Source organism: Onychomys torridus, chromosome 6 (genome assembly GCF_903995425.1).
Source record: "Onychomys torridus chromosome 6, mOncTor1.1, whole genome shotgun sequence".
NCBI classification, from domain to species: domain Eukaryota; kingdom Metazoa; phylum Chordata; class Mammalia; order Rodentia; family Cricetidae; genus Onychomys; species Onychomys torridus.
Window position 1 is genome coordinate 72,426,904 of NC_050448.1, and position 288,358 is coordinate 72,715,261.

General features: G+C 44.2%; 2 protein-coding genes and 2 pseudogenes across 16 annotated transcripts; 1 reads left to right on the forward strand and 3 right to left on the reverse strand.

Moving 5' to 3' along the window:
* Positions 1 to 7,839: 7,839 nt before the first annotated feature.
* LOC118586386 (myomegalin-like) lies at positions 7,840 to 205,328 on the reverse strand. 15 transcript variants are annotated; one of them, XM_036191565.1, is made up of 47 exons: positions 204,723 to 205,328; positions 159,083 to 159,138; positions 154,750 to 154,901; positions 134,104 to 134,214; positions 101,254 to 101,330; positions 98,690 to 98,813; positions 98,336 to 98,511; positions 97,940 to 98,057; positions 64,359 to 64,502; positions 63,598 to 63,717; positions 63,268 to 63,360; positions 62,940 to 63,152; positions 61,348 to 61,506; positions 60,387 to 60,500; positions 60,082 to 60,219; positions 59,221 to 59,400; positions 58,050 to 58,244; positions 56,475 to 56,639; positions 56,241 to 56,322; positions 55,408 to 55,499; positions 54,610 to 54,726; positions 54,292 to 54,429; positions 53,563 to 53,675; positions 52,408 to 52,535; positions 42,539 to 42,639; positions 36,241 to 36,473; positions 33,486 to 33,921; positions 32,498 to 32,690; positions 31,331 to 31,447; positions 29,309 to 29,837; positions 27,415 to 27,650; positions 26,099 to 26,150; positions 25,034 to 25,257; positions 24,275 to 24,427; positions 22,029 to 22,214; positions 18,923 to 19,174; positions 18,075 to 18,206; positions 17,418 to 17,537; positions 15,738 to 15,927; positions 15,101 to 15,225; positions 14,356 to 14,589; positions 13,273 to 13,389; positions 12,059 to 12,285; positions 11,039 to 11,182; positions 9,739 to 9,877; positions 9,447 to 9,493; positions 7,840 to 7,950 (listed from the first exon to the last, which is right to left on the reverse strand). In XM_036191565.1, the coding sequence occupies exons 1-47, from the start codon at positions 204,908 to 204,910 to the stop codon at positions 7,909 to 7,911; spliced, it is 7,422 nt and encodes a 2,473-aa protein (XP_036047458.1). In that variant the 5' UTR covers positions 204,911 to 205,328; the 3' UTR covers positions 7,840 to 7,908. The 15 variants fall into 15 exon arrangements, with proteins under 15 accessions (XP_036047458.1, XP_036047460.1, XP_036047464.1 ...); XM_036191567.1 differs by having other exon boundaries at positions 24,275 to 24,376; positions 204,723 to 205,327; XM_036191571.1 differs by lacking the exon at positions 204,723 to 205,328 and adding an exon at positions 180,973 to 181,362.
* LOC118585503 lies at positions 89,193 to 91,430 on the reverse strand (annotated as a pseudogene).
* LOC118585504 lies at positions 92,832 to 94,428 on the reverse strand (annotated as a pseudogene).
* Positions 205,329 to 216,861: 11,533 nt separating the features above from the next.
* Positions 216,862 to 242,115, forward strand: Sec22b (SEC22 homolog B, vesicle trafficking protein). The gene is made up of 5 exons (XM_036190343.1): positions 216,862 to 217,084; positions 223,468 to 223,577; positions 229,110 to 229,270; positions 230,833 to 230,979; positions 240,107 to 242,115. The coding sequence occupies exons 1-5, from the start codon at positions 217,010 to 217,012 to the stop codon at positions 240,259 to 240,261; spliced, it is 648 nt and encodes a 215-aa protein (XP_036046236.1). The 5' UTR covers positions 216,862 to 217,009; the 3' UTR covers positions 240,262 to 242,115.
* Positions 242,116 to 288,358: the final 46,243 nt, after the last annotated feature.

Genomic DNA, 288,358 nt, shown 5'->3' on the forward strand with positions numbered 1-288,358 from the left:
TTATTTTGTGAGTATCTACATAAATTATAATGGATTAAATGATTTTAAATGTTTGCAACGAAAAATAAGAACAGAAGGTGTTGGGAGTTATGCGGATATGGAACTAAAATCACGGCTCTCAGACAGGCAAATGGTCCTCATGGAAATGGAGCAAATCAATATCCACTTTGCTGTTCTTTTTGCTCTATCCATGCATATAAAAATCTCTTCTTATTCAGAGAACCTGGCCTCTAAGCTAGTGAAGCTCAGTGGGTACGTCTGCTGAGCCCTTGTGGTGTCAAGCATTGGCTAGTCCATACTGAAAGGAGCCTAAAATTCTTATACTTTGGTTGTGAGCCTAGCCTTTAATGGCTGAGCCGTCTCTCCAGCCCAAAATCTGACATTCTGAATCCAGCAGGCATCCTCGGCAGGTGAGATGCCAACAGCAGGTACCACGAGGCCCAACCTAGGAATGGGAAAGTGACGAGGAACAGTTGAGACAGCGCTGGACTCTCTAGATGCTGGAAATCTGGGACAAAAAGAACCTGAAGAATCTCCCAAGACAGTGGCCCACAGTTGAAGGTTGGCAAGTGTGGTATTCACTGGTCATCATTAGAGAGCCACACAGGGAGGAACCAGAAAAGCATGGATGATACGGCATTGGATGGTGCGATGGCTGTCCTTGGCTGTCAACTTGACTACAACTGGAATTAACTACAACCCAAGGGGGGTGTTCTTAATTAAATCATTTGAAGAAGGAAGACCCACTTTTAATCTGCATCTTTTCAGGTGGGAAGATCCACCTTTAATCTGGGCCACACCTTCTAGTGGCAGCCTATATGAAGGGCATTCGGCTTTCCCATTAAACCTCTCTAAAAAGCTCTTTCAATGGCAAACATGGAGGTGTGTCTCCTAGGTGGTTCCAAATGCAGTCAAATAAACTGAAGATCAACCATCATATCCTGTGTTTTTCTGAGATAATAGTAGCATTTTAAATGGAGGTTAGGAAGTATATCTGCAAACCTGTCATGATGCAGTATAATTGAAAAATAGGTGGGGTGGGAGAGGCCAGCTTTCAAGTCTGGGTTCATCCAGTCCTCATGACTTCATGTTGACATATATCCTCAGTGACCCACAGCCACATCGGCTGTGTTCACAGCTCAGGTAAATGCAGCCACTGAACTCGGAGATTTCCTGCTGAATACTCATCTCATGAAAACCAGGGGAATCTGGAAGCCGAGAAAGCGAAGCGATGGTTCCAAGCCTCACTCTCTTCCTGCCTGCCTCTCATGCATGACGACAGGGTTTAACATTGGAGGGTTGATTCAACTGATTGCTTTCACACACCCAATCATGCCAGGGCCTTCCAGCATGGTTGTGTGCTGTGGGATAATGCTTTTGCACACTGGTTTAATAAAATGCTGATTGGCCAGTAGCCAGGCAGGAAGTATAGTGGGATAAGCAGACAGTGACTGCCTGGCTACTGGCCAAGCAGTGTTTTAGTAAACCAGTGTACAAAAGCATGATTCCTCAGCGGTTGTGTGCTGTTGCTGTGCTTGCACACATAGAGTGATGGGGTCTCAGAGGGATCTCCCATTCTCCCAGATCCACCTGCTGTCTTATGTACAGTAGGAACTCAGGCAAAGATGCGTACTGCTCCTACATACTTCACCTTACGGATTTCACAGTGAGGAAGGCAAGTAGACCTGTAAATGCATAGTGCAGTTGTGATGGGTTTAATGCCAACTCACATTAGCTAGAATCACCTGCATAGGAAGCCTTGACTGAAGATCTATCCTGGTTGCCTTGAGTATATGGGAAGATCCATCCCAAGCATGGACCTGCCTTCTGGTAGCAGCCTAGATAAGAAAGAGTTTGGCTGAAGGAAGACTATCTACCCTCTGCTCAGCTGCCCTTCCCACTTGCCATCAAGTTGCTTTGCCACATTGCTGCAGCTGCCAATTCCTACCTGGTATCAGAACGAGCATTTCTGAACTTCCATCATGGACCAAGGACCTACTGCTCTCTAGGAACTCTTCAAGTCTTGGTACCAGATTGGGACACCTGTGGTGATGAAGGAAAGTGGCCCCCATAGGCTCAAAATGGGTGGCACCTTGTTGGAGGAAGTGTGTCACTGGGCGTGGGCTTTGAGGTTTCAGAAGCTCAAGCCAGGTCTAGTGGCTCACTCTCTCTTCCTGCTGCCTGCTAATCCAGATATAGAACACTCAGCTACCTCTCCAGCACCATGTCTGCTTGCACGCTGCCATGCTTCCCACCGTGATGATAATGAACCAAACCTCTGATCTGTAAGCCAGCCCCAATGAAATGTTTTTCCTTTATAAGAGTTGGCATGGCTATGGTGTCTCTTCACAGCAACAGAAATTCTAACTAAGACAGCACCCATCCTCATCTGTAGGTTCTCAGTCCCTCAGATGAGAGGCAGCTGTGGCTACTATTTTAGTGCAAGCTGAACTAATAAATTACATATGTACATATATGTATTTATCCTATAGGTTCTGTTCCTTTAAATGACTAATGCCCGGTGTATTCAAAGGAAAAAAAAAAAACCTGTAAAGTACAAGAACTCCTGTAATCTATAGGTCTCCAGAACCCACCCTCTCTAGCATAATTAGCATTCAAAATTATTGTACAGTGCCAACCACTTACTTTTGAAGAATTCAGGAGATAGTCCCATAGCATATTTGTCAATGTTCTAATAACCTTTTATTCACTGAGTTTTAATTATGTGTTTTCTGCAGTGGGATTGTTGTTCTCATTGGTTGATAGTAAAGTAGCTTGGCAATGGCAAGGCAAGATAAGTTTAGGCAGTACAATCAAAGTGAGGATGGAGATGAAGAAGGGTGGAGTCAAGGGGGTGCCAGCTGGCCACCAAGGAAGCAAGATGTGTAGAAAACGAGGTAAGAAGCCATGAGCCACGTGGCAAAGCATAGATAAGAAATATGGATTAATTTAAATGTAAGAGCTAGCTACTAATAAGCCTGAGCCTTTGGCCTAGCATTTATAATTAATACAAGCCTCTGAATGGTAATTTGGAAAGTGACTGGTGGGTATAATCAGGCGTACAGGACAGAAAGTTCTGCCACTGGTTACAATTTTCCTTTCTGGAATTCAATTTTCCAATTGAAGCTCAGGCATGATTTCTGACCCAGTTAAGGCAGTGAAGGGAAGGAAGAGAGCCTCTTCTTCCTCAGTCAGTATTTAAAGGACCTCCTCACCTGGGGTGACCCTGACAGCCTTCAGGTAGGACCACCAAGAGCAACTAACAGGGACACGGGGTAGCTCATCACCCTACCCTAAAGCTTAGCCAGGTGAAGTGGCCACAGGCCTTCCTTACCCCACACTGCCTCCAGGTGCCCAGCTCATATGACACTCCACCAGGCAAGGGACCTTTGTCCAGCTCTCCTGGCTACACTGCATCCGGAGCCTTCAGAGACCAGGCCTGACTGAGCAGGAGGAGAGGAGAAACAGCCCGGGGAGAGGCAAGGGTATTCCACTCCCACCTTCCCACCTGCTATGACTTAGTGTCTAGACAGCAGGCCGTGGTCTCATTGGAAGCTGTGATGTGGGAAGCTCATTAGAATGAATCAAGTCTGGGCTAAGGACAGAAGTTTCCAGATTTCCACATGCTGACTATTGTGGGCCAGGAAGTTGATTCATTCCTTCTTTTTCCTCATCTCTAAAATGGTTAATACTTGCATTGCATAGAAGCTGTAGCACTCAGATTGGGCTGCTTGTGGGTGCACTTTAAGAGAGAGATGGTCACTCACAGTGCTTGGCTTCAGGACTTGAGGCAGTGGAACCTGATGGTGGGGTGGGTAGGATACTGGATATTCTGGATGGCTTAGCAGATAACACAGTTTTGCTCCGATCAAATAATAGCCAGACGGTCTCAGAGTGGCTCCACTTCACAAGGCAGTGGCCTACCTGAGCCTGAACACAAGTTGTATGATGTGAGGCTGGGGGTGGAGGGAGGATCATATTGAACGATCCCGGGTGCTGGCGTAGATGATGCTGAGGAAGCGTTTCTGGGTTCTGGGAAACAATAAATGATCAGGGACTAGTACGCCAAGGCAAATGACTAGGGAAGGGTTTATACAAGTACAGGTCACAGGGTTAGAGCAGCGGAGGTTTCAGGATCAAGGGTGTAGGGAGACTGCTGATTGCAGGGACCCAATGGTGCAACCAAAATGGCATGGCCTTTCCAGCGCTGGTAAGAGTTTTCCTGGTGGGGCTTGCAGAGTGAGTCTGACCCAGGGGGTAAAGCAGTGGTGGGGACTGCATGCCCTTAGTCACCTGTCCCCTAATAGGCTGAAATCCAGAGGCATGCTGTATCTCCTTTCTGCACCGTTGGCCTGAGGTCATGGAAAAGTAAACAGATCAAAACCCAACAACAACAACAACAACAACAACAACACCACACACACACACACACACACACACACACACACACACACAATAACAAAACTCCCACATTCAGTATACAGACTTTTGAATCTTTTGAACATATGAAAAATATGAACTTATATAGTTAGTATTCTTATGCTGTTGTCAATATTTAATAATCTTGGAAAGGCTTTTATTAAAATTGAATATATTTACAGTATACCTACTCTGATATGTATATACATAATGAACTATTGGTCCAGTAAGCTATTAGTATATCTGACTTTGTATTGCATATCTATTGATTGATTGACTTACGTGCGCAGAGGGGCATGCATGTAGAGGGCAAAGAATAACTTGAGGTACTCAGTTCTCTTCTTCACCCTATGGGTTCCGGGGCTCGAACCAGGTTCTTACGGCTTGTCGGCAAGTGCATTTACCCACTGAGCCATCTTCCAGCCCCTATGTCTATCATTTGAGTCACACTTGTGCGTGTGTATGAATTTGGTGAGACACTTTGACCTAATGTCTGCATATTTGGAGTGTGAACACCTTAACTATAGTCCCAGCACTGTCCTCTGGCTCTCAAGAACTCAGTTTGTGAAGCTGAAGCTTTGTACCCGCTGATGAAAATCTCCCCTTTCCTCCAACGCCTTGCCCACGGGGACCAACATTCTACTTCCCTGCCAAGTCAACATCCTTAGATTGAGAATTCTGGGGTTGGAAGAGCTGGGTGTGCCAGCAGCTACAGAGACAATTAGATCATGAGGCTCTGATGTGGGAATGGAACTATTCCTCAATGGATTCAAAGTATCATGGGAAGTGGTAAAGGGTAGGAGGTAGGGCCTAGTTGGAGAAAGTGGGTCACCGGGGGCAGTGCCTTGTGGGCATTGGATCCCCTGGAGCTTACGCTGAAGGTGGTTGTGAGCCATCATGTGGGTTCATCATCATCAACTGAACCTGGGTCCTCTGCAAGGGCAGCCAGTATTCTTAACTGCTGAGCCATCTCTCCAGCTCTGATGCTTTATTTTAAATTATGTGGTGGTGGTGATGGGTGTGTGCAGAGCCTGCAGTGAGCAGAGGCGTTGGATACCCCTGGAGTTGGAGTTATAGGTGGTTGTGGCCTATGTGACATAGGTGTAGGGAACTGAACCTGGGTCCTCTGCAAGAGCAGCATGTATTCTTAGCTACTGAGCCATCTCTCCAGCTCTGCCTCTGGGTTTCTTAGTGAAGGCTTGTCTTTCATATGCTTTTTTTCATTTTAACTAGGCAAAGAATTTTATTAACCCCTTTCCAAATTTTATTTCCAGGCTTCTTAGCTTAATTGGCTGCAAAAAAATTAATGTGTTTAAGCAAAAACTGAAAAGAGCTGCAGAGTCCAGGGGGCTTGGGCTTAAAAATATTGGAGATCTAGAGTTTATCAGATCCATAAACAAAAGAAGTTATTTACAAAGCAGTCATGCTATAAAATAGCAGCTCCTGTAACTTCGGCAAGTATCACCTCTTCAGAAGTCAGCTCAGTTCAGTTTGTCTTGTTCTTAGGAGGCTCCTCAAAATTTTCCACCAGATCTGGAACTTCATCATCATCCTCTCCAGCAGCAAATGGTACTTTTCCATCCACAGACTTGGCAGAGCTTCGCCAGTCTCCTTACTCTAGGCAGACTGTCTGCCTAAGTTGATGTAGAATGCTGAGAAGCATGAGTGTCAGCCGAGCTGTTGGAACACTCATGGTGAAGGTGAAGGTGTGTGCCTGTGACGGTGAAGGTGTGTGCCGTGACGGTGAAGGTGTGTGCTGTGATGGTGAAGGTGTGTGCTGTGATGGTGAAGGTGTGTGCCGTGATGGTGAAGGTGTGTGCTGTGATTATGGTGAAGGTGTGTGCCGTGATGGTGAAGGTGTGTGCTGTGATTATGGTGAAGGTGTGTGCTGTGATTATGGTGAAGGTGTGTGCTGTGATTATGGTGAAGGTGTGTGCTGTGATGATGGTGAAGGTGTGTGCTGTGATGATGGTGAAGGTGTGTGCTGTGATTATGGTGAAGGTGTGTGCTGTGATTATGGTGAAGGTGTGTGCTGTGATTATGGTGAAGGTGTGTGCTGTGATGATGGTGAAGGTGTGTGCTGTGATTATGGTGAAGGTGTGTGCTGTGATGATGTAGATGTTTGCTGCCAGAGATGCCTGAGTTTTCTGGTTGTTGAAATGCGTTACTGTTCCTTTTTTAGTACACATTTTCACCTCTTCAATATCAGAGGTATTGTTCACCCCTAACTTCTTTAAGAAGAACTCAAGTTTTTTATCATCTGCTGTGTCTGTTCTGTGAACCGCTCTCTTTCTGCAAGCAGTTCCTTTCCCACCAAGGCACATTTGTGCCTACAGTTTGGTGAGATTTTCCTGGGTCATGGAAACAGGATCTCATGGGGAACTGGAGTTCATGTTCAGGGGGCCTCAGGCAGACTAGCTGAGATAAGGTACACACATGGGGATGCCAGACAGCAGCACGTCTTCCATATTCTTATCTCCTTATTCTAGGAGCTGCTACAGACATGACAAGCAAAGGAAAACAATTTCTTTATACACAGTTTGCTTTAATAGCCATCTGAAAGACTGTGTAGCATCCTCCCACCCACCGGTCTGCACATGATGACCTTTGACACCTGGCCATAGCAACATATATATCTATATTATACATTTATACACACACAGCCACATCCTATGAGCACTGTGAAGACGCAGAGTCTTCAGTTCAGAACAGGCCTCGCCATGCCATTAAAAGAGGAACAGGTGTGCTGTATGCTTTAGCCATTCAACAGGCATGATGTGGCCACCAGTCCCTAGTTCCTCTGAGGGAAGTTAGGGTTACAGGGGACAGCACATCTAAAGGAACCCGTTCAACTTGAGATCATCTAGGCTAAGCATGGGGCACCCAGAAGTCACCACGTTTGCTGTGTAGACTCAAAGAACTCTGATGTGGTGTTGTAGACCAAAGCACTGCCTAGCTTCGCCCATAGGGCTGGCCTAGATTAAGAGTCAGTTTGTGAGGGGACTTTGCTGAGCCCCAACACTGTCCAGCAGGGCACTGCCACTCAATTAGTGTGCTTTTACAACTGTCTGAGGAGCTTCGGTGTTGAGACCACACACCCTGTTTGTGGGCATCGAGGTCCTCGTTCCCCTGAGTTGGCCGTCTTGAGGACAGATGCTGAGGCAAGAACCGTGGCGAGGAGGGCGCCAGTGCCACTGAGGCTGTTCAGAAGCAGAGCCGCGAGGCCGTCTATGCAGTCTACATCAGTTTGGCTTAGTGCTGGGCCCAGCGGGCCTTGGCTAATCATATTCATTGCTGCCAGGATGCCACTCGCCTGCCTGTCCCGTGTGGACACATCTCTGAGCCCTTTTCTGGACCTCCAGCAGGGGAGGAGTGGGATGGGTATCCCTCAGCAGATAGGCAGCTGCACAAGAGGCGGGCAGGCCCACCCTTCCTGCTGTCTTAAGGACTGGTGGCTTCGCTTCTTGCGTGGCTCCTGGAAGACAAGGGTCACAAGCCTGCAGTGCATGGCCGAGCCCTTAAGGATTTCACCTGCAGACAGGAGGGAACAAACCTGGTCAGGCCTGCTGGAGCCTGGAGTGACAGGCAAGTGTGCTGGAAGGCAGGAGCCTGAGAGCTGGTGAGGGGGACAAGCACAGGGGTGGGGGCGCTGGCCCAGAGAAGCTCCTGAAGCCTAGATTAGCCGGAAGCCTTCCACACGCCTAGAGTCTTGCCTCTTATGCCACAGTACACTGAGTGGCCAGACCCCATAGTTCTCCCTCCAGGGGTCAGTTCATGCTCCAAATCAAGTGGTCTGAAGCAAACAAAGGGACAGAAACCAAAAGTGCCTTTCATATCTCTCAAGAGAAGAAGCACTGAGCTGGAGATGAGCAGACACATAAGGAGCCCTCTGTAGAAGGGGAAGACGGGTCAGCAGGAAGTCCTCCCCGTAAGTACAGTAAGTACCCGTCCCAGTTATCAGTGGGGTCGAGTTGGCGGGGCCTCAGGGATGATCTAAGATGAATTCTACCATCACAGACTTGGGGCAGCAGGCTCAGAGACGAAGGGGCCAGCCAAAGCCACACAGCAAGTTAGTGACAGGCCAAGGCCTAGCTTAGGCCCAGGCCCGTGACCCTCCCCATGGGCCTAGGAACCAGAGAGGCAGGCTTGCACAGGCCTGGGCCAGTGGTGCCGGAGGCAGCTGGGTTACCTTTGCTGGGACGGGAATATGGCTTGCACAGAGGTAATCTTGTAAGTGCTGTGCTACAGAGGCTCGAGAAAGAAAGGAGTCGTCAGAGAAGAAACGGGAATTAGACCAAGGTGAGCGAAAGAGTGAGCTACGTCAAGGCCCAACCCCACTCCGCACAGGCACTGCGGCAGATGAGATTAGGAACTCTCTGGGCAGCTGCTCGGCTGCTTTGGCAGTGTCAAGTCTACATTCAGAGGACAGTTTCTGATCTTTAAGCCCCATCACACATGCCAAGTTTTCCCTCACACTGCTTCCCGGGAAGGACAGGCACTTAGCATTTGAGAGGACCGTGAAGAATGGCTGTCAGGGATAGAAAGTCTTTCACCTTAGGGGACAGTGTTTATCTTCAAGTTTTCTTCCAGATCCATGAGACTAAATAAAGATTTTAAAGACAAGGATATACCCAGCCTTGCAGCAATCTTGCAGGGTCAATTTGCAAGGTTCGGTCTACTTTGCTTTTTTATTTATTTTTTCTTCATAGAGCCCTTTAAGAAACTCCAGTGCGTACAAATGGCCTCATAAGCAGACTCCTAATGTCTCTGCCCACTGTGCTGTATTTCCCTAGCCTCCTCACCCCACATGAAGGACAGAGAGCTACCGTATGGGGAGAGAGGGAAATAAGATGAGGGCGGGCAGAGGGCAGGGAGGGAGGGAGGGTGGTGTTTGCTGAGGAGCCACGACCTACACCGGACCAGAAACCTCTTAGAATGTCAGAGCTGGTCAGGGGCCCCACAGACAGGATGACAGCTGGTGGTTGAAGACAGGCTCTGTGGCCAAGGGCTGCAGCGTTTGTCCTTACCTCTAAATTAGTCCGTGCTTTCTTCAAGACATCATGGGTCCTGGTCACTGGAAACAGAAAACATCTTCACAGTGTGGGGATTACCAGCTGAGTCTGGCTTGCTTGGCACATGCATCCTAAAACACGTTCTCTGCCACTCTGTGGTCTGTCTCTTCTAGCCACCCTCTGTGCCCACCATCACCCCTCAGTCTCCCCTCTTTCAACATTCCTGAGTCCCTCTGGTCACTATTCCTCGGCTGCAAGATTGGGTGTCTGGAAGAGCCCTCCCTATGTGCCCTTCAGGGACACCTACGGTGGTTCACGATGTACTGTTCCATGCTTTTCTTCTTCTGCTTGGCTGACTTCAGACGCTCATTGGTTCTCTGAAGGAGCTTTTCCTGTTGGGACACTTGGGCTCTCAGGTCCAGGAGTTCTTTCTCCATCAACTGTCCCTGAGGAAGAGGAATAGACTCAGACAACATTCACAAGGCTGAACACACCCTGTGCTTTGCAGCTCTCCTGGTCCAGCAGAAGGCTACCATCTTCTTGAGGTTTTGTATTGAATTCCCTCCTTTAAGACCTCTCAAACCTTAAGCTAGGCAGTGGTGATGTACACCTTCAACCCCAGCACTCAGATGCAGGGGCAGGTGGATCTCTGAGTTCAAGGCTAGCCTGGTCTACAGAGCAATTTCCAAGACAGACAGAAATATGCAGAGAAACCCTGTCTCAAACGAACAAACGAACAAACAAACAAACAAACAGAAAACAAACAACAAACCTCTCAGGCCCCAGCTAGAGACAGCTGAACACCAGGCCACCAGAGAGACATGGAAAAGCCAAAGCCTGCTAGGGAAAGCTTCCCTCTAGGCCAGCACCAAATCCCAACCAAAAGCAAGAGCTCCATTCAGTCCTATAGAATTTCTTAACTCCCTCATCTCAATTGACACTTAGGAGTTCAGAGATGTTATATCCAAAGAGATGGGACTGACCAGCGGACAATGGAAAGTTTGCCAATACCTGCCACTGTGGAGACATGAAAGCTCCTTGAATTGGCATAGCTTGGTCCACAGCCATCAGTACCAGTTGCCTGCAGCTGGAACACCTCTGTCTAAGTTCTGCCTACCACAGCCCTCTGGAGAGGCAAGCAGACCCCAGGAGGTGGCTGGTTGTCCCAGGCCTGGCCCAGAGACACAAACTTTAAAAACTGCTGAGATTCCAGAGAATGGCTAGAAGAGGCTGTCCTGATATGATCTTTTGGTCAGGCAGGTAGACCTTAGGGGTGGAGAAGAGTGTCAACAGGTCTCTCGATCAGCTCAAATTTCAGGGTACAAGCTCCAGAAACACCTGAATTCTGGGCTGATTACATCCACTTTCCATGTTTTCCTTCTCTTTGATGTCTCACCAAGACTTGGAGGGTGGGAAAAGAATGTGTGAGGACCGCCACAAGGCAGCCACGATGGCTCAGAGGTCTCCCTCCAGGACGTTCCATGAAGATTCTGTCCACCTCAACTTGCCATATAACCCCTGACCATTGAGAAAGCTGAAGGAGTTGGGAGCAGGGCCATATTGGCATGGAAAAGGGAGGTCTTAACCAGCCGAAGACAGCCTCTTACCGCTTTGCCTACCAGTCCTGGACCATGCGAGCTTGGCAAGGCTGCTCTCCAGAACATGGTGAGGAGGGATGCTGAGTCTTCTAGGGTATGGTTCAGGGCACTGGCGCTGCTCTGCAGCTCACGGACACTTTTGGTACCTGGTACCTGGGAAGAGAGGACGGGTAGCCATGGATGTCACTGGAACTGGGGCATCCCATTGCTCCAAGCACAGGGCTCAAGCTTCCTGTGTGAACACGCACAGGACACAGGCCTGCTGGAAACCCTGGCTTTTCCTTACAGTTTCGGGGCAGCGGGTCCCTTTGCCTGGAACCCTTCTCCCAGGATGCCCTACAAGCTTTCAAAACTCATTCTTGTGTTACATCCTTTATGAAACTGTACCTTCCTTGTCTGTGATGCAACCACAGAGGACGGCTGCTTACACTGTGCCTGTCGCACCTTATCGTGCATATTGACAGGGAACTCTAGCTTGCTCCTCAGTAGTGGGTCCTTGTAGACAAGGCTGTCCTATGCAAGCATCCATGGGTGGCCGGTTTCTCAAAGAACACCGTCACTTGTGTCTGCTTCCTCTTAACTACTGCGCACACTGAAGAGCTTCCCTGGCTGCCTCCCCTCTGCTCAGTCTGAACAGGGAAAGCTGAGTTATCAAGTTCACTGCCCATCTGTGTACGCAGGTTCCTGTGGATGCCTGTCCACTGGACTGATTTTGATCTAGACATGGCTTTCTGCCAGCATTTGTATTACAGATAAGCTACCGAAGATGCTAAACATAATGGCATCATTATGTCAACATTTTTCAAGTGCTCTGTTACAAAGCATGGAGTCTCCTGAGGTTCTCAGTCCAAGTATCAAGTCAGTCTGATCTGTAGCAGAGTGGAGATGGGAGACTGGAGAGAAATGTTCTGGCTGGAATAAACGTAAATCACTTCCTCAGCGACTGGGAGATGTAAAGCACAGTTGTAATGACTGAGCAAAGGAGGTAAAGTCAGGGGAAGAGAGCCCCCAAGAGTATCAGGTTCTTACCCCTATGCCCTGAGCTTCAAGTCCAGGGATGTTGCACGCTGGCCTCACAAGAGACAGGATCTTTTGGACCAGCAGCTTGCCTTCCCTGATCTGCTCTTGTAGAGCGCTGTAGTCATCAACATGGCCGATGACATGTCGGCCATGCTTGTTGGCAAAGGAGCCATCAACAGCATTGCCCTCCAGCTTGGGAGGGTTCTTCATCACTGCAGAACCATCTAAATCCAGCTCTGACGAAGAAACAAAGATAGGATCCACTGTTAGACATAATAACAACTTCAGTTACTCCACTCCAAAGGGACAATGAAAGAGGCAAGAAGCAAGCCAGCCTTCAAAAATACAGGATGGTCGAGTCCACAGAGCACTCTGTGTCCGACGTGTTTATAACTGTTCTTACGTCACTGTATTAGACACATCATACTGTGTTGTAGTAGTGTTAATTGTCACCAGCCAGAATTTGGAATTATCTGGGAGGTGGGCCTCTGGGCATGCCTGAGGTGAATCATCTTGATGGCATTAGCTTATGTGGGAAGACACATCTTAACTGTGGGCAGAACCATTCCCTAGACAGGGATATCCCAGTCTGGATAAAGTGGAGAAGGTGTGCTAAGCACTAGTGTACATGTGTTCACTGCCCTCTGATTCTGGAGCCAGATACCATGTGACCAACTCCCTTAAGTTCCTGTGATTTTCCTGCCGTGATGGAGTGAAATCTGCAACAGCGAGCCAGCAGCTCCCTTACACTGCTCTTCTCTGAGGACGCTGTCACAACAACAACAGATACTGTGACATTTTTCCACTGGTGAAATATGTGGGATAAATACTACTAATGAGGACGTTTCTGGGTAAAAGATGAGCCAGAAAAAAAGCAGCAGAATACAGAGGAGTCCCACTGAAGAACAGAGCAATGACAGAAGAAGAAGGAGGAGGAGGAGGAGGAGGAGGAGGAGGAGGAGGAGGAGGAGGAGGAGGAGGAGAAGAAGAAGAAGAAGAAGAAGAAGAAGAAGAAGAAGAAGAAGAAGAAGAAGAAGAAGAAGAAGACCAGAGTGGCAGGCAGGGAAAGTGTAGGAAGAAGGCTAAAGGCCGAGGGCCGCGCAGAGGCAAGAGACCGAGAAAGGCCTCTAGACACAGGTGCTGCACGCACAGCCAGCCAACCGAGGGCCGTTTGCATCAGTCATGTCTCATCACTATCTGAGTCTTCCCCTGGCTGTATTTACCACTTGTCCTGGTGGTGATGGCAGGGTCTGAGCCAGGAACAGAGTGAGAAGAGCTGGGGAGCACCGTGGCTGGAGAATTCAAGCCAACATCCCGGACTGGAGGGGACGCAGCGGAACCTAGGGAGCGAAACAGCCGCCACGTCAGGTCCGCCAACATGCTGCACACTGAGCCACGTGGTACATGCCTAGCCCAAGACAGACCTCAGGCAACCAGCACCCATAGGCCACAACACAGAGACCCAGCAAAGCACTTGGTGGGCACTCCTCTGCAGAGGGTATGTTTCAGAAGAATGCCATGTCTAGTTGAAAACATTGGTAGATATTTTATAAGCCCAATTTTGGATATAATTTGCATGTAGTACAATGCCTTAAACGAAATATAATTGTACACAAATGTTCATAGTATGGATGTTAAAATGCTGAGTAAGGGCAGAGAGAAAGAAAGGCTCAGTAGGAGAGCATTTGCCCCAGCATTTAAAAAACAAGTTTACCAAAGCATGACTAGGTTCATGAAGGCTTCAGTTCAGCAGTCTGGTTATCATCCTGTTAGTGCAGCAAAGTCTAGTCACCTGCTCTTGAGCCTGATTCCTCCTTAGGCTCCCGATCCTGACTCCTAGCCCTAGTGACCCTTGCTTGTCTACTAAATGTCTCGGGACTCCATCTTCTCATGGGAAATACAGAGATGGGGGAAATGCCCTATTTCAGTGAGATTGTATATTTGATGACACCTGGTAAATTCTAAAGCACTACATACATATGAGGGATCAATTTTCTTATTGACAATTATCTAATGCTACAGATAACCATACATGCTATATTTTTTATCAGTCCCATTTACAAGTGGGGTAAACTAAGGGTTAAACATTCGAGAGTTTAAATACTTTGCCCAAAGCAGATGACCTGTAAGAAGCAAACTTGGGAGTCTGGGGACAGGCCTCGTCCCGAACCCCTAATTGTCACTTGGGAGGCCGTGTAAAAACATCTCCCGTCTCTGCCTGAGGCGCCAGGGCAGTTCAGCGAGACTGCCCTTGTGCCACAGACACCTCCACTGACAGAGCGCTCTGCCTCCCTCTTCTTCCCTACCTTGGAAGAGTGGCTGTGTGTTTGCAGGCTCCACACTGGCTGAGAAGTTCTGGCTAACAGAGGACGGGCTGAGATTGGCTTTGCCAGCACCACCATCCAGCTGCTGTTCCAGCTGCAGCCGCAGACAATTGTTCACTTGAATGCTCTGCTCCAACTGCCTTCTCAGAGCTCGTATCTCCGCCACCAGATAGGTTAACTCACTGGGGACTTGGTGGCAGGAATCCAGGCTGAAAGCTGAAAGAGGAAAGAGGGGGACCGAGGGTCAGTGACCACGTGTTTTCACGTAACAGTCAGAATGCTGCTCTGTGGCAGTCCTTTCTGCCGAGGGTCCCACTGGAGTCTCGAGGGCTTGGCCACACACCTGGGGGACACAACCATTCTCATACAGCACCAGGAGCAGAGCTAGGGGGCCCCTGACTTCATTATGCTCCTCATGGTGCCAAGTACCCCACAAACTAGCTGTATATAAGATGTGGCCTCACCATGAGCACGTCATATCTGCACCACCACGGTCTCAGGTTGAGTGGGGCTCTCAACAGCCTTTGCTCTAAAATTTCCTTGCATAAAAATGATTCTGCCAATTCACCTGCCTTCAAAGCCATGAGCAGCCTCAGAGCCGGGCCTCCTCATTCTATGGTTCTACCACTGACGCTTTTCTTAAGGGCACCCAGGCTTGACCCAGCCGCTCACGTCAACAGTGCCTCACCCTTGGGCTTCACGGAGAAGGGGGAGAGGGTCCTCATACCTTTCAGGCCTGTCTTAGGAGTTCCACAGAGTGACTCATAGATCTGGAGCTCTGACTGCAAGGAGAGTGAGAGTTGCTGCTTTTCTTCACACTGCTGCTGCAGGAGGGCCAGCTTGTGCTGCAGCCTGCCAAGGAGACGCAAGGGGTCACTGAGCCACGGGGGGCAAAGGAGCTGTGAGCCACCCTTCGCCTGGGGCATCTTCGCCCCAGCTGTCAACTGGGGGGGGGGGGGGCGCATCACTTTCACTTAGCAGAGTCTGGGGCAGGTGAAGTAAACCAGCCTGAAGTCCCAGCACTAGCTCCCTTTGCTGGCCCTACAGTGCTCTCCATGCTGACAGGCAGATGCAGGGCTTCTGCGGGCATAGCAACTTGCAGTGTATGAAGAAAGCGATGTCTGTTAGGGGAAGCATGGGAATGCTCTCCTGCCCGTCTCTGACAGATGAAAACCTTTGCAACAGGACTTCATCTCTACTTTGTAGCACCCAAAGCTATTCTTTTTGCCCAAAATGGAGTCTTCCTTTGCCCTGTGGCAGGAACAGCGGAGGGGAGACTGAGTTTTCCAAAGGAGGAAACTATTGTTTTGCCAATATCACGTCTGTACTAAAAGTGGGGCGTGCCTTATCAAGGCCCCGCCTACCTGGAGTCCTTTTCCTGGAGGGATAGCCTCTCCTCCCGGAAATGCAAGATCTCTTCCTGCTTCTCCTGCAAGTCTTCCAGCAGCTGCTGCCGCTCAGCCTTCTGCCGCTCCAGCTCCTTCTCCAGCTCTTGAAGCTGGGATTGAGAGGAGAGCAGAGCTTCCTGCAGGCGGTCCATCTCCTGGGCGTGTCCTGATGAGCAGGACACAGGGGTATTTATGTTGCGGCCTAAAGCTCAGTGGAAAGTCAACCCCCAAACACATGTGAGGCCAGGGGAAGGAAGGTCCTGTGTGGGTGAGCAGTCTGGCTTAGGGGACTGGCGCATACTGGGGGGTGAGGATCTCTTTCATTGTGGCGTCTGACTGGCCGTTTAGGCACACCTGCTCTTGCTCTGAGGGAAAGCAGCATGTCCCTAGAGCTGTTTTCTAGGCAGCCACTCAACCGTCCGCCTTCAGTCCTATCAAAGACCAGCACTGATTTCTTGTTTATGGTTTTTAGAATATATCATCCTTTTGAAAATTGGGACATTTGATGTTTTCTAACCATGTGATATCTCTTTGATCTACACTCCTTGAAAATGGTCTACAGGGACTCTTCATATGAGGCTAGTCCTTGCATACAAATGTACTCCCTTGGGTGTCTTGCTATTTCTCACCAGTGAGGCTGTTCTCTTCCCAGCATGCACTGGTAGGCTCTCTGCCTCCCCCTCATCCCTCAGCCTTAGTTATCTTCCCCAGCAGGGGTCTTGCCTCTCAAGTCTTCTTGTACTGGAGTAGCTACCTTAGAAATATCTCTTCTTGCCTTTTTCCTCCACAAGGACTCCTTCATTCTGGCCTTAATACTTTCATATATTGCTTTTTAATAGCTGCTCAATAGATATTTGTAAATAAAAATAATGTGTTACTAGTCATACATTGATTTAACCAAGCCAATTAATACTAAAGTAATTTGCTTCCCAGGCCACATGGGAAATGATGCCCACTTATAGATGACTATTAAGTAGGGCTGGGAAAGTTCTAGAGGACATGGAACCAGAGGACCGCCAGAGAGCAGCCTGAGTGAGGGATGTAGTGAGGAGGCAGGGGACTGGCAAACAGGACCCAGACAGCTGCCCACATCTGTACTTGTCTGGAGATGCATGAGAGAATACAGATACATGTCTCATGCTGCTGTGGGTCCCAGTCACTGTGAGCAGGTGGCAGGGGGCAGATTCCAAACTGACTGACAGCTTGGTAGATAACCAGCTGGATCCATGTGGGTGGGCTTTCAGAAGGAATGGGCTTCCTAGAGCCATTCAGTTCCAGAACCTCAAAGCCTGAGAGGGCCAGAGTTGAGATCTCTTAGGGCAGTGGTTCTCAACCTTCCTAATGCTGGGACCCTTTAATACAGTTCCTCATGTTGTGGTCACCCTCCTAACCATAAAGCTATTTTTGTTGCTACTTCCTAACTGTAATTTCACGACTGTTATGAATCATAATGCAAATATCTGTGTTTTATAATGGTCTTAGGTGACCCCTGTGAAACCATTGATACCCAGAGGGGTCACGACCCACAGGTTGAGAACCACTGTTGTAGGGGCTAGCCCTTTGCTGATAGATTAGCAATGTAAAACCTCGGATTCGTAAATCTGGGTAGAAACACACCTAGGTAGAGCTATAGTTTGTGATTTTTGCACAACCCACCTCTGGAAGCGTGACTGAGCTGAGCCTGCAGGCTTTGGTTCTCTTCCCTCAGGGCTCTGTTCTCACTGTAGAGCTGAGGCATGGACTCCAGGCCCTGACTGTAGAAGTGAGAGGTGGAGCCTGTCCCAGAAAACACACATATGTCCCATGTAACAGATGCTTTTCCATTCCCTCAAAGATCTGCTGCCCTGACCCAGCAGAAATCTCTGGCCCTCAAGGCCTGGGCTTAACCTGAGCACAATGGCTGATACTGAGTGGCACCTAGCAGGCACTGTGACTGTGCAGGAGGCTTTTTCTCCCTAACCAGCTGAGGTTGCTGTGTAGAAGCAGCAATTGCATGTATGAAGGGTGACCTCTAAATGACATGGGGGGGGGGGAGGGATGCGCAGGGCAGAGGTGGGGACTAATGGCCTCCTAAGTGAAGTGGGTGGGGTGGGTCTTCATAGACCTGGCTCGACTGCTTACCAGTCAGCTACAGAGAAGCCGATTAAGGGCACGAGGCCAGATCTTTGCCCGAGGAAAGTTGGGCTCTGAGCTCAGATACATCCGACAATATTGTGTGACAAGTGAAGTAGAGAGTACCAGAGTGCTTAGGAAACTGGGAGGCTCTGTCTTGGGACTTTCCCTTCAGCCAGGCAGAGGCCGGGCCTTGCCTACCGCTTTCCCGGGCAGTGGAGCTGAGCCTCTGCTGCAGCTGCTCCCGCAGCCGGTCATTGACACATATGGACTCCTCCAGGCGCTGGCGCAGGTTCCGGATCTCACCGAGGTGCTCTTCCAACAGGTCGGCCCCTGCAGTCACCCCAGGACAAGGCAGAAGCTAGACCGCTGGTGGCTAGGGTGGGTGAGCTCTGCCAGTGCCCACTGACCTGACCCTGATGTCACCTTCCTTCTGCCCACTGTGCTCCTCCACACAGGCAACTTTGCTTAAGGAGGAGGGAGCTGGGCGAGCACAGGGTGGCCCCTTGCTAAGGAAAGCCCGCTGGCCTCCACCCGCAGTGAAAGGGAGCTGCGTGTCACTTAGAAAGTGGCTGACAGCTCTAATGAGCCCGACTACCTCTGGGCAAGGCATGCCCACCCTTGGGTGTGTTTTAGGGGATGACAGAGAAGGCCTTACTGCCTTTTTCCAGTCTCTTTATTGTTACTTGACAGTTTTTTTTTAAGCAAAATCCATCCATTCCCACTTAAAGAGAAGGCCTAAGGTAAAAACCACATGTCCTCAAGTTACCTCACTTTCAGTAAGTCAGGAATAAGGAGTCCCCTGTATGGATGGAAGAACCCAGAAGAAGAAGCACTCTTGGGTTACGAGCAGACCCCTTCTTCACTTTGGTCTGTCTCCTGGAAATTCTGTTTTTTACTGTTGGAACTGGGCTCCATCACATGCTATTTACCTCCTCAGTTACACCCCTCCACTTGGTGAGACCGGGTTTGGTGCACAGTACATATTTGAGGGGTGATCCTACTATCCATTTCCTGACTGAAGAAAAGGTCCCAGTTCTGTGCATTACCTGTGGGTTTGGAGTTCAGCTGGTACAGTGAGGAGCCTGAGGACAGGTCCCCAGAGATGCTCCCTTTCTGAGGCCTCATCACGTCCCACTGGCCACTGCTACCCAGGTAGCCAGGCTCCGGGATTCTGCCCAGCTCTATGATGCCCCTTGTAGGAGAGTGGGGCTGTGCAGGGTTGAAGTAGTGGGAAGAGCTAGCTTCTGGATGGTTGCTCAGCAGTGTGGCTGTGGAGGCAGGGGGGGCCATGCTAACACCTGGACAGAAAGGAACCAGAGAGAAACAAAATGGGATCGGAAGCCAAGAACCAGTGAGGACATTGAGACCACAGAGAAGGGAGACTCGTGGTGGACACAGGGGGATGTCAGTACCCCAGTCATCGCAGGACAGCAGTTAGATGAAAACTCAAAAGCTCAAGCCTGAACTCCACCCTCTGCATTGCCTAGCATGAGACGCCAAGAGGCAAAGGATAATGAAGGATCTGAAAGACACCTGTGTACACAAACGAAAAGCCCAGGGGCGCCACGTCTGTGTCTTACTGGAATTCCTCATGATAGAATCCAGGAAAGCTCTGGATGTAGGAATCATCCGAAAGTTAGGGGTAAAGAACGTGGTGAGCTCTCTGACTGGGCACACCCACAATTGGGAGTATCCGCTTGCCTGTATTAGCCATCCCCCAAAGCTAACCATCAGTCAATCTTTCCAGGGGCGATGGGGTATAAAATCCAGTTAGATGTTTCCAGATTGAAGAATTCTTTGCTTGGGTTGGGAAAACCCTGTAAGGAAAGTTGTGATCTGGATCGCCTCCACAAGATTTGACAAAACTACAGCATGTCATCCAACCTTAAAGAATCATCAAGTGGTGGGCAGTAGTAGTGCATGCCTTTAATCCCAGCACTTGGGAGGCAGAGCCAGGTGGATCTCTGTGAGTTAGAGGCCAGCCTGGGCTACCAAGTGCAAAGCTACACAGAGAAACCCTGTCTCGAAAAACCTAAAAACAAAACAAAACAAAACAAAAAATCATCAAACATTCCAAGGATGGTGGGCGGGACCTCTCCTGTCCTAGGATAATGCTTTCAGAGACCCTAGGAAAGCAGAGCCCCTCCTTGAGCCTTTTAAGCAGAGGCTAGAGTTCAGGTGATGTTCTACATAGCCTGTTTCTGACCTCTCTAGGAAATGTCTCAAAGGAGGCTCCCTATGCAGAGTCTAGATTTCTGCTTCTGTTTTTAAAAGCCCAGAATAGGGGGCGGGGTGGTGCACAGAGGAGCACAGGAAGGCTAGTTTCTTCCAACAACTACCAACACAGGCAAAATAGACAGGCAGCCAACTCCAAGCAAACAGGAATGAGTCCACCATTTCCTCCAAGCCATTCAGACTCTGAGCAAGGATTAGTACAATGGCCACTGACCAATTTTTATCCTCAGTTATAACTTGTTCTCAAATTGGGCACATGCTAAAATCACCTGAGGAAATGTAAACACACACACACACACACACACACACACACACACACACACACACATCCCTGGGCTAGCATAGATTTTGCCTTAATAGGTCCACACACATACAAAACCTCACGAAACAGTTTTATGCACAGAGTCCTCCCTCTATTCTTTCCCTCCCTAAAGATCTGCTGACAGTCATGGAAAGATAAAGGAAAAGGACAGAAGGAAATGAAAGCCCAGAATGTCACGCCACTTCGACGTGCGTCAAATGCCTGTTTGTCAATGTCAGAAGTGCTGGGGAACAGCTCTCAGTCATGAGCACTCGCCCATCGGCTGGTCTCCAAGGAGAAGAGCTGTGAAAAGCCACCAGAGTGTTGCCACTGGGTTCAACCAAACTCAAGCAGCAGGGCGTCTGTACCCTGGTACAAAGGGCTGGGGGACCAGACGCCTGGAGCAGAAGACAGGCGCCAAGCCCATCTCTCCCACTGGGCAGCTATCTTCAGTCTTAGCTGTCTGCTCTAACGCCATGTGCTACACAGTTCTGTTGAGGGGTTCCTGCAAGACCACAGTCATGTTAGGGAGGCCCTACACTGATGTTCAGGAGAAAGCTGACAATGGGAGATTTGTTCCCTTAGACTCCATAGCCTATAGAATTGGCAAACTCTCCTGAAATCATCCGTGCTTCAGTGGGTTCTGTAAATCAAGCTGTGTGCACATGAGACAAACTATCCATTTTGGGGGTTGAGTGGGGGGAAAAAAAGGTTATCCAAATGCCCCCAGGGGTTTTACAGATAGAAACTCTTGGCTGTGATCTGTGGTCAGTAAATACTCTAGGTGTGGAGAATCCTGCTGTTGATCTCTCTGGCTCTCTCAAGCTCTATTACAGGCATAGGGTGTGACTTCAGTCAAATTCTCAAACCTTTCCAGTTGTCTTTAAAAGTCATTACTACAAAGTGATTCTTTTTTCTACACCTGAAGTGATTCCATGCATCAAACCTTACAGTGAGGCATACAGAGCACACACACAGCAGCAGATCCTTTCCAAGGACCTGTATATTCACACACCATTAACTACCTATGGGGGTCAAAGGACAGAATTCACAACAGTTGTTTGTCATGGCCTGTGGTTCCAGTCTACCCATCTACGTGTCCAGTTTCCTGTGTAGGGGCACAAAGAACCTTGAACAATATGAAAAGAGGCTCCACTCTACTCTGCTTCTGAATGGTGACATCACCCTTTGTATCTCAAACTGAGGGTGTTGGGCACTCAACTTCATTAAGCGCAGTCTGCAGCAAGAGATGTTAATGACCCCACAGAGCAGTCTGTACATGTGGCCATATTTTTAACAGTTATGTTACCCTGCAAGGGCAAAGCATAACTTCTTTATCCTGCCTGCTATTCAGCATTTCCCAGACTGCCAGGGATGTGCATTAACATATTGGGTGGTTAATGTGTTAGCAGTCTGTGAGCACCAGACTGAAAGTCTCTGAACGCCTCCTGTAGCTGATGGGACACACCCCAGAGACAAGAAGCAAGCAAGCTTTCCCTCCACCTGCCACCTGTGACACATGCCTAGTTTTCCCATCACCCCTGTCAGGTCGAAGCCATGCAGAGCAACCGCGTGGTGGCTGCCACTGGTAAGCACACCAAGACAACACGGCTCACTTTCTCCCAGCTGCTTCTGCAGCATCTGCAGCTCCTGTTGAGCCTCAGCCAAGGACACCACTGGTGTCTCACAGCAGCCGAGGAGGGGAGGGCCAGAGGGGCCGAAAGGCATGGAGCTGGGCGGAGTTGAGCGCACTGGTGCTTGGGAAAGGCTAGCCGGCTTGGGTGAGGAGTTAAAACGAAAGCCTAGGAAGAAAGAGTTAGGGAGAAAGGAGACATCATTAGAGAGAAAGTAAGAGAGAGAGAGAGAGAGAAACAAAACAGAGAAAGCAGCACCATCCTCTGATCAGATGTGGGCCTGTCATGTGGCCAGCACTTACTGTGGTCCAGGCTAAGCCAGCAAGGCCAAGTGTTATGCCTAAGAAGCAGCCTGGCAGGTGTCTCCTCCTTGTCCCTTTGCCGGGCTCACCTGCATAGGTGTGTATCCTCTGCTCTACATGGAGGCAAGATGGCGTGACTCATGCCTACTGCACATCAGGATGGCTATGTTTACCTCCTCACAGGCCCTGGGATGCTGGTCCTAGCGTGTACCAGCCCTTCTCTCTGAGAAGAGAGTATCTACTCATCCAGAACTCCTTTTGTGACTGTGTTATGGTCATTCTGGGGAGGGCAGGCTAGACCAGGTATTCCTAGTAGGTGCAGTGTGGGACTCTGGTGGGAACAAACTTCAGAAATCCAAAGCGATGTGTTCAGCCACAAGAGGAGAAACAGCCCTGGTGGTGTGGCTGAGACAGTGGCTTGAAAACCTGTCTGAGAAAACTAGTTAGTATTTTTATTAGCTTGTATTAGTTGTACGGGAGAATGGGCTTCACTGTGACATTTCTATACGTGTACGTGATATACTTTGACCGTATTTTCCCAGGAGGGTGCTGTCTTGTTTTTCTTCCTTCCTTTCCCAGCTCCTTCCCCTTAAAAGGTTCCACCCCTCATTTGTCTCCTTTTCTTTCCCCCCACCTCCTTTGACAGCCTCTTACTACGCAGGACAGAGTAGCCTCACGTGCTGGGTTAAAGGGTGCACCCCCAACTCAGTACACACAGGCTGCCTTAGTGCACAGTAGTAGAATGATAAACTCTTTGAATAGGACCCGGAAGTTTAACTAAAAAAAATCTTTTCCCCCCAGTGACCCACAAAGTCCGTGTGCAGCCAAATCTTGAGGAACACTATAAAAATTGGCTGTTTTAATCTGTTTCTTTTTTTCCGGTGGGGAGCAGGGCAGAAATCAATACTATCCTGAGGAAGAGGTCTTATGTAGAAGACATGACATCATCTACCATACATCATTGGTCCCTGGTGCTGGTACTGCATCAGAGTGATACTGCAATCACCCAAACTGCTTGGACACAGCCTAGGCATCTTTAAGGAAGGCATTGTGATATTAAAACCCCTGACCTCAGGCTCTGTTTGAGCTGAAAGTGTGTAGGCAGGTTATCTATGCTGGGGTGAGCAGGCCATCCTTCAAGATCTCTTGGTTCAGTTGCTGCTCACTCAGACCCAGAACCTCGGAGTCCGGGCTCAGATAGAGAAAGGATACATACCCCTCTTCCTTAAGACTGTGGTTGAACTGCCTGTGGGAGGGGTGAAGATAGCACAGAATAGGACTGTGCTTCTTGGAACCAAGACCCTAGCACATACTACATGAAGGTAGCCAGCCATGGAGGAAGGCAGGAAGTGGGGATGAGCCTTTCTCTACAGTCTCTGAAGCAGAGCTGTGAGTGACCGATGAACACTGACAACTATGCTAAGACATGAAGGTGAATGCTCCCCTCTTATTGTCTCCAGGATATGTATCATGTACATATCATGGACTATGGATCCATTCATAAATCCACTGATGGTAATGTAAAAGAAATGTTATTTAGCTGTGACGTTAGGTGCATCACCTATGGAAAAAGGCATTGCACCAGTTAAGTAGGTAGCATAGATGGGATTAATAGATGTCTTTCTTCCTGTTCTTTGGCTATTGTAATCCTCTGTTCCCCAGGGTCAGTTAGAGAAAGAAATGAAGATGCTTATTAAAAAGAATTAGTCAGTTATTGGTGAAAACTGGTTCATAGATCAAAGCTTATTGCAGATTTCCTGTTTTCTCATTTCTAAAAATCAGACACAGACGGTGAGTGAGAAGAGCCTCCTGATATAGGATATAATAGATTTAGGCTTCTAACAGTTTCCACCCTCATCCCTGAAGGAAAACCAAGCAGGCAGCTGAGACAGAGATGAAGCTACTGCCCCACAGGCTATTGCATACCTGAACGGGCCTGGCTGGCCTCCTTGAGGGGGTTCTGGGGAGTTGGCAAGCTGATGGGGCTCTTGCTGGACTCGACCTTAAGCCCCTGAGATGCACTGGTGGCTGATGGTTTAGAAGACAACACAGTAGAATGACTCAGATGATGGATGGACTCTACAAAACCCATGAATGAAAGAAAGTGTTTGGTGTTCTCCAGAGAACTGGGACCTGGGCCTTATATTCTCCAGGAGTACCAGGGCCAGAGGCTGGCTGTCTTGAAATGCCCTGGGGATAAGGACCATTTACAGTATTCCTTTTCTTACTCTTAGGTAGCTCCTTCAGTGAGGGAACCAACCACCTTTGGGGTGACAAAGGGAGTTCAGAACCTGGAAATCCTGAAGTAGCTCATGTGGCGGGATTCCTGGAAGCCCACAGCTACTCAGGGACCACTGTGCAGAAACTGTAAGGACACGAGGCATTCTATCTTAAGGACGGAATATCTGTCTATCGGACAGATTCAGTGAGCAGTAAAGGTTGGCCACCACCTTCTCACTTGGGATTACATGTCAGCATGTGCACGATGACAGAACTCAAGAGACAGAATTACTTGGAAAGTCAGCACTAAAGCCAGGATCTAACCCATGGGAGCCTGTGCTTGGGACCTGGTCCCAGAGCCATGTTCCACTCAGCATGACACACCAAAGTGGACTATAAGGCCTGGATCCCAAGGTCTCTTCTCGGTCTAGACGGAAGAGGTGCCACTCCGACAGTGGAGGCTACCTGAGTGGCCAGGTGAAGACTTCTTCTCTTCATAGTGTGTGTACTCGCTGGCTACATCCATGTCAGAGCAAGCTTCTATCTCATCAGACAGGAAGGACGTGCTGCTGGCAGAGCGCTGGGAGTCAGACAGGGCATGGCTGCTGGGGGGCGAGAGAGACCGGCTATCCAGCTTGGCCTGCAGAACTTCAATCACTTTCTCCTTCTCCTGGAGCTCCCTGCTGAGCCTGGTGGGGAGAGCAGCGAGCCACAGGTAAGACCAAGGTCACCTAGAGCAGCCAGTCTTCACTAAAGCCCACAGGGAGACCCACCTAAGGCAAGGGCACCGTTCTGTACAGAATCTGAGAATAACACATCTCTGACTGGGTATGTGGGATGTAAATGGGTAGACTACAGTAGCCACACAGTGCCCAGGCCACAGGCTGACGCCAGCAGAGGCACAGCCAGTTCTTTAAGGCACGGCTGCCTAATGGGTGATCCCTAGAACAGCTACAGTCTGACGACCATTAGCATCTCCAACAAGTATAAAAACTAAAAGGAAGCCTTGAAAAATATGGAACAAACATCCCAACATCCGAAGCTAGGATAAGTGGAGAACTCTAGTTAGCTCAAGTATAGGCCCTTTATGTGTCTGTGATAGATGAGAAAACCAAGAAGAATCTCGAACACTGTGTCCTCCACCACAGATATTCTGAGAAGCACTCACATGATCGTCTTCCAGCGATCTGTACCATCTCTGCCTCTTTCTCTACATGCTGTCATAGGATTCTCCAAGGAAATAAAGTGACTACTGAGCTAGCCATCCATAAAGCCCCGAGGCAGGCCAACCTCGCAGGAAGCTAAGACTCTTGAGACACATGGTTCATTCATGAGTCAGGCTGCTTCTAGCTTACCACGCCTAGAGCATTACTATGGTGATGAAATTATACCAAAAGAAAAGAAAGAATTTGGAAAAACCAGTCAGTGTTCAATGAACAAATGAATTAATCTCCTTCAGTTTGCCTTCCTGGTCTGTGAACTCAGGGCTACCCTGTCTGGGTCCCTTTACCAGACTGTCTTCTGAATTACCTGAGGGCCAGCGGCTCAAGCCCAGCTTCTTCTTTCTCACTTTTATGATCCTCTGAAAATCAAATTTAGAAAGTTACAGAAGTTAAACAGGTTCCACATCACACATTAGAAAGCACGGGTCCCACGAGGACACAGAACAGTGATTATGCCACACATTGGACTGGGAAAACTATTTTGAGTGCTCAAGTTATGTCTGTCTGTCTGTTTCTCTCTCTCTCTCTCTCTCTCTCTCTCTCTCTCTCTCTCTCTCTCTCTCTGTCTCTGTCTCTGTCTCTCTCTGTATGTATATGCCTGGGGAGGCCAGAGGGCAACCTTGGGTATTATTGCTCAGAGGAGCCACCTACCATTTTCTTCCTTCTTTTCTGCGACAGTCTCTCACTGAAATTGGACTCACCAACTAAGCCAGACTATCTAGCCAGCAAGCCCAGGAGATAGATCCATCTGTCTCTGGCTCCTCGGGCTGTGATTACAAGTGCGAGGTACCATGTACAGGTTTTCTTAGGTGGAGTCTGGGGACTGAACTCAGCCTTCTTGTTTGCAAGGCAAACACTTACTGACTGAGCTACTGCCCCAGCCATGGGCTGTATCGTTTTTTATCAGCATAAATTAACTGAACAAAATGATGGATTTCATGATGAGACTTCTGCAGATGTACACAAGATACTTTGATCATGAAGTCCTCTGTGGCTCACACTTACCCTCACCTCTGCTGTTGGGCCTGCTTCTGTTCCCTGGTAACTGACTTTCTGCTTCCATGCTCGCTGTTATTAATATCTTACAGTTGACTCTCTATTCCACTTGTGAGAGAACACCTATGATAACCCTCCTTCAGAGAGGTGAGCAGGAACCTAGGCTCACCTGGGAAGTCACCCCTGACCTGGTGCTCACAGTCATGACTTCACATGTCCAAACTGGGGCTAAAAACTGAACTGTATTTTATCTCACTGCCCACAAGCTACTTGCCTGTCTATTCTCTGCAATACTCCACATCCCGTGGCAGCCTGGCTTCTACATACACACCCGTGTGACCACCAACTCTTTCATATCGGCTTTCTTTTGTATCTGAGATGACAAGTCTCTTTTCCTGTAGGTTGATCCAAACTCATGATTTTACCCCTTGACCTCTTCCGTTCTGGGATTTTAGAAGTGCGCTACTGTGCCTAGCTCTACGGATGTAACAGCCATGCTTGGTGCCACTCATAGGAATCCTGATTCAGAAATGGCCCTCAAGACATGAACCTGGACTCTGGGGTAGAGTGCTGCTGTGGAGGAATGGCAGCTACCCGAGCCTAGGACTGGGCCAGTGGCCAACTTACTAGTACTGAGCTTGCTGGTGAGTCTCTCCGTCAGCTGACCCCCGTGGGCAAGCTGCTCCCGGAAGCTCTGGCCCAGGTAGTAGTCAATGTCGTTGCTCCGTAGGAGGTCCTCAAAAGATTTCACTGTATCTTTTGCATGTTGGGTGAGAAGATAGCAAATACCTCTCCCTTCTCGGATTTTTTGACGCAGATATGATAGTTCTCGGGCCTGATCCTGAATCAAGGAATCATATTTTCTAATGCAGGAAAGAGAGGGGAGAGGAAGATTGAAAAAAGAGAGAGTGTAAGTTACAGGGGCTTCCTAAGAGTCCTCTGTGAGACCACACCTAAGGAACTCCCAACCCAGGAACTGTACTAGCCATGGAAAGTGTTGAAAAGTAAAGTCCACACTGAGAAACTACTGTACCAAGACGTTTAGGAAGCCATTGTTCTTAACCCTTCTAGAATGTTAGTCTCATATTCAAAACTAAACCATAAGATCTATGAGAGTAAAGAAAATCCCAGCCAGGTGGTGGTGCATGCCTTTAATCCCAGCACTCAGAAAGCAGAGGCAGGCAGATCTCTGTGAGTTTGAGGCCAGCCTGGTCTACAGAGTGAGTTCCAGGAAAGGCGCAAAGCTACACAGAGAAACCCTGTCTTGGGGGGAAGAAAGAAAAAGAAAGAAAGAAAGAAAGAAAGAAAGGCCCACATTTTACATCTCACACAGTCCAATACAGTGTGGACACACAATAGATATTCTATAAATATTTAGAATTTTTTACTCCTAAGCCTGTCTAGGACTTTATCTTCTATTTCAAATACCATCAGATACGTGAATTTCTTCTATGCTCTGATACTGTGGCAGATGGCATTTTGCAAAGATAGGAATTACAGTCTCCCGTGTTCTATGCTTTCCTACAACATGGCTTTGCCAATCCTCCATCAGGGAAGAGGTTTATACTCTATACAGTTAAGTCTGGAAGACGCTGTGACCATGTTAACCCAGGCAACACAATGGAGGCATCACTGTGCAAGCCGAGGGGTAGTTCTTTAGCTGCCTGGTAAGATCTACTTCCTGTCCTAGATACTAGCTTTCCCACGGAAGCAACATTACCAAAGTCTATCACACCATGAGAAACCAAAGTCAAGGAGACATCCTTGAAGACAAAGCCACATGGAGAAAGAAAGGGAGGAACCAGGAGCCGAGGCATGGATAGAGAATCCATGCCCACCTCAAAAGGACCTTTCAGATCCCTCTGGCCACAGCTTCCATCTGATGGCGGGGGCCACATGGGAGATCCAATTGAATCGAGTCAGACCAGAGAACCATGAGAGATGGCAAAGTCACTATGTCTTAGAGTGGTTCATTACTTGGCAGTAGAATCGGGACAGAGGTTGACATGTATGCCCACTCAATATTTTTCAGCATAAAGTATTGGTAATCGAGATAACTGAAAACAGCATTGAGCACACTATATGCCAGGCACTAGAAGCACATGTAATAGTTCAACTAAGCCCAGTAACTGTCCTTGGGTTGGGTTCTCTCTTATCTTCACTTCATAGGTAAGCAACTAGATGGGAAAAGATTAAATAGTTTGTGTAGCTCAGAAGTTGCAGGACTAGGACTTCTGGTCAGGCATTTGAGCTGAGTTTCATCACTACCCTGTACCACTTAAACTGTCATGGTTTTTAACATCTGTAACAGGACATCTCAGAGGTCTGCTGCCACCATTGATGTGGTGCTTGCTGTTCCCTTATTTTCCCTCAGCTCAGCCACTATTTAAATAACTGTCCTTCTGGTTACCTGGATACATTCTCCCTTACAACTGCCAGGGCTGCTGTTCTAAGCACTGACTTAGACATCAATCAAGTGGGGACCCAAACATCCCACCCCCCCCCCCCCCCCCCCGCTTACCCAGGCCACGAGGCAGACCTCAGCTCCTCGGCCAGCTTCCCCTCCAGTCCAGTTTTGGGGAGCTGGGCCTCTAGCTGGGATACTCTCTGGATGAGACTCTCCAGATCCTTTTTGGCCTGTAGCCCTGGAGGGTAAAAAGCCCCGGTGCCATCTGACAGCCACCCTTCATCTTCATCAGTGACACTGTGAGGTGATGACCCCTCAAGGGTTGTAATGGTTCTCAGCTTCCGGGGTCTCTCCAGACTGGAGGAGTAATCACTTGTAGCAGAGAGGGACCGGACCCGGCTCCTGAGGTTCTGGATGACCTTGTTGGCATTCTGTAGCTGGGCTTTCAGATCCCTGATGTCCTTCCTTAGGACAGAGCTGTCATCCGGATTTCCATGCATCTGGAACTCGTCCTGCCTTCTGGGTTTGTTTTCCAAAGGCTTCTTCGCAGGTGGGCTGACCAGGACGGGGTCCAGGTACCCCTGCTCAGAGCACAGCCCCTCCATGAGCACCATGGGCCTCAGGCTGTTGTGCTCCTCACACTCTGAAAGAGACAGAGACATCTTCCTGAAGAAAAGTTGGAGGTGCTGCTGTGGCCACTTGATTGAGGGGAGCAGGCTGCTCACATGATCAAAGTACTGGAGTAAAACTCAGAGCAACACTCTCCTTAAGTCTGGCTGTATGCTAGGCACTCGAATCTAGCATTTCTTCCTAAACAGGCTTGTGAGCAAGATACAGTTACTTTTCATCTTGTTGGCTGGAGAATCAACAGGCTTTCCAGGAGGGGTTGAAGGTGGTGAGCTGGCTAGTCACAGACCATGCAGGGCACATAGCAGACCCAGAGTTCAAACCCTCTGGTGTCCCGTGTCCTTAACACACGAGTCAGTCAGGGCCTCTTCAGTGAGACATAAACAAAGCTTCATATTTTTTAAATGACCACAAGGACTAGAGAACAAACTACTTCTGCAATGTTTCCTAACAGTGCTATAACTTAAAACTCTTGGGTTGCAACAGCATAAAAAAGTCAGCCTAGGAAAACAAGACCTTCCAAACAAGTCAGTCTATTAAGCCCGGCCAGGGCGGTGGCACCAGGATGACAGGAACAGTCACCATTTTACTAGTAAAATGTGGCCAGGGTGCTTCACTAGAACTTATCCACTTCATTGATGTGAGTACCCAGTGAGTTGGAGAGTTGCTTTGTTGCCATTTTAGCAGATCAGGAAATTGAGGCATAGAGAAAAAAGAGGGCTTGAACCAAGCACTCTGGTCTTTGGATCCCTGTCTCTAACTGTCCCACTGTACCGCGTCAACTTCCAATCTGTAGGGATCTTGTGGTTCCCAATCGTCGTTTGTGAATACAAAAGAAAAGATTGTATTCTAAACTTACAGTTTAGGTATCCATTAAAGTTCACAGATCTTGCAGGCGGTGGTGGCACACGCCTTTAATCCCAGTACTCGGGAGGCAGAGGCAGGAGGATCTCTGTGAGTTCCAGGCCAGCCTGGTCTCCAAAGTGAGTTCCAGGAAAGGCGCAAAGCTGTCTTGAAAAACCAAAAGAAAAAAAAAAAAAGTTTTGGGCTGGAGAGATGGCTCAGCAGTTAAAAGCTCTGGCTGTTCTTCCAGAGGTCCTGAGTTCAATTCCCAGCAATCACATGGTGGCTCACAACCATCCATAATGACATCTGGTGCCCTCTTCTGGCCTGCAAGCATGCATGTAGGCAGAACACTGTATGCATAATAAATAAATAAATCTTAAAAGAAAACGTTCACAGATCTCTTCCCTCATAAAAAGGACTGGGTATTTTTATCTATAATAGCAGTTATATTGAATTTTTTTTTATTAGCAGCATGCTAGAAGCTACAGAAGTTCAAACTGCCTCATTTTGAAGAGTACTCCAAAGTTCCTGTCCTTCGCTGGTCCTAGGTCTCCTTCAGTACAGTTCCCCTGCCCCACTACTCATCGTGAGTGGGAGTGGCCTCAGACATCCAAATGCGGCCCGGGACTCTGGGGAGAAGGGGCCCCCACACCGTGTGCTTACCGGGGCTGGTGGTCTCCTCACGTTCGGCTTCATTTTCACTTCGGCCACACGTCTCGTAGCCCAGGTCTTGAAGGTCCACCTGGATTTGCTTGCTGTCCTGTTTCACCAGGGATTCACCTGTGTTCAGGAAGAGACAGTGCGGGTTACAGAGCATCCAGACGTCCCTCATGTTACCCCAACCTCAGTGGTACATACCCTGGCCTTTAAGGCCAAGCAGTCAGAGCCAGGCTAGCAGAGAGGCTTTCTTGGACTCTGATGGGAGAAGATACAGCTTGCCATAGGTAGTAGGTACCCCCTCCCACACACACACACCCCCGGGTGAGCCCATGGTTGCCATGGAGAGGCTCTCTTCTGAAAACTGAGGCTTTGTTGAGACTAGACATGGGAAAGTCAGGAGTTGCATGCTACCACGTCAGGAAGCTCTAGTGAAATCATTCGGCCCCATATCTACAGGGTCTTAGTTCCAATGGAGCTGAAGTGCTTAAGTCTTGAGATATTTATCCCTGCTCTGTCTAATATGGTAGCAGTTACCTACCTGGTTACTCTTTATCAAAATAGCCAAAATTCAACTTTTTAGGTTCATGTGCCCAATACCTATGTGAATAAAGGGCATCCTATCAATGCAGCAATCTCCCTTGGACAGTGCTGACTCTAGAGCAATAGTGATAACAGGATTTTGAAGACTCTGCTATGGTGCAAAGGAGGAAAAAAAACATATAGAGAGGCAAGTCAGCTTACTGACAGCCCTGGAAACCAGCAAGCCCAGATGTTAGTCTGTTTCAGTCTGTTATGTTTCACCCTGACTTTAAAAATGTGTTTATTTTTATTTTACATGTAATGAATGCTTTTCCTGCATGCACATCTGTGCACCATGTGCATGCCTGGGACCCCCGGAGGCCAGAAGAGAGTGTTGGATGCCCCTGCGAGAGCAGCAAGTTCTCCTAAGCACTGAGCCCTCTCCAGCCCCTTCACTGTAACTTTAAAGCCTTGTTTTCTTCCTTTATTCTTTACATCCGCCTATAGGTTGGAGTGAAATAGGCACACACGGTTCTAAGACTATAGTCGTGGCTGAAGTGTTCACAGGTTGGGGTAGAAAGATAAAAGCTGAGAAACAGGTGACTTCATGGGTGGAGGACACTTTGGCGACCACAAGCTGGTGACACTCACTGAATATGGCCCTGTACTTCTCCAGCTGGTTTGCCTGGGCAAACACGGTGGCTTCTGAGATGAGTAGCTTCTCCTGGAGATCTTGATACCGCTGTCTGCACTGAGCCAGCTGGGAACGCAGGTGTTTGGTGGGCCCTGGGAGGCTAAACTCTGACTGTTGTCCAGAGTCCTGGGCCTGGGACCTGTTCTCCAGCTGTGAAAGGACCCAACACAATGATCAGGACACTGTAAGGTTACCCTCTATGTGGTGACAGCCACCTCTCTGTCTGAACACTGGGGATTGTGTGCATTATGTGTTTGCCCCAGCAGTTCCAGACAGAGCTCCTGGAGAGCTGGGACAATGTTCTCTTTCTCTTTCTCTCTGTAGCACTGTAGCACAGTGCCAGGCAAGTCTCTAGAACAGCCTGTAGCAAACATTTACTCAGTTGCTTGAAAGGACGAGGTGGAAATCTCCACTCCATCCTCTCTGCATCCTTAGCCCACAGGCCCTTCTCAGAAAGCCTCGGAACTCTCCATTTCACCAAATCTAAGACAAAGTTCCTTCCCTCAGGAGGGTGTCAGTGACCTCCCTCGAGGCCATGACACAGACACTCTGGAACCGCTGAGGTAGCTGTGATAGGAAGATTGCATTGCACCCCATTTGTCTGGGCTCTGTCAAGACCCAGAGCATCACCCAGTATGGCAGTTTCAGCCAGTGAAAAGTCACTGCGTCTGAATATTCTCCCCCACACCGCTGAGTATCCAGAGGGCAGACATCAGTTCATACCCCACTGCCAGCGCAGTGTGTAACTTGGAATTAAATGCTCAGAAACACTCAGTCAGTGGTGTGGAACCCTTTCTGATGCTGAATGCGTGTCTCCAATTACAGAGCTAACATCAAGGCACCATCCCTCAGTACTTCCTGACCCTCCCGGCAGACCATGCAACGTAAAAACTGAAATCCCCGGCCCTTCTCTGAGTTTTTCACCTCACCCCTGCCCTCACTTACTTGGTGGGTATCCACTGGGAGGGCTGCCCCAAGACTGAGGCTTTTTTGGGGTCTGGGGCCAGGCCTTGTGGCCATATTCTCCTTGTCTTGGTGTTGCTGCTTCCCAGGGGAAGGCAGGCCCATGTTCATTCTGTCCACCTCCCTGGCGAGGCACACAAGGAACTCCGGCCTCACTTTACTGTCCCCTTCTGAGCTGCTCAGGACCAGCTGTTCTTTGAGGAGGTTGATGATGTTGTAGGCACTCTTCAGTTTCCCCTGGACTTTCCTGAACTCAGCCTGAAGGCTGTTCTCATCCAGACCCCCTTTGGCCACCACAGTCTCCACCATCACCTCGCCCTTCTCCTTGTCTTCCTCGACCTCCCATCCATCAGACATTGCTTCTCCCATCCGCTCTTTCAGCTCTGCATTCTCAAGGCAAAGGCTCAGCATGGTGTTCCTGCCGAGAGCATATAACACGGAGCTGGGTTTAGCCGGGTCTACAGCCCTTCCAAGACCCTTTCACCCACATCTTAGTGCGTGACAGACTCAGAGCCATTCAAGTACAGAACTGAATCCCAGAGACCTGTAACAGGCCTCATTCATGCACCAGAAGACCCAGTGAGGGAGCGGGGAAGAATGGCCTCACAACACAGGCTTCCCCTAGCCATTTGATGGCAGCATTATTAAACAATCATGAATAGACCCCCAGTCTAGTTTTCTTTACTTAGCCATATAGTTTCACATGCTTTAATATTCATGACCACTGGAATAGACAAGCAAACTTACAATATTAAATTTTGGCTTTTATTTCTTTAAAGATGGATCTTGCCTATGACAAATTTGTTATTGTGGATTTTATCATTGTATTACTTACCTGTGGTTTTACATCACTGAGTGGTAAATTGGGGCTCAGGAATGTGGAAAATAAATAATACTAATCAGAGCTGTAATAAAAATGTAGTTATTTAATTATCTGCCATATTCCTGGTCCATGAAATAGGATGTAACCTTGCAGAGAGCAGATGCTATGTTTGCCCTATTCATCCTATATTTCCGGGTCCACCACGCAGGCCTGACACAGAAAACATCTCCATTTGTTGAAGTAATAAAATTGACTAGACTGAGAACACTGAGCTAGAACACACACACACACACACACACACACACACACACACACACACACACAGATTCACACCCTAAAGAATCAGTACTTGGTGTACATCTAGATGAGGTTTCTCAAAATCCTAAAGTTTTGGAGTTTCAAGCAGAAGTTGTTAGGTGTGGATTCATAGAAGAAAATACTTTGGGACATTGAACTTGTAGAGATTTTTCAAAGGAGAAAAAGGTATAGTTCTGTGCCAAAATTATCATGTAGGAAGGAGAAAAAAGAAAGGTATATAGAAAAGAATATTGAGTTAGTTTTACATCTTTCTGTGTTGGGGTAAAACCTGATGTTTTTACACTATAAATCAATGAGAGTAAAGCTTAACAAGGGACTGGGCATTAGGTACATTCTCTTTTCCACATCAGTGTTTAAGATTGGGTGGAGAGTCAAGCAACTCAGATTTTTCAGGTTGATAACTCTGGAAAAGTGAAAATAATCTACAAGGTTATATATACATGGTGTAATACGAGGAGATGCTCTGTTCCACAACATCACAACTAAATTCACACACATAAATGCCTGAATAAACTTACATTTTAACTTAGGTAAAATGTATGGGAAGAATTATCACGACAATTCAACATAAAATAACTGATACCTAGAATGATGACAAGATTTAATAATGTGTGTGTGTGTGTGTGTGTGTGTGTGTGTGTGTGTGTGTGTGTGTGTGTGTGTGTGTGTGTGTGTGTGTGTGTGTACCCATGTGGAGGCTGGAGGTTGACTTCTGGTGCCCTCCTCTATTGATAACCATCTTACCATTTGAGACAGGGCATCTCACTGAAACTCTACAGTATCATGTCTCTTTCAGCCTTTTTTTTTTTCCTCTTTCAAAAATTCCCTTACAGCCAAAGTAGTCAATGGATCAGTACTTGCCATTTTTTATAATTTTAGTGAAACAGCAAAGATTATTAAAGTTGCAGTTCCATGATTCAACTGTTTATGCTTCTGAGAGGGAGCTGAATGGGGATAGGTGGGGCTGTAAATCCTCCTCCAAGGCGGGATCTCCCAGTTCTCCTCTGTACAGCAGTGGAGCGGCCTGGGTGGGTGATTATGGGACTTGATCCAGAAGGCTGCACCCATACAACTAAGGAAGATTCTGTCCATACATGTGTGTAACAAGAGCCTCAATGGTATATACGTATATATATATATGGGTTCTATGGGGAAAACATACTCAATGATACAAAATGAAATGATGTGGTTGCCTCTTCAACTCCCAGGGAAAGATGGGGAAAGCTCCAGATGTGCATGAGGAAACCTTCCACATCCAAGACAGAGCTCACAACTCCCTTCCCCTTCCCTTTTAAGAGGTCATGTAGGCAAGAAGCACCACTTCTATCAGGCCAGATAGCCCAAGGTCATGAGCGGAACAAATTCCCACTATATGTATGCATCTGAGCAGTAACAGTAGAGCATTATTACACCAAATTAAGACCAGATTACCTTCCTAACAAAAGTGGTCATCACTATCTAACACTTACCTTTGCTCTAAAGAGTATATAAAAGCATTAAGGCATGGAGCCTGTGACATGCACCAATGCCTTGGATGTAGCAAGGTGAGTTCTTGGCTGAGGTAGCTCCTCGTCTGGGGTAAAAGTTGGGACATACCTGATGTGGGACACAGAGGAGAATCCTGCTTCTTCGATTTGAGCCTTCAGCTCCTTGAGTTCCGCCTCAGCTTTCCTCCTCTCCTCCAAGTGCTGGTGGACTTCAGCCCTCAGGTGGAGCATTTCTTCCTGAAGGCACCTGTTATTGTCCCCCTCTGTTGGGGAAGGGGGCTGAAGACATGTATTCTGGGTCTCCATGGTTGCCAGGCTTTTCTCCAAAGCCACCTTGATGAGCTGAAAGAAAACCACAGTTTCAAGAAGTTAGACCACTAAAGGGGACCCACGGACACACGCAAGGGTGGCTCCTGATGGGAACAAAAGACGCAATCAATGACCCTCTCTTCAAGTCAGTCCCAAGGGCCCTGGGATTGGTGTGAGCAGGAGGACACATGGAGTGAGCGAAGGGAAGGGCTTGTCATCATCGGAGGAAGAAGAGAATCCAGAGGTGGTGAGAAACATACATTCGCACACCCACCCTGAATGCAAACAAAGGAAGTTTAATCTGGTCTGGCGGATGCCGATATTGTGGTGCTTCTCTTCCTGGGGCACAGAGTCCCCCCAAAGTCTGCTTTGAAGTCAGGGTGCTTTACTAACCCTAGAGCATGTGAGTCTTGACCGAAGATCATGGCTCAGGACGCCAGCGCTCCATGGCTAACTAAACCCCTGCCCACAACTCAAGCTCCAAAGAGGGGATGAAGACTCAGAGTGCCTACAGCCAGCCCCAGAATTAAAATCATGGAGCTCCAGGCAGGGCAGGGCAAAGCCGATTCCACTGAGAACAGGAGACTCATCCTCCAATCACAGGGCTTGAAGTGAAGCCACCCTAGTGGACACCCAGTTTTCCTTGTTGATTATCACCCTGTGTCAATGCAAATTCTCTATAAATCTAAGCTTGTGAGAAAAAAAAACAGAGGCGATTTCACAGTGCCTTTCTTCTTAAGGGTTCTCTTGAAGTCACTCCTAAATGTTTCATTTATAACAGATTTTAAGGTGCTTTTCCCAAGTGGGAAGTTGGGAGTGTTTAGACTTTCTTACTATCTATGCTAGGCTTATCTCCAGCTATATTCTACAGCTTTAAGGGGCTATGAATACAACTCAGAATGGATGAGACAGCCTACATAGCGTGTGGCTGTTTTAATGTGAGGATTTCTTCCACCTTCCTCCATCCTTAGGTTTTGAAGCAAGGTCTTGCTCTTCAGCTCATGCTGGCCTCGATCTCACTGGTATCCCAGGCTGTCCTTGAACTCTTGGTTCTCCTGGCTTATCCTCCTGAGTGCTGGGTTTATAAACAGGTGCACCAGCACACATCCCAACAGCACTCCCCATACTTCCAGTCACGTTGGCTTCTTTTCCTTCTCAGTGGTACTGTTCGGAAGTTATACTCAATTTCAGGCCCGTTTTGACCCTCACTCTCCACCTCTCCACGCAGGAATTTCTGTGTCATGTTATTTCCTTTAACTCCATTAATATCATGAGCCATGCTTGCCACTTATAAGCTTATCCTGGTTATATAGAATCATGTTCCAATTACAAAGCCATTAAAATAGTTACTGTGCATCTCTGTAAACCATGCAGCGGTCACCTGACTAGAGATGATTTATATGATTAATTATATGTTTTTACACATTCATTTGGGTCACTAACATATTGAATAGAATAGGACCCAGAGCAAGGTATATGGGTCGATGATTGATAGAAGAGCTTGGGTAGTCACAAAGCTGTTGACTTTTGCTATTCCTCGTAACAAAGCTAGGTCACACCTGTGTTGTACGTTTGTGGTAGCCTTCCTTTGTAGTATACATGTAATGGTATTTAGTACCACAGCAATTGAAATTGCCAAGTGATATGGAGCCACATAGAAGAGATTCCTAAACACAGCTAGTCAGTCTTTAGGCATTCAATCCCATCTGGATTTTGTGAGTCCAGCAGTGACCAGACTATAGACAACGTCTGTCTCTAAGACTGCTGCCTGGTGCAGTCAGCTGGTTCTGTTTCCACGTATACCACCCAGCAATTGTAACGGAATACAGGATCAGGTATGGGACAGGACGCTTTCGAAGACTTATTACCATAACCTTTACTTCACTATGTGATGTGCCAGGGATGGCGGCCATGCTTGTAATTCCAGCTCCTGGGAGGCTGAGGCAGGAGAACTGGAAGCAAGGCTAGCCTAGGCTACATAGTGAGGCCATTTCCAAAGCCCCCAAAACAATGAATAGGTAGGCAAAAATAAACTTTGTGATGTTACCTCCCTATATAAACTATTTGCAATGAACTAAATTCACCACTAGACTTGAGTGTGGACACAATGGTCACTCTTTTCTTAGCCTTGAGTGTTGTTTATGCTTAAAAATAACCCAGCATTAATGAGGTCTATCCATTGGTAAAGTATCTTCCTGTGTGTGTATGTTATCCAGTTGGTTTCGGTATACTTATTTTCTTTTAAAGAGAAACATTTTGACTCTTGAAATGTGGATGCCAGAATGACCATAAGATTCATTTGTTCTGATTTCTCATTTTAAAATAAGACAATAAATCACTGCATAAACACAGAGGTGTCCATTCTTACATGTGGTAATATGATAATCTATAAATTTGCAGGGCTGCATTCACAGATATTCTGGGGCACATGGGGCTGCAGGTTGAATACCTCTGGTGGATGGTCATTTTCCAACCTAATTTGAGTTTTCACATCTCTGAAAGGAAGTTTTTCCCCCCTAACTTTACAATTTTAATATAAACATATGAAAAGTGAATTAGGATCTAGAATCATTAGCTTTTACCACCTACGAGGAGCAAATAGCCACGTGCTTCTCCTCAGGAAAACTCATATCCAGTGTGTGTAGTACTAGCGTGGCTCCTTTGGGTCCCATTTTAAGTTATAATTCTTATACTGTTTTTTTTTTTTTTTTTTTCAGATCACCCAACTCACTTGTGCAATTGCTTCTATACAATTTAACCTTTTTGAACGTTTCAAGATCTGCACTTTGGCCTGAACAGAGCTGTTTGTTTTCACCCTCTCACTTCATATTTCCCACAGTGAAGGTCCATCTTCAGACAATATTAACGATACTAAGAAATCATCATTTCTCAAACAATCACATGCTGGTCATCAAATAAAGACTACACCCACAAGGAGCTACCACCTCACATGTATCAGAATGTGTTGTATATATTTTAAGAATGACAACATATATCTCCTCAGAACAACAATAACAACAAAACAGAAGAGGAAAGAAAAGAAAAAAAGGAAAGAAAGAATGAGGAAAAAAGAATGCCAAATTAGTATGCCTTTGTAGAAATGGTATGACAAGTACTTAAAAAAAAACAAACAAACTAGACAGAACTAGTGTGTGACCCAGGATTTCCACTTCTGGGTCTAAACTTTCAAAGAACTGAAATCAGTATGTGAACTGATATTAGCACTCCCTTTCCAACACTGGTCACAAATGCCACACTATGGAGTCATCCTGAGTGTCTACGAATGTATGAGTAAATTACATCTAATGAAAATCTACTGAGTCTTAAAAAGAGGGGCTATCCTGCTCTGTATTTAATGTGAAAGAAAGCGCTCACAGGAAAGCAAACACCAAGCCATCTCCCTGATATGACTCACACGTGGACTCTAACACCACTGAGCTAATTGAAGTAGAAGGAAGAAAGGGTGGTGGCCACCAGAGTCTGGGGCAGGGAGGAGGAGACAACAGGGACTTGGGAAGTCACAAAGCTTCACACAGACAGAAGAAAGAGGCTTTGAGGTCAGCTGTTCACAAGGTAACTGTAGTCAGCATTAAGTATATTTTAAAATAACTAAGTAAATTTCAAAGATCTCACCATAAAAAATAAAAGTAGGTAAGGTACGGATGTATTAATTATTTCACTATATATGTGTATATCAAATCATCACATTGTGCTCCATACATTTAGTTATGATTTGATAATAAAATATTACTATTTTAAATATTTTCCTCTTTTTCTGTCAGATTTAGTATACTGATCTTTTGCATTTGAAACTCGATTACTGATGAACTTTTCAGTATTGAAAGTGTTCAAAAGAACAGGAGTAGCTGACTGCTCTCCAGTGTCCTTGGTGGGCATCTCCTAGGCATTTATTACAGACCTTACAACTTTTTGCCATCAGAATTTGGTTGGGCAATATCTAGGGAAGATTACTATCATGGTCAGATCTGAAGCTCTCTAAGGCAAGTGACTTCTTAGAATGAGGAAACAAACTTGCTTTCTTTGAGGCTTGCCCAGGAACACAAAACTGGATGTGTTTGTTGGGGAAAGTGTATATATGGGTGTGTTAGAAAGGAGTGTGACAGCCAGACAGTGGGAGTGCACGCCTTTAATCCCAGCACTGGGGAGACAGATCTCGGTGTGTTTGATGCCAGCCTGGTCTACAAATGAGTTCCAGGACAACCATGGCTACACAGAGAAACCCTGTCTCAAAAATAAACAAACAAAAAAAAAAAAAAAAAAAGGAGAAAGAAGGAAGAGGAGGGAGAGGAGGAGGAGCAGGAGGAGCAGGAGGAGGGACTGTGGGGCCAACAATAAAGTTTATCTCCCAAGAATACAACAAGGCAGAGCTCAGAAGCTGACGCTGGAGGGGAACAAACAAACAAAGCTTTAGAATCTGGACACACAGCAGTTGTGGCAGAGCAAGCTTTATTTAGTTAGTAACAGGAGAGTCACATCTCAAACTCCACGAAAGATGAAGTGCGCTCACGGCGGCTTCGCATACAGTGATGACATACACCAAGGTTCTTCCTACTCAAAGCTGGAAATCCGTTTTCAGGAAAAGGTGATAGGAAGAAAATGGCGCTTACCCATCTTCATCCAGGAGGTATACCTCTGTCTATTAAGAATCAAGCCCTGATCTGAAGGTTTGCTAAGTTACTATTACACTGAGTACTTCCTATGCCAAGTACCGAGACAAGCGCTGTGATGTGCAGGGGTGAAAGTTTACTCCAGGGTGAGACGGACCTTCTCCCGGTAGAGTCTGGTTATCTTCTCGGTGTGGGACCACAGGAAAGAAGGCTCGGGAAGAAAGATTTTACAAACCAGTTTGCCTGCCAAGACTGGCAGCACCAGGATGGTTAGAGCATGGTAATCAAAACCTGATGGTCATGGTACCCGTGTCTTCTGTTCATTTAACCGGAAGTTATTCCTGCCCCACAGCTGTTACAGCCATTGTGTCCAGTCTACATCCCAATCTGTTTAGAGAAGACTTCTGTTCATCCTGCAAATTCTTTCACCCGAGATCCTAGATGAAATCAGGGAGTGAGGGGCAGAGACCTCTGTACACTGAAAACTGCAGCCCCTTAGTCAGTGAGGAGGACTCAGAAGAAGCAAAGAGAGAAGGGTAGCTGGTGCAAAGCCCTCCAGGGAGGGATGAAAGGGTAGTCATGACTACAACCGAAGGAGGTCTTGACAGAAAGCAAAGAAACTCACGGTGCTGTCAGATGTCCTTGTCAAGAGCCCCAAATGGTGCCAAATCCTACTCAGTTTGGGGTCTGTTCACCTCTTCTTATCAGTGTAATGAATGGCTCCTCTGAAGTGTACAGACCCAGGAAGCCCCGATTTTCCTATAAGTGTTTCTAGGAGGCCCAAGGAAGATATCACTAGAAAGCTCAGCTTCTTTCTAGTTCTCTACAACTGAAGAGCCACAGGCATTTAGCTGTGACTTTTGAACGTTGCAGGGCAAGGTGGAGATACTCAGCTCCAATGAGTGCTAAGATCACTAAGGGTGACGTAACCTCTGAGGTCCAGACATTCACTCTGGGGCTGGAGACATTACATTTCTTTGATGGTGGGCTGGTGACAAGTCCTGAGGCTTGGCGGGACCGGCTATTGGGTAGCCTGTCAGATCACATCGCAAAGCCCTCTTCTAAAGATCCCTGCTTTGGAGGCATTCCAATCCCCCGGGAGTTTCTCAGACAAGTTCTCTTGTCAAGCAGGCCCTGGGCCTTGCTTTCCCCCCTGAGACCGACCCTTCCATGTCTCTCTGTCTTCTGTTTTGTGTTTCAGTCGTAAAAGCCAAAGAGGGAAAGCATCCATAGTCTTAAAAGTAACAATTCTTCTGTACTTCTAAAGCTACAGACAGCAAACAGGGACAAAGCGGGGCGGGCAGGGATCAGGGGCAGAAACAGGAACTAGAAGCAATAAAGACAATGGTAGAAAAGGATGGAGGGAGAGCAGGCCAGGGGCCGGGTTACACAGAAGACGCCTTCTCACTTGCAGGAAGGCTGGAGGTGAGGATGGGATCCGGAAACGCCTCGCACCTGCCCCTGACTTACTTGCTGGTGGCTGTTGTGCGCAGCCTCCTCCTCGATGCTGTCTGTGAACTCTGTGCTGGCATCCTCCGTGTCATCGCCCACAGCAGCAGCAGCAGCAGCACCTGCAAGAGAGTCCAGGAGAGAAAAGTGACTCCTTCACAGACGGCTTCCAGACGGCGGGTGCAATTACACACTTGCCATCTACCTCTGATTTTTTTTCTGTGCTTCATGCTCTTGGCCAGCGGCAGGGAAAACAGAACCAAGCCTTCTCCTAGGCAAACGTTAGTTTCTTCCTAATGTTTCAGCCTAAGCCTCAAAAGCAGCTCACTTGGACTATCCTGCTACACTTCCGAAGCCTTTAGAGTGGCTGTTCCTCTCCTCCATTTCAGTGAATTCTTCTCTGTTCCGTTCATACACTAAAGTTCTCAACATGGCTGGACATTACTAACCTTTCCCCCACCACTGACTGCTGAGCAGGCCCCTCAACTCCTGGTATCAGGGAAGGTCCTCTTACACTCTTCCATGGTTGGGGTGGGTTGTCCATAGGGTGACGATATCTCTGAGGAACTCATCTCTTGGGTTTGTGTCTCACACAGGTCAGGATGTGAGGCACAGGGCAAACCAGGGGTTTTCTGACTTCTCTTTCTAGCCATCCCTCCTCCGTACCCCCTCTTTAAATCTCTCTCTCAGTGCCAACATCCTTTGCCTGGAAGATTCTCTGTACTGCTCAGCTCAAACCATGTGTAGTCTCATCCTTTCATCCTTCAAAGATATACCTGTCACCCTAGAGCATAAGCATCTATATCCTGCTGTAAGGGACAAGTAGCTGCAGTTAGTGGTCTGGGCAAAGGTCCAAGGTGGTGCTGGGCAAGAGAAACTTCACTGAGGCTGGCCTTGTCCTGTGCCTGCACTGCTCAAGAGAGAAGACTTGGATCAGCAGTTTATACTTAAATGGCCATATGTAGCTAGTGGCTACTGTACAGGATGGCACAAACATGTAGCATTTATTCCTTTTAAAATTGATTATAATAAAAGATTGCTCATGCAATTCTACACTAAGAACTGTGACTCACATTACTGATTCCTGCCCCCCCACCCCCAGCCCCTAGAACATCGAAGAATATCTATTGTGACACTTTTGTATCTCGTGGAATTTGCCAAGTTAGGGAACGTTAACATCTAGTTTTGATCCTGCCCTTTATCTACTGAGTAACCTGGGGCTCAAAGAATTCTATGGCTTGTCTAAGGTTACATATCTGGTTCTGACAAGATTCGGGCCCATAAATCAAGTGTCTGGACTCAGGAACTGTTGTTTCTTACAATGGAAAACCTGATTACCTCTTCCAAGACCAAAGAATCTCTCCTGAGCTCAGGCGCTCATAGATGAAATCTCAGCATGAAGAATGAACATTCACAGCTAGAGTGACCATACTTCTGACCTACCTCAAGAAAGCAGAACTTACTTCTACTCTATACACCAAGCAGAAAGCACAGCTGGCATCTACCTTCCAATTCTTAGTACCTCAAGTTCACGCCAGGACATTTGCAATGGCCTGCTCATCTCATCAAAGAACTAAGAGGTAGGTGATGAGTGTGTTGTCTTAACAGCTTAAGATCCCCCAGTCTTCACGGTGAATGCTGCTATACCTTCAGGGGAGAGCAGGATTCTATCTAGTAAAACCATCTACCAGCAGGCAGCTGTACCACTCAGTATCTTTAGATACCTCCTGCCGCCAGCATACAGCAAGACTTTACAACTACTCCCTTGAAAGGCAAAACCATCTCCCTCAAGGTCCTGGTAAGTAGAGATGAATGAACATCATCCCTGAGCCCGAGCTGCTTTGGAAGCCCACTAGAACCAGGATGCCAAGTCACTGATGACATCTGTATGAAATCTGCTCCTGTCCAACAGTAGAGATGGCATTTCTTCCCCTACAAAGAAAATGAATTTTCTCACTAAAAAGCTTTTCTCACTGTTTCCCTTTGGAGCTAGAAAATGACTCTGAGGGTCAAGGAAGCTCTAGGAGGCCAGCATTCCCATGTCATGCTCACTGGGCCAGAGAGTCCACTCCATATTGAGTCCATACCCCTAAGTCTTCCCTGCACTGGGCTTCAGGAGTTAAGTTGGGGCTTTTCTGTTTCTAGAACCACATTTCTAGTATTGCTTCTTCAAACCACTGGGAGGGGAAAGGATGCCTTGTTTCTGGTTTCATCAGAAGTTACAGACAAAAGAATATGCTCACTTACCCCAGCCCTCTATTACATGGAGGTTTTGTTTCTGTCTTCCTTAATGGAGCTTGATGGCTACTCTGCCTTTTGATGAAACTGAAAAGGCTGAAAAAGTGTGTGTTTGAGGATAAAGCCAAAAACAAAATGGAACTATGATAATGAGTATGTTGTCTCACACAAGGTCCTATTTGGAGGCAACCATCAGACATCCCTCTTTCTGTTACGATTTCCATTTTTGAATGAATGAAAGGAATTTTTCTTAGGGCTGCCATGTGGCTCAGCATTAAGAGTGCATGCCTAGCAAAGCCCTGGGTTTGATCCTTAGCACTGTCTCAGATCTGTAACCCCATACTTGGAAGGTAGAGGCAGGAACATCAGGAGTTGAAGGTCTTCCTCAGATACACAGTGAGTTTTGAGGCCAGTGAGACCCTGCCCCTCTACCGAGAAAAACAAAAGAATTTTGTTTTGTTTAACGGGTTCCCTTTTCTAAGCCTTTTACAAAGCAACCAAAGACTACTTTCTTAACTATCTTGGGATAGTTTAATCTTTTAAGTGGAAGAGACTCAACACTTTTAAAATTGATTACCTGCTCATTTTTTTTTTTTTTTTTTTTTTTTTTTTTACATGAGATTCTCTGCAAGCTAATGACCTACCCATTTCCAGTAACCTTGCTTCTCTGAGTTGGAGTTTTACATGTCAGTACAGAGATGTGGCTGAAATATTATCAGACACTCTGAGTCTTCCAAGGATCTTCTCAATGTGGTTCTGGGAAGTTCCTAGGCTCTGAAGCCCACAAAATAGAGGTGATACCATGTGTCCATTTGTATTCAGTTTTCTGCCAGCTATATGATTTTACAAAGTACACAGAAATAAAACAAGTCTCTAAAAGGTAACAAAATCCTTGAGTTGATAGTTTAAACATTGTGTAAATGCAAGATATTCTTACTAGTGAGGCAGGCACTCACCCCTTTGTAGGTATTTTAAAATTGAAGATGGCATGGTGATAAAGAATGTGGACTCTGGTGCCAGATCACCTGTTTGAACCTGCTTTTGCCACTAGTGACTTTAATTAGGGTTAGTAACGCTATCTGTTCCAGGCAGCTGCTGGGAACTTCAAACAACTTCAGACTTCAAAGCGTTTGCTGACTCTGTGTGCTTAGAACAGTGCTTGGCATGCTGTGTAATCAATCAGTGGGTCTTACCCTTAAACTATCATTTTGCTATTGCTGGTGATCTGAAGTAGTCCTTGTGCTGGGAGGTTGAGGGCCGGCAAGGCTGAAAGCCACAGAACCTAACTAAATCTGGGCAGCAGAGCCAAGTGTTAATCCTGATGAGGTTGATTTTACAGGGAGGTCTTTCCTTCTGAGTTGCTGCTTCATAGGACACGAGGGAAAGCCCAGGCTGTCAGGGATACAGGGTGATCCCTTTTGGGAGGCCGCCACTGTCATCAGATCAGAACTGCCTTGAAACGCCACTATGCACGAATAGCTTTAAAGGAGACTTTATGCATTTTCCTTTTAATTCTTAGTCATGTGAAAACTGGGTAGGGTCAAGGCATTCTCCGCAACTTCTACTCTACGGCTGTTATGTCCCTTAAGTTATTTATATGGGAACAGCAAGGAGCAGTACCTTCCCACAGTGACTTCGAACATGGCAGGGGTCACATGTAACTGATTTTGAAAATGGATTTGAAGGGTCGAGGCTCACAGTCTGGTAAGTTTGCAGACCAACTGCTCTTTCCCTGAGGATCTTGTGCCAGCCTTCCCTAGCCCATCTTACTTTCATTACCAGGCACTCGGCCATGTGTTCATTAGCATCAGAACACTCGATTTTCACACTGTGCACCAAGTCTTTCTGGCTCAGTATTAGGATGCTATGTGAGAATCAAAGACAAAAGTTTTCTATAAAGCTTCAGTTTGCCCTACATCCATTCCCTTCAGCACTGAATTAATGTTAAGATTCATTACAGTTCTCCTTAGCTTCTGCTGAAATTGTTTTAGACAGATGCTCATTTTGGAAAATAAGTAGTGCAGTTCTGTTACTGACAGCCAAGCCTCTTTATGGTGCATTTCTGTCTTTCAGATGCAATGTTTCCTAAGAGGGCTGTCCATGTGAACATTGCTAAGAAAGAAGCTGTGTTAAGTGACTGTAAAGCAAATTAGACTCCAAAATGACTTTCCAGGGGACACAATCTCAACAGGACTTTAGTGTCTACCACCCCAAAAAGGCTGTTTAGTCAATGTTTCACCTATCTTAAACTGCCCGGGACACGTATAAATTAGGGCCAGCCTGGACAGATCAGGAGACAGCCCCACAGTCTCTGTCCAATAAAGTGACTCTATCAGGTCAAGGAATTCTCCGTTTATGGCGTCTCTTCAAGGAACAAAAGAATCATGCTCTTATAGGGACATTAAGCAATGTCACCACCCACCACAGCAACTGCCCCTCAAATCGGCCTACATTTCCTACTTCTCCTCAGTGAGGAGAGCAAGAATGGGTTTTTAAGGCTCAACAAGCCCATTTCACTGTTATGGGGAAGTGAAATGCTGTTTCTTTGGTCTCGCTTCCTTGAGAAGAAAAAAAATTTGGTTTTCCTCTTCTTTAGTTAAACAAACATGCATGCACAGTGTCTGGCTTTGACTTGGAATTTTAGTACAATGATCAATAGGCTGACTCCTATAAAGGAAGAGGATATGAGCTTTCTCTGTCTTCTCTCATAAATCTTTAAGAATGAAACCGAATAGCTTCTGTTGGCCTTTGATACTTTTATTGGATCAGTAACAAGTGTTGGTGTGTCTCAACTAAATTAGCTGATATACTAACACACATATAAAAAGCACAGGCTCCACAGCACCGACATTTACAGGTTAACAACACAGTCCCATGAAGAATGAATTTGGAGAAAATAAGCAGCTTATGGGGGTGAGGAGAGTCCTGAAGTAACCAAGTGCCAAGTTTCTGATCATCTAATGGGTCACTTCTTCATCTGAAGTTGTTGTGAATCACCTTTTCTCAACACCCCACAACATTTCACATGAGAAAAGTGAGTAACATTGCTTCCATCATTAAATAATAAACACCTTGCACACAGAGGTGTATGGTCTACAGAACACACTTGTCTATGTCCAAGCTTCTAAAGTGTTTAGGTTGAGCAATCAGTCTCTAGCAATGACAGACAGCTGCACAAAGCTGGTCCGTGCACTCTTCCGGCCACTCACAGCATGTCTACCTGCCTCTGCTACAGTCTAGAGAGCAGAGCTTATGTGTCTAACAGTCCTGCTCCTCAGGTTACTTTGAAGCAAACATTTCACAATACTCTGGAACATTCTATTTTACTCTTCCTGCTTTAGCACGAGGGAGGGCAGTATAATACAGACTTTACTGTCTGGAATTTGGTTTATAAACAATGAAAGGGAAATAACACAAAATGAGTGTATCACTTTGCAAGGTGAATTATTCTTACCTGACATCTGGTAAAACTTGTTGGCTATACAGTTTTCGATTTCCTTCCACTTCTCATTCACTGTTGGTGATAAATTCTAATGCTAATTTTTATTTAGAAAACTTATCCTGACGTGTGCAATTATATAGGAAAAAATGAGGACTTACCTTTGGTCAGTACTCAAGAGTACATAAAGGCAATGTTTATTTTCTATTTATAATAAAATGCTTTAATAAAGTCATTGTTACAAATGGCATGGGAGCAGCTTCAATTCATAATCCAGAATGCAGTGAGGTTTGAAACTTGGCATAGAGAAGCCTTTGCCATGCTCAACCTACAACTAACCCCGTTTGTTCTGCTAGGCAGTCTTTAAGCACACAAGTTATAACATGCCTTTCCTAACGTCATAGGAACTCTGTCCCCTTCTCCTGCAGGCCCTCCTTGACAACTACAACTAAGACCCTTGTTGAGGAGACAGCTGAGGGGTTTTAGGAGTTCCGAATGTGATGATCCTGTGACTCTATCCTATAAAAAGATCATGAAAGGAGAAAACCCTCGCAGGAGTTTCTGAGTAGTAAGCCTAGTTTTCAGAACTGCAGCATTGGGAGGAATGTCTAAACAACGGGCTCAGAGCCCTGCAAGGACAGCTGGAGGAAAACCAAACTAGGAAGTGTTTACGGCTGGGCTTAGCGTGACCCGCCCCTTCTCTGCGTGGTCACGAGATGCCAGTGTGAGGTCAGAGAGCCGAACCAACTTTCCTGAACTATGGTGGATCTTTAGGCACAGCTCTTTCAATAGATACTGACTAGGAGCTCAAACAAGCACACATGTGGCAGGACTTTCTGCATCTCTTCCGTGGAAGTCACTTCCATGGAAACGGTGTAAGTCCCGTCTACCAAAAGCCTCCTACAGGGACTCTATGCCGGTGGAAACCCTCCACAGGTTCTGGTTTTCTTTGATCCTTGATAGGTCTCTTTGTGATGTAGCTGAAAGTATTTTAAAATATAAACAAGGGCAGCGTGCTTTCCCTACAATCAGCAGCACTAAAAATACTGCTGCTGTCTGTACCTGAATGAGGAGATGTGGGTATGGAGGCAGATGAGGTGGGAATGACAGAAATGGAAAGTAAGACATCATGGCAAAGTAGAAGGATGACGTCTTAAAATAGCCCAGCCATTCCTTTATTACAACTTGACTAAATTGCTAGAAAGAGAACATCAGAAAGATGTTGAACAGTAGGAGCCTACCAACAATCGGATCCCAACAACATAACTTAAACCCGTGGTGGAGGGTTAAAGCGCAGTGGTAACGGCATTTGCCTAGCATGCACAAAAGTCCTGGGTTCGAACACCCAAAGTCAAATATACTGCCACACAAAAATTCTAAAGTAGGAGAGAGTTTGGAGAAAGCATGTCCGAAGGCCTTTCATTTTATTCCTTAACTGAACCTTCTTAGAATCCTTTTCCAACTCAATAGTTCCAAAAGCAGACTTCCCTACTTGGCCTCCTGCAGCCATTACTTTGCAGATAGTTCTCACTATTTACAATGAAATGTGAGACAAATGAAATCTATCAACAATGGATTTTTCTAAGTTAAAGTTCAGTGCTTCTAATTAAACATAGCCCAAGGGAAAATCTACTGCATTATTGTTCTTTCAAGAAAGTTTTTATTGAAGCACAAGCTTCTATAAGTACACGATACTTTAAATCTGAGTTTATTGAAATATTTTTAAAACCCCCCACAAAGGCAGACAAGTTCAGCTAACAGTCTGTGCTCCTATAGGGGAATGAAAATTAGAGCATGCTAAATCCAAATATATGAATGATGTATAGAATCACAGTACCATCCACCTGGGGCTTACACACTACAATTCATCAGAATTGCGTTCTGTAACCAGATGTCAAATTATTGCACAAGCGTGTAGGCCCAGCACTCTCTCCAGGCAGCAGTCCCCCGCCTCATTCTAGCACCAAGGCCAGAAAGTAAGTACCAGATTTTAGTCACATTTATGGAATCAATAGCAAACACTTAATTTACCTGCCTATCGACCTACTCTTGTTAGACACTGGCAGATGGACTAATTATTAACAGACATTACTATAATCACTGCGAACCCTTAGGACCCAAGAGTTACCTACAGCTGAAACTTCATAGCAGCTTTGCAAAACTTTGTTGGTCTAATAGTAAACACATTTCCTAACTGCCTTGTAATGACCCCACAGACTAGTCTTTGATTGACCTGTCTATAGCTCAACTCTATTATCTTCTTCCCTACTTGCTAGTTACAGAAAGTTTTATGCAGGCAGGCCTCAAAGTCTCTTAAAATGGGGGAACTAAGAAAACTGGGTGATTCTGCTTATATATACATCCCCTATCTTTCCTATTGAATGGCTCCCTTTTCCCCCAAAGCTGTTAAAACTGAAATAGCACATCGATTATAAGGAAGGAAGGCCATGCTGTAAATCTTTGTGAACTACTTCATCAGAAGATTCTGGGGTGCTCCTCTGGTAGGATATTTTCTTTCTGTCCACTTCAGGTTGACTGATGCTTATCTGTTACAGACACAGCTGAGGTTACAGAATCTTGGACAGAATTTGGAATGTAACACACACCATGTCAACACATGGATGTAAAGTGCCATGTCAAAAAGGAAGGAAAAGGGAAAATCATGTGCTCAGTCTAGCTTCAGAAGGGGACTCCATCTTTCTTAGGGTGCTGGAAAACCTGAATTATGTTCCCTCAGTACCGTCTTCAGGGGAGCTGAAACCTTAGTTTCTCCCTCTAAGAAATCCATACCCTTCAGCCATAGGAAACTGTATGGGGCAGAATCCACAGCCCCTGTAGTAACCTGTTACTTCTCATATTCTTGACATTTAAGATGCTGGAAATGACATCTTTGGTTCCCTTTCTCTACCTGTCATGTTGTCCTAAGAACATAGAGATGGTGAATGAAACCTACATACAGACCTCTGATACTTCCTTCTGAGTGACTTGAGCCTATCGGCAGCCCACACCAATTTCTTCCTCTAATATGAAGATATATATACCAGAGCAGGAATAAATAAAGGACGCCACCATGACACCTACAAATGAGGATCTAGAAACTGCACTTTTCTCTGATTCTGGGATACAGGAAAATACCGCTTTTAAAGGGGATATTGACAGGTAGGAGTGGCAGCCACGCCTCTAATTGCAGCACCCAGAAGGCAGAAACAGGTGCATCTCTGTGAGTTCAAAGCCAGTCTGGTCTACACAGCACATTCAGGCCAGCCACAGGACAGACACAGCCTGTCTCAAAAAGCCAACCAACAAAAATGCCCAAACCCAAAACAAATCAAAAAATATGGGGTGGGTTGGAAACATCACATAGATGATTATTTTTTTATCTAGAGAATTGTGATTCCGGAATCCTTCCTTTAAAGTCATGTTCTGACTAAAGGCCATGCCTGTGGCTTGAAGAAGCCCTAGGCCAGTGAAGAACAAGAATTTTATAGACTAGAACTTAATGTCCACTAATCTGATCTTGTCTGTGACTCTCAACAGTCAACTCTGAAGCAGCCGTAAGGGGGCGATATTTACCATGAACACTTTCATGATCTCTGCTCCTTAACTTAGCCTGAGTCCACTCTCCTAGTTTTGATTATTCTTAGTAGGGCTACACCACTCCCCAAAGCCATTCTATGAGCTCTCAATCTCTCTCTTTCTCTCCCTAAACCTGAAACTCACTTTATTCCTCTATTTGATTAAAAACTGCTTTCAAAGAGCAGGATTTGACTGGCTGGCAAAAATAACACATACACATGCATTTTATGACATGATATGGAACATGTGAAATGGGGGTGAGATGGGGGAGGGGGGATAAACTTTATTGGCCTATGGGAGGGGTAAAGGGATGAGGGGAGGCTAGGGAGAAGAGCGAGTGGGTACGGAAAATTAAGATGGAATGCTCTAAGGTGTGCGGGATACTTCACGGCCTCCCTGTTTAAGGGAGGGACAGGCGTGTGCAGTGAAGTTCAGGTCAACTACAGTGACTTCACTTGGCAGGTGCCTCTGCCGTTGGTACCACTCCTATCATTAGTACATCGGCCCCCATTCTGTCAAGTCCGACACCACTCTCTCTGGTTAGTGCAAACAGGGTTTCCATCCTGGGCTGCAGTGCGACCCGCCAGTGCTCAGAGGGCATGCTGGTGAGGAGCGTGCACACTTTCCAGTTCCCCACCTCCAATGGCGGCCAGCGTCTCCAGCCTGCTCAAGCGCTCCAGGCTTCTTCCAAGAACTTCTTCGAGTCGGCTGCGCAAGGCCTGGGCCCCTTCCAGTTCCACCTGCAGAGTTCGGTCTCTCTCAGAGCTGATTGAACATGTCACATGGAAGGAAATGGGTTAGCCATCAACTATGACGAGTCCACATCTTTCCCAAGAGCCATCTGTGCCACTTAGACCGTCGCCTCCTAAGGTAACTGCTCCCTGAGGCAGGGGTTAAGGAATGGACGCAGTCTTTGGGTGGCCCCTCATCTCACTGCTGGAGGAGAGCAAGGCCTGCTGCACCTTTCTGTAAAGTCTGTCCCTTCAGCTACATTCTGGGCCACTCCCACACAAAAATACAGCGCACTCCTACAGCAGCAGAGGAGAAATTCTGTTATGTAAACCGAATGGAGACTGAGCTGAGGGCTGGAGAGAGCTGTTTGCTCATCTGCACCAAACTGACAGTGCTCTGAGTGGAAGCAGCTCAGAGGAGTGGCATTCCAGAAGTTCTTTCCAAAGGTGGAGATAAAACATTTCTAAAGCCAAATGAGAAATTAGGGGAAACTGAATAAAATAATAATAATAATGAAACGTAGAAAGAAAAGAGGCCAGGAGGAAGGCAAGAAAAAAATGAAGGCACTCTGACAATGAGTCATAAAGACACAGCACATGTAAACCAAACCTGAGAACTCTAAGCAAATACATTTGCATGACGCTTATCTGTGCTTCTGGTGGACTCTGCCACCGTAACAAACACAGGTCCTTCACTGCCGTTTTAACCCAGTGTTAGCACCCCGACAGCCTTGCTGTCCACAGGAGAGCAGGCTTGAGGGACATGGATAGAAATGCAAGGGAGCTCACAGAGAGTGCATATGACATACAAGACACTGTTCCAGACCCCTGACCTGTCTTCGTGCGGAATCTTTGCAGAATCAATGGGAAATTCTCTTTTTAATTTAAGATTTAGACACCGAGGCTCAGGCCAAGCCGCCCCACAGCAAATCACGAGGTGAGGTGCTTCCTTTTGTCTCCTCTTTGGTATTGCAAACACCTGTTTGTTATTATAAACTTGGTAAAAGAAAAGAAAAAGAATGAAAGTCGAAGGCAAGCGAGCCAGGCCGCCCCGCTCTTACTTCTCAGGATGGGCGTGGAACTTGACCAGGCTGCTGTACAGCTGCCTCTCAGCTTGCAGGGCCTCGTTGAGCCGACTCCGCTCATCGACTAGTCCTTCTAGCATCAGCAGCAACTAAGGAAGGAAGAGAGAGGCAGGAATGTGGGAACAGCAAGGCGAGACGTGAAGCCACAGAGAACCCCGAGAGACAAAACAGTGCTCATTACTCAAGCTTCCTACAGAGTTTTAGTTTTCAAATCAACATCACACTCGTTACATTTAACGTCTTAAAAACTATTAGTCAAACTCAAACATGGGAGTGAGAATCGAGGGAGAGAGAGAGAGTCCAGAAATGCAGGAAAGGGTCCAAGATGGAGGGATGAAGGAAGGCAGGGATGAGAAAGGGACGCAGCAACAACTTAGTACTCTTTCTAAAGTCCCTTCAACTCAGTACTTACTGAGCATCGCCACACCATTACACGCACTGTTCTAGTTCTAGGGAAAAGCTCAGGGAAGCCATGGACCACCCAGAGACAACATGAGCCAGAAGCTATGCTGAAGACAAGCTGCAATCGTGTGACCAGCAGAGAGCTGTTAAAAGGAAGTGCCAGGCTGGAGTGAGGTGAGGGGTGAGAGTGAGCGGTGCAGACAGGCAGACAGACAGGTGAGGCAGGCTTTCTGAAGGATCTGGCACTGAGGAGATAGGACATGGGGGAGAAGCTACAGGAGAACCTGTGTCCCATGAACTCACCTGTTGTCTCCGGTTTCCAGAAACTTCCTGACCCTGGGATTCTACTGAAGCAACTTTTTCCCGCAGAAGTAAGAGCTCTTGAGTCAGGCGTTCCATGGCCGGTATGTCTTCAGGGTCGACCAGCTGCATCTGCAGGTCCTAGAAAAAAAAAATGAGCCAACGTAAAAAAACCGCAATAACATTACTCAGCAGAGCAGCGAGGGACAGATCTTCCTGTTCTGTTTCAAGGCCAAAGAATTCAGTATCTTGTGTGAAGATGTCTTAAGATAGCTGAGGTATAAACTATTCTAGTGGTTTTTTAAAAAAGCTTTGAAAGACCTTTATGAGGTCTTCCTTTATCTGTATGTTCCTGGTCAGCGACTCCAAGTCGGCAGCCTGCACCTGCAGCTCATCCTCTTGTACAGCCATCATGGACTGTAGAGCAGACAGTTCTATCTGTGGAGAGAAGAAAAGCCAACATTAGAGGCTAACGCTTTTCCAGGTCATATTACGAACAGCCAGTAACACAAGAGGAAACCGGAAAAAACAGTGCCATGGGTCAAAGGATGCTCTAAAACAAACTGTAAGAATGTTTTCAATAATGTCTTCTATTACTATAAACAACAAATTTAATTAATGGGGTCACAGGGATATTTAAAAGTCAGTTACAACTAGCAAAAGCAAGGAGAAATGGTGTTTAGTTTATGTAAATACTTCAGCTAATACATGAAAATATGGCAGGTTTAGGATGTCTACATTTTATACCCCTTAACGAATTACTAAGGTAGTGAGCACATCCAGCGGCTGACACCACCAGGGAACACCAAACTACATGCCTCCTGGTGAAAGGGCATGCTGCCACCACAAAGGAACCTCTCCACCAGTTAGCACTGTGGGCATCTTCTTTCCCCCAGATGAGAAACTGGATGATAACAAAGCTCAGAAACACCATGGTAACAACCACCCCTGCTAACAACACTCACGGTGCGCCTGCTACGTCCCAGGCACACAACACACCCAGGCTTATCTTGCATTTGGAGCCAGATATCATACATGGAGAATTGGAATGTTTAAAACATAAACCAGTTTGAAAGAAACAATAGAAATGTGCGGACTGGTCTTGACTAGCAAACTCACCTGGCTTTCTCTTTCTTTTTTAGCCATGAGCTCAAGTTCCTCCTTGGCATTACTCAGTTCTTTCTCCAGCCCTGCAACTGTGTCCGAGTCTCCTGAGATGAATGCACAACACTACTTTTAATCACTGAAACATGATGTGACCTGTGCTGCCCTGTTTCTGAGAGGTTTACTCTAAGAACACATCCCAGCACTTAAAAACTATATGCATGCACCTGCAATATATAGTCTGTAGCACTATCTGTAATGGAAACCCCACAATCAACCCATACGCTAAAAAGAAGGAACGGAATAGACTACCACCCGTTCAGCCGGCAGACTGCACTATACAGCTGAGAAAGAATGAGAACGGAGTGGGTGAGCTTACTTGGAATTCAAGGATACTAAATACAGATGCAAAAGAAAACATTTTCCAGGGGAGAAGGAAAGGATACACCCATGCAGACACACATGTGTCTGCTCATTGTTTAAAAACATACACAGGAAGGAGGACAACCCAGAAACAAAACGTATCACCCTTAGGGAGTGAGTAGAAACGAGAGAGAGACAGGGGATATGGATGGGCCTTCTGAGTCCACCTTTTTATATATTTAATTTCTGAAGTTTAGGTTTAATTTTCAATACGCGTGTTGGTTTGACGATGGGTTACAGAAAAGAACTAAAGAGAACCCATGAAAAGTTTGGGCAGTTATTCTTGGAAGTGATGTGTCTCTAGACTTCAGGGAATCCAGACTGGTTCTCGGAACAACCATGATGTGTCCTGGCCAAATCTACCAGACAGCAACAGAGCAGGGGAAAAGCAAAGGGAGTCTCCACAACACAGAACTGGCGCTCACCTAACGTGGGCCTGGGCACGCCGGCATCTTCTTTAGCAGTCAGTGAAGTGCTTTCATCTCTAGAGGGCATCTGCATAGAGCTCTGAAAAGTGGAATGGTTGTGGGGTTGAGAAAGACACGGGGACCATGATCACAATGGCAGACTTGGAATAGTCTCAGTTTGCGGACTGTTGCCTCAAAAGTAAGAAGGCAATGCAGTCGCCATGGATACCTATGTGCGTCTACAGCTCTTACTTGATCAGCCTGCTCTCCAAGGTCGGGGCTGATGGAAGTCACTTCAGCTTGCTGGTCTAGGAGGAGTGACCGGAAGGGGATGAGGTCTCTCCCCAGGTACTGGCGCAGGGCGTGCAGTTCTGAGTTTCTCTCCAGGAAGGCTTGAGCCATTTTTTCTGCAGCAGCCTGGTAAGAAAGAATCACAGAGAACATTATAAGAAAGACATTAGAGTACTAAATAAAACCGGTTTTCAAACTTCTTTCAAGATTTCTTTTTATTTTATGTGCATGAGTGTTTTGCCCGCATGTGTCCCACATGTGTGCAGTGCCTGCAGAGGACAGGAGGAGGTCCTCTGGAACTGGAGTTACGGGGGGTTCTTGGAAGACTGGAGGGTGGGTGTGATAAAAAGAGAATGCACGTATTCCATTCTCATCAAAAGGTTATATTTTAATAGTTTAGGGAAAGAGCAGAAGAAAAAAAATCTCCCCGAAAGAGTAAGCAAAAGGAAAAGGACATAAAAGGATGGGCCTGTCAACACTCTATCACCGGTGGGGAGGGCCTCTCTGAGACTTGCTAATAGTACTGGAGGGTGAGGTACCCTTTCTTTGGTAGTGTAGCACTGATAAGTAGCCTTTGCTTCAGTAATGAACCTCCCACTCATGATTAGGCAAGAAACCCCAATTAGACTCATTGTTCATACACAGAAATGACTGGAAAGTAGGAGGTGGGAAAGGGTCGCAGTGGGAATGGGGATGGAGGGAAAAAGAGAATGAGGGGTAAGAATGACTAAAATACATTATGTATATGTGTGAAACTATCAACCAATAGAAAATGTAAAGACTCAAACTAGCGTTATTTCCACCACTTTTCTAAGATGACAACACAAGGGAAGACCCAGAACTGATTTGTGACCATTAATGCACTGACACATACTCAGGGCTGGCGAGACGGCTCAGCAGGTGAGGGCGCTCCCCATGCAAGGCCGGTGACCTGAACTTGGTGGTCCTGGAACTCACGTAAAGGTGGCAAGAGAGAACCAGCTCCACTCAGCTGCTCTCTGATCCCCATCCATGCACCATGGCACATGTGCCTACACATACATCATGTATACCCAGGCACACATACAATAATAACTGTTAACTTTCAGGGGATAATGAATTGGAACCCTGTTAGCTAGATTATAGCACCAACTTTCTGTGGGATGAAACCAATTGTTTAGATAAATAGCTGAGTGCCCATCACAATTTCTAAATGACAATTTAAAAAAAATCTTGCATTTTCAGTTTGTAAAATTTGGACTCTTTTGAGGTAGGGACAATCACTCAAGTCTTGATAACTTTGGTAATATTTCAGAATTCCATTCTCCTTTCTCCAAAACAATCAGAAGATTAAGAAAATGAAAATAATGGATACATGCATTGTGTAGGCCACCTTCCAGGTGCAATGTTCTAACCATTTCGTTCTGGCTAATGGACAGCGAGCTGTAGTTCATACACTGAAGGAAAGAGGCCAAGCCCGAGTCACCAGCCCCACACTTCCTATCTGCTGCCATGAGTATCACAGGACCCTTGTCTGGTTTTGCAGTAACCGCTTACTTGGCTCGCCTGCTCCCTGGTACTCATCGACTGAAGCAGCCCCTGGATCTCCATTTCGTGCTCCATGGCTTGTTTATTCTGATCACTCAGGAGGTCCTGCAGCATCTTTTCTTTCTGCCGCAGGCGCTGGCACAGCTCCTCAGCTATCTCGTTCTGGCCCGGTCCGAGTTTGCAGAGTAATGTTGCCCTGAGATCCTAATGTGAAAGGGACGGTATAAATTTCTGGAGGACAGAATTTTCTCTACTGCCCATTGGAAGGGTTGTAGGAGCCCACTGTCAAGTAACTATAAGATTCTTGGAAACATTATAATGTCTTATCATTTGTTTCCCCACGCCTAGCACAGGCCCGTGACTTGAAAGGCTGGACATCTATACTCAGTAAACGAATACAAACAATAGAGAGAAATGTTCTGAAGTAGTTTTCCTTATGCTTGGGCATGTAACAGTTAATGGCAGGTAGAGCAATGGGTCACTTCCTCTGCAGTGTCACCTTAGAGAGGGAAGACAGAGCCACAGGCTTAAGGAATGGAGTGAGGAGGAGGGGTACATGCCCCCTGCAAGCCCAAGCCTCTAGTAGGAGGAGGCAAGCTTGGAGCCAGCCTGGATACAAAGCAAGACCCTGTCTGGGGGTGGTGGGGGTGGGGAGAGGACCAAGGGAACTGTATCAGTAAGGAGAGCAATGCCACTACAGCTCCGGGTCTACACAGAATTCAGCCGTGGTGCTGAAAACCGTGGAGCCCTACTGGCTGGACTGAGGCAGCCCTGTGCCTCTGCTACACTGCTCTGACAAGTTACTTAACCTCAAACGTCTAGGTCTTTGCTCTGAAAGCAGAGTATGTCCTCATGAACTTGTGAAGATTCAGGAAGTTCATTTCCCTTAAGCTCTTAAAATGATGCCTGACCCAGCAAGTACACTGTAACAATTATAATACAGGTTAGTTACAATACAGATGTATTTTTAGATCCGATTAATTCTCATACAGCTTCTCTGAGAACAATAAATGGCATGTGAAGTTTACAGCTGTAAAGAGGATTCCCAGGGAAAGGCAGCTACTCCCCCGGGCACAGGATATAACTGAAGACGTGGGTCGCTGGCTCCTGGCCTGGATTGTGCTGCCTGGCCTGTGTCTAGCATCGCTGAGCCCATGCCCCGGAGTCACTGCAGGCTCACCTCCACCTCTTTGTCCCTGTGGTGCAGGGATGTCTGCAGCTGCTGAAGGACGCTCTCCTGTTCCTTCCGCCAGTGGCCAGATGTGGTCTCCAGTTCTGCTTTCAGCCACTGGAGGTTTTGACAGGTGGCAGTTAACTGTTCCAGTTCCAGGCCTTTGGCCCTCAGGAGACCCTCCATACTCTACGGGACAGACACAGCAAATGTAACGCAAAGGGGTACCCCACACTCCTCAGGATGAGAGATCCGTCCCACCCTTGACTTACACCCTCCTGTTTCTTTCTGTAAGAGGAGAAAACACACAAGTCAAACCAGCATTTTTCTTTAATGTGGTTTATAGAGAGGTAAATATAGAATGCATGATAAACAAGATGGAGGGGGCAGTTTCTCTCGAGAAAAAGTGAATGGCTTCTTTAAGAACTGACAGATGGAAGCTGGATAGGATCTAAAGTAAGTATGCAAAAAAAAAAAAGCTAAAAGTGTATGTTAAGGAAACAAGCGGTCACATAATACATTGATATCTATAGAGTATCAATGTGAAAAACACAATATAAAGTATGTGTGTACACATTACCCCAGCAGTGCTCACGGGAAAGCGTACGCGCACGTCCATATTACTGGACAAGGATGAGAAGTCAGAACCACACACACACAGAGCCATCACCGCGCACTACCCCCTCTAGGTCTACACTGTAAAAGGACAGAAGCGCTTCGCAGCCCCCTCTCCACTGCTGGAATGAGAGATTGCCGCATTTCCTCGGTTCCGGAACTCCGGGTCTCAGAGAACAATGCGTCGAGGCCGAGGCTTCAGGCCTGGAAGGCAGTGAGGGGTGGGGTGGGGAGCGGGGTGGACTTGGCTCTTACTTGCATGGCGGTTTCATTGGCGGACAGGACACTACGCAGTCTCTCTAAATCATGATCTCGCTCTCTCACAGCTAGGTGAAGCTGCTGCAGTTCCTTGTCCTTTTCTTGTACGGCGGAGAACTTTTCCTCTAGAGCCCGCTGCAAGGAAAATAAGGCTCCTAAATTCCGGAGGGTTCACTAAACTATCACCTTTCATCAAGGAGATCCCAAGTGTGAACCAACAGGAAACTGACGCCCCAGACGCAGTCATTCAGACACCGAGTGCAGCTAGACCATCGGCAGTCATGGGGGAGCCGGCTGCGTACCTCCAGAACCACAGCTTGGTCTTGTATTTGCTGCTGTATTTTTTCCAGCAACATCTCATTCGTTTCTGGAGTTTTGTCTGGGTTATCTCGATACCGTAGGAGCTCCTGAAGTTCCTAATAAGACAAAAGTACTTCCCTTTATTCCTTTACCTCTTGGCTAAATTTCCTCACTGTTTTTCAAGAAATTCGTTATTTAGCACACATACACAAAACACTCAGAGATAACAGATATGTAACTTGTTAATGATTCTGCAGCAAACAGACTGGCAGGTGAGCTAGTCTGCTCATGGAAACACAGGATACGCTGCCTGACTCCACCTAAAGGTGTCAGTAAAGATGTCAGAAAAGATTTTGAGCTAGGCCTGATGGAGCATTCCTGTGATGCCAGCAATAAGGAGGCAGAGGTAGGTGGATTTCTGTAAGTTAGAGGCCAGCCTGGTCTACAGAGCTCCAGGTCAACCAGGGCCACATAGTCAGACTCTGTCTCAGAATAAAACCAAACCAAACACAACAAAAAGATACTTCTCAAATGAAGATGTGCCATGGGTATTGTGAGGGAGTGGGAATTATATACACAATGGTACATAAAAATCATATGCTCTGAAATTTAAGCAATTCAATATCCCGAAAGCTTAGAGTAGGTAACAACTGGTCACGCCTCTTAGTACCCCATTTTCCCCTAAAATTCTCATTCTGTCATGAATTCTGTAGAAGGTCATATCTTCTGTCAGGTCTCATGAAGCAGAATGTCTGACTCAGAGGTGTTCTGTTTGCTCAGTACTGCCTACGCTGTTTACCTTTGCACACAGAGCTAGTTACCTGCTGGGTAGCTGCATCATGGATTGTATGTTCTACTCATTTTACGCGTTTCCAGTTCCATCACTCACACATGAGGCACAAGGCAGGCCTTGAAGCAGGCATTTGAGAGCTCCAGAAGCCTGGCTTTGGTTGGAGAACTCACCTGAAACAGTTGCTCTTTGAGACTCAGACTCTGACGTAGGTGTTGAATGTCTTGTTCCCGGATTCGAATCTCACTGTATTTTTCCATCTCTAGGGTATGAAGCTGTTGGTTCTTACTATGCAATTCCCCTTGGAGGTGTTGTAAAGCTTTTCGTAATTCCTGAAATAAATATATCCTCTTTTTAAACTAACCTTTCCACATGATCATCAGGTATGAAGGTCTTAATACTGTCAAGACAAGCTGGGTACGATGACCCCTGTCTATAATGCCAGCCTCCAGAGAGCCCAAGGCACAAGGATCTCAAATTCAAGGCCAGCTTAGGCAACATATTTTGATCTCATCCCCAAAACAAAACAGACAGACAAAAACTACATCATAAAATATCAAGTAACGGTGGTGGCACATGCTTTTAATCCCAGCACTGAGGAGGCAGAGGCAGGCGGATCTCTGTGAGTTCGAGGCCAGCCTGGGCTTCTAAGTGAGTTCCAGGAAAGGTGCAAAGCTATACAGAAAAACCCTGTCTCAAAAAACCAAAACCAAACCAAACCAAAACAAAATACCAAGTAGCAAAAAATACCATTATTTAAATTGATATAGAAACGTATATAGGGCATAAATCAAACAGGATGTGAAAGCTTATGAAAGTTATGGAGTAGAAAGTCGTTTGACAGCGTAGCTCAGTGTTGGCTTTCTGGTTTGGAAGGATAGCTCTGCTCTGCCAAGGGAGAGTCTGCACTGTACCCCTGCGCCCTTTCCTAAGCTCAGAGCTGCTAGCATCTTCCTCCCTAAAGAATTCAGCTGCTTAATTTGCATTATACCTCAACCCTGAAAAATACTTGAAATTTTAGTGTTTCTAAAGGAAATTCAGGGTTCATAATTAATTTCTGAACTACTGAAATAGGAGATATAGCAAGTGCTCCATGCTAACAAGATAGAGGTAAAATGCTCACATGCTAATTATGCATGTAAATGCCCTTCCCTACTTTACCTAATGACTTGTCAATTTAATTCAATTTGTTTATTTGCTTAGTGTGTGTGTGTGTGTGTGTGTGTGTGTGTGTGATGCACGTGAGTGCAGGTGTGCATGTGTGGCAGTCAAAGGGAACAATGTTCAGGAGTTGGTTCTCTCCTTCCAGCAGAGGTCCTGGAGCCCCACTGCTTGCGGGGCAGGCGCATTCTACTTTCTGGTCCATCTCACCTGCCCCAGCTGCCTTTATGCTTTCAGAATGACAGGACAGCAGGTACCTCCTCCTTCAAGAAGCTTTCCCATGACCTCCTCCCTCAGCCCCTCCTAGACACTGCTATAGGAACACAAAGCTGCACCTTTGGCAGAATTTACCCTACTGAAACTGTCACCTGACTGCCTCTCCTACTACACTAAGTAATGGAAGAGGCAGAGTCTCTGACAGCCACCTTTGTATTCCCAGGACACAGTCTGCTCACCTGCTACATGACCCACGGGCAACAAACACTGAACCAGATTAGACTAAGCAAATGATTCAAGGGTTCAGGTTCGGCACAAACCGTGCTGCTAAAAAGTTACTGTGGGGGCAAAGTCAGCCTCGGGAGCCATAAAATGGTGAATGATTTACCTGGTTATGTTTCCATGCAGCTTCCTTCTGCTGCTCTCTCTCCCGCGCCGCAGCCTCTACAAACTGCATGCACCGCTTGACATCAGCCAGTTGCCGTTCCTTCTGGCGCACCAGCCTCTGCAGCTTCTGTATTTCAAGCTGGCTACAGAACAGAGCACTCTGGAGATCAAGCAGGGCCACCTGTTGCTGAGCTGGGGCCGCGCCCTCTGAGCTCTGAAAAGAGCAGAACCGTAGTCAAAATCACAGTCACAAGGAGGAAAGCCTGGAGGAGCAGAGAGAGAACTGGGCAGCCCAGGGGACGCCACTCCTGCCCACGGCCCTCACGTACGTGAAGCTGTCCGAGCTGGCTTTGGTGCAGCATCTCACGAAGCTTTACCATTGTGTCATTTTGACCTTCGATCACCTGGTACAGCTCCTCGGTCTGAAAACAGGAGAGGGGCAGCATGCTGATGGTAGCAAACCACACATAACAAGTTACATTGTCTCCCCTGCACAGACGCTAGCAACAGAGTTCATTCCAAAACACCTACTGAGTGGACAGCTTTCCGTGGTAAGGTTTGCTAGTCTCCCAGGAGTGACTTCTACAAAATACAGAGTACTTACCTACTTCCAGAGGATGAACTATTTCCCACAGGTCTGTGATGACATAACATCTTACCTCACTTTCCCTGCTTTTTAGCGATTCCTTGAGGCTTTGAATGGTCACATCTTGTTCCTGAGATGACTCCTGTGCAGATTTTAGTTCACAGCTCATTTCATTCAGTTTCTCTTGAAGAATCTGAATTCAGCAGAAAAACTCTGTTAGCTTCATGATGGCTTTTAACCTCAAGGGCCATCAAACTGTCCTGTATATACATCTCAGGTTTAGAGAAAGTCTTAGGGCATACTGTCTCATTTCTTTCCCGTGCATAGTAACCATGAGAGTCTGAACATGAAGAGAAGTAGCAAATATGAACCGCTTCCCTCAGTGCTTGAACACCTCAGGTCTCACTCACATACTGCACATTCTCTGTGTCAAAAGCCATACTATTCTTTCGGCCCTTCCATCGGCCAAGGAGTGCCTGCTAGCTAGTGTAGGACAGGCGTACTAGAGCAGATATTCAGGAGCCCCCTAGGGACAACTGCCTTGTAAGCAGTATTCAATCTGTGGACTGTACAGGAATAAGAAGGCACACTAACATCAAGAGCACAGACTTCTGGTCTCAGAGCCTTACTATAGAGGTAAAGATTACATACAGGGTCTAATCTCATTCCTAGATGGCAGCAGAAATTGGGGTACGCATGGAACAAGCTAAAATCCTGAGAAGAAACAAAGGGAAGGTCTGAGCAAGCTATAAGGACCTGAGTTTGACCCTAGCAGTCACCTCCCAAGTCCTACTCAGGATGATGAAGCTGGGCTAGAGACAGTTCTGACCATACCTTGTTGGTGGCCTCTGTTTGCTGGATTTTGTCCTGGAGCTCTTCCAAGTGGGAATCAGACGCAGATTTATTGATAACAGCCTGGGTTGCAGGGGTCTCCTCTGAGTTCAGCGTTTGTTGCTTGAATAACTTCTCAGGCTGGGGCTAGGAGGCAGCAGGGAGACAGCACATTGAGTGTATGCAGTCAATGGCCCATTTGGTTTCCCTGGTTTTCGGAGAGCACTCTTAGCAAGCAGCAGGTCTGTCTTCCGGAAGTCACCTGGTGATCTGATCAGCAACTGCGGTTTCCAATTACCTGAGAGCGCCATGTCTAGTACCTGTCATTGTCTACCCTCCTCACAAACACTGCTTTGTCGGGGAGAGCAGACAACTCAGAATTTAAAGAGAAGAGGCGCTTTTAAGAAAGGACAGGATAATGGCAATCGAATATTTGCTTCATTCTATTTCATTCTATGTTTAACCAGGAGATTAACAAAGACATCGAAGGGTCAAAGTTATATTCCAATTACCTGTCCTATAACAAGCCTGTTTGTGTTGTTGGAAACCCTGTGGCCCCCCATTAGAAAACAGCATTTCTGGTCACCAAATCTCCTTAATGTATACTACCATGGACAGTAATCTCACTTGTTTGCAAGGCAAAATTTGGCAAAAGAGCAGCACTTGGTAAGTCCAGGTGAGGAAGCATGGGGGGCTTATGTCTTTTTTTTTGTGTGTGTGTGTCTCCATAAATCAAAAATATTAAAAAGTGAAGGGTGGAAAATAAAAATAAACACATAACCATGACAGTCTGGAAGGACATGTGCTTTCTAAGAATACTGACTCTTAAAGAGCATAAGGTGGACTACTTTCAAACTCTACCTGAAGGTCACAAGGAGCTAAAATACTGGCTGCCTAAGGAATTCATGGGGCATTAAGTCCTCCCTCCCCCAACAGCCCCTTTCTCATCAGGATAACAAAGAACTGCTATTCATGTTTTTCTTTCTTCATACTCTCAAACTTTACCACCTTCCAGGGCCTGGGGTTACAGCTGACTGAAAATGTCTTCCTGCAAGGGACTGCCCGAAGGAAGTCAGGTGTTTTCTGTTTCCCCAGGGCTGTTGATCACGTTTCCAAGACTAAAATACAGAGCTTTGTATGAGGTTTTGTGGGGAATACAATTCAGGCAAATATTTGGCTCTGGATCCCAACAGTCTTGGTCTCTTGAGGAAATGGTCATACCAGGAGACTATTCATTTTGACGGGTCATATAAAAAAGATTCTTGGGAGAGACAAAATTTATCTAGATCTAAAATAAGGATGAGATGTTTGCAGCTGGCTATGGCAAGTGAGGAAGAATATTATGGAAAAAGGGAAGGAATGAGTGGGGCTAATGGATACAAAATATCAACTTCGTTATTTTTCTAAGCAGAGTGATCTTATAACTGACCATTCACATCAAATCACCATTTTTCTTTTCTTTCTTTTTTTTTCCTTTTGAGATGGTTTCACAATCCAGTCTGGCCTCAAGCTCACAACTTTGCCTCAGCTTCTCAACTGCTAAGATTGCAAGCCTACTCCATGGCGCCCAGCTTCAAACCACTGCTAAGAATGAAAAGGGTGCAATTAACTCTGTCAGGAAAAACAGGTACAAATAAGGATGTTTTATTACCTTGTTTATAAGCCCACAGCTATTTCTGAGCAGCTCATTAAAAGGCCATTTTATCCCCACTAAATGCATTGATAAAACAAAACCTTAAAATCCTAAAAGGTGAGATGATCAAAATGGTACTAAGACATAGTCCCAAACATAGACACATGGCAGGAAATTAAAACAACCAAAGGAGTTCTGAAAGTTGACGAATGACTCATGAAAACGCTCAGCCTTCTCTAGAAGCTGGACTTCAAGGCTTGCTTTGACCAGACATGGGAGGGATATGGGCCCCTTTACCCTGGTTTCGCCTCTCAGTACAGCTCATTAACTTCATCCATTCCCTCAACACACACATGTTGAGCACTAAGGAGCACACACTACGTTGGAGAAAAAAACAATGGTATAGAACAAAAGTGACTGCTCTTGAAGCCGACTTTACAGCACTTGGATTTGGTGGCTACACAATAAATAGGGAAATACAGAGTATCCGCCGCTAGTGGTTCATCCTTTGTGGGAACACAGGAAAGTACTACAGAGACTTGGAGACTGTTACTTTATATCAACTGGAGGAGGGTTCCTTTTGAGACAGTATCCAAATGGACATCCCAGGGGTCAAGTGACAGTCATTCCAAAGCAACAGAGGAGCCAGCCAGGCGGAGAACAGCTGATGAATCTCAGCCTGGGTAAAGAAAGGCCTACACATTTACAAAGGTATATCCCAAGAGAAATATGGCGTGAGCCACAGGTGGAATTTTTAATTTTCTCATAGCTTCCCTGAATAAATTAAAAAAAAGTGAACTTAGTTTTGACAATGTGTTTAATATTTTTAAAACATTACAAATGTGATCAAAATAATAAAAATAAGATATTGTAATTTTTAAGTATTTGAAATCTGAGTTCTATTTTACACTTAGAGCACATTTCAACTCAGATTAGCCACAGATCAGGCTGGTGGGGGCCTTATTAGAACACACTGGACAAAGGGCAGAGTAACAGGGTTAGTGTTAAGGGAGGCACAGCCCAGGTCTTACACTCCTGTACAACGGGGATAATTCAGCTAGATTCTTCTAACTGGATTGAGAACTGTCTGCAGTATTTCATGTACTCACATTTTATTTTTGATGGTGCTGGGTATCAAACCCGGGGCCTCGAGCAGCTCTGTCCCCAGCCCTGACTGCGGTGTTTTCTAACAGAAAAGCAATCCCATTTACATGTTCAAAAGCTCGCTCCAGCTGCTCTGTGATGATGCACAGCTGGGAAGCCCCCGCAGAAGGGCGGATCAGCCAGGATGCAGGTGAAAGGTGGCTGGATCACAAAGATGGCAGTGAGGAGATAAGTGGATGGGTCTGGGACAGTGAATGTGCTGTGGCTCCAGACAACTGGAGGCTGAGAAGAAGCAAGGATGATGACTCCCAGAAATACTTGAGATATTTGTTGTGAATACAAGATGCCTCCCCTGGAGCAATAGGGATGATGTCACACATACCACAAGAGATGACTGAACTAGATACCTACAATTCTAACGGACAAAGAAAACTGTCAGTGATTCCGTGGTGGAGCAGCCTGTATAAGACCTGGCTTTTTGTTTCCTTGGTGTAAAATACCTCTCCAGTCATGTCCACTACAAATATGAAATCTCAACCATAGCAAGCAGAACTGAAGAAATTCACTCCAGGACTGGAGATACAGAGCAGCTGTTATGTTTACCTAGCATAAACACGACCTCAAGCCCTACATCTCTAGTGTTCTCTCAGGGAACAGTTTCAACATTAAAAGGGCAGGAAGGTAGTCCTATTCATTCACCTTACATCAGAGAACTTAGGGCTATGAAGGAAGGCACACACTAACCAGCCATTCCAATCCCACTTTACATACAAGGAAACGGAAAGACACATAAGGTGGGTTAAGATATTCAAGTGACAGAAAAGGTCCAGAAGTGTCCAGGGAAAACTAAATTGCAGCTGGTGATGCAGCTTGTATTCCTGTGAACCCACTGCTCACCACACCGTCAGGACCATTTTAGGGATCAGAGGTTTGTGCTTAATGAATGAGACCCATAAAAACAAACCAAACTAAAACAGGCCTGTCTCCTGCTTCCCAGGCAATGCTCTAATCCTTCAGCAGCCCTCTTGGAAGCAAGATCATTTCCTTGTGCTTCTCTATATGCCCACGTTTATATTCATATGTCTGTGGTCTCTATGCCTCCATGTACATAAACACAAGGATATAGGAGGGGCAACTTTGAAGCAGAAGATTGCCACAGGCAAGGAATCTGCATCTCATGTGAACATCTCAACCTGAATCACAGGAAACTTCTGATTCTGTGAATGACTTATTTAAGACATGGGAGGTGTCTGTTTCTCCTTTCTTCATAATTTACTCTTTTATAGCAGGGAAAATGACTTTTCAGAGAAGCCCAAAGGCCATTTAGTAAGTTCCTCTGAGTCAGGACTATGTACTAAGTTCTTGTGAAGTACCAAGCACATAAGCTTATAAGTCCTGGAAAGATTCTACACAGCCTAATGTTGGTGATCTGTAGGTTAGTAGCATTAGGGTAATTCCCAGATACTTGGCTTCTACAACCATGACCTAACCACAATGTCCTTTCAAATTAATTACTTTCAAGTCAGAGTTAGTATGCAGGCTTCACCAATCTGAAAAAGGAGAGCGATGTCCAGGCCTAGTGTACACAACACGAGGCTGAAAAGCAGATGTTTTTACCTCTGCATCAGCAGCATTTTTCCTGGCATGTTCTAATCCTAATAGTGAGTCACAGATCTCAAACTGCTATAATCACCTGTCCTACTGTTAATCATCAGAGACAAACAAGAACCAACAGCTAGCACAAAATTAAAGACCCAACCTTTGACCAGTATCTAATGTCCATGTTTCCCAAAGGGCCTGATCTACCTAAATATACAGCAAAGGTTTAAGTGGGACAAATTCACAATAGTCCCAAGGGAGCAGGCTTTGCCATTGCAAGGTCTGAAGCGAAGGTGTGCTCTTTGAACTTGGACAGAAAGGAGCCTGTGGTAGCCCAGAGCTGTGGATTGCTGTTTACTAAGGGACCACACCCTTTACCGTAGCTTTTCTACGTCAGGAAATAAAGAAGGAAATTACTACCCAGAACAAGACGTCAAACCTTTCTGCAGATGATCTGAAGAGCCAGTGTCCACAGAAGGCAAATAAATGATTTGCATAGTATCAGTATGCAGGAGAAATATACTGTTGCTGTTTATCTTACTAGAAGGAAAAAGACGGGGGTGGGAGGGAAGCAAAGCCACCAGGAGGGATCTTCATGCTGACAGTTAATACACATACAGTGGGTTAAGTGGAGGATTAAACAAAGGAATCAAAATGACTAAACAGAACGGTCCTATTTTAGGGAAAAGTTTGCTTTCAAGGTTCTTCTATCTACAAATCAAAAAGAAAACTAACAAAAAACAACTTATTTCCCCATCGTGACCAGCCTATTTTCAGATGCTAATATGAGAATACCACGTTTAATTTGTAGCATCTATGTCTGGTCACAGAAAAACTGGTTGGGCCAAACACAGAAGTGAGGCTCCATTAAAGAAAGAAAGGAAGTACCCAGGTGCTAGGCATGTAATGAAAGCACTGTTTTGCATAGATTTTAAAACATTCCTTGTGCTTTCTGCTAAAGTTCTTATTGGCATACAAATTTGACATGCAGCCTAACTATGCCTCAAAAATCCCATCTCATTGGGATCTCAACTTCACTCATTACCAGACTACAAGTTTCTGGACCCCTGTTGACTGAGGACTAAGATTCCTGGGACTTCTAGACTGTTGCCACCTTTGCCAATGTGCCAGGATGTTTAACAGAGTTAATTGAACCTAGCATTTAGTGTTGCTATGGAAACAAAGTAACAGCTACCTGGTCCCTGAAAATAGCTGAATTTAAAAGGGTGTTCTGCAATCCGTTAGGAGGACATGAATAGTTCAGATGAAGTTCATTCTCCAGTCATGAAGAAAGTCAAGACTATTCTTACTAACAACTATCTTCCAGTCGGGCTGAGTAGAAAAGCTGCCTGTGCAGTCTTCGCCTTAACTTTATGAGTGACAACAGTTGCATTCCCAAATACCTTCACCATTGACTCTCAAATGACTGTTGTTATAACAAACATTGCCCAGATGTTCTTTCGACAGATTAACAGGTTTTACCCTATGCTATGCGCTACCCATTTTGAGGCATCTGGGGAATGAAAAGCTTAACCCTCCAAGAGAACTGGCCAGGAACTTAACTCTCTTACAGAAAGACAATGGAAGATATCATGCACAAATCTAAAAACAAAAATGGCAAAAATCAAGGGGTGGGGGGACTTTTGGTGCCATAAGTGAAATCTTTATCTTTTGGTACGTAAAGATACGCAATTTTGACAATAGAAAAAAAATCAACAAATAATGTTTAAAAGGTTTATGAAAAGCAACTTACCTACGTGTAAGTCACATTTACTAAATGGGGCATGAGCAAAAAGTATAGCCAACATGAGCTGGGCGGTGGTGGCGAGGCAGAGACAGGTAGATCTCAGTAAGTTCGAGACCAGCTTGGTCTACAGAGTGAGTTCCAGGACTGCTAGGACTGTTACACAGAGAAACCCTGTCTTGAAAAACCAAAAAACAAAACAAAAGTACAGCCAAAATGGGCTTAATGATTTTTTTCCAGCCTAGAACATTATTATCCTGAAACTCATCAAATCACGGGAACCTATGGACAGCTCATCAGAAAGGCACGCCGTAGCCATCGTGTATACCTGGAACTGGAGTGGCAAATACTCTTCATTGAGATCATCCCACAGCTCCTGTAGGTCGGAAAGGTCCAAAGGATAGCTCACAGGTGTCAAAGGCCTGTTAAGGAAACTGGAACTAACTCCATTTGTCATGATATGCCCAGGCTTGGCTCCAAGTGGACTGGATTTCACTGGAATTGGAAGCTTGCTCCCTCGGGGACTCTGAAGGGGCTTATATTCAAGACCTTTAATCATGCTAAGAGCTAGCTCCAGTTTGTGGTTACAGAAATGCTGTGGAGCCTGTTCATCCGAACAATAGTCACACTTTAGAAGTTCTTTGGTACTTCTCTCCGCTTCCTCATCTTTCTGTTGGGGAGGACTGGCCTGCACACTAGCATCCAAAGATTCCACCGAGGAACCTGGCGTCCCTTCCTCCATGCTTTCTCCATCCGGGGGTACTTTTGTGCTTGCTAAGTCTGGCGGACCAACCTCTGACAACGCTGGTTCCTCGGTGCAAATGCTGGTAGAGTACCTGCTAGAGGGGGCATAAGAAATACTTCTGGCCACTTTGCGAGGCACCTTACAAATAGCTTCATAGTCAGAATCGGCAACCCGCAAAGCTGCACAACCACGGCATCTCCTGGGTCGGTTTCCGGGGCCTTCAGAACCATGACAGCTGTGTGACTCCTGAATCTGATCCTCATTTTCAACCCAGCACTCAAACCCTGAAAAGGCAAAGTCTTCCTGGAGCAGTGCGGAGTACCTCATATCTGGCAAGCTGGAAATGTCAACCGTCCCACTCCCCGCCTTGATCTCCTCGCCAGAATCATCGTTATTCTTCCGATACATACTGGCGATGCAGAACTTGAGGCGATCCTTTTCCAGCAGCAGCTTCTGCAAGCGCTCAATAGAAAGGGCTTCGATCCTTGCAATAACAGTATCAAATCGATAGATGCGATCGAGCATGAAAGCACACTTGCTGCAAGCAAACTCGGCTTTGCCATCGCGAGTGACATCTTTGCCGAGGACGTACGAAAGCAGAACTTGGAGGTTGAGCTTGGACGTGGTATGGAAGATCCAACGCCGCTGGTTTCCACACAGCTCCCGGGCACAGATCCTGCAAATCTCTTTCATCTTTCCTCCGGGAGGGTGCCGAGCTTCTCAGTAACGGCCCCAGCTGCGAGCTGCTCACTGGCTCTGGGATGCGTTCCTCTTCCCACCTTGATTGTCTGTGGCTGGCATGGTCCTGCCCGGGGTCCTCACTGGGTAGGGGCACACCTCAGAGCGCGCAGACTCTGGGTACCACACGGCCAGCCCCGCCCCTCGGGCAGGGGGCGGGCGCCGAAGCACCGAGGGGGGAGGGGATGCTGAGTGACAGGATGCGAGCTAAGCGCCGAAGCTGCCAAGGCCCCTACAGCTGTCTCTTCCGCGGGCCGCCGTGTCCTCTACGTCCTCGCGGGCGGGCAGGCAGGGCTCCCGGACTGTAGCAGAGGCTCAGGGCTGACGCAAAGCCCCGGCGATGAGGCATCAGATTTCAAGATGGCGCCGGGGCAGGCGGCCTCCGCATGAGTCCTCTGGGAGTTGTAGTCCGACCGCGGCGGCTCTGCGCATGCGGGCTGGTGAGCGCATCGGCCCCGCCCTCGATCCAGTCTCTCCAGCTATCCCGGTAACGCGGGCTTATCTCCGAGTGGAGAGTGGAAAACCGAGTGTCGGGCCAGTGCCTGGCTGCTTTACTCTGATAAGATCTCACCAAATGCACGCCCTGATCCCTTCAAGGAATCTCCCTGCTCTGCTGGATGCCTTGAGGCTCCTCCCAGGGTGGAGAAAGCCCAGTCCCCTCCCTGTCGGTCCACGGCCAGTGCCACGTACTCTGGACGTGGCACTGGCGGTGCCACTAGGTACCGCTGCGCCACCGCCTTCTCCTGCCGCCGCCCCACCTCCTCTCCTAATTCTGTCTGGCTCTGGGGTCAGAAGGCCCCAGGCGGCCGAGATGGGTGGGGAGGGCCTGATAACTAGAGGAGTCTGGTAGAGCGAGTTTGCCGCTGCCAAGCTAAGGTTGAACCTTCCCTGCTATTGGACGGATCTGAGAAAGGAGACCAGTGTTTCTCCCATCAGTGTTGGGGGATGGGTGGCTAGGCTTAGCAGGCCTAGGTGTTTTGTCCTTGTATGGAGTGGGGAGTGGGTAATCGACAATGCACAATGCAAGCACCTGAGAGAGAGAGAGAGAGAGAGAGAGAGAGAGAGAGAGAGAGAGAGAGAGAGAGAGAGAGAGAGACCAGCAAACTGCAGGTGACTGCATCTGTTAATCAGGATTTTAAAGATAACAAGAGAAAGGGCTTTGTCAAGCTTGAGGCCTCCTGGGAGGGGAGTATCACGAATTCTCCTTTTCGACATGGAGAGGGGAGACAGTGGCTTCTTTGAGAATGTTTTCCACTCAGGTACTTCGGAATTAGGGCTGGAAATTCACTGGCATAGTTAGTACTGGGTTTTACTGCCGGACAGTTAAGTCCCCCACCCTTGTGTACTGAACTTCACACACAAAGGAAGGGAGTGTGGAGCACCTACTGGTGGAGATGCAGACAACACAAACTGTTGCTGGTAAGAACCACTTGAACTTCCCCCAGAGCAGGAACTCAGGTCCATGATGTCTTACAAATTCTAACACTGTGAGACCAGGGCTGTTGTAATTATTCTAATCACCTAAACAAAATCCTGGAACTTTGTCTGCAACATAACTTTGCATATATAATTTCACCTAAAGACACAGATTCTGATCCTCTAGTCAAGACCATAAAATGGGATTCCAAGGAAACAGCTGCAGTTTTGTATCTAGGTATGTGAGCTTGAAAGTCCTAAGAAACTGAGCAACAATCTTTGAAATATACAAGAGTTTCTGGACTCACCCTAACTGATGGAGAGGCAGAGAACATTCTACTCCCCCCCCCCCCCCCCCCCCCCGCCCCGAGAAAATACTTCAAAATTACATTGGAAAAATAGATGGTTATCATACCAGAACTAGTCCTACCTAACTTGATCATTGGTATTTAAAAGCACTTGAGGTAATTCGATGTAGATTAAAAAAGCAAAACAAAACAAACAAACAAAAAAAGCCTTGAAGCCTAAAGTTTAAAAATAAAACTTAGAAGAAACATTACAATAAATTTAGCATTTTATGATCCTCATGGTCATCTTCATCACAATTTGTAGTTAACAGTGGCTCCTTAGAAAGAAGCAAAATGGGGTGGAAGGAACAAACTAAAGATCTATTATTCTATAGACTATGAATCATTTGAATTTAGACCAATGAATATTCAATTATCACCTTTAACTTTCTGGGTTTTTTTTTTTCATTAAATATTTTCTTTAAAAAAATTTTAGCTTAAAAAAACTGTATGTGCATGAATATTTTGCCTGCATGTATGTATATGCACCACATGTGTGCCTGGTACATATACATGCAGGCAAGTTCAGAAGAGGGAGTTGGTTTCTCTGGACCCGAAATTTGCAGTTCCAGATGGTTATGGGCCATATAGGTGCTGGGAACTGAATCCAGTCCTCTGTAAGAGAAACAAGTACTCTTAACAGCTAGGTCATCTCTCCAGCCCTAAATGTCTTTTAAATTTAGAAAAGACCCCAGAGGTAAAGCCAAAGGCTATGCCAATTTAACATACCAGGTTCTACTTAGATCTAACCTGTGAAACTTGAAAGTAAAGGGAAATGTTTGTAACTTGCATGATGTATACATAATGTGGGCAACTCAGTATAGACAAAGGCTCAAATAGGGATATACAAATTAATAATGGTTATCTCTGTGGACTGAAAATGAGTATGTTTTATGTGACCTTGGAATAATCTAGTGTTATCAGAGAGGAAGGATCCTCAACTGAGAAAAAGGCCTCCATAAAATCTGACTGAAGGCAAGCCTTAGGGCATTTTCTTAACTAGTGATTGATGTGTGAGGGCCCAGCCCATTGTAGGTGGAGCTGGCCCCAGGCTGGTGGTCCTGGATTCTATGAGAAAGCAAGCTGAAGCAGGTGGTGGCAACTGCTTTTAATCCCAGCACTTGGGAAGGAGAGCCAGGCGGATCTCTGTGAGTTCGAGGCCAACCTGGCCTACAGAGTGAGTTCCAGGAAAGGTGCAAAGCTACATAGAGAAACCTTGTCTCAAACCCCCCTTCCCCCAAAAAAGAAAGAAAGAAAGAAAGGAAGAAAGAAAGAAAGAAAGAAAGAAAGAAAGAAAGAAAGAAAGAAAGAAAGAAAGAAAGAAAGAAAACTGAGCAAGCCATGAGGAGCAAGTCAGGAAGCAGCACTCCTCCATGGCCTCTGCATCAGTTCCTGCCTCCAGGTTCCTGCCCAGTTAGAGATCCTGTCCTGAGTTCCTTCAATGGTGAACAGTGATGTGGAAGTGTAAACCAAATAAACCTTTTCTTCCCAATTTGCTTTTGATCATGATGTTTCTGTAAGGGTTCTGTCCTTAATTATGTCATCAGCCTAGGATGTGACCCAGCCTGAAAAGCGGGCAGGCGGGCCCTCTGTGCATTCCTTCTCTCTTTCCACTCTCTTTCCTTCATGAGGTCTCCCTTTCTCTCTCTGTTTCTCTGGTCTTCTCTCTGTCTGTCTCTGTCTCTGTCTCTGTATCTATCTCTCTCTCTCTCTCCACCTCTCCCTCTCTCTCTCAATAAAGCTCTAAAAGGAAACTATAACTCGTGACTTTCCTCCAGCACGCTCCTCCATCGGCATGGTCGATACAGGAGCAGCGCGGCCATAACCAACAGTTTCATCACAGCATCAGTGACCCTAACAAAGACAGAAGACAAAGACATTTTCTGGGCCGTGTCTCGAATGATGGGTACATGGGTTTGTGGCGCTTCCATTGCTCATGAAATCGAACACTTTTAGAGTTGTAGAGTTGATGTAAGTATATGGTAGTAAAATAGATATGTAAAATGTAGATATGCATTGTCTAAATGTTTTTAATCTCTAGCAGAAAACCATCCCCACTTTAGCACAGAATAGCTTTGAAGACTGGGGAGGTAAAACACAGTCTGGAAGACATTCTGTAAATGGCCCACTTGCAAATGAAAAAACCATCTTGTTCTTGTTGAATATGAACTTTAGAAAACACAGTTCCATGCACGTGCATCCCATGCATTTAAGACTGAAGTAATGTATGTGATTAAGGTGAGGCTGAGGATTTTTGTGATGGCTTAATGTAGAATGATTACTTCTAAAACTTACTGAATGCACAAATAGAAAGCTTGAGACTAGGTTTCTTATTTTGGAGTTATCACTGGGCTGTATCAGTAGTTTGTCCTGAGGAGAATAAATGGTAACAACCTAGGTGTGGAGGCCCCTGCCTACAGTCTTAGCATGAGGGAGAGCGAGGCAAGAGGATGAGGAGTTCAAGGTAGTCCTCAGCTACATAGTGAGATGGAGGCCAGCCTTGACTACATTCAGACTGTATCTCTAAAAAGAAAGAAAGAATAAAATGACTGGTGAGCACACTTATAAGCACTTAGTAACTTAGTACTTACTACTTAGGGAGCTAACATTAGGTGATGTCACTTACATCTGGTCCTTAGGTTCCTAATGGACAATATGAACTTTTAAAATACAACACTTTTCAGACTTGAGTATCCCATCAGAATGAGGTGTGTATGTTGGGGGGGCATATTAAAATACAGATTTATCCAATCCTGGACCTCCTAACAAATTCCCCGATCTTGCTGACGCTGCTACCTGAGAGCTATGCTTTGAAAATCACTGAACTAGAACTACTAAGTTGGGTTCAGAAAACAACTCAGTAAACATCAGAAGTTCTAGAGAGGCTGGAGAGATGGCTCTGTGTTAAGAGCACTAACTGCTCTCAGAGAGGACCCAGTTCAGGTCCAGCACCTACAGGGTGGCTCCCAAGCGTCTGTAACTTCAGTTCCAGAGGATCTGATGCTTTCTTCTGATCTCCATAGATATACACATGCATGTAAAAATAAAATAATTTTTGAAAGAGAAAAAAGGCAAGAAGTTATATAGATAGATAAATGAAAAAAAATCTATCAAAGAACTAGTCACAAAATTAATGTTGAATTTGAAAAACAATACCATAGTTGGAGATGGTGGCTCTTGCCAGCATATTATCCCAGCGCTTATGAAGCTGGGGTGGGAAGATCAGCTTGGCTCTGGCTCAAAGCCAGCCTGTGCTTACACTGTGAGTTCTAGGTCAGTCTGGGCAACAGGGGTGGCCTCGTCTCCAAAAATCAGAAAGAAAAGGAAAAAAGGAAGGATATTTCCATTGTGGCAGACGAGTATTACTGTGGTAGCATCTTGTTTGTTGTTTTGTGGCTGGTACCGCCCCTGTTTAGGTATTAGAGTCTAAGAAGTCTCTCTTGGAACCACCACCACCACTTTTGTATCCAATGTATGGCAACAAAGCTGTTTCTAACATCTAATTCTGGCTTGGGAGGGAGTTTCCAAAGGAATGAGGTGGGAAACCCCCATGTTCCAAACCAGCCGTGCTGGATTTGATGCCCTAACTGTTCTAATTAATTAAAGCTTTTCTCACGACCAAAATGGTTCAGGAATATAAGATGAAACAAACAAACCAAAGAAGAGCAAGAAGATGAAATAAGGAGTGTTGAAGTAAAGCCAGTTAGGCTTAGTGATAACACACAAACCGGAACATGGTCTCTGTGTGCTGGAAGTTAGAAACAATGGTGCTTTCCACTAATCAATGTAGTATTTGGGCTTTAAAAGCAGGACACTTCCAGTATGTCTACAGCTTGCATTCATGCATTTTAGCAGAATCCAAGTTATGATAGTAAACATCGGATCCTTTTGCATTAAGCTATTAAATAACCATAGTTTTATAAATAGAACTTTGAGTATGTATTAAGTATGTAAGCCAGTCAACATGAATGTGTGCAACTTGGTGTTTTCTCTGGCTTCGCTGAGCCCCCAGGCAGGGGTAATTAGAATAAATGCCTAACTAAATGCATAGACACGATCTGGTGTGGGGAAAACACTGAGACTGGTGTGGACTGAGGAAGTTGGAGGAGGCAGGAGTAGCTTGTGAGACAAGTGTCAGAAAGGAGGGGCAAAGGAAAGCTTCCGCCACAGAAGATAGTCTTGGAAGTTGGGGTGAACAGTGTTTGCTGTAAGCAAGGGAGACAGTGGGGATTGCTGAGCATCCATATGCATCCCTCTGTGTCTAATCCTCCGCAACTGTTCATTCACAGATATTAAGGTCCAACTGAAATGAATTCACAACACACCCCCACAGTTGGGCATGCCCAGCGGACCTAGACACTTCGCCTAGTTATTTCCAGTTCAAAATAGCCATTTTCGGGTCAAAACGTCTCCAGTGACTAGGACCCTGTGGCTTTGCGTGGTTGCATAAAGCCTGCGCACAGCCATGTGATCTGTACATGCGTGGAGTAGCCACATGGGCTCCTGTATGCATGCGCGGCCCACCCTTTATAAGCCGGCGCCATGTTCCCCCAGCCTCACTCTTTCCTTTGACAACGTGTGTTTTCCACAGGCCTGTTCATGTCTGTCTCTTTCTTTCCTATCTTAATAAAAACTCTTGTTAGTGGATTTGTCATGTTTCGGGACGTTTCCTCACAGGGTAAGAGCACCGCCAAATAACTAACACCAGCTGTATAACACACTGCCATGAAGGACCTTAGCAAGTAGCATTTAGTTACAGTATTTTGACAAAGGCAAAAGAATTTGGACATGATGTCATGCACTTGAGCAGAGAATTGAAGGAAGGGAACTATTTTAGGAAACAGATGGAATACAATGTCAGGAGTTTCTGGATGATTACAGGATGATATACTGAAGAGCCATCACAGCTATTTATATGTATAGAGTATAATTTCTGGTGTAGAAATGGCAAGAGTGTGTTAGATATGAGAGTCACCTTAAGAGTGAATGGAAGGGCTTGCTATATCTGTATTAGATATGTGAGCCAGTGAGCATGCATGTTGGTGGAAGTTTCTGTACCACCAGCCAGCTCCCAAATAACCACACAGACACTTATTATAAATACTTGGCTAGTAGCTTAGGCTTCTTACTAACTAGCTCTTAGAATTTAAATTAACCCATATTTATTAGTTCATTAACTTCCAAGTGGCTCATGGCTTGTTATCCCGTTTTCTATACATCCTGTTCCCTCTGTGTCTGGCTGGTGACTCTGCCTTTCTTCTTCCTAGTGTTCCCTCAGTCTCACTCTCCCACCTAACTTCTTTCTGCCTAGCTATTGGTCAGTTAGTTCTTAATTAAACCAGTGAGAGTACAAAAGGATTATTCCACAACACATGCATTTATGATGACAGGACCACTGCATTCCTGACCTCATGGTGTAAGACCTTCACAAGTTCAAGCCAGTTAACAGTCCAGCTTGAAGTGGGGAGGGGCCTGCCTCTTCCTGAGGGAGGGAAAGTCAGTTTTCTTTAGTGGTGTGATCCCTGCTAGGTTGACCATGCTCCATTAGTCATATGCGTTTGGGTAGCACTGATTTTTGGCTCAGTGAGTTATATGAAAGAAAAAAAAAGACAGAGAAGAAATGACATTGGGTAGGAGAAACAAAAAGGATTTGGGAAGAATTGAAGGGGAGGAGTTTAGAGTGGATATGATTGAAACACATTGTATGCATGAAATTCTCAAAGAATGCAGACACAAGGATCGCCCAATGACAGAGAAATGGATGAGATGTACATGAACAACCTGGACGACAGTGGGAGTAATGAAGGACAAGATTTGAGGGAAAGAAAGCTTAGGGGAGCAGGAGATCCCAGCTGGATCAAGAACAGAAAGGGAGAACAAGGAATAACAGACCATGATAAATGAAGACCACATGAGAACAAGAATAGGCAGAGTGCTCGAGAGGTCCCCAGAAATCCACAATGATACATCTTCTGTAGACTGCTGGCAATGGTCGAGAGAAAGCCTGATCTGACCTAGTCTAGTGATCAGATGACCAAGCATCCTAACAGTTGTGCTGGAACTCTCATCCAATAACTGATGGAAGTGGATGCAGAGATCCTCAGCCAGGCCCCAGGTGGAGCTCCAGGTGTCCAATTGTCGAGAAATAGGAGGGACTGTAAGAGCATGAATTGTTGAGACCAAGATTGGAAAAGCACAGGGACAAATAGCCAAACGAATGGAAGCACATGAATTATGAACCAACGGCTGAGGAGCCCCCAACTGGATCAGGCCCTCTGGATAAGTGAGACAATTGAATAGCTTGAACTGTTTGGGAGGCACCCAGTCTAAGGGACCAGGATCTGTCCTTAGTGCATGAGCTGGCTGTTTGGAACCTTGGGCTTACACAGGGACACTTTGCTCAGCCTGGAAGGAGGGGACTGGACCTGCCTATACTGAATCCACCAGGTTTAAATGAATCTCCAGGGGAGTCTTGGCCCTGGAGGAGATGGGAATGGAGGGGAGGGGTTGGGGGGAAGGTGGAGGTGGGGGCGGGAGGGGGGAGGACAGGGGAACCCATGGCTGATGTGTAAAATTAAAACACAAATATAATAAATAAAATAAATAAAAACAAAAGGATGACAGAATCTTTTTTCATGCTGGAAGAAAAATCTTGAAGTTATTTACTACAGGGGAGGCGGATTGCCATCTCCCTCTTATCTACAGTGCACCTTATCCACATTTTTGCTTTCCACAGTTTTAGTTACCTATAGTCAGCAGTGGTCCAAAGTATTACATGGAACATTTCCAGAAAGAAATAGCTCCTAAGCTGGAGGCTGGCTTGCCTGAGTATTGTCATGAAACCCTGTGCTGTCTGATGCTGTCTGTCCTACTGGAATGAGAATTAGTCGTCCGCCGGGGCAGCCACACCGTGTGTGCGACCCTCTCGTTAGTCTGGAGCTTCCTGTGCTCCACAGTATGAGAAATACGTCTCTCTTGTTTTCAGGCTACCTGGTATGTGACGCTTTGTTACAGTAGCCTAAATGGATTAAGACAGCACCCCTACAATACTTAGAATAGTATCTTTCTAGATATATGTAAACAACCACGGAATGAATAAACCAGTGTTTTCCCTTTTTGTCTCCACTTACTTAAATCCCTTTCATGCTTTATAGACCAAAACCTTTGCTGCTTACCCCAGTTCACAATGATTCCCCCTTTCTCTGTTGCGTTCTATTTTCCCGTTAAGTGATTTTCATAGGTGATAACTCTGAAGGACAAAGACTAACCCCCATACATCTGGCGTTCCTCTTTCTTGACTGTTGGTACCCTTGGCAATCATGTAAATACTGCTGACAAAGCTGGTGGGATCCCCTAATTCTCTACCTCCTTTGCAGCTCTGAGTATCAAAGCTGCGGTTGCTTTGGCTGAGAAGTCTCACTCCTGAGACTCGTTACTGATGAAAGTTATGACTCCGAGACAGCAATGCTGGGTGAGGGTTTATAAACAAGCCTCCTGTCCAACATGCATTAGCGTAGGAAGAGGAGCTGAAAAGCTGCTCTTTAAAAAAAAAAATCCCCTTATATGAAGCTGTCTGGCACTGCCTAAGCTATGCATCCCTGCAAGGTTTTCATTCTCCACTGTGAGCATTCAGAGCACATTCTTGCATTGACTTACACATCAGATCTCTCCACGGAAACACTGGAATGTTTGCTATTTTAGGAAATATGCCTGACTGCAAGCAGTGCTGTTTACATTAGTTCAAATGAGGCATGAATGCAAAGCCTTGAGGGTCTGCGGATCTGTGTGCGTGAGAAGGTTCTATTTGATTAGCGAGCACCCCTCTACAAATTCTGCAGTTCTCTGTCCACAGTGAAATCACATGCTAATAAAATTTGCTTATCTGTTATTAGAGAAAATACAGGAAAAATACAAAGTGAGAATTCTTTCTGACCTCTGTTTCCAAGTACACCATTCCCCCTGCTTCCACATCCCCTGGTTTGGGTTTCTTTTTAAAGCTTTGCAATAAAGCATCTACTGTTCTGTAAGAAGGAATAGGATAGATAACTGGAGCGGCTACTGGATTTCCCCTGTGGCTCCTGCTCCCTTCACCTGAGAAGGGAAAAGGGCGCTGCTAATCTCTTAACTTTCCCAACTGCCCAGAGCAAAACATGTGGGTGAGGGGCAGCAGCTCCTGAATACCCAGGCCACACTATGTGGACCTGAGTGGACATCCAGAAGGACTAGAGGCAAACCTGGAGTGATGCCACAGTGACTTGACACATTTAGAGCATTTTAAAATCTTTGTATAAAGTTAATAGATTATCACATATATTGTACCGATATGCTTTCACTAAACGGATGCTGTGGGGCAGAAAGGAGAAACAGCTAAAAAGTTAGTAAAATTAATTGAGTCAAACAATACGTTTCAGAAGCACCTGTTTTAACTTGTTGTAATGCACATTGTATTGGTCAATTGATACACACTATTTAAGCTTGTTGAACAGGAGTTCCAAGTGAGGAAGCCCTTCTTTGTCTCCTCCAAAACTCCCATCCTGGGGCGGGCTGGCCCTATGCCTCTGTAATGAGGAGAAGGAGAAACAGTAAACAGCTAAGGGTATTGCAAATATTGTGTTTTGAGAACAACTAGAAGAAAACCATGGCCAACAGAGGTTATTAGTATTTATCCCATAAAAAAGCGCATCCTTAGAAAGATGCTCTGCTCTGTCTAGAGCCTTTGATCAGAAGCTCCTGCATGACTGAGCATGGCTTCAACTTGACACAAATCCAGACAGGTACAGGAACAGGGAATCTCAACTAAGAAAATGACTCCCACAGATTGGCCTGTAGGCACGTTTATGGGACTTTTTTTTTTTGGTTAATGATTGATACTAGAGGGTCCAGCCTATTGTGGTGGTGCTACCTGTGGGCACGTTGTCCTGGGACGTATAAGAGCAGGCTGAGCAAGCCAGTAAACAACACTCCCCCATGGCTTCCGCTTCAGTTCCCGACTCCAGATTTCTGCCTCACGTTTCTGCTTGACTTCTGTGAAGTTCTGAGAGTTGGAAGATGAAATAAACTCTCCCCTTCCCCCTCTCATTTGGTCATAGTGTTTATCACAGAAATGGGTTTACGCCAGGTGTTTCAAGTGTCAAACTAATTGGATGGTGTTTTGTTATCTATCGTCTGCTTCTTTTAGTTCTCTGACTTTTGCTTACTATATACCTAGTAGATTCATTCGCTCAGAACTGAAAGCACAGCTGTGGCAGATCAGTCTTTGGATCATTCAGAACACTGGAAGGGCTAAAGGTTCTGAAGTGAAACTTCTACTCAGATTATGTGTGATCCGTCCTCGCATGCTGCAGTAATCACATGAGAAATGCTCGTGAATGGGACCGGGGGTAAATGAACATTTTTCGCTTGGATGGTTCAAACCTAGAGGTGCGGGATCTGTGTGCTCTCCTTTCCTCTAAGGGCCATAGGCCAACCACGGTGGTTCCAAATGTGAAGATCGGGAGAGAAGGGGAAAGGATGTAAACTCCAGCTCAGATCTCAAGCACTTGGGTCACTCAGCATCAGCTGGAGATTATGGGGTGGTGTTGCTGACAGTGAAGAGGATTCTTTAGCCCCTGGAAGTCAGGACTGAAAGTTTGGAAATGAAATTTTTTCTTCCTTTAGTGTGAGTTGCCATGGCAGACAGAGGTGTGGATATAGTAACAATGGAATTAAGACATTGCTACTGTTAGCAGGCAGGAGGATGCCCATAGCACAGGCCTCAGGCGTCTTAAACGCAGTGTTGGCATATACCGAGAAGAGGGGAAAAGTGATTATAACTATTTTAAATATCTTTTACCCCTATCTAATTCACAGAATTCACTTGGTGGAGCAGTTAATAGCTGTGGACAGCCATACCTTGTTCTCAAGAGGCTGCACCTCTGGGGATTACCTGCTCTCTGGGCAATCCTAGGGCATTCATTAGGGCTGCCTTTCTAAAATGCATACTATGTGTTTTTGTTTTTTTTTTTATTTCTCTTGCTTTTAAAAAATTCTTCATTGCTTACAACATAAAGTCCTTATCTCAGTATTTATGGGCTTTCCCAATTGCATATTTTAGCCTTCTCCCATATTTATCAAATGTTTGCTAGCAACAATTACCCTTAATTCCTTAACTACCTTCTAAGCCACTGTACACAGCTCCCTTGCCTAGAAAGATCACAGTAGCTATTTTCCTCATTGCCCACAAAAGTGAGTCAGCAGAGGAAGGATTTCTTTTAGCTCATAGTTTCAAGGTGGGAAGGGTATGGAGGCCAGAGTAACTCCTGCTCATATCAATGGGGGCATTAAGCAGTTCGTCTACATCTCAGTGGTATAGGAAGCAGGGAGAATTTGGCCCAAGGATAGGCTGAACTATAGCTGAAGGCCTGGTCCCATAGTGACCTACTTCTACCAGCCAGGTCTTACATCTAGAACCTTCTAAAACAGTTCCACCAGTGGTAGACTGTGTGGGACAGGTGAAGTGCTGGGTGAATATGTTCTGTTGATAGGAGCACAGACATGTCAAGGATACCAGTGCCTCAGGCTCATGGGAACAGAAGGCCTTCCCCTAGGCCAGGCTCAGGAGAATGGCAAGACCTTCCCTGGTCTAAGGAAGGATGTTGATGAAAGGTTAACTTTTAGCTAAATCCAGTAGGTACTGAAACTATCAACCACAGCTTACTCACCCTGAATGACTGCAGCCTGAGACTGTTCTCCTACAGAGAAGCTACTAAGATTAGCTAACCCACTTCCTTATTCAAGCTGTATACAATAAATGCACCAAATTTCCAGGCTGCTGCTGCTGCTGCTCCATCAAGAGCATGGCCAGCTTCATCCCAGCTTTATGTTATTTGTGTCGGCCATTTCTTCTTTGCCCTGCCCCAGTCAGGGCAAGTCCAAAGCTGTGCAGGTCTCAGCAGGAAGCTAAGAGTTCAGACACAGGAGCCTGCTGGAGACAGCTCAGTTTCCACCTGTAACAATGGCCATGCCCTTTTTTCTGCCCAGTGTATTAGGCCTTCACAGCCCAAAGTGGTTTCCAGGTGGTCCCCTCTTCAGCTTCCAAAGATAGAGTTAATTGATCCCTGTCACTTGGGGTCCCTTTAGAACTATGTACATATTTCTATTCCCATTTATTATACTATTACATGCTAATATCTGATAGGACAATCAGCTTCTGAAGCTAGGCTTGCCTTGACCCTAGGACAACCTAGAGTGCATTTTAGAAATCCATGAAGCGGGGAGGGGGCCTTGTTTCAGTTGTTATGAGGAGGAAGAGGCAAGGGATGCATGAGACTTGAAATGGGCAGGACAAACCACTGACTCAATTTCCAAATGACTCAAATGTTTCAAGCTGTGTGTAATCACCTGAAGCCAAACCTAGATCCTGTTGTAAATGTAAACAGAATGCTACTATAAATTCCGTTTCCCATGAACTGAATTACTAAGTGAATCAAAGGAAGGTTGTGTTTTTATTTGGCAAACTTGCCACTTTCTCATCACTTTCAGGCATAATCACTCGCTGCTTTTGAATTGCCAACATAGCAACCTGGGTCAAAGCTGCATCTGAAGCTTTATTATTCACAGAGATGTTCACACAATACAAGGTCTCTCTTAACTCTTTTCATATAATCTCATTAAAAATTTGTATATGAAAATAAGCATTGTTGTATTCCCAGTTAACTTCTGCATAGATAGATAGATAGATAGATAGATAGATAGATAGACACACAAACAAAAACACACATATAATATCTACCTCACAGTTATTTTCAGGGTATAATTAAATCAAGTTACTATAGAAAGTATTCTAAGGGGGCTGGAGAGATGGCTCAGAGGTTAAGAGCACTTCTGCTCTTCCAGAGGTCCTGAGTTCAATTCCCAGCAACAACATGGTGGCTCATGACCATCTATAATGAGATCTGGTGCCCTCTTCTGAATACATAATACATAAATAAATCTTTAAAAAAAAAGAAAGTATTCTAAGTAGTACTTGCTAACGGAATTCTACAATATGTGTTGATTTTATTATTCAGGAAAAACCATTGGATGTTCTTTGATGAATATTTCATAATTTATTTATTTTTATTTTATGTGTATTAATTGTTTTGGTCCCCTAGAACTGGAGATACAAACAGTTGTGAGCCACCATATGGTTGCTGGGAATTGAACTTGAGTCTTCTGGAAGAGTAGTCAGTGTTCTAACTGCTGAGCCATTTCTCCAGCCCTGATGATTATTTTAAAATACCTTGGGTTCATATGATTAAGAAATCCAACCAACTATCTCATTTCATATTATAATAATTGGAACCATTTATGCATTTATGTCTAAATGTACCCAAGATGTAGAAGAAAATGTCTCAATTTTTTTTTGTTTTTTGTTTTGTTTGTTTAGTGAATAAACAGAAGAATCACTGTGACTAGTTTTTGCTGAACTATTCACACTGGTGTGTGTTCTGGGGAGCAAGAATGCAAACTGGCTACTCTAGAGTTCAGTCATCATCTAGGTTGACAGATACAATGAGAGAATTGTGACCATTAATGTCACTGAGGACTGATATATTTATGAATTTTACATTTTTTGTTGTTTCGTAAATGAAGGTGGTTACAATTTGAGAGAAGTTTGTAACAGAAGACTCATTGACAATATGTTTATATATCTGCTTAGTCACTTTAAAGTTGTTACTATGGATAATTATAGTAGTTGTTAGGATGTTTTGGACAGTATACAAGATACTTCACATTTATTATTTCTAACCTTCATAAGTGACTGAATACTGGGTATTTTTACAGAAGAGGAAACTATGTTTGTCCAATGTTATTCATTTAGAGAATGGTGCCACTAAGATTCAAATTTCAATATCCAAGCTAATTCTTGTCATTCTGCTTCCCTATTTACAAGCCAGGAGGCTTCACAACCCAATCAGCATAGAAAGAGCGAAATTCTTCCACTGAACTTGGACTTGACTGACCCTTCTGTGTTTGTCACTTTTCTCATCACTGATAAAATACCTGAAAAGAAGCATCATAAGAGAGGTTTGTTTTTGCTCAGAGTTTGGGCATATGTACAATCCATAATGGCAGGAAAGGCTTGGCAGTGGCTCCCCCTTAACTCTAAGAGGACCAGGAAGCAGAGAAAAATAGAAATGGAGTAAAGCTATAATCCCCAAGGCATGTACCCCAGTGACACACTTAAAGTCTATATAACCTAAAACATACCACCTATTGGAAACCAAACATTCAAACACATGAGCCTGTAAAGGATATTTCACATTAAACCATAACACTTTCTAGAAGTTAATATGAAGCACTTAAAGATTGTCAAGAGTATTTGAGATCTTACAGAAATCACTCTAATATTTCACTCTGTCTAGAAGCATGGACTGAACCCACCCTTTCATTCACAATATGAACACACACTGGAGTAGACATTTACTAAAAGGCTCTGAGTCACTTTGGGTCATTTTAGAGCTGATAATACAAAACTAGTCCACATTTACTGCCAGTCCTGATGGTTTTTCCCATAGCTTTGAGTCATTAAAGGGAGAGAAGGAAATGAACTATGGGGTGGCTTCTTGTCCCCAACACCTAGGAGGACTTCCTTTCACAGGCCCCAGGGCTCATGAGTTTCATGGTGCCCTCCTCACTGTACAGCTCAGCTTTCAGGTGGTGAATGGGTACTAAGGTAGCATCCAACCAAAGCAGCCCTGATTGACTGATCTGTATACACATGTATACTTGTTTGCTCTCAAAATGAATGTTCTATGAAAAGGTAGGAAAATGGTGTATGATAGAATTAACAGCATGATATGATTGTGTTTCTAAGTGTATGTGTTGGGTGATAATAATAAACCTTATAGATACTAGATAGTATTTCAAAAGCATATCAAGATAGCACACATAATGAAATTTAATGTACTTTACCTGCAAATACTGATGCCATTTTGTTTTAGGCTGCTGTACTTAGCCTTGTTCTGAGCATTCCTTTAGAGGAGAATACAAGTGATTTTGTCTTTTTGAAATAATAATCTTTTTGCTTTTTAAATCTGATGTGAAAACTGATACCCAACCAGTCCTTATCACTAGTATTACAAACTACATATATCCTCTTCAGTGCCACCAAAGAGGATGCAAATATATATGTACTAAGTATAGCAGCATTTGTGTATCAGGAAATACAAAACAAGCTACATTGGTGATTTTATTTCAGAATTTACCCAATAGTGTTATGTCTTTCAAAATGCTTACTCAAGAATACATATAATTTTCCTGAAGCTGCTGGAGTCATTGCTGTAGAATGTTAGCCTGACAGATGTTAGAGACTTCTTTGGAGCTAATCTTCTACTTTTATATTGACAGGAAAGGAAAGGTGACATATCTATGTCTCACAGCTCATAAACAGTCAAATCAGAAATCCAGATCTTTTTTGTAGTCGAAAGGTTTTTTTCTCCCCTAATCAAAGTATACGTAAAATACTTCTCAGAGTCATTGTGACTTAAGCACCTGTTGAAAAATTCCAGCTACTTACTTCTGTTGCTTACAGATCTTACCCTCTAGTATATATGCTATGGATAGATAAGGCTGGGAAATACTTTTAAATTGATTCTTAGTCACCACTCTGTTTTTCTTTTTGTTTTTTTGAGACTGGGCTTCTCTATGTAATAGCCCTAGTTATCCCGGAACTCACTCTATAGACCAGGCTGGCCTTGAACTTACAGAGATCCACTTGTCTCTGCCTTCCAAGTGCTGGTATTAAAGGCATGCGCCACCACTGCCTGGCCTACTCACCACTCTTTTATCAAGACCCCAGAATCTGTTTATGTGAAATAATACATTCAACCATACATTTGAGGGGTTCCTTTGCTTCCCCTCATTTTCAAGTTTATATTTATTTGAAATTACTCTTCCCCAAATGTATTTTAGGATTATGTACTATGCAATGGCACTCTACACTTAACCCATGTTCTAATACCAAAATTTCTAACAGCAAATTATATAATAGTTCTAGGTAATAGAGTGACTAGGGGAATTCTTAGGTTTCTGTAAGTTTAACATAAAAACCATACTTTAAGTTTGTAAGGTTTAACATGCAACTTCAAATACAACATGTTTTATAGGAATCTACAAGTTTTTAATCTCTAAAAAATGACTTAAATTTTAGAGTTTCAGAGCTGCATTTTTCAAAAGAAATGTCCCATATCTTCTCCAATAGCTCCAGACTTTCTACACTCACCATTGACTGTTTCATGCCACCCCAGACAAACCTGACATGGCTGACCTACTTAAAGTGTTATTCATCTTCTTCGAGGGAAGGTTAAAAAGTGGATTGTCATGACCGCAGATATTCAATATGTCTACTACAGTACCTGTCACAAAAGCTTTCAAAAGATCATTTCTTTCCTCATGGTTAGGAGTTAATCCTCTGTAAAAGCAATGAAGAATTACCAAGCATAACACGGGGCTCCTTTAAACTCATGCTGTTGATCTACTCAATTAACATCTAGAAGACTATATATAGCAAAGCATAATCGGGAGAAGGTGACCTGCACTGGTAATCATAATATTCATATCTGGAATTCCCTCATTGTATCCTCTATCACAGTGAGGATCCTAATGTCTACCCCTGCCACTCCCTCTACCACAGCTATGCATTGGTCTGCCTGTGTAAATGCCTGGGGTAGATCTGTGCTCTCTTGGTGATAGAATAATCTACATGAATTCTTCTACTCTGCATCCCTATTCCATATGCTCTTTCCATAGCCTCTTTAGAGTCATCTATCTCCTCAAAGTACACAAAAGCAAAACCACATGATAGCCCAGTCCAAGGATCATAAACCACACTGACACTGCTCAGCCATCCATATTGACACATACTTCCTGATGATGCAGACACAACACAATGTCTTGGCCAACTACCCCCAGGCAATGGTTGGGATCTGGATTTGCCCTGCTGCCAGATGTCTTCTGTAATTAGATGAAGAGTGACTCAGGCTCCTTTGCCTTGGCTATTCTGGTGTTTAGGACCCACTTCAGATCATGTTCTAGGCAAATGGTACCTTGATTGAGTATAGCATCTGTGAGAATGCCTCCATGACCTAGACTTGGGTTTTGATCTTTATTGAGAATGGGATTCAGAGTATTTGGAAACCCTTAATGAACTACAAGATTCTGACCTGCTCTTTGCTTTTACTTATCAGGAGTTTCCAATGGAGATTATGACTGAGAGACTCTGTGCCCTCCAAGATGTCCTCTGTATCACTCACCTCAGCCAGGTGCTGCTCAGAACTAGATAAGGGACAAGTCTGGGCTTGAGAGCTGAGGGTCTAGTCACACCAGGTCTGGACTATGGGGAGGAAGAAAGTGATGAGAGTGCTGTGCTCCACATGCACTAGCTTGCAGCCTCTAGCAAAATGCATATTTTGTTTTTATTGGTCTAAAAACAATGTAGAAATCTGAAAATTTCTAGAGATTGTTTGTATTGCTTATGCATAGATACGTTCTAGGGCTCACTTAGAAAGTATGGCTTTAGTAAATTGAAAGTCAAGTGGAGGAAGGGCACCTGGGCTGTGGTTACTTTCACAAACAATGTAGTTGATACTACAATCATTTTATCCACAATAGAGGCATGCTCTCTAACATCCAAACCACATCCTATGTTATAGGGAGCTAGAAACTATTCAGCATTGCTGGGAGAACTGTTGTGGAATAATTTTTTTGTGCACTGTGAAGATTGCTCACTCAGATTAATTTAATAAAAAGCTGAAAAGCTAATAGCTAGGCAAGATTTAGGAGGCAGAGAGGACACTGAGAAGAAGAAGGGCAGAGATGTGGTGAGTGCCAGCCAGACATGGAATGAGTTGGACACACAAAATGGGATAGAGGTTGTGGGAGTCTGCTGGGAGACCAGCTCCAACCAGCTCCCACCTATCGAAGGGTTCTTGGGTAGAGGAGAGAGGAACAAGAAATTATCAAATAGAAAGATAGACAATGAGGAGAAAGACAGAGACACAGGATAGTTTCAGGAGGCCTGGGTCAATACCCAACAGCCCCTTTGTTTATTCAAAAGAGCTTTTTATAATATGCCAAGGGAAGAGGCAAAAGACCTTCCCCTTGCAAGATCAAAATATACCAGCTAAGTGTAGACCCTTCCAAACACCTGGTAAATACGCTGTGGTCAAATCATCCCATTATGCAGTCCTGCCGGGTAAAGCAAGCTCAAATTCTCTGATCCTGAGTAATTTGCCCCCCACCAAGAGGTAAAAGCCATATAGTAGGACATAAATTAATAAAATTATGGGTTAATTTAAGTTACAGGAACTAGTTAGAAATAAGCCTAAGCTAACAGCAGAATATTTATAATTAATAATAAGTCTCTGTGTTATGATTTGGAAGCTGGCAGGAGTGACATTAAAAAAAAAAAAAATCTGCCTACAAATGGCACTCAACCTGGGCCATGTACAACCACATAAAGCCTAAGAAAGTTTAAAAAAAAAAAGTTTGGAACACAGAGTCAAATGCAGCTTCCAGGCAGTCTCTCAGGTAGGCTTGGTGCCAGTGGCAAACAGAGGCATGGGTCTTTTAATAGGCCCTGCTACTGAGCACTTATGTGGGGTTTTTGAGCAGCTGGTAGTATGCTACTCAGTGGCATGAGATGAGGTAGATATGCTACAGTAGTGTGGACCCAGAAACTTTCCAGAGCTGGGGCAATAAATGTGGCACCTGCTGGTACCTCCACCATGAGGCTAGACTCTCAGGGAACCGAGGTGGGTGGGGCCAGTCACCAGCACACCATGAGCTAAGCTGCACAATGGTTTAATTTTTACTCATGCAGACAGAAAAGGTTACAGATACACAGTAAAATACATTCAGATAAAAAACCAAACCAAAAAAACCCTAAACAGGTTACACTGTGTTTAAAAATGTACTTAAAAAAAGGAAAAGGGTATAAACAGTCATAAAAATAGTTTAAAAATAATAAAGTCTTTAAAGAAAAAGTAATATAAAGGAAAAAAGCCACATAAAGTTGGAAAATACACAGGGAGTCTGGATCCTGCATGTTATTGTGTTGTCTTTGAATTTTTTGATTGCTGATGAGCAAATAATAACTATTATGTGACATTGGATTATAAAAACTACTAAATTAAAGCAACCTATATATTTTTTTAAATGCCTTAAACTTCAAAATGAAAGCAAAAAAAAAAAAAAATATGTTCCTTTGGGGAAGAGGCTATACTTTTGTTTCCACAGGGGAAAAAAAGGCTATGGATTTGTTCAAATTTAAAGAGGACCAGATTTGATTGGGGAAGAACACTGAAAATCTCGGCTACATACATAAAGAAAACAAAACCTAAAAAAACCTACAAGACAAATCAAGAGGACCAGACACCAATGAAAACAGGTGACCCAGGTGATCCAGCCTCTCAGAGTGTCTCTGTTGCATTTTCCTCAGAGTTCTTCATCCAGAACAGCTTCAAGGCTGCTGGCTGAGATGGTCCAGCCTCACAAAATACTCCAGCCAGGACTTCAGATAAGCCTTGCACTTTCCCATTGCACAGAGACTAGGCAACAAATAATCCAGCTAACTCTCCCAGGACTTGACCATTATCCCAGTTTTCCCAGGGTCTCCTAAAGATGCCAGTGCCACAAGACAACCGGAAACGTCTAGAAATCTGACACCCACATTCCCAAGAGGTGGGCTGGGTGGATTTTGGTCATTTGATGAGTTGTAGATGTTTGTCATCATTTAGGAGTGTTAGTTACAGGTTGTTATTTGCCATGGTCAGGAAAATGATCTAAACAAAGGAGCTAGATTCAAGGATCCTTTTCTGAAGGGAAAAGGGGGGATACAGTATAGAAATGATAGGATAAAAGGATAGGTTATTGGACTGGAGAGATGGCTCAGAGGTTAAGAGCACTGCTTGCTCTTCCAAAGGTCCTGAGTTCAGTTCCCAGCAACCACATGGTGGCTCACAACCATCTATAATGAGATCTGGCACCCTCTTCTGGGATATGTGCAGACAGAACACTGTATACATAATAATAAATAAATAAATATTTTTAAAAAAAAAACTACAAAAAGATTTTTTAAAAAAGGATAGATTATTAAATCTACTTTTAAACTAAAAAGCAAATACTAGTTGTAAATATTTTTTATGGTGAAAACGTATATTCAGAATTAGCCAGCTGGATTCAGTTTAGATGATCCCAATTTTGTTGGCAACATCCAGAGCATCATTGTCAACCGAACATACACCTTCTCTCTATCAGGCCTTATGAGGTGTTGACTTTGGCCACAGCAACGTCATAAAGTTTCTTCCCAGCCTGTTTGATCCAAGTGCTTATTGGCCTTGATATCCACAATGAACACAAGTGTGTTGTTGTCTTTTATCTTCTTCATGGCTGATTCAATGGTCAGGGGGAATTTGATGATGGCATAGTGGTCAAGCTTGTTTCTCCTGGGCATGCTCTTTTGAGGATATTTGGGCTGCCTCTGGAACTGCAGGGTCTTAGGCTGCCAGAAGGTGGGTGATGTGCGGATCGTCTTCTTTTTGTGGCTGTGGACGCCTTTCAGCACTTTCCGTCTTCACTTTTGGCGCCATCTTCAGTCATAAATACCACACAATGTTATGGATTTTTGTATGCCGATACAAATTTAAGGTTATTTTTGTTATACTGTATATATGTTTCTATTCTTGTTTAAGGTTTTGCACCTATGCAGCTCATTTTAAAAGGTCATATAAAGTTTTAGTCTTTGAAAGTTATTTAGGATAACAAATACAGGTTAACAGTCACCTATAACAATCAAACTTATAGTCATGTTAGGTATGTTTTCAAGGTCATCAGAGATATATACTTCAAAGACTTACAAAATAATGGAATTTAAAATGCTTTAATAACATAAGACTTTTTAATGTCAATGAGACACGTTTGCTCCTGGCAGCACCAATCTATTTCAGAGAAGATGATGGACATCAAAGAACTTTGGACTCACCAAAAGAGGATAGATAATGGAATATTTTCTCTAAATTTGCCAAATATTAATGGACTGAACATTATAAATGTAATTCTTACCTGATAATTGTTCTTATTGTATAGAGTTTTATTATGTTAGAGTTAAATCCTTTCCTTTTTTTTTTTTTAGACAAAATGGGGGAAATGTTGTGGAATAATCTTTTTGTACACTGTGAAGGTTGGTCACTCAAACTGGTTTAATGAAAAGCCAAGGCCGGGAGGTGGTGGCACACACCTGAATCCCAGCACTTGGGAGGCAGAGGCAGGTGGATCTCTGTGAGTTCGAGGCCAGCCTGGTCTACAAAGAGAGTTCCAGGACAGGCTCCAAAGCTACAGAGAAACCCTGTCTTGAAGAACCAAAAAAAAAAAAAAAAAAAAGTTAAATAGCCAATAGCTAGGCAGGATTTGGGGGGCAGGGAGGATGCTGGGAAAAAGGGCAGAGATGTGGAGAGTCACTAGCCAGATGTGCAATGAGTTGGACACACAAAATGGGACAGAGGTAAAAGCTACATGGTAGAACATAAATTAATAAAAATATGGGTTAATTTAAGTTATAAGAACTAGTTAGAAACAAGCCTAAGCTATTGGCTGAGCTTTCATAATTAATAAGAAGTCACCATGTCATTATTGGCAAGCTGGCAGCCCCAACAAAAGGGTCTGACTACAGAAAACTCTAAGACTGTCCCCATGATTCTCTGGTATCTATACCTTTGTGTAATTTCCATCCCTTTGAAGTGCTGTTTTGCTTCTAAACAAAATGCATGGCAAACATGCTCGGAGTCTGGACGAGAGAAAGACATAAAAGAAGAAAGTAGTCAAACTATCCCTATTTGCAGATAACATCATTCTTTACTTAGAAGACCCTTTTGAGTCTATTAGAAAACTCTTGGACATAATTAACACAGTAAAGTTGCAAGATGCACAATCACTATTATTAAAAAAAAAAAAAAAAGAAGAAAGAAAAGAAAACGCAGTAGCTTTAGTTATATAAATGATCTGAGAAAGAAATTAGGAAAATTATTCTACTCACCAAACTTGGAAAGTAGATATTTACACAGTAAAGTTGCAAGATTCAAACTCAATATTAAAAAAAAAAAAGAAAGAGAGAAAGAAGGAGAAGAAAATCCAGTACTGAGATTTTATTTATACAAATAATCTGAGAAAGTAATTAGGAAAATTATCCCAAACACTACTTCTGGAAAGTAGATACTTAGAAATAAATATGGCTAAAGAAGTGAAAGACCTCTAAGACAAAAGTTTCAAGTTACTGAAAAAGGAAATCACAGAAGATATTAGATACTGGAAAAATGTTTCTTGCTCCTGGATAGGAAGAATTAGTATTACGAAAATGTCTACACTACCAAAAGTAATATATAGAATTGATGCAATACCTATTGAAATTTCCATATCATATCTCACAGGCTTAGAAAAAAATAATTGTAAAGTTTGTCTAGAACCACAGAAGACCAGAAATAGCCAAAGCAATCCTAAGGAGCAAGGACAATCGAAGATGGTGATATTACAACACTAACCTCAAACTATACCACAGAGCTGTAGTGACAAAGACAGCCTGGTCCTGGCATCGAAATAGACAGACAGACTAATGGAATAGACTATAGAGCCTGAAACTAAAATGGCAAGTCTATGATCATTTCTGACAAAAGAGAGGAAAACTACTTTGGAAAAAAATACAGCCTATTCAACAAATGGTGCCGGCAAAACTGATTTTCCACCTGCGGAAGAAGGAAACTAGGTACTTACCTTTCACTTTGTACAAAATCAATTCAAAATGGATCAAAGACCTTCATTTAAAACCTGAAATACTGAAACTTATAGAAAAGTACAGGGATACTCTTCAACACACTGAGCTAGGCAAGAATTTTTCCAATTTTTTTGGTGATTCATTTATTTTTATTTTATGTGTTTGGGTGTTTTGCTTGCATGTATGTCTGTACACCACATGAATGCAGTGCCCATGGAGGGTGTTAGATCCCCCTTGGAAATGGAATTACAGAGGGTTGTTAAATCACCATTTGGGCACTGGGAATTAAACTCAGATCCTACGAAAAAGCAGTCAGTGCTCTTAACAACTCAGCCATCTCTCCAGACCCACAAATATTAAATATTAACAACTCAGCCATCTCTCCAGACCCACAAATATTAAAACAGCACAGGCACTAACCCTATGTATCTGTAGATGGGACTATATTGAAAATAAAGTTTCCGTCCAGCAAAGGAAACAATCAGCAGAGTTAACAGACAGCCCACAGGATGGAAGAAAATCTTTAGGAGCTTTACTTCAGACAAGGGCTAGTATCCAGAATTTACAAAGAGCACCAGAAATTAATAACCAAGGAAATCAAACTGCCAGTCAACAAATGGGCAAGTGAACTGAATAGACGTTTCAAAAGAAAGACAGAGGAAAGACAGACAAATGGCCAATAACTATTTTAAAGTGTTCAGTGTTCCAAGTCATCAGAGAAGTGCAATTTAAAACTACCTCACTCCAGACAGATGGCTGTCATCAACACACATGATAACAAATGTTGGAGAAGATGTGGAGAGAAGGGAACCCTTATTTACTGTTGGTGGGGGTGAATCATTTGTATATTTCCCAAAAAATGAAAAATAGAACTACTAAATGACCTTGCTATTTCACTCCCGGACATATATCCAGAGAACTCCATGCCCCATTACAGAGATATTTGCACCCATGTTTATTAATGCTTTATTCACTACAGCAAGGAATTGGAATCATCATAGTTAGAATGGATAATAAAATCCATAGAGGAATGAATAATAAAATTTGTTACACACACACACACACACACACACACACACACACGCACGCACGCACGCACGCACGCACACCACACATAGTGGACTACTACTCAGATCTAAGGAAAATGAAGTTTAAAATATTGCAGAAAAACAGATGGACTAATAATGTACAATATTAAGTTTGGTCTCAGAAATAAATCAACCACGTATTTTCTCAAATATGTGGAATCTGGTCACCAATAATATATGTCAACAAATAAGCATGTGTGTTCAGTGTAACAAGAAGGAGAGAGAACAAGAAAGGCTAAATGTGAGGGGATGGATGCAAAGGACCAATGACAAGGAATGGACAGAAATGATGAAAGAGGATGCAAACCTAATTGTTCTCTAGTTCCAAGTCATGTCATTTTTGGTTTTGGTGGTGACTGAGTGCATAAAAAGATATTTAACTGTGCAAGTATAAAATTTAATATAAAACTTCACAGCTTCAATTGTGAATGCCAATACATAATTTCACCAAGTTGTATAGACTTTGGGTCTGCTTAATTTTGATGTATGATGTTTTTATTTATTTGCAAGGTCTTTTATAGTAAAGCTTATTTTAAAAGATTATTGTTTGTAGTTATAAATCACTCAGCATTGTTGGGAGATTTCTAAGACTCTCCCTATAGTTCTCTGGTATCTACCTATACCTTTGTGTATTATCCACCCCCTTGGAGTGTTATAGAGAAAGATTTGCTTCTCAATAATACAGCATGACAAGCATGATGGAATATCACAGCACAATTGTGCTACAGTCTACATCAAAGTGAGCAGAATTTCCAGATATAATTGAGTCCTAACCTATTGGCTTTAAAAATATTTGTTTATTTTTAATTATGTGTTTGTATGAATCTGAGTGTGGGTACAAGCATGTTGGTACAATTGTCCACCAAGGCCAGGAAAGTTAGATTTCCCTAAAGCTGGAGTTACGGGTATTTTAAATTGCCTGACATGGGTGCTAGGAAACAAATTCTAAAGAGCAGTGTGTACTCTTAACTGCTGACTCCAGCCCCATAATCAGTTGACTTTAAACTAACCAAACTGGGCCTATCATAGTCAGGCAAGCCCCCGAAAAGAGAGGCAAGGGGATAGAGGAACAACAGTCTTTATTCCATGACTCTACTACTTCACAGAAATCAGTTCTGCCAGTGACGCATGGGGCCTTAGATACAGCTCCTTTCAAGGTCTGCCTCCAGATAAGAAACCTAGTCCACACCTGGATTTCAGGCCCATGAGACCTTAAAGTAAGACCCAGAGGAGCCTCATCTGGATTTCCAACACAAAACCTTGCATGATAAAGACACGTGTCATAAGCTGCGAAGTGTGTAGTGATTTGTAGTATTACCAATCAGTAGTAACAAGTGCTCAAGGAACTGGGGATCTGGTGCCCAGGGCGCCCAGCCCGAGCCTCACCTGCACCTCCATGCTCGCTGGCTCCTCCAGCAGATGTAGCAGTTGTTGTTTCTCATGAGACAGCTGTTCCACAAGTCCCTCCTGGGCAGCCAAGCTCTGCCTCAGCTCTTCAATTCTCCTGGGCCAAAGAAATGGAAGGAGTCTCTTTGTGTAATCATTCAACCATTAATTATTTACCTGTTCCTATTTAGGCTCCTGCCACAAACCAGTGAGCTTTCTTACTGGATGCCATTGATGGGCCAACCTTGAGAAGAAATCTGGTCCAGAGGGACACAACATCTTAGAAAGGGTGAAAATCCCACTATCAGTACTTAAAGGGGAGCAGCGTGGTTACAGTGTGCTCTCCCGGGGAAGAGGAAAAAGGCAGCCCAAGAAAAGACTACCAAAGAAACCTACCTGTCTCTCTGGGCCAGGGCTTCAGAGTATTGGCCAGGCTTCACCTGGTCTCCCGGTGCATCTTCCCTGTCCTTGGCAGCATCCTTCAGCTTCTCTGAGAGCTCCAGGTTACACCCCTTCTCCACTTCCACCAGAGCCGCCATCCGCGCGGCTTCATTCTTTGCTAGCCTGGATTCCTGAAAAAAGAAGGAGAGCTGATCTGTAGTCTAGACCCACCGAGTCAGGAGCTCCAAGATACGGGGGAATTTGGTGGAAAAGAGAAGTAAAGGACAGCAGAGAGGCCAGAAGACAGGGTGGCCCTGGAGAGGCTTTGGGGGACCACTTCCCGGGTCTGGACCTGTGGACACTCCTCACCTCCTGCAGCAGCTGGATCTTGTTCTCTAGGAGCTCATAAACTTGTTCTGTCTCCTGCTGCCGTTCCTCAACCTGATGCCGGAGCTCGGCTTCATTCTGGCTGTTGAGATCCTCCACATCAGTCCTAAAACCACATAGCATTTGCTAGTTAGAGCAGAGCCCCAACTTCATGAGCAGACTCAGATCGCTCCAGCCATGCGCTCGCACTGCAGAAGAGAACAGGAATCCCTGTGCGGCACCGGCACCGTTCCCAGGACCCACTCTGTCCGACCTTTTCATCTGACCTTTCAGGACCGCTAGGTTCATTTGTTCTTGTCAATCAGGGTAGGTCTGCTGCCCTGAGATTACCATGACTGCACTAGCTTCAAGAGGAGAAGCTCACAGTGAAGGCAAAGGAGCGAGCAGCTATGATCAAGTCATGGGCCCATTTAAAGTGCTCTCCCGGAGGGATTGCTAGCAGCCTGCTTCCCTGCTGTTTGGGTTTTAACTACTCATTCCATTTAGGTTGCCAGGACATACATCCATTTGGGCAGCCACCAAAATGCCCTCCTTTACAACCAGGAATGCACAGACTCACTGTCCTGAGTCTGGGACACCTCTACAGAATTCTATCCAGTGTTCAAGGTCCCGGGCAGAGAGCGGATATTTAATCTGAGTGCACTCTGGTTTGGGCTGCATGTGGCTGCTCTGATATCCCTAGGAATGGCTGTCCAGGCACTAGCATGAAGGGGTAAGGTATCACCAGTTTATTTATAGTGCACAACAGCTGTCCTTGGATATCTGAGGATTACAAGTTTGGGGGCCCAGACCAGGTGCTGAGTTATCTTAATTCCGGTTAGGTTTTGTTTGTGTTTAAAGCCATTTTTGAGAACCATGAACCATCATCATCTTGTTCCCAGAGTGAAGAACTGCTTTCAATCATAGCGCACTTTACTATTTGGAGCAGGAGTTTGTCTCCATGGAGATGGATGGGATATTCCCAGAGATTGTGTTACTCCTTGACTTAGAGTGGGTGCTAATCAGCGCCATCCCAGAGGCTAGCCCCACCTTCTGGTGCTGGCATCCCAGAGGCTAGCCCCACCTTCTGGTGCTGGCATCCCAGAGGCTAGTCCCACCTTCTGGTGCTGGCGTCCCAGAGGCTAGCCCCATCTTCTGGTGCTGGCATCGGATGGCCTTTGTGAAGCAGGACAAAAGTCGAAGAAATAGCCCCCACATCCAACAATGGCAACTTTAGGGGATCAGCTTCTCTGTTAGCCCCACATCCCTGAGAAATTCACCTAATAGGCTGGAGCCAGGAGCTTTAGAGAATGGGACGCACTTTAATTATTCTGAGATAAATTCAACTCCCTATAACCCAGTTTTTCATATCTTAGAAAAGTATGCCACCTTTATCGAAGTACGTATAACTGTAATAGACCACAGGACAGACGTGCTGAAGTATGTTCAGTTATTGGCTAATTAGTGGATGGATGCTTGAAGTTTTCTGCCATTACAAAGAATGATGCAGAAATATTCTTAGCTTTCTCCTGTCATGGTCATCCTTATTTATGAAGGATAGAGTTCCTCTAGGAATTATTTGATTTTTTTCACCTTAAAAATTAATAAATCATACCAAAAATGATATCATAGTCCCCCACTTTCACCAGGAGAACATGGGAGTGACCGTTTTCCCTGAACATTGTGCCAGCTCTTGATTTTTTTTTTTTTAGACTGACTGATTATTTCTGATAAATGTTATTTGCAAATACTTAACATTCACTGCCTCCTGATTAGTTCTTTCCTATTTAACAGGAGATTTGCAGTCTCAGGTCTGGGAGAGTCACCCATCCATATATCTTGGCCAAAATGTATCTGACCAAGTAACAAATGCATCCAAGGAAACATGAAATCCATGGCTTCACATCCCAAATCAGATCCCACACTCAAATGTGAAGGCTAATGTAACACAAATCTTAAACGGTCTTAAATTAAAAAAAAAAAAAATAGTGCCAGCTATTGGGGTAAATTCTGAAAGATCAGAAAAGCAGAACAGACCACAGCTAACCTCACCTCACCAATTTCTCAGCCAATCTTCAAACTGGAAGCCTCTAAGTCCTCATACGAATGGATCTCAGCTGAACTGCTGCTAAAAGCCTAAACGCTTAAAAGCCCCTAGTTCCTGGTCCTCACACCTTATATACCTTTCTGCTTCCTGCCATCACTTCCTGGGATTAAGAGCATGTGTCTTTCCCAAGAAAAACAGGAGATCTCAAGTGCTGGGATTAAAGATGTGTGTCACCATGCCTGGCTGTTTCCAGTGTGGCCTTGAACTCACAGAGATCCGTCTCCAGAACTAGGATTAAAGATGTGCGACCACTGCCTAACCTCTATGTTTAATATAGTGACTGTTCTGTTCTCTGACTCCCCCAAGTAAGTTTGTTGGGGTGCATAATATATCAACCACAGGCTAAGGTTCAGGACTTTGCCTCTGAATCCATTCCTGTGTGGTGAGTGAGCCCGAGTCTGGGGCAGGACGAAACTCATGTGCACACACTGCTCAGCACAGAACTCAGCCTGCAACTCACCATGTCTTATCCAGATGCTGTTTCCTGTCCTGGAGTTCTCGTTTCAGGCTCTCCACTTCAACCTTCAGCTCGATGTTCTGAAAAGCACACAGACATTAACCATCATTGGCCGTCGGCACTCTCTATCCTGGTTCCTATTGACTTTGCTCTGGTCCACAGCCTCTCATCTCATCTCAGTCCTTTTCAGAACACACATGTGGAAATCCAGATGGATCAGTAAACAAGCTCTCCAGTTCTGGGATTTCCCCTGTGCTGCTGTTCATGCTTCCTCTGGATCACCAATGATGCCCAAGCTCTTCAGCTCTCTAAAACATTAGAGGACAGACACATAGCAAAACAGAAGTTTTCTACCACTATAGGCCACTATATATTTTAAAATATAAAGGGGGTTAATTATTTGTGTATGTGTGCTCATGTGGGTGGGTGCACGGATATGTGCAGGTGTACGTGCAGAGAGATCAGAGGGCACCAGGTGGCATTCCTCAGGAGCCATCTACTTCCTTTGGGGTAAGATTTCTCACCACTTTGGAACTCTCTTCTAGGTTAGGCTAGGCTGTGTGGCCAGTGGGCACCAGAAATCTACCTGTGTCAGTCTCTCCAGCACTGGGATTATCAGTGTAAACTTCCACACCCAGCTTTTCCTGGGATTATCAGTGGAAGATGTCACACCTGGCCTTTCTATTTTATTTAATTTTTTGGCATACTTGCTGTTGATGAAACTCAGGTCATCATGCTTGCTTGATAAATACTTTCCCTACTAAACTGTCTCCCCAGCCCTGGGCTTAATTATTTAAGGAAAAAGATTTGTGTATTTTAAAAACAATGTCACAAACTTTATTATGAATTTGGAGTTTTATAAATTAAGTGGTCTTTGGTGACGGATCTACATAGGGAACAATTCTTATAGGGTAAGGCAGAAGCACTTAAGATTTTGGCAAAGAGAACAAGGACATAAAGGCATGCCTGCAGAGTGTGAACAAGGATTTAGTGATGTTGCCCAGCAGATGAAATAGCCAGTTGTGTATGAGGAATGGGAAGTCAATACAGAGAGCATTAGCCGAGCCTGGAGGTGACTCGGTTGCTAACAGTGCTTACTGTGCAAGCATGAGCACCTAAGATCAGATCCTCAGCACCCACGTACGATAGCTGGTGTGTGTGCCTGTGGCCCCAGCATGAGGGAACAGAGGGGGAGGGGTGAGCAAGAAGAGAAGGACTGGAGACATCAAAATCTTGGAACTTGGTGGCTGTCAGTCTAGCCAGATCAGGTTCAGTCAGAGATCCTGCTCCAGGAATAAAATATAGAGTGATAGAACAGACACCAGACATCTTCCTTTGGCTTCCTCGTGGGGCATGCTCTCCCATGCATATATGCACACATATACATATATCACACATATGAAATACACAGAAGGGAGGGAGGGGGGAGGAAGGAAGGAAGGAAGGAAGGAAGGAAGGAAGGAAGGAAAGAAGGAAGAAAGGATGCATCTGGTTTGTGAATGCCATGGTGAAGAAGAAATGGGGGGAGCCAGTGGCAATCAACAACTCACCAGTAATGCCAGAAGCTCCACCCATAAAGGCTCACCAGTATGAATGCCTATACATGAGCTGGACAAGGACAGCAACAACAGACACGCTAGGGTGGATGGAGAAAGTCCACAGCCCTCAGCCCTACACAGGGAACTACAGGGAACTGAGGCGTGAAGGGAGCAGGAGAAATAGTCTTCCCCAGGGAGGAGAGCGTACCAGCTGGTACCCCAATACCAAATGGTCAGTCCTAAAAACATACATACAAGTAACAGTATATAGACCAAATAGACTGTATTTACGTGTTTAGGAATATACACACACATATATACACACACATATATATATGTGTGTGTGTGTGTGCACATACATATCTGTATGTAACAACAATTTATGAAAAATAGAGGCCACGGATTTGAAAGAGCAAGGAAGGGTATATGGGAGGATTTGAAAGGAGGAAAAAAGCAAGGGGAAATGATGTCATTGTATTATAATCTCAAAGATAAAATAATTTAAAAAACTCAATGAGTACAAGGGGGAAAAGAGTGAAGAGGTCAAAGGCTAGCAGAGCAGTCAGAGGTAGAGTAGCCGAAGCACAGGAAAGGGGCACCGTGGATGCCACAGCAGCGTGACAGATTTTATTCTATGACATTGCGTACCAACCACCAACCTCTTGGTGTCAAAGGCCACACAGAGTATCGTGTTATAGTTGTGAAAGATCTCAGAACTTGTGTCTCATCATAGATGGGTGAAGCAGGAACACTTACTGGGAACAGTAGAAGCCTGCTTTAAATATTTGGGTTCCTAAGAATTTTCTAGCAGCAAGAAGTGGGACTCATGGTGTTTTAGGTCATATTTACTAGTGAGTTTCCAGCTGATACGATGACAGGAATGACAGGGACAGTGTGTGTGTGTGTGTGTGTGTGTGTGTGTGTGTGTGTGTGTGTGTGTGTGTATGCATATGGTGTGTAGAAATGTAGAGGCCCAAAGTTGATGCCCGGTGTCTTTCACTGCTCCTTGCCTTTAGATTTTGAGGCAGGGTCTCTTAGGCTGGCCAAGGCCTCTGCCTCCCCCAAGGCTGGAGTTTAAGGCTTCCCCACTACGTTCACCTTTTATATAGGTGTTGGGAGCCTGAATGCAGGTCCTTGTGTTTGTACAGCAAATACTTTTCAAGGGAGCCATATTCACAGCCCCCTAGAGTGGTGTTTTAACACATCTACCATAAATATGGTATTTATAATTGTCACCACCAACAGCAGCAACATTGCCACCAGGGGACAGTGGCAGTCTTCTCTGACATCATAATATTTCACATGGATTTGGCACTCCGAACATGATGCTGAGAAGGAGGCCTCCTAAGTTGACTGTTACTTCTGCAACTAGCAGACTCGGTTGTTGAACTCACTAAATTTTGCTAGCATCTCTCTGTTCAGAGAGTGAGGAAAACTGGGTAAAATGTGTTTAATCTTCCTAAAATTTTTATTTTATTATTATTGTTGCTTGTGTTTGATGTGTGTATGGGTATGCATGTCATAACACACACATGGAGGTGAGAGGACAATTTTGTAGAGTTGTTTCCTCTTTCTACCTTTACATGGATTCTAGGGATCAAACGTGGGTCCCCAGGCATTTATGGTAAGGGCCTTTCCCTGCTGAGTCATCTTGCTAATCTGATTTAAGTCTAACATAAAAGAAAACTTAATCTATATTTTTGAAGTATTGGCAATGATTTTTTTTTTTTTTTTTTTTTTTTTGAGATAGGGTTTCTCTGTAGCCCTGGCAGTCCTGGAACTCACTCTGTAGACCAGGTTGGGCTGTAACTCAGAGATCCACCTGCCTCTGCCTCCTGACTGCTGGGACTAAAGGTGTGCACCACTACCACCCAACTGGCAATGATGGTTTTTATCCCTGGCTAACTTAACTAAATTAGGTAAGTCTAGATGTTTGCTAAGCCATCTCAGATAGATTCAGTTGAAAAGGCTTGGGTAAATAAACAGAACCTCACAGCTGGAAAACCAAGGTAAATGCCTGGGATACATAAATAACCTGATCAGTTCTCATGATGTCTCGCAGAATCTCTAACAGGCACAAATTGATCCACAGACAATGTCCCCAAAGTTCCTTGTAAGCAATTTTGCATGAACTCTTATGTTCTAAGCAAAACCAAAACACACCTCCAAGGAATGTGGAGGTGTGGGGGTTTTGAGGATACCCAGTTCTAAGCCACAGAGAACCAGCTGCACACAGTGGCTAGCTGAGCACTCTGAGCCTCAGTTTCCCCAGGGTTGTGTGGCTGCCTTCTTCATCAGTGAAGACAATAATGACCATTTCACAGGGAATATGATATAGACTAAGGGAGATGGTGTGCAAAACACACCCAGACACTCCCTGTGTGAAGGTGCTCACCAACCAAGACTTTGGCAGCTCTTCACCTCATGTCTTTCATTTTAAAGCTAAGGAAACTGAAAGCCAGGAGGGTGGCCTCTAAGGTAAAAGCGGAGACAAAATGCGACATTGACATTCGACACTTGCTTCACTGTTCAGACAGATGGCAGCTCTGAAGACAATACCCACTTTTGTCTGATTGAGTTCCCTGTGGTAAACTACAGTCAGAAGATGTACTGCATGGGGTCCATCTTTGGAAGTCCTCATGGAGGAGGCAGGTATAACAGGGACAGCCAAAGTACCAAAGGCCAGGAGAGGTACCTGGCCTCTAAAACTCTTAATCTTCTCCTCTGTCAAGGGGACTGGAGTGATCCCAACCTCATACAGATAGTACTAAGACTAATGAAATAATGTATAAAAACAGGCACATTACTGGCATGCTGTAAACATTCAAAACCATTGGCTATTACTGACAGTAACAGTAACAATGTGCCCTGTCTGAGACAGCTGGAGTTAGGAGATGCCATCACATATTAGATGAACATTGTATCATAGAAAGGAAATAATTACACTAAAATCAGGATGTCCATGCACCTGAGCGTGAGTTCTCAACCTGAACTCTCTCCACTTTAGTCTTTTGAGATAAGTAGTGAAGAGAAATGGAAAGAACTGGATGGAGCAGGTGGGGGTGGGGGTCAGGGGTAACTGATGGCACAGTTTACCGTATTTGTCTACACACAGCACAAGTAAGTGTTCTTGTGTATGTTCTAAGTACAGCTTAAGTAGGTCCCAAACTAGATTTGCTTATCATATCAGCAGATCTTGTTAGCACTGCATTAAGATATCTAGAGAAATTTATATACCAAAAAAAAAAAAAAAAGGAGAGCTGGGGGGAGGTGAATCACCTCTTCTGCCATGTGCCCCCAAAGGGTTATCCACCCAATAAACTCAAGGGAAGATTTCAGCACTGAAGCTTAAGTTACGTAAGAAAGGCATTAGGCTCCATCACAATGTCAGCACTTAGAATTAGAGGCCAGGAACACACTTAGCAGTTGACTAGACTTCAATGACGTGTGTCATGATCTGCAGTGTGCTGTGTTCGACGAAACCGCAAGGACCAGCTCCTCAGCAGCAATCTACAATAAACACAGAACACTGCAAAAAACCATTTCCCCACCTGCATTTCCTCAACTAGGACTGAGCCCTGCATTCCCTTCTGAGTTCAACTAGGACTGAGTTAAAAAGAAACAGCAGAGTGAACCAGGCAGTGGTGGCACACACCTTTAATCCTAGGAGAGGCAGGTGGATCTCTGTGAGTTCGAGGCCAGCCTAGTCTACAGAGTGAGATCCAGGACAGGCTCCAAAACTACACAGAGAAAGAGAAACCCTGTCTCAGAGTGGCCAGCTCACTCTTTCCAGGTCTCCCATCTTAACTCAAAATGGATCAATTGCTCATATAATTCACAATGTGGTCATCTCTCTTAAACATAATATTTTCAAAATTTTTCCCAATACATTCATGGCATAATAAATCCAACAAATGAGCAAGCTAACAAGAGACTGATGGACAGACAGACTGAAGGAAATGGTCTGCATGACAGCTGCTTCCCCACAGGGATCTGGAGAGGTGTTCTTTCTTTTTTTTTAATTTTATTTATTTATTATTTATACAATGAGTGTTTGGCCTGCAGGCCAAAAGAGGGCACCAGATCTCCTTGTAGATGGTTGTGAGCCACCATGCGGTTGCTGGGAATTGAACTCAGGACCTCTGGAAGAGCAGTCAGTGTTCTTAACCTCTGAGCCATCTCTCCAGCCCAAGGTGTTACTTCTTAAGACACACAGGTTTGTTATGTTCCCATATATTTTTCTATCCATGCTGCCTTGTCTTTGTCCTCCTTGGTGGTCCATAAGCCAAGCCTTCTATTCCTTGCAAGCATGGAATAATGACTGTATAGCTTCTTTTCTGTAATTGTACCTAACAAAACACTCAGAGTGAGAGGCTCCCTGGTCCTTAGAGCTTCCCGTATGACCAGCGTCCCGTGCTTAAAATTCACATTGCAGTCCTGTTTCCTAGGCTGAGCTCTGCTATCTAAGGCAGGGATATAGGATGATGCTTTGAGACTACATGAAAACTTTTCATTTAAAGTCCTTGAAGGCTGTAGAGGCAGGGAGACGGCTCAGTGGTTCAGGGGCTTGCCTTGAGAGCCTGAGGACTAGAATTTGCATCCCTAGAAACCCAAATGAATGGTAGATGGGCACGGTGGCCCTCCTGTAACTCTAGCCCTGAAAGACAAAGGCAGAGGATTTCCCCAGAGCAAGCTCACCAGAAAAACTAGCCATGTGGGTGAGCTCTGTGATTGATTGAGAGACCTTACCTCCATGAATAAGGTAGAAGAGTGATGGGGGATGATTTCCTACATCCAATGCAGCCCCTCCATATACATGTACATGCATACATGCACAACACACACACACACATAATGAAAAATGTAAAATTAAAACATAAACTAAAATATTTCCTGTTTTAATCTGGGAGCAGTCTCTAAGTGGTGTTCTATGAGCTCACGGAAGACAAAAATTTAAAAAAAAGAACAAACTAGATTCCAGCCTCCTCTTCTGCTTCTCCTTCCTCCTCTTTCCCTCGAAAGGGCCAAAGTTCTACTCCTGTGTGCTACACTGAAGCTCAGAGACACTACGGTCTGGAGATCTGAACAGGAGCATCAGACGGGGAGATTGACTATGGCCTGGATATCAGCTGGTGTTAAGGAAGCACTATTCAGACTCTGTGTATAGTAATATTGTGGTGCTTATGTTTTAAAGAAAGAGCTTCTCAGAGGTCTGTTCTGACCCATTACCAGGCAAGGTCATAAGATGTCTAAGAGTGGCTGTGAGAAGTTGAGAACAGGGAAGATCAACCAGAAGAAGGAGGTCCATTGGGAACTGCTGAAGCTGGGGACATGGTCCCCAGGACAGGAGGCAGGGACACAGGAAATACTATTCTCTTTATCTTTGTGCACATTTAGAATTTCCCATAAAGTCAAAGGGGCATTTTCATTACAAAAACATAAGCACTTAGACTCCTTACATTCCCCCCTTTTTTATCTCTGGAATGACCTAACCGGAGAGTCACTGGCTCCCTTCATCAGCTTCTTCAGCCCTCTGAGTTACATAAAATGGTGGTGCTCAGTCTATTTCCTAACACTGATGAATAGAGAGAATGAGCCCGCCTCTCAGCACCTCTCTGACATAAGGAAACCAGTAGACACACAGATGCAGGTGCAGGCAGCAAAGAGGAAATGGAGAAACAAACTGCAAGTCAGATGTGTTCCGAGAGGAAGCTGCAACATCGCTATGTCAAAGAGCAGAGTTCTGTCGCCTCACCTCTCACGCTGTCTCCTTGGCTTCATGTCTTCTTTCCCATACCTGCTCAGTTTACCCTGCCTGATGGTCCCCCTTTTGTTCTGACTTTGGCTCACACCGCCACCGTCAGCACGTTTTTCTGAGCAGAGTTCTGAGAGATGATAGTTCATGGAGACCCTCTATGCTCAGTGGTGCCACCATCCTCAGACACAAGGACTCCTACTGAGTGTGAAACCAACCGTGCAGCTGTCCTTGAATGCCACTGAAGCTCAGCCTAAGCCGCTCCCAGCCCGAGATGTCTTCTCTCCTTCTAAACCTGACGTTCACTGGGATGCACCTCAAGCTACCTCCTGTCCAGGAAACTTTCTGTAGTACAAGATAAGTATAACTCAGCATCCATACTGAGGGTGGTGTCATTAGGACACATGGGCAACAGGTGACATTCAGACTCTCCCAAGCAAGCCGGGACTTGTGGCCATCCCACGCCTGTTTCTAGAACGCACCACCTCGCTCCTTCTTGCATCAGTTATTTTAAACACCCGCCTCTCCCTCCAGGCTTTAACAGTCGTACTTTGCCCTTGGTATCTCTCCAAGGAAGTTTAGGGAATGAATACCTAAAAACATTTTGTCAACTGTCTTTAATTGCATTTCTGTTTGGGTATTAAACTGCAGTTTCCCCTCTCTCTCTCTCTCTCTCTCTCTCTCTCTCTCTCTCTCTCTCTCTCTCTCTGCATATACAGATATATGTATACATATATACATAAAATAGAATGCTATGGAACAATCTTTGTACACTGTAAATATGTATTACTTTCATTGGTTAATAAAAAGCTGACTGGCCTATAGCTGGGCAGGAAGAGACTGGGTGGGAGAGCCAGACTAGGAGGATGCTGGAAGAAGAAGGGCAGACTCTGAGGAGTCTCAAGCCAGATGCAGAGGAAACAGGATGTGTAGAAAATGAGGTAACACGCTATGAACCACATGGTAGAACTTAGATTAGAAATACTGGTTAATTTAAGATGTAAGAGCTGGCTAGAGACAAGCCTAAGCTATCAGCCGAATATTTACAATTAATATTAAGTTTCTGTGTGGTTATTTGGGAGCAGCTGCTGGGACACAAAGAAACTCCATCTATGTGAGAGAGAGAGAGAGAAAGAGAGAGAGAAAGAGAGAGAGAGAGAGAACACTTGACAGCATATTGATATGCACAATAAAATCAGTGAATACAATCCTCATTGGAAATTAAAATTGCCAAGCTGAAGCACTTTCCTTGGTCTCACAGGTTTGAGCTCGGGAGTTCTCTGTTATAGTAAGGGGCAAGTCAGGGTCAGCCTTCAGGGACCCTGCTGCACGTTGGAAACAGGAGAAGCCAAAAGAGCAGACTTGCTACAAATGAGTCATTATTTGGGACAAAAATAAATGTAGCAAAATCCCACCCTAATCAACCCTGTAAATTAAAACAACTAAAAAAAAATAGCTTAGTGGGAGGAAGGGCTTAAGGCTTTTGTGAGACCCTCCCACAGTTCTGTCCACCCCAGTGATAAGCAGTCATTAATGCGCGGACTTCACACCTTTCTAGAAAAGTGAAGTACAAACATGCTCCTTGTACACAGAATAATTTCCTTTTTCAGGCTTCTTGGATCTCACTGGAATAATATTACATCTCTGTAGAACTTAGTAAAGCATGCAGTGTTTTCATAAGGAATTCCATCCTTCTGACTAAGGTACAAGGTAGTGGTGTTTGTATGACCCCCCTAGAAATCATTTACATAGTTTCTGAAGGAATTCCTTTATAAATAAATTTTCCTTCTATTCACAAAATTTCAAAGCAAAAATAGAACCCAAGAGCACCATGGGTGGAGACACCTAGCTCTGCCATTAATGGTGCGATGTTAGAGTACTCATCCCAAAGCTTTGCTGGTAAACATTTGATTCATTCAAATTGGGACCTTTCCGCCTTGCATAAGAAAAAAACCCATAATCCTGCCAGTGTCCTGTGTGAATGTAAGCCACCTGGCCAGCAGGGTTCATGTGGAAAACATTAAGTTCTTAGACGTTAGCAGAATGGAAGCCTTGGTTTCTGAAGTAGAGCTGCTGTCCCACAGAGTCTATGCTCACTAACTTTCAGTTACACAGCTAAGGCCCAAATTAGAGCAGAGGTTGCTCCAACGTGAGACAAGTGTCCTTTGTTGCCAGGCAAGGGACAACAGGGCAATGTCTTCAGTCACCGTCAGACTGTGTAATGCCAGGGCGGTGCCCTGCCAGAGGCAGCTTGAATACCCGGTCTCCCACGGAGACGGAGAAAAACAAGTGGAAAAGTTTGGTTTCTACAACAGCAAGCCCTATGTCTGAACTGTGACATTTTGCTCAGGGCCTGGTCTCAAGCCCAACCTCCCGCACTTCTTCAGAAGGTCCTAAAGCCACGCCCACTTGCTGTTATCAGGCTCTGAGTGTGCTGACATTCTAAGATTAGGTGTTTGCGCAAGTGTGTCTAGGGTTGTGTGTGAGTGTGTGAGAGTGTGTGTGTATGTGGGGGAGTGTGAGAGACGGGGAGAAACTGGGAGACAGGAAGGCAGAGAGAAGGTGCTCTTTAGGCAGAGGGTAAGGTAGCTGATTGGTGAGACGCCAGCACTTGCTTGTTTTGTTCCCCAACCAAATACTTCATAAGCATCAGCCCTTGGACAGGCAAGGCACTGTACCAGCTTTTAGAAACAGCAAGCCAGACACAGCCCCCACCCCCCCAAGAATTTATAACATCTGTCTAATCAATTAAATAGTTGATTTATAGCAGAATGCAATAAGCCAGAGAAATAAGCAGCCTGTAATAACCCAGGATCAGATAGCCATGTAGAAATATGCACAGGTGGCAGATATAAATAGCAGCCGATACACAAGTTATTGTGAATTCACCATGACTCCTGACTTCATCCTCCAAAGAGACGCCACTAAACCCACAGACGACAGATCATGTGCCAGGCTGCTCTCCCGCCCAGCATCCCAGTTCTACTTCAGGACAGAAAAGTGAACTGCAACATCATCAAGGGAAGGGGAAGCTCTCGTGCTGAGGCAGTGGAATGGTAAGATGGCTATCAGCCTGGGTGTAAATATCCGCTATCACACATTCTACTACCTGGAACTCCGGGAAAATGAAAATTCAACCATTTTTCACAGATAGCTCATCCTCTCTATTCTGGAGGTCATTTCGGGAACATCAGCACAGTTCCTTCGTGTTTTAACTTCAGATATATCGATTTTTAAAAATGCAATTAAATAAGATGAAATAGAAATAGTGACATGTTGAAGGTATTCAATAAATGTGATTTCCACAAGTCGCCAGATGCACGAATCACAGTGGAAGAGCTGATTCTGATCCACTCTGTTTAGAAATCCAATAAAAACCACATCAAACGAGAATGTTTTTGTGATTTGATGGTGGAGGAAGCATGTATGCATGGGGCAAAGGGTAGAGAGGAGAGCTTTGAGCCTCCTGTTCAATTTTTCTGTGAGCTACAACTGCTCTAAAATATAAAGTTTACTTTTTTTTTTAAATAAAGTTTACTTTTAAAGAAGGATAAATGAGGGAAAAAGTGAGGTGTGCTGGCCATTTTATTTTCTCTGAGCACAGAGGTCCCAAGATACATGCTGTCTTTTTCCCACTGACTTCCAATTAAACCTCGGTGTGTCATAAGCTAGTCATTTTCTCTGGTCACTCTGTTGGCCTCTTGGTTGGGTCCCAGAGCCTCTGTTGATCTGGCCCAACCAGGCTGGCAAGTGAGATGACATACACATAAATACCAGTGATCTCAGGGAACCTCTCCCTTCCCCAGTACATTCCTTAGCAGGACAAATCTCTCTGACTTGGCAGGAGTCTATGTTCACAAATAGGCCTGGCTGGGCTTAATTTAGTAACTTGCAGGCCCCTGGTAAGAGCCAGGGTGCGGCTGGAGCCCGTGCAATCCCCCAGGATACTTCATGGGAGACAGGAGCCCAGCCCCATCGCAGGAGCTGAAAGGGTTGTTCCAAGTGATGTTTCTCTCAGCTGTTTAAGAACTGCATTTCATAGGAACCACCCTTTGTTTTTCTTAATTTCTCCTCGGGCAGCAGGTAGAGGACTTATAATAACTATATTAAAGGCAGGGCGAGGTGGCACACACCTTTAATCTCAGCACTCAGGAAACAGAGGCAGGTGGATCTCTGTGAGTTCAAGGACAGTTTGTCTACATAATAAGTTTTGTGCTAGCTAGGGCTATGTAGTGAGACCTGTCTCAAAAAACAAGACATCCCAAGCCTGGCTCGGCCTGCGGGCTTGTGATGGGAATGTGGACCATACATGTTTATTTATAAATAAATTGGTAGATATGGCCTGTTGAAGACATTTAAATCCTTGACAGAATCTGACATGATCTGGTACTGGACTCCAATGTCTGACTCCTGTTTTAAAAGCCTGGCCTGGCCTAAAGGAAATCTTATGATCATCAGGCCACATTCTGAGCTTAGACCTGTCCTGGAAACCTGGGACAGTGTTTACCCTGCAGACACCACAGCCAGGCCATTCAGGATGGCAGGCACACCCACAGCTACTGAACCCTGGAGATGTAACCAGCACAAACTGAACATACCATGAAATTCCAGGGACAGTTCATAGTGGATTTTTAATACTGACTATCAGGAAAGAACATTAAAAAATCTTTTAAAAATTAAGAACTTTTGTACTTTGATTTTTATGCTGAAATTACAATGTTTTTAATACATTATTGCCATCGATTTTTTACATGGTTCTGTTAAACTGTGGTCACCAGAGAATTCTAAATAGCACATGTGACTTGTCTTGCACTTTACCATGTTGTAAGTACATTGTGTGAGGCCACGTTTGGTGCCTTGCAGTTCATCCTGTGATCTGATCATACCCGAAGCAGTTACCGGACGTAACGTATTAAGCGCTTAATACTTACTAAGTATTTGGTGAAAAGGGAATAAATAAATGCCACCAACTCACAAGTCAGTTACCTATCCTCAGGCCAAAGAGCATCTTGCCTCTGCCTGTCTCTGTTAGGTTGAACAGGTGGGGAGTTTCAGTTTCTACAATGGCAGCACCCCTATCCAAATGGTAAATACTGTTCTGGTCACTGCCTCAAGCCCCAGCTACAACAGCAGGCCTTAATAGTAAGTTCCTTTCAACCATCACAGTAGAGAAACTGCTGAGCGACAGCAGAAAGGTGGTGTCACAGTTCCACAAGGTGTTGGGACACCGAGTTGCAAGTCAGTGTAGACACCTCTACTCACGACTTCACGGCTAGCACACCCTACCTATAGAAGATGGCTACATAGTTACCAAATGAGTGGATGTTGCTCAAAATAAACTCAGTCAAGGATTTCCACTTGCCAGTTGGTCCTTTTCTCAAGTTATATGCTTCCAAAATCTACCAGCCCTCTTTATGCAATTCCAGAAGAGTGGGGGTCAGCTGGACTTCTCCCAGCAGCTGGGTGTCGGGAGAAAATAACAAAAGATGGAGAAAAGAGCTTCTCAGCCACAGCTTCTTACAGCACAACTGAATCTCACCTGTAGCTTACCGGGTGTTGGTAACCAAACCACATAAAATCCTGGATTTCTGTTATGAGCTCAATAATATTTATGTCGAAAGCTGTGGAGGATACTTGGTGTTGATCTAGCCCACAAAATGTAATCCATGGGGAGGTTTAAGAAATATATACATAAAAAAAATGCCAGATAGAGATGAAATGATCTGTGTCAAATAGTCATTCTGAACTGTAGTCAGTCGAAGAAAATAGATGGAGAGACGAGATTTGAGACCGTGAGGATGAGGAAAGACCCACCTGAGCAGGTGCGGTCTGGGCTGGATGGACTCTGGAAGATGGGGAGGGTTTGTATGTGCACAGAGTAGGTATTCCAGATATGAACATGGATGTCTCAGCATGAATGAGCCCCCGGGAGAGGGAGTAACTCACTTTAGGAGTATGCTTGGAAATGTATTTGGGGGAACAAGTAAAAGTCGTTTCTTCCCTGGCGCTTGTGCAAGCTCCCCCTGTCACATCGGCCATGCACCAGCACCAGCTCTCACATGTCCTGTCTCTGAGCACAGATCCTCTTCCAAGCAACACCCAGGAAGCCTCGCCCTTCCTCGTCCATCAGGATTTCACTATCCACTGAAAGTCCTACTGCTGTATGGACACTTCCATCTTTAAAAACAGGTCATCTACCGACCCAGTACCCTTACCAGTTACATCTGTTTCTTCCCTCTTGGAACACAACTCTTCAATAGAATCATCCATTTTCACTGCCCTGGTGACTCTTCTCACATTTTTAAGCCCACTAACATCAAGCTTTTGCCCCCACTCTCTCTCAGTCTCTAATAGAGACTGTATATGGTGCCAAAGTGAAGGAGGGTATTCAGTCATCATATCACTCAGCTCTCGGAAGTCTTTCAAAACTTTGACCCCACCCCCTTAGTTTATCTGGCGTCAAGGACTCCAGCCTCCAGCTTCTCTTCCCACGTTTCCATGTTGAGCCTGTTCTGTCTTCTTTTGCCTGTTTTTTTTTTTTTTTTTTTTTTTCCCAAAGCGTTATTCATGTGAGTGGCCTACAGTGTGGTCCTGGACCTTCCCTCCTAGATGCTCTCAGTCCCTTGGTGATCTGACCTAGTCTCAAGGCTTCCAATACCATCTGCATGCTGACACCATTAAAGCCTGTGTCTCTAGCCCAGCCCTTTTCCCAGAAGTTCTGACACACTCAATCGCTTGCTTGCCACATGAAATACCTAACAAGTATCCCAAACACGAAATTTCTAAAGTTGAGTGTCTTACTCTGCTACCTCAAACCTTCTTCATCTATAACGTTCCCTGTCTCAATGGAGGCAGCTCTGTCCTTTCTGCTGCTCAAGCTGAAAGTCCTGTGGTTCTCATCAGCTCTCATCTTCCTCTCACATTCTACATCGGATCCACCTGTGTAAATCCCATCGGATCTGCCGCCTTCCCCACTTTTTCCAATGTTAATTGTTGCTCTACTTTGAACACCATCCGCCTTCAAAATGGACTACAGCAGACACTTCCCAATTGTCCTCCTGCCTCCCATCCTGGCCCTTCTATACCCTGTTTACAATGTTATAACCCGATTTGATATTTTCCAAAGTCAGAGAGGACTGCCATTTGTTAGATACGTCCTCAGTCAAAGCCTTCAGTGTGACTCAGAAAAAGTCTGAAATCATTAAAGCAATACAAGCCCCACCTGCTCTTTAGCAGCCCCATTGCCTCTGAGCTCACATTCTTTCCCTGTCTCATGCACTTCAGCCACAACGACTCTTCTGTTGTTTATTAACCTGGAAAATTCTTCCCACAGTTATCTGGTTGACTAGCTTCCTCACCTTCTTCTAGTCACTTTTTAAAAATCTCATTTTATATCACAAAGACAATTTTTGCAGTATCTCCTACATTGGAAAATGTAGGTAATCATATAACCTAACAGTTCCACTACTGGATATTACCCAAGAGAAACAAAATGTTCAGAGTAGCTTTATCCTAATAACTAATCACTGGGCATGAACAATGTTCATTAACAAATGGATAAAAACTTTTTTTGCCATGATTTTTTGGAATTCTAGTAAACAACGAAAATGAATGCACTTTCATTTTCAATGAAATTGAAATAATAATGTGAACGGACAAGTTAGGTGGAAGAAGCCAGAATCCATAGTCCATACTCTATGCTTCCTTTTGCATGGGATTCTAGAACAGAGAAAACTGATTTATAGACATAAGTCAGACCGATGACTCCCGCAGACTGGAGGTGTATGAGGATCTACACCAAGGGATGTACAGCAGCTGCTCCTGGGTGATGGGAATATCTGATTGTGTCATGGCTGCTACCCAGGTGTAACACTGGCTAAAATTCACTGAACTACGCACGTAAGAGAGACAGACAGACAGACAGACAGGCAAAAGGTGGAGCCCAGTGGGAGAAAGGAAAGGAATCGTTTTCGTGGGAGCCCCATTAGCTTTTATTAGAGTAAGGTGTTATAAAAGAGCATACTGCTCCCCACCTCCGCTTTCTGTCTCACCATGTGATCTCTCTCTCTCTCTCTCTCTGTCTCTCTCTCTCTCTCATTCCCACTGTGATACCAACCAACATGATGTGGTACAACCAAAGGGGCCTCCCAAGAGCTTGCACATGAGCTTTGGACTTTGAACCTCTGAGAACTGTAATCTAAATAAACCTCTGTTAGTTATAAGATGCCAGCCTTGTGTATTTAATGTATTTAATTACAGTAACAGAAAAGGGGCTAACACTAACATAGATCCTATCACCCTGCCCTTTCTCTTCCTCTTACTTTTCTCCCCCAAGACGATTTTCACTTTCTAATTACACACTTATTTACTCACAGTATTTACTGTTCATTGTCCACCCATGATAGAAAAACTTCACAAGGTCTCTTCTGCTCTGTGCATTAACAGTTACTAGTCACCTCCAGTAGAACAAAGAACACACACACACACACACACACACACACACACACACACACACACACAAAATCCATTAACTCAAAAAACTAGTGTTTCAGCTTAAACTTAGCAGGGACAGGAAACAGCTAATTATTACCTGTTAGGCCCTGAAATGTACTCTAAGCTTGTTCTTCCCAAAAGTAAAAAAAAAATTCCCAATTCTACTCTCCTTTTAAATTTTTTATTTTATTTGCTTGCTTGTCTAGGCCAGCCTCAAGAAATCCTTCTGCCTCTGTTTCCAAGTAACTGGGACCCTACAGGTATGCCACCACACCCAGTTTATAATCCCATGTTTCTTTTCATTTTAAGTTGGCTTGTGTCACTTCCTCTGAATTTGTGGGGCTCATACCACATGCAGCATGAGCCTGACAGGGTGCTGTAGAGCAAGGCCAGGTCTGACTCTATTACATGTCGTGTGGCCATTTCCACATGATTCACAAGTCAAAATGAGGCCAGTGCCATCTCCCACCAGATGCTACAGTCCTGGCAGAAGCCACTATGAGGACACTAAGGTGTCCTCTTACCAAGTTCTCTCTCTTTCAGTCACCTTGATACAATGTGAGTTCACCACTGAAAAACATCATTTGCATTTAAAAGAGTGGCAGGCTTTAAGCGCCCAGGCTTTGCTTATGAAGTGCAGAATTAGGCCATGCAGCTGCTGGGAGGACAGGTAGACTCCCTGTCTTATTAATGGCACTTGTGGTCCTGTGAAGAACATCTCCTTCACAGGGCGTTAGGTGGTTGAGATTAAATATGGGTAAAATGTATGAACTGGAGCCTGGCACATAGCATATACCAAATCCTCCCACTCCCACCCCAGAATTTAAATGGAAAATATTCAGCATTTTGAGGAGCAGCTACAAAGCTTCGAAGGGTCATTTTGTGCATGGCTGTTCATTTTCTCTCATTTTATCTCAAGACCATTAGGCACTAATTAAGAACTCTGGCTCCTTTAGAGGTAGGAAGAAGAGCGAGAAATTAGGAAGAAGTTGAGGGTCATAGTCCAAAGCTCAAGGAAGAATCCCACTGTTCATTGATAATACCACCTTGAAACAACGGCAATTCGCGCAGGATGAAAAAAAAACCCTCTACTGATCCCTCCACCTTTGCAGAAGATGCAGGAACCAGTTACCACAGTCTCCGCTAGGGAGTCCTCTGAGACACTGAGAGTTTGGCAGCAGGCTGGACTTCTGCATGACCCAGGTTTGAAGGACTTAGAAAGGAAGGAGGATAGTGCTTAGAATGGGTACTGCATCTCACCTCTTTGAGCCTCATAGGTCTGCTACATTCATTGGTTTCAGGGCCAGGCAGACCCTGGGTCCAGCTCCAGGCCCACCCAGTACTTGCTTAGGAGCAGAACGATGATCTGATATCCTTGTGGCATCAAGCCTGGACAAGACCGAGTTTGCATTTATGCTGAGCAGAGATACCCAGTCTCATTAGAGGATGCAGGACAGGGGTGTCTGCTGGAGCATGTCTAAGAAAGGCAGCTGCTATGGCTTTGTGGAAAACCTGAGACCTTCCATGGGTAAGTGATGTGAGGACGAGCTGACTTCAGGTCCTCTGTCAGTCCCAGCCTCTCTCTATGCTAGAGATCATGGCACAGAGGCCAACAGCGTCCTCAACAGTTAAGATTTCTTTCTCCAGGGGTTGGGGATTTAGCTCAGTGGTAGAGTGCTTGCCTAGCAAGCGCAAGGCCCTGGGCTCAGTCCTCAGCTCTGGGAAAAAAAAAAAAAAGATTTCTCCAAACCTCTCTTGGGCTGTTTAAGATCCTATGTGCATGGAGACATGATTGTAGAACTTCCAGAAGGCTGAGAGACAGGAAGTTGGCATTATAAGGTAGCCTGTGCCTTTTATTCCCTCCCAACCTTCTCAAGCCTGGTTTCCAAATAGCAGGTATGGAAGCTGCCCAGTGAGGCCCAAAGTCACTTCTAAAGTTGCTTGGCAAAAAGTCACCTGACTATTGCTCAGCTATCCTCAGAACGGTATGTACCACGTCTGCCTTCCAGTGTATGATTGGATTAGCTACCATCTAACATGATAGGGTAGGCTCATGTCCAGCCCTCATCCACCCTGTGCTCCCCAACCACACACACACACACACACCACCCGCCATGTAGGATACAGCCTCAATTCTCTGAGCAGTTGAACTTGTTGAGATGGGATAACACAAGACAAAGTAAAAGAAAATGCCCACAGAGTTTTTGAAAAGCCATGGACAAAAGCCCTGGGGGAAAGGGGGTGTCAGGTACACAGGTGGAGAAATTGAATATCTGCTCTGTCTTCACAGTATAGCACCAGTCATCTGGGAGTGAGTCTGGCACCTGTTGTGTGTGTTCTATTTTAGCCCATTACAGGCAAAGAGGAAGAAAAACTAACTCCTCACAAGCACAGACATTTCTCGAACTTTTGTTGTAGATGGAAGAGTTTGTTGTAAGCTTGTGACTCTTGGATTTCTGTCTCAGTTGGCCACTAATATTCCATGTTGTATAAATGAAGACATGACCATTCCAAGGTGTGGTTGAGGAGAAGGGTTTTTATTGCAGGTATGAGGGAGAGTGCAGCCACAGGCATCTGGAAGGGTTCAGAGAAGCAGACTGAACCAGGCCATGAGAGGAGAGAGAGAAGAGAGAGCGAAGAGGAAAGCCAAGGGAGTGCCCAGCTGAAATGGCGGTGTTATACAGGAATCAGAAGCTGGGGGAAGGGAAACCCAGGAGCTGAGCAGTTTAGGGTAGGGGCAGGGTGAGCAGAGTGAGCGGAGCCTTGGGTACTGAGTGAGCCTGGAGGCCGCCATGTGCTTTGGTATGCTAATGGGCACCTCAGTCAGCCATTTGTCTTAAGTTTCTTTTGAACTTGACACATGTGACCTTAGGCAAATTACCGTTTTGGACCTTGATCTCCTTATCTTGAAAATGAAGGGTTTATTTCATTATTCATTGGGGGGGGGGGGTGGGCATTCCAAAAGCCCAGAACATGGCAGCAACTCTCGCTACTGCAGCTATTCTTGTAATAAAGTTCTCTTGCAAAGCGAAGGGCTCTTCTGGATTCTTTCTAGCTCTAGACAGTAGTTCCATGTTCTTTCTCTCCTTCTTTCCAGCTCTTCAAACACACCCAGGCAGAGTTTTTGCCCTTTTCCTCCTGCCTAGACAAGATGCTAAAAGCAGCAAAGCTCATTTCCTGCTAGTAACAAAGCTTGTAGTTGACAACCTTGAATCTCCCCAAACTACATTTAAAACACCAAGTTCTACCCATTTGTTTTTACAAACAAGTAAATTCATCCAGTGGAAAAGCTGCTTTTAGCAGTACAGGCTCACAAAACCCAGGCTTTCCTCTAGTAACGGTGCTAATTGCAACTCCCACTTCCTGGTAACAACACTGGCTTCCCTGGCATTGGCTGAAGCTTGCCCAGTCATGCCCCCGGCACCTCTGTCCTAAGCCATCAGGTGGTAGTGAGAGAGGACCACCCCCTCTCCCCGCCCCCGCTAGGTGCCAGGCATCACAGACCTCCATGTGTCTGTCTGTCATCAGTTCTGGTCTAGCCCAGGGAGTTAAATGGTCAGAGGGCTCAGAAACAGTGACTTGACCTTGCTAGGAATCTTGGTTCCTACCCTTTCTCACAAAGTCCTACAGGTATTTTATCTCCCAAACAATCCGAAGACCAGGGCTCTCTCTCTGTGCCCTACCCTCACTAAGCCCCTCGGTTTTGTTTGCTCAGTCAGTCCTCCCGATTTTCTGTTCCCTCTCACGGAAACTTTCCTGCCCACCAGAGGGATCTAGCTGTTCCCTGCAGTTTACATCACTGAAATGGTGCAAAGACTGGGTCCTATATACATTTCAGTCTCATCCGATGCCTAATGCTTAAAACAGGCCACACAAAACAACTTCCGATTCTGTCCCCCACCGAGCAATTCATTTGTCTTTGGGCTTTCGCTTGTGACAAACCCTCTTCCATGCACCCCACGACTGACTGACTAACAATGCTTATTCCACCTTTTTGAAGTTCAGGGGTCATTGTTAGTTATTTGGCGCTCTTACCCTGCAAGGAAACGTCCCCAAACATGACAAATCCACAGAAGAGTTTTTATTAAGATAGGAGAGAAAGAGACAAACGTGAACAGGCCTGTGGGAAACACACGTGGCCGAGGGGAAAGGGTGAAGCCGGTTTTGCACCGGCTTATAAAGGGTGGACCGCGCATGCATGCATGCATGCATACAGGAACTCATGGGGCTACTCCACGCATACGTGTAGATCACATGGCTGCGTGCGCATGCTTTACGCAACCATGCAAAGCCACGGAGTCCTAGTCACGCAAGATGTTTTGACCCGGAAATGGCTATTTTGAACCAGAAATAACTAGGTGGGAGTGTCTAGGTCCGCCAGGCATGCCCAACCGTGGGAGCATGTTGTGACTTCATATCATCCCTGACTTGTTTTTCTCTAAAAAAAAGAAAAAAAATGTGGATGAGTGGGTATGGGGTACCGTTTCTCTCAAAGACTGCTTCAGGCTGAATGGTGGGCATCGGTTCCTCTGAAGACTCCCCTTCTGCATCCCCCAAGAGCCAACCGACGCCCACCATTCAGCCTGAAGCAGTTTTTGAGAGGAACAACGCCCCTATTCCCATCTACCTGCTTTTTTTTTTATAATAAGTAAAAGTCTGGGATGTAAGACTTTTGTCCTTAATTACATCATAATCCTGGGACACAGGCCAGCCTAAAAAGCGGGTAGGCCCTCTCTGCGCCCCTTCCTCCTTTTCCCCTTCTCTCTCCCCTCTCCCCTCGGCACGGTCTCTCTCTCTCCCTCTCTCCCTGTCTCTCTCTGTCCCTTTCTCTCTCTCTCTCTCTCTCTCTCTCTCTCTCTCTCTCTCTCTCTCTCTTTCTCAATAAAGCTCTAGAAAGGTAACCATGGCTCGTGATTCTTCCGGACAACCAGCACACCCCTCCAGCTGGCCGCCGCGGGCGGTGGCCAGCCATGAGCAGCGCCAATTTAACCAACATCTGGAATTTAACCAACAGTCATCTCTTCCAAAACTCCTTTATAGATTTTCTCTCCATCTGCTCTACTTATCTGGGGTAGCGATGCCTTGTTTGAACTCCTTTAGGCTATGTCCATTTCTCTATTACTGCTCCCCATTCCATTCTATCTCTGATGTTTTACTTATCTTCGAAGGCTCAACTCTCAACCTAGTACTGGGAGTATGGCAGAAGCCTTATAAAGACCTGTTGAAGAGATAGATAAGCCCAGAGGTTCCCAGGATGTGTCCTCTGCTGGCCTTTCCAGGGTCACCTTCACCTCGCCACAAGCCCTCCATTCCCCACATTCCCCACAGAAGGACTGGAAGGGTGCCAAGCACATGGTGTTCTTCTTTGTGACTCCAGCTTTGTACATGGCTCCTCTGGTCCAGACTGCCTTTCTCTATTTCTTCATGAGTTACAGATGGTTGTGAGTCACCATGCAGATGCTGAGAATCAAACCAGGGTCTTCTGCTCTTAACTACTGAGCCATCTTTCCAGCCCCAGCATCTGAATCCATAATCTACCTTTCCAACTCCTGTGAGCCTGAATTTCCTACCTGATCCCATTTCCTTCCCCCAGATGTAAACATGCTGCAATAGGCTAGGTGTTAAATAAATGGAAATGGTTATTACTGTCATGTACATCTGGAGACACATGCTAGGGAGTGCCAACCTTGTCATTTAAACTGACCTCTGTGGCTGCCAATGCCACAGGTAATGCCTTTCTTCATAAATTTAACAGAATATATGGGTATATGGAAAGTTGTATGTGTGTGTGCATGTATTTTGTACAAATGCAGTGGATGCTTGTATACATGCATGTGAGTGTGCATAAACATATATGCATGTATGAATGCTTGTGGAAGCCAGAAGATGTTTCCTTTTTCCACTCTCTACCCTATTTCTTTGAGAGTTTCTCACTGAACCTGGGGCTCACAAACTTGGCTAGGGTTGGCCAGCCAGCAAACCCTCTAGTCTCTCCCTCCTTAGGGCTGGGGGGAGGGGTAGAGATGCATGCTGCAATACCCAGTGGCTTCTTTTTGTTTGTTTGTTTTGTTTGTTTGTTTTTCAAGACAGGGTCTCTCTGTGTAGCCCTGGCTGTCCTGAAACTTGCTCTGTAGACCAGAGGCCTTGAACTCAGAGATCTGCCTGCTGAGTGCTGGGATTAAAGGCATGTGCCACCACATCCAGCTGTTGTTTGTTTTAACAAAGTTACTGGGGACTGAAGTCATGCCCTCAAGCTTGGATAACAAGTAATTACTTACTAAACAATCTCCCACAGGCCTTCTTACATTTTTTTTTTCTTAATTACTTATTTTATTATTGTTAACTTCGGGAAAATGTTTTAGTTACATACACCTTAAGATGTGTATGACAATGAATATATACAATTAAATTTTTTTAATAAGGAAAATATGTAATAGGGAAGAGACAAAAGGGTATAGTAGCTGAACTATTTATTTTGTGTGTGTGCACATGTGCATCTGTGAAGACCAGAGGTTGACACTGCCTTCTTCAATCCTCCATCTCATTTTTTTGGAGACAAGGTCTCTCCCTGATCATGGAGCTCACTAATTGGTCTAGACTGGCTGTCCATCAAACCCCAAGGATCTTCCTGTCTCTGTCTTCTCAGAGATGGGATTACAGGTATGTGCCCCAGCCAAACTATAAACATTTCCCTGGAAATCCAGAACGGCCATTTTCCATGTGTGTTCTTCTACATGCACTGTGTGTGCTGACTGCCTGTCCTCAGCTTTCTGAGACTCCTGAGGGCATACTTATCTATTGGTCCTCCTTTGCATAATATGAACTGAAAGGAGTTAGGGAATATTTATTAAATACAAATATTTGTAACCAATATTTGTGTCCTTGGTTAAAAATTTTTAGAACTTCACATCTATTAGAATTGCACACACACACACACACACACACACACACACACACACATACGGGGGAGGTAATAAGTGTTCAAAAAAAGCTTGAAAAAGATGGAACCCATGCACACTGTAAAATGATTCAGCTATATAAAAATGACATTAGTTCTTCTAAAAATTTACACATAAAATTACCATATTCCAACAATTCTTGCCTGGCTATTGAAACCCAACACAAGCAGACATTTGCTAATTTGTGTTCACAGGGGCCTTATTGTTATGAAATAATCTTTTTATACACTGTCAAGATGTGTTGTTCTCATTTGTTTAAGAAAGAGCTAAATGGCCAATAGCTAGGCAGGAAGAGGTTAGGCTGGACTTGCAGACAGGGAGAGGGCCCTCTGGGATGAAGAAGGGCAGAGTCACCAAGAGACATGGGGAGAAGCAAGATGAACATGCCATATTGGAAAAAGGTACTGAGCCACATGGTAGAATGTAGATAAGAAATATGGGTTAATTTAAGTTGTAAGAGCTAGTTAGTATCAAGCCTAAGCTATCAACCAAGTATTTATAATTAATAATAAGTCTCTGTGTGGTTATTTGGGAGCTGGCTGGTAGGACAGAGCTAACTGGTGAGACAGAAAATTACACCTACACCTTATTCACAGTAGCCAAATGTTGGAAGTACTAGACACGGAGAGATGACAGACAAACATGTAACGAACTGGTATGTAGCCTAAACCACAGGAAAATTCTAACACAAGCTATAATACAGATGAATCTGGAGGGCATTATGTGAAGCAACTGACTCCCCAAAGCTTTCCCCTTGCCCCCAAATGTGCTGGGCACATCTATACACATACCATGTATACATAAACAAAATAAGGAGCATGGGCAGCAGTGTCCAGTAACCAGATTCTAAATTCCCCCGGCAACGTGCTGTTGCCTGGCACAGCAGGACCTCCCAAGCTGGGAGAGGCGGCTTGTCCAGCTCTGAGAGAGGGGCTAGTCTTAGGGAATCGGAGCCTTGAAAGGGTGTCCCAGTGGAAAATCTAATAGACTCAAATATGTAGAGCGGCCACCTCACCCTTAGGAAAATGGATGGGACTCCAGGATCAGCAGTGTGCAGCTGATCACAAAAAGACAAACGTATTATTTCCTGTCTCTGAGGCAGTGGAGAGATAATAACAATTGAAAGCAGAATGAAGATGGGTGGGGAGACTAGGGGATGGCAAGTTGATGCTGATAAAGACAGTTACAGTTGGGGGCAAAGTTCTGGAAATGGATAAGAGTGATGCTCATAAAACAGTGGGAATTCACAAAACTGCACGCTTACCGTTAGTTGTTATATATTCTGCTATGATACACTTCTGTTTGTGTGTGCGCGTGAGTGCGCGTGAGTGTGTGTGAGTGTGTGTGTGTGTGAGTGTGTGTGTGTGTGTGTGTGCATACACATGCAGAGGCGAGAGATAAAGGTTGGGTATCTTCCTCTATTGATGCTGATCTTGTTTTTTCAGAGAAAGTCTCTCACTAAACTCGAAACTCGCCAATTTGAATAAACCGGCTGGCCACTGAGCTCTGGGGACTTGCCTAACCTCATCAATTCTGTTGTGCTCTCTCCTCACACCTCTGCATCCCCACTACCACCACTACCACCACCTTCCACCACCCCTGCCTCCAACACCGGAGCTACAAACATGTGCCTCATCAGAATTTTTCTTCTGATCATCGGGAAGCAAATCCCAAACTAAATTCTGGAGCCTAGTCTAATTCAAGTCCACTTTCACTCACACCGTCCCCCCCAACAATAGCTACATAATTTATGCTTCTGTCTGAACTTACTCCAAAGCCTCTCTTCCTACTAGCTGTGCCCATTCAGATTTGCAGAGCCATAGCCTCGGGGTGGGACTGTTGAAAGAATGGCCAGTTTGTTTCTAGCTCAAATGCTGGCCTTGTCTGCACTGTCTCTTTGACTGTTTGCACACATACACGCCTGGAGTAATCAAACGTCTCCTGATCACCACACACGGGCTTCGGTGCTAGCTGCTGCAGGAGAAAGGTATCAACAGAGAAATAAAAATGGTAATAATCAGCACCGCAGAGGTGTGTGCACAGAGCTCCTGTAGAAACGAGAACGATAAGATGTGCCGGGAAAAGCCTCACCCGATGCGTGGGGCTGGCCTGAACCTTAAACAAATTCAGCCTTTCTTATGTAGTCCCTTGGAAGAATGTTTGTATGTGAGGAATCGGGCTAAGTTTGCAGCAACAGCAATACGTGGAGTAGAGTCTATTATTCATAGACAGGAAATCTAAGGTAGGGAATCCAGTCAAGCAGGCCAAATAGGGTCAAATCTACCACGCTAGGAAAAGAGACTGACTTAAAACAAGAAATGATCCAGAGCAAAGGACTTCAGTAAGTCGACATCTCTGGATAATTTTATCGTCTCTCAAGTTTGTCATAGTAATGGCAAATATCTACTGATGTCATACCTCAGGAGAGGCACAATACTGAGTGTAGCTCATTGGCTCATTCAGTCTTGCCCCAGACCTACAGGACAGGTGCCATTACTACATCTACCTTGAAGCAGAGTTGGAGTTTCTTTGTCCTGACCCGTTCTGCAGCTGCTTCCAAGTAAAGTCAATTATTTGGGAAACAGTTGTTGGGTATTTGGGAACAGGCAGGCGGGCGAGAAACTTCCGCCTACACTACCTACACTCAGCTCAGAGAAATGACAGTACAGCCATGCATTGCTCAAGGTGTCATTAAGCAGTTTCACAACGATGAGAGCAACATAGAACAGATGCTGTAGCCTGCGACACTCCTGGGCTACAGTCCAACGCGCTGCGGTCCTGAATACCACAAGCAGCTGAAGGACAACAGCAGTGGTGTATCTAAATCAACACCTAAGAAGACACAGGACAATCTGTACAACAGATGGAAACAGTAGATCTGGGTAGGGCCTTGACTGTGAATGGACCTTGAGGGGCTGGGAGCTGCTTGTGGTCCATGGGAGACAGGTAAGTGACTGGTGTGCTTCTCTACACCACTGTGGACTTTATAAACACTGTATCCTTGGGCTACACCAAATTTACCTTTAGTTTCCTCATTAGTAATTAGCCTTAGCTTACTGTAACTTCTTTACTTTGTAAACTTCTAATTTGTTTTATTTTGGCTCTTTTGTAACAACAAGTTAAAATACAAACATATTACATGGCAAAAAATATACTGCATAGATACTGTACAAAAATATTTGATATCCTTATTCTAAAAGCTTTGTTTCTATTTTAATTTTTTTTCTTTTTAGACCCTTCTGTTTAAAAAAGAAAACCAAGACAGAAGCACACATTGGCCCAGGCCTCTGAGAGTCAGTATCATCTCTATCACTGCATCCTGCCCACCCTTATTTCCCCCAACTCCCACCTCCCCACCCCTGGCCTGTCCATCCTGTCCTTATGGAAGGTCCTCAGGGCAGTAGCTCTAACAGAGCCACCTGTCATCTCCCATGATAAATGACTTCTGACATCACTCCCGCAGGACCTGCCTGAGGCTATTCTTAAATTAACCTTTTCATTTTGATAAGTAAAGAGATTACTTTAAAGCAATGGGAAAAATTAAAGTAGCCAAGCATGGTGACCCACACCTTTAGTCCCAGCACTTGGGAGGCAGAGGCAGGAGGTGTATCTCTGTAAATTGGAGGCCAGCTTGGTCTACATAGTGGAGTTTCAGGACAGCCAGGGCTACACTGAGAGACCCTGACTCAAAATAACAAAACAAAACCTTATTATTTTTATTATTAATATTAATTATTATTTTCACACAGTAGACACACAAACAGGAGAAATATGATCTTCTGCTATTATAAAACATCCTGTGTGGTGCATAGTGCATGTGCTATGCTTTTATACACCTGGCTGTGCCGTAGGTTTGCCCACATTAGCATTACCACAAACACAAAGGTCAAGTATCATTCTAGAATATTACAAAGACTATGACATCAGTAGGCAATAAGAATTGTTTAGCTTCATTAAAAGCTCACGGGGCCACCATGATATATATATATGGTCCTTCATTGACCATAACATTGTTCTATGGCACATGGTCTGTATTTGCCCATGTTAAATTGGGCACTGAGTGACACAACCAAGGTTCAGTGTCAGGAGTGCCACATTACCAGCTTAGTAATATCATAATAGTAGGAGAAGGACAATGAGATGGGTAATAAAATCAGGAGGTTGCTCACCATAGCTATAAAAGTAGGCTATGTACAAGCCTCAAAGATTGCCCGGGAAGTCGATCATCTAATATCAAAGATGAGAAAATTGGCTGGCAAGATGGTTCAGCCAGCAAAGGTGCCTGACCACCTGCTATTGAACCAGAGCTCAGTCTTTGGGACCCACAGGATGGAGGGAGAGAACAGAATCCTGCAAGCTACATAAGCACACACGAGACACACACACACACACACACACACACACACACAGAGAGAGAGAGAGAGAGAGAGAGAGAGAGAGAGAGAGAGAGAGAGACAGAGAGAGAGAGACAGAGAGACAGAGAGACAGAGAGACACACAGAGAGACAGAGACAGACAGACACATTAAAATGTCATTTTAAAACTTTAAAGGTGAGAAAACTAAAGAGGTTTGGGTCTGAAATCAGGCAGCTCATGGCTCAAAAAGGAATGAGACACAGCTCTTCTCCTACTTCTATCTAAAGGCTAAATTCATTTTCATCCAACATTATGATAATTTCATTTTAAAAGAACTTCTCTTGACAAATTGAAGTATAGCTGGATAGATGGCTCAGTGGTTCAGAACACACGCTGGTCTTCCAGAGGGCCCGAGTTAGGTTCTCAGCACCCAGGTTGGGTGATTCACAGCCACTTGTAACTCAAGCTCCAAGGGATCCCACAAGGCACCAACAATCTTGGGTGTGTTGTCCACCATGTACATATAATGAAAATAACAAATAAATATTTTTTAAAGATAAAAATATAAATATAAAACCATACCCAGTTAAGTCAGATTCTTTGCAAAAATGCAAAAGTTGTACAAGTAATTCTTTAAAGAAAACCATGATTGTGAAACCTATGTACTTTGGAATTGGTAGCTATACATTGGCCCTATCTAGTTCAGGATGGTAACATTCCGTTTCATTCCTCTTCACTTTCTGCTATTGGACCTAGCCTCGTCACTTTTTAAATGCCATTTTTAGAGTGCAACCTGTAGGCTTGTGAAAATCACAGAAGTCTGGGCAAGAAACTAATCATCATGGCTGGTGGTTTTCAGAGTGCTGTTTGATGACCACATGTTGATCACACAGCAGTGGATCTCACACATTCCAGGGCTGGGCACATTCAGCTAATATGAGAAGATGCAGCATTAGGTAATAAAAATGAGCAGGTCAGCCAAGACTCTACCCAGAAATTACACAGCAGCTGCTATCCGGCCATGCTGTGAAGCCTGTCCTGCAAGGGGTGGGCCATACCTAGCTATGGACCACCTGCAGGGTTATCTCTCTTTCCTTTGACCCACAGGTGGGGGGTGGGGTGGAGCAGTGGTTCCTTTTTTTTTTTTTTTTTTTTTGGTTTTTTGAGACAGGGTTTCTCTGTGTAGCTTTGCGCCTTTCCTGGAACTCACTTGGTAGACCAGGCTGGCCTCGAACTCACAGAGATTCGCCTGGCTCTGCCTCCCGAGTGCTGGGATTAAAGGTGTGCGCCACCACTACCCCGGCTACTTCTTACCTTGATTTACTTTGTCAAAATAATAACCCATCCTTTCCCCGGGCAGAACTGAACCTGCAATTATGGTATGCTACCATGAGGGGGCAACAGTCCCTAATCACATAGGTGTATGTTCCTATTTGTGCTGAAGGTAGAAGCCAGAGGGATCAAAAACACCACCAGAAAACCCATAGAATCAACTAACCTGGGCTCATGGGGGCTCACAGAGACCGGACTGACAACCAGGGAGCCAGAATGGGACAATGGGACTGACCTAGGTCTTCTGCACATCTGTTAGGGTTGTGTTGCTTAGTCTTTTGTGGGACTCCTAGCTAGGAGCAGGGGCTGTCTCTGATGTGGTCCAGTATGTGCAAAAAATTAATTAATTAATTTTTAAAAAAAGATCCAGCCAGGCCATGCTCCACAGTGATGGAAAAAAAAATGATTTCACAATAAACTGGAAGTTCAGGAATCAAAGGCAAACATGGCTCTAAATTGCAAAAAAAAATTATATACATGAAATTATTATTAATATTTACAAAAACTGAAGCTTCGAGGATACTTTATTTAACATTAAACATATAGTAGCTAGCTTCAAAGAACCAATTTTTATGTGTATCTCACTACTCTTTAACAAATCTATGACTGGTATGATTTTTAATTTTACTTTCTAAGTTCCCTAAAAGGTCTAAAAGAAAGAAACTCTAGAGAACTTTTTAAATTTGCTTTTAAGTTGATAACCTGAGGCTTTGGCATAACTCTAGCTTTTACAGATTCTCTTACAGGAAAAAAATTCCATGTAGCTTCCCTCACAATGAAGAATTTATCCATTTCAGGCCCCTTTCCTCTCTCTGCCTTTCCCTCTCCTCTACCTCTGTCTCTCCTTGTCTCTGTCTCTGTCTTTCCTCTGTCTCTGCCTTTCCCTCTCCTCTACCTCTGTCTCTCCTTGTCTCTGTCTTTCCTCTGTCTCTGCCTTTCCCTCTCCTCTACCTCTGTCTCTCCTTGTCTCTGTCTGTCTCTCTCTCTCTCTCTCCTCTGTCTCTGTCTCTCTCTAAATCAATCAACTACCTAAAGAAGACTTGACACTTGGAAAGAGAAACACAGACCCCCTTCCCAGCTCTGTTCTCCCAGTTTCCCGGAAGCTGTCATGGTAGGATGTTTGATTGTCTCACACTAAGACAGTAATTTTTCCCTTGTAAGTACCAAAATCTAAAAAAAATAAAAAAGTCTATCTACAATAGATTTGCAGTTTATAAGCATATGTTTATAAGCATTGGTTTTCTTTAAAGAATTATTTGTACAACACACACATTTTTGCAGAGATTCTAACTTAACTGGGTGTAGTTTTATACTTTTATTTTTAAAGGAAATGTTTGCCCAACATGAGAGAGAAATCAATCTAAGTATAGTAACAGACGGCATCAGAACCACTTGACTTTCTGTGTGCTGCTAGGCATGTGACCCTTGCTGTCTCTTCACTATTAATTAATCTTCCCAACCTAAAGAAGCCATAATGTATGTAACAAGCATGAACATAAGATGAATTGTTATGGCTGTATTATAAAAAGTTGAACCTCTTTTTCATTTTTTAAAATACCACAATAACTACTAGCAAGTATATAATGATAATCCTCTCATAGAAATGTGACATTATCCAGTTTACAAAGTAGCTGATGGAAACTGTTATTTATTCATACAACAAATGAGTCTCAGTGCCTGCAGCACTATCCTGAATGTCAGTTCTGTGGCGGCTGGAATGGGTTTCCAGAAGGGAAGCAGCTTGTCTAGTGGCTACCTGGTTCTTGGTACAGTGTGTTTCCTGAGTCCCTGGTTCTCCTACCAAAACAAAACTTGCCTGGTTTCTATCAATCCCTCATCACTACACACTGGGATAGATTTATTTTCACCTATGATATTATATCACTAAAAATGGCAAGCTTAGGGGGCTGGCTCAGTGGTTAAGAGCATTGGCTGCTCATCCAGAAGACCAAGAATTCTATTCGGCAGCTCACAACTGTCTATAACTCCAGTTCCAGGGGATCTGATACCCTCACACAGATGTACATGAAGGCAAAACATCAATTTCCATGAAATAAAAAATAAAATAAATTTTACAAATTGGCAAGATGGGGACTGTGATTCATTACTGTATTTCCAGCACTCAAGGGGTTGAAGCAAGACAATCACAACTTTGAGGCCAGCCAAGGATACACACTGAGATCTCAATGTGTTCTACACTCCAGATAAAATGAACATTTAATCAAAGTCTTTTTTTTTAAAACAGGGTCTCATAAGCCAAGTTGGCTTTCATAGTCCAAGATTATCTTGAACTTTATACCCTTTGCCTCCACCTCCAGAGTACTAAGATTATTGGTATACACCACTATGGCCCAGTTATGCGGTGCTGGGGATCAAACCCAGGACCTCATGCATGCTAGGCAAGCACCCTACCAGCTGAGCTGTCTTCTCAGCCCTTAACCCAGCCTTTAGTGTAGCATTTCTCAACCTGTGGGTCACGACCTCTCTGGAGGTCACCTATCAGCTATTCTGCATGCCAAATATTTACATTGCAATTCATAACAGTAGCAAAATTACAGTCGTGAAGTAACAATGAAATAATTTTATGGTTGGGAGTCAACACAACATGAGGAACTTTATTAAAGCATTAGGAAAGCTGAGAACCACTGCTTTAGTGGTTTCCAGTAACTGTCACCAACAGGGAAGAGGAATGTGACAGGCAGGTTGAACAAAAGCTGGGGGAGACAGGAAAAAAGGAAACACATCCCTGGGACCATATGAGACAATGGCTGCCTGCCCACTGTGTTCACATAAGACCAAATGGAGACAGGTCACAGTTACCTGCATGCGATCCAATGGCAAGATGGATCCAGTAAAAAGGATGGTCACCTCTACCTGTGACCTTGTGCTGTGACTCCCTCCCCTATACCCTGAGGCGGCTGCCATAATCCAGTGAGTCACTTTTCCAGAGAGAGACGGTGCCCTCTCTCATCCCACACAAAGCATCTCCTGAAGCATTCCACCTTTAGCCAACAAAGAGGCGAGAATGAGGCCAAAAGAGTCAAGCAGTAGTCACCTGGTTGGGGGAGGAAGAAAACCTTTTCCCTCCAGTGTTCTACAAGTTGCCCCTTCTGCCCTGCTTTGGGGACACTTCATGGAAATACTTCCTCCTGCTATACAGTGAAGAAACTAGTTCAGTAGTTCTACGCTGAGGCCTACACTACCACGCATCTTCCCCATCTGCGTTATCAAGTCATCAAGTCCCCTGGACCTCTGGCAGCTTCCCAGGAGACACACTCACTCACTATACAGCCATAGAAAAGATAAAGATGACCCTGGAGGAGGGTCTCAGGGAGAGGAAGATTAAAACATGGACATTCAGAAAAGAAGGACGGGACTAGATCTCCCAGAATTAACAGTATATACCAATTGACTCTACCAAACACTGAAATCTCATGGATATCACCGCCAGCCCCTCTCAGATTTAGCAGTCCATAGTGACAGAATTGACCAAGGAATCACGGAGGTCTCACAGAAACAACATGAGGTTGTTTCTCAGATCCAAATGCTATCCAGTGGCTTCTACAGCTCCCCAGCCTTCTTGGTCAAGGTAATGCTCTTTGGTGCAAACGGCTTGGCATTTAAAAGGGAACTTTGGTCCAATCTGAGGCAACCAGGCCCCAGACCCCTGCACTAGTTCAGATCCTCTTGCCCAGAAGCTAAGGGGCCTGAGGAAATCAGTGTAGTGACCAGCCAGGAAACTCAATCCTTGTAACCCATCAGGACTTAAAGTCCTCTTACCAACATGCTGTCTCATCTCACCCCCAGCTCTGCCAACTCACACACACCAATCAAGGCAGCCCTGGGTCCCTGGGAGGTGCGGTCTCCCTCCTCCCTCCCTCCACTGTTCCATGGGCACCCTCTTTTTCATCCTAGGGCAAACAGTTCTAGGACTAAAATGCCTCATATTCTGTTTCAAACGTGTATCTGCCTGAACACCTTCAAAGGGAAACACGGATTTCTCAAGAAAAGAATTTATCCTAAGTGGTTTCTTCACACCACCATATTTCCTCCCAAGACCTGGAGCTGGAAAGACCTGTAGGAGAATGTGTAGTCTGAGTCATTTCCTCCACGCTCAGTTTAAAATGCAAATTTCTGTGCTTCCCCATCCAGCCCTGAAGTCGGAGTTGTCCGTGGTGCACACAGAATCCACATTTTAGGCCGGCTGTGTCGCCACAGGGTTTGGAGGTTCTTGCTTTACACAGCCCCCTCCCGCGAAAGCGGAAGAAGGAGGAAAGCCGGCCCCAGAGAGGGGAATGGGCTGGTCCGAGGTCACGGCGAAGCCCAGTTCCTCGGAAGCTGCGTCCCTCGCGCTGAGCTAGACAAGCAGTCTAGACTAGCAATCCCAGTGGCGCGCACTCCCCTGCCGCACACTCACTCACCCGCTTGTAGACGTCCTCCTGGCTGGCCTCATACTTCTGTTGCATGCGCTCCTCCAGGAAGTAGATGCGCAGCTTGAGGCTGAAGTTCTCCTTCTTCAGGTCATTGAGGTGCTGGGACAGAGTGCGATATCCATTAGACATGGTGGGCGACCCATGGGGAGGAGCATGCCCAATCGCCCCCTCACCCCAGGAACACGGTGCAGCTTTGCCTCCGCATGGAGCTGGCGGGCTGGGACGCTGCTGAGGCTGCGGGACCCTGGAGGCTAAGGCGACATGGCCCCTGATGGTGCGCTCCAGGACCTGGGACTGGGCTCTCTCTGCTCTGGGTGCAGGAGCGCAGCGCGCTTTCTTTTTTTACCCCGGGGAGATATTTGCGGAATCCCTGACGGAGGAACATGCTGTGTGAACTCAGACACAAGTGGCAGTAACCTGATTCCAGGACAGAGCTGTCACCCTCCCCCCCCACCCGTTACCGCCCCCCCCCCCCCCCGCGCGCCTCCAGGCCCTCGAGTGGGCAGTTAGCTTTTTAGAAAGAGAGGGACTGACCCCCTCCCCTCATTCCCGGAAATGGGAAGCGGGTGGTTAATGTGGCACTGGGGTTGCAAATGCAAGAGGGAACTGGAAGGGTTGGGGGTAGGGGTGGGGAGTGGCAGACAGAAACAAGAAATAAGTTTGCTATTGAGAGAGCACATGTCCACAAAATGACCCACAGAATAGTGGACAGAGCTAAGTAGCCTCATTCTACCAGGTGCAGATCTTAAGGCGCTACCGACCAGAGAGGAGTCCAGTTCCTTTAATGATCCTGAGCTCTGCCCCGACAATGTCCCCCAGTCTTTCTCCCTGTCCATTTTCAGTACCAGGGCTGCCGGTTCATAGCCTTCATTCCCATGCTCTCTGCTCGCTGATACACACCACACACCCGAAAGAGTGAATCTTGGCTGGGTGGGATCTTTGCAAACTGTTTTTCAGTGGAGCTTCCGCAAAGGGAGGCCCAAGGGTTCCTCCCTCTGGGGAATAAGTGTAGGAGTCCTTGGTGTTGGTGGTGGGGGAGGGAGTAGGGGTAGCCGACATCCTGGAGACCAGAGATTTCAGCCACTCACTGGTTCTTAACTCCCGCACCTGCCTAATGGAGCCAGGCCATCATCACCAGATCCTGCTCATAAAGCAAATTAAGATCCTTGAGTGACAGCTGCAACATTAGCAGGAAGTATTATTTATACCACATCACATGGGACTTTGAAGGTGACAGGGAGACAGCCCCAAAGCACAGATCCCAAAAGAGGTTCTTGATTTGGTAATACCAAGCTGGAAAAAATTACTATTAACATCTGAGATAAAGGAAATCTAAAATTTTTATATCCACTTCTTTTCCAACCTACTTACTTTTGGTCTTTTCCCATTCTTTCTGGACCTTCATAATGATTCCAGTCAACCTTGGTGCCTGTCATTATCCAGTATCCAGAGGTTGCATACATAGCCCGACTGTGGTGGCACATGCCTTTAATCCCAGCAGCTGGGGGGCAGATCTCTGTGAGTTCGGGACCAGCCTGGTTTACAGAGCAAGTTCCAGGAAAGCCAAGACTACAAAATGAATCCCTATCTTGGAAAAACAAAACAAAACAAACAAACAAAAAACCCGACAAAGGTGAAGATAGCCACACCTCCCAAAGAGCAGAGTGGCCACATGATAAGGTGTGTTCTATGCTGTAATCTTTTTTTTTGAGCTGAGGATCGAATTCAGGGCCTTGTGCCTGCTAGGCAAGCTCTCTACCACTGAGCTAAATCCCCAACCCTCTATGCTGTAATCTTTCAAATCTGTGTCTTTCAAATTTCTTATGTTTTGCATTGAAACACACAAACACAATTATTCAATTATGCATTATAATCTGATACGTTCTATTTCTCTTTCTGGGAGTGACCTGCTTGCTAAATTGACTTACTGCACAGTGGATAGATAAATCTTAACCTATAGTTTGAAAACCATTGACTCTAAGGGAACCCAGAACAAGGAATGATTACTTCTGACTGGGAGGCTAATGGAGGACGCTCTGCCAGCAACTGAACTTGCACTTTGCCGTGAAGGACGGAAAAAGTAGTTTGAGTAAATTAGGTGGCTTCAGGAGCGCAGAATTAGAACTGTGCAAGGGAAGAGTCTATTTTTCTAAAAAGATCAGATTGTAAGAGGGGAACATGTGTCCTATCATTTTAAGCCCCAAGTACTTCACATTAAAAAAAAAAAAAACAACCTACTCACTTAAAAATCTGCACATAGATATTTTACATGTTCATTAAATCCTTAACTTTCATTGACAGTTAGTGTCGAGGAAGATAAAGTCACAGCTCAAAACACACTTTTCTGAGGCACCGTGGTATGGTCCTGTAATCCCAGCCTCTTAGGAGGCTGAGGCAGGAGGATTACTGGGTTGAGGCCAGCCTGGACAACAGAATAAGGCTATGTCTCACACACACCAACACACTTCCTGATACTAGTTCTGTTATTAAATATCTGTGTGACCTGAAGATGTCCTTCTCTAGACACAGAGTCCCCCTCATCTGGAAAATGAAATGGCTGGGGACAGAGAGTAATGTTTAAGCCTTTATCTGGTCTGAACTCCTAAGGGGTGATGGCTATGGTCACTTCCCTTTGCTCAAGGTGGGTCATATTGGCAGACTGTAGTTAGCGTGTGGTTAGGCTTTGGCTGTCTACTGGAATAGTTTTTTAAGTCACATATAGTAATTTCATAAAAGGTTTTAATTAAAGAAGTGGAAGCAGGTAAAGATTTAGGGCACTCCCATGCAGCTGGGATATTCCTGCGTGGTGTTCTTATTTCCTTTTTTTCCTCTTTCCTTCTCTCCTGCCCTTTCCTATGGCGCTCGGTTGCTTTGTTTCAAATGTTTTGTTTTGGGCCAGTTGGTTAATGTCATGATTTATATGATGGTAAGTCCTTACCTTTCTGAGTTTTCTTTCCTCCACACTTTCTCCCCCAGAGAGTTTAATTCACGTCTAGTGCTACACTCTTATCTCCCAAGTGACCTCCTGGCTTACGTCTTCTTGCTCAAGACCTAGCCCCACACACCCAACACAACAGACATCATGACAAACACATCTGCGTGAGTCCAACCATGTCTATGAGACTCCGCCATAGCCATCTGCCCTTCATAGCCAAGGAAACACCTTCAGAACTCAGATCTTGTCAGAACCTTTCATGGGCATCTCATCCACCTCTTAGGCTAAAGAGAAAACGTTATCACATTTCCTTAAGACATCCCACTTCTTTTCTTTTGTTAAGTCTTAGTTGGAAAACCCTAAAGAAAGAAGTCACACCTCTCTATCCTGGCCATCTTTCCTTTCTGACCTCCCAGTAAGGCAAACACTCACATCAACAAGTGTTCATATGGGGCTTTTTGATGTTGCTTTTATCATCTGGGTGGATTACTGAGACTATTGAGAATTATTTGACTTTTCATGTAAACTCTAACCTCCCCAGTTATCTATGGCCGTCATAGTAAAGGGCTGAGTCACATGTCTGTTTTTCAGCCTCTGTACCAAAGGAAAACCACTTCTGCAGTAACACTAATCAGCTGTGCTGCTACAGGCTGTCTACGATGATTTCCATCAGAGTAGAGTTGTTTGGGGGCTGGCAGGGAACGATTTGTGCCTTAGCTTAGTATCTATAAAGCACTCCCTAAATAATCAGTGGAGTTAATAAATGGGTTAGCTTGCCCAAATTTCCCCCCTAATGTCAATTTCAGGAGAATGACAGGCCCCAAGAACTTCATACTTCAAGCACAAAGAGCTAGGGCACACTGCCCTCTTCCAGATGGCCTTATAATGAATACATCTTAGCTAAATGTGCCCTTCCTCCATGCCTCCCTGACTCCCCTAAGTTAACTAGACTCTTCCTCACAGCTCCACAGTGTAAGACATGGCCCCTCCCTTTCCCCCAAGACCTTAAAATAGTCTCAATTGCTCCTCTGGACTGTGTGAAACCCACCCCATTCCCTTCAGACCCCAGCACAGTTTCTCCAGTGTTAAACAAATCTTGTCACCTCAAGAAAAGAATCTGCCTCCATGTCCCTGTTGAATTTGAAACTTTGTAAGGGTTTGTTTTAATAGTTCCAAAGAAATCACACTATCTTAAAATGGTAATTGTAGAAAAATGCTATTTTGTTCACTTATCTTCCTAAGTTTATATGTCCAGGAGAATCTCTTCCATGAGGTTTCTATTTGCCCTACGGGTAGAAATTTCCACTTGAACATTAACATCTCATACTTGTGATATCTAAAACTGAATTCCTGATCATTCCTAGAAAATGCTCTTTCCTCGTTGGAGCCCACTCCAATTCACTGCAACTCAGGCTTTGCAGTTGGTGAGGCCAAAACTTTTGAGTCTCTCCTGACATTCTCTGTCACATATGCCATCCCATGTGCCTGCAAATCCTATGGTTTATAATACGCATGCATTAGAATGCATACATATTGCAGATGCCATGTACCACAGCATCTCCACCACTGTGTCCCGGATCCTACAACTTCTCCCCCAAGTCACTTGATAGCTCTGTACATTGGTGTCCCCGCTGCTGCCCTGGTTTGTCAATCATCTACCCTGAGCACAGTGCCTGTGTGACGGTTGAAACACTCCACATTGCTTCTCTACAGGAAACTGCCCCATCTAACTCCACGTAGACAGTGATGGTGGCTCATCAGCCCGTATGGCACAGGCCCTGGCTGGTGTGGCACCCAGCTCCTCACCTCCACCTAATCTGTCCTTTCCTTTGCTGTGCTTTCCACCTACAATGCTGTTCCAGCCACACTGGCTCCTCCTGTTCTTTTCCAAAAACAGTAAAGAGCCTCATTCCTCGGGGCCGCTGAGGTGGCTGGTCCTTCAGCGTGGTGTGTCCCTTCTCCAGACAACTGCTGAAACTTCTTCCTAAGAAGCAGCTCATTTAAAACTACAGCCCACCCCACCCCTCATCCCAGTGCTCCCTAGCACCCTTCGTTTGAAGAGTCCATTCCACTACGATCTCTTAGATTCTCATTTATCCATTTATCGTGTTTCTCCCCGTCAGCATGCGCTTTCCAGGAAAAAGCTGGGATGGCTCTGTTTTTATTACCAGGACAAAACATGATGCCTAGTATACAGAAGGTGCTCAATAAGTGAGTGCTGAATAAAAGAACAGACCAAGAATTAACTCACTAACTTCTCTGTTCCCGATGGGTTTGATTATAATAAAATTCAATCTGTGTTCCTGAAGGCATCTCTCCTTAGAAACAGGTTGTTTTATACATAAACTATTCTAGCAAACTAATGTTATCAGTGCAGAATCTGGACTGTCTAGGAGAGTTCTAAATTGATATGGAGTAATGTGTAAAAATTACAACCCGAGGATACTTCGAACTCCACAGATAGGAAGGATGAAAGGAATTAGTCAGGGAAGGTTGTCCCGGAAGCTTCCGCAGAGAAGGGGCACTTTATTCTTAAAGGAGGAATCAGGTGTGCATGGACTGAAGCCGCTTGGGGAAGCTGAACAAGAATACAGAGGACTAAGGAGACTCAAGTCTAGGGCCCTGCACCACCTGGGGAGAACCCTGTAGAGGAGATCTTGATGTCAGGTGAGGACTCAAGAGTTTCCTCCTTGAGGCAGGTCCTGGTTCTCCACATAGAGAAAAGATGAAGAGAAAGTGGGTATGGAAGGCGAGGAACTGCACATCAACAAGGCTGTTGCTTTGCTTCCCTTGCTCGCTCCTTTCTTTCCTTCTTTCCTTCTTTCTTTCTTTCTTTCCTTCTTTCTTTCTTTCTTTCTTTCTTTCTTTCTTTCTTTCTTTCTTTCTTTCTTTCTTTCTTTCTTTTTCTCTTTCTTTCCTTCTTTCCTTCTTTCTTTCTTTTTCTCTTTCTTTCCCCCTTCCTTCCTTCCTTCCTTCCTTCCTTCCTTCCTTCCTTCCTTCCTTCCTTCTTTCCTTCTTTCTTATTTTTTGTTTACTGCTTTGGTTTTGTAGCTTTGCAAGCAAAATCTCGCACACTGGGTGTATCCTTGACCTAGAACATCGGGGCCTCCAGGCCCTTGTGTCTGCAGAAGATCCACAGGGCTTTCACTGTAAACTGCAGGCTCTTAGTGCTTCCACTTAGATCTTCCTGTCCCCAACAGCACACTTCAGATTCTTTACTCCTCTTGCAAAACATTTTCCTTCTAGAGACAAATGGCCCTCCTCTGCTCCTTCCTGAGTTTCTTCTTTCTCATCTTCCATAATACATTAGTCCAGTCTTGAAATAAGACGGTAATAATGACTCCATCAATGCCAGCAGTAGGAAGAGAATTACCACCCAGCTGCCGTCGTATGTCATGCTCCATTAACATAACCAACTGTCAAGTCAGTCTTTAAAAAACTCAGCTTGACATTTGCTTAATCATATTCAGACCCCCCAGATAGCTCCTATAATGGAATCGCTTGAAGACATATTATTCCGTTAGCAAATATCATAGTTCCTCTTCACTAGAATTGATTAATCACCCAAATAGACTCATTCTTTTTCAACTGTAATATAAATTCTACAATTTAAATGCAACTAACTGGATGTCAGTGATATTTTGTCAGTCGTATTTTGTGTTGTTTGTGAGGGAATGTAGCTTTAAATAAGCTTAAATGGACAACCAAGGACAATGTTTTAAGTATCCCTATGTGATGAATTTGAAATTACCTAGGAGATAGCCCTATGAGGAAGTTTCCAAAAAGGTTTAACTAAAGAGGAATGTGGGAAATACTACAGAGCATGCTGGGGCCTCAGACTGACTGAAAAAGAGCCAAGTAGGAACCAGCTGAGTCATTTATCTCTCTGCTTCCTGCCTGTGGGTGGGATGGAACCATCCACCTCATGCTCCCTTCACGGCCAGGGCTGCTCTCCTTGCCATATATCCTCTCAAACTGCGAGCCAAACCTTTCCTTCCTTCCTTGACTTCTTGTCAGCTATTTGGTTAGGGACAACCAGAGAAGCACCTGCAGACCTCCGGTAGCTAATTATCCATGTATGAAATAATAATATATGATCACATAAGAATATATCCAGATGGAACAGTATGGACTTGTGGAGGGAAAAAAATCACCTTTGAGCCAAGGTTCAAATCTGAGCTTCGAGCTATTTCTAACTATGATTTGGAGGAACTTGAGAGAAGTTGAAAATGAGAAAGCTGTGTGCATGTAGGGGGGCAGGGGTGGGCCTCAGGGGGGCTGACAAGAGCATCAGAGCCACATTTGCAGTGGTGACTTCTATTTGTCTTGGGCAAATAGATAAAAATAGAGGGTGGGTATTTGAACAATTATCTTATTATCATGTATACATTCTTGTTGCTTGTGAAATAGTTCATAATTACAAATAAAACCATCCTAAAAAGAACAAAACTAAGAATTACAAGGAGGCAGCTATCAATTTTACAAAGATACATTAACTCTTTAATAGAGTTAGATATAGTGAATGTATGGCCATCTACCAAAATGTTAGTGAGTATTTAGGTTATAAGAGAGAGAGTAAGTTTCCTTTCTGAAAAAGGACTTTGATGAAATGATTAATCACTTGTCAGGGGTGTTGCTAAAAGTCTTCACAGATCAGCAATAGAAAACTTCAAAGGTCTGTGGCTAACTTGATCCTGTGTTTGAATGTTTAATTCCTATAACTCCTTGGATACAATTATACTGCCTCCATGACCACAATCACCTTGCACAGGAGTTACAATGTACATAGCACTTTCATGAATATTAGTTCATCACATCCTTTCACACCATCTTTGAGATACAAAAATAGGTGTTATGATGCCACAGACCATACTTCCTGCATTTGGGCTCCACATTGCACAATTATCAGGACCTTAGTCAGGACACCTATGACCTGGATGAGCCTGTGACACACCTGTGACTAATAAGGTACTTCCTCTTCTGCCTCAGGCCTCCAATAGCTTTCCAAATTGCATCTTTAACTGTAAGTAATTGCCCTTGTGCCCTTGGGGGACCTGGCTGGGACTGTGAATAAAACAACAAAGCAAAACAAAAATCCTTTTCTCTATTTGCAAGATGAGTATACCAAAGACAGCTCTCAGAAGATTGTACAGAGTTACCACATGACCCAGAAATCCTTTCTTTGTTACATATCCAAAGAGCTAAAATCAAACAGCCTCACAGAAGCATGAACATAAGGCCCACCAAAGCACCTTGAATGCGAGAAACGTTCAAAATGTCCTTGAACTGACCAATGCATAAGACACTTAGGATGTCCGTGTAACAGAACACTATTCAGCATTCATAAGAATGAAGTGCTGATAGGTGCTGCGACATGGGTGAGTCCTGAAAGCACTGAACTGATGGGAAAGGTGGGCTCAGGAGGCAGGATGCTGTGAGACTTCACTGCAGGAAATGAGTAGAAAGGATAAGTGTATGAGGAAACTAGACCAGTGGCTTGCATGGGACAAAGGCAAGGGGGAACTGAGAGGCTGTAAGGAGCATGAGGCTTCTTTCTGGAGTGTAGGCATGTTCTGGAATTCAGTGACCATGACAACTACACAATCAGACTTATACACTGTTCAAGGGTAAATTGTGTGTGTTACTTAAATTATGTTTTAATAAAGCTGCCTTTCCAAAGAGAAGAAAGAAAGCAGAGCGGGGGTGGGGGGGTGGGGGGGTGGGGGGGGCCTGCCTAATTCTCTGTGTTTCAGAAATGATTTTTTTATTTTATCATAAATAAATTCATTTGCTGGTGATAGTTCAACTCGACTTACTAAGGCACGTGACTTACAACAAACAGACAGTGTCTAAATGTTAAGTGTACCAGGGCTAGAGAGATGGCTTGGTGGTTAAGAGCACTGACTGCTCTTGACTCGGACCTGGGGTTTGGTTCCCAGCACCCACATGGTGGCTCACAGCCATTTGTGACTCCATCTTCAGAGGACCCAGCATCCCATTCTGGCATGTGAGGGCACAGCATGCACGTGGTACCCATACATAAAATCAAAATGAGTGAATATTAAATGGATAATACCAGCTAGACTACAGGCCCTAACAGAAAGTCTACCGAAGTATCCTAAGTGGCCTTCAATACCCATTAGTCATGATTATTAAATTTTATCATAAAGTTTTACCGTAATCCTCACATAAAACAATCCCAAACACAATCCTGCATTTTGACTCAATGAAAACATACCCACTAGGCCATCCCCATGAACATGTATGTCACTTGCACAGGACTGCCAGTCCAAGAAGGAAAATGTCAATCACAATCCTGCAACTTGCTCTTGGGTTCCTCAGACCCTTTCAGTGTAACATGGAGTCTCTGTTTGGCATTCCAGATGCCAGCTACAAATGCTACAAGGACCTGGCTTGTTTTCCTTTGGGGCTGGACATGTGCTCAACTATGTTCATAGCAGTGTTATTCATAATAGCCAGAACCTGGAAACAACTTAGATGCCCCTCAACCAAAGAATGGATAAAAAAAATTGTGGTGCATTTACACAATGGAGTATAACTCAGCGGTTAAAAAAAACAAAACAATGACATCATGAAATTTGCAGGCAAATGGATGGAACTAGAAAAAAAAAAATCACCCTGAGTTAGGTACCTCAGACCCAGAAAGACAAACATGGTATGTACTCACTCACAAGTGGATATTAGCTGTAAAGTAAAGGATAAGCAGGCTACAATCCACAGTCCTAGAAAAGCTAGGTAACAAGGAGGGCCCAAGGAGAGATGTATGGATTTCCCTGGGAAGAGGAAATAGAAGAGATCTCCTGGGTAAACTGGGAATGTGAGTGGGGGTGGAGGTATGGGAACATGAGGGACTGGGTTGGGTGGGTTGGGGGCAGGAGGAACAGGGAGAATAAAGAAAGAGATAACTTGATGGGGGAGCATTTTGAGGTTAGGGAGAAGCCTGGTGCGGGGGGGAAACTCTCAGGAATGCACAAGGATGACGCCAGCTAAGACTCCTAGCAATAATGGAGATGGTGCCTGAACTGGCCTTCTTCTATTATCAGATTGGTGACTACCCTAATTGTCGTCACAGAACCTTCATCCAGTAACGGATGGAAGCAGATGCAAAGTTCCACAGCCAAGCACTGGGCCAAGCTCAGGGAGTCCTGTTGAAGGGAGGGAGGAAGGACTGGACGAGCCAGTGGGGTCAAGGTCATGACAGGGGAATCCACAGAGACAGCTGACCTGAGCTCACGGGAGCTCACTGACTCTGGACTGACAGCAAGGGAGCCCGCATGGGACCAACCCAGGCCCTCTGCATGTGTGTGACAGTTGTATAGCTTGGTCTATTTATGGGGCTCCTAGCAGTGGGATCAGGACCTGTTTCTGGAGCTTGAGCTGGCTTTTGGGAACCCAACACCCCTGCTGGGTTGCCTCACCCAACCTTGATGCAGGGAGAGGGCTTTGGTCCTGCCTCAACTTGATGTGCCATGCTTTGTTGCCTCCCGTGGGAGGCCTGCCCCTTTCTGAATGAGATGGAGGAGGAGTGGTTGGGGGCGGGGATAGAAGGGAGGTGGGGGGAGGGAATGAGAGGAGAGGAGGGAGGGGAAACTGTGGTTGGTATGTAAAAGCAATGAAAAAAAAATTAATAAAAAAAGAAAGAAAGAAACAGATAAGAGATTGAAACCTCAACATCATTTCTGATGCTCCAGAATCATTTAAATAACAAACTATTAAAATCATTCCATTGTCCACCCTACAACTCAGAAACACACTGATGCTCACACTGGGCAGCCTTTTCTGGAAATAGCCAGCCTGATGACAGGAATACTGATGAATAAACCATCTTGGACAGCTCCCTTACTTGCAAAGAGGATGAGGATTCAGACAATGTCCCTTATGCCATCCCCCACCATAGTCACACACCCATGCCATTCACAGTCCTGGAATAACAAGGTGTCATCATTCCCTCACACTAGAGCACTGGGGACTATAATAAAAACAAAAACAAAGCCAACAACTTCCCTAACCACCAGAAATAGATAGTCTATCCAGAAATAACACTGCCAGAGACAGTTAAGTGAGCCCCATGTCCAAAGTGACAGGTGGGCTGCAGTGATCTGCCAGTACCCAAGGAGTTTTTGACTCCAAACTTGATCCTCTACCAGTTCAACCCAGTCAGCACCACCAGGACTTGAGGAGTGTCCACAGTGGGCTCCGCTCAGCAGGATCGTTTGCTGAGCTGCTGACATACTAGGGAAGCTACCAAGCAGCGGTCTTGCATCAAGATGGTCAGTAACCTTGGGGCCTGGAAGGTGTCTCAGTGGGTAAGAGCACTTGCTCTGAAAGCAAGAGGACCTGAGTTCAGATCCCCAGCATGCACATAAAGACCAGGCAAATGCCTACATATGCGTGTTAAGCCCAATGTTAGAGGATGAAGACAGATCCTGGGGGCTCCTTGGCCAGCCAGCCTAGCTAAGCTAGCAAGCTTCAGGTCTTCAGTAAGAGACCCTGTCTCAAAAGTAAGGCAGAGATAGGTACCCAACATCCTCCTGTGCCTCTGTGTGGATGTGCATGTGTCCCTGCACACACACACACACACACACACACACACACACACACACACACAAAGACTCACATACACACCCCACCCCACATCAAGATTCCCAGTTGCTCTCTTCTCAGCAGCTGGCATAACCTAGCAGGGCATGCCTAGTGTGTACCAGGCACGCACTCTGCTAATCTCCCTGTCTAGTAATGAAAAAACAACATATTTTGTGCTATTACATAGCTCAGCTTTTAACAGAAAAGGTGGATTTGGAACAAGTGATTCATTCATACATTAGAGAGAAAGTTCAAAATACTCTACAAGTGCAGCAGGACAATATAGTCTGGGATGAGAATGGGGGATGAGCTGGTGATGGGTCCCTGTTAAGGTTTGAGTGTGAAACGGTCCCCACAGGCGGCTCCTGTGCTCAAACACCTGGTCTCCAGCTGGGTGGCATTGTCTTGGGAGGTTGTGGAAATTTTCAGACTTTGGGACCAACAGGAAGATGTAGGACAAGAAGGGAGGAGCCTGAGAGCTACAGGCAGGTTCTATTTCTGGCCTGAGCACTCTATTTTCCAATCCACTGAGAAGTGAGCAAGCAGCCAGCCACATGCTCCACCTGCCATGGATGGGAGAGCCTTCCACATCTTACCTTCCCACCATGATGGACCACATCCCCTGAAACTGAACCAGAACTAGCTCTGCCTTCCTTACGCTGTTTCCTGTCAGGTATTCGCCACAGTCATGAGAAAAATAACCGTGACAAGCCATTCTTATCCTCCGCTTGTTCTACAGTCAATCAGTAACTTTCAACTTTGGTACTTTTTAAAATTTAGCACACAAAGTGTTAGGTTTCATTATGAATCTTGTCAATTCTGTCTCTGAAATCTCACTCTTTCATTGGTTTCTCATCCCTCTACTGATATCACCTGGACTTTGTCTGGGTCACTGAGTCTCTTCCGTGTCTCTCTGCCTCTAGGTTGTAAGCCTTCCACTCAGACTCCATGAAGAAGCTAAAGAACCTTCTAAAAGGTGAACCTGATTTCAAAGACTCCCTGGTAAACCACTTCCAGCACTTCCCAGTTGAGACTGGGTAAAATCTAAAGCGTTTGGATAACTTGGAGGCCACATCAAAATTTCTGTTCTCTTCTTCAGTCTCAACTTTTCTCCACACTCCTTGTCTTTGTGCTCCAAGGGTGTTGACTAACTAGAGTTCTTCCCCTCGTCTGCAGCCTCACTCATGCTTTCTCTTCTGGAAAATTCCTCACCGGTCCGCTTACATTCCATATCAGTCCCTAATCTGCCTTCCTCTGAGAGCAGCCCCAAAGAATCCAGGCACAAGGCCAGTTAGGCTTCCTAGGCAAATGTCACCTGATTTTCAAATATGGCAGGAACTTGAGCAGCCTTCTAAAGGCCATTATTAAGGTCAGAACAATCAATCAACCAAAGTGTCACTAAACCTAAATAAATCTAGGAAACCGCATAGACACTTTCTAAAAGGACAGATCAAATGAGGAAATTCTGTAACTGCAACTAATCAAAATACATTATTTCAGTTCAAATCTCTTATTTTGTTTCAGTATCCTCCTTGTAAGTATTTCTTTGATGCCAGGTGGTAGTGTCACAGCTGGGCAATGGTGGTGCTCGCCTTTAATCCTAGCCCTTGGGAGGCAGAGACCGGCAGATCTTTGTGAGTTTGAGGCCAGCCTGAGCTACAGAGCGAGTTCTAGGACAGCTGATGCTACACAGAGAAATCTTGTCTCAAACAAACCAAAAATAAATCAAGTATTTCTTTGACATTTTGCCGTGGAATAGGAAACCTCTTACACTGGGGTATTCTACATTTGTGAATTGCTTCTTCCTCCAAGAGAAAGCCAAATTTTTATTTTGTTCACTTTTTAGACACTCTTTCAGACTCCTAATCAAGTGCAGTTTTCTCCAGGAATCTTCGCTACGCCGTGCCCCTCTGCATCTACGAGCCTGAGCTATGTGTTTTGTTAAGACTCTTGACTTTCATTATAGCAATGATTACAGTGTGTTTCAATCTGCACTCAAGACCATTGTGTTTGCTTTGTAGTTCTTAAGAAAAAAAAATTGAGTAATTTTATACCTAGATTAGGAGTGAAATTTTGCTAAAGGGCTGTGGAATGATTGCATCACATTTTAAAAGAAAAAAATTACATTTATGAGTATTGAAAGTTTAGATTTTCCCCTTTCTATCTAATAATGTTCTGAATGTCTGAAGACATTTGTGGAAACAAAACCAGTATACTTGGGATGCTATGGTAACGAAAGTGGAAAGCCCTTTTCAAAAAAAAAAAAAAAAAAAAAAATGCAGTTTTCTAGTAGCATTGATTTTCCAAGGCTGTGATTATAGGAAAACAAGATGTACAGAAACCACAGATCCTAATAGGCCCAGATTCACCTAAATTAGCAAAAGAAACCCAACTGTAATAACTCAGCTCCTTAAAGGTAGAAACGGTAAAAACCATCCCCATTCCCCATTTTAACTTAGTTTTTCTTTTTCTTTCCCCGCCCCTATAGATTTTGTGACCCAAGGGGAAAGGTTTGCCAGGATGGGTGGGCCCTCAAGAGACTGGGTCCTTGTGGTTAGAGCCACAGCCTGCCAGGGAAAGCTGGCTTCAGTCTAGAGCTAGGGAATGCTGTTGCTGGTTTTGCGGGCGTGTTCATGTGAAAGCCAGCATTGCTGGGAATGGTAACCAGGGGAAGGCAGCGGAGGCCTCCTCTTGATTTTATAGCCAAAGACACCTACCCTTCTTCAGCTCTCTTATTTACAGTTTGGGCCATCCCGAGTCCGTGTAAAGCTACACTGTACACACTCACCGATGGACCTCTCTGAATGGTCCTCTCATTTCCCAAGAAACTTGGAGCCAGTGGCATCATTGCAGTGCTGTTACTTGAGAACTGTATAATTTGGGGCAAGTTATTTCAACTTTGGCCTCTTCACTAGTATAATGGGTGTAATGTCTACCTCCTGAAACTAGTTGAAACAACACATTACAGATTAGTACTTGCTAAGGACACAATTCTCTTAATCAGTCCCATCAAAAAGTATTTTTAAAAGTCTCCATTTCTTTCCCTTCTTCTGTCTCTCTGATTTCATTATCTATGGACCACAGTTTTGCACCACGCTCCCTCAGTTAATGCACCCATTCCCACCTTCAAAGTCAGCCAGCCCCTCATGATGGACCCCGAGCCGTGGCAGAAGAGCCACAGACGGACAATTGACCTGCAAAAGCATTCAACAAATTTGTTGCTGAGCATTTATTAAGCACTTGTTGCATACTACATTATGCTAGATTCTGTAGACTGTCAGAGCACAAGCAGAAACGGAATATGCTTTAGGGTTAGAGAAAGTATCCAAACTAAGAAAAAGAAAAACATGATGTCTTAGCCAAAACTTGAAGGCTAAATGGGCTTTACTAGGTGGAGGAGGAGAGAAGGTCTTCCAGGCAGAGAAACCAACAGAAACTAAGACACGGGTGAATGAGACAGCTATGCATCTTGAATGGTTTGGAATGAATGCAAGAGATGATGTTACGATATGAAAGGAATTTCCCACGTTGCTGGAAAAGTCTGATAGGATTCTAACCTGTGTCAGCTTTAATAGAGGAACTTGGGATTTCATTCCGAGTGGGACCCTTCATTAGCACCTGACTTTTACTAACAGAGCTCCCCAATCTAGAAAATACTTCCTGTTTTAGGTCGCATAAAAGGATTAGTGAGAGCCTGGAAGGATGGCTTAGTAGTTGAGTACAGACTGCTTTTCCAGAGGATTGGAGTTCCATTCCCAGCTCCCACACTTCATGGCTCATAAATACCTGTAACTCCAGCTCCAGGGAGATTTAAAGCCTTTGGTCTGTTGGGTGCACACACGCACACGTACACATAATTTAAAATAAATAATAAAAAAGTGGGGGGTTGGAGAGATGGCTCAGAGGTTTAGACCACTTGTTGCTCTTCCTAAGGACCTAGGTTCAATTCCCAGCATCCACATGGAAGCTCAAAACTATCTGTAAGGTCAATTCCAAGAGACCTGACAACTTCTTCTATCCTCTGCAGGCAACAGGCACACACGTGGTACAAAGACAAACATACAAAATACCCAAACACATTAAATTAAATGAAAAACATTGTTTTAAAAGGACAAATGTTTTCAGGCTCTCATTATAAGGTATTAGACTCACATCTACCCTGTTATTTAGTTCCCCATTCGTTTGTTTGTTTATGTGTTTTTGTTTTTTTTGGTTTTTTGTTTTTTTTTTTTTTTTTTTTTTTTTTTTTTTTTTTTCTTGGAGAGAGAAAGGGTTTTCTCTGTGTAGCCCTTGCTATCCTGGAACTCACTCTGTAGGCCAGGTTGGCCTTGAATTCACAGAGATCCGCCTGTGTCTGCCTCCCGAGTGCTGGGATTAATGGTCTGTGCCATTACTGCCCCAGCTCAGGTCCTCATTTGTAAAGTGGGATAGCACTCCTTTAACAGGGTTCCAGCAGCATTGAATGAGGCGATGCAGCATTATCTCAGTACAGACACACGGGAAGTGATTCCTAAACACTAGCTAGTGTTACCTCTGTTCTTCTCGAGCCTTCTGCACCCCAGAGACACCGGGGCTAGGATGGGAGCCATGAGCACCAAGAAAGGATTTCTCAACAGGAAGGAATTCTCTTTCAATTTACAACCCTGGTCATTTGCATATAAAAACTGTTTCTGACCTAATGTATCCCAATTGACTATCATGGCACATAGCTGTAGGGCTATGAACAGACCATAATTTTTGTGATCCCTGCCTCTCTAACTTGAAAATGGAGAGAACAATACTTGTTTAAATGTTTTACAAGGGCATAGTCAGACAATTTATAGGAAAGCTTACTTCACTGCTCAAGTGTACACATCTACAAAGGATAGAGACTCCTCCATTATGGAGGCCTCAGGGTTGGGGAACCCCATTTATCACAGAGCAAAAAGCTAACAAGGTTTAATGATGAAGCTACTCATTCAAAAACACAAAGGGAGCACATCTGCTAGGCAGTGCTCTCCTTTATCATTGGAGGGAGCCAGCCTGACAAACCACATAGTAGAGATTGAACCTACACAGAAGGGGAGCTGAGCAGTTCCTCTCTGAGCCCTCCAGGCAGTCAGGTCCTGACAAACCACATAGTAGAGATTGAACCTCCACAGAAGGGGAGCTGAGCAGTTCCTCTCTGAGCCCTCCAGGCAGTCAGTAGGTCTGCTCCCCCCCCTCCCCCGGTCTAAGCCACGCCCTGCTGTTGACTAAGCGTAGAGAATGAACAAACAGCAGAGAAAGCCCCACCGGCTTGTCTTTTCACCCACTTTGTCACAGTTTCCTACATTAACATCAACTATCATTTTTCCCCAACCAGTTCCATTCTGGCTCCACAACCCACCAGTGTTCACATTTTGGGTCTGCTGGAGCTCACTTTGTGTCAGGCACAATTATATGGCTGCATTGTCATGTGCAGTTTGAGCTCACTGAGAAGTTGGCTCTGGAGATGGGGTTCCTCCCTCGCCCACTTCAGACCCAAGCACATTCATGCGAAGCATCTTCTAAGGCCTTGCCTAGGATTAGCTGGGCCTCCCTAACTCTGTGACGGGGAGGGAAGAGAACAGCAAAACAGACCAAGAGTGAAAACACTACGTCCTTGAGAGGAGCTAGAAGGCAAACCATCTCCAACAGAGGTGACAGTTGTTTATCCCGTGTTATAAAACTCCCTACAGTAGGAAAGGGAAGCTAAAAATGTCTCCATAGAGATTCATATGTGGGAAGGCCATCTGTGGAGAGAAAGCTCAATCAGAAACCCCAGCTGATTGCCTCAGTCTCCCCAGTCAGTTTCTGCTGAATGCTTGAGCACTCAAGTTGATGATGGTATCTCTATCTGTTTCTATTTGTTCTTTTGTTAGGAAGGCTCCTCCACTGGGCTCTGCCGGGGATCAGTATGGGACTCTAGGACCCCCTTAGAGGGGCTTCCCCAGTGGACTGCTGCTGGACGTTTGGAATACCCAATTTGATCATGTTTTGCTGTCTATCTATCTATCTATCTATCTATCTATCTATCTATCTATCTATCTATCTATCTATCTATCTATCTATCTATCTATCTCACTTGCTGTTTTTCTTTTACTTTGGCTTGCTATGTACATAATAAATTCATTCATTCAAAAAAAAAAAAAAAAAAAAAAAAAACTATGGTCGGGCGGTGGTGGCGCACGCCTTTAATCCCAGCACTTGGGAGGCAGAGTCAGGCAGATCTCTGTGAGTTCGAGGCCAGCCTGGGCTACCAAGTGAGTTCCAGGAAAAAGGTGCAAAGCTACACAGAGAAACCCAGTCTCAAAAAACCAAACCAAACCAAAACAAAACAAAACAAAACAAAACAAAACAAAACAAACAAACAAAACTAAAAAAAAAAACTATGGCTGTCATAGATTGTGCTGGCTAGTTTTACGTCAACTTGGTACAAGCTATAGTCACGTGAGAGGAGGGAACCTCATTTGAGAAAATGAGTCCAGAACGTGGGGCTGTAGGCAAGCCCGTAGTGCATTTTCTTAATTAGAGATTAACGCAGGAGGGCCTGACCCATTATGGGTGGGAAACCCTGGGTTCCATAAGAAAGCAGATCAAACAAGCTCTGAGGAACAAGCCAGTAGGCAGCACTCCCCCCTATGGCCTCTGCATCAGCTCCGACCTCCAGGGCCCTGCCCTGTTTGAGTTCCTGTCCTGACTTCCTTCGATGATGAACAGTGATGTGGAAGTGGAATAAACCCTTTCCTCCCCAGCTTGCCTTGTCATGCTGTTTCATCACAGCAGTAGTGACCCTAAGATGTAATTTTCCATAGTAACACTCTGAAATCAGAGTAACTCTCCAGGTTACTCCCTAGAATTCCTACATCAGCAAACGTTTTCCAAGGCCTCACATTACTGTCAACTGCTTTTTACTGAACCAGTCCCTTGAATGTTTCTCCCTTCCTTACCCAGGCTCTCCTTCCTTACCTCCCCCTGGCCCAGCCCCCTGTGGACTCAGTCTATAAATATACTTCTGCCTGTCCTCAAGTTCCCCCTTCTTATGGAATTTTACACCTCTGACTAGAAAAGGTGAGCTCAGCTTTGGGTGCCTCAGCCAGCGTACAGTACCTGTAACAGGTGCCATCTAAGAGGAGGTCCTTCCTCAGTCCTTTAATAAGATTAGATGCAGGAGCTCTGGGTCTCAAAGCACGTGCCCTTATCACCATAGAAGATATGGTTAGTTAGTAGTTATGTTGTTAGTGATGCAATGTCTGGACTTTCTCACACTGGAATGAAGGGCAGAGGTGGTATCAAAGTCTTTTTGTTCAAATCGGGATGGATCCTGGCTGCTCAGCCCAAGCCTGTGTTCCTTTGACATTCCTGTCAAGGCCAAGAGGCACAAAGCCCTGTCTGCTCTCCCAGTTGGCACCTACCCATCCACTATCCCAAGGCTACGGAACGCATGCTTTAAAACTTATAGAGCTGGGTGGTGGTGGTGCATGCCTTTAATCCCAGCACTCCGGAGGCAGAGCCAGACGGATCTCTGTGAGTTCGAGGCCAGCCGGATCTACAGAGTGAGATCCAGGACAGGCACCAAAACTACACAGAAAAACCCTGTCTCGAAAAGCAGAACAGAACAAAACAAAAAACCTTACAGAGATGTTCTGATATTTCTTCCATTTTCAAGGTAAGGAAGGTACTGGGATGTGTCCTTACCTCTCAGCAATGTTTTCCTAACCAACAACTCCTCCGCATTTTCCAGTCCTCCCACGGAGGTGCCTCGGATGTTCAAAATGGATGTGAGTGTTTAAGGACAAACACACATATGAGCACTTGGTGAACGAGCAATTTAGTTTTCTATTTCTCTCTTAACACCACAGAGGACGAGGGTTTAAAATGCCTCTGGTTGGCCTCATATCTGACAGTGATTCTCAGCACTGAGAAGTAAGGACTACTGCATCATGTAAGACCTGAATTAGAAAAGCAAAGGACTCCGGAGTCACATCTGGAATGCAACTGACCCACTAGTCCCTCGCTCAGCCCCACCACGAACAGCCGTTCATCCTGTCAGTGGCTCTGACAGCCTTCATTTCTGGGCTCCCATTACCTCTCAACCAAAGGAGTGCGCCTAACACACTCTGCCTTTCCAAGGCGCCCACACACCTCTGAGATGCTCTGCAGAAGCGCTCACCCTTTGAGCAGCGGATGATCTGAAAGGTTGGGGAAGGAAGGTGTGAGGTGTTACCACCCTGCTCCCATCACCATTATTGCCCACAGAAGTATCTGGAAGGATGCCAATGCAGTCCTAGGGAACATCTGTAATCACGAGTCGAGGAAGGACAGAGTAAACCCACTGCAACACAACTTTTGAAAATGTAATTTCACTGTGTTGTATCCAAAGCTATCCCTTGCAAACTAAAAGGAAAACCCATTCGTTTGAAGACCGATGCTCAAGTACTCAAGTGAGGCCTGCTCCTTGGGTATCCCCCAGGGGGCACCAAAGACCTGTTTCTTTATTTAGAACATGGGTGTCAAACATTCTGAGTGCCTCCTCTTGGATGGTTTGTAGGTTCTTTCGTACAGGTGTCCTAGGATTAAGCTGGCTTACAGGGAGCTGAGGATCTGCACTGTGGCATCAGGTATTGCTCTTGGCCAGATCTAAGACTATGCTAGGTGTCTGAAGCAACTTTGCCTGATTCTTGTTGGAAAGCAAATGGCTTTGGTTGTGTTTCCTCATAGAACAGACAGTATTTAGATTTTTGGTATTATCCAAGCTGGTAATAGAGAAAATAATGTCAACTGGGAGCCCTGGGCTCACATGTTGCAAGTCCAGCTTCTCTGTGTGTCATTTTAGCTTCCTGAGTTTATCTGAGAAGTAAAGGAGGAAGATGACCAGTAAAACAGAATCCATCAGTACAAGTAACTGGTCTCCCATCAACCACGGGGCTCTAACGAATAGCTAACAGCATGTGCTTAGGGCACATACATTCTTGAAATGGTCGTCATCATGACAAACAAACCCACAATCTGGTCTATAGGTAGTATTTTTATAAAATCCTGATTCCATAGTTGTGTTTCTAATTGGGATATAGTTATCCACGCAAGTATCTCACCTTCTCAAAGTCTCGAAGAGCCTGGGTCTGCACCAGAGGGGGCTTCTCAAATGCTCTCAAGGAGTGTGTCTGCCCGAAGGGGATCTTCTCACCACTTCTCCAGGCCTGTGACTGAACCGGAGGGCCCCGATCTTTAGTGTCACTGAGAAAAGCTGTCAATGGAACAGAACAGTAAGACAACGGGTATATATAAGAAAGGCAGCATGGTTGTTCTAACTGGCACATTCCGGCAGAATTTCGTTTCTGTGAAATACGAACCAGTTGTAGGTCACATAGAAAGGATTCACACACACACACAATAACCTTTGTGGAGTTTATTACTTATGGTCTCTGGTGAATACTGAGACATGGCTTGTGTCCATGCCTCTTTGTGACGCGAGGGCCATTCTCCCCCACCCAAGTTGGCCAAGTGACTTGTGCTGGCCAACAAAACGCATAAAGATGACACTACGTGTGTCAGGCGGTGAGGCCTCCAACACCACCTTTCTACTCTTGGCTTCTTAGCACCTCACCATTCATCTCGTCACAGAGTCAGGCCTCCAGAGCAGTGACATGTGAACGGATAAGGAATCGGTGCCCCAATCAAACACGGCACACGAGGACCAGAGACGGGGGCACAGCATGGATTATGACCTGAGGTTAAAAATAATGTAGAGAACCCATTTTTTTCTTGGCCGACAGAAGGAAACAGAGAGCCTTTATTTCCACACTATTCTCTCTGCATTAAGAAGAAGAACGACTTCAACACACGGAATTCCAGTGACAGTGTGAGAGCAAGCAGAAGCAAGCAGGCCTGGACAGCCCTGGCTTCACTGAGAAGTGAGCCAGACGCAGGGATAAAGTGGTCTTAAGGAGTAAGAGGCAAACTGTCACCCTATGCTATTTCTCCCTCTCTCCCTCCCTCTCTCTGTCTCCCCCTGCCCCATTTGTAAACTTGCCAGAAGAACTGTGTCATGTTTGGATCTTCAATATCCCCCAAAGTCTTATATGCTAAAGGCTCGCTGGCCAGCCTATAGCACTAGTGGGAGCTGGAAGCTGGAGCCGATCGGAGGAAGATAGGTCACTGGGGACCAGCCCTTGAAGAGGTTATTGGGACCCTGGCCCTTTTCCTCTCTCTTGGCTGCTCAGTTGCCATGAGGTGAGTATGTTTCCTCTGCCACGGGCTCCTGCTGTGAAGTACTGCCTTACCACAGACCAAGTGGGAAACAGAGCCAACCAACAACAGGCTGGGAGCCCTGAAACCGGGAGCCAAAGGGAATCCTGGTTTCCAGTTGACCTTCTTAGATGCCGTGTCCAGTGACAGAAAGCTGACAAATGCAGAACATAAGGACAGAGAGCCAAGTCCTGACATGTCCCCTTCACCTACCTAGATGTTTTCATGTCCTCAGAAGAGATTTAATTTCATCTGTGTTCAATGGAAAAGGAACTTTGAAGAAAAAGTAAAGGTGAATCAGCAAATTGTGAATAAGAAGTGGGAACTTCTACTATTCTGGCAAAGAGGGAGAGAGAGAGAGAGAGAGAGAGAGAGAGAGAGAGAGAGAGAGAGATCATGGTGATCTTCTGTCTTTTTCTTTGGTCTGCTTTGTCCTGAAAACTCCTCACCCCAATCTCCCAGTTTCCTGACCCGTCTCTGCAAGGAAACTGGGAGAATAAGGAGGAACGGCTGCAGATCACCACCAGGAAGCGGCTCTGATGGAAGGGAGCCCTTCTAAGATAAAGGAAAATGTAGAAAGAATATCGCCATATTCTGAGACAAAGAAGAGTCTCCTGCAAGAGGGAAGGGGCTGGGGTGACTGGGGGGAGGACAAGAAAAGGAAAAGAGTATCAGAAAGATGTTGACAAGAGAGGTGATGAGGAGATGGGCCGTGCTCACCTGAGTGGGCCATGCTCACCTGAGAAATGGGCCATGCTCACCGGAGTGGCCTCAGCGCTGACATTGGGTTTTATTGTTCCTTCCCCAATGTGTTTAACTTTCCATTACATCACTCATTTTAGAGAATGACAACCGGAAACGTAATTTGTTTTCAAGCTGAACACTGTAGGCAGGATCTTTAGTTTTGTAAAATTAACACACTATTGCCTATGTCTTCAGATTGCCCTGTGCTTGATGGTCCTTGATGCTTGATGTTGTATAGGGGCTTAAAGCAAAGGAAATTCAGCTAGTTTTATTGGTGGGGAAATGAGTTGTATATAGAGTTTTGTTGTTGTTGTTTTGTTTTGTTTTGTTTTTTGTTTTCTGGTGTCAACTGTCTTTGACGAGGCATCCACTAAACAGTTGTTCTGTTCATTTATTTACCAGCACTCCGAGATCACAAATAACAATGTCATAAAGTGATAATGGTGATGTTGACCCTGTTTTGTTGGTGTTTCTAAAGTATGTTCCTAAAAAATGTTTCTAAGTAAATGTGATTTTTGAATTCAGAATTGCAGGGAGAACAGTCGCTTTCCCTTTTAGATGATGTCACATAGGCTACCGAGTCGGGGCACAAATGATACAACAGAAGAAAGCCACACTGCAGTGAGGGTGATGGGGTAGGGTTGACCAGGTGCGCTGAGCCTCTGCGGCTGGCCTCAGATCCAGGCTGCTTGCAGATTGTGCAATTTTAAGCAGATATCTTCATTTTTCTAAGTCTTACTGCCTCTGTGCACATAGGGATAATGAAATCTCACACTGAAGACAGAAAATAACTAATGGGAGCAGTCCATCAAATGCCTGTCAGTAGTAGGCATTTTGAACATTCCTTTTCAATATTTGTCCCGGTTCTTAGATCTTTGGCTCAAAATGCAGGGCCTAGACACCCAAAAATGTTAAATATGGTACCCTGGGAACATCTGAACTCAACATATACACAGTTGAATATCAATGTATACGTGTGTGTGCCCTTGCACACATATTCAAGTAAAATTCTTGTGCGTGCACATGTGTGCAGAAGCCAGAGGTCAACCTTGGGTGGTGTTTCTCAGGCATCACCCATCTTGTATTTTGAGACATGGTCTCTCAATGATCTGGAACTCCCAAGCAGGCCAGGATCTTCCTGTCTCTGCCTCTCCTGCACTGGGATTCCAAGTGCACACCAGCAAGCACTCTACTGACTGAGCATCCTCCTCAGCCACTTGGGTACCAAGCTTAGGGGATGCTGACATCCTTAATGTATTCCAATGATGACCTGATTTCTACATGGAGCGCATGAACCATTAATGAAAAAAAAAAAGGCAAAACACTTAGCAAATGAATGAAATCCTCAGGTTAGGGGCAAGTCTTTGAGAAAGATGTTTCCCAAAAGAAATCTGTCTCAGCCAGACTCCAAACATAAGTATAGTATGCTTTCTCTTATTTGCAGACCCTGTGTTTTACTTTTCATATGTATTTATGAGTGTGATTTCAGGTTCTAAAACTAGGAAAGAGACTGTGAGAGGAGAGGAGGACCTTCGAGTGGGGAGGAGGCTAGGCGGGTCTTAGCAGTATGTGTGTGGCGTGAAGTGGAACTGGGGCCTCTAGGAGATGAGGGGACAGGCCAGGGCAGGGCAGGAGGACACGGGAGAAGATGAAGCAAAGACAAAGTATGCAAAAAATATTAGCATAAAACACATCACTTCAGATATGTTTTTTAAAGATTAAAAAAGAGCCGGTATGGTGGCACACAACTTTAATCCCAACACTAGCAAGACAGAGGCAGGCAGATCTCTGAGTTCAAGGCCAGCTTGGCCTACAGAGATAGTTCCAAGACAACAAGGGTTACATAAAGAAACCCTGTCTTGAAGGAGAGAGGGAGAGAGAAGAGAGAGATCTGTACTTTGATTGTATAACTGAGACATCCTGGCTGGCACGTGTGCAGGAGTGAGTGTGTGTGCTCTAATTATGACGGCACCAATAGGAACAGTAAACAAGATATAGGAAGTGCTCATTTCTAGACAAGGAGTTGGATCATTTAATCTTACCTCTGAGAGTGATGTCATTACTATACTCATTTTAATGGGGCATTCGGGTAGAGATTTCATTTTGATGGCAGAATTGATCTTACTCATTTTCTAGTGGCTTTAATCTTGCAATCTTAGCCTTAATAAAAGTGTGAAGAATTCACAGAAATACTTGTGTTATGACTGACTGTACTGTGCTGTCTCCTAGCACATACCATCACATACAGTATAAAATTCCCCACTGGGGAATTCCACTAGGGAATTATATACTATGCTGGTGTGTGCAAATTTGGAAATTCATAAAGCTTTGAGGAGACTCCCATTAGGAGCCAGAGGGGCCCTGACTCAAGGGACTAGATTTGGAGGAATAGCAGGAAACAGCGACATGAAAGGGCATGACCCATGGCATGCTTACCTGCTGCACTACTTGTTCTGGGTACCATCTCCCCATCATCTTCTCCAAAATAACGTCTGTGGGGAAAAAAAACACACATTAATTCATGAGTTACACATCACAGGGCTCCTATTCCTGAGGTACATCTGTGTGATCTCACCCATTTCTTCCCTGGTACCCACTAAACTCTGACATGTATTAATTGCTCTTGTGGTCAAGGCTGGCAAAAGCATAGAGAACGTAACCAGTATAAAGGCACAGTGAAAGGGACCTTTTGAGCTGCTTAAGGAGGATATTAACCAGATGAAGAGTGGGAACAGAGAATATTCTATCAGGGAGCAACAGCAAGGGTCCAAAGTCAAGAAGGTCCCTGACGTGTTAGAGGAATACATGGAGCCAATCTGCAACTAGACCAAGCTGAACCTTCTTAGAGAATAAATAATAACAAAGGATAGAATACTTAGACTTTAAATGGAGTGTCTGGGTGCTGAGTGAGGCTATGTGGAGTGAGAAAAAGAGAGAATGGTGTTCTAATCTGGTCCTCTGATGCTATGATAGATAACATGACCAAAATAATTTGGGGAGGAAAGGGTTTATTTCAGCTTACACTCCCAAGTAACAGTTCATCCCCAAGGGAATTCAGGAAGGAACTCAAGCCAGGAACCTGGAGAAGAAATCATCGAGGAAGGCTGTTTGCTGGCTGGCTGGCTCCTTTTGCTCTGGCTTGTGTTCAGCCAGCCTTGTTTTATAACTCAAAACCACCTGCCTAGGGTGGAACCACCCACAGTGGGCTGAACCCTTCCATATCAATCAACCATCAGGACAATTCCCAACAGTCACAGCCACAGGCCCATCTGATCCGGGACTTGCTCTTCTGAGGTGACTCTTAGATGTGTCAAGTTGATGATGAAAACTAACCAAGGGCGTACAGGGGGTGGGGAGCTTCTATATCTCAAGTAAGAAGATATGGGGGGTGGGGAAGACAGTAGAGAAGGAAGTGAAAAACTTTAAAGAGAGCAGAATCGACACCACGGGGGCTGGGAATACAGCTGAGTTGGTAAAGTGCTCGGCTAGCATCTATGAAAGCCTGGATTTGCTCCCAGCACCCCTGAGCAAATCGTGGTGGCTCCTGCCTGTAATCACACACTTAGAAGGGAGCAGCAGGAGGATCAGACGTACAAGGCTATCTGCAACTGCGTAGTAAGTTCAAGGCAAACCTGGCCTATGTAGGTTCCTACCTCAAATAAAGACAAGAAAATCACACAAAATTTTTTGAAAAGTTAAATCCATTCGTGGAAATGTTAGTAATGGTGTGATCCAGGAGCCAGGGCTTTATCTGCAAAGCCCCAACAAGCACTACCATCCTTTACACAGAGAGGGCAAAGATCACAGAGGTCAGTCAATAAGTGCTTGCCAAACACTTACATGTCATTAGGTGCTGTGTTTTGTTTGATTTTTTGATTTAGGGTACTTTAGGCACCACTAGAGATTGAGCCTAGGGCCTTCTGCCTGCTGAGGGAGTGCACATTTTTGTATTTCAGTACCCCCGTCCCTCCAAAAGGAACCTGGGTGGGCCTCACGTATACTAGGCCAATGGACCAAATGCACAGCCCTAGCAGCAATGTTTTAAACAAAAAGTTGTACCAGTAATGATGATGATGATGATGATGATGATGATGATGATAATAATAATAATAATAAAACCAGTGGTGATGATGATGATGATGATGATGATGATGATGATCCAAAGGGCCAGGGATGTAGCCTGGGAACAGAGCTCTCATCTAGCAGGAGAAGAGCCTAGGTACTGTTTGAAGCTTCCCTAATGTAGCAGTGAGCAAAACAGGCAAAAATATCTCTGTAGTCTCTCTGTAGTCATGGGATTTACAGTGAGAGAAAACAACTCAAATCTATAGTATGTGGGCACAAGTTTTATGAAAGGACCAGTGTGTAAACTGAGGGCATGATCATTCTGATGTTTGGCTGAGGGGAGGGTTTTTATTGTTGATACGAGGGAGAATACAGCCAGAGGAAGCATCCAGAACAGAGAGAGAGGAAAAAATGATAGGCTCAAACATGGCCAGCAGACTGGGGAGAAGGAGAAGAGTGAGAGAGGAAGACAAAGAGAGAGGGGACCAAAAGAGGGGAGAGAGAGAGAGAGAGAGAGAGAGAGAGAGAGAGAGAGAGAGAGAGAGCGCCGAGAGAGCACATAGCTAAAATTGTAGGGTTATTAGGGAATAAGAAACTGGGGAGCTGATGAGCTGATGAGCTGAAGAAGTTTAGGGTAGAGGGTGAGAAGAGCTGAGAAGAGTCACAGGTACTTAGGATGCTGAGAGAGTCTGGGGACCAACCTGAGCTTTGGTTTGTTAATAGGCACCCCAGATAGCCATTTGTCCTTCTTGACAGTGGGAAGAACATGGCTCCTTTGGTAGAGGGGAACCGAAAGGATCCTGGAATTTGAGGGAGTGGAGTTTGCTTTGGAACTTGACAGTAAGGGGACAGAGAAAGTGAATGTAGAGAAGGGACAGAGGTAAGCAGAGGCAGGGGACTGCAGTTTTTAGTGGACAAGACTGCTCCACGGAAGACGGGTGGCTATGGGGGTATGTGAGAAAAGACTCCTCTAAGCTGGTAGCATCAAATGCAAAGGCCCCACAAGGGAGCAACTAGAATGCGGAACAGCAAGGCCAGTGTGCTGAGCTGAGGGAGGGGAGGGGGCTGCGTGGGGGGGACTGACAGGGGGAGGCACAGACTGGAAAAAGCCTTTCAGGACACTCACAGGCCTTTAGCTCCTGCAGTTTTATGAATCAGAAAGATGACCGGAGTGGCTAATGGTTTTAAATGGCTGCTGGCTACTGTTTTGACAGACTGGGTGGGCACACCAGTAAGGCGGGGACAGAGATGGCTGTAATTATTCTGCAGAGAGATGCTTTGTTGTTGAACTTATTTATCCTTTAGGCTTTTGGGTCTCCCCGGACAGTGGTGACCAAAAAGAACTCTGCAGACAGTGCTTTACAGGGCTTCTCCTTTCAAAAGCCAGACAACAGTTACAGGGAGGGAGAGGGGAAATCTGGCATTTACTTGGAAATTGATGTTTGCCTCAGGGATGGAGTCATATAAATCTTCACTCTGTTAACCAGATGGACATGAAAGTATTGGACATGACACATTTGGAATGCACACAATGGGCAATTTGTTATTAACCAAAAGTAGACCATCAGCTTCCGTCTCCCTGGCCCTCTGCCTCTCCTTCATCCTTATTGAAAAGTCTCCCTGTGAGTGAGCCACATCATGGAAGAGAGGAATGCAGGTACCATTTACATCTGATTCCCTCCTGTCGAAGTGAGGGAGTAGATGTCAAAACTACTCAGCAGAATAGTGGCTTGAAATACGTGTAAGGGAAAATTTACAGTTATCTGTGCTGCTCTCTGAGCATGCATACTCAGCCCACAAAGGTGGCTGCCCATCTGCCCTCAGAAGCACAGGCATCCCTCAGGCTAAATCTACCCATCCAACATTGTTTCATTCCACCCGCACCCGGGTGACCTGCTTCTACATCCCCTTGAAAAGTAAGAGGGTCTGTCTCTTCACACAGGGATAAATGCCCCCCTTTAACTAGAACAGACAAGTCTTTTCCAGCTTACCACAGTCCTGCTCCTCCCTACCTGGTCCCTCACATGTTCCTGAGGCTGGTGCCCTGGTACAGACAAAGTGCAGACAGAGTGTCCCTTCTGCTTTAAGACACATGAGAAATCGCTCAGCTCCAACACACTGTCCATTCTTTTGGGTGGGAAGCTGCTAGCTTGCTTGTGTATCACGTTGACCTCTCCAAGCTTTTATAGCCTCAAATATTCACACAAGCAGAATATGAGATTCCGTTTCCTTATATTAATTACAGATTTTACAGTCAGAAATTTAAATCTGGAATGCCCCCCCATCCCCCGCCAAAGGTTCCAGTGGATGGTGTGGTACCAGAAGGTGATAGAGACCTTAGGAGGTGTGACTTTGGTTAAAGAAGTAGGTCACTCAGCATATATCTTGTTCCCTATCCCTCCTTCACTCTTTCCTGATTCCTGGCCACCAAGAGGGAGGCAGTTTTCCTCTCTGACACCCTCATTCTGTGATGTTCTGCTTCACCGGAAGAGGTCCACGGTGGAGCCAGTGACCATGGACAAAACCTCAGATCAATTTAACCCAAATAAATCTTTCCATTTTCAAGTTGTTGGTCTAGCATTTTGTCCACAGTGATAGAACACTGACTAAGACAAAATTTAACAACAAAACTCATCTGCACGTTCTTCAGGGATCTAAGGTTCTTTCCAGACATGATCTTGCTCAATCCTTCTTGCTCAGCAGAGTCCAGTTTACAGAGCAGAGGCAGGTTGGAACAAAGCGGTGTATCAGCCCTCCCCTTCCCCCACCCACACGTGCTGCTCAGCTTGCTGCCTGCCCATGTGGATCGATAACCAAAAGGATAGAAAGGTCAGTTTAGACAGGACTGAGTTAAAAGGCATACTTGTAATCTCTCAGGAGAGTTTTTAAAAATCACTTTAGCTCTATTAACAGCTCAAGTTCTCTCTCTTAATGCCAGACGGTAGGCACTCGCCACTGCTGGAAAAGGTTGGGAAGGAACGTGATGCTTCCCAAGGGAAGGAAGGAACCCACAGGGCAGAAACAGAGTACATGTCCAGAGGATTGCCATTTGTGACGTCTGGTAAACTTGAGTGCAAAGAGGATTGAGGGAGAGTAGACCCAGACGCCAAGCTTGTACACACACACACACACACACACACACACACACACACACACACACACAAAATGATAAGATACACAGGTATATTCTTCAGTTTCAGCCAAGACCGAAAAAACTATGTGTATTCCTTGTCCTAGTTTCTCTAATTGAACTGTATTTAGATTTAAAAACAAAACAAAGCAAGTCCACAAGTGACTCCAGTTGAGTTAGCATGCTGTTCCCCAGGCCACTCACTGATAGTTCTCTCACACAGATACCTGTATATAATCATTCCCCCAAGATGCTTTATCTGTTAAAAAGAAATTTCAAATTTTCAGAAAGAAATTTCCTGTAGAAATGAGGACTAGCCATCACCTTTCTCTTTCTCCCTGACATTATTATTCTGGCAGTAACAAAATGATTCCACAGAAAGCGTGTGTGCTAGTGACCTTGCCAAGACACTGTTCTGTTTAACTGAGAGAAGCAAGATTCTCCAAGCATAGCCTGCTCACAAGCTGCCCACTTGCTTGATTGCATGCCATCTCACCTGTATTTTCTTGGTCAGCTGATAAGTAACGGGTATGATATTAAATTCAAGCAACACATTGATACTTCATATCATGTATTACTGGCTTTCCCTGTAGTTTTCCAAGGTGATTCGGTTGGGAATTATCAGAACGTAATTGCTGCTCTCTGGAAACCATCTGCCACCCCCTGTCACTCTAACGCTGTTAGACTGACTGATGGCTCTTTGCAGTCATTTCTGAGAATGGTAGTTTCATTTACTCTAAGGAATATCCAGGACATTCAAGTATGCTTTGCTTGAACACAGCTCCTTTAAAGATCCAGCACTGCCTTGGCCCACTAGCCTAGCTTCTCATGATGCCAGGGAGCAAGGAAGGCCTAGGCTCCTTCCTCCATAGCAAAGAGCAACAGCAGGGTGGAACCTGCTGGGTGGTATTTCCTACAGGGCAGATAGACCCTATTTTGCAAACTGCGCTCTTGGTACCATTGTCTCCTAATCCCATCAACTGAATTTTTAGAGGGAGAGGAGTCAGGAATCAGTTACCATTGTCTTCAATAATTAGTCCCTCAATACATGAGATAATTGTGTCTTAGAACCAAGACTGTGTCCAAATCACTTTGAGGTGGTGATGGCTGTCCAGGCACCACCATTTTCTTTTCTTCAGTCTTATCTGCTAGAATAATTAACCTAGGGTCATGTTTTCTTTACATATGAGGAGGAAACTCTCCCAAATGTGGCTATGCTCAAGCTCCTTCCCCAGACCACAGGCTTGGAGAGAGTTCTGAGTTCTGTCCTGGGCCCCAGCCCATCATTTACCACCACCTTGCTTAGCATCTCCAAACTGAAGGCCAAGGCTAGGTTTTCTATTTTTTTTTTTTTTTCAGTTTGTTCCTATAAACAGATTTCAGAAGCAGAAGAGTAGTGTGCTTAGCAGCATGTACAGTAGAAACCTGGAACTTGATTGCGATTGCTATTTCTTACAGGGATCTGTGTGTGCACTGGGGTGTATATGCAGAAATGAATGGCTCATGTACATGTGTGTGCGTGCAAATGGAGGGCAGAGTTCAACATCAGATGTTTCTTCTATTTCTTTCCATCTTTTGCGGGGGAGGGGCGGCTAGAGAGCAGGGTCTCTCATTGAAACTGGAGCTTGCTGGTTTGTTTAGCTCTACTGCCTGGCTAGGAAGTCTGAGGAATCCTCCTGTCTCTGCCGGTCCAGCTGGAATTACAGGTACATGGCATGCCTCCACACCGGCTTTTACATGAGTGTTGGAGATTGACCTAAGATCCTCATGGTTGCACAGCAAACACTCTACCAATGGGACCACCTCCCCAGCCCTCTTCCCGGCCCTGTTTGTAAAGTCTCCAGATTTATAAACATCTATGGAGAGAAGCTCTTTTCATGCAAGGCACTGGAAATGAAAAGGAAATCATGGCTCTTGCCATCTCATAGTAGATTTTGAGAGGAAGGCACATGGTTCAAAGAGGTAATTGTGAGAATAATGTATTTAAAGGAATTTCAGAACATAGATGAGGCAATCATATAGTCTTCACAGAGATAGAGATCTAGGAACTTGATAGAAAACAGAGAACATTGATTTAGGTCATAAAGGACAGCTGTAAGGACACAAGGTGACATCGGAAAGAACAGCTGTAAGTACGCAAAGCAACATGAGAAAGGTCTAAAACAGGAAACTGAACGGTGTTTTCTCCCCAGTCTAGTTATGAATGGTTCTCTAGGGTTCGTTCCCCATCCACGTTCCCTTTCCTTTTCCCAAACTCTCTCAGATGGGAACATTAACAGAAACCAAAGACAGAAAAGCACTTCATGTCTCTCCTCACACAGGACACCTTTACCTGACCACTTCAAGCATTGTTAGGGTTTGGCTCTCAAAGGCCGAGAAAGGTCTATGTGCTAAATTAGTCTTGGTCACCAGCATGTGGCACTATTGGGAGGTGGTGGAATCTCTGGGAGGTGGGGCCTGGTGGACGGGAGCAGTTATCACGTGTGCTCTTGATGAGGACAGTAAGTCCTCACTTTGCTCTCTCTCTGTTTGCTTCCTGGACACCATACAGTGAGCAACTTTTCTCCACCATATACTATTGCTGTCACCGAAGGCCTAAAGCCCCAAAGAACCACAGATTGAAATTGGAGATGTTGGAGCCAAAATATCCCTTCCCTTAAAAAAAGGTTGTTTAGCTCAGATGTGCTGTTACCACAATGCAAAGTGACTAAGTGGGGTCAGTGATGTGGCAACGTCTGATGATGTGACTCAGAAGTCTCGGAGCGGTTCTCCCGAGAGCTCAGGTCAGAATCATGATCGGAGTGCAGTCAGTAGGGTAGTGCTGGTGAGGTTCCAGGAGGAGGGAAAAACTATTGGGATTCGAGACCATCCACACCATGCTCTGTCAAGTAACAAGTCTGCATTTCATCAGTGCCCTGAGACTCTGTGGGAGGCTGAGTTTAAAGGTTTCATTTACTTGGTGGGTAAATTTCAAGGCAATGCTGTGGCCTGGGTTTTGCTGGCTGCTTTTACCAAGGTTTACAACATGACCTGGGGACCAAAATACAACTCAGAAAGATCTGAAACTTTTATAGTTGTCTGGAGAAAGAACACAGTTAAAGGTATAAAGCGTTCCTGAAACCATAAGTCAGTCATATTAAACCTTTCTTGCTTTGAAGTTGATTTATCCCAGGATTTTTTAATATAGTGGCAAATATCCAATGTAAACTTTGAAAAATCATTTAGTAATACTGCCAGTAAGAAAGGATGAGCATAACATTTGTACTACTGCAAAAATGCCTATAAACATAAACTAGGAAACATGGCTTAGAGAAAGGTTGGAGGTTGGGGGTGAGGGAATTAAAAAAATACATACACAAGTGACTTAGTCACTGTTCTATTACTGTGAAGAAACATCACAACCATGGCAACTCTTACAAAGGGAAACATTTAGCTAGGGCTGGCTTACAGTTGCGAGGTTTGGCCCGTTATTGTCTTGGTGGGAAGTATGGTGGCATGCAGGCACACATGGGGCTGCAAAGATAGCTGAGAGTTGTACATCCAGATCCATGGGCATCAGAAAGAGAGAGACCCTGAGCCTGGCTAGAGCATCCAAAAACCTCAAAGCCCACTCTCAATGACACACTTTCTCCACACCTACTTCAACAAAGTCACACCTCTCCTAATAGCACCATTACCTGGTGACCAAGCAAACAAATCTTTGAGCCTCTGGGGATCATTCTTATTCAAACCACCACAGCAAGTGTTCTCTCCTATTTAACCAAAAGATTCTTTAAAAGAAAAAAAAAAAAGAAAAATGTAGGGTTTTTTGTTGTTGGTGGTGGTGGTTAAGTATTGTGGAATAATCCTTCTGTAGACTGTGTTACTCTCATTGGTTAATAAAAAACTGACAGGCTGGTAGCCAGGCATGAGGTATGGGTGAGACAGCCTGAGATAGATAGAATGCAAGGATGAAGAAGGGTGGAGTTGGGGGAGATGCCAGCCAGTCACCAAGGCAGCAGGATGTATAGAAAATCAGGTAACCAAGCACAGCTGTGGTTAATCACACCTTTAATCCCAGCACTTGGGAGGCAGAGCCAGTTGGATCTCTGTGAGTTTGAGGCCAGCCTGAGCTACAGAGTGAGATCCAGGACAGGCACCAAAACTACACAGAGAAACCCTGTCTTGAAAAAAACAAACCAAACCAAACCAAACCAAACCAAACCAAACCAAACCAAACCAAAGAAAGAAAGAAAGAAAGAATGAATGAATGAATGAATGAATGAAAGAAAGAACGAAAAGAAAAGAAAAGAAAATGAGGTAACAAGCCATGAGCCACATGGCAAAGTATAGATGAGAAAAATGGGTTAATTTAAATGTGAGAGTTAGCCAGTAATAAGCCTGAGCTACAGGCCAAGCATTTACAATTAATATAAGCCTCAGTGTGGTAGTTTGGAAGTGGCTGCTGGGATGGGAAAATTTCTCCTACTGTTGGTTGTTTTTTTTGGGGGGTGGGTGAGTGGGTAGGTTGGTTTACTATGAGACAGAGTTTCTCTTTGTAGTTCTGGCTATCCTGGAACACACTCTGTAGACCAGGGTGGCCTCAGACTCCCAGAGATCCTCCTGTCTCTCCCTCCCAAGTAATGGGATTAAAGGTGTGCACCACCACTGCCCGGCTTGGAAAATATGTTTTAACTTTCACTGTTCTTCCTAATTAATAATCTAAATGACCTACATTAAAAAATGTAGGCTCAGTGTAGGTTTTTAGGCAGAGGTTTGTGGTGTGACAAGAAATTTGCTGACATTTGCTGCTTACTAAGGTCTCCACAGCATTTCGATATCAAACCAAACATATATTCTGTCCTACTTTCCACATTCCCCTCGCACCCAATTCATTTTATTTTATTATGTGTACAGTGTTGTATCTGCATGTATGCCTGCAGGCCAGAAGAGGGCACCAGATCTCATTATAGATGGCTGTGAACCACCACGTGGCTGCTGGGAATTGAACTGAGATCCTCTGGAAGAGCAGTCAATACTCTTAATCTTTGAGCCATCTCTCCAGCCTACTTTCCATGTTCTTAAGGCTTAAGCCTCCTTTGAGGGGCAACAGAGAGAGTTCTGTAGTTAAGAGCAGTTGTTGCTCTTCCAGAGGAACCAGGTTCATTTCCCAAAACTTACATAGTGGCTCACAACTATCTATGACTCCATTTCCAGGGGTTCTGAAGCCCCCACCTGACCCCCATGGGTACCATTCATGCAGACAAAATATTTATAAACATAAAATAAAATTTAAAAATTTAGAACAGATTCTCCTTTGATATGATTTGCTAGATTCTGTTTGGTTCAAGTGAAAGGAATTTTCTAAAGGTCAATTTTTCATATTTTTATTTATATCTACATCCCAATCTCTCAAATACAAAATGCCTAGAAGGAAAAAATAATCTGTGGCCTGGGTTTGTTTTTTAACATATGTGAGGTTCTGGCCCTGATGATTTATAAATGACAGGATTTCACCTTGACAATGTAGACATCTACAGGTAAGAGTTTTTTTGTTTTTTTTTTAACTGCTTGTGCATAGCTTTCCAAAAGCAATACATTTTCTTACACTGCAGTGCTGCTCAATGACCATGATAATTACTATGGTGAACCATCACACCTATCACCAATGCTGCCTTCCAGTTTATGGAATGAATGTCTCATACTTTCCAGGCATTCTCCAATCATATACTGTAAACTAGACAACCTTACTCTGGTTCTACAAGTGAGGAAGAGGCCTGGAAAATGAGATGCTTTACAACATCACACTGGAGCATGAACTTGAAAACTGAATTGGTACAACTCTGGACCTTTAAAAATTATCTAATATAAACATTCCACTTTCAATTATGTGTATACCTGTGTATCTGTGTGTGGGTTTGTGCACATGAGTGTAACTGCCCATGGAGGCCAGAAGAGGGCATCAGATCCCCTGGATCTAGAATTACAAGTGCTTGTGAGCCATCCAATACAGGTAATGGAATCTGAACTTGGGTTCTTTGCAAGAACAGCAAGTACTCTTAACCACTAAGCCATCTCTTCAACTCCTCCAGACCTTTTTTCTGTTCATGGATACCCTATTTATATCCATGCATAAATGCTTCCTTTGTGCCTGCCTAAAGTCCAGAGATATGAATTCTGAGAAACTAAGAGAAATACAAGGTGAACTACCTGCTGTGCCCAGAAGATGCAATGGGAGATTCAAAATAAATTTGTTTCTTGGGATAATTTATCCGTGAAAAACAGCCCACACTTGCATGTGGGAATACTGGTCCAACAGATGCTGTATGAAATCCTGAAAGAGAGGTGCTGAGAATGGCTTGTACAAGTCTTTTCCTGAAAAGTGTTTCTAACCAAATGTTTCACCCCAAACCCCCTAATGATAACATCAGGGCTTGTCCTGTTCAGGCCAAGGGAATGAGCTGAAAGGCACAAAAGATGATGGAAACAGACTCAATCAAAGTGGAAAGGCCATTGTGAACATCATCGAGACCACATCTCAAGCCCCTTTTCACTTGTCAAGAGAGAAGCAAGTGTATCTTCTATGCTTCAAATGTTGCAACTACTCCTACCCCACAATTTGGCACAGGAATCACAAAAAGGCACATTCAAAGGCAAACAGGTTAGAAGTCACAGATGCAGAGCACAGGACTGCTGTAAAATAAACACAGTGGGGTCATCACTTTTCTCATCTCGGGACCCATCATTATAATCTTTGCAAGTGAGGATGCTGAACTGGCAAAGCCCCTCAGAACATGCAGCACATTATTAAGAGTGCCCCAACATGTTAAGCATGGACTGACTTGCATTGACTCAGAAGCATCCACTTCCCCCCAGCACAGGTTGCATTTACACCCTGCACTTCATATAGTCTATCCATGAAAGTGCCCTTGACCAAATGCATCTTCGGGAGGCAGCCTCTGGAGGGCTCACCAAGAGCTGCGATGAGCTACAGGCATCATTTCCAACCAGCATGGCTGCATGTCTCTCTTTGCCTCTCTGTCTGTCTGTCTGTCTGTCTGTCTGTCTGTCTGTCTCTCTCTCTCTCTCTCTCTCTCTCTCTCTCTCTCTCTCTCACACACACACACACACACACACACACACACACTCCCTCCCTCTCCCCCACATCTGTCTATCTCACTAAGTCTTTCTCCCTTAAGAAAACTATTTTTTTTCATGTTGCCACCTGTTACAGTTCAGAGAAGTGATTTAAGATTGTAGGAGGTATAGGCAGTTCAGGTGATTATTCTCCTCACTTGCCCTTATAAGGTAATCATTCATCCAACTCTCTAGTAAGTTCCCTCTGACCTCCTTGAATCAACAAGGTGACAGGTGAGACATTGGTCCATCTTTGGAGAGATGCATGAAAACTGCCTGCTTTGGCTCTGGCCAGATCACCAGCTGATGCATAGTGTCTCTGCACACTTCCAAACCTGTCTTTTGATATCTATTTTGGGTCCTGCCAGTATATTCTGGTCCTCCGTTTTCATTCATGACTAACATTCCCAGGGCCTGGGCTATGCAGAGCTGTGCTACACTGGGTGTCAAGAGATTCATTAGGTTTTGAGCCATATATATTTCATTGTATAATTTCTCTGTTTATCTTCAATGGCTTTTAAAGAGCTACATGCTCCTTATGGATTTTTTTTATTAAAGAAAAGCAAAAACCATTTTTTAAATGTCACTACGTATAGACCACATTAAAAAAGATTTTTATATTTTTACTTTTAATTGTTCTTCAGTTTTGCTTGTGTGAATTCTGTAAATTAGAAATCATATTGAGCAGATGATTTCCACTTTGCTTTTAATTTTACATTTGTGTGAGTGCATGCATGTGTGCACCTGTGTGTGTACATTCATCTGTGTGTGTGTGTGTGTGTGTGTGTGTGTGTGTGTGTGTGTGTGTACCGTGGCACACATGTGGAGATCAGCAGACAACCTGCAGGAGCTGGATCCCTCTTGCCACCATGGATTCTAAAAATAGAACTTAGGTGGTCATCAGGCTGAGCAGCAAATGAGCCACCTCTCCTGACCTTGGTTTTATTTTCATAATATTAAAATAAAAGGTTGTAAAGAAGGGCTGGGGAGGTGACTCAGCAACCAAGAATACTTGCTGCTCCTCTGGAGGACTGAGATTCAGTTCCCAACACCCTCACAACCATCTGTAACTCTGGTTCCAGGGGATCTGATGCCCTCTTCTGGCCTCCACAAACACCAGGCACTCATTTGGTGCACAGACACACATGTGGGCAAAACAGCCATGTTTTCAAACAATGTTGTAAGGGATGTTGTTTCACAGGAAAAGTCCAGGAAAGTGGGGATAGAGAGGAAGCAAGTGAGAAGAGGAGGGAAAATTATGGATTAGTCTGAAATTACAAATCCAGTGTTTGCTATACCCATACGGCTTGATAAAGTACTAAGACAAAGCTTATAGACTTCTTTGGGATTCCAAAATTTACCAAGGCTTATGGCTGTTAAGGTACTTAGGTTCTAAAATAGTGCCGAGAAAATGATTTTAACAGTCAGTTCCGAGTATAGGCCCCACAGAGAGAATAAAGAGTGGATAGCCCAGGTGATAAGGGAAAAACAGGAGCTGAAGTAAACAGTAAGGTAAGCCCAGTGTTCAGAGAAACGGCAAAGTGAGGGGCTTAGTGTAGGGAGCTGCCATTCTAAGATGGCGCCGACTTCCTGACAGCTTTGCTGTAAACAACTCCATATTTGGCTGTGCTTGCTGGGCTGCGCGCCTCGAGGCTTGCGCATGCGCATATATGGTAATTTGGCCTTATGTCCTCAGCCTATCCAGTGGCTCCCCGTGCTTGCATTCTGGCGGGATCCAATCACAGACTGACCCGTTCGCTTGGTTCCCTATATAAGCAGCTGCCTTTTGGTTCTTGGGGCCCCTCACCTCCCGCTCTCCCTCAATCAAGAGGCGTTCCAATAAAGTGTGATCTGAGAAGAATCCTCGAATGGTGGTCGATCTTCCTCGCTGGTCGAGGAGCTCGCCGCAGCTTAGGGGTGTCAGGGAAGAAGTCCTTATTGTTTAGATCTTTTTTCTTTCTTTCTTTCTTTCTTTCTTTCTTTCTTTCTTTCTTTCTTCCTTTCTTCTTCCTTCCTTCCTTCCTTCCTTCCTTCCTTCCTTCCTTTCCTTCCTTTCTTTCTTTCTTTCTTTCTGTTTTTGGTTTTCGGGATTCTTAAGGAGAGAGAATATGGGTTAAGGATGAGCCATGAGGGACGCCAGTGTTTGCAGGATACTCAAGCAAATTCACTTTAAGAACTGTGTTGGGGGAACCTTGAAGTAAGAGTGTTCCTGGGGGCCATACCATAGTGTCCACATCATTCACTGTCAGGTATCCAGCACTAAAGAAGTATATATCATAGCACAAACTGCACATGCTTCTTAAACAATGGCATTCAGCTTCAATGCACAATGGTGCCAGGTTTTGCTAACCTGTTGTGCCCATGTATAATATGGCAATACCCAACAGATACATCAGCCTTCCCGAGAATGCTATCTGGAGAATTCTTAACTGAAGACTTGGGCACAAACAGCTAGTCTGTTGTCCAATCACATTCCACAGAAAATACAGAATAAACCAACCAGATTCAAGGTGTAATAGCACAAACAGAACTGACTATAGAAAACACCAAGAACTTGCTTCTAAAAATAATTTCCAAAGGAGGCAATGACGAAGCTAACCACAGAAGGATCAACAGTTACCCTAGCAAGGGCAAGACTAGGTGTGTGGGTGGGAACAACCGGTACATTAAGGCCCACACAAAATAATTTTAGATCAGGGTGAATACAGTGGCAATCAGTATATAACCAGCTCCCTAGGGCTGCTGGCTGTGTTATTCCTGGGAGACCAATAACCTGGAAAAATTCAAGAAAAGTGCACAGAAGACTCTTTGAAACAGTTTGAATTTTACATGTTGTAACTTAGTGTACACAAACGTACATTTCTTTCTGCTACAAAGCATACATTGACTTAGTTCAAAAGCAGCATGGAAAGGGTGATACACATAAGTCCACAAGCAAATACACCACTTTCTTTTTCCTTGCGATAGGCATCCTAACATGTACTATGTATAATTTTGCTGTGACCTAAATCTACTTTTATTTTTTCATATCAATAAGTTATGTTTATTACTCTCTCAGCACACAATACTGCTAGAGATTAATAACCACAATAAAGCATTTTCCCCCAAAGAAGGGTCAAAGTTAGGAATGTTGCTGTTGATTTACCTAGAGATATGACACTGTGCTGATGTATCCAGTTTATTCTCTCTATGTGTATGTCTCTCTGCCTCTCTCTCCCCTCCCCCTCCCCCATGGGGATTCAGGTCTTGAAAAGATATTTAAACTGCAATATATCCTTCTGTTATATGCAATGACAACTCAGGAACATCCAGTGTATTTTCAAAACCTGGAAATGTTTAATCTTGCTATTCTACTTCTGAACATCAATTGTCAAAAAAAAAAGAAGAAAGAAAGAAAGAAAGGAAGGAAGAAAGAAAGAAAGAAAGAAAGAAAGAAAGAAAGAAAGAAAGAACGGAAATCCTATGGAAGAAGATGCTTTCAGCATCCAGATATTTACTGGGTATTTACAATAGTTGAAGGCGGAAAACTGCGAGCCTGAGAGTGGGAAATGATAAAGGATGTACTGTAATCCTACACGACATGCTATTCCACATGACGAATACGCCACAGAGGGTAACAAGCGAAAGAGAGTGGGTGCTGAGACAGGCAACCTAAAGGTGTCATAGACGACTGTGGCGCTGTGAAGATACAAGATGTGCTTATTGTTGTAAAGTTCATCATAAATAGTCTATGAACAAAAACAATTTGGCTACGAGGGCTCAGAAAAAAACATATCCTATTTGTCTTGCTGACCAGAGAACTCAGCCGATGCTGTGAGACGGGGGAGAAACATGGCCTCGTGAGTCTGAATGGTTTAAAATAGGATTGGATGGAGCCACCTTGGGCCATCATGACATCTTTTTTATTTTGGACTTTTATTCTAACTTTAAATGTTATTTGAATGTTTGCCTGAGACAACTTGTGAAATGTCCTGAGCCCACCTCAGAATGTTATTTATAAGATGGCCGGATTTGTGGGTGGTGTCTTAAGACATCCACTGAATGGTCAGCACAGCCACAATGTAGTGAGCTACCAGGATGAAGAGGATGCTGTGAAGAAATGCAGCCGTCTCCCATTTCCAGAGCAAAAGTAACCTTCCCTGTCTTCTGGACCCAACCTTAGAAGCTGAAAGAAGGGGTGGAGGGGTGAATATATACTGATCTGGTTTGTGTGAATAAGGAGTGAAATCAGAGCCTGAGACAAAGTCCCTGACCCACAGCCAAGTGTAGAGCACAGTTGCCAAGGCAGAGATTTTTCCTTCCCAAAATGCAGAAAATTAATTGCTAGCACTGATGAATATTCAACAGGAATCCGCTGTCTAAAGATATCTCAGTAATAGAGTTAGGAAAGCAAGCATTTTCCTGATACAAAATGCTTCATGCAAAACACCAGGCAAGCAAGACGCTGGCATCATCTAACCACCATGCATACTAATTTTGAACAGTAGAAAAATCACATAACCTCCCTCAGCAGCCACATCTGTAAGATGGGGCAAAATGCCATCTCCGGCTCTAACTATTCATTTGCCAACAGGACTCTCTAGTGTTTCACATGAATTCTATCAGGCTGTGAGTTAGCCAAGGGTAGAGCAAATGCAAACAGCTACCAATGTGGCCTGGTGGGTACAGTGCACCTATATTGATGAGAATCTGGCCTTACTTGAAGCTATGGTTAAGAAGTACAATCAAACCCTGAAACTGGACCACTGGTCTTCTTAGCTGTTACTCCCCTTCTCCAGATTTTCTCAAAAGACAGACACAAGTAACGCCTGTATTTGATTAAGTGCTGTTCTTTCCTAACCTTCCATCTTGTTGTTATTTCTAAGACAGGGTTTCCCTGTGCTATAGCCAGGGCTGTCCTGGATCTCGCTCTGTAGTCCAGGCTGGACTCAATCTCACAGAGATCCGCCTGCCTCCGCCTCCTGAGTGCGGGGATTAAAGGCATGCGCCACCACCGCCTGGCTTCTGGCCTTCCGTCTTAAAGGCTGCTCTCGAATAGGGTCAGTTTGTCCTTCCTTTTAGTTGTTTGTTAAGGCAACTTGTATAAGAGTCACTTATGACTTGCCTGACTTACTCAGCATCTTCATATGCCACAAACAAGAACATTTCCACCGCAAAAAGGAAGAGAATTTGTAATGACTTTCCCAGAGTTAAACAGGATGGCAGACTGAACAATGACATCCCAAGCAGGTCCGCATTCCTAACCAGCAGAGCTTGTGAACATGCCACTTTACATGGCCAAAGGGACTTGAAAGATATGACTTATGAGAAAAGATGATCTTGGGCTATTTGTCTGGCACCAAAGTAGTCACAAGAGTCCCTGTAAGAAGGACACAGGGACATTGGGATGGCAGAGGGAGATGTGATGGTGGAAACAGCAGCCAGAGCATGTCATTGCTGGATTAGTGCCCTGAACTAGGAATGCTGAGGGTCTCTAAATGCTGGAAAGGGGAGAATGGGTGCTCCCCTGGAGCTCCAGAAGGAATGCAAACCCGATGATACCTTGAGTTGAGTCTCAAAGGCTGATTTTTAGACTTTTGACCTCCAGCATTGCATATTCTCTGTGTCCTAAGCCACTGTTTTTGGTAACAGGAAACTAATACAAAAGTGATGAAGGAGTTCCCACAATCTCTAAAGCAGAAGTCATAGTGAGTTTCTAGTCCAGATGAGAGGACACTAAATATTCAGAACAACTGCCATTCCGTCATGCGAGTCACCACATGAGGGAACTTCACCTCACAATCAAATTCTCTGTACTCTCCGCGAACTATCCTCCAACAGCTCTGAACTATACAGGGACATCAGTGTGACTGGAGGCAGACCAGTGTTTTGGAAGGCCGGCATATTCACCATATTCACGGAGAATTTGCTATCGGAGAACCCACCGCATTATCCACAGGTGACTTAGCAAAGAGGCTGGCAACAGCCAGGTCAGAAGCCTCGGCAGGGAAGAAGGCTCACATGGGGCTGCAGAGGCAGGCGACAACAACGGTGTGCAGCTGTCAGAGTGTGTCTGACTAAGAACTTAAATGCCCAGTACCTTGGTCCTTTGTGGGTAGATTGAGTAAGATAAAGAGCTGGGCATGAGGGGCACCTTAATGTAATCCCAGCACTTTGGAGGTGGAGGCAGAAGGGTCAGAAAGCCAAGGCCAACCTAGTCTCCATGAAGCCATTTCAAAACACAAAACAAGAGAGCGCAGGGTTGTGTGAAGAACCTTTAGGGAAGGGTAATTTCCAGAACTTCCTGGAATGAAACCTGGGAATAGAATCATAGTTTTAAGCCTATCCATGAGTTTAAAAGAAGCTAACATAAGTACTCCATTTCAAAACCAGGTCACCCACAAGACACAACTCAAAAAGCAATTAAAACAAAACATAACAACAACAAAACAAAACAACTCTGGTTAGGGAGTTAGATCACCCGAGCTCTCATTTCTTCCTTAGTTGTATGTGTCACACTGGGCAAATGAATCATTGTCTCTTAAGTTTGATTTCCTTGTCCAATGTATGTGACAGTTTTTTTTTTATCACATAAGTGCTGGGGGTTAGGAGAAATCACAGGCGCAGAGCATCAGCACCCATTGAAAGCTTAATAAACGTTAGCGATTTCGGCTAACTTTCCTACTCAGCATCTTGCAGGGTTGTGCTTTTCCAATGCATTCCCCCAGCAGCTGCTCTAGTTTGCTTCGCTGTGATAAACACCATGACCAAAAGCAATTTGGGGAGAACAGGCTTATTTTACTCTACAGAAGGCTATAGTCTATCATTGAGAGAAGCCAAGACAGAATCTTGAAGCAAAAACAAAACAAAACATACAAACAAACAAAAACAATGGAGAAGCATCACTTCCTGGTTTGTTCCCTCTGGCTTGCTCAGTTGGCTTTCTTATGAAGCCGGGGCCCATGGGCCTAGGGATGGCGCTGCCCACAGTGGATTGGGCCTTCCTACATCAATTAACAATTAAAAATGCCTCCCAGATATGGTTACAGACCACTCCGATTAAGGCAACTTTTTAGTTAAGTTTCCTTCTTCTCAGATGAATCATTTTTTTTTGTGTGTGTGTCAATTTTTGTGTCACGTTGACAGCTGAAACTATGACAGTAGCCAATGTATATCTTTACCTTTGCTTCACTTTATTAAGATTATAAATGGTGGGAGAGGAGGCAGGACAGGGGTATCATGAGTTCAAGGCTAGTCTGGATTACATAGTGAGACCCTGTAATAAACAAGCAAATACATTATAGACGATGTGTACATGAAGCTCTCAAAGGCCAATCTCATTCATTGTTAGATTCTTAGTGTCTAGCACAGTGTGTGCCTGCTTGGGGTTCCTTTACCCAAGATGTTTGTAACTGATCTGACATGTGAGCCAAGGGGATCTGAGTTGCCAGCCATCATCTGTAACTTCAGGATTTTTTCCAGCTGTGACCCATTAGTTGATAAAATAGAGTCACAATCAGCACTGATTTTCTAAAGAAATAACATAGGAAATATCTGAGTATAAAAGTCATGATAAGGTTAAGTATTGTCACATGGAGCTTTGTAAGTGTATTTGGTTGCATTATAAGTACATTTCCTATTGTGAGTTTGGGCTTATTAGTAGTCTGACTATCCATCTTGCCAATGATCAGTATTTTCTAATTTCTTCATGTGACTAGTGATAGGAAGTACTTTTCACTGTGTCCCCTTTGGATGTTTTGTTTTTATAAACTTCTTTTATAACCACTTAGAAAACAACTTGGTAGTGTTCCTAAAGCTGAACATGCATTTCCAGTGGTCTAATGATCCTACTTCTATTGGTTTACCCAGTAGAAATGTGCACATACATTCACAAAGGGCATGGACAAAATGTTTATGGCGACACCATCTTACTAGCCCCAAACCTGATGATAGTCCCCAAATAAACTGGTATGTTAACACACAATAGAATCTCAGTTAGGAGAAAGAATAAGTCAACCACAACTGTACGCGTGAGCATTGAAGAATCCCGAAAGCCTAAGAGTAAGGGAAAAAAGCTACATGGACACTCGTCATGTCTACCTCAATTCACATGAAGTTTAAAACTAGGTGAAACTAAGCTATGGTGCTAAGGTCGGGGTAACCATAACCTAGGAGTCATAAGCAGGACCGACTTCACAAGCACAGGATGGTTCGTTCTCCTGTGCCCATCACATTCATACACTCAGTTTGCAACTTGTGAGACTTTGACACAATTACTTTGTGTGTGTGCATAATTGTGTGTGTGAGAGTGCATATATATGTGTATGTCAGAAGACAGTCTGAGGTATCAATCCTCAGGTGCTGTGTGTACACACACACACACACACACACACACACACACACACACACACCCCTATTGAGACCAGGTCTTTTTCTAGTCTGTAACTTGCACCAAAGCACCTGGCTGCTTTTTTTGTTTTTAAAGTAGGTTCTAGGAAAAGATCCCAGGCCCGCAACTTTGCAAGGCAAATACTTTCTTTATTGGCTGGGTTATCTCCCCAACCCCTCAATTACTATTTTTTAAGGTGTGAAAAGCACTAATAGATGGCAACAAACCCTGACACACTCACTCTCCTCCCCATCTCCTCCTCTGGGGCCTTTGCTTGAATACAGCCTGGGCCAGTAATCTCCCTGGATCAGTAGCCAGTGTTTGAAGGGTGCTTCCTGCCATGGAACCACACCTTGCCTCTTTGGAACTTGCTGTGGCCCTAAGTTGTTCTGTCCTTTTAGGAGATTCTAAACTCATCTAATCCCCCTACCACCAACTGCTCTTCAGATCTTTGACCAGCGCTGGCATACCCTCCCTCTCTCCAGACTTAAGAGCCCAGGTCCCTTGGCCAGCCCTCAAAGCATAGCTTTGAGCCCCACCCTGTCTCTTGACTGCGCTTCTTTTTAAAATCTGGAGCCCCGAACAGATCACCATTTTCTAGAAGAGACAAAAAAGTAGGATTGACCCTTCACACCGAGAAAGTTCACTTCCTCCATCAACATATCCTGAGTGCAATTTGTCCTTCCTTCAAAATTCACAGTAAACTCTTCACTCCGTTGAGATGAACAATCAACTGAAAACCCCCATTTTTTGTATAATTACTGTCGAACCCCAATTTACTCTCTGTTTGTAGTCTTCACGTCTCAGAACACTCACTTGGCCCCACGCCAGTCCCCCAAAGCTAAATTCCGGTGATGAAGAGCCTATCTGGGATATAGTCTTCACACACCCAGAGATCTCCCTCAATCCCGAAAAACAAAAATCCCATAAAACAAACAAACTAAAAAACCACACACAGAAATGAAATCTTTGTCTCAATCCAGGGCTTCTAATCCTTATAAGTCACTTGAAGGAGCTCCATTTTAAGGAATATTTAGAGAATGGTGGGATGGAGGGTGGAGAAAACAGAATTCCACAACCATCTCCGCAACCTGAGCTACCCCAGACCCGCCCTGGCCTCAGCCTGGGCAGTGGAGGGTGCCCAGAGCCTCTTCCTTCCCTCTCGCACCGTGAGCTCCGACCAGAGGCTCAGGAGCTGAGCATTACTGGCCTCTATGGGTTGCTGGCATGTGGCTAGGGCAGGGTGAGGTGGAGGTGGAAAACGTGGCAGCGTGAGAACGAACCTGACACGTTAAAAGTACCGGAAACTAAAGGTGTCCTGGGGGAAGCCTACTGGAGTCTCTGCCGTCTCTAGAAAAAACCCTCCCAACCCAGGAAAAGACAAGCTGACACAGGGCTCCAGAAAAACTTCCAGGCAACCCGGGGCGGTTTTGACGTCAGGAGTAGGTGAAAAGGAGAGTAACCGAGCTAGGCACACGCCAGAGAGCAGAGCGCGTGCGGGAGGCCGGGAGAGGTGGGCTGGGAACCAGGGAGGCGATCGGACAGAAAAGGGGAGCGCTCAGAGGCCTCTAATGGTGAGGGGCGGCAAGGGGAGGGATCAGGGCAGGGAGCCCAAGTCACAGGCGGCGAGGGAGAAGCCGCTCCTACCTGGCCCAGGTCTGCTCCATGATCCAGGCGATCTCCTCGCTCTCGGGGCGCAGCTCACCCGGGAGTGGCCACAGCCCGGGAAGATACCAAACCTTGCCCAGGAGTCTCCAGCGCAAAAAGCCCGAGTCTCTTCCTCCTCCCCAGCTCCTCTTGGCGCCGGCGCCGGCGAAGGAACGAGGTCTGCTCTCTGCTTTTTGGAGAGGGAGAGGACAGATCGGCCGCGGCCGCACCCTCAGCTAACGGTGCGCTGGGCACAAGGCAGGGACTGTTCTCGGGAGGTGGCTGGACGCTGCTGCTGCTGCTGCCGAGCCCAGGCCTCGGGCACACTCGCTCCCAGGCTGAGACGCGACTGGCTGGCACGAGCAGATCCGCACCAGCTGAGCTGTCAACCGCGGGTGAGCGGAGGCGGGGCTCCCTGCAGCCCAGGACCCGCCCAGGTGACACGCCGCGGAACACACCCTCCGACCTCCACCGCCTCCCTAGCAGGCTCAGAGGAATGATGGCCTCAGAAGTGGCCTTCTGAGAGTAGGACGAGATGACCCTCGTCCTACTCTCGGTCCCTCGCTCCTCCCAGTGAGAGGCTCTGGATACAACCAGCCAACTGCAAGGGAGCACCTTGGAGAGGTGGTCTTCCCCTGCGCTTGCGTCACCCACCCACAGGTAACCTCCAAGCCAGAGATGGAGTCTAGGAAGGATGTGATCCAACTGAATTTCAGGTGTGCCTACTAAAGCGTCATGGAGCACATGTGATTTTCTGAGAGATGTGACCAGTTTTAGCTTCACCAGGCATCCACGGACAGAAACTTCCTCAGGAAGCACCCTGCTAGCCAAACCTTGCAGTCTGATTAGCTGCCCCCATGTCAATCAACACCCCCCCCCCCCCCCCCCCCGTTTTTTCACTATTCTGTCTCCTTTCTTTTTAGTTCCCACAGCAACCGGGCTCTACCAGAAGCTCCTGGAAGGCAGAGGGCTCTTGAGCATCCCAAAATGCTCCGAACACGTCAAGAGATTTAAGAGTGGCCCCCAGGACTCTCTCTACCGTGGCTGTTCTGAGATCACACCGAAAGGCTTTCCTTCCAAGGAGGGGGCTGCCCAGACCCTGTGCATCTACGTGTGTACCAATGTTTAAACAAGACAGACATGCTGTAATTAGAGGGCTTGCTGCCTGCAGCTCCCTTTTAACTCTGAAATAAACCTTTTTATTAAGTCACATGATTACTGTTATCATTAGCTTTACTGCTGGCCTTTTAATTTTCAAAAAGCTTTAGGGTGCCTGTATTTGGCGATGTCAATTTAGTTAGATTTGTTTGCAGATGGCACCTTTGAGAACCAGAAGGCTCGACTCTGCCCTGGCTCAGATAAGGCCGCTGGCATGGCCCAGAACTATGCTCTCCAAATTTCCGAAGATAGACCAACAAGGTTTTTCTAGAAGGGATCCATTCTTCCCGGAAGCCTTGCAGGTAGACTCAGGGAGAGACCTGGCATGCGTGAGCGCTGGCGGAACTGCACTGTGACAGAAAATTGTCAACTACCTCCAGTTTCTTGGATTAGTTCTAATCACCAATAGGAAGCCGGGAGGGCCGGACAGAATAACAGACACTGGGATTTAGAGGAGTGGTTTGAAAATGCCCCAGTCTAGAGTCCCCCAATCCCAGCCCCCAGTTTGCAGCTAAAACCACACTGCTCTTGAGATTAGAATCATGTCTCCCCTTAGGTTTATTTAAAATGTTACCAGGAGGGGACAATATTCGGGTCCAGTTTGACACTAGGCAATACCCACAAGCCACCTGTCTTGAAAAGAATCTACTGTTGCCTTGGGGGAGGGGCAGGGAGCTCAGGTTTCCATCCCTCATACCAAAGTTGATGCTATATTTAGTTGTGTCTGAAATCAAATTATGGGCTGTTGAGTTGTGGAGAGAGATTCTGTCTACAGCCTAGAACGGACGCTGTTTCAGAAGACATAGGCGCTAACTAGGTGAACTGTGGCCTCCCGGAAGCCAGACTGAAAAATAGGCTTGTGCATTTTTGAAATAACTCTCCTGTTCAAAAATTTATAACATATTTATTGCAGACCATTAAGAAGTTACAGAAAACTATGTAGAAAATAAAATAACTCTTAATACCTCGTGATAATTGATGTTTACAGCTTATGGAATCGCTTCCTGGTCTTTTAAAAATGGACTTTTTAATGTAAATATAAGCTCACTTACACCCATAAATGCATTTGTGAGGAAAGAAATTTACGTGATGTCTAAAAACTTTCATATGTATGGTTAAAAACAATTTCTTCTTCAATTTCAAAAGAAAAACCCTTGTCCAAATAGCACAAATCTAGCACAAATGCTTCAGTTTCTCTGGGTTTCTTTTAGTCATGTTTGGTTGGTACATATTTATGTAGCTATAATTACAGCTTGATCTATGCAGTCAACCTCCTCTTTCTGCTGTTATGTATTTGTTCATGTTTTTGGGTAGTGCTCATATTTATACTCCAATGATTATACTGTTTTAATATACGCTTTAATAGAAAGCTAGCCTACTTAATAATATTATTTTGTTGACTAGGTATGCCATTTCTAATATTAGTGTCAAACAGTTCTTCAGTGAGCATTTTTTCTGCCTCTATTCTTTAATCATGTTGTGTGTTTTGAATGTACAGAGCTCTCTAAAATTCTTACATGGGAACGTAATAAGTGGGTCTAAGAAATAAGGTCTTCAGGATGGAATTCAGCCATGAGTGTTTTCATCTCAAGAATGGGACTGATGTTCTTATAAAAAGAGGGTGAAGAAAGTGCCCTGGTCTCTCTTGTCCTCTGTCTCTCTCACCATGTCCGGATATAGCCTGTGTCCCGTCAGAAGGATGTAGAAGGACCTTCTTGACAGCAGAGAATAAGTTCTCACCACACAATGAATCTGCTGGCACCTTCATCTTAACTGAACCAGTCTCCAGAACAGTGAGAAACACAGTTCTATTATTCATAAATAATACAGTCTAAGTTGTTCTGTTACAGCAACAGGAACAGACTAAGACAAATTATTTTTTGAGACAAATAAATCATAATACTGTTGGGGTAAAATGACCCTAATTTTATCATCTTACATGTAGTTTAATAGCAGTAAGGTTTGTCATTAATTTTATACAATAGAGAAACAACGTGACAGTTATAAGGTATGTGGGGTATCTGTTACTACTTAGTATATAATCTAATGTCATCTCATTTTCCTTTCACTTATTACAATACTGATTATTAAGTTCCTATTTCATATGCTTATTTGGAAAGCATTATCCAGTCTATGTGAAATCCCTCTGAGGTGAGCCATTGTGTGTCAGTTATCTTTCGGCTGAAACAGTGCACTTAGCACAGATCCCAGGGCTCTGATGTTTGCAGACCTTCCTTAAACACCCCGGGACCTGCACTTGAAGGGTAGATGGGTTGGCCGTGAGTTGTCTGCCCAACAGACCTCTTGTTCCAGGACCCAAACGGAAGCAGCAGCATCTGCCTGAGGAACATTCTTCTCCTGGCAATATGCAACAGAGAGAGAGTTAGGTGACACTCAGGCTGTCCCTTAGGTCTCTGCTCAGAACTGGCACACTGTTCCTTCTACCATATTCCACAAAATAAGACAGATGAGAGCCCCAAATCATTAATGGGAAAACCCCCTAGTCTATGCATAGAGTACAGGAGTGGAGGGTAGGTATTTGTGTGGTGCTGTGGGATGGTCTTTCTGTACGCTGTGAATATGTGTTGCTACCATTGGTTAATAAGGAAGCTGCTCTGGCCTATGGCAAGACAGGTTATGGCTAGGCAGGAAAGCCAAGAAAAGATGCAGGGAGAAGGACGGCAGAGTCAGAGCAGACACCCTGGAACAAGATGCCAGTAGACTGGTAATGCCACAGCCACGTGGCAAATGCCATGCTCATGTGGCAAAACATAGGTTAATAGCAATGGGTTAATTTAAGATATCAGAGCTAGCTAGCAATAAGTCTGGGCCATAGACCAAACTTTGTAATTAATATTAAGCCTTTGAGTGTTTCTTTGGGACTGAGCGGCTGCAGGACACAGGAAAACTTCAGGCAATTTAGTAAATGAAACATCACTTACTTTGGCCTTTGACATATGAGAGGCACTCATTATTTCTAAGTAGAATGTAGATGCTAAGAATCAGAATATAATTAGCCTTAGCTGTTTTCCACTGCTGTATTAATATTGAAAAAGCAATTGTGCAGAGCCAAGGTTTCCACCAACCTAGGTCTCTAAGGATTGTAATGATTGGAGCCTCTCTGTCGACCTACATTGAAATAAGGTAAAAATACATTACAGAAATTAAGCTCCTGAGGGGCTGGAGTTGACTTCAGGGTTAAGAGCACTTGTTCCTCTTACAGAGGACCCAAGTTCAACTCCTAGTATCCACATGGCAGCTCACAACAGTCAGTAGCTCTAGTCCCAGGGGCCGAACACCCTCCTCTGGCCTCCAAAAGTGCATGTGCTGCACAGACCTATATGCAGGCAAAACACCCATGCATATAACATAACAAAATAAATAGATCTAAAATGTCTTAAATAAATTTTTATAAATAAACATTTAAGTCACTGAGATTTGGGGGCTTTCTCTGCAGCATAGCCTGGCCTATTCTGATACTTCATGTCACTCCCAGTCTGAGGCTGAGATCATTTTATCAGTATTGCACATACGATCTTTATTAAAAATCTGCTCCAAGTTTTCTGTATTAGGACAGAGGTCAACTGACTTGATGATGCTGATCAATCCAACCAGGTATGTTCTTCTCTCCTGAGTATGTAGCTTAGCTCCTAATTGGTCAGCTGATTGGATTGATTTTCAGCCTCTCCAATCATGTCCAAGCATCCAGCGGTACCTTCCCTTCCTTTCAGTTCTTTTTTTAGTTCTGCTTTTCTTCCCTCCATCTTGACTTTGTGTGAAGGGGATCTTGATGTGGATGACTGTGTGGCTTAAATGTAATAATAAGAATAGCTGTGTCTAACATATTGTATTGTATTTTCTCCTAAGCTAGCTTCTCTTACAGATACAATAACTTTAAAAACTCTAGTTAGCTCTTTTTTTTTTTTTTTTTTTTTTTTTTTTTTTTACAAATATTAATGTGGAGTATGGGGAGATAGAGTATATTGCCTAATAGCAAGGTTCATAGTTGAGAGCTGAAACCATGTTTAGTTTTAGAATGTCATACCTGCTCAGTGTGCGTGACACTTCCCAGATATGGCCACCTACCATTCTCTGCACACTTAGATGAGAGGACAATACATCTAAGTATCAGTGTGGTTCATTCTACTGACTTGGTTAGTCAACAGATATTTCCCTTGTCCCTCACAGTGCCCTGCCCATCTCCCTAACTCTGAGTTAAGATAAACATCCTTTCAGGACAGAGTGAATTGTCCTAAGATCGAGGACGCAGTTTCTTGGATACTTTCCCCATTGAGAGGTAGACTATAACTATAATTTTTACTCTTTAATTTGTATTAGCTTGAGGAACTTACTTGGCTAATAGAATTCTGGTAAGACATCTATCTGTCAAAGCTAGGTCAATAAGAGGCCTCCCAGGTAAGAAATCAAACTCCTGTGAAGATGATAAACAATGCAGTGATGCCCCGAGACTATGAACAGAGCTGAGACTTAGTGGAGCCTAAGAGCCAGTAGGTCCCACTGCAATGCCATCATTGGACAAAACCAAACAGTCGCCCTTGTGGCTGTGACAGGGGTATACCTGTCCTCTGAACGATACTAGAATTATTGATCCCCCAAATCATGTTATAAGAAAACCCTTACTGTGTTCAGCTTATAAATTTGAGAGTAGTTTACTAAATAACAGTAAGTAATTGGAATTAAACTTGCTATCTAGAAGGGAGGTGTTGTAACTGGGCAGTGACTGTACTAGGCAGATGCAGCAGGTGCCAGCAGGCCTCTGGGGGAAGGACCTTGAGGAGCCTGAGGCAGAGCCAGAAGAAACTATTACTTAGGACTGGGGGGGGGGGGGGGGGGAGCGGGGAATTACCTGTGTTATGTATTAGCAGAAAGAGTATATAATTCAAAGGAGAAAACAGAAAATGTACTGAGGATGTTCAGGTGGAGTTTCAAAAATGCTAACAGGCTTCTCCAATAGCCCACTAACAGGCTTTTAAAAGTCATATTATGATAAAATGTGTACAAAAAAAGACTAGCTTTTTTAAAAAGAGCCGTTGAGCTTTTTGTTTTGTTTTTGGAGACAGCTCTCCCTTAAATGGCTTCAAACTCCCCGTGTATAAGCAGGAGCCAGGGACTGCATGGGCCATTCAATTTTTTGAGTAAAGTTTAGAGGTGTGTGAAGAGCCAGGCTTGTTAGATTTAAAAAACAAAACAAAACAAAACAAAACAAAACAAAAAAACTGTTTCTCATCTTCCCAGATAGTTAAAGCTTTAAAAATGAGAAAAGTGCCTTCAGCCAGGCAGTGGTGGCGCACCCCTTTAGTCCCAGCACTCAGAAGGCAGAGGCAGGTGGATCTCTGTGAGTTCAAGGCCAGCCTGGGCTACAGGGTGAGTTTTATGATAGCCAGGGATACACAGAAGGATACCAACTCTCCCAAAACACGAAATGACTTCAAGGCAAAAATCAAATCTAAGATGTGATTGTTAGACCTGCGGAGACCTCCAAAAGTACATAAGGAAGAGCCTCTTATGGTCTCCCATTTAAACAAACAACAGCCTACAAGAATCTTAAGGGTGTGCCTCTCCACTGTACAAAGAAGTTTCTAAAACCCTGATGGGTCCATTTTCCCACTTCAGCTGTAGAGGCAGACCAACCAAGTTTTTTTTTTTTGTTTTGTTTTGTTTTTAAAGCATTTTTGGAAAGAAATGTGGGTGTGGCTTTTGTTCAGTGGAGATAATTGTAAATTAATTTATAAGAACCCTTTGAGCTCTTCAAAGAATGGGATCAGTATGAACTGAAAGGGATTAAGCCAGTACAAGAAAGAAAGGATTCTTTCCTTGTTAATTCCCAAACAATGCAGTACACCAGCTATTTACACAGTATCTATCTATCTATCTATCTATCTATCTATCTATCTATCTATCTATCATCTATTATAATTTGGACCCAGAATGTCTCCTAAGGGGGCTGGAGAGATGGTTGCTCTTGCAGAGAACCAGGTTGAGTCCCAGCAGCACCCACATGGCAGCTCACAATGGTCTGTAACTCCAGTTCCAACGTATCTGGCATCTTCTTTTGGCCTCTGTGGCACCAGGCACACAAGGCACAGACATACACAGGTAAAACACCCATTCACATAAGATAAATGAACAATTTTAGGAAAGAAATAATGACAAGATAAAAGTCTGTGTGTATTCCGCACACACAGAGGTTTAGCCCTAACCATTCCCATAAAGCTAGTTGGTTGGATCTGCGGGTGTGGAACCTGCATTTATAGAGAGTCAAGTACATATGCACTTTCACATGGGGAAAAAAAAAAAACCCCAAAAACTCTTTTAGTGGAGTTGATAAGTTCAAGGTTGCTACATGTTTTATTAGCCCCAGGGAGGACCTAAGGGGGAGAACCAGGTGGAGGTACCTGGTTACCCAAGTAACCAGGAGATAAATGGTTGGCTTTGCAGGACTGGAAAGGATGTCCTTCAGCAGTAGCTGAAGCCCGGCCTGGTGGAGGGTGTGTGCTCAGAAGAGGCACAGCAGGTGAAGGAGCAGCTGTGCCTCAGAGCTGCAGAGCTGCAGAGCTCAGGGCCAGGGGCAGTTTACGAAAATGAAAAACAACCTTGGGGATTAAAAAGAGAGGGGCCTTTAAAGGGACTTTCATTTTCCATAAAGAAGTGGCAGTTCAGAGGTAACTAATGTTGATGGGACTTAGAGTTATTCCCACAACTTTATACAATTCAAGGACAATTGAGTTGCCTAAGTTCATTCAATTTAATGTGAGTTCAACCAAAGCAGAGCATGCGCTACACACTGGGTGTGTGATTGAAAGCTGGGGTGGAAAGCCACACACGAATTCCTTAAGTCATACCACAGATCTGATTATCTGCTGGGCTAAAATACAATCCACAAAGAACAGGAGGAACGCCCTTCATTAAATTAGACTTCTTTACAGAAGACAACCTCACCGGGCAGTGGTGGCACATGCCTTTAATCACTCAAGAGGATCTTTATGAATTTGAGGACTGGTCAATCTAGAAAGTTCTAGGCAAGCCAGAGCTACAGAGTGACACCTTGTCTCAAAAAGCAAAAACAAAATGTTAAATAAATGCAAAATAAGCACCCCACGAGGAGTTTCTCAAAGGAACCAGGAAGGGAGATGAGAAAAATAATTCCTCACTGACTCAAATGCATTGTGGATGCATGGTATCCACTCTGTGCTCCACTATCCAAATGAAGAAATGTAAGAAGACCTAACAGAATTCTAGAGAAAAAAAAGAAAGCATTTTATTTAGGATCTTAAACATCTCCCAAGGCCTCTGTATTGGAGGCTGGACCCTCAGCGTGGCACTATAGCGAAGTGGTGGGATTTCTAACAGGTGAGGCCTGGGGAGAGAGAGGTCTTCCGGTCACAGCCTTCAGCATAGGCTCAAAGGGGATTCTAGAGTGTTAGTCTTTTTTTAATTAAAAATTATTTATTATTATATGTTTTGCCTGCATGTATGTATGTATGTGACCCACATGTGTGCAGTGACTGCAGAGACCAGACAAGGACATTAGATCTCCTGGAACTGGCGTAACAGAAAAAAAGAAGATATCAAATGAGTAGGCACCAAGGATAAATATAATTTTAAAAAAACTATCGCAAATTTAATATTGACAATTCATAGCTTTTATTCAAAATTTGTTAGCTTGTCTTAATTGCTCCACATTTATGGAAACAGCACATTTTATCCCAGAAATTGGCACCATAATCGGCTAAACTTTTGTTGTTGTTTTTGTTTTCTGTTTTTTGAGAAAGGTTTTCTCTGTGTAGCTCTGGCTGTCCTGGAACTCACTCTGTAGACCAGGCTGGCCTCGAACTTAGGAATCTGCCTACCTCTGCCTCCTGAGTACTGGGATTAAAGGTGTGCACCACCATACCTGGCTTAATTTTTTTTTTTTTTTAATTAAAAAAGGGTATGGTTGGACAAAGTTTGTTTTCACTAGTAGAAGGAAAATGCTCTCCATCCTCTCCTGGGGAATGACAGAGGGTCCCACTCACCTGGAAGGGCGGGGCAGCACAGCCAAAGTCACATACATACTACCAGGACTAGCGCTCTGTAGACCAGCCCTGTTTACAGAGTCTTTATATTTTGTAAAATATGGTTAACGACAATAAATGGTTGTTTTGCAAGAACAAGATCGTCTATATTGAATATTTAATTCATTGCCTGGTGTGTTTTAAAATTCAATAAATCATGGCCTTTTTAAAATTGATGTTTGCATACCACACAGGATTCACTGACTCTAAAAGAGCAGTTGCAAATTAATTCCAATTCTGCTACAAATTGCTCCCTAGGCCTAGGCCAATGATCCCAAATTTCCATTTATCAGCTTCCTGCCTTATCATAAGACAAAGCTCTGAAACTGAATAAGCAGGTTTCCTAACTTCCTTCTCCGTGTGTGTGTGTGTGTGTGTGTGTGTGTGTGTGTGTGTGTGTGTGCGTGTGCGCGCGTGCATACATATGTATTCATAACCACCCCCTTCATTGGCTAGCCTTGTCTGTCAGCTGTAACAAAAACCTCAGAGAAGGAAATGATGAACAAGCTTTAGACAGCTGGTGGTAATTTACCCCTGAAACCCCAGCCCATCCTTTCAACACCCACTGTTTATGTGCATCTGATGTTGGAGGAAGAGAAATCATGCAAGAAATGCAGTATGTAAATTTCTCACAGGGGCTTTGGAACAGTGAGAAAAGATTTGTGTAAATTCTGTGTAATTCTCCTTGCTTTGAGCATAGATAATAAGCCTTAAAAATTGTGCAGACTGGTATTATGGTCAGTAAATCCATTCTGGGAACAGAAACAGTACTGACATAAATAAATTCCTAAGGGGCTTCCAAGCATTCTTGACAATCCACCATCACTAAAACCCAAGTCATTTTCTAGGTTCGAGCAAGCTGCTCTAGGACCAGACATCAACCAATCCAGGCTAGCTTGGGACCCAGAAGGAGAAGAAAGTGGAATGCCAAACCCTCGTTTCAAGCTCAGACTGGATTTTTAAATTATGAAAAAGTTTGTTAAGAACAATATAGTCATATCCACCCATGTCCTTGCCTTTGAAAGTAGCCATCTACTACCTTACCTGTAAAGACAGACAGATGACAGACAGACAGATAGACAGACAGAAGGGAAAGAAGGAAGGAAGGAAGGAAGGAAGGAAGGAAGGAAGGAAGGAAGGAAGGAGAAAAAAAGAAAGAAAGAAAGAAAGAAAGAAAGAAAGAAAGAAAGAAAAAGAAAGAAAGGAAGGAAGATACATACATACATACATAACTTATCTTTGGTTTTTAAGAATATTTCCATTTTCTAGGCAGTTGTGACACACACCTTTAATCCCAACACTCAGGAGACAGAAGCAGGCAGATCTCTGTGAGTTCGAAGCCAGCCTGGTCTACAAAGAGAGTTCCAGGACAGTCACAGCTACATAGAGAGACCCTATCTCGAAAAACCACAGAGCAAGAGCAAAAAAAAAAAAAAAAAAAAATTCCATAAGTTCATAATTTTTCTCTACTTCTAAGAAGATTTGCAAAATAGCACAATGAAGTCTTATAAATCTTTACTTGATTAACCATTCATTAACTGTTTTCCTCGATATTTCCCCTCTTCACACATACACAGACAATTATTGCTGTCATCCAGATGAGTCATTTGAAAGTATAATGCGGATTCTTCACTACTAAAGATTTCAGTATTTCTTACGACTAATTAAAATTATTAAATAGCTGTGATTGCACTCCTTCCTCTCAGGCCAGCTTTGTCCCCATTAAACAGAATATTTTGCTCATCTGAAGTCTCTGAAGCCAAGTTCTTGACAATTAGCTGTCAGTAGCCACCCCTAACTGGTAGTTGGCTCACATCTGCATACTGAAGAGGGCTCATCAAATAGTCACTCTCAAGACAAAGGCGAAGCAGACAACAAAGGCAAATTCTCTCTTCCACACTTAGAACCATTGGAAGCCAATTTCTTGGCAGTTTAAAACAGCTGGGTTTCCCCCCACCCACTTCTTTCAGCTGGCAGGGGTTCAGAAACATCAAGAAGCAGCCCCAGAATGCTTTACACAATCAAGTAAGTTCTAATGAGAAAAATCTCACATCCTGCATGTAATTTCCCCCGTCTTCATGTTATCCCTAATACTATGGTACTTCGTAACAAGCTTTTGGCAATTCTAATCTAAAGAGGAACAAAACTCTTAAGAGTCATTTATCCTGGATGTGAGGGAATTCCATTCACACCATCAGTCTGATAAAGCAAAATCCAGTAAGTGATATTTTAATGCAATATGTTAGAAAACAAAACGAATGCTCAAATTATGATGATGGCTGGGAAGATGGTTAAGTTGGTATAGTGCCTGCTGTGCATGACCTGAGTTCAAACCCTAGCACACACTAAGAGATTCTGCCCCAGAAAACAAAGTGGAGGAGTCCTGGACACCCGTGTGCACTCAAGGGCTCATGCCTGCATGCACACACTTCTACGATAAATAAATTAAAAGAAGTACCTTCCTTCTTCCTAGCCATGGCTAGTTATCCATTCCTACATGGCGTGCCAAGATGCATGGTTAAATGGCAAACCCCTAGATGCATCCCTTGTGGTTCTCTCTTGCGCCAGGCTCTCAGCCTGTGTATTGTGAACTGCCAGGCAGCAGATGGCCCCTTTAAGATTCCATAAGGTAAAAGCAACTGTGCCAGAAAGAGAGCTAGGTCATGGCTCTTGCATGCAAGCCTGATGACTTGAGTTTGATCCCCGGGAACCACATAAAGATGGAAAGAGAGAACTTGCTCTGGGTATGCCCACCTTTCTGAGGCCCAACTCAGAAAGGTGTAACTATTCCTTTTTCCCCTGTCTTTTTCTTTCCGATGCTGGCCAGAGCCTAAGTATGCTTTGAAACTCCTGACTAACCCTGGGGGATTCCTCATTTCTTTTCTTAAGCTTCCCCTCTCCTTGTGGCTGTCTGCCACCCAGCGGCTCACCTCTGTGCTGCAACGTGGCTCCTGTTCCCTCTCTTCTCCTCCTCCTCCCTTCTAGGCAGCTGGAGACTGACGTCTTGCCTGTCCTAAGGAGCTCCTTTTCAACTCAGTCTTCTGTTTGAGCCCATTCTTGTATCATTTTATTAAAGGGACTAAGAACACTGCAGAGGAAACCCTAGTTTCCCAGGATCACGTGGTGGCTCCACTGGGACTCCTTAATCTTCCTGGTGACACATTTCCTAACTTTTAATTCTTGGCAGAAAAAACAAACAAACAAACAAACAAAAAAGGAGCCCATCCCTGGACCCCTAGACTGCATCACTCTGACCTCCGCAAACATGCAGGGGACCTCCCACAATAAATTTAAAAGCAACTGCGAGACAAGGCCAGCCAGTGTGGCCTACTTTTCAGTTTCAAATCTCAACTGCAAGCTGCTGTGATCTCTAAGGCACCGGGGAGATGGTAGAACAGGGGAGGGAGTCGGAAGGATGGGAGAGGAAAAGGAAGATCAAGTTACTGCAAAGGTGGCCTCTAAAGTTACTAGAATGTGGACGTTTTGTTGTTGTTGTTTTGGACTTGTTGTTTTGCTGTGTTTTGAGACAACATCTCATATGTATATATAAAAACTCAGGCTAGTCTCAAACTCCTGACCTTTCTGCTTCACCTCCCCAAGTGCTAGGATGCCAGGTGTGTGCCACCACTCTTGGCTCTAGAATGCCATTGTTCATGATCCTGTCTTTTAAACACACATACACACACACACACACACACACACACACACACACACACACGGTGCACTTCAAGCATTTGTCTGTACAACTCACAAAGACAAATCTATCTCACCTGGACTCCTCTGTCACGTGACCAGAGCAGTCATCCTCCTCCCTTCATGCTTTATGCAGGCTCTAGAGACTTCTAGCTGGTTAGAACACTTCCAACCTGGAGCCTCTCCGCTGGTAACTACTGCTGGTCCAAGGGACCTGGATGCTGTGACAGCAAAAGCCACCCACGAGCGACCCCTGCTGGTAGAATCTATATCTACATATATCTATATACAATTTGACCCTTACCAGTCTCCGCAGTTTTAGCTATTTTTTACGTTCTCACACCTCACCTGTTGTGTAAGGTTTTGCTCCCTGCCACACTTCTATAGGCATCTTGCTTATCTCCTAGTGGTGGGGCATCATGGGCCTCCTTATCGATGTCTGGTTCATAGGGTCAGCATTTCTCTGGTCTTGTGTTGAATTCTTTTACCTTTGTGGGTTTGTTTTGAGACACGATTTCACATTGTAGCCTTGGATGTCCTGGAACTGGCTATGTAGACCAATTAGCCTTGAACCTGTGGCCATCCTCCTGTGCCACTCCTGAGTTCTGGAATTGTAGACCAGCACCACCATGCCTGGTCCTTGTACTGTTTCTCATCTACCCTCTGGGTAGAGCACTGGAATCACAGCTCCAAAGCTTAGCTTCGTAAAGTGGACCACTGGCCACGTGCCTGGCCAGCCCTTCACCAGATTCTGCTTTCAGTTTGCTTTTACTGAAGTATGTATAGCTAGGTGCTCATTCAATCGATACCAGGGCCAGGCTCTTCAGTCCAGTTTTCAAGGATCGAGTCTCTCTTCTGGTCTCTCTGACTGCCAGTTCTGTCTGAGACAGAGTGGCACACTCCACTGGGAGAACAATGTAAAGGAACCAGCTGTGCCGAGGCCATTGAGACAGGAAGAAGGTGAGCTACACAAAAGCCATGAAAACCTCTGGGGTCTTTTGGAGGCAGAACTGAGCAAGTACAGCCAGACAGAGTGCTATGATTCTGCTTTGCTTTGAAGGGTTTTTCTTGTTTGTTTGTTGACTGTGTTGAATTTTCGTGTTTGTTTTGTTTTGAGACAAGGTCTTACTGTGTAACCCTGTCCGGCCTGGAGCTCACAGGTAGACTGGGCTGGCTTTGAACTCAGAGATCCTCCCACTTCTGCCTTCTTAATGCTGGGATTAAAAGCATACACCAGCCCACCTTGCCTAACTATTCTGAGGAGAAAAACCTATAAGGGATTCACACAGTGTAGTGCAGTCCCCAGCCTCAGCTCTGGCTCTGTATGTTTCGAGCTAGAGTCACCCCAGCTTCAGTCCAAAGGAAGGAAGGCGTCCTGCCGCTCCTCTGTTTTCAGGAGTTCAAGCAATGGCTGTGGTCTTGAGCAGGCAGCCTCTAAAACGGCCCGGATGATTGCTGTTGATCAAAGCTGTGTTTGGTTACCCTTGAGTCTGAGGTGGACCAATGACCTCTAAAGAGCACAGGAAAGTAGAGGTGCTGGGATGCCACCTTCAAGGCTAGTCATTTCAGCTGGGGCTCATCTTGAACATGCTGATTTTCTTTCTCTTAGGTAATTGTGCTAGGAGAAACAAGCTACCGTGACGTAGGCATACATATGATGAGCACGGAAACTCAGTCTATTAGACCTGGAGGGGCTGAAGCCTGTAACCATCACAAGAGGTGATGCTGGCATACCCAGGATGGGAATCTGTCAGCCCCTGTCAAGTTTTGGGATGACTGCAGTTCCAGGTAACTGCCTGACTATAGCCACAAACAATCCCTCCTCTGTATGGTGATATTTTATTTGTGCTGAAATGTGATTTTATTTGTATGTTAATAAATAAAGTTGCCTGGGGGTCAGAGCTAATAGCAAGCCACAGCAGAAACCAGGCAGTGGTGGTGCATGCTTTTAATCTGGTTACATGGCAGGCAGAGTCTGTGTGTTCAAGGACATATCCAGCTTGGATACACACGCCTTTAATCCCAGTACCAGCCTTAGAGACCTGGAGGTCTGTATAGACAGGCAGTGACGAGGAGGTCACATGGTTGGGTTTACACCCAATGAGAAGGCAGAACAGAAAGTCAATAAAAAGACAGATACAGAGGCTGTAGGTCTGTTTCTCAGGGGACAGCAGTGGCAATGGATGATAAGAAGGTGGTTTTAGTCTCAGCTCTCAGCTACTGCTCTGACCTCTTGGGCTTTTAACTCTGCATTTGGCTCTGTGTTTCTTATTTAATAAGACCGTTACATCTACACCTCTGGCCCGTGGCTAAGCTGTCAGATTCCTTACTCTTAGAGCACTGGTTCTCAACCTTCCTAATGCAGTGACCCTTTAATACAGTTCCTCATGTTGTGGTCACCCCAGCTATAAAATTAGTTTCGTTGCTATGTCATAACTGTAATTTTGCTACTGGTAGGAATTGTAATGTAAATATCTGTTATTCGGGATAGCTGATATGCTGCTCCTGTGAAAGGGGCATGCCACGGCGGGGGGGTGGGGGGTGGGGGTGGGGTGGTGTCGTGACCCACAGGTTGAGAACCGCTGCCTTAGAGGCTGTGCGACACTAAATGTTCGTAGTTTTTAACTTTGGGGCTGGTTTGCTGTGTAGTATAATGGTAAACGGATTTAACTAATATAACATTAACCTTTCTGTCTGTCCAAGGTCATGCGGTAGATGCAGAAGACACTCCTATCCACAATGAAGCTATTCTCCTCCTCGGGAAAAGAGGACAGAGAAGTGAGAGCAGTTATTTTAGGATGCACAATAACACCTCAATTCGTGGCTGAAGCAGCTACTTTTCTATTGGTGCGGCAAAACCAAGGCAACTTCAAGAAGCGTTTATTTGGGCTTAGGGCTCTGGGGGCGGGAGTGGCAAAGCGGAGGCACAGTGGCTGGAGCGGGAGGCTGAGACCTACCTCTTGAACTGCAAGCAGGATGCAGAGATGAAGATGCAAGGCCACATCTCCTAGACCCCACCCCCACCCCCAATGTATGGGGAACAATCTCCTTCACACCGCCACAGTGGTGATGAAGAATGACCAGAACAATGATCTCTCAGGATCATCCTATCACGCTGCATATGTTACAGTTGTGTAGCTTGGTCCTCTCGTGGGACTCCTAACCATGGGAGCAGAGGCTGTCTCTGACTCTGTTGCTGGCTTTTGGGGAACCCTATTCCTCATACTGGGTTGCCTGGTCCAGCCTTAATATACAGTGAGGTGCTTAGTCTTACTGCGACTTGATACGCTATGTTTTATTGATATCCATGGAGGAGTGGATTGGGGGTGGAGACAAAGGGGGTGAAGGGGAGGGGCTGGGAGGAGAGAAGGAAGGGGCAACTAAGGCTTGGATGTAAACTTAATTAATTTTAAAAAGATCATTCTGTAGTCTGTGCCTCTTATGCATGTTTCCTGCAGATGTTTTTAACCATCACCAAGAACATTTTAAGTTAGAAAACACGTGACGTTCAGGAAGACCTTTCTTGTTGAAACCACAATAAAGTTATGGGTTTTAGTTGTAGGATTTCACTGCAGATTAACACAGCCAAAGGTGTTATAGCGTGAACTATAATGGAGACAACATGGATGCTGTGGTGGTTTGAATGATAATAGCCCCCTTTAGGCTCATATGTTGGATACTTGGCCCCCAGTAGGTTGGACCAGTTAGAAAGGATTAGGAGGTGTGGCCTCGTTGGAGGGAATGTGTCACTGGGGGTGGGCTTTGAGGTTTAAAAGACTCCTTCATCCCCAGAGTCCTCTGCCTCCTGCTTGTGGATCAAGAGGTGAGCTCTCAGCTGCGGCTTAATCCATCTGCTGCCACGCCTTCATTTCAACATCAGAAACTCTAACCCTCGGGGACCATCAGCCCAATGAACTCCTTCGTGGATAAGCTGTCCTGGTCCATGTGCTTTGTCATGAATCAAGATGCTGAGACGGGAGGTAGTTTCTGCTTGCTCGCTGGGGTAGCTTCTCCATGCCAACATTTCTCCCGTTGGTTCACCTTCTGCCAGTTTGTGTTGGAAAGTAGATGTGTGGCAGGTGAGGACACAAGGTGGGGCGAAATTCTGAATGCATGTGCCTATTATTCTGTGCAGTAGGCCCCGCTCACTTTGTGTCTTTGTTATCTGAACAGTGTCTCAGATTCTCCTTGGAAATTTGCAGTCCACTCATTTTTATTAACCGGAATGTGGAGTGCTCGGATGCTTTTTGATAGATTCTCAGTTGTTGTGTCCATACCCACTTCCCTTTTTTTTTTTTTTTTTAAAGTCATTCACTTCTCTGTGATGACCTTGGTGGGGTTTGCGGTACGAATTAGAAAATAAGTCTTCACAAGGTCAGACTTTGTAATACAGTTTATTGTTTTAAAGCCAGTAACCTATTCAAATGTATGCTGACTTGAAGACAGGTCATTTTTGTCTAAGTTCTAGCAAAGGATTTTACAGTTTTTTTTTTTAAATTGACTCATGCACAGTTCTGTTTTGATATATTTTTTAAAGAAAATATAGATTTAGTGGCATTGCAAAGGAAATGTTTTTAAACAGAGACAAATGAAATAATTACTCCAAATGTGCAGGATATAAACATTCAATACACCTGCATGTTAAACATGAAGTCTGCTGCTTTGCAGCTGTGACCTTGTCAAACTGCTTAACTTTTTATATGCAGTTGGGGAGAATAATTAGCATCATTCTTGCAGGGTCATAGTGAGGACTGAATGCTTATAAAGTGCATAGCCTAGAACCTGGCATGTCACAGGTACTCAAAAACATTGTGCATGGAGATTGGAGAGATGGCTCAGTGGTCCAGAGGGCTTGCTGCTCTTCCAGGGGACCCAAGTTCAGTTCTCAGCACCCACGTCATGCCTCACAAAGCCATCTGTAACTCTAGCTCTAGGGGATCCTATGCCATCTTCTGACCTCCTCGGGAGCATGTGGTGCACATATGTACATGCAGAGAAAACACTACTCACACACACAAAATAAATAAACTTTTTTGTTTGTTTTTAGAGACAGGGTTTCTCTGTGTAGTTCTGACTGCCCTGGAATGTGTTCTGTAGACCAGGCTGGCCTCAAACTCACAAAGATCCATCTGCCTCTGCCTCCCAAGAGCTGGGATTAAGGCGTGCACCACTGATGCCCAGCAATAAATAACACTTTACAAAACTAAAACATCATTGATAATACAAATTATAAAGAGCTAATGGTGAGGACTGGCTGTGCTGCTTGTCATGGATCCCGATACAGTCATTACAGGAGTTTGTTTAGAACCTGTGAGGTTGAGCATGGGTCAATATCTGAAACTGCTTTGGCAAGTGACTTGAAGGGATTGGAGTGTCACCTGGAGACACCTTCCCTTTGCTACTGCCCTCCTACCATGAGCACCATCAACCGAATGGTTACAGGTGCAGCCTTCTAGGCAGGTACTCTGATATTACAAAGGGTCCTCACCAGTTGTGCTGGCTAGTTTTATGTTAGTTTGACACAAGCTGGAGTCATCTGAAAGGAGGGAGCCTCAACTGAGAAAATGCCTCTACAAGATTGGACATTTTCTTAATTAGTAACTGATGAGGGTTACTATTGTGGGTGGTGCCACGCTGGACTGGTGGTCCTGGGTGCTATAAGAAAGCAGGCTGAGTGAGCCATGTGGAGCAAGCCAGTAGACAGCTGTCCTCCATGGCCTCTGCCTCAGCTCCTGCCTCCAGGTTCCTGTCCTGTTTGAGTTCCTGTCCCGATTGTCATTAATGACGAACTGTGATACAGAACAGTAAGAGTAACAAATTTCTCTCCCCAGGTTGCCTTTGGTCATGGTGTTTTGTCACAGCAATAGAGACCCCAACTAGCAATTAGAATGGCACTTTATTTTTGTTCCATCCTCTGCCCTGACCCTATAAGAAGAAGGAATTAGGCCTCCGCTAGGACTAAATTAAAAACAAACAAACAAACAAAAATAAAACAAGCAAACAGAAAACCGGAGGTATCAAGCATCATTTCATATAAATACTCCAACAATGGAGTTGTTTCTCTCCATCCCTTGATTCTTCTACTATGTTGATTTTGCTTTCTATATCTTGAAAGAAGCCAATGACCTGCCTGAAGGCCCAGGCCTACATTCTTCACATGCTCACATATATCAGAAGCACCACTGTCTCTTCCAGGACCCCCTTGAAGAATCTCATTTTGGACATCCTGCAGGTGCCAAAATCTGTGGAGCTTAAGCCTCACACACAAAAATGGCTTTTTTTTTTTTTCCCCTGAGACAGGGTTTCTCTGCTGCCTGTCCTGGATCTCACTCTGTAGCCCAGGCTGGCCTCAAACTCACAGAGATCAGCCTGACTCTGCGTCCTGAGTGCTGGGATTAAAGGCGTGCGCCACCACTGCCTGGCCAAAAATGGCTTTATATCTGCAGACAACCTGCACATGCCATCCTGAACACCTTCACATCACTAGCTAGCCTGCACAATCTAATACAATTGAAGAGCAACTGGCTCCCATATTGTACCCAGTTTCATTTGTATTGTTTTTACTGGTGCATTGTTTTGCTTTGGGATCTCTTTGACCTTCAGTTGGCAGAACCTGCAGGTCAGGAGTCAAGCACACTTGTTTCCACCATCTCTTTTATTTCTTCCACTCAGCTGATCCGTGAGTGCCTTCAGTCCTAACTGAGACATTCTTAAATCTACCCCTTTCTCCACATTCTCACCACCACAGCCTGCGCTTGGACCCTCATGGCCTCTGCCATGAATTTCTTTCAATGATCCCATCTCTTCACTTAGCTTTTTTGGCCCCTCTCCCATTTCTGTGATTCACACAACCCTAATTCAACACTCACCACAATGCCAAAGTGTCTGCAAAGGGGGAAAAATGTAAGCAGTCTCAGTTCCTTGGCCTGAGCAAGAGATCACAAACTTCCCTCAATGTTTTTTAGAAGTGAAACAGTTTATTTATAAGGCAGAGGTTCTATCACCCAGCCTGAGAAGTCTAGGGTTCGTCTAAAGAGTGTTGAGGCTGAGGTCACTGTCTAAAAGAGGCTGGTTGCACTGGCCAGGAGTGGAGTCTCTATGTCAACTCTTTAAGTCTCCCCTAGATGATTCCAACACATAGCTAAGATGGAAAACTAATTTACAATATGGGTAGAGAGACACTTCTGCTTTCAGAGAGCATGAAATAACAAGGTCTGCTGTGGTTTTATCTGAAATGTCTCTCTTCCAGGCTCATGGTCTGAGGCTTATTTCTCAATCCATAGTGCTATTTGGAGGCCAAGGGGGCCATTAGCTCTAGAAGGTGGGGCCTGGTGGTGGAGGCAGGTTAGGCAGGCAGCTTTTTAAAGGTAGTTCCTAGCCCCTGCTTCCAGCTACTCTCTGCTTCTATGGCTCCTGCACATGCCTCCACTGTCACAGGCTGGCCCCATTGCTGTGACTGCCCACCATATTGGACTGCAACCCTCTGGATGAGCCAGAGTGAATCTTTTCTCCAATCCATTGTTTCTATCAAGTGTTTTCTCTCAGCGACACAAAAGTGACTAACTCAGGGTCTGGATCCATTCTCCCTAACCTCTCATAGAAATTACTAAAATCTTGGACAAAAACCCAATATGGGATGATGATTCCCAGGTACTACAAATTAGACAACCTAGGACAGCATCACCAAAGAATGAGACAGGTCAGTGGGTGTCTTAAGATGAGGTTAAAAAGGTTTTTGTTAAACTCCATCATTAGAATCACTTTTGATATCTCCAAACATTACAAATTATGAATAAAACAAGTGTGCATAACTAATAGCTCTAAGCATTTCCCATTGAAGACTTACCAGCTGGGGTCCAATGGCTCTGGTCCCTGTTAATACTCTTTCCAAAATCTGTACAACCAGGTGCCCTGTGTTGCCAGAATAATTACGGCAAGAAGGTAATCACTAGCTGCTGCTTTTTTGGTCTTGAACTCCTCAGCCTCCTGAGCTCAAGAAAATAAATCTCCATTCTCTATAAATTGTCCAGCCTTGTGTAATATGTTCTAGCACAGAATGAAACATAGACTAAGAACCTTGTCATTTGTAATAGATTAAATTACAATTAAACTATAAAGATTAATTATAGTTAACACCAGCTGATTAAGAAATGTGTAGACATGGGAGATACTCAAGGATTCCCAAATGTCTTAGGATTCTGTTGCTGTGAAGGGACACCATGACTATGGCAACTCTTATAAGGAGAGAGAGACGCTGAGCCTGGCTTGAGCAACTGAGACCTCAAAGCCCACTCCCAGCGACACACTTCCTCCAACAAGGCCACACCTCCTAATAGTGCCACACCCTACGAGCCCTTTGGGGTCCTTTTTCATTCAAACTATCACACCAAACAAAATAGACTATAACCTGGTTAAAAGTATTTACTTACTAAAGATGGGGGCGGGGGAGGCATACAGAAGAAAGAGAGTGATAGTCAATGGACATTTACTCTTCAGGTAAAAAATAACTCATTTGTGTCCTTGATACTCTGTTTGGAGCTCTCAACATTTTTCTTACAAAATTAAAATCCACTGACTAACTGCTCCTGCTCTTACTTCAAATATTACAAACAAATATAACAAGTATGCACAAGACTTCCCTGAATTAACAAAAGAGAACCGGGTTCCCACTTATATAAAAAATCCTTATTATAAATTAATAGTTTGCTATTAAAATTTGGGGAAGTAGCTAGGTGGGTTCATCCACTTGAGAAACAGTGAAGTTGGAGGCAGAATTTGGACACACTTTCTAAGTAAGGACACACTGTACAGCCTCATGGGGCACAGTCAGCACAGGCTTTCCCAGAAGAGACTTCCTTTATTTTTTTTCTCTCTCCATCTTTCTGGTCCAGCATTTGCTCCACGCCATACTGTTACAACCATAGTTCAGAGCTGAGATTCTGGAGGTTCCAGCCAATGGCGTCACTGCTCAATGAACAGCATAAGCTGAACATGGGTAGTAGAGCTGCTTTCTTACATGTAATAGCTGAGAATTAGGAAAATCATGCTCAAAGCACCACTCCCACACACACTGCTGACACTCTAATATCCATTAAACTGCTGTTCTCACAGCTGGTATAGAAAGTATGCTACCAGGTCCTTGAACATTTGCATTTTGTTTTAGCTTTTTCTTGATTCTTATTTGAAATTGCAGTTATTTACTTTTTAGTTAGCACACACAATGATAAGCTACTTAAGATTTCTACTTATCTATCATCTATCTATCTATCATGAGGTGTGTTTTTGAGACACAATCGTGCTGTGCGCCCCAGGCTGACTTTAAGCTCACTACACATATGTGAATATCAGGGTGTGGTGCCACAAACCTATAATATCAGTTGAGGCAACTGGGGAGGCTTAGGAAGGAGGATGACGAATTTGAGGCCAACCTGGGCTACATAAGAAGACCCTACTACAAAGCCTTACTGCCATAATTTAGAGAATCATGTGCTAGACCTACAAATTTGTTATTGTCAATGACAGTGAGAAAGATCACCCCTCCATGATGAGTGTTTATTTCTTTCTAGAAAAAAAAATTCAGCTTTTATATAGATTGGTAAGAAGCTTCGAAATTTTAGAGACATGTATATATGAATAAACAGACATTTTTGGTCAAAGCATACTTACATTTTAGAAACATAATTGCATTTGGGCTTGTTTCATTTTGTGTAAAAATGCATGTTTCTTGCTTCATTATTTAATTTCCAATAATTTATTCTTAATAAACGTGATCCTTTTAGCTATTGTATAATTGGAAACAGAATTTGACTACATTCTCTTGCATAAACAGGGGTAGTATGATGAATAAAAGCTCCTTTGAATAGAATCCTCTTTCTAGTTCACAAATACAGCAGACTTTGGAACATGCAATACAAATCCAGCAACTCTTCGGTCTAAAGGTCAAATCTCTTTTAATCCGAATCCCAATTCCACTCATAGGAAACTGAAACCTAAAGGTGAAGTTATTATTATTATTATTATTATTATTATTATTATTATTTTTTAAATTAAAGATCCCAATTAGTTAAAGGCAAAGTGAAGACTTGAAATCACCATTGCTTTTTGGTTTGAATGAAGTACCAGCTTCCCACGACGGGGGAAAAGTACTAAATATTCCATGACAAAGACATGCTTACTTAATAAACGGCAGCCGTACAATCTGTCCCTTCTCCTGGAAACATTAACACGACAGATTTTCATTTTGCTGTTGCTACATGAAGAACACGGGGCCTAATCTACCGGGTGTGTTCTAGGCCAGAGCCGAGGAAGGGTCTGGGTTCAGATAGAGCTAGCCGGACCAGAGTATTCAGCTGACAGGCCCAGGCTGGGCTCCAGCGCTGCAGAGGAGGTAAAAGCAAAGATCCGGGGTCTCTGCGAACGCCCCTAAGGTTTCCGTACTGGCATAGCTTCTGAGTCATCTCCTTTGGCTCAGCTCAGCAGGCGTTGCCTCCTACCTCACCTGCACCAGCGCAGATCAAGCAAAGACCTTAGGATAGAGACCTAGATTCCCATGCTTTCTCCTGGGCATCAGCACCACACCTTTCTTCCTGCTCTACCCAGCCCTGTCTTGCCGGTCTTATTTGCTCCTGGGAACCCCCATCTCTTGCGTGCCCGCCTAACCTTACCCAGCAATTGTCACAGGGTGACAACCTCTCTTGAGAGTGCGGATCCTCCCGCCAGGATCCCAGCCCCGTACTGCTCACTGCGCACCAGCACCCCTGCACACCAGCACCCCTGCACCACAGCTTTCCCAGGCTTCAGCGGCCGAAGCTGCCCGTTCCTCACCTCATCCAGGGTGCTGCCGAGGCTGCCTCCTCTTCCTCTGCCGCCACCGCCCAGCTCCCGGCCCGCTCTGGGGGTCGTCGTTCCCGGCTGGGGGGCCGCCACGGGGCCTGGCGAGGTGCGTGGTGAGCCCAGCAGGGCGGCGGCGGCTGCGCATGGTGACAGATGGACTCGCTGTCCGTGCGCTTCATGGGTCCCAGGCCTGGGCACTGCGCCCTAACTATGGTTTCTGCTTGGGTTCCCTTGGTTTCACTGGCTGCCCAGGAGCATCCTTCCGGCGTGGATGAGCATCTACTCCAGAAGCTGCGGCTGTGGCGGAGACGCGGCCAGGTTCGGCCTCCCGCGGGGCTGCCTGTCAATTGCTCCGCCCAGACGATTTGGTCCCTCCGCTACAGACGCTAGCTGCCCTGCATCCTCCAGCATCTCAGCTTCTCTCTCCATCTGAGACCTCAGCCTGGCAGTCTTGTCATTCCCAGACCTCACTACTGCCTCCTCGTACTATGCACTCCAATGTCACCTTCCCCAGTTTCTAAGCTTAAAGAAGTCCCTGATGGGCGAGATGGCCCAGGGGGTAATAAGGGCACTTGCTGCTAAACCCTATGACGTGAACCCACATGATAGGTAAGAACTGACATCCTCAAGTTATCCTCTGACCTATGCATGCGCGCGCACGCGCGCGCGCGCGCGTGTACACACACACACACACACACACACACACACACGAAATATAAACAAACAAACAAATAAATAAATAGGCGCTTTTTTAAGTTCCTCCTGTCCTCACACTTCTACCTACTTTCCTGGTTCTTTCGTTCCCTTTTATATTTTAAGCTGTTTCTTGCTACTGAGTCCTCAGCACACTGCTCCAGCTTCTTGGTTAACTTAACCTCTTTTCTTCTTTGCCCCAGTCCCTCATCTCCTAGAATCTTCTTTTCTTCAATTTTCTCTTTGGTTGGGGAGGGGGAGGGAGGGAGCTTCCTGAACAGTTACAATTTTTCTTTCAGTTGGGATTTTCTGATGGTCATTTTCTAAGAACTCATAGAAAATAGTATCTCCCATCAGGCCAAGTGAATGTTGTCATCTAAAAATAAGCAAGCAAACAAACAAACAACAACAACACCACACACACACACACACACACACACACACACACACACACACACACAGAGGCAAGGTGGTGCGTGCCGTTAATGCCTGCCCCTGAAGGCAGAGGCAAGTGGATCTCTGTGAATTCCCGGCCAGCCTGGGCAACAAAGTAAGTTCCAGGACAGCCAGGGTTGCATAGTGAGACAAAACATGTTATCAAGGCATATTGGTTTATGGTTGTAATCCCAACTACAAGGAAGGTTGAGTCAGTAAAGGATCAGAATCTCAAGGCCAGTCTGTCTCAAAACAAAATGAAATGCGACAGGGATATAACTCAGGGGTAAGCATTCCTATAGCATGTGCAAGGCCCTGGGGTCAATCTCCAGCACCAACAAACACACATAGGTTAACTAAATCATCACTCAGCGGCCATTCCAGCAGCCTATTTCTTATATCCCACACCTCTCCCTGAAGAACAGAGACAAGCTATATAACCTCCAACAAAGCTGAATGCTTCTGCCGTACTCTCCTGTATAGCACCAGGCCTATGGGCAAGCCACGTTTGTCTTTGTAGATGTGCACTGTGGATGGAAAAGTTCTTAGACAGTGGCCATCGGGCCTGGTGGACTCAACCTGGACAAAAGTGAACTCATCGTAACCCACCCTTTCTCCAAAATCTGCTGTGGTTCAGTGTTCTGGCTTTTAATCTCGGCCCTATCAGGTACCCAGCTACCAGAGACACAGACCTGAATGCTATCAGTGGAGATACAGCTCTCTCACATACACCACCGCCGCCTCTAATTCTCCATTACTCATCTTTATCTTTAACTGATCCTCCCCAGCGTGGTGGCAGCTGCCTCCAGAAAACGAAATTATTGGGAACCTCATTCTTCTCTCTTTCAAGGGTCTTAATCTCTATCTTCCTTCTTGGCCTTTTCCAATCTGTCTTATCTGGGTTGTTTACCTCACCTTCTCAACCAGGGGGGTTCGAAGTGATATCTTCTAGTCTGTGTCTCCTACTGCTCGTGTCCATTACCTCCATCTGTGTGCCATCAGCACGCTCAGTCTCCCATCCCCCAAGCACCCTCCTGTTTCTGACAAGCCTTTCCCCGGTTTTTTCCTGCAATTTGCTTTCACACATTGTTTCACTTGCTGTCCATGCTCCCAATTGCCTGCTGTTCTTCAGACTGGTTTTCTGCAATGGGTTTCTTTGGCTCGGTTTCATTCACTGAGTCATGTATTAGAAGAAACCTTTTACACAGCACTAGCTAATAAGACTGAAAAGGAAAACCACATGGCTTGGTTAACTTTAGGGAGTTAGTACATAAAATAAGAACTAGATGTTTTCACAGCTGTGATTTAAGATGGTTACAAAACTGAAAGGAAATAACTTGTCAAAATGGGAGTGCAGCTCAAGGAAAGAAGAGTTCCTGCCTAACATGCATGAGATCTTGGGTTCAGTTCCTAGCAGAGAAGAAAAAGAAGTTTGTCATGCGCCTGTTGCCATGTTTTCCTAGTCCTTCAGGACTTCCACGTGGGGCTAGAAAGAAGTGGGCACAGAGCAACTGTGTGAGTGGGGTCCCTGGCAGCAGGGACGATAAGGACAAAAGACTGTGAAATAACATGAAAAAATAAGCCCCCCCCCTTTTATTTCTTTTTTGGTTTTTGGAGATAGGTTTTCTCTGTGTAGCCCTGGCTATCTTGGACTCACTTTGTAGACCAAGCTGGCCTCAAACTCACAGAGATCCAGCTGCCTCTGCCTCTTGAGTGCCGGGATTAAAGGCATGCATCACCACCACCCAGTTGAAAAAGAGAAGTTTTAACAATGTGGGCATATAAAATCAATCCAAATGTTCAAAATTTATGCAAATGTAAAGCTTTAAGTATCCAAGTGTCAACTGGATCTCTACTGTCTCTTTTTTTTCTCACATGATATAAGATGCCGGAGGCTGAGGAGATGGCTCAGTGCATAAGCATGAAGGCATGGGTTCAGGTCCCTAGCACCTGTGTAAGGCCCAGCACGGTGGCACAGAACAGCTACCACTGTACCAAGTCCAGCTCTGCACACAGGCTTCTAACCTTACTGCTTAAATTACGGTTGTTCTGCAAAAGACCATGCCAGGTCCATCCATTTCCCCAAGCCATTTTTTATTCCCCTCAAAGAATTTAGCTTCAAGGCCCAAAAGAAATTGTGATGTTGGCATCAGATTTCACGAGGTGCCACTCCACTTATTCTATGCAACTAACACTCTTACCGTCTTCGGGGCTAAGCACGATGACTGTGAGTGGTCACGATGACTGTGAGTGGTCGGGCTGAAAGGGGATTTATGTGGCCTATCTACAAACAGGCTGAGGAACCACCTCCACCACAGGACTCTAGATTTATAGATTACCTATTTTGATCATGGATTTGGATTCCAGATGCTCACAATTTGGTTCTGCTCAGTGATAGGTTTTGCCTAATACACAAATTTAAAAGAACTGAATTCCATAATGGAAAGAGACTATGCCAGTTTTTGTAACTGAGGCAGATAAACAGTTTTGGTGAAACTGTTGAAAACTCCAAAGCTAGTATTATGACTTCCTACTCCAGCCAAGATGGCGGAATTGCATCAAATTAACCCCTTCACCATGGGAAGGAAGGAACTGAATAATATACAGGAAGTAGTAATTGTGCGTAAGAATTACATACCATTTTGTGCATGATCTGTATTTGCAGGCATTGAGATGTGACCAGTGCAGGCAGAACATGACACTGTGATATTTACACAGTGATGCACAAGTATTTAGTTGATGCTGGGCTTCCTATTTCCAGGGGATTTTCAAACTGAGGCACAACATAACAGAGCTCAGGTAAAAGACAACAGCATCCCCAGGCTGAGTAAAAGGCTAAATCCCAGGGCAGCCAAAGTGGCTGGGACTGCAGACATGCTCCCAGAAAGGTGAAAAGTGTGGAAAAAGAGGTCATGAATATAGATAAAAATCCTCACTAAGCTAGTGGTTTGTTTACCTTATGACTAAACTTGGCATGCATGAAAAAGTTACCAAGAAACCCACCAGAAAACAGCAGCTCAGAGTCTAGTGAGCTAAACACAATTTTAGCTCGCAACGGAAGTTGGACTTCAAGCCTCAAAGTGTAGATACACCAGATCTTGCAACCAAGGCCACCAAAGGACCATGTTCTTGGAATAAGGGCACAATGATACTAAAAGAGAACAGATGTGACATAGCTTGAAACCAAACATTTGCAGGATCAGAGTGGTCTACTAAGTATTCTTTCTACCTCCCAGAAGACAGAGAATATTAGCCAAAGCCTCTCTATTTTTCCTATCACTGTCCAATTGCAATATAAAATTGTCAGCCGTACTAAAAGTCACCATTCAAAGGCAGGGAATATTAGCCAAAGCCTCTCCATTTTTCATATCACTGTCCAAATCCAATAAAAAATTGTGAGCCGTACTAAAAGTCAGATCCAAATGATTAAACATTAAGAGAGGGCTTTAACCAAAAGAGCCAGGCATTAGAGTTGACAGGTAGCTTAAATACTTAGGCTTAAAAAACTAGAAGAAAAGATGGAGAAAAAATGAAAAGATGGACCACTTGTTTCAACATACAACTGAAAACTATAATAATATAATAATAGACAGACTTTCTAAGACTAAACACAATTGAGGACAAGAATCTGTGGTGGTTTGAATGAGCTGTCCCCCATCGGTCCAGGCATTTGAGTACTTCCAGTTCATGGCACTGTTTGGGGAGGTTGAGGAGGTGTGGCCTTGCTGGAGGAAGTACGTCACTGGGGCAGGTTTTGAGAATTTAAAGACTCATAACATTTCTAGTTAGTTCTCTCTGTTTCATGCTTCCTGTCAAAGATGTGAGATCTCAGTTTCTGCTCCTGCTACCATGCCTGCCACCTGCTGCCGTATTTTACTGCCATAATGGCTTATCCACAATCCAAAACAAACCCTTATTTCTGTAAGTTGCCTTGGTCATGGGTTTATCATAGCAACAGAAAAGTGGCTATCACAGACCCCTTTGCTGTATTTCCTAACAGTGAGTATAGCAGAAGTCAGGATTAGTGATCTGAATTATAGCTCCACCTAAGCTGAAGGGCAGAGGCTAAAAAAAAAAAAAAAAAAAACCAAGGGATTAACTTAACACAGTTAAAGGGTCTAAGATATATGTAATTTCTATACCTGAAAGAGAGGCAAGAGGATGTCCTAGAAGCAGTATTTGAGGATATCAAGACCAGCATTTTCTACACATGGGGAAAGAAAATGGGCCTCTCAGACTCTGGAATTTCAGGAAACCTCTAGTAAGACAAAAGATGAATATCTACCAGAAATAGTAAAGGCAGTTTCAGTTCATAAATTTGTCGAGGACAGCTCTCCAGTTACAACAGACCATTTGACCATGTGGCTGGTTTCATATGCCCAACAGCTCCAGGAGATGTGCGTGGGTTGTTGGGTTGGGGGCCTGGGGGGGGGGAGGGGCTGGAAATGGGGAGGGACATATGGAAACTGTATCACTAACATCACTAACCCAAGACATCAGCCTAGTTAGTTCTGAGTACCGGAAATAAGGACGTGGAAAATAGTAGGCTTGATAATGATGATAAGAAATAAAAACCAAAGTCCTTTAGGCCACAGTTAGTGTTGAGTCTTATCAGATATTAAACAGCTGAAAGACCCAAATTCCAAAGTGGATTATAGAAAGGATAACTTTAAAATTATTTAAATGACACTTATATCCAGGCCCTGGTTGTATCTTAGTGGAAGAGCACATATTTAGCATGCACAAGGTGCCAAAACGATATATATTATATTTTCAAAAGAAGATTTACTGAAGAAACATAAAAAAAAATGATAGAGCACTTCATAATCCACTTAGTAAAATAGGTGATAACAATTGGTTTTGCAAGCACAGACACTTAGGCAAACTAATGATAGGCAGGTAGATAGATAGATAGATAGATGATATAGAGATAGAGATATATAGATAGATAGATATACACACATATATATGATGTGAGTAGACATTCACACTCAAAAGTAGGCAAGAGGCTAACAAGATGGCTCAGTGGATAAGGCACACTTGCTGCCAAGCCTGATGACCTGAGTTCAATCCCTGGAGCCCACATGGTAAAAAGGAGAGAACTGATCCCCCAACAAGTTCACTTGCCCAAGCATGTGCACACATGTACACACACTATTATAAACGAGCAAACATACAGACAAACAAATGTGAAAAGTAAAATGCACACCACCATGTAGCTGAGGTTTTCTCCAGTCCTTTCTGACCCATGGTCAGAACAAATATCTCTCACCCGCCAGTCCCACAGCTGCTTAGACCCAACCGAGTAAACACACAGAGACTTATGTTGCTTCCAGACTGTATGGCCACAGCAGGCTCCTTGTTATCTAGTTCTTATATATTAAATTAACCCATTTCTATAAATCTATATCTTAGCACATGGCTCGTGTCTTACCGGTACTTTACAAGTTGCTTGTCATGGCGGCGGCTGGCAGCATGTCTCTGCCTCAGCCTTCCACTTCCCAGAATTCTCCTCTCTCCTTTTCCTGCCTATACTTCCTGACTGGCTACTGGCCAATCAGTGTTTTATTTATTAACCAGTCAGAGCAACACATTTAACATACAGAATGTCCCGCAGCACCACCAAGGTTGGTAACTGTGTACATCATGCTTTTTTAAAGTTTTTGTTATTGTTATTATTATTATGATGATGATGATGATGATGATGATGATGATGGAATCTCACATCCGGCAGCAGCCCAAATGACTACACAGGCCACTCCCATCAGGCTTTCCCAGGCAGGAAAGCCCAAGGACATCATCAAGGTACCAGACAGAGGCACAGACTGCATACATCCACATGGATCTCAGGTTTCATCATGGCCTGGAGCAGCAACATAGACCACAGACACCAACAACGCAGGGCTACAGTGGTCCTTTGAGGAGGTCCAATCCAGTCAGTGAAACTTTCCTCCTCTCTGGCCTCTTTTGTCCAGAGCCAGGGAGATCCTGCAGACAAAGGGCAGGTTGAGGGCTGAGTCTGTGTCTGCTTAAGCTCCAGGCTGTTGCACAACATCTGGCTGACCGTACTGGGCAATGCCAGCAAGCAGACTTTGGCCCTCTCTTTTCACCTATCACTGCCATTATGTCTCCAGTTCTGCCCCTCTCCATAGCGCTATGACCACTTGGTTTTTCTATCTTTGCTGCCTCTCCATTACATATTTGTTCTTTGTAGTGGTACCCGCTGCCCCAAGCCATAGGGCAGTGCTTTGCTATCTTCCACCATGCATCACACTTTAAAAAAAAAAAAAAAAAAGATGTATTTTCTATGTATGCAGTGTTGGCCACTATGTTTGACTATACATTACATGCATTCCATGGAGGCCAGAAGAGGGCATTGGATTCCCAAGAACTGGAGTTACAGATTTGTTTGCAGATGCTGGGAATTGAACCCAGGTCCTCTGGAAAAGCAGCCAGTGCTCTTAACCACTGAGCATCTCTCCAGCCCCTTTGCTTTCTAACTGCAGTCATCTAAAATACTATGAGAGAAAAATCTAAGCCCTTTGATGAGATCCATCCTAGGAGGTGGGGGTTGGTGGAACAGGAGTTAAAGATGATCCTCAGCTATAGTGTAAGTTTAAAGCCAGCCTAAGCTATATGAGATCCTGTTTCAAAAGACAAATTTAGCTGGGCAGGATATTACCCTGAAGTCACCACTCCCTTTATTCCATTTCTTAATCTGTTTATCTCCTTGAACACAGAACTAAGCTCCATTCTACTTCCTGGTGCTCCTTTTCTCCTCAAATTATACATTTTGTAATTTTACTTTCTCAGTTTGCTCATTTTCATTAGAGTTAACATTAGTAACCACATGACAGAGTCTACATTAGGTTGTTTTAAGATTTCCTCTGCTGGTGGAATTAATCCAAATCTCTTCACTTTAGCCTCAAGCAGACTCTTCAGACTAGGTCAAAAAGCAGACATACTCTTCACCAAAATATCACAAGGACAATCTCTAGGCAACATACTAAAATTCTTCTCTGAAACCTCTTGAGCCAGTTCCCCACAGTTCAGATCATCCTCAGCACCACTGTCTTCCATGCTCCTACCAGTATGGCCCATTAAGCAGTGCTTAAAGCATTCCATTGCTTTTCTAACCCAACATCCAAATTCCTCCAAACAAAAAACATGGTCAGGCCTATCACAACAATATTCTAGCCCCTGGTACTAATTTCTATCTTAATTAGGGTTTCTATTGCTTCAACTGAAACCATAACCAAAAGGCAAGTTGGGGAGGAAAGGGTTTATTTGGCTTACACATAGTCCATCATTGGAGGAAGTCAGAACAGGAACTCAAGTAGGGTTGGAACCTGGAGGCAGAAGCTGATGCATAGGCCATGGAGGGGTGCTGCTTACTGGCTTGCTTCCCTTGACTTGCTCAGCCTGCTTTGTTATTAAACCCAGGACCAATAGTTTAGGGATGGCACTACCCACAATGGCCTGGGCTCTGCTCCATTGATCACTAACTGAGAAAACACCTTACAGCTCAATCTCATAGAGGTATTTCCTCAACTGAGGCTCCTTCTTCTCTGATAACTCTAGCCCATGTCAAGTTGACATACAAAACCAGCTATTACAGTAGCTTAATATGAGTTAATTTAATTTGATGTGTGTATGTAGTTGGAAGGTTTCTCTGGTTCTGCCCAGCTCCACAGTCCTACGTTTCTCTGTTCACACTCAGCCCACAGTCCCACAGCCACTTATAAAATAATTATTCAGAAGCTTATATTAATTACCAATTGCATGACCTATGGCAGGCTTCTTGCTGGCCTGCTCTTATACCTTAAATTAACCCATTTCTATTCATCTATGTTTTGCCATGTGTTCCGTGGCTTACTCATCTGCTGGCATGTTATTCCTTCAGTCTCAGGCTGGTATCTCCTCTGCCTCTGCCTTTCTTCTTCCTGTCTCTTTCTTGGATTTCCTGCCTTGCTATAACCTGACTCTCTGTAGGCCAGCAGCTTTATTTATCAACCAATCAGGGCAACACATATTCACAGCATACAGAAAGACATTCCATAGCATGTGTGTTTTTTAAGATTTAAGAATTCTCTGACATCGCTATCTATGATTCATTCCACTGTCTTCCCCAATTCTCACCACCAAGGTTCTGGAATTTTATTCATTTCAAAACATTGTGTATTGTTAGGTCAAGGATAAAGATGAACTTTAGCAATTAGTTTTTTGTTGTTGTTATTCAGTGTAAAATGGTCAAGGAGGGCTTTCCCTGTACCTAGCACAGGGTTGCTCATTGTTACAGAGCTCTGTGTTGCTCAGAGGATCAAAGAGCAAGGCAATCCCAGATGTGAATGGGACAATGCACAGAGTCAGAAGCAAAAGTGACTCAGATTCCAGAGTCCCTAAGGTCTGAGTGTCTGATCAGATACAGCAATAGCTTTTCTAGGTTGTATTGAGCAATCTAAGAGAACCACACCCCCTTTTGGAATAACAACTCCAGTGGTGGAGGGCACCAGGATCATGCAGTATGTTTAAAAGGAAAACATAAGGGGTGTGAGTATAAATATTGTTTCATGAGATGGTTGGTAGAAGGCTGGAGTTGTGTAGTTCAGCAGTAGAGCATTTGCCTGGTTTGTGTAAGGTCTGGGTTGGTTCTTCAGCCCTAGGGTAGGAGTGGGGATGGGATTTCACCCTATAAAGAAATTTTGTAACTAAAATTAACTCCAAGTAGCCTAAGCAAGAGGAGTGGAATTTATCATAAGGAAACAATGATAAATGGCATACACTCATGAGAACACCATAATTAAATCCATTGTTCTACATGCTAACATAAAAATTAAAATACATTTAAAAGAAGCAATGGAGTCTGATAAACATACAGGCAATACGCACACGAGTCTTGGGAAAAGCTGAGAGTCACAAATGAAAACAAGGCTGAGACTCCCACTCCAAGCCAGCTTCTCTATACATGCCTACTATGTTTTGCTCTGTTTCTCTGACTCACATGGAAGTGGCCTTATTGGAAATAATTGTTATTAAGTCCCTACTACTAGAATCGTTCTATCAGGATGGATGACAATCATTGAGATTGTGGTAGAAGGCATATCTTTGTTGATGAAAGGTAGAAGTTAGAGATAATAGCTGTAGACTATTTTAAATATATTATGACTCTACCAAATCAAACATTATTCACACCCAAATTTCTTTCTACTCCACATTGTTTTTGTTAATAGTACCATTAGTTTTTTTTTTTCTCTTATCTATCCAATTCTTCATCTTTCATTATGGAGTCAATCACAGGGTTTCATTGAGTTTTAACTCAAAAGCCTCATGAATAATTTGGAATAATTGCTGGAGGTAATTTAAATTGTAACAAAAGCATATATTATTTAACCTATATCTATAGGTTAAAGAAAGAACCCAGGGGTGGTGGCTCACCCCTGTAATCCCAGCATGTGGCAAGCTGAAGCAGAAAGCAATTGTGACTCCAAGGCCGGCATGTACTATACGTGAGTTCTAGGCCAACCTGAGCTCAACTCAAGTTCACATCGCTGCTAGCTGTGTGACCTTGAAAAAAATCCTTTCCTACAGCTTCCCAAACCATAAAGTGGCAGCCTTCAACTAACAAATTTTACTGGGCTGTTTGATTAAATTTACAAATATTCATGACTAACTATAAACATTTAACAAAGAATAGTTGTTACTAATGTAATAAATAAATTCATATTATTTCATTTTTTAACTTACAAAACACTTGTACCTACATGTTCACATTTAATAGACACAAAAAACCTTAAGGGACTAAGAATATCCCTTTCATACAGATGAGGACACCAAAGAACAAAGAGATGAGGATCCCTCCTTCAAAGTAGTTGTCTAGAGGTTCAAAAGCAAGTGAAAATCAAGTCATTGGAAAGCCTGGTAAGATTACCCTTTATATACCATGACAGAGGCAGCTGAGAGCCTAGATTTGGGGAGCCTGAAGGACCTATGCAATTCTTGTTCTTTATAGAATGTGTATTTGCTGAACTCTTTTTAAAAATTTCTTGGGTATGGGTGTTTCACCTCCACTTATGTCTTCGTATCACGTGCATGAAGAGGCTGTAGAAGCCAGAAGAAAGCGTTGGAGCTCCCTGGAATTGGAATTACAGATCGTTGTGAACCACCTTGTGGGTGCTGGGAGTCGAACTTCTGTCCTCTGGAAGAGCAAACAGTGCTCTTGACCCCTGAGCCGTCTCTCCAGACTCTATTTGCTGATTTCTTGCCACAAACTGTTTAAGAACCTTGTGACAGCATCAACACTCAACCCAGAAAACCCCTCAAAAAAAAAGCTCTGTCGAGACATACACAAACGTAAAAACTATTATACATGAAATTTTCTGTAAAAAAAAAAAAAAAAAAAATCTAGGGGCTGGAGAGATGGCTCAGCGGTTAAGAGCACCGGCTGCTCTTCCAGAGGTCCTGAGTTCAATTCCCAGCAACCACAGGGTGGCTCACAATCATCTGTAATGAGATCTGGTGCCCTCTTCTGGCATGCAGTCATACATGCTGTATACATAATAAATAAATAAATCTTTTAAAAAAATCTAAAAACATATAGCTATTTAGTTGCTTAGCACTCCGTTCGTGTAAAAATTCGCTCTCAGTTACCTTTCTAGCCTTTCAAACACTTCAAGTGTGAAAAAACTAGAAAATTGTTTTAGCTTGGGTGCCACGCCCCTTCAAGAGACTCGACTTAGTGAAAGCAAAAAAAGAAAAGAAAAGAAAAGAAAAGAAAGGAAAGGAAAAGAAAAGAAAAGAAAAGAAAAGAAAAGAAAAGAAAAGAAAAGAAAAGAAAAGAAAAGAAAAGAAAAGAAAAGAAAAGAAAAGAAAAGAAAAGAAAAGAAAAGAAAATCACAAAAGTGGGAGGGACTTGGCTAGTAGGAGGGAGGAGGAAAGACAGCGGAACTAAAGTTGCGGTGGTTGTAGTTCTCGGTGGGAAGCCAGTTGAACGGACCGGTAGTGGGAAGCTCTGGAGCCGTTTCCGGCCACCTCAGCGGGAAGCGGAGACGCCAGCAGCTAGCTGTTGGGGAACTGAGCGGGAGGTGTAACTGGCCAGCTCGGGAGAAGGGAGGGCAGTGACTGAGGCGGTCGGGTCTCCGTAGCCTGGGAAGATGGTGCTGCTGACAATGATCGCCCGCGTGGCGGACGGGCTTCCGCTGGCCGCCTCGATGCAGGAGGACGAACAGGTAAGCTGCAGCCGGAGCCCCGAGCCCTCCAGTCCCTGCGAACTCGCCTTGCTCCCAGCTATGGATTCCTTCCTTGGACCAGCGAGGCCCTGGCGACCTCGCAGGCACTCCCTCCTCCAACCCCCGTAGCTCTTTTACCGTTTGCTGGTGGAGATACTACCTAGAATTAGAAACCTCTTGGTCGAAGGAGTTAGTTTGGTGTTACCTGTTCCTCTTTAGACAGAAAGCGTAGGCTAGTTGTGATCACCCACCCAGTTTGAGATGAGTTGTTAGGGACTTTCTTAAAATTCAGGACTTTTTATTTTCTCCTGCCGGTAAGGCTGTTGATTGATACATCTCGGGGAAGATCAACTCTTTATTTCTTCACCTCGTTTTCCTGTAGCACCTGATCCTTGACCTAGCCTGATGACATCTTTTGAAAGCGGATGAGGTAATATTGCCACTTATAAAGTTGTCAAAGTTCAGTACAGTGCCTGCGTTCACAGTTATGCCTGATTTTCACCCGCTCTAATAAAGTATATTGCTCAAATGAACCCAAGAATATGATCTGAACAAGGGAGATGGGGGGTGGCATCTCCGTAGAAGACACGTACTTTGAGAAATATTTTTTCCCATGAGGGGTAGCAGTGGGGTAGAGAGGGGCAAAATCTGGTCAGTTGCATTGAATTCTAATGGAGGGGGGTGACCAAAGTGGATTTGAAATTCTATTTATTATTAGTGGATCCCTAGTTTCTGCTTTGATAATTTTCTGAAAAATTCATTGATTGTTTCGTAATTTTAAACTTCGTATTTACTTGTTGTTGATCTGCCAAAATGGGTTGCTTTGTTTCATTGACAAGAAATTCTCCACCAAAGTGTTTTTGTGATTGTCATTCCATCATTTTCCTTTAGTGATTTCAATTCTAAATAATAAATATCTTTTCTAAACTTTTAATGGCGTCAAAAAGCATCAGCCTTAGACTCATTTTTAACTTCATAATGGTATACAGAATGTTATAGAGTGCCTAGCACACAGCAGCACTGTCCTGAGCCTGCTAAGTGCAGCGTTTCTTCAGTCCTCACACCACCCGTGTTAGAGTGCCTGCTCTTACTTACCACCCTTCGAAGAGAGGGAAGCAGTGAGGCTTACAGAGAACAGGCCACTTGCTTAAAGTCAGACAGCTAACAAGTTAGGGGGAGGGGTCTGTTTTTACCTGTCACTGTTCACATTTGGGACTGGATGATTCTTTGCTGTGAGAGACTGTCCTAAGCCTTGTGGGATGTCCCCTAATATCCGTAGCCTCTACTTCCCGATGGCAGTAGCACATTTCCTGTCCTGTTGTTTTAAAAACTTGAACTACTTCTAGACATTTCCAAAAGTTCCTTTGGGGACAGAGTCAGTCCTGGTTGAGAATTGCTGATTATAGTAATCAGCTACTGTTTTCTCATGAGTGTCAGTTTGGTTCTAGACCGGAAACTTAGTTCTTAACCACTGTTCTACACTGCCTTGTGTAAGAGTTTTCAACCATGCATTCACTTCTTGCTGATATAGAAGCAACTTTTTTTTTTTTTAAAATTGGGGCATGTTCTATATAGCTGGAGCTTACCTTGAATTGATCCCTCTTCCTTAGCCTTTTGAATGCTAGAATTAGAATAATATACCACTATACCCAACTCAGAAATAACTTTTAAGACATAGATTATCTTGACCAAATAGTTTTATATTAAATCCTCTAATTGTCCAAAGTAATTTATGTGCTTTTAATTATTTCTAATGATACTCATTAGGTTATTTTTGGGTATTTACTAGATGCCAGTGCCTATATATGCTATTAACTGCCTTATCATTAAGAGGATTGTTTTTTCAGATAATGCGGTGGAGAGTAACACCTATAATATACACAGAGCATTTTATACAGTGTTGACTATGTGCTTAACTAGAAATTTAGGCTTAGAGCAGATAGGTGAACTTTTCTTCACAAACTCAGGCTCTCTAATGATCCTATTCCTTTCTTCCTCCTTTCTCCCCCCCCCCCCCTCTGTAAGGACATGTTTTTCTTTTTAGGATATTTACAGTTTCTTTTATCTAACTTTCTATTCTACCTCAAAATTATTGTATTTGCTTTAATTTTGCACTCATGCTGGAAGGGCAGTTCAGCTTTGGGAAAGATATTAGAGCTAACCAGGTAGATGATAGGGAACTCTAGTAAAACAAGTAACCTGCTGTCCACTTGAACCGCCTCACTTCCCTCATTTAAGGGCAGTTACTATAATTACATGTAGAGGAAAATGGCTGGTTCTTGGTCGAACTGGCCTTTGACCAGCTGAGTTTATCAAGGAGCTATACATGATAAGACCTTAGCTAAACATTCTTAGAGAATACAGTGATCTTTAGCAGTGCTAAAGTATGTGGGAAGTGGAAGATGATAGAAAGGATGAGGTTATCATCCATGACACCCATGATGGGGTGAAATTTGGCTGTTATGAAGCAGTTTAGGGGTCACCCATGCTGTAATGAACCTCTCACCCATGCTTTCTAAGTATACCTGGTATATTCATTTGTTTGTAAACAAAGCCAAATCTGAAACATTCTTCGAAAGGCAAAAGATGATATTTGGTAGCAGTAGTTGTCTAGGCCTAGGTGAGATGGGAAAATACTGAGGTTCTGAGGCAAAGCACTGTCCTGTACCTTTTGTAACACAGAGTCAACCCTAAGTACACTAGATGACCCTAAATATACCAGTGGGTGACCTTGTACCTTTTGTAACACAGAGTCAACCCTAAGTACACTGGATGCCCCTAAATATATCAGTGTGACCTCAAGTTTGCTGTGGCAAAGCTGTTTTCATCCTCTTCATTATCGGATGACTAACATACCTTACAGGGCAGACAGAGGTTTGATTTCTTCTACATGAAATAGAAAGCACAATCAGGGCATCTAGGTATTTTTAGCTGAGCTAACTAACTGACTGTGAGCCCTTTGTGACTTTGACATTGAAAGCAGGCTACATCTGTCTGTAAAGCAGTGGTTATGTTGTTTTGTGATCTCGGTCAACTACCACATAGCTCTTTGGGCTTTTCCTGTGAATTACATGATTGACAAGACATTGTCTAGAAGGTGGATCTACACTGAAACAATTTTAATCATGTAAGTGGAATGTCAAAATGCTTGAAGCAGGGGCTGTGTGGTCAGATTATTGAGGTCAAATCCTAGTCCTTCCCTTTCTAGCCCCATAGAGTCCCTGGGCAAATGTAGTTTCTAAAGTATAATATTGGAATAAAAATTCTAATCACATCCTAGAGTAATTATGATGATTTAATTAGTTAAATTATGTAAAATGTTCAGAATAGTTCCTGACAGAAAATGAGTGTTAACTTTATTTCTGAAGTGTTTTTCCAAATTCTAGCCGGTCTTTAAATTTACAAATCAGAATTACACATAGCATTCTTTGTACAAAGATGCAGTGGACAGGAATGGATGAATAATTTTTATACTGTAGAAATAATCCATGCTTATTTGTAAAGTTTAGTGACTTATAGCCAGAAAGTCGAAGGTGCTAATGATGTTTATTTCCTATAATCTGTACTCAAGTATTTTCATGTTTCCCCCTCCTTTCCTCCTCTCCCTCCTCCCTGTGTGTATGTAAAATTAAATAATGAGCTATACTCTAAGACTGACTTCATTTTTCCTCTTAACAGGTGTATGTGCTGAATATTGTCCCATATCATTAAATATTTTAGTGGCTCTGTGGTAGATTATTGTGTGAATATGTTAGAAAAATTATAATTTAGCCAAAATGGTTTTGTTCTTGGGACTGGTAATGCTAGCTGAGCCAGCATCGTGCTGATTGTCATACTGAAATCTCTGTAGATTTGTCCACAGTGCATGGCATTGCTTTGTTTTTTGCAAATTTTGAAATTGTAGCACACTTCCAACCACGATTTCTTAGGATGAGTATGACTTTTAGTTTCGTTCTCCCAGGTTGTAGTCATGTTTATCTTATATCTTACAAAGTTGGGAGACTTGCACCAATTTTTATTTGATTGAAAGGGTTGTGGTTTTTGTTTTGTTTGTGAATTGTTTGGGTTTTTTTTTGTTGTTGTTGTTGCCATTATTTTCTTCAGCTGTGCCTTAAGGTATTCATCTGCCTTCAGCAATTGAAAAACAATGTTATTGATTTAGGAGTGAAGACTGAGCATGAGTGTTTTCTAAGAGCACTAGGTGATCCCATTATCACTTTAGTAACACCCCCAACATTAGTTGCATCAAATGCTGTTGTACATTCAGATCTCTTCATTCACATAATGTCATGCAGATTGGTAAATACCATTCGCATATGAAAATAGGATGTTGTGCACTAGTTCTTACTGACTGAAAGTATGGGATAATGTTGTTAGAGTTTTCCTGCCTGGCCCACAGTCAGGACAAATGTCTCTCACCCGCCAGGCCCATAGACGCTCAGAACCAACCAAGTAAACACACAGAAACTTATATTGCTTACAAACTGTATGGCCACGGCAGACTTCTTGTTATCTACTTCTTCTATCTTAAATTAACCCATTTTTATTAATCTATACTTTGCCACATGGCTTGTGGCTTACCAGTGTCTTTACATGTTGCTTGTCATGGTGGCGGCTTGCAGTCTCTCCTCCCCCAGCCTTCCACTTCCAGAATTCTCTTCTCTCTTGTCCCGCCTATACTTCCTGCCTGGCCACTGGACAATCAGGATTTTATTTACACAGAGCGATATCCACAGCAGAATAATATTTACTGATATGTCTGGCTGACCAATCCTGGATGGACACACGCATGCATACTACTTAATATGGTTATTATAAGGTACTATTTAATGTGTGAATTGATATAATATCCACATAAATACATATATCGATACGGAAGCAGTTCTCAAACAAATAGCATTATAACAGATCGTTGCCATAACAGATAAATCCACAGTTCATGTATTGAGTAGACTCTGCCTGACTCTGGCTTACCGTATGCTTATTTATTACCTTGTTTATATTGAAATTCTCGGTCACCATCTTTCTGTATTTGTGCCTTTGCAGACCTGCCATGTTATAACTGCCTCCTTGTTTCTACTATGGCATACTGTCTAGAAGCTGAATATTTCATGATGTGTCCCTTCCAGACTTTGGGAGTAGGAATAGAACCACTTTTATTTCAGCATTATGAGATATCTGCCAAAGGAAGGCTAGTCTGTCTTTCAATACAAAATAAGTAATTCCAAAAATGGGATAATGAAGACTTTCTGTCACATGGCAGTGTGTAGGACTGGTTGGCTAATAAACTTCTCTAGTATCAAAAGATACTTCTCTAGGTCTAGAGACTGGGAAGTCCAAGATGACAAGGCTAGCAGATTTGGTGTCTGCTTCTAGTTCATAGATAGCAACTATGTATGGGTCTTCGTGTGGTACAGGGGCCAAATTAGCTTTCTGGGGTTTCATACAGGGACATCAACCTCACCCATTAGCATTCTCTCATCATAACTGACCATCTCCCAAAGGCTCCACTTCCTTACCATCAGCTTGGTGGTGAAATTCTCAGCTTAAAGATCTGGACAGTAGAGACCTTCAGACCATAGCTCGCAGAAAGGCCTTCCCTGCAGGAACAGGGTGAATTAGCAGCTATATTTGTTTCTCACTTGTCATGTCCTCTTTTCTCCTTTGACTCTAGTAGGCTAGTAAGGTAAGATAAGACATTTATCCTTTCAAATGATGTGACTACAGTATGCCCCTCCTTTTCTTCTAAAGAAACTGTTCAGTGAAATACTAACTATACCACTTGAGTGTTACCCTTTCTGCATATATCCCTCTTTATTCAAATTTGCTACCTAAACTGGAAAATCAAATCGACTCATGTAATAAAGGATAGTTGGCCTTTTTGTCTAGTTGCAGTGGTAGTGTTCATGGAGTTTTCAATCACAGGCATGCAGATAGAGTTCTACTTAAATGCTCTCCCACTTTTGTGGAAGATTCTAGTGATACTCCAGCATAAAAAATGAGATTCACCAGTCTCTGGTTCTCAGAACTTTCTCCAGGATGTGTCACAGGAGGTATAGTTTCAATCCTGTAACTGTGAGGGAAATGGGTGAGGAGGAGGAGGGTAGTGAGCTAATAGCAAAAAGAACACTGAGTGCCTTATGTAGAGTGGACACACACACTTTTGCTTCTTAGCAATTAAGTACTGGGGTCTTGGAAAAACTAGGAGTTAGGTTTTCTTATTTGTTCTAAAAGTACGACATTTTTCTTCATTGAAATGAATCTTACTGACCGCTAAGTGAAGGACCTTATTTATGTGGTATTCTTGTGATGTCACGATGCTTCTAATGGATACGGCTTTGTGTGTATGTGTTATGTTCTTCAATGAAGTTATCTTCTTTCAGTCAGGCCGAGACCTTCAGCAGTATCAGAGCCAGGCTAAGCAACTCTTTCGAAAGTTGAATGAACAGTCCCCTACCAGATGTACCTTGGAAGCAGGAGCCATGACTTTTCAGTGAGTATAGCTCTGATTTCCTTGTGATCATTTCAGTATGAAATCCAGTGACATAACACCTTAAAAGAATAGAGCGGTAGGGACTGGGAAGATGGCTCAGTGGTTAAGAGCAGTAACTTTTCTTGTAGAGGACCTGAGTTAGTTCCCAACACCCATATCAAGTGGCTCACAACCACCTGTAATTCTAGCTCCCGGGCATCGATGCCCTCTTGTACCCTTCCAGGTTACCTCAACTCACACACATACCCCCCCCCCCATATACTCTATTTTTAAATGTGCATTTAAAAATAAATGCACCTACACATAATTTTTAAAAATCTTTAAAACTATAATAATAACAGTGTTGTTTCCTCATGTGATGCTTTGTGCGAGAGTGTGTACGTGTGCGCGTGAGTGTGTGGGCCAGAAGACAACCTGAGGTGACATCCTCGGGGTCTATCCACCTTGTTCTTTTTTTCTTTTTACCACAGTCTCTCTCCCTGGCCTGGAACTCCCAAGTAGGCTAAGCTAGCTGGCCAGTGAGCCCCAGGGATCATTGCTGTCTCCTTCTCCAGTGCTGGCCTATAAATATGTGTCACCACACCTGGCACTTAAAACAAACATGTGTTCTAGGGACAAACTTGGGGCTTCAAGCTTGCAAGGTATGTAGTGTACAGACTAAGCCATCTCCCCAGCCCGGATAGTAACAGTTTCTTAAACGGAAACTGCTCCAAAAACACAGTCTCTCCATGGAAGCGCTTTTTCTGGCTCTCTCCCTCGAAAGCTGGAATGTTAGTTTTTTAAGTTAATGTGCTTATAGTAATTTGACTTGCTAACCTGTGCCCAACAAACTCTATACCTAGCATTCAGTCATAGGTGACGTCTTGCTTTAGGAACATCTGGAGCCAGACACAAATAGCTAGTGCTCTCGCTCAAGACTTACCTAACAGTGTTACCCACCAGTTCACAGAACATCTCCAAGCCCTGCTTTTCTCTTCAAAGGATTTCTCTACAAGGACTTTAAGGAAATGCATACAGAGTCAGCATCTTGCTTGATTCATAGAGAACAGACAATAAATATTTTAAAACTATAAGAGATTGAAAAGCATCTAAGTCAGTGGCCATAGAAGTGGCAGGTTTCTGTTTGGTTTGTGTTACCGGGGATTGAACTCAGTGCCCTCAAGCGTGCTAGGCTAGTACCCTACCACCGAATGATACCTCCAGCCACTCCATGTTATGGACGGTGTACTAAGCCAAGAGAGGGCTGAAAGGAACGGTGTTACCATTTCAGCACTGTACTGGAGAACCTACCAGAAGCAAATTAAGGGTCAACAGGAAAGTCACAGTGGGGAGGCCTTGAGGCTGCTGCTCCCACTGCATCTCAGGCAGGAAGTAGAGAGGAATGCTGCTGCCCAGCGTGCTCCATCCTTCTTACTCAGTCCTGGATGTCAGCCCATGGAACCCTGATGTCTAGAGTTGATCTTCCATCTCAGTTAACTCAGTGAAGAAACTCCCTCAAAGATGTGCCTGGGATTCTCCTAGGCAATTCTAGATCCTGTCAAGTTCACAGTCAGTATCAACCATCACAGGAACTCTATTGGATTTTTGATTATCTACAGATAATTGGTGTTAAGTAATACAGGGAAGATGTTACAGAAGATCAAAGGAAAATATAAAAGGATCCACTAAGTACGCTTCGTGATGACAGCAGCTCCGGTGGTGAGGGCTGTGAGGACGAGGTGGAACTGCTTGGTTGAGCTGCAAAGCCAATAAGCAAGCACTGCAACAAAGTACTCAAGCTTATCCAAAGCAAGTATGCTCTAAAAGAAAACGGGGGACACACATTTTATAAGGAAATTACATAGTATCCAAGGCATTTGCAAAGATACTTTAAACACCCCCCCCAAAAATAATAATAGCCATTTGGCTATAAGAGATAACATGCATCTGTAGTCTGGGCCAGTCTGGAGGCAAAGGCAGGAGAGCTGTGTGAGCTCATGAGTTGAAACCAGCCTAGACAGCTTAGCCAAGAGAATGCATGTATATTCATTTAATTACATGATACAGTTATCTTCCATGTCCACAGGTTCTGCCTCTGGACAAGCCATGTCTGTAGCAAAGGACCATGCATTGAGAATATTTTTAAAACTTGTATCTGTTCTAAACAGATGTGGATTTTGTGGAGTTTTTTTCTTATCATTATTCCCTAAACAATATAACAGCTGTTAACAGGTCGTTTATACTCTACTAGGTATTTAAGATGATTTGAAATCTACAGAAAGATACACATGGATTTTGTGCAAATATTGTTCCACCTTATGTAAGGAACTTAGACATTTTCTAATTTTTGTAACTCTGGGTATCCTGGAAGTAATCTCCTGCAGATACTGTAGGATGACTGTGTGTGTGTGTGTGTGTGTGTGTGTGTGTGTTTCCATGTGGAATAGAGAACAAAAGACCTAGGAAATACTTTGTGGATCTGGAAAGAAATTTTCTTCTGATTCCTGTAGGCCTTTCACAGTCTTGGGTTTTCTGCAGAAGAGCTAGTAAAGGGTTCTTCTTTGCTAGAACTGTGTTGTCTTCATGAGTGCTCTTACCTCCTGATGAGCCAACATTCTTCCTAACAGAGGCACGTTCAAACCAGCAGTGCTTTAGAGCAGGGCTCGCTAAACTTTTCCATTTGCTTTTCTGTGCATGAAATTTTTACAAGACTGAGTATGTATGTACATAAAATAGGTACACAAATTAAACATTTACAGGTCATAAATTATTCAAAAATTTATTTTTAAGTAATTCATTGGAGTACAAGTAAATTTGTTATTTAGTTAAAACAAGCAAATTTACATGTTCATGAGATGTGTTATATTTTTACATAAAGGATTGAGTCTTGACTGAATGTTTGATTCTTCAGGGTATAGAGCATCATCAGTGTTTTTCAGAGTTTATCTTCACTTTGATTTTATAATCTTCAGTGCTGAGGACACTGCTTTGCATAAATATGTAGTACAATAAATATGGCAGAAATATGGTTAAGGTCATTTCAGAAATTGGTGTGAATTCTGTCCAGGTTTCAAGGCAAAATTCATTTAATGGTTTTGTTTTTTTAATGCAACTCAGGTCAGCAACTCAAACAGATTTTAAAATCAAATATGGCTAATAGTAAAATGTATATTATTTTGGTAGTTACAAAGTGAGGAATAATGACAGGAAAGTGTCTTTGTTTTCTATTATCAAATCATCATTTTTTCTATAAGAGCAGAAAACTTGACATGTACCACGTAGGAACACTTCAGCTCATGACATAGAGCAGTCTCAGATCTGAGCTCATGTGTTCTGGCATTTGTTGGCACGTGTCTTGACATCCTATGCAGTGCAGAGGATATGCATATTCAGAAACAAGACTGCAGTAAAAGCACACTGTGCATTGTTGTAAAGCCCTGATAGAAATACTGTGGCTTCTTCCATTTTTTTATTTTGTTTTTTCTCATTCAGAGTTGCCAGATTTTCCACAGTTCCATATGGGGTTACAATCCACCAGTTGAGAAGCTGGGCTTTAGAACAAGAAATGTAAATGAAGTGCTTTGAAGAAAGCAATACATTCCTATTTGAGTGTTTGAAAAAAGGGACTAGAAGAAAAGTGATTATAAAAATTTCAGAGAAAAAAGAAATTGCAGAGGCTTGCACATCTGAGAAGGAACAGAGTTCCTCCGTGTGTGTAAAGGCAGCACAGTGAGGAGGAATAGCTTAGGCAGGGGTGGGGTCTAGTTTGCTAGAGGCACTGTGCCATTGGACTATGGAACAGTGTGACTTAGCATCTCATCTGGAAGGCCAGAGTATGACTTTATGCACTGGATTTGGGTGTCCCTGTAGCCTTGAAGTAGGGCAGTAGGTCCTGTTTACTGCTCTGGGAATGACACCAGTGTCATAAATGACAGTGCAGATTAAAGTCAAGGAGGTCAGTTCATCCAGGTGCCCGTGCAAGTGGCAGAACGGCAGTGTCGTTAAACACCACTCTGTGCCGAGAGAGTACCAAGTCTTTAGATGTTCCTTTGTGGGGCTCTAGGATGCCCCAGGAATCAGGAACAGAAGGCAGGGATGGGAGTTTGTGTCAGACTTTGTGCTTTTAAACCACCTAAACCAAAGAACCTCTGACCTTGTCCTCTGCACACATAAGCCCTATTAGTATATGTTTTGTTGGAATAAAGAGTACTGTGACTACAGGGTTTGAAAAGCTCTTAGTAGCTTAACTATTTCCCAAGAATATTCCATAGTCACAAAGCCTCTTCCCAGAATGCCAGAGAGCTCACCGTCACAAAAAGGAGTCAATTCCATTGTTGAATGGTTTTCCAGTTGATTAGAGTTCTTCTGTGCCAGGGTTTTTCTTTTGAGAAACCAACCAGCTCCCAAATCATGACAGGGAGACTTATCACTAGCTTTGGCACATTTCTGGCTAGCTCTTTTAACTTAAATTAACCTGTTTCTCTTTATCTACCTTTTGCCACAGGGCTTTTTACCTTTTGTTTTTTTCTGTTTGGTAGCTGCCTGGCTAGCCCTGGCCATCTCCCTCATTCTCTTCTCCCTTCTCTCATTCTCCTCCTACTTATTCTCTCTGCCTGCCAGCCCCGCTTATTCCTCTCCTGCCTAGCTATTGGCCATTGAGCTTTTTATTAGACCAGTCAGGTGCCTTAGGCAGGCAAGGTAAAACAGCAACACATCTTTACATAGTTAAACAAATGCAACAGAAGCAAATGTAACACATCTTTACATTGTTAAAGTCAGCAGAAACAAATGTAACACACCTTTGCCTAGTTAAAATAATATTACACAACATTCTTCTGGCCAGAAGTAGGCAGCTTGACTATTTTTGAGGTGGCTTTTTTCTATGCCAGTAAACACAACTTCTAACTTTTTTCTCCATAAATTTTTAGTTCTATTTTATGTTGTGACTGGAAGGACTTTTATGTGTACACTAATATTTTTGTCATACATGGTCATAGGATGAATGGAGTCATCATGCCTGTAGCTTTCAAAAATAACCTCTTAGGTATTAATATATATTAATTGAAAAATTACAAAATGAATAAACAATTGCAATGTGCCAACTCTCTTCAGGGTATTTTTTTCTATTTACTTTTATGTATATGAGTGTTTTTCCTGTGTGTGTGTGTGTGTGTGTGTGTGTGTGTGTGTGTGTGCGCGCGTGTGCGTGTGCGCGTGTGCGTGTGTGCCCACAGAGGTCAGAAGAGGCGTTCAGGTTCTCTAGAACTAGAATTAGAGATGGTTGTGAGCTACCCTGTGGGTGCTGGGAATTAATTCAGATCCTCTTCAAGAACAAGTGTTCCTCTGTGCTGAGACACCCATGCCAGCCCCGTTCTTTTGGATCTGTGTTTAGTAGTGGGAAGACAGTCGGCTTCTTGGTTCTAACAATTGGTGATCTAAAGTGAACCTTTTGACTTGGGGCAGACGTTCCCAAAAGCTGATGGAGTCCTATAAGTCAGCTTCCACACGCAGTGTGGTCCCTTCATGAGTAACCGTGTCTGCTCTTTCCTCCAGCTACATTATTGAGCAGGGGGTATGTTACTTGGTCTTGTGTGAAGCTGCCTTCCCTAAGAAGCTGGCCTTTGCCTACCTGGAAGACTTGCACTCAGAGTTTGATGAGCAGCATGGGAAGAAGGTGCCCACCGTGTCCAGGCCCTATTCCTTCATCGAGTTTGGTAAGACTAGACCCTGCGTTTCTCTATTAAGGCGTAAACATTGCGGAGAAACTCTTTGATACACTGGTTATATGTTGACACGTTTTCCCCTGGAATTTGCCTGGGAAGGGTTTGATTCTGTCCCTTCTGCAAATGTCCTTTTGTCTTTCTGAGTGAAGAAGGCTTCCTTCTTACTAGTAAATTCCTCTGGTCTTTTGTCCTTTCCCTCGTGTGCCTTTTGTTGTTTAGTTTGTGTATCAAATTCTACCTGACAGTATACTTGACTACCTTATCATAGCTGAGTTCTTGAATCTAATCTATAGCCTCACCCAGTAAGAGTAATTCTATGGAAATCTGAATTTGGAAATCAGGAAAAATGATGATTGGTGTTTTGTTTTGTTTTTTTCTTCCCAGTTGAATAAGAACCTTTAATTAGAAAATATATGGTATTTGAAAACCCTCTTTGTTACCTTCAGAAGTAGCAAGTGTGAATGTCTGTACTTGCACAGGATTTAGGGGAACGTTCAGCACCAGTCAGACCAGGGATTAAAGGCGTGTGCCACCACCGCCTGGCAATATATAGTTTTTAAATGATATTTTCTGGATTTCCAAGGGAATAATAAGGTAAGTGTATCAAGGTCACAAAAGAAATAGATGGCTTACCCAAATAAGCTTCAGGTGAATAAAGATAGGAACAGACTGTAATACAAGATATAGTGACTCAGGACCGTGAGTAGTAGTTGTTCCCATCCTCAGAATGAAGATGTAAAGGGAAGAAGTGGCTTCTGAACTGAAAGGGAGAGCACTTATGGACAGACCAGCTTGAAGGAGCAGAAGCTTTTAGTGGAGGAACACCGCTAGTCCTCAGGGAGTCCTCAGGAGAGTGGGAGTGGGGGCCCAGCAGCACTGCCCACTCCCTCTGTTGGAGTACCTTCATGCCAGAGCCTGACATGCTCCATGGAGCTCAGCATCCTAGAGTGCAGGAGAATGGAGCGGGGATTGAAAGCCAAGTCTACAGCATAGCAGTAGATTGTTTTGGCAAGAGTTGAAAATATTTCTGATAAGCCATCCCCACAGTTTTGAGAAATGCAGACTATAGGCTACAGGTGGATGAAACTCCGGTTCTGTATTGGTGATTTTGGAAGTTTTTAATCACGTTTGATTTGGAGTAAATTTGGAAAATATACTGTTGCTCTAACTCTTTGGCCATTTTAGGCTGTGATGATAAAGTGTTGACAGTGTTAGTTATTTCAGGGGATGTGTAGAATTAAGTAATGAAACCCAAGGGTCTCTGAATATAGTTTGAAAATTTTCTGTCTTCAGTAATGGTTTACTAAGGGGTCTTAATATCTCTATGGATTCTGGTAGTAAATGCCTCAAACTCAGAGGTGTCCCAAGGACAGTTCACCTGAATGGTCATCTTAACATTTTACAAAGAGGTCAGAGCCAACAGATGGCAGATGTAGGAATAAACTCAAGACAGTGGCCAGTGGCTAGTCTTGGAATAAACTCAAGTCATGATTACCTCTTTCAGTGGCTTGATGGACAGGAAAATTATTAATGGTTACTTATCATCATTTTAGATACCTTCATTCAGAAAACCAAGAAACTCTACATTGATAGTCGTGCTCGGAGAAATCTAGGCTCCATCAACACTGAATTGCAAGATGTGCAGAGGATCATGGTTGCCAACATTGAAGAAGTCTTACAGCGGGGAGAAGCACTCTCAGGTATCTGAAAGCAGAGTAAGAGAACAGCTTGTCAGAGTCTAGCTGGGACTCTCATGAATTGATTACACAGCGAAGCTTCCATACGGTGGGGATTTTCACCTTGCGTGATTAGTTCTGTACACTAAAACAGTGTAAAGGACTCACAGAAGCAGTTACTGTTTCTAAGAGTGTGCAAAATTAAATTAAATACAGAAACATTTGTGTTTCTAAGAGTTTCTAAGAGTGTGCAAAATTAAATTAAATACAGAAACATTTGTGCAAGTTCGTAGTCAAGGATGTGATAGATCCTTGATGACTCCTTGGGAAGCATTATTGCTGCTGGGTCAGGGTTATGAAACACCATTTTCATCAAGACATGCCTCTTCTGAGACTATAAAAAAGATCTAGTCTGCTCTCAGCTTCCTTCCGTCAGTGATTAAGTATCTGTTGTATGGAAGGTGTTGTGCTTTATATGTAGGAAATGGGAAGAATGCAAACATGTGTCACTCTGTCTCAGCCAAGTCAGCTTCCTTGGTGTTCTTAGCAGTGCATTCTGACTGTGTATCACCTGTCCTTGCAGGGCTGGCTCTTGAAGATGCTTGCCCTGATCCTTGTAGCTCAGCCCACATTGATCTCCTTCTTGAACTCCTAAAATACTTCCTTACACAATTTTTAGCATGTACTAGTATAATGTGTATTTGTATTTACTTATTTTTATGTGTGCACATGAGTGTGGAAGCAAGGGCAGCTTCAAGTGTGTTCCTCAAGCAGCATTCACCTTGGCTTTCTGAGACAGTCTGTCCCTGGATTGGTTTTCCAATTATAATTGGTTTTCCAATCATGTGAGGCTGGCTGACCCAGGGATCCATAGGGATAGTGATTCATAGGGATCCACCTGTCTAACGCTCATTGCTGAAATTACACGCATGTGCCACTTTTGCTGACTTTGTTATGTCAGTTCTGGGTACTCGAACCCAGGTCCTCTTGCTTACCCAGCAGACACTTCCCTGTCTGAGCTGTCTCCTAAGCTGTTTACTAATATATCTATTTGCCAGATTTTTAGAACTCTTTTGTGTGTGTATGTGTTTTATTATGTATGTGTGTGTGACTATGTGTGCATGCTTGCTGTGGATACATATGGAAGTCAGAGGCAACCTCAAGTATTGATCCTTGCCTTCTCCCTTTTATGTATTTTAGACTTTTTTGGTTTTTCAAGACAGGGTTTCTCTGTGTTGCTGTAACTGTCCTGGACTTGCTTTGTAGATGAGGCTGGCCTAGAACTCACAGAGCTCTACCTCCTTAATGCTGGGATTAAAGGCATACTCCAGCACTGCCTGTCCCCCCCCCCCTTTTTTTTTAATTCAAACAGTGTCTTACTATGTAGCTCCGACTGGCCTTGAACTCACAGAAATACACCTGCCTTTATTCCCAAGTTCTGGGTTTAAAAGCATGTGCCACAACCTTGAAGTGGTGGTACATACCTTTAATCTTGGCACTCGAGAGGCAGAGGCAGAGGCAGAGGCAGAGGCAGAAGGATCTCTGTGAGTTCAAGATCAGCCTGGTTTACAAAGCAGCGAGTTCCAGGACAGCTAAGGCTGTTATACCAAGAAATCCTGTCTTGAACAAGGACAAAAAACAAAAAGTGTGTGCCACCACACCACAAGACAGTGTCTCTTGTCTTTGCATATGCCAAACTGGCTGACCTGTGAGCTTCTGGGAATTCTCACATTATCTCTTGTCCTCCTGCTTCAGAGGTACAGCTTCTGGCTTTACGTGGATTCTGGGGAACTGAACTGAGGTTCACTGCTTGTGTGGCAAATGTTTATCCATTGAGCCTTCTCCCTAGTAAAATATATTTACTTTGTTTTGTGTTTTTGAGATGGTCTTTTAAAAAATGTTTGGATTCATTTATTTTATTTTATGCTTATGAGTGTTTTGCCTGCATGTATGTATGTACACCATGTGTGTGCATGTGCGCACACTCAACAGAGATCAGAAGAGGGCATCAGATCCTCTGGAACTGGAGTTATAGTTGTAAGCTACCATGTGGGTGCTGGGAACTGAACCTATTTCCTCTACAAGAGCAGCGGGTTCTTATAACAACTGAACCATCTTTCCAGCCCCTTGAGACAAGGTCTTACTGTGTAGCCCTGACTCCCCTGGATCCATTCGCTTCTGCATCCTAAATGCTGGCATTACAGGTGTGTCCCACTACACCCAGTTCATATAGACATATTTAAAGTAAATTAAGTCAGTTTGTAAAATTAAGTGATTTTCAGTGATTATGATTGAATTATCTAGAGTAATTTTAAGTTATAGCTAGCTAGACAGATTAAAGTATATGTGATTTTTAATGTTATTTGAACATTGGATATGTACAAGTAAGCTCTTCACTTGTGTGTGCTTGTATGTTTGTGTATGTAGTGTTTGCACATGTTTGTGTGGGTGTGTGCATGCAGTTGTATGTCTGTGCTTGGGTGTGTGGAGGCCAGAAGTTGATGTCTGGTACCATCTCTCCTGCTCTCCACCTTATTTATTAAATCAGGATCTCTCACTGAGCCTGGAGCTCTGTGATTCAGCTGGCCAATGAGCTCCTGGGATCTGTCTCTGCTCCCTAGTGCTGCACTTTCAGACACATGTCATACTGCAGCTGGAGTTATCTCCAGTCCCACCTGGGCCCATAGCCACTCAGACCCAAATAAACACACACAGGCTAATATTATTTAAAACTGCTCAGCCATTAGCTCAGGCCTACCACTGACTAGCTCTTACACATAAACTCAGCCCATTTCTGTTAATCTTTATGTCACCATGTGTTCTGTGGCTTTACCTGTGTGCCTGTTATATGCTGCTCCTTGGATGGAGGGCTGGTGTCTCCTGGCTCAGCCTTCCTGTTCCCACAGTTCTCTTCTCTGTTTGTCCCGCCTATACTTCCTGCTTGGCTACTGGCCAGTTGGCATTTTACTTATACAGGGCGATATCCACAGCACGCCCCCCTCCCTTTTTTCAGAAAGGAAGATTTTAGCTTTAACATAGTAAAATTACATATAACAGAACAATTATCAAGCAAGAATTACAGTTACAATATTTAGTCTATTTGTATTTGGCAAAATTAAAGAAGATGTTCTATCTATCCTATATTTATAAGTCTGAGGTTTCATATCTAACTTATCTTTTATCATGACTAAGGAAATTATATCTAGTCTTCAACTACATCAAAGAACTCAGAAGGATATAATATAACCTGAGAAACAGGAGGACGCAAGCAACTTTCGAGAGTCTTATGAGAGTAGACAAAGACAGATAGCAGCCTAGACAGTCATCCAAAGTTCTTCTGTAAAGTTGGGGCATTTGTCTTCAGCCCACAGGCCAAGAGTCTCTCAGCCACTTTTCTCTGTGTCCTGTAGAATGTCTGGCAGTTTCCTCTGCAAAGCAGGAACCTGAAGGACTATTTTGCCAAGCAAAATTCAGTGGTCACCTTCCTATGGGTCCTGCATGTCCAGTCGATCAAGCAGTCCAGGCAAGAACAGTTTCTTGCCCAAATGGCTATTTTTGTCAAGAAGATAAACTTCACATAGTGTGTCTTTGATGCCCATCTTCCTCTCTGAAGTAAATCGGTGCTGTCAGGAGCAGATATGTCTCACTGTCCAGAAGGTCTACATTTTTAAAACATTTTAAATGCCATATTCTGTAGGTCTTTGAAGTGTTTAAAGACTACCTATCTGTCTGAAATATATCTATATATACCTAGAAAACTAAACTAACATGACTATAAGTTTGATTATCATAGAAGACTAATTATTAATCTGTATTTTTTTAAAGATTTATTTATTTATTATGTATACAGTGTTTTATTTGCATGTATCCCTACAGGCCAGAAGAGGGGGCCAGATCTCATTACAGATGGTTGTGAGCCACCATATGGGTGCTGGGAATTGATCTCAGGACCTCTGGAAGAACAGCCAGTGTTCTTAACCTCTGAGCCATCTCTCCAGCCCCTAATCTGTATTTCTTAATTATCCATTACAATCTAAATGAGTTACATGAACATAATACCTTAAACAAAAGAGTAGAAATATATATATATAGTAGAACAAAATCAACTCTAAATTTGTATCAATAAACTAAAATCTATACCAATATAAAACATTTTAAACAAGTTACTCTTTAAAAGTAGATTCAATAATCCACCCTTTTATTTTATCATATCTATATCCTATATTTCCATATCATATACCCCTGTCTTCTTTAGAAAGATTGTATTTATAATCAACCTGTTTTTCTCTGTCCTACACCAGAGGGATCTTTTGATATGGGACAGAAGAATCTCTCAACCTTTCTTCCCTTTTTTTTGGCAGTATGCTTGGATTTAGAGAAGGAGTAAGCCAATTCCATCTCCAAAGCCAGCTTGGTATATCTGGGAATTTGGGCGTAGGTCCTCATACTACTTCCTATTGGATGAGGGCGCTGTATTCTTATGGGAACATAAAGAAAATTTTAGAATTATGGGGTAGTCCATGAGGTTGTATTGTCTGAGCCGGTTGCCTTGAAATCATTTTGGATGTTGGATCATCTGGGCCATGGTGTCATTGGAGACCTTTCAGGGGGTCTTGGCTAGTAAAACCTGATGTATCTTAATCTGGAACAAATCCATAGCCTCTGGCTTTCTGTGGAAACCAAAGCAGAGCCTCCTTTCCAAAACAACATATCCTTACATTCAAATTTTGAAGTCAAGGTACCTTTAAAATATACATATTGGTTTAACTCAGCAGCCTTTACAGTCAAATGTCTCTCTGGAGTTAAAAATATCAAAAACCACACAATCCAAATTTTCTATGTGGTATCTACCCTTATGTGATTTATTTTTTATCTTACTTTTGTGTAGGAGACGGGGTCTGAACTCAGCTCTCATTTCTGAGTAGGAGCTCCTCACAGACTAAGCCATCCCTGGAGCCCAAAGCTCTCTGAAGATAGAGTGTTATAAGTGTGTGTGTTTCACATACTTTTATATTCTCATTATCATGGTTGCAGACAGATTCCATAATAAATATTTTTAATTCAACTTTGTTGCATATTTATAAGCAGGGGCTTGCCTTTGTTGTATACTGAAGAATTTAGCCTTTATGTTAACAGTCCTCAGTTACCACAGCGTACAGCTTCATACTCGTTAGACATCAAATTTTGAGTGTGTACATTTTTATTGTACTAGAGTTTTTACCTGAGATAAAGTAGACTAACATACAGATTTCCCTTAAACCCCAAATGCATGTATTTCCTTTTATCGACAGGTGAGGCTCTCTTGCAGAGCTGCATGGGCTGACAGATAGCTGGTTGATAAGGTTGTATACTCCTGACTTAAGTATGCTTGCCTGCTTGGGGAGACAAGAAGCTACCTCAGAGAGAGAGGGACTGATCACCTTTAAGTGCTCATTACCAAATGATATTTGGTATTTCCTAGGAAGGTTTTTCAGTCCCCATTATATTAGTTACTTTTCTCCTCGCTGTGCTCAGACACTTGATCAGCAGCCTAAGGGAGGAAGGAGTTGTTTTGGTTCACAGTTTGAAGGGATATGGTTAATCGTGTCAGGTTCATGGTGTTAGGGAGTGTGCAGCTGGGGTTCCTTCCCTCCTCACATACAGAGTAACTGGAGTAGCAGACCCGAAGTAGGGTAGGTATAAACCTTGGGGACCATCAGAACCCACTTCATGAAGCTAGGTCTCATCTCTGAAAAGTTTTATAGTTCCAAAATAGTGCCACTAGTCATGGGATCAGCCATTCAAACACACGAGCCTGTGGGACATTTCACTTCCAAACCATAACACTCACTCAGTCTTTATGAGAAATGGGCAGATCAGATCAGTTTACAGATGGAAAAGTAGAGATCTGTACCATTGTGTGCCTCACCAAAAAAACACACTGCTAGTGTCCAGCAGAATCTATTGGTCCCTGGAGTCTTTGTCTTCCTTCATTGCTGATGACCTTAAATGAATATGAATACCCTCCCTGCCCCAGAAAAAAATCCGTAGTGATATATGTAGAAGGAGTAGAAAAATGTCGACAGGAAATGGTTTCTAAAAGAAATGGTTGCCGGGTGGTGGTGGCGCACGCCTTTAATCTCAGCACTGGGGAGGCAGAGCCAGGAGGATCTCTGTGTTCAAGGCCAGCTTGTGCTACCAAGTGAGATCCAGGAAAAGGCGCAAAGCTACACAGAGAAACCCTGTCTCAAGAAACAAAACACACACACACACACACACACACACACACACACACACACACACACAGGTTTAAAAAGGAAAAGCTTAACTGACTCATCATGTTTCAGGACACTGAAGAGATGAGCATCTTTAAACAGTGTTTACTCTTCCTCCGTAACACCGGTCTGCTCAACCCGCTCTTCCTTCTGCCTGATTGTTTTATAGCTCATCTGCTCTGCATGGAAGGCAGAAGAGTAAATCTTGTGCATATCAACAAGTTCAAATTACCTTTTTTTACTACCTAATAAGCGGTGGACTGTATTCCTTTACTCAAAGGTGTCACCCCTACAAAACTGCAAATTCCACAAAGTCAAGAATCATTGGTGTTTTGATTCTCACTGCCTTCCGGCATATTATGTGGTCTGCTGTGACGTAGATATTTACCACCTGACTCTAAACAGAATCTTGTCTTATACATCATGTGTTTGAAAATGCTCTTATACAGAGGGATACTCTTAAGTATTACTTATTTCAGCCCAGGAGTGGTGGTGTGTACCATACTCTGGCAGGAACATCACAGGTTCAAGACCAACCTGAGCCCCATAACAGCGCCCCACTTTTAGCAAACAAATGGTTGCTTATTCCATAAGACCTTGTCATTGTTGCTTTCCCATTTAGTCTCAGGTGTAGAGTCATTCAGCAGTTGTTTTTAGCCAAGTTGTAATTTTTTTTGTTGTTTTGTTTTGTTTTGTTTTTCGAGACAGGGTTTCTCTGTAGCTTTGGAGGCTGTCCTGGATCTCACTCTGTAGACCAGGCTGGCCTCAAACTCACAGAGATCTGCCTGGCTCCTTCTCCCGAGTGCTGGGATTGAAAGGCGTGTACCACCACTGCCCAGCCACAAAGTTGTAATCAAATAAGAAATAGTTTCGACAGAGATTTAAACAAGGATCTTAAGAGAGAGAGTAATTCCTCGGGGAACAAAGGAAGTATGCACTAGAGATATGGGTGCAGGCTTCTTAAGAGGAAGGAAGGGTCATGGCAGATGTTTATGGAGTGCTGACTGTGTGCCCTGTTCTAAGTACTCAGGATACAGCAGTAAACACATTATTTAAAAATCTCTGTCCAGCTGGACATCATTATGTTAAAATCAGCCAGACTCACAAAGACAAAACACTGAATGTTTGCTTTTATGTGTGTCAGTGAAACTAAGGAGGGGCTGTGGGAGAAACCTTTTTTTTTTTTTTTTTCCAGAGCTGAGGAAGTGGAGATCTGATGGAGAATGAGACAGGGAACCTAACGTGCTTTTTTTTTAAGCTGAGGATCGACCCCAGGGCCTTGCGCTTGCTAGGCAAGCACTCTACCACTGAAAGGGCCCTAATGGGGGGAGGAAGAGGAGTACGGGGGGGGGAGGAAGAAGAGTAGGGAGGGGGAGGAAGAAGAGTACGGGGAGGGGGGGACAGAGGAAGTTGAGTTTTAAAAAAGTATAATACATATATCTAAAAGGTAATAATGAAATTCATTACTTTGTATACTAAATTTAAAAGTTAAAATGGGAGAAAAAGATACCAGACCAGTTGAGACAGCTTCTCGTAGACTACCCAGAGAGACGTTTGAACATCATCATGATTATTGCTCTCCCCTAATGTTTTCTTTTCTAGCTGGGTTTTTTGTTGTTGTTGTTACTGTTGGGACCTGTTGCTGATGTAATGACTGTTGTGCTTACATTAAGTAATACCATATTTCTCAGTCAAAACTAGTCTGTTAAGTAACTCTAAATAGTCCAAAGCATTGTCTGGTTTTTGTTTACTTGTTTGTTTGGAGATGGTTTCACTAAGCAGCAGAGGCTGGTCTTAAACTCCTGGTCCTGATGTCTCGGTCCCCACGCTGCTGGAATTATAGGCGTGTGCCATTACACCCACTTAGAAAGCATTGCCAAGGAAGAACAAACCAAGATTATGAAACATGTTGTCAAACTTTTCCAGAAACAGTTGGATTGAAATTCATTTATGTCAGAATATTTGCTTTCATGGTTAGCATGTGAGAGAAAACAGAAACATTTACACAAGTTGGGGGTAGTCTTTGTTGACAGTGCTAAAGGCTTAACTTACTGGATATTTGTGGGGTCTGTTTTGTTTTTCAGAGCCTGTCTCTGTATTTTAATTACAACTTACCTTTTGTGTGTGTGTTGAAATACTATGTCTGATAGCTTTGATTTTGTAATCATCTTTATTCTGTGAAGAATCTTGGAATTAGCAATCACCATGGAAGTATAGTTTAATAATCAGTGTCTGACTAATTGAATGTTTTTGGTTATGCTAGTCTTATCCTGTGTGTGATTTAGACCACTTATCATATAAAGATGATAAGATTAAGGATCATGAAAAGGCTCATAGGTTAGGAGTACCCACTGCTCTTATAGCAGTACCAGGTTTGGTTCCCAGCACCCACATCTGGTGGGTCACAATTGTCTGTAACTCCAGCTCTCGATGATCCAAAGCCCTCTTCTGACTTCAAGGCATCAAGGGTACATGTGCATACACACATGCATTCACACATAGACATAAATAAAAATAAGTAAATCTTAAAAAAATGTTATCAGGTAATGCTGGGCATTCACCTTTGCATGCCTAGCATGTTCCAGGCCCTCAGCACCACACACACACACACACACACACACACACACACACACACACACACACACACATAAAAATAAAAAGATATAGAAAAATATCATCTAATACTTATTAGGTGTGTTTATCATATGCTGCAACTCTCTCTCTAACGCAGTCTTATGTATCTACTCAAATTTTAATAATGTAAGTATTACTTTGTTGTTAAACATAGTTGAAAGGTCTGTTTACTCTGCCAGTCATTTTGGTTATTTTTATGCCTTAATGTTTTGATAAAATACTTGAGGGGGTCTAATGACTGTCTTCCTTTTTCCTCTTTTCAGCGTTGGACTCAAAGGCTAACAACTTGTCCAGTCTGTCAAAGAAATACCGCCAGGACGCGAAGTACCTGAACATGCGATCCACCTACGCCAAACTGGCGGCAGTGGCCGTCTTTTTCATCATGCTGATAGTGTATGTGCGGTTCTGGTGGCTGTGAGGCGGGGTGAGCCTAGTCACTGGTAAGGGAGAACCTAGAACCCAGTAGGTGTATGTTTTCAGGAAACTGAGCTCACAGGGCTGTGTATTAGAATCCAGAGGAACTTCTGCCTCTAAAGACCTTGCAAGAAAAGACCTGTCCTGAAAATGAAAGGTGGCACCTTGTTTAAGGAAGCTTAACCCGTGTGGAAGTCTCTTTGGGGGCAGAGACTTTCTCTGGGGGCTAAGCCAAATGTATTAGGGAACAGTAGATTGTTTTGTTTCTTTCCCTCAAAGTACATTTGTAAGACAGAAGAACTGGGGCATTCTCTCTCTGATGGAGCCATCAGTGAAATTTAAGGTAGCCAACCCATGTTAGCAACACCCTGAAATTCCCTTCAAAGAAGGCTTCACTTTAATCGACATTCCTTCGTTGGTGACATTTGTTATTGACTTTCAAGTAAGACTCTATAAAGTATGTGAAGGTTGTTGCTTTGATGCACAGATCCTGTGTGTTGGCCACTGTAGGAAGTTAACCTTTGTTATTTTCCTTTTGTATTTTGCTTATTGCACAGTTGCTTTGGGGTTAAATCAGTTATATTAATATGCCTTGAAATTATATAGTATTGCTTGACTAAAAGGCTGGAATTTTTCTGTCATTTACTCTTTTTTTGTTTCTTATTTGTTTTTATTCTATTTTATTTTTTTGTTGAGACAGGGTCTCTCTAACCTCAGCTGTCCTGGAACTCATGTAGACCAGGCCGGCCTTGAATTCACAGAGATCCGCTTTCCTCTTCATTTACTGTTTAAGACTTAAATCCTCTCGGGACATAATTGATTTGGAGTGTGTGATCGCTATACAGTGAGTGTAGTGTAGGATAGTCAGAGGCCCTGCTTTATGAGAAGAAAGGCCCAGCCCAGAACTCCAGCTTTGTCCTGCCCCTGGCTCCCACTCTGTCCTCTATACTTTTCCCCATTCTTGGTTTTCTTTCCATCATAATTTGCTTAAATTCCTAGTTTCATCCCATAAATATCCTGTCAGGATATTCACAAATTTCAAAATGTGACCTACTCAGCAATGTGGTTAGTTGAATGTATCATTGCCGATCAGCTACTCACTCACACACAAATACCCAAGTACATTCTAGAGAATGTCTCTGAGAGCCCCTCATTCCTGTTTCAGTTCTTGTAAATTCTGCAAGAATGTTCCAGGGACAGAGAACTCATAACAATAACTTCTATTAACCAATGAAAATACATAAGACTTCTTTCCCCTTTTTGCTCAGGGATAATGGGGATTTCACCTTTTACCTTCTGAGGTAGAATTTTATAAGTGGGAAGATTAGGCCTTTTGAATATTATCACAAGGGCCTACAATATAACCTATAACTCCTGCAGATACTGCAAACATTTCTTTAAATTGTACTGGAAAATGAGCCAACTTCTTATTTCATAACATCTTTGGAAAGACTTTTCGTAAGCAGTTTTATAACCCTAGAGATCATCACTGCTGCCCTGTTCCTGGTGGAGGACAACAGTCTCCCTTCCTTATGAGAAGGCCGGTAGGGATGCTTATTGTATTCCTGATAATTACAGAACTAGAATAAACGTCTTCTATTATGATCGTAAATCTGCCGATTAGAGTTTTGTGCATGAGATACAAATGACTTTTGTAGAGAATGAGTGCTTTAAGTCCCCGAAAGGCTTACCCCATAGATAATGACATTGGCACCAAGGCCTTTGGAAGACTGGAGACCGAAGTAGCTGCACCACAGTGTCTGGTGCTTCTCTAAGAATGGAGGGTAGCGGCTCATTGTTGAGAGTTGCATGCTGCAACCTAATGGTCAGCAATGAAATAAATACTTCTAGAATGTTCCCTTCAGTGTGAAGTTTTGTTGTCTAGTTAAATTATGTACACATTTCCTCTTGGCGCCTTCTACCTCATCTCAGTGGGACTGAAGTAAGGATGTGGAGTAAATGATGAACAAAGAAACAGGTAAAGGGTCGGGGCAAAGAAAACAAGACATGGCCTCTGGTGTATGGTTTTAATAGGTGGTAGCAGGAAGATCTGACTAGGCAAAAGATGTCCACAAACAAATAGGCTTTCCAAGTAGAAAGTAGAGAGCAGTATGACATTGGTGAAGGCATGTTAAGTTTCTAGAGAAGCAGAATAGGCAGAGAGATGGTGGCGTGTGAAAGACACATCGGTCCCTTAGCTCAGGACAAGCATGAAGAGAGCTGGACTGGCGTTGCTTACCTGTTGAGGGGTGACCCTACTGTAGCTGTGCCGTAGGATTCGCTCAGATTGTAGTTTCAAATAGTCGAGGTGACTATGATGCAGAAGATATGCTAGATTGGAAGCTCGGAGCTGGAATTGAGGGGCCATTGGAGGAGAGGTAAGCAGACCAGTTTCAGGTGCTTTTCAAGAAAGGCCTGATCAGAGGTTTCAGAGCAAAGAGCATGGAAGTAAGTGCGCTTCCACCTTTCTACAACAAGGAGGCGTGCTCTGAGGTACAGAAGAGGTCAGCATTGTCCAGAGTTACAGCTAAAAGGTGTGGAACCAGGCCTGGAGAGATGGCTCAGCGGTTAAGAGCGCTGGCTGCCCTTCCAGAGGTCCTGAGTTCAATTCTTAGCACCCACATAACAGCTCACAGCTGCCTGTAACTCCAAAATCTGACACTTTCATGCGGGCAAGACACCAATGCACATAAAATAAAAATAAATAAAGTTTTAAAAAAAGTGTTGGGGGGTTGGGGATTTAGCTCAGTGGTAGAGCGCTTGCCTAGCAAGCCCAAGGCCCTGGGTTTGATCCTCAGCTTCAAAAAAAAAAAAGTGTTGGAGCCAAGACTTGAACCCAGCGTGGCTCCAGAGTCTACTTTTGTAGTTTGATTTTTCAGGTAAGTAAGTGTGTGAAGTGGACTTCCTCATGGCATCTGCATGCGTGAGAATCAGTATAACTCTTCTCTTTTGTTCCTCTTCCTCAGGGTCTTTTCCTGAGTGCCACTGAGTAGTCAAGTAAAATAAGGACTAAAAATGTATTTTGACTTTAGCAACCAGAAATTTAGTAATGCAAATAAAAGTCAATCTCAAGAGCCGAGCACACAGGACAGATCACCATGGGTGTAGGCTTGACCCACTGTGGCTGAAGCATACAGGACAGATCACCATGGGTGTAGGCTTGACCCACTGTGGCTGAAGGCAGCAGTGTCCTCACGAGTAGCTTGAACTTCATTGCCTGCTTTATTAAAATGTTTCATGGTGTCAACGTTTAGAAATACTTGGCACATTGACACATTCTGGTTATTTTAATGTCTTACAGTGGTTCTTGAGCTTCCTGAAAACTCTTTGAAAAGCAGATAAAAGTGTTCGTCTATACTCCAGGAAATATGTGTGCATCCATCTCTGGCCAGGCAAGGCCACACCACTGTTCATGAAATCATGGATAACTGTGGCCCAGGATCTTTCAGTTAACTCCAGATTCATAGTGTATAGAACTCCAAAGTTAGGTACCCAGAGCCCTTGAAAACTGCGGTGAGTTGGAAGGATTCTATAGTCTGAACTAACTTAGGGGTGAGATATAGTCTTCAAAGGTGACGACTGCACAAAATCATTTCTGTCAAATATTTTCCCATGATATATTCAGAATGGTTCTATTAAATATTTTGTTTGCAGTTTGAGTTACTCCAATCACATATAAGAAGTTTAAAATTTGTTTTTCTGTAAGAAGGAAAATATTTCCAGCACCTGTGAGGCAGAGTCAAGTGGATCTCTGCGAGTTCAAGGACAGCCTGGTTTACAGAGTGAGTTCCAGGACAGCCAAGACTCTATACAGAGAAACCCTGTCTGGAAAAACCAAAAAGAAAAAAAAAGAAAAAAAAAAAGGAAGAAAGTAGATGAACCGGGCTGGCAAGTTGGCTCAATGAATAAAACTTCTTGCCACCAAATATTACAACCTGAGCTCATCCCTGGCGAAGAGAGAATGGAATGTCCTCTCACCCCACACACATGCCGTGGCGCACACATACTCACACAGTAAACAGATGTTACAAAAAATTAAAAGAGGTCTGGGTGGTGATAGTGCACACCTTTAATCCCAGCACTGGGGAGCCAGAGGCAGGCAGATCTCTGTGAGTTCGAGGCCAGCCTGGGCTACAGAGCGAGATCCAGGACAGGCAAAACTACACAGAGAAGCCCTGTCTTGAAAAAAACAAAAACAAAAAACCAAAAATTAAAAGATGATTTTTGTGCACACAGGAATTAATAAGATGCAGTAAAACCCCTCACAATTTAAATTCTCAACCTTAATAGAAAATTTCAATACTAAATCCTGAGTGTTGTTGGCCACAAAACTAATGCTTTTGATTCTGTGTACTTAATACTCCTGGCTGAGCTTGGACAGCTAAGTTGTTTCAGATGGTTCAGCAGTATGCAGATAGCCGGGGTTGTAAAAATGTTACTGTTTTGTAATAGCTCATTAGCCCACCAGACTAGCAGTCCATGTTTTAGCTTTGAAGAATTAGAATTCAGGCTTTGATATAGTAGCATACACTAGAATTTCTTCTGTGGTTGCCCTTTATTGATCACCACGTCCTGGACATTTTAGACATACTATTATAAGTTTATACTTTTTTGGGGGGTTGGTTTTGCTTGCCTGAGTCTGCACAAGTAGCACATTGAAATACTTAGGTGTGAGCCCAGGGCTGCGAGATCCCGATTCACTACACTGCCCTGCTTACTGACCCTCAGGGTGGTGCGGGTATGTTTGTCCTTGTTTTCTTTGTCCTATTCAGTTCCTGTTGGCATGCTTACTTTGGAAGCTACATGTGTTTAAGATCTCCATTTGAGTTCTCTGCTCGTTCTTTTAATGTTTGTCCCTGTGACAGTGTCTGCTCTTTTTCTCGCCCTTGGTTATGTGTTATATCTTTCCTTGTTGTGTTTGTTTCCTTTTAAAATTCAGTCTCGGCACCATTCCAGTGTTTTACTAGGGGCTTAACAAAGTGAAAATTTTAGGAAAAAAAAAAAGGAAGGCTCCCCTTTTTTCTTATATTCCTTTGTCCGTTCTCTTCACTCACGTTTTCATTCCTCGGCTTTGCTCAGCCATGGCTCAGCCGCGTGTTGTTTTTATTTGATAGAATGATGTGGCATTGCTCCTGTGAGGGCTTTGGAACATACTGTGCTTTACATTTACTCTTTTTAGCCCTGGTTTTATTTTTAATTGGTTTTTATAAGGTGTCCTCACCCTCAGTATTTTAGTTAATAGTGATAAAGTTCTCTTTAAGGAATCCCTTTGGAGAAAACAACGTGAGCAAGTGGAAGACATCAAAACACAAACTTCTGGTTTTCCATAGTGAGAGCTTCAGCTATTGCATGTATTGCTGCTAATTCTCAAGTTTGCTTATCTTCAAACAAGTGTGGAGACACTTTTTTTTTCCTGCCTATTGGATATCTGTTTTTAGTGTTCCATAAGTAATTATATGTAAAGCATGTACCCCACTGGCCTTGAAGATAGACCTGACCAGCTTCCTAATGTCCGATTCCTTTACCCATACATGAAGTCATGCCTGGCATCTCATGCCCCCTTGTCGCCAACCTCGAACTCAACTGTAAACCCAACTGTTGTTTATAACCTCCAACCATTTCCTGTCCATTTCCTCCTTCCCCAGCGTTTGCCTTGGTGTGAGCATTTGGTAGCTGACACAGGCTCTTGCAGTAGCCTCCTTACTGCTTTTCTTACACGTCTCTTCTCATTTTCTACAGAGTGAAAGATCACATGCTCCAGGTCACACCCTGGCTCCCATGCTGTTCTAGACTTCTCTCCTCACACTGTGGACATTTTTGTTTTGATCATACCGTTTAGCCTAGGTGCTTGTCACCAAGTGTTTACCCCATGCCTTGGCTCACTCTAATCCTTTGCTCCAGAATAACTTTCTGTGTAATTTCGTCCTTTCCCTGCCCCCTGAGTTGGTTTCATATAGCCCACTCCATAGTGAGGCCTCCACCTCACTATGTAACAGAGGATGGCTTTGAACTCCTGATCCTCTTGCCTCCACGTCCCATGTACTGGTTTTGCAGGCATGTGTCTCTATGCCTGGGCTTTCCCCTTTAAGTCTGCTAAAGTTGACATCTTTCTAAGACCCAGCTCATGTCCTCAGTATAAAGCCTTCCCAGTGTCCTCACACTCTTTCTCACAGACCTAGGAGAACTCTAGTTCCATCCTCCCATAGTAATATGCTCACCTTTCCAGCATGTGGAACCCAGCAACTCCAAAGTACTTGTTTCTGACCCTAAATGTATGTCCTGCGAGGTCCTTACAGTAGAAACCAGTTCTTACTCGGGCCTTTGGATCCTTGCCACTCAGCACAGCGGCTAATTTGTGGGACATACTCAGCATATATTTGCAGGGTCAGTTCATGGAATTGTAAAATTTTATGCACACTTCTGGGGAAATAATTTGAAAACAACAGCAAAGTGGTATTAGAGGAACTGGGGCAGGGAGAGGCACATGAAAGGAACCAGAACAAGACACCAAGAAGACGGATACATAGTGAGCACTTTGGAGCGGGGACTTAGCACTTTGGAGCAGGGAGTTAATGAGTGAAATTGATTCCCTGGGACAGAAACAATTGAAAGGTAAGAAAGTAGAGAAGTAGGGCGAATTAGGAGGGAAAGAAGACAAGCAGCGGTCTGTCGGCAGGCTTCAGTGGGTCATCACACTTACGATAGAGTTTACGTTGTGTAGAGACTTTAATGGACTTTTGTATCAGTGAATCATATCTGAAAAGGTGATTCCAGGGATACATACCTTGGTCATATGTCACATAATGTAAACATGTTTCCATGATGGGAGTGGTTTAAGGCTTAGTTTTGACCTACAATGGCAGAATCCACATGGGGAGCAGTTTTCTCCTTGATGGCTGTGTAGGTGCTCAGTAAGATTGTTGGACTAGGACCAGATGCAAAGCAGTATATCTTCATCAAATTCTGTGGTAAAATGGACATTACTAGAGAGAGATTTGTATGAAATTATAACAGACATTGCTTCTAACAAATGCAGCAGGTGAATCGGTAGGGAAAGAAAACAACATTATAGGTCCATGGCATTACTTCTAGGTCCAGCTCACCATTCTAACAGTAGGGTTTTAGATAAATCGAGTAATACCGTGTGCCTCAGTATCCACATGTGGGAACGTGGATGGCAATTCTCGGTCTATTCATGGACAATGAGTTTTGCAAATTTAAAACAATCTATAAGTACATAATGAGTCATCATCACTATTATAAATGTCACAGAAGAGCACTGTGACCTAGTACAGTGACCCATGTCTAGCACTGTGGGTAAAAGCAAGATTGGGGATTCTAGCCCAGCCTTGGGCTACACGGGGAGACTGTCTCCATCTCCTGAGGACTGGTGATGTAGCCCTGTATCATCCACAGGGCTCTGACTTTGACACCTAGCCCTTAATAATAATAATTTTTAAAAAAATCTGTGCAACTTGAGCATTCTTGCCTGTTTCCTCCGAAAGCTGTTCTGGTTCCAAGTCGTGAGATGTAAACCATCCTCTGGTTCACATCTAAAACTATCTAAAATGAGTATGCCCAGCAGAGGGCAGCAAAACTCCAAAGTCTGCTGCTTCCTCCCCTGAGAGGAAAACCACTCTATTGTGGAGAACAGTGACAGTGAAGTACACTGGCTGCTGTTCCAGAAGACCAGGGTTCAAGTCTCAGCACCCACATGGCAGATCACAACTGTGACTACAGTTCCATGGGCTCTGAGCCCCCCAAGGGTAACAGGCTTGCTTGTGGAAAAACAATACATTTGAGGCCAGCTTTGACTACAGAGCAAGTTCCAGTTTAGGCAGGGCTGCACAAAGAAAAAGGATGGTCTTTACTGGCCAGTTTTTAAGCACTAGTAACCATGCTGTCTCTGTCTCGGCAGCCTTGGGATTCTAAGCATGTGTAACTAGATTTTAATGGGTGTGTCCTGGAAAGTAAACTCTGGTTCTCATGCTTTCACATTACTGACTGTTGTGTCTTCCCATCCCCCATCCCATCTTTCCACCCTTTTTTTTTTTTTTTTTTTTTTTTTTTTTTTTTAAGCATTTTGTTACTTTACAGTGCTGGAGATCTGGTCCATGATCCCGTGTATTCTGGGCAAGTACTCCACTATCGAGCCCTACCAGAGCTTTTAGATGTAACTTAACATTTGGTTTTGTTTATTCGTTTTAATTTTACTTTGGGCTTTTTAAAGACAGGGTCTCAGTGTAGCTCTGGCTATCTTGGAACTCCTTATGTAGGTAGACCAGGCTGACTACCTCTGCCTCCTGACTGCTGGGATTAAAGGCATGTGCCCCACACCTGGGTGAGTTTTTAAATTTTAAAATTTTTGTAGGAGGATGTTGAGATATTTAGTCCTGATTTTTTTTTTTTTTTAACCCTTGGTGCCTTCCTGAGTCCGAAGGGTGATTCCCAGTGGTGTATGTACATATTGGCGCTGTCTCATTGGCTTCAGCTATACAGAGAAATTCATTTTAAAACATTCTTATGTTTTTAAATCTTAATCAGTGAATCATCTTGAAAAACATCAGCAACTGACTTCTGAGCTATTCTCAGTAACGTAAGGTTTACGTTCAAATGTTGTCATTTGATCTTCGCTGAGGCCCCATGGGCTGCTTTATTCCTATTTTATAGATAAATTTTCTCATCTGTTCTCAGAATAGTCGTTCTCTGCTTGAGGAGAAAAGTTCAGGGAAAAGCCTTCTAAGTCAAGAGGACCCCAGGGGTGAGTAATTTCTCTCTTGTCATAAGTACCAGAAGAGCCAACTTTCAGCACGCCGCTTCTCTGCCAGCTGATGTGAGAGACAACGGAGGTGGAAAGGCTTTCAGGCAGCGTTTCAATTCCTTCTGACTTGGCCTGCTCATTTCTGGCCGAGCTCTTTTGAAAAGTATTGCCCTGGTTTCCACTCCACCCCCAGGTCAGAACCTTCTCTCCATTTCGGCCAAACCTCTTCCTGTTCTTGAGAATTGCATCACGCTCTTGGCGGAGTCTAACTAACACCCATGCCCACACTGGCACTGGAGAGCACATAGGCTGCTGTTATTGGCTGAATCTTCTGAACATGGCATAAGTCACTTCCTAACTTCAGCTCTATCTTTGGGGAAAAATATATATATATATATATATATATATATATATATATATACCTGAGATTTTTGTTTATGCATAAGTCAGCTTCACTCCCACTGCATCCTGAAATGAACAAAATATACGAGTTGGGGAATAGTGTAAAGGGGAATTACGTGTACCTCACCGGTGAGCTGTGTTCCTTTGCCGTTTCTAATCTCAGTTCTCGTTCATTTGTCCATTCGGTAATGACACTGACTCACAGCACATTGGAGGTGCTTTTCCCGAGAACAGGAACGACACTGCCTCCCCCTGCAGCACTAGATCCAGTGAACACATCTACCTTTATCTTTCTTCTGGACATCAGCACGGGATGCCAGGGACGCCAGGGACCACATCCGCTTTGACACAGTTGCTGTTTTCCTTTGGTCCAGTTCCCCTGCACTGTTTTGTTTGTTCCTACCTTAGTGTGGGTCATCAGCATCCTTTGCAGGCTCCTCTTCCTTTATAAGCTCCTGCACTGTACCAGCCCCTTCCTTCGTATCCTGCATGGGAAGTCTAGTGCTCCCATGGTACTAAGACCTATAAATCAATAGTACCCAAATCTCAGCTTCCACAGAACTCCACGTTTATATGTTCATCTGCCACCCAGAACCCCATTTGAGAATTCTGAAACCTTATCAGCTAACCCACCCCCTCAAAGCTATTCTTCCTTCTCAGAGTTCAAGGACAGTCAAGGCTACGCAGAAAAACCATGCCTCGGGGGAAAAAAAAAAAGTAAAGCTGTTCTTCCTGTGGTGTTACTAACCGAAGTACACCAACGACCACTGACTTAGCTTGTAGCCTGGGATCCACCTTGAGTACTTACCCTCCACCTCCCATCAGCACCAAGTTCAACAAGACACCTCCCACAACCCCATTTCTGCTGCTGCCCTCTGCTGGTGTGTGTGCCACCTGCTGGGCTTTGGGATCTTTTTGTCGGTCTCTTGCCTGCTGTTTTCCCCCCTTGCTTCCTACCAGCCTTCATGGTGCTCTCTCTCTCTCTCTCTCTCTCTCTCTCTCTATCTCTATCTCTATCTCTCCCCTCTCTACCAGCCTTCATGGTGCTCTATGTGTGTACCGGTTCTCTACCAGCCTCCACGATGCTGTTTCCATAAATGCGGTTCTGGTAAATACAACCTTATTTAAAGCCCTTTGGCTTCAAACTGTCCTCTGGATCTTGTCTGGTTACCAGCTCATAAGCCCTTCCTTCCTTCAGCAGTTGCCCTGGGCCACAGCTGGACCACCCCTGCTTCCTCTTCTAGACCTTCTTCCTTCTCTAACGCATTCTGCGACAGGGCCTCAAATGTATCCAGACTGAATTCTCACCTCAAAATGTCATTGTTCTGAATCAGAACAGAACCTGGACACTGAATTTTTAAATAATTTGTATATTAAAAATCATAATTTAGCCAGATGGCGGTGGCACATGCCTTTAATCCCAGCACTCAGGAGGCAGAGGCAGGCACCAAAACTACACAGAGAAACCCTGTCTCGGGAAAAAAAAAAAAAAAAAAAAAATCCTAATTTAAACTGGGTGTGGTGATACATGCTAGTAATTCCAGTTCTTGGGAGGCAGGAGGGTTTGCTGGCTTGGGGTATATAAGCAAATCTTGGCTAAAAAAAAAAAAAAAAGAAAAGAAAAGAAAAAGAAACTCGCCCCATAATATACATGAAACTGTATTTGAACAAGCTAACTCGAGATTGCTGTTAGCATAGCTGAACGGAGACTGGGAGGTGTTTTTAAGTTACACTGGAAGACTCCCCTATGACTCATCATGACCTTCTATCTTGGGGATTTTTCTTCTTTCCAGCTGCTGCCACCCCTGTTCTTTACCTCTCCACCCTCACCCCTGGCTGCCCTACGCTTACCCGGAGATGGATCCAGTTGCATGCTGCGGTAGCCGCTGTGAGGCTGTGGTTTATTAGAACGGTTCTGACAGTGACAGTCAGGAAGACATTACGTTTGAAAGCAAAGAGAAGGAAGCACAAACCCACCACAAAGCTGCTGAGTGCCCAGCATGACCTCCTGGTGAGAGAGCGAGAAGCCACAGAGTTTAATAAATCATCAGTGCACCCTCATCTACTTCCCCCATACAGCCTTCTTGGCTCACCATGAGTATCTCTAGGTGCTGGCCTTAACAGGTGTGCAGAAACAAACGCCAGCAGGACTGGGTAGTTTGAGGGGAGGCTGGAGAAATGACTCCGTGGTTAAGATCACTGGCTGCTCTTCCAGAGGCCCACACCCACATGGTGGCTCATGACCATCTGTAACTCCAGTTTCAGGAGATCCATTGCCCTCTTCTGGCCTCCACATGGCGCGCACACACACACAAGCAAAACACTTACAAAATAATTTTATTTTTCTCCGAGACAGGTATCCCCAACTGTCCTGGAACTCACTTTCTAGACCAGGCTGGCCTCAAACTCAGAGATCTGCCTGCCTCTGCCTCCCGAGTATTGGGATTAAAGGTGTGCACCACAGTCACCCACCTCAAAATAAAAAAATTTTGAAAAGAAAAGGCACCAGAAATGTAGAAACTAGAGTAAAGGTCTCTGAGGTAAATGACTAGGAACCATTCATCTCTACCACGCCATCTAGCCCAGCGGAGTCCAGTTCATCCTTGAGCATGAAGGTCTGAGGAAAGTATTGGTTAATAGTTCTCAGCCTATGTTGATTCCCGTGTCCCCTAATGTACCTTTGCTATCTGTCTGCCTGAAAAGCTGCTTCTAGTAATGCCCGTACCCTTTTTAGAGGACTGTATAACTAATGGGAACTCCCTATTGGGAGCTTTACAGTTAGGTACTCCATTACACACTCAGTGTGAACACTTTACAGTTAGGTACTCCATTACACACTCGGTGTGAAGACTTGGTCATCAGTTCATTGGAGGGGGAAGAGAAAGTATGGAAACAAGAGAATCAAAGACACTTCACCTCTGATTTTGCCACAGCCCACCTATTTATATCTCTTCCCTTTGCTATCGAAATTGGTAATCCCTCCAAAGCCTGGATTATACAGGGCCTTGAAAGGTGTGAGGTGTATGGACTTTAAACACAAGGGAGGCTGGGAAATCCCCAGTGCACAGCCTCCCAGCATCTTCTAATTCATCTCCCCAGATCCATGACCTCAGCATCAGGGAGATGAGAGCTGGGGTTTGCTTTGGGGACTGAAGAGTCGGAACTCAGAGAACAACACTCTCGGTGCGGAGGAAAGGTTGCTTGGCTGGAAGTGGGCACTTCGCAGGGTGCCAAGCTCACACTTCAGACGACAGAACAGGAAGTGCTGTTCCCAGCTAGGACAACTTGCTTGTGCCTGACCCTGTCAAGTTCTGTGCTCACCCTTTGCCTCACTTCCTGTCCAAGAAGCAACTAGGGCTGACTTGAGGCTCACTGGGAAAGAGATGAGGTGTGCCCTGGGGTCTGTCACCTTATCTCACAGCATGTTATGTTCCGCTTTCCGTCACTTGACCCCAGGTCTTCCAAGACCCAGCTCATTGTTGAAACTAGAATGGAGGCTTCTGGGGCAGGGCATTAGGAGGAACGGGAGATTTCTGGAGAAGTGGGCTTGCTTTTCTTGCATGGCCTCTTTACAAGTGGTAGAGATGTCTTAGGTTTAGCAACCTTGACAGTAGTGAGTTAGAAAGACTCAAATGAGAAAGAATGGAGTTTGTGATCAGATAACTGTGTGACCCCTCCTCCCCCACTGCCTCCCTCCCTCTTCCCACTCCTCATGCCTCTCTTCCTGCCTTCCACCTTCCCATCTTCCCATCTGGGAAGGAGGGACCTGGAATGGGAGGCACCTTGGAGCACAGACACTCCTGCAAGCTTCCGTCTGGGTGTGTGCCTAGGGTTTAACCACTTGCTGCAATCGTCAAGGACATTCTTCAAGTTGTATGTAAGAATTAGGGCCGCTCCAAACTGCAGTAGTTGGGGGTGAGTGTTACTGTTACAGATTGTGACCAGATGTGTGAGGACAGACAGCTCTCGGGCTATTCATTAGGAAATCTCACTATGGAAGGTGAGGAGTTGGGCGGAGTGCATGAGCACTATTTTTTATTTTTTTTAAAGATTTGTTGTGTGTGTGTGTGTGTGTGTGTGTGTGTGTGTGTGTGTGTGTGTGTGAATGAAGTGCCAGCAGAGGCCAGAAGAGGGCATTAGATCCACTGGCACTGGTGTCACAGGACAGCTGGGATCCATGTGATGTGGGTGCTTGGAACAGACCCTGGGAGCTTTGTAAGAGCAGCAAGTGTTCTCAACTGCTGACTCATCTGTACAGATCCCCTGCATTTTTTTCTTTTCCTTTTTGAAATGAGAGGTTTGCCTTTCCTCTCTTGAGATCTTAATGAGTCACCCTCTACCTAAGTTTGTCCCTCTCTTCTGGTCAGGGCAGGGAGGGTTGATTTTCTATTAGAATTAAAATCATATGCACAATGTGGCTTTTACTAATGTTAAAATTGCATGTGGCCTTAACACGTGTTACATTTCTAACTATGACCATCTAGTTACTATACAGATGAGTAAACCCTAGTCACAGCTGTTCTGTCTGCAGAGAAAGCCAGACTTTGATTGGGAGGGGCTGAGGCATGCAAGGAAAGACTTATGTGATGTGATTTGTGTCCTGACATGCTCTAAACTTTTAAGGAGCTGACTGTGTGTGTGTGTGTGTGTGTGTGTGTGTGTGTGTGTGTGTAACTAGATACAATGAGGCAATGAGATATAATAATATCATTATATTCTTTAACTTGTCCTGTATTCTTGTGTTGCTTACATTGTGAGGGGAGTGCATCCTGAGCCAGAGGAGGATGTTGGTGTTTTTTTCTATTATTCTCTTCCTTGTTGCCTTGAGATGGTCTTTTTCTTGTTTTTTGTTTTTAATTTTTTCCAAATGGGGTTTCTCTGTGTAGCTTTGGTGCCTGTCCTGGATCTCACTCTGTAGACCAGGCTGGCCTCAAATTCAGAAATCCAACTGCTTCTCCTGGAGTGCTGGGATTAAAGGTATGAGCCTGCATGCAGGTTCCATGCCCTGCTCTTTATGTGGGTGCTGAGGAACACTCATTTTCATGCTTATACAGGAAGTTCTGTTACCCACTGAGCCATCTCCCCAGCTTCTTTCTCCTGTATTCTTATTTTTTTTTTAATTATTCATTGAAATAAACAGCCACATTGGGTTAGTTGTTGTTGTGTTGTTGTGAAGAAACACCACGACCAAGGCAACTGATAAGGAAGGCAGTTTAACTGGTGGCTTGCTTACAGTTTCAGAGGATTAGTCTATGACCATCATGGCAGGGAATATGGCAGCAGGCAGACAATCAGGCATGGTGCTGGAGCAGTAGCAGAGAACTCACATCTGATCTACAGGTTTTAGGCAGAGGAAGAGAGAGCCTGGGCCTAGCATGAGATGTTGAAACCTCAAAGCCCAACCCAGTGACATACCTCTTCCAACAAAGCCACACCTCCTAATCCTCCCCAAACAGTTCCACTAACTGGGGACCACGCATTCAAACACAAGAGCCTGTGGGGGCCATGCTCATTCAAGCTACCCCATACATGTAAAATCAAATCTGTCTCTAATTTGGGGCTTAATTGTTTTTAAAGTTACTGCCACATCCAACATGGCTCCACAGATGGACCTGACTATGGTAGCAAAGGAATGTAGAAAAGACAGACAGATGGACCCATGGGCACACAGAAAAGCTGGGTTGGGTAGACTGAGATCTCTGATGGCGAAACTGCAACATCCCACCAGAAGCTTAGCATGTTCCTTATATAGAGTTGAACAAAGAGTCAGGGCTATTACAGAGATAAACAGCAAGGCAGGGGTTACCGTATTCAGCTGGATCAAGGAGACAAGTGTAGCTAATCTCAGTAGGGGCAGTCTCTGTGGGGAGCAGTCTTCAGGCCCTGAGGATGAGGGGAGAAAGCTATGGTGGACGTTTTCTTCATGCGCTACCAATATCCACACATGGACCAGACTTTACCATTGCCCTCTCAACATCACTTAGGGTGGAGAAGGCTTGTCCATTCCTTCATAAGCCTGAGGCTCTGAGGTCTCTGACATGGCCATACCCATTTTAACAGCACACATTCATTCAGGGCTCACTCAGGGCTTCCTTGGTTCCCTACAGTTACCATGGGTAACACACACACACACACACACACAAGCATGCGCGTGCAATTGAGATCCAAGGAACTGATTACACGCTTGAATTTCTGCTTAAATGAAGAAGCAGCTTCTTAGAAAGTTACCAGATGTTAACTGCAATTTTATTTGTAGAAAGGGTTAATCTCTTATCTTTTGCGGCTATTTTCTGAACTACAGCATCATTTTCCTTTGATAAAATTTGCTAATATCAATCAGAATCTCTTTTGTCAACTGACTGCAATGCCTGCATGCTTTTACTGAATACTGTGAATGCTGTGAGCCGAGCAATGGCTTTCTACACACTCAGCAAATCAGCTAAATCTGTTCCCCTTCAATGGCTCACTTTGAAGGTATCTGAAGATTCCGCTCCCTGTCTCCTCCTGATTCTCACCTAGTTTAGCAGCCTGAGGTGATTTGTGACTTCATTTCTGGAAGCGGCTCTGACGGGTCCTCATTCCTAGCCCTTAGTTCTACTCTCTATCCTGTCCTCTATCCTCTTCCTTTGGCCCTTCTCCCTATCAGCCTTCACCACCAGCAACCCCTTAGGCTAGTCCCATAGCATGCTCCTTCATGCATTACATGAGCAAATTTCTTGAGGGCAGTCAACCAAACAATCTGCTGTCTCTTTTCAAGAGTGGAAAAGAAGCCGCTCTCTAAACACATCTTTATTGAGATGTGATTTATATACTACAAAGCTGACGTGTTTGAAGCCTGCAGTTCCGTTTTCAGTAGGTTATAAAGCAGTCCTTCCATGGCTCTAATTAACTTTAGACATTCCTTCATACTGAAGAGAAACCTCCATCTGTTTATGGTGACTTGTTATTCCTGTGCCCTGTCCCAGCCCTATGCTCCCTCTACTCCTAGAGGATCTCTACTGTTCCTACACCATTTGCCAGTTCTGACATTGTATATAAGTGGTGTCACATTGTATGCCATCTTTAGTTTCTGGCTTCTTTTACCTACCATGTGATTCACCCATGTGATACCATCTGTCTGAACTGAATTCCTTTTTGCTGCTGAATAACATTATACATGACTGATATGTCACACTTTAGCTGTTCATCAGTACATGGACAGCAAGGTTGTTTCCACTCTGCAGACTCTTGTACAGACATGTTTTCATTGCTCTTGGGCACACACCTAGGATTGGAATTGTTAGGTTATAGTAATTCCATTTTCAGTGTTCAGAGGGACTTGTCAAGCTTTTCCAAAGTGGTTGCTTCCCTTTAATTTCCCCACCAGCAGCACATAAGGTTTCTGCCTCCTCCCTCTCCTCACCAGTTTCTCTGGGAGTTCGTAGTCACGGTGGTGAGCAGAACTATCTGGAAACGCTTTTGCTTTATGTCACCACAAGACTTTTCAGGCGCCATTAGCCATTTCTATAATTACTTTGGAATAAAATTATAATCCTTTGCCCATTTTTATTTGTATTTATTTATTCTGTGGCTAGGGATTAAACCCATGGCCTGGAGCACTCTACTTATTCATTCTACCACTGAGCTGCATCCCTCACCCACTGTCCATCTAAAAATTCGAATACGTGTCTTTTCATGATTGAATTATGAATATTCTAAGTGCAAACCCCATATCTGGAATGGAATTCACTAAGTAGACCAGGTTAGCCTCTGGCCTTGTATTCACAGGGATCCACCTGCCTCTGCTTCCTGAGTGCTGGAGTTAAAGGTGTACTCCACCATACTGGGCTCCTCTGTTTTCTTGATTGTGTCCTTTAAAGCACAAATATGTTAAATTTTGATGAAACTCAAGCTATCACCTGTTAGTTTACCTTTTTTATTGGTTTGTATTTTAGTGTTAGAGCCAAGATAATCACCTGACTGAAGGTCACTTAGTATTCCAAGTTCTAGCTCAGCTATCTAGGCCTAAGGTCCACTGGAAGCTTGTTATTGTGTGTGATATTAAGCGGCTGTCCAGATCAATTCTTTTGTATGTGGATATCCAGTTGTTCCAGGGACTTTTCATTTGTTTCAAAGACCATCCCCCACCTTGTTGAATTCTCTTGGTGCCTTTGTCAACATTCAATTGAGCATAACTGTTAGGGCTTGTGTGTCCGTCCTCAGATCTATGGGTGTCCACACCGCTAGGCTGGGACTGCTGTAGTGTGCGGTAAGTTTTCACATTGGCAAGCCTGAGTCAAGCAGCGTGGTCCCCTCCCCTTCGGGGAGTCTCCAGCATTTCCCCAGGAATTTTAGCATGAGCACTAGTCACAGACGGCCCTAGAATTCATCAGAAGGCCCCTGCTGCTCAGAATGGAAGCATGCCCCTCATAACTAGTGTAAAATTAGAAAAGGAAGGCTGAGCAGGGATGCTTTGGAGTTGAAGGGAAGACAGGTTCTTTGAAAGGAGTTCAAACTGATGGAGGAGGAGAAGAAAAGAGCCAAAACGTTTAGGAAGCCTCCCGCTCTGGAGAGGAATGTTTGTTCAGAGAGGGCAGTTTGAGCTAGCACCAGGGGATATTGTGAAAGATAATTGAAATGGGAAAGTCCATTGATCTCCCCAGAAGGCAAGAAAGTCTGAGTAAGCAGGGCTCCTCGATTGTTGATTGTTACAGAAGATTCTCTTCAACTAAGGGAAGCAGCTGGCGCTTGCTTTCCGCAGCTGAAAAGCAAGGAACAAATAATAAAGAAATGTCCTCTGCCTTTTCCTGCCTCCCTTGGTGGCCGCTCTAACCTTGGGCCTGCTTTGTTACAAACCTGCCCCCTTTCTATGTCCCCCAAGCAAGAGAGAGGAGAAAAAGAAAAAAGAAACCAGAGAAAGAGAGAGGGACCCGGAGAGAGACAAGAGAGAAAGAAAAGAGAGGGAGAGAAAGGAAGAAATTAGAGGTGCTAGGAGAGGATTCTGGACCTTTAAAAATTAGGGGTCCAGAGCTGGGCAGTGGTGGCACACGCCTTTAATCCCAGCACTTGGAGGCAGAGGCAGGCGGATCTCTGTGAGTTTGAGGCCAGCCTGGGCCACAGAGTGAGTTCCAGGACAGGCTCCAAAGCTACAGAGAAACCCTGTCTCGAAAAACAAAAACAAAACAAAAATTAGGGATCCTGTGTAAGTGAGATGGCACAATAGGTAAAATCACTTACCAGGAAGTCTGGTGAGCCAAGTTCAGTCAGCGGAACCCCAAAAAGGTAAAAGGGGAGGACCAATTCCAAAGAATTGTCCTCTGATCTCCACGTGAGTCCTGTGGTGTGAGCCAATGACCCCATCCACAATCTCTCTCTCTCTCTCTCTCTCTCTCTCTCTCTCTCTCTCTCTCTCTCTCTCACACACACACACACACACACACACACACACACACACACACACACACGCAAACTAAGGATCCCTAACTCCGCTATGTAATATAACAAAATGTAGCTAGCATCATACAAAGGACACCCTTTGACTATGTAATCCAACTTCTGAGTATTTATCCCAAAGAAATAAGATATGCAGAAAGGGGGGGGGGTCAAGGATATTGATGATGGTATTCTCTATAATCATGTAAGGCTAGAACACACAGGTCTCCAAAACAGGAGCAAGTTACATGACACCATGGCAGGTAAAAATTGTAGGTTGTAATATTGGGTTCTCAGAAGATGAAAATAGAACTTGAACTACATCTGTGTCCACTGCTCAGGGTCCATATTCACCATCACCCTCACCTGATTAATTGCAGTGGATTCTGTTTTAGGTGGAAGCCCCACCTCTCTCTCTCTAGACCACACCCCTGAAACAGCCCACCAAATGGTGGTTCCTCCCCCTGAGATGCTGGAGACCTTGCCTACCCAGTATTTAGGGTCCAGCCCATGGCCCTTCCCCTGAGACCAGCCAGAAATGCTTTGCTCAGATTAAACCTGGACTTTTAATTCAGCCTGATGTGATTTATTGCATGGGCAGAGAAACCCAGTGTCAGGGTACAGAAACCTTTCAGGCTCCCAACTAGTGTTCCTGCTTTCTCTTGTCCCCCACTCTCCCTCGGCACACTTAAGTAATCCTCTAGAAAGTGTGAGTGTATCTGTCTTCTGCTCCAAAGCCTCCCTGACTCCTGTCTCATTCAGGAGAAGAGCTGATGTTATTCCCTCAGAACAGGCCCTACGCCGCCTGGCCTCCATCACCTTCTGCCTCCTGTGTCCACTGTCCTGCACGCTCTGCTCTGCTTCTTCCTTGACTGTAAATGCACCCTTTCCTCACGTCAGCCTCTCCTCCCAGATGTCCGTCGGTCTGTTCTCTCAGGCACCTTCAGATCTTCATTCTCAAGCCCTATAGAAAATCACTGTCTTTCCCTAGCCCCAGATCCCAGGATTCCCTACTCCCGCTGTTTCATTCTTCGGTGGCATCTCTCACTTCATGGGACTTATTTTAGGGGTTACTGTCTGCTCCCCAGAAAAGGAGTTTGTGTTTCTTGGTCACTGCTACATCACCAGTATCTCAGCTGTGCCCAGCAAATGAGCGTTCCAAGAAGTATTTATTAAATGGCTGCAACTACAAAAGTAAAAATTAGGAAATGGGGCCACCATTTTGAAAGTTGGAAAGTATAAACTATTAAGTGTGATGTGCACAGGAGCTCTGGAGTGGAAGAAATGTGGATTCCAGTCCTGATGCTACCACTTCCCAGCTGGGCAGACTCGGATGACTGTACGGAACCCCTCCACTCCATCATCTGCGAAGTGAGAACAACAACGTCTCCCTCACAACATTGTTGTAAAGATGAGATGAGGAACAGACACAAGGTGGGCACTGTGTGAGCATCAGGCTTCTCTTCTGAAGGCTATCTATCGGGTGAGACTGCAAAACTGGAAGTAAGTGGGTCCCTCAGATGCGGGGGTTACACGTTTCCACTTTGCCATTTCATACACGAGTCCTCCCTAGGCGTGGAATTCATACAAGTGTAGACTAGGACAAAGGAAATCTGGGTGCTGGTTCACCTTGACACAAACTCTGTGACAGTTAAGTCCTTACCTCACCGGCCTGTTTCCATATTATAAAAGTAAGAGGCTGTGTGTAGTGACTGTTAAGACGCAAGAGTCCCCTAGTTCAGAAAGGCAATCCGTTCTACCTGGCTGTGCCCTACTTCTAGCCAGCCTTCCTCAGATATGCAGACCAGATGTTTCTAATCTTAGACATAAAAGACTCGATTCTTTGCTATTTGAGAGCCAAAAGAAACTAGAGAACTTTAAAAAAAAAATTAAGTAAATGAACTTTTCCTTTTTTCTCATTTCCGCATAGCTGCAAAGATAGTGTGTGTTCAACTTAAATCATGAAAGAAAAGCAGATATTACACACCTTTGGGTTAGGATCAGTTATGTGAATCTATAACTATGAAGGAAAGGGGTTTTGTTGTTGTTTGTTTGTTTTAAAGCAACAACCCAGGGAAGTAGATGCTGTCAGTTCTCAACTGTAGCTACAACCCACACCATCGTGGCTGGGCGCCGAGGCGCAGTGGGGAGCGGCTGGGAGTGAGCAGGGCTAACTTCTTCCCTGCTGGGGGAAGCTCCCTGGTCTCTTCTGTAGCGGCCCTCAGCAGGTTAGCAGCCCTGGCTGTGCTTCACTGAAGCGGGAGGGGAAGGCGGTGCCAGCTGCCCAGGGCAACTGACCACAGAGCGTTCAAAAACTGCCTCATTGGGGGCAAGGCCCCTGACTTTACTCAGCTGTAAACCGAGGAAGATCTCATCTGGGAAGGGTCAGGTCCCAAAGGACAGCATTGCCCAAAGTAAACAAAGGGAGCAACCACAACACAAACCTCGGCTGTGTTTCTTTACAATTCCCAGCCCAGCCCACTGGGCTCTGGCGGAGGGCCCCACCCATTGCCTCTGATGCCCCATGAGGCCCTGTCTGAGTAAGTTTAGCTCACTGAGAGCTGCAGCTTGTGTACATGGCTGCCCTGCCCTCTCCCCTAAGTGCTGAGCTGTTGGGATCGGGGGTTTGAGCAGGGCAGGCAGGAAGACTTGCTAAGGCTCACTCATCAGGACCATGTGGGTGAGGAAAGGCTGCTAAGTGAGGTTCAGAGGAAGTTGGGGGCCAGACTGGTCCGTTTCTTCCTGATCCACTCAGTACTCAGGTCATTGTGCACTGTTCCAGAGACCTAGAATGAAGTGAAGGAGTTAACGTTGAGATTCTCTGTCAGCCTGCTTTCTTATAGAACCCAGGACCACCATTCACAATGAGCTGGGCCCTCCCCCATCAATCACTAATTAAGAAAATGCCCTTCAGACTTGCTTACAGCCAGATCTTTTGGAGGCATTTTCTTAATTAAGCTCCCTCCACTCTGATGTCTCTAGCTTGTATCAAGTTGTCATAAAAACTAGCCAGGACAATATCTCCATTATAATATCATGGTAGGTAGGGAGAAGACCCTGGCATGTGCTGGTGTCTTTTGGAAGCTGTGACATGTGACAGGCCACCCCAGCTTTCCCAGCTCCTGCCCTCAGACCTCCCCTGGCTCCACTAGACAGGACAGGGCCCTGTGCCTGCCGGCAGTGGTGGACAATGGACGTGGCCCAGGTGCAGGAAGAATAGTGAGCAGGAGGAAAAGTCAGGGAGAGGCTGGCAGCAAAGAGCCACCAGTTGCCCCTCTGGTGCCACACAGGGCTGGAGACTTAGCCCCTTGGCTTTGGGGGATGTCAGAAGAGTCATGAAAGTGAGATGAGAATGTGTGGATCCAAAACTGAGGGGTCTGCGAGATACGAACCAGAAGTTAAGCCTCTCCAAACTGTGTGGCAGAAAAAGGTATCCACCAATGGTCCTCTGGACTATGATTGGCTCCCTGATAATCCCAGGCAAAAATTAGAGATCACTGCTGCAGCTCAAGATGCTTGCCTTGAAAGTTTGGGCCGAGGATGCTGTGGCATAGGCTGCAAGGACCCACGTGGCTTCCTTGAAACAGTGACCTTGGTCCTCAATCAATAGTTCCTGGCTAGTGCTGGATTGTCCTGGAAGTTGGCCAAGATGATTGAAGCCAGCAGAAAGGAGCAAAAGAAGAAAAAAAAAAGTCAAGAAAATATTTCAGGATAGTGAGGAAATACTGGACCAAAGCAAGACTGAAAATGAGCTGGACAAACTCCAAACTCCGCATCTCCACGTCTAATGTCAAATACTCTTCAGAGCTCCATCTCCTTTCAGCCTTGTTGACTGCAACACACTTCTTTCTCTTGGGCTAACTTCTTGTTAGCAAATTTCCTTGGCAGGTTTCCCATGACTCTGGCATTTTGGGATATCCAAGGCAGTTCAGGCTTCACCTTAACAGCTTCACACAATGACCTTTCTGGGCCTCCATGCCAGAACACTCCTGCCACATGCCTGGCCTCAGCAGCTTTCCTTAGTCATAGAGGGAGAGTCCATAATCCCTTTTGTCTATCTTTGATTCTAGAGCCAGAACCATGTGACTGAAGCTGCCCAGTTCTGCTGTTTGCTGGGGCTGGAGCATGGCCTCCTCATTCAATTACATCTTCACCAGCTTTCTGTTTTCCATGGTTTCCTACACTGACTAAGCTTGGCTGTCCTGAAAGTTGGTCTGTAGACCAGGCTGGCCTCAGCCTCAGAGGTCCACTGGCCTCTGTCTTCCCAGTGTCTAAAGGCATGTACCACCACACCTGGCTCTAAACTTTTCTCTAATTCCTTTTCACAAGTTAGAAACTTAGCTGGGTAGGATCTTGCCATGAGGTCATCATTCCATTTCTTGATCTGTTTATCTCCTTGAACCAAGACCTAGCTCCATTCCACTTCCTGGTGCTCCTTTTCTCCTCAAATTGTATGTTTTGTATTTTTATTATTAGAGTAAACATTAATAACCACATGACAAAGTCTACACTAGGCTGTTTTGAGATTTCCTCGGTCAATGGAATTAATCCAAATCTCTTCCCTTTAGCCTCAGGCATATAGTAGGTATCTATTCCATCTATGACCTTGAAGTACCAGCCCCTAGGGCATGGCCTTGGGGGCTAGTTTAAGTTGAGAGGCACATACGTACACCTGGCCCCCTCTCTCCCTCAAGGATAGGGTTGGGGATGGAACAATAAAGTTTAGACTCAGGATTCTCTTTTGGAAAAGAAAAAAAGGGGAATAGATAGGATAGGATATTGTATCTACTTGTAAACTAATTTAGTAAACTACAGACTTAGATAATTTGCACTGGTATGGATTCTTGTATATTGATACAAATGTAAACTATTTTTCTATCACTAAGATAATTTGTGTATTGATACAAATTCAAAACTATAATTGTCATATTGTATGTATGTTCCTACTCCTATTTTAAATATTTTGTATATTGATACAAATGTAAAATTATACTTGTAATACTATGTGTATATGTTCTACCTCTGTTTAGGATATTTTGCATATTGATACATATTAAAGATTGTTGTCACATTGCACTATACATTTTTACCTCTGATTAAGATATTTTATATATTATCCCAATTTTTATGTCATTGTCCTTATACTGTACATCTGTTTACAGATTATTTACCTTGATAATGTGAAACCTTAGTCCTTAGGTTATTTAGGTAGATAAGACTTACAGATTAATAGTCACCCATGCTGGTCATATCTACAGTTATGTTAGTTAGGTTTTCCAGATTTACAGAAATATATGTCAGATGGATAAGTAATCTTCGAACACTTCATAGACCAAGAGAATATGGCATCTAAATGTTTTGATAACTTAGAATTCTGTTGACTCAAGACAGGATTGCTCCTGGCAGCACTGATCTACTCCCAAGAGAATGTTGGGCTTCAAAGATACTTTGTATGGAAGTTTGTCTTCTTCTTGGCAAAAAAAAAAAAAAAAAAAAAAAAAAAAAAAAAGGCTTTCTGGGCAAAGAACTGCCCTTGCCTCAGCTGCAGACAGTAAGCTCCCTGTTCTTTCCAGATGAGCAGGACACAAGGAAAACTGACTGCTGAACCTTGCCAAGACAGGGTAAGATGGTCTTTTAAAATTCCTGCTTCTGAAAATGTTCTGTCAGATATTCTAGGCCTGTAACCAAATTGGATGCCCCAGTGGTGCTCTTGCAAGAGCCTTTAGGTGATTGTCCAGGTTGCCAGCTGTCTCTGTCCATTCTCACAATTTTCAGAAATTGCTTGCTTGCACTTCCTGTTTACTCAGGTAATATTATTTCCCTTCTCAGGTCTTTGATGGGGTTGAAGACTAGATAGTAACAATTATAATCCTCTTGTATCTTAGCTAAGAACACTTTAGGTACTTTAGTTAAATTCTTCAGTATAGCACAGCTATTGGAATAATCTCTGTAACTTGCCATTTACCTATGGTCTGGCCATTTCTGGACATTTAATGTGTGTTTCTTGTTTGATGTTGTTCTTGTTGGTTGTATTTCTATTTTGTTTATGTTATTTATTACCTTTCCCCTCTCCTGGACAATACTTGATAATCGTTGCAATTGTATATAGTTTTATATTAGGTTAGAACTTTCTTATTTAGACAAAAAGGGGAGATGTTGTGGGTACCTGTTTCACCTATGACCTTGAAGTATCAGCCCATAGGGCATGGCCTCGGGGGCTAGTTTAAGCATGTATGCCTGGCTCCCTCTCTCCCTCATGGGCTTAGATGGTCCTGACTGATTCACGTGGCAGGAGCAGCATGGGATAGGGCATCAGCCTTCCAGGAATCTGCAGCAATTTTGCCTACTGGGTTTAGTGAGCTGTTCTTTCCAATATAATTTCTAAATAAATAGTTCCTTTATCAGTATTATGGATTATCTGCTATACAGGCAGACTCTTCAGACAAGGGCAAAAAGCAACCACACTCTTCATCAAAATATCACAAGAATGATCTCTAGGTAACATACTAAAATTCTTTCCCTCTGAAATCTCTTGATTGAAGCCCCAAAGTTCAAATCACCCTCAGCTCCATTGTCTTCCATGCTCCTACCAGTATGGCCCATTAAGTAGTGCTTAAAGCATTGCATTGCTTTCCTAATCCAAAGAACTAAAGTCAATTCCTCTAAAGAAAAAAACACAGTCAGGCCTATCACAACAACACCCTGGTCCAACTTCTGTCTTAGTTAGGGTTTCTATTTCTATGGAGAGACACCATGACCACAGCAACTTTTATAAAGGAAAACATTTAATCAGAGCTAGCTTACAATTTCAGAGGTTCAGTCCATTATCATCATGGTGGGACATGGCAGTGTGCAGGCAGACATGGTGCTGGGGAAGAGCTGAGAGTTCTACATCTTGATTCACAGGCAGTAGAAGGAAAAACTGTCACCCTTGACTGCCAGACTTGACCTTATAAGACCTCAAAGCCCCCCACAGTGACACACTTCCTCCAGCAAGGCCACACCTCCTAATCACACCACTCCCCATGGGCCAAGCGTTCAGACACATGTGTTTATGGGGCCCATTCCTATTCACAAGGAGGTTATGTACTCACATGGAAAATATTATGTGGGGAAAAAAATGTCTTTAGATTATGAATCCTATTCAAACTACTGTACAGAAGTACAGAAGTATAGTTCTGGACAGAGGATGTTAGTATTGTAAAGGAATTACCTTCTGAGGTGAAAAGTTTACTTCCGCTTAAAAGAGATTCATATTAATCATGATTTTAAAATCATTGCTTGTTTCTGGAAGCATTGCTGATTTCTCTAAAGAACATTATATTCATGAGTAAGCCCATTTGCATTGTTCCCACTTCAGTCTTGTGACAACCGGTACAACTAGCTTCATACAGACTTCTCATCATTTTGACCATGCCACACACTACCTCCTGGAGAGAATAACTGTGTGCGTCAAGCACCGCCATCTTCTTGAATGAGTTACTAAGAACAGTGACATGAGCTGAGGCTGGCTGAAAATGCCATGTGCTGTTGATACTGTGGGTTAGGTTTTCTTCCTAGACTCACTGGAGCAGTGAAACAGTGAAAGGTCACCAGATAATTTCCTGATGCCACAGATACTGATTTTATTTTTGTTCTGTTTGTAACTAATATGGTAGCAATGTCCTGTTACTTTTTAGTCATACAGATTCAAAATGAAAATTAAAAATTCAAATGTATGAAGTCACATACTTCATAAATGATGAAGATTTAAATTTAGAAAACGTTTTATGGGTATAGTAGTGACTTCAGGAGCTGGATGAAATGGCAGTTAGAAACACAGAGCTGAGGAGCTTTTAATGGTGAAACAGACTTCACGTTGTTAAACATGGCTTTTCTATACTCTTTTTTTGTTCAGCTCTGGCTTTCCTGGAACTCCCTCTGTAGACTAGGCTGGCCTCAAATCCTGAGTGCTGAAATTAAAGGCGTGTGCCACCACCGCCCCTTGACAGGGCTTTTCTAAATGCATGGTCCAATAACTTTAGTTGTTGTAGTATTTAATGGCTTATTACTGTTTTCTGCACTTCTGGTAATGAATTTTAAGTTACAGTACTTGTCACATAGTCTTAATAAAAATGAAGGTAAATATTGATACTTTTTATTAAAACATATTATCTTGGGGGGTTGGGGATTTAGTTCAGTGATAGAGCGCTTGCCCAGCAAGCACAAGGCCCTGGGTTCGATCCTCAGCTCAAAATATACATAAAATCTTGGTAATTTTGTGAGAAGATTCATAGGCTACACTGAGCACAGAAAACTCAAAAACATTAGAAATTATTAGTGGTCTGGGGATAATTATTGTCCTTCTACAGATGAGAAAATTAGGCTCAGAAAGTTTAAAGATGATGGTCATGTAGGGACTAGGAAGAGTTAGAACTCTATGGCCTCCCAAGTCCATGGCAAGGGCATTTACTGCCTCCTCACTGCCTGCAGACACACAGGGTGGCTCTGGGCCATCAGATGAGGGTGTGTTCTTTATTAAGCCAACCCATGCTGGAGGGCAGGAAGTAGATGCCTCGGGGTGAGATCGCTTTTTGTGTGCAGCGTCTTTTTTCTCTCTTTTCCTTCTTCCTTCCTTCCTTCCTTTCTTCCTTCCTTCCTTCCTCCCTCCCTCCCTCCCTCCCTTCCTTCCTTCCTTCCTTCATTCATTCCTTCCTTTCGTTCTTTCTTTCTTCTTTCCTTTCTTTCAGTTGTTTCTTTCTTTGCTTTGTTTTGTTTTTGTAAACTAAGCAGCCAGCAAAGGCTAATCAGATACCAGTCAAGGGAATTAAGGCTGCCACTAATCTCCACCACAGACCAAAGGATGCAGACTGGTCTCAGGGGTAGGTCTGTGATGCTCAGAAGTGCTCAGTCTTCCTTCTCTGGGACTAGTTCTTACTCTCTTGATGCTAAGAATGTGTTGCTTACCTTGATGTTAGAGCCTTCTTCAATGTCTCTGGGACTGCACTTTTAGAGGCTGTATCTGATTCCCCTAGGGAGAGTGAGCTCCAAAGTAGGGCACCCCGAGTGATGAACTGAGGAACTAGAAGGGAATGCTGAAGGCTTGCTTCTAGTTATTTTAAAGTCTAAAGTAAAGGTTTCAGCTCTACCCACACTAAAATAGCAGGAGCAGTGCATTTAGTATCGGTAGTAAGCACACAGTGGCTGAGAGTGCACACTCAGGCTTTTGGTTTTGTTTGCTAACAGAGTATTTTGGAGCTAACTCTTGGAAAGAAAAGACCTATGTGTCTTGTTCCAGCTGTATCACACACTCCCACACCCCCCACACCCCCCACACCGCCCGCACCCCCCACCAACTCCCACATCTTTTGCTAGGACTAAATGATCATTCCCTGGTTAAAGGAATTGGACACTTCGGAGAACCCAACTGACTCTGTTTTTCCCTTCCTTATACCGTCCATCTGGCATAACTCTTGGCCTCGTTCACTGTTGTGCCAAGGCCTGACCAGATAATGAAGCTGTTTGAAAGTATCAAGTACACGTTGCCACGTAGAGAAAGAGGGAAGTGTGTAAGATGTGTGTCCCTTACACATGGTTAATGTATGGGGGAGCGCATACACAGGCAAAGGGGAAATGCTGGAGGACTCATGGATGTGATGCCAGGCACAAAGCTCTGCAGCCTGAGGAATCTGGGCTGCTGAGAAGAATCTTCAAATGGCACTCCCCTCCCCTCCCCACAGAGTTGCAGAAAGCAATGCAGTGAGTCAGGTCTTGGGAGAAACAAAGCTCAACTCTACTACTGTCCTGGTTGAGTGAGCTTGTCTCGGGCAAGTCCCCAGCTATCCCCACCTTTTACCCCAGGAAGATGATTCCCCTGCTGCACAGAAAGGGGCACTGGGTGGTTTTGGAGAATTCTACATGTTCTGAAGTAGCCCTGGGCCTTAGTGAAGGGACTTCTTTGATGAAAGCAACTAACATTTTGAGTTTATAGTGAAGTTAGATGGGCTTAAAGTATCAGGTTGCCAACAAACCTTCCATGGCTTGTGATTTTTCCTCCTCAGGCACTGGTTGCCCATGTGGTGCTTCTGGACCTGCCAATAGCTAGGGAGGGCATGCAGCCACCTCAAATGTCAGTTAAGTCCATAATATATGCTGAGGGCAAACAAGTAATGAAATAGTATACACATACTATACATAAAGCTATAAACTGTGTGTGTGTATACACACACACACACACACACACACACACACACACACACACACATATATGCATAGAAAAGATCTGAAAGGAACCCACTATATTTTTTTAAGAAAACTTTTAAATGTTCTTATTTATGTTTATGGGTGTTTTGCTTGCATGTATGTCTATGCACCACTTGTGAGCCAGGTGCCTGAAGAGGCTGGAAGAGGATGTCAGACTCCCTGGGACTTGAGTCACAAATGGTCAAGAGCTGCTGTGTGGGTGCTACCTGGGTCCTCTGGAAGAGCAACAAGTGCTTTTAACAACAGAGTCATCTCTCCAGCCTCTTTAAATTCTATTACGGTGTTTGTTTGCTTTAAACAGACTATTTTGGTAATTAAAAGTGAAACTGTTTTTAGACTAAACATCCAAGTCTTGTAGAAATACTTCATAATCTCTTCAGGAGGCAGCTTTGCTGGAAACAAACCCCTGGGCCCTGGACTGGAGCCTCTGCTAACAGCTGCCAGGGTCCAGAAGCTCTGTACAGACCAGGGCTAGATGGGGGCACCTACTCACATCATTTGAAAGTTTCACTAAATTACCTCAGGTAACTGGGATTTCCCCAGCACTTAATGAGTTTGGCTATCTCTACAAGGCTTTTGAACTAAATGATCTATAGAGACCTTTCTACTCTAAAGTCCAATTCTGAGAAACATTCCATGCCAAAGACTCACAGAAGTAGACATGTCATAGGGAAGCAAGGCAGTCGTTTCATACTTGCCCCAAAGAAAGTGAAATTTGACATCTCTCTCTCTGTCTCTCTCTGTCTCTCTCTGTGTCTCTCTCTGTCTCTCTCTCTCCTTCCCTCCTCTCCCCTTCCACTATTTACTTAAACTTTCTGTATCTGTGACATTCTCCCCTTTATGGGCCCTGATGAGGTACATATACAACTTCCACTTTAGAAGCTGAAGATTCAGATCTTTATTTCCTAGCCTCCCTTGCAGCTATAAATAGACATAAGGTTCTGCATTGGATTTTGGCTCAAGAACTTTTAAGCTCAATAGCTAAGGATGCTAAATTTGTTTCAGAGAGTTGTGGAAGCTGCAATGTGTATATTACTTCCAGTGCTTCAGTGGCAGTGGCTCTGGTATCAGAGACCAGCAGCCAGCACTGCCCATAGGCCCAGCAGTGCTGTCCCTGCTGTGGAGGCCTTGGTATCTTCAGAGGCTCTTGTACCTGTGCTGGCTTTAACCTTGCATCTGCCATCCTTCCACACTACTCTTATCCTCTAATACATTCTCTCTCTGCTTTGGTACCTGGAGTTGTTTTGGTTTCTTGCAGTAAAAACTCTCTAACTCACTCACACTCATTATTTAAAAAAAAAAAAAAAAAAAAAAAATATATATATATATATATATATATATATATATATATATATATATACTTTTTTAAAAAGTAAAAAATAAATGCAATTAAGTGGAAAATGTGTTATTCCATCCCTTTCTTGATGTCTGATCTTCCTAGATCCCTTATTTAGAAGTCATGCAACATTTCTAGTTCTCATGGCCTCAATACATACTATACTTCTTTTATTGTATATATTCATTGAATACAGTATTGATTATATGAGGATATTTTCATATAAGTATTCAACGCAATTTAAGCATATTCCTCATTGGAATATGCTTCTCCCCTTTCCCCCACCTTTCTATTTCTACTTTCACGTCATATGTATATACACAATGTTATAAATCTACATACAATCTAGGAACCACTTATAAGAGAAAACATTTATTTTTCTGAGATCGATTTTGTGATTATCTCCAGTTGAATTCATTTTCCTGCAAGAGACACAGCTTTGTTCTTCATGGCTAAAAAAGTACATGTATATCAATTTTCTTTATCCATTTATTTGTTCCTCTGTCATTGGGAGACTGACTCTGCAACTTTGCTATTGTGAAAAGCACTGTGCAGGCATTTCTGCAGAATGTGCCAAGTCTTTGGAGCCCTCTGGATGAATACCTATGAGTGGTGCAGCTAGTGTATCATCCAGATCTGATTTTACTTTCTTGACAAACTTCCATACTAATTTGCACAGTGACTGGACCAGTTCACATTCCCATCAGCAACCCTTTGTTCATACCCTTACAGCATTTGTTATTATTATTTTTTTTTAATAACTGCCATTCTGACTGTCAACGTGGTTTTAATTTGCATTTCTCTGATGGCTAGTGAAGTGGAGCATTTTTCAAATGTTTATTGGCCATTTGTATTTTATCCTTTGAGAGCTGTCTGTCCCTTTCATTAGCCCATTTGTTGGCTGAGCTGTTTGATTTCTTGTTTGTGTTTTCTAGAAATCAACCCTCTGTCAGACATTCAGCTAGCAAAGATTCCCTCCTATTCTGCAGGCTGTCCCTTTACTTGATTAATTCTCCCCTTGGCTATGTGGAAGTTTCATTCAGAAGGTTCCATCTAACAATTGTTGGGATTACTTCCTGAGCCGCTAGAGTCCTAGTCAGAACGCCCCCACTTAGTCCGGATTCTGAAGTATTTCTTTCCACCTTTTTACTCTCACATTTTCAGAGGCTCAGGTCTTAACTATATCCTTTTGGACTTGATTGTTGTGTAGGACTATAGAGCTCTAGTCTGACTCTTCTCCATGTGGATACCCAGTTCTCCCAGAACCACATTGAAGAGGCTATTTTTTGAGGGCATCTTTGTCAAAATCACATGGCTCTGTTCTATCTCTTCCACTCTGTCCCACTGATTATTTAATTGTTGAGATCTTTCATTTCCTTTGTTAAGTTTATGCCAAGTTACTGTTTTGCTTTGTTTGTTTGTTTTAGGCAATTGTGAATGGGGTTGTTTCCCTGAGCATTCTCCGAGAGTTTGTCATTGGTATATAGGAAGCCTTCTTTCTCTTTTCCTTCTTTCCTTTCTTCTGTCTTTCCTTCCTTCTTTTCTTCCTCCCTTCCTTTCCCTTTTCTTTCTTTTCTTCCTCCCTCCCTCCCTCTTTCTTTCTTTCTTTCTTTCTCTCACTAAGAAGCCCTTGGCTGACCTGGAACTTACAAAGAGTTGCTGCTTTCCAAGTTCAGGTATAAAAATGTGTACCACCTAGGGGCTGGAGAGATGAGTCAGCAGTTAAGATCACTAGTTGCTCTTCCAAAGGACCCAGGTTCAATCCCTAGCACCTGTGTAACAGCTCACCACTGTCTGTAACTTCAGTGCCAGAGGATCTGACACACTCACACAGACACACATGCAGGCAAAACACCAGTGCACATGAAATAAAAATAAATCAAAATTTAAAAAAATGTGCACCACCAGACCAGGCGGAGGTACCGTCTTTTGTATGTTAATTTTGTATGCTGCCACTTAGATGAATGTGTTTGTTTGTTTGGGTAGAGTCTTTAGATTGTCTCTTACATATAGAATCATCATCTGCTAAAAGGGACACTTTGACTTCTTCCTTTCTTATTTGTTTTCCTTCTATTTTCTTTTCTTGTCTTATTGCTATAGCCATGTTTTTAAGCACTATATTGAAAAAGTGTTGCAAAATCAAGGGACTGGAGAGATGGCTCAGCAGAAGCACTTAGTGCTTTTTCAAATATTTTTTGTTCCTAGCACCACATGGTAGCTCACAACGCCTATAACTCCAACACCTTCTTCCGGCTTCCTAGGGCAACTGTGTTCATGTGCAGATCCACACACAGATGTAGACACAGACATAGACAAGTTTCAAAACTTTAAAAAAAATAAATCTTTATTTTTAAAGAGTAGAGAAAGCATACATGTTTTATTCCTGATTTTAGTAAAATGCTGGGATTTTCACCATGATATTGTCTATAGATTTGCCATATATAGCAAGAAGTTTGTCATGTTTTGTTGAGATACATTCCTCTGCTCCTAGTACCTCCAGGGCTTTTAGCATAAAAGGATGTTGGATTTAGTCAAAAGCCTTTTCCAATATTAAGATGATGATGTGATGTCTGCCCTTGCATATATTTATGTTATATATTACATTTATTGATTATATAGAGTATGTTAAATCATCCTTGCATTGCTCCAGAGATATTCTGTTCATACACAAACATACCCATATTCTTAAGAAAAATAATACAAAGGTCACCATGCATGCACATAGTGTCATTCCATAGATATTTTTCCATAAGTTGTTTTCTAAAATTAGTATGTATTAATTATGCAACCTAATGGGTTCCCTGTGACATTTTCAGATATGAATATAAGCACTTTTATATAATTTCTTTCAAACTTAACAATACACATTAGAAATAATTACATGAGTATAAAGCTGCTTTGTTCTTTTAATGAGAATCATGACTTTCAATAAATATAGTATAATTTATGCAGCCAATCTGCCACTATGAATGGTTGAGTTGCTTACCCTTATTGGGACTACAAGCTCATGCTTCAAAGATTTCCTTGGAAATCTATAAATTATATATTATCTATAAATATAAATGCTATAGTGTCCAGTGCAAGCAAATTCATAGGACAAATTTCTGACAGATAAGTTGTTTGTTCAAAGAATATAACTTCTTAGTTTTGAAAGTACCAAACTGTACTTTAGTCTTTGAGGCACTAAAAATGTTTTAGATACTGTCCTGGTGGTACACACCTTTAATTCCAGCACTCAGGAGGCAGAGGCAAGCGGGTCATGTGAGTTCAATGTCAGCCTGGTCTGCTTAGCCAGTTCCAGCTCAGCCAGGGCTACACAGTGAGATCCTGTCTCAAAAACAGACAAACAAAATCAAAATGTTTTAGACTTCTTTGATCATCAAATCCTCACCTCATCACCTATGTCACCATATTTTTGTAATTTTGAAAGGTTTATTATTTAGATTATGTTTGAAGCTGAATATTTTTCTATATTCAAATACCATTTACATTTTTTAACCTACATTTATGACTTTTATCTTGAATTTCCTATTGGGTTTTAACATGTTTCAAATTGCTTTCTGAGAAGACCATATTTCAGTTCATTTTATTTCATGCCAGTATTTTTCCTAACTTGTTTTTTGTCTTCTAACTTTGTTTGCTTTTATTTCATTTTTATTATTTGTCTTGCCAAAAATCTCTTAATGTGTTTTGGCTCATTGCTGTCCATTAACTTAAGAGGGTTTTTAGTTGAGAAACCTCTCACTTCTTAATTCTGAAGTTGCAGTGACAGAAAGATCAACACTCGCTACTTCTGGTTAAGGACAGCAGTTTCAACAAGTACACTGTGTACCGCTTCTTCCCAGAACACAACCAAAACAACATTTTGGTTAAGCAGGACACTCTCATGGTGTTAAAGCCAAAAAAAAAGAAAGAAAAGGGGGGAAAAGGCACAAACAAAATACAACTTCTTCCTCCATGTTCTCCACTGGCCATTTCCTCCCTGCCCACACCTAAACACAGCAACTGGTGTCTTCAGTGTGTTTCCAGGATCTTTTTATGCCCCTTTAAGCCAATCACTAGGTAGGTATGTGTGATTTAAAGGAAAAGCCTACAAAGACAAACAAAACATGAAAAGAAAAACATTTATTTATTTATTTATTATGTTGTGTTGACTTTGTTTCATTTGGATTGATTTGTTTGTGTTGTTTTTTGATATATGGCCTCTGTCACTCTGTAGCCCTGTGTCTTAGTTACAGTTCTATTGCTGGAAAGAGACACCATGACCAAGGTAACTCTTTAAAAAGCGAACGTTGTAGGGTCTTGCTACAATTTCAGAGGGTTAGTCAGTGATCACCATGATGGGAATTAACAGGCATGGTACTGGAGCAGTAGCTGAGAGCTTTATATCCTGGTCCACTGGCAGCAGGAAAGAGAGAGACTAGGCCTGATGTGGGCTTTTGAAACCTCCAAGCCCACCCTCAGTGACACACTTCCTTCAACAAGGCCACACCTCCTAATCCTTCCCAAACAATTCCATTAACTGGGACCAGCATTCAAACACATGAGCTTGTGGGGGCTATTTTCATTCAAACCATCACACTGAGGCTGGCCTTAAACTTGTGATTCCCCTGTCTCTGCCTTTGAAATGCCAGTGTTAATTACAACCTCGGTGCAAGATCATTTAAAAGCTGGACATAGATGCGTGAATGGTAACTGGATCAAGAGACCCGAGCAGGTTGAGTTCTAGACCTGTGTTTGAGGACACTACAGTAGCACACTTTACCTTTCATAACCCCCAGATGCTAGGCAGTTTATGTACTAAGTATTGAGGAATATGGATGAGGGTAGAGCTAGAGCAAGATGAACTGAAAGCAACCCTAGGCAGCAGTGAGACCCCAGAACTGCCATCCCCTAGCTGTTACCTGGTTGTGGACTGTACCTTCCATGGAAGTTCCAAGGATTAGAAGTTTTTCTTCTGGTGGAAGAGCAAGAACTAAGGAAACCAAGCACAGTATGAAGACAACACCCTGAAAACACGGGAAGGAGATGACACAAAAATTACTCAGAGACCCATCTTAGTTACTTCCCTATTGCAACTTATAAAAGAAAGCATTTAATTTGGGACTTATGGTTTCGGGGGGTGAGTCCATGATCATCATCACTGCTGGGAGCATGGTAGCAGGCAGGTGGCCATTGTGCTACAGCAGTAACTTGAAACACAACTCTGAGACACAGAGAGCCAATGGGAATTGTGTGAGTGAATCCTTTGAAGCCTCAAAGTATACTCTCAGTGACACACCTCCTCCTGCAAGGCCATACCTCCTAATCCTTACCAAGCAGTTCCACCAACTGGGGACCAAGCATTCAAATATAGGAATCTATGGGGGACATTCCCGTTCAAACTGCCACTGACCCTGACTGGAGACCTTTCCTTCTCTCTTCTTCCCTACAGCTATGTTGTAGCACTGAAAAAAACAAACAGACAAACAAACAAACAAACAAACAAAAAAACAACCCCAAAAACACTGATGGCCAAGCTTTCTTATCATATCTAACCATAACCTAAAGATAATTTGGAGACAGTGGCATCTTTATCAAAGAAAACCAAGTTCTTGGTGTCCTTAGAGTCTTAGGCTTAGAAAGACGTGCAAATACACAACGTAAGAACAGAAAGCATGTTGTTAAGTTTCTTCTAATGAACTTTTACAGAGCAGCAAAAACAAGATTTTAGAATTGAAAACATGGCCACGGAAACAAAACATCACACCGAGAAAGGAAGCAAGGCAGGAAGATTAGAGATGGACAGCGGGGCAAAAGTGATTCACTTTGGAGATGACCTGGGAACACAGCTGTCAGGGCTGAAGCAAGACAAGGAAGCCAGTGCATCTGACAAGGGCTGGAACTATCACCAGGGTTTGGGCTTCAGTGGAAACTCTGGTGAGGACTGTGTAGAAAACATGCCTTGGGTTTTGGAGGATGGATCATTAGGTAAAGTGCCTGTTGAGTAAGAAGGAGGATCTTCGTTTAGGTCACCAGAGCCCATGGACAAAGCTGCCCATGGCTGCAGTGTCTCCAACCCCAGTACTGGAGCAGGGAGGGAGGTCCTGGGGGTTTGCTGGCCGATTGTTCTAGCTATAAGGAGAAGCTCCAGATTCAGTGAGCGCTCTTGTCTCCAAAAGATGAGGTGGAGAGCAGTAGGGGAGGACACCTGACCTCCAACTCTGGTCTCCCCACAAATGCACATGGGGTTAAGTGCATTGCCACCACCAGCAGCAGCAGCAGCAGCACTCCTCCATGCCCTGCAACACACACACACACACACACACACTGTGCTTCAAAGTTATCACCTTCAGGGCTGAGGAGGGTACTTACTTTATCTCTCTTTGGTCGGTAGATAAGGGCTCTCTGGGGAAGAGGGCATTAATTTTGCAACACTTCCTGAATGAACTTTCAGTGGCTAGGAAAAAAGGACCAGGCAAAAAGCCACATGAGATGCGAGTTTAGAAGACACTGGTATGGTAATTGCCAAGTAAAGAAGGGCAGAGCATGCATGGCCTCATGGTAGTGTCTATCTCCTCAGCTTGCCCTCTGAGGAACTTACTGAAGGATGTGCTCCACCAAAACAATGGAGTAAATCAAGAAAGAGGAAGAGGTGCAGAGGAATCAGGGTGCTCAACACAGAGTGAAGGAAATCCCCAGGATGTGGCAAAGAGATACCCCAGCTTGATAGCTGGCCAGCAGGCCTGGCGATCCATGAGTCTGGAAGGGAGCACATTGGAAGGCTCTAGGTCAAGAGCAACTCTTTCCCATTGATAGAATACCAAATTGTTGAAACATCTAGGGGGAAAATATGGATTGTCAGTGACATACACACATACACACAAGGCATATGAAAACTAAGACAAAAGGTTGCCGGGGAGAGCAAAACAGTTTTGAAGAGAGGCTATGTGATCAGAATGTATTTATAATATAGGTGGGAATGGTAATTGTTTCTTTCCGTGGTGATGTAAATACTGAGTAGTCGGCTAAACTGATGTAGGTGTATGAGGCCAGGAAACACATGTGTCATGGATTATGGGCAGGGGTAGATGTTAAATCCCCAGCTTCTGCAGTGAAAGTCAACAGGGAGGATCAGTAAGCAGCTATTTAGAGGTATGCTAATTACAGCAAGCAGAGTTAGAGAGATAGATAAGTCTTGAAAGAGAGCTCCTCTGGGGGTTGAGAGATGTGTGGGGAAGGGCATTCGGGGGAGGGTAAGTAATATAGAGCAACTATTTGGCTTTTAAAACTGCACACATGCTAAACTTTGATATAAATTACCAATCTATCTGTCTTCTTCATGAGAAAGGGAGGAGGTGGGATGGAAACAGTGCTCTGTTCCCAGCTAATAAAGAAAGTGGGTGGGTAAATGAAACTCTCTCGTTCCATTGTTCCTACAGCCTCACAAGCTGGTATCTTTCTGTCTCCTGTTTGGGCAGAAGGAAACATATGAGCAACTGGGAAATTTGGACTTTAAGATCTTTAAAAGACCTGTTACACAAAAACTGACCCAGAATCGGGGCTTGCAGATTTGATTTATAGCTGTTATTTTTAAATCGCATGGAAATATCTTACACAGTCTTGAAACTAACAGTGTGTGTGTGACTGAAATTGCATCATTCAGCTACTTGGCCCTTTGGAGACAACAGTCTCTATACTTCCTTTTTTACATTTATCAGTTATTTGTATGTGTGCTGGGGGACCATGCAGAGGTGAGCAGACAGCTCACAGGAGACACACTTCTCCCTGGACCAAATTCATTCCCATGATGGAGCTCAGGTTATCGGGCTTGGTAGCAAGTACCATTGCCTGCTGGCCCAGGCTCTACCTACCACCTTCTACTTGTAGGCAAAGTAGCCCTGGGAATGAAGCCTCTGGAAGGCAGGGTAGTCATCCTTCCTCTCCCTTCACCTTCTGGGCACCGGATTCCTTTTACCTTGGAACAGTGCTCACAATTTCCAGTTTAAGATAAAGTTCAAGAAGCCATCTCAATAACGCCCCCTCCTTTTCTTCTGTTTCACAATGCAGTGGGCCCAGCTTCCTTCTCTTTCTTCCCCTGGCCGGAACACCACTTCTGAGAGTCCTGTGTCTGCCTTCCATAGGCTGTTGCCTGAACCTACTGCTGTCCCAGAGGTGTATAAGGACTGCTTGGCCAGGTGGCATATGCCTGGAACACCAGCACTGGGGAGGCTGAGTGGGGAGGCCGTGAGTTCTCCACCAGCCTGGGAGAGAAAGGGAAAGGAGTGGGGATAGACATTTGCAGACTGACTGAAATCTGCTAAGTCTCCATCCTCATCTACTTCCCATCCCTCCCTCTCCTTCCCCCATGCCTGGATGCCTGGCACCCGTCTTCTCTGTGAGTCTTGCTTTGCTTTCCCTTCCTGCCTTATCCTTATTTCATTGACCTTTCCTTCCTTCCCACTCCTTTAAAAATTTTTTAATTTTTAAATTTTTTTTAAAGATTTTTTGAGACGGGGGTTTCTCTGTGTAGCTCTGGATGTCCTAGAACTCGCCCTGTAGACCAGGTTGGCCTCGAACTCACAGAGGTCCGTCTGCCTTTGCCTCCCCAGTGAGCCCCCACTGCCCAGCCCCCTCTCACTCTTAGAGAACAGGTGTCCCCTAAGTCCCTGTCGCCCCCACCTGCCTGTCTCCAGCATCATGCCATGCTCCCCTCGCTCATACTCTCTAGTGATGCTGTGTTTCAGTTCCTGTGATGTACGAAGCTCTCCAGTTGCCTTAGGACCTGTTCCCTTTACCTGGGTCACTTCCCCTGTCACCCCCACACCACCGCAACTGAAGCCCTCCATCTGCCTGTCCCCTCCCCACCAACTCAACTTTCAGGTCTCAGCCTCGTGTCACTTCCCCCAGGGGCTCTCACTAAGTCACTTAGTTCCCTTCCTGCCCCCAAGTATTCTGTTTTCACCTTTTCTATGTTAGAAAGCTTTTTTTTCTTTATTTATGCAAGTTAAGATGATAAGATTTCATTATATGGGTTTATTTTTATTAGGTAAACACCTACCTTTCTCTTCAAAGTATGCATTCCATGAGGACAGGACCTCTGTTAATTGTGTGCAGTGTCATACAGGCAACATCTAACAGCCCTGGAGACAGGAGGCAAAAGATACTTCTTGAATAATCAAAATGCAAAACACCTTTTTTATGTAGTGGAATTCCATGAATTTCACTTGAAGAGATCACCCACTGCCTCACACACAGGCAACTTCTGCATAAAGGAAACGGAATCTCACACAGACTAAGAAATATGCCCAAGAGCTCGCAGAAAAATGAGCTTGAAGGTCTACCAAGCCTTGAAAGGCTACAACAGAACCTCCCCCTCTTTTTTTATTAAGAAAATATTTTCATTCACTTTACACACCAATCAAAGACTACCCCCTCATCCCTCCTCCTGTCTCGCCAGCCTCCTCCTCCCAACATACCCCGCATTCCCACCCACAAGAAAGGAAGGCCTCCCATGGGGAGGCATATCCAGTAGAGGCAAGTTCAAGCCCCTCCCCCTGCCTCAAGGCTGCAGGAGGTGTCCCATCAGAGGTAGTAGCCCATTCATGCACCAGAGATGGGTTCTGATTCTACTGCCAGGGGTCTCCCAAGTAGATCATGCAACACAACTGTCTCACCATGCAGAGGACCTAGTCTAGTTCCATGCAGGCTCCACAGCCATTGATCCAACTTTCCTGAGTTCCCTCTAGTTTGGTTTGGTTGTCTCTGCAGGTTTCCCCATCAGGATCCTGATGCACTTGCTCCTAGAATCCCTCTTCTCTCTCTTTGACTGGACTCCTGGAGCTCTGCCTAGTGATTGGCTGTGGATCTCTGCATCTGCTTCCATCAGTCATTGGAGAAAAGCTCTGTGATGAATCTTAACTACACATCACTAACTGATAGAAAGGTTATGTGCTAAATGATTCCAACTCTCTGGCCCTCTGAAAACATCAGCACTGGGAGACAGTGAAAGGATCACTGATGACTAAGGTTTGACTCTGGAATGCCCCTCACAGCCTCATGCTTTGGGCTTGGACCCAGCTTGGGCTCTATTATGTCAGCTGTGGAACCTTTAGGAGAAGGGCCCTGGTTGCTGGAAGTAGGTCACTAGGGACAGCCCTTTAAAATTTCTACCTGGGGCTGGGGAGGTGGTTCAGTCTGTAAAGTGCCCGCCGTGCAAGCATGGGAACCAGAGTCTGGATCCCCAGCACCCACATAAAAAGAAGAGTCGGGATCCTCAGCACCCGCTAGATAAAAGCATGTCCTGCCACTGAGTGGACACAGGCAATCCCTGATGCTCATCTGCCTGTCAGCTCACCTGAATTAATGCTCTTCAGGTTTGAAGAGAGGCCTCTGCATCCAAAAGTAAGGTGGAGAGTGATCAAGGAAGACACTCAATGTCCTACACACACACACACACACACACACACACACACACACACACACACACCCCTTTAGCTCCATCTCTGCTCTCTGCTTCCTGGTCCTCCTGATGTAAGGGGCCTCTGCCTCTCACCGCTGATGCCCCAGACACGGTGGTCACACTGCTGTGCCCTTCTCACTGTGATGGATGGGAATGAAACCATAAGACAAGGAAACCCTTCCCTCCCTGCACTTGTTTTTACCAATTATTTTGGTCACTCGATCACAAAAGGAATTAAAACAGTTGGCCCCAGGGAACCAGGTGGAAGGGCCAGGAATAGGAAGAGCATGAGAGATTTTTAGGGGAATAAAGTCACTCTAGGGCTCTAACATTGGTTACATGTCATTCGACATCTGTCCAGACCCACATGCTGTGCACCATGGAGAGCTAATCTCAAGGCATATTCTGGGTTTGGGATGATATGGGATGTCAGAGGGGCTTTAGTTACAGATGAACCTCTCTATCTTTCTACTTGGGGATGCTGGTAGGGAAGGAGACAGGCATCATATGGGGAATCTCTATGCTTTCTGATAAATTTTTCTGTGAACTTAAAACTCCTTTGAAAGAGAGGCTTCCTCCAGCAACTGATGGGAGCAGATGCAGAGACCCACACTCAAACATTAGGCAGAGCTCAGGAAAACCCTCAAAAGAAGGGGAGGAAGGATTGTAGGAGCCAGAGGGGTCGAGGACACCAAGACAACACGGCCTGTAGAATCAGCTAAGCAGGGCTCATGGGGGCTCACAGAGACTGAAGCAGCAATCATGGGCCCTGCCTGGGTCTGTGCTAGGTCCTCTGCATGCATGCTGGGGTTGTTTAGCTTGGGGTGTTTGGGGGACTCCTAACAGTGGGATATGGGGTGTCTCTGACTCTTCTGCCTGCTCTTGGGACCTTTTCCTCCTACTGGGTTGTCTCATCCAGCCTCTATATGAGGATTTGTGCTTAATTGCATCTTGCTATGCCATGTTGGGTCGACACCCCTGGGAGGCCTGTTCTTTTCTGAAGGGAAATGGAGGAGGAGTGGATCTGGGGGAGAGGAGAGGTAGGGGCTGGGAGGAGTGGAGGCTGTAGTTGGGATGTATTGTATGAGAGAAGAATTTTAAAAACTATTCTGAAAAATAAAATCTTTATTTATTTATTTTTTTTGAAAAAGGCTCAGAGCTAGGATTTGAGAATGTATCTGCCTCTTTTCCTTTCCTGTTCTTTCTTTTTTTCTTTTCTAGACAGGACCTCCCTATATAACCGTGGCTGCCCTGGAACTCACTATGTAGACTAGGCTGGCCTCAAATTCACAGGAACCCACCTGCCTCTGCCTCCCTGAATGCTGACACTAAAGGTGTGTGTCACCGTGCCCAGCATACGACTCTTACTATTGTATAGAGAGCTTCTCAGTTGATAAATTCAATAGACTCACTTTCCAAAGTGTGAGTGGTCACACATTTCCTTTACAGTTCCTGTGGTTTCTCTGAAGCTCCTTCCAGCATCCATTCCAAGCTTGACAAAGGCATGTCGCTGAGTAACTGGAGTCCTGGCAAAGACTGGGCTAGCCCACAACTTCCCTCTAGCAGGTTCCTGAGGAGCCCTTTCCTGAGAAGGAAGAGAAGAGTGCTCAGGGGTGTGTGTGTGTGTGTGTGTGTGTGTGTGTGTGTGTGTGTGTGTGTGATACTCTTTCTCTTAGCTCTGACAGCTTCCCGGAGCTCTGTGCCTGCCTCAGTCCTCCCAGCTTTCCCCAAGCCTGTGGCAGGCCACATTGCTCTGCTCCTTACTCAGGCCTTCTCCTCATAGGCGTAGTTTAGTTGTTTCCCCGACAAAAACGCCTTCATCACAGTGTTCTCTCTGTGCATATGTATTCGGTCTCACTCTAAGACAACAGTCATGGTGGACTGGGTGCCTGTAACACGAATTGTTAAATGGTCTTGTAATAATAATAATAATAATAATAATAATAATAATAATAATAATAGGCTGGAGAGATGGCTCAGAGGTTAAGAGCACTGGCTGCTCTCCCAGTCAGCTGTGGTGCCTTAGTGAGGAAGCACTAGGGAGCTAACAGAAAGGATATGACCCGACATACAAAGTAAAGGAACCTCACATTATAAGGGACGGGGAGACACGGAAGAGAAGAGAGGGAGGAAGAGAGAAAGAGAAGAGAGAGAGGGAGGGAGAGAGAGAAGGTGAGAGACAGGAAGAGAGGGAGGGAGAGAGACAGAGGATGAAGGGCAGGGAAAGAGGAGAGAGGGAGAGAGGGAAGGAAAGGGAGAGAGATGGAGGAAAAGAAGGGTGAGAGAGGAAGAGAGAAAGGAAGCTAACATGGAGCTAACATCTTGGCACAGTGCTTGTCTAGCTTCTGCAAGGCCATGTGTTCTGACTCTAGTGGAAAACAAACAAACAAACAAACAAACAAACCTCCCCCAAACCACCACAAGCAAAAACACGACAAAAGATGATGGATGATTTTCAAATTATTATTTATTTATGTATTTTTGAGATCAAGTCTCACACTGTATCTGAAGCTAACCTGGGACACATTACATAACCCTAGCTGGCCTCTAACTTGGGTTGATCATCCTGCCCCAGCCTCCCAAGTGCTGGGATTACAGGCAGGAGCTGCCATCCATGGCTTAGCAGTTAGTCTTTAGGGAAAATGGTAACAAGCGGTTCTACCTTATTCTTGGCTTGGCACGCTGGGTTTTATCTCATGCTGTTACCCCTATATAAGTGTATCACTATTATTATTATTATTATTATTATTATTATTATTATTATTATTATTAGGCTTTTTTTTTTTTTTTTTTTTTTTGAGACAAGATTTCTCTGTGTAGCTTTTTTGCCTTTCCTGGAACTCGCTCTGTAGACCAGGCTGGCCTCGAACTCACAGAGATCCGCCTGGCTCTGCCTCCCGAGTGCTGGGATTACAGGCATGCACCACCACTGCCCGGTATGAGCATAGTATTTTATAAACATTAGTCCTCGGTTTCCTCACCTGTCAGTGAGGAACAGCGGAATGAAAGTGCCTGGTGTGTCTTGACTGCGGGGGAGGCAGAGCAGCTCCAAAGCGGCACTGCCCGATGCAGGAGCCGGCGCCCTCATCACCATCCCTTAGCTTTCCCAGCGCTGCTGCCTCACAGGGCAGGCGGGTGATGCACAGTGCCGGCCTGGGTGTGCAGAGGCCAGCTGTGCAGACACAGCCCAGCTGTGCAGACACAGCCCAGGAGGAGAGCTGGCGTGGCATCTTGGCTTTGTAAAGCCAACGATGGAAAGCAGGAGACGCTGGTTACGCGTTTGACTGGAGGAAGGCTGGCTGAATAAGGACAGTGTAACCTATCTGAGAAATGGGATTGGGGCGAGACAACCGAGGGAGAAGGAGGGGCCAAGATGAAGTGGGAAACATAGCCAGAAATGCAAACAGTCCCTTCCAGCAGGTAGAATGTCCCACTTCCTTTCACTGTGGAAAAGCTCCGGGAAATGCAGTCAGCGACCTAACTTACCGCCATTTTCTACGGCCTATGCTCATGGGAAGATGTTCTTTCCCAAGCGGGGTTGTTTCTATGATGTGCCATTCTTTTCTGAGGTCTGTTTAGGCAGCCTTGCTTCTAACTCCTCTCAACAGGGCAAGTTCATTGTCAGGGACCTTCTGGTTATCTGTGGATTGTTTGACCCCTCTGGGTGTCCCTTTGAAGAGTTGGGTCCCCGCATGACTCATTTACAACCCACTGCTGTGTGGAAGTCCCTGATGCCTTTCTGCCTCTCAGTGTCTCCTTCCTTCCTCGAGATACCGTGGGAGCTTGGGTGCACTGGTCTGTCTGCCTTCTGTTACAGCTCACCCAATACCAAAGACTGGGTGAATGATGAAAAACGAGCTTATTATGGCATCCGGGTCCACCTAGTGATACCCTTGCTGGCAGAGACCCGGGTTAGTACAGGTCATCCATCACATATGTGATGTATGTGAGTACAGAGTATGTGTCTGACCTCTCCCTCTTCTTTTACTTAAAAAAATTAAGATTATTTTAAATTACATGTATATGTATGTAGGAGGATATGTGTGCTTGAGTACAGGTACCCACAGAGGCCAGAGGCATCTGACAGTTGTGAGCTACTGCATGTGGGTACTGGGAACCTAACCTGGGTCCTCTTCAAAAGCAGTTTGCCGTCTCTCCAGCTCCTTCTCCCTCCTTTTACAAAGCCAGCAGGGGTCAGCAATGGGGGCTCCACATATCTATTTTAATCCTCCTCCAAAGCCCCATTTCTAAACACCATAGTTGGATTAAGTTTCTTCCTCCTAAATACATCACAATAGGGTTTAATGTCAACATTTGAAGGCTTGGGAGATACTGAGGCTGTGTCCAAAGCACAACAATGAGAAGCACTTGTAGAATTAAGTAACCAAAAGAACAGGACACAAAAAGTACATGTAAATTATGATTCCCATTGTGTAAAAGTAAATAAATGAACAATAACGTAGAAACCTACAAGGAAAATGAGATTGGCAGAAACAAAAATAATAATAGTCTGGTAAGGTGATAAGGTGGAAGAATTATGGCTTTCCCCCTTGTTCTTGTTCACATTCTTAACTTTTCTACTTAAATACATTTGAGAAGATTTTGTTGTTGTTGGTTTTGGTTTTTGGTTTTTTAGACAGGGTTTCTCTTTGTATCCCTGGCTGGTACTTACCAGGCTGGATGGCAAACTCCATCGAACTCACAGAGAGCCACCTGGCTCTGCCTCCTGAGTGCTGAGATTAAAGGCGTGTGCCACCACCGCCTGGCTTATTTGTTTTGATTTTTGAGAGGGTGTTTCTCTATGCAGCCCAGGTTGGCTTCAAACTCATCATCCCGCCTGAGCCTCGTGAAATTACAGGTGTGAGATTACAAGCGTGTGCTGCTATACCTGGCTAGTTCCCTTAAAAAACTAATGTAATGAAAAAAAATCCACCTTTTGTAATTAAGGAAGAGACCTGTTACAGTGAGGTTAGGGACAAAATGAATAGTCAAATTTGCTAAAAGAAATGAAATGGGGGGCTGGAGAGGTGGCTCAGAGGTTAAGAGCACTGGCTGCTCTTCCAAAGATCCTGTGTTCAATTCCCAGCAACCACATGGTTGCTCACAGCCATCTGTAATGAGATCTGGCGCCCTCTTCTGACCTGCAGGGATGCATGCAGGAAGAACACTGTATACATAATAAAAAAATAAATCTTTAAAAAAAAAAAAAGAAATGAAATGGAAAGTCCGTTGTTGATAAGGTTTTATGGATGTAAATTTGTGCGTCACTCACGTCTGTGTGGGAGCTGATGGTGAGAGATGAGCCACAAAGCCTTAGGTGGCACAAACCACTCCTCTCCTTTGCCATCTAGTCTGAGAGTCCCCAAAAAGAAGAAGAACAGGGAGAAGAACAACTTATGAGTTGAGGCTGGGGACCTGGGCACTGTAAAGGGCAGAGGCCTGCGGAAGCCTGTGTGGAGGTAATAAGTTTGGGGATTTCCAGCTTCAAGCATGGCATGCTGCAACTCTGATGCTGTTGATTTTTAGAAGTCCTGTTGGGAGGCATACTGTTCACCTCTGACTGAATTAGCTGTGTTCCTTGGAGCCATGGACCTCTTTCTGCTGTAGCAGCAGCAGCAGGATGAAAGCACGTGTCAGAAAGAGAAGTGAGAAAACACCAGATGTGAGCAAAACCACAGGGGGAGTTTTCAGTCAGCCAGCATGCACCAGATGACCCAGTTTGGAATGTGGCCCAGGGCTGGGATAGACAGGCCAGCTAAGGATGAGACTGGACACACAACCATTATTGATCCCGATTTGAGCCAAATGTGGTTAACTTGGTCTATGACCTTGCTCAAGTCATTGACCTCTCCATGACTTTCGCCATCTGTGAAACACATGGGCTGCTCATTTCCTCTCAGGAAAAACTCATGGCAAACATATAACTAACAAGAAGCATGAACAAGGCGGGAGCTGGTGATCTGGAGGGTGGTGGCTTATTATATTTGAGCACATCCATACCAAACACAGCCGGGGTGCAGGTATATATTTTATGAGAAAACTGTGTATGAAAACACAGGATTAAAGACTATGCCACATCAGTTCAAAAATCTTGATATTGACAATTGAAGGGTGTAATGGAACTTCTTTTTTCTTTGCCCAGGGCTCTTCAGCAATCCTGGGGTCAGGCTAAAGCGCCTGCCTGGCATATACTTGGGGAAGTAAATGTTAGTAGAAAATGGAACTTACTCCAAGCCCCCTGTCTTTTCCACTTAGATGCTGTGTGATCTTGCAGAAATGATCGTTTTGAATGTCAGGTTCCTAGTCTATTAAATGAGGCTAATGCTAAGATATACCTCCTGGACTTGTGAAGAAGGAATGAAGTAATAACTATGAAGAGCTGAGGTGAGTGCTGAGTGTGTGTGTTAGTTATCATCACCTAATAATAATAAAACTATGCATAAAGACAATTTTTTGGCAGTCCTGGGGAATTGAACCTTGGGCCTCCCACACGCTCGTTAACTGCCATACCACTGACTGACATCCAAGCCCCTTTTTGACTTTTTATTTTGAGACAAGTCTCACTAATTTGTTTTAGTTGTCGCTTAATTCTTTCTGTAGCCTAAGCCAGCCTTGAAATTGCCATCCTCCTGCCTCAGCCTCTTGAGTATCTCGGATTACAGGCCTTCACCCTGTGGATCGGGTTGGTGGTCTCTGTATTTATCAATCTAATTTCTACTTTCTCCTGCAAATTTTTCCCACATTCTTGCTTTATTTAAGAATATTTCAACTGGGAGGTGGTGGTACACACCTTTAATCCCAACACTCAGGAGGCAGAGACAGGAAGATCTCTGTGAGTTTGAGGCCAGCCTGGTCTACAAAGTGAGTTCCAGGAAAGGTGCAAGGTTACACAGAGAAACCCTGTCTTGAAAAACCAAAAAAAAAAAAAAAAAAGAATATTTCTAAGATTAGACAAGATTGGGCGCGTTCAGGGTGGTACAGTCTGATTGCATCTTGTTATGCTGTGTTTGGCTGATGTCACTGGGAGGCCTGCTCTTCTCTGAAGGGAATTGGAAGAGCAGTGGATCTGGGGGAGAGGGGAGGAGGGGATAAGGGGAGGAGAGGAGGAAGCGGGGAGGTTGCACTCAGGACATACTGTGTAAGAGAAGAATAAAGAAAAGAAAACCCCCGAATGTTCCCTCTCTTACTCATCTGTGCAGGACACTGGTCCCTCTAGACTTTAAACCAGCCTTACTCACTAGACACCAAAGCCACTTCATTCATTCATTCCTGTCCCCACAGCCAGCCATCTCGGAAGCATCCTTAAGTCCTCCACTTCTTCACTCATGGCTTCTTATGAATCAGGATGTCCTTGTTACCACTGATGCATAAAAAGTCTCGTTTTCTCCTCTCTAACAGGAATGGCTCATGGCTGAGGCCTCCCAGAGACACATGGGGGGTCAGGAAGGGCAGTTCTGATCCAGAGATGCATCCCTGACCCCGAAAGATGGCAGAAGGTTATGGCACCA

What these genes read in the sequence shown, in the direction of transcription:
- LOC118586386 (XM_036191559.1), bottom strand. Translation starts at nt 71,873, where the DNA reads ATGAAAGAGATTTGCAGGATCTGTGCCCGGGAGCTGTGTGGAAACCAG. An exon ending in TCAAAGAGCAACTGTTTCAG is followed by an intron (nt 60,501 to 61,347) that starts GTGAGTTCTCCA and finishes TTGTCTTATTAG; the next exon opens with GAACTTCAGGAGCTCCTACG. An exon ending in GAAGTACAGGGCCATATTCA is followed by an intron (nt 31,448 to 32,497) that starts GTGAGTGTCACC and finishes TCCTGAACACAG; the next exon opens with GTGAATCCCTGGTGAAACAG.
- Sec22b (XM_036190343.1), top strand. Translation starts at nt 217,010, where the DNA reads ATGGTGCTGCTGACAATGATCGCCCGCGTGGCGGACGGGCTTCCGCTG. An exon ending in CGATGCAGGAGGACGAACAG is followed by an intron (nt 217,085 to 223,467) that starts GTAAGCTGCAGC and finishes ATCTTCTTTCAG; the next exon opens with TCAGGCCGAGACCTTCAGCA. An exon ending in GCGGGGAGAAGCACTCTCAG is followed by an intron (nt 230,980 to 240,106) that starts GTATCTGAAAGC and finishes TCCTCTTTTCAG; the next exon opens with CGTTGGACTCAAAGGCTAAC.